Source organism: Pleurodeles waltl, chromosome 8, assembly GCF_031143425.1.
Source record: "Pleurodeles waltl isolate 20211129_DDA chromosome 8, aPleWal1.hap1.20221129, whole genome shotgun sequence".
NCBI lineage: Eukaryota > Metazoa > Chordata > Amphibia > Caudata > Salamandridae > Pleurodeles > Pleurodeles waltl.
In genome coordinates, this window is record NC_090447.1 from 1422317873 (window position 1) to 1422575050 (window position 257178).

General features: G+C 46.6%; 1 protein-coding gene across 1 annotated transcript; it reads right to left on the bottom strand.

Annotated features, from left to right (window-relative positions):
• Positions 1-78429: 78429 nt before the first annotated feature.
• VPS26C (VPS26 endosomal protein sorting factor C) lies at positions 78430-242711 on the bottom strand. The gene is made up of 8 exons (XM_069202548.1): positions 242586-242711; positions 167400-167543; positions 166418-166567; positions 146684-146764; positions 132662-132736; positions 110289-110439; positions 99985-100137; positions 78430-79172 (listed from the first exon to the last, which is right to left on the bottom strand). The coding sequence occupies exons 1-8, from the start codon at positions 242640-242642 to the stop codon at positions 79090-79092; spliced, it is 894 nt and encodes a 297-aa protein (XP_069058649.1). The 5' UTR covers positions 242643-242711; the 3' UTR covers positions 78430-79089.
• Between the last annotated feature and the right edge of the window lie 14467 nt (positions 242712-257178).

A 257178-nucleotide genomic window follows, 5' to 3' on the forward strand; every position in this document is an offset into this window, starting at 1 on the left:
ACCGTTGACGGACAAGACAAACGCAGATGCCCCCTGCATTACGCCGTGCTCCTGCCCTCTGCACATGCAATTTCTGGGATATGGCCTATATGGCAATGGTGGACATCGGCGCACATGGATGACACAGGGGCAACTATACCTCGACTTGGCACTCTGCTGAGGTGGGGTAGAGTGCCACATGGCCTACATTACGGAGGGGCCTTGCCTACCGAACTCGCCCTGGCCTAGGGACACCCACAGCCCACCTCCACCACCCAGACACCTCCACTGCACGCAAAGTCGGCAGAATGAGGTTGTACTCACCCCCTTGTGCCTGCTGTGATGCCCTCAAGCGCCCATCCAACTCCGAGTAGGCCACCGCCAGGATCCGGAACATCAGGGGGGTCATGGTACGACGGGCACCCCTCCCACGTTGGGAGGCCATCCCCAGCTGAGCCTCTGCCGTCTTCTTGCTGCAGCGGCGAATGTCCTCCCATCTCTTACGGCAGTGGGTGCCCCGTCTCTGGTGGGCCCCCAGGGTCCGGACCTCCTTGGCGATGGCACGCCAAATGTCCCTCTTCTGGTGGGCGCTGACCTACATGACATGCACAAGGAAAGAGGAACAGTCATTAACAACTGCACCGTCGTTGTGAGTGCCCCCCTCCATACTCTGGCCATGTGGCCCATACATTCCCATGCATTAATGTTCTATGGACTCTACCCCCTTCCCTCTTCCAACCAGCCCTCTCCACCCATGCCTAGCCCATCCAACGTGCTCCCTGTGTACTAACCTGTTGGTCTGGAGGACCGTAGAGTAGCGTGTACTGGGGGAGGACCCCATCTACCAGTTTCTCCAACTCCTGTGCAGTGAAGGCAGGGGCCCTTTCCCCAGACGCAGCAGCCATTGTCGCTTCCAGACCGAGGTCACACCTGCACTTGCAGTGTAGGTCCTCTCCTGTCGAAGGTCAGGTATCTAGTGATTGAACAGATAGAAAATGGCGGTGACGTCCGCGGCGGTGCGCATCATCACCGCCACCGCACCTGTTCATTGGCTCCTGGGACCCATAGGGTCCAATGTTAACCAATGCAGCATTGCGCCGCGGTCTACGACCGCCTACCGCGACGGTGTGTGACACCAGCGCTGTTACCCCACAATCCCATTGTCCCACTTTAGAGGTCAGGCAGCCGCCATTTCAGGGGCCCACATGGTTCCATTTACTTCTGCGTCACACATAGCTAGGCCTACACTCAACACACATACAGGAAGGGTTTTGTGAGTGGTGTAGTCCTGTGTGTGACTGTGGGTACATACCTGGATGAATTATGACTGGTTCTTTGCTGTTGTCCTTCGTAGGCACCGTCTGCTGGGACATATGAGAAGATGGCGGAATCCTCCGGTGTACCGACCGCTGGTGGACCTGTTGACAATGGAAGAGCGACATGTCATCGTAACCTACCGGTTTGACCGTGCCACAATCCAGGAACTGTGTACCCAGTTGTAGCCAGACCTGATGTCACCAATCCGCCATCCGACTGGAATCCCCCCCGACGTGCAGGTGCTGTCAGTGCTCCATTTCCTTGCAAGTGGGTCTTTTCAGACAACTGTGGCCATGGCATCAGGGATGTCCCAGTCTATGTTTTCCATCGTCTTGTCCAGAGTGTTGTCTGCCCTGCTGAAACACGTAAGGAGATACATCATTTTCCCTGAGATGGAGGATTTGCCTACAGTTAAAGGTGACTTCTATGCCCTTGGACATATCCCCAACGTCATAGGTGCTATTGATGGTACCCATGTAGCTCTGGTCCCCCCCCCACAGGAGTGAACAGGTGTACAGGAACAGGAAGAGTTATCATTCCATGAATGTCCAGATGGTCTGTTTAGGCAGACCAGTACATCTCGCAGGTAAATGCTATGTTCCCTGGCTCAGTGCATGACGCCTACATCCTGCGGAATAGCAGCATCCCTGATATGATGGCTCAACTCCAGAGGCACCGTGTATGGCTATTGGGGGACTCTGGTTACCCCAACCTTTTGTGGCTATTGACCCCAGTGAGGAATCCAGGACCAGGGCAGAGGAAAGGTACAATGAGGCCCATGGGCGGACTAGGAGGGTGATCAAACGCACCTTCGGCCTCCTGAAGGCCAGGTTCAGGTGCCTCCATATGACAGGTGGATCCCTATTCTACTCACCGAAGAAGGTGTGCGACATCATCATCGCCTGCTCCATGCTCCATAATTTGGCTTTGCGACGCCAGGTGCCTTTTCTGCAGGAGGATGATCCAGATGACGGTGTTGTAGCAGCTGTGGAGCCTGTGGACAGTGATGAGGATGCAGCTGATGAAGAAGACAATGACAACAGGGAGTCAGTCATACAGCAATATTTCCAATGAGTCACAGGTGAGAACATTGTCATTTTTAGCATTACATTAACTTTCACACGTCTACCTCTATCCTGTTTTTCGATTTGAGGCAACATTTGGTAACTGAGTTGTACCCTTCCATTACAGTTTCACAGGTGTGGTTACCTACATGTCAACTGCTTGCATCCTTCAAGGGCTTGTGATGTGTGACATAGGTATGTTAGCTTTAGAATGGTACACCCATTATGACACTGTCATTGATAATAAATTTTTGCTGAATCACAGACTGACTCCAGATTGTTTTGTGTTTCAAGGGTGTTTATTGAAGTGCTCAGAAATGGGAGGGGGTTGGAAAAGGGTGATGGGTGATGGTGGAGGAATGTCCATGGCAGATTCCAGTCTATTAGTCTCACAGGTGCACTGCCCATCTGGGCATAGGAAGTGGAGCTGGGGCAGTTAAAGTATGGACAGGGTAACAAAGTGGGACAGTGGGGGGACAATCAGGGTGGTCTCATTTCCTGGCGGGGGTCTTGCCATCTTGCTCTGTCCTGTTCCTGGATCTCAGGGACCGCTTGCGTGGTGGTTGTCCGTCTGCAGGGGGTGGGGTGCTGGTGTGGTGGTCCGGGGGTGGGGTGCTGGTGTGGTGGTCCTGTGGCGGGGCGTCCTGTCCACTAGCGCCGGCGGAGGTGGTGAGCATTTCATCGTCCTGGCTAGTGTCAGGGGCCCCTTGGAGTGCCACGGTGTCCCTCAAGGTCGTCTGTATGTCCTTCAGCACCCCTACGATGGTGCCCAGGGCGGAGCTGATGGTTCTGAGCTCCTCCCTGAACCCCAAATACAGTTCATCCTGCAGGCGCAGGGTCTCCTGCAACTTGTCCAGAACCGTCGCCATCGTCTCCTGGGAGTGGTGGTATGCTCCCATGATGGAGGATAGGGCCTCGTGGAGAGTGGGTTCCCTTGGCCTGTCCGCCCCCTGTCGCACAGCAGCCCTCCCAGTTCCCCTGTGTTCCTGTGCCTCCGTCCCCTGGACCGTGTGCCCACTACCACTGCCCCCAGGACCCTGTTGTTGTTGGGGTGGTGGGTTACCCTGGGTGCCCTGTAGTGGTGGACACACCGCTGATTGACCTGTCCTGGGTAGGGAGGTTTGGGCCCGCTGGGTGGGTGCTGTGCTGGTGTTACCAGAGGGTGGAAGGTCGGTGTTGGGCTGTGCCTGTGCAAGGGGAACCGACTGTCCCGAGCCCCACGATGGTCCGGGCTGGTCATCAGGATCCAGTAGGGCAGAGCTGCTCTCGTCATTGTGGGCCTCTTCTGGGGGTGGAGTGGTGTTGTCTGGACCCTCTGGTGTGGTGACGGTCCTTCGGGTTCCTGCAGGGGCATAAGAGCATGATTATTGAATGTGTGTGTGTCATGGTGTGCAATGGGTGGGTGTTTGTGTACCCCAGTGCAAGCATTCCTGTGTGTGGGTTTGTGTGATGATGGTTGGGGGGGTGTACTGGGTATGTGCAGTGGGCATGCTTTAGTGAGGGGTGTCCATGCTTAGTTGTGTCATGCAGGGCTTGGTGTTGGGATGGGTGGTTGGTGTCATGGGTTTATTAGTGAGGAATTGTAGTGATAGGGGAGGGGTGGGGGTGTCTGATAGCATGCAGGTAGGGTGGGGGATATGATAGTTACGAATTGACTTACCAGTGTCCCATCCTCCACCGACTCCTGCGAGGCCCTCAGGATGCAAGATGGTCAAGACTTGCTCCTCCCATGTTGTTAGTTGTGGGGGAGGAGGTGGGGGTCCGCCGCCAGTCCGCTGTACCGCGATGTTGTGCCTGGAGACCGTTGAACGCACCTACGCCCGTAGGTCGTTCCACCTCTTCCTGATGTCCTCCCTATTTCTTGGGTGCTGTCCCAGGGCGTTCACCCTGTCCACTATTCTGCGCCATAACTCCATCTTCCTGGCTATTGATGTGTGCTGTACCTGTGAGCCAAATAGCTGTGGCTCTACCCGGACGATTTCCTCCACCATGACCCTGAGCTCCTCCTCGGAGAAGCGGGGGTGTCTTTGGCGTGCCATGGGGTGGTGTGTGTGATGTGTGGGGTGGGGTATGTGGTGATGGTTGTGGTGAGTGTAGTGGTGTGTGGTGTTTTGTGCGTTGATGTTGTGTGGGTGATGGTGTTGTGTGCCTCTGTGTAGTGGGGTTGTCTATTCTGTGCTCTCTCTCTGTCGCCTTCGTGTCTAATTTTTGGTCGTAGGGGTTTGTGGGTGATGTGGGTGTGTGTTTTATTTTGTATTGGGTGTGTGGGAGTGTTGTTTGTATGTGTATCAGGTGTGTGTATTTGTAATTGTCCAATGTGGCGGTGTTTTGGAGATGTGTGTGTATTTTGAGCGCGGCGGTGTGTACCGCCAATGGAATACCGCGGTTGAAAGACCGCTGCGTGGATTCGTGGGTCGTAATAGCATGGGCGTGTTTCTGTTGGCGTGGAGGTGGAGGATTTGTTTCCGCCAGTTTATCACTGACCTTTGGTGTGGCGGTGTTGTGTGGGTGTCTGAATTTCGGCGGATTCCAAGATGTGGGTCATAATAGCTGTGGCAGAATGCCGCCGCCGCAGCGGTGTATTGGCGGTCTTCTGCACGGCGGTAAGCGCCTTTTACCGCCAATGTTGTAATGACCCCCTTAGTCTGGAGCAAAAATCCTGGCACTCTCTTGAAGGCCTCAGACAGCACGCTGCTGCACAAGAGGCAGGGGATGTCAGTGGGTCCCACATGATCTACTGGTAAAACGGTCCCTTTTACTCTGAGGCTAGAGACCCCAAACCTGGTGTCACCAGGTGGTTGGTCCTACTTCAGAAGTTTAGAGCATTCCTATTGATCCTTGCACATGACATTCCCCTTGCAGGACATCTTTGGTAAACCCAGACTTGGGACAGACTTGCCCCACACTTTCACTGGCCCCACATGTCTGAAGACACCAAGGAGTTTTGTCACTCCTTTGTTACCTGCCAAGCCAGAGGCAAGTCAGATGGCACTAGAAGGGTCTCCCTTATTCTACTACCTGTGGTTAGGGTACCCTTTCAGAGGGTTGGGATTGATATTGTTGGTCTCATTGGCCCTCCTGCAGCATCTCAGAACAGATTTATACTGGTAGTGGTGGACCATGCCACCAGGTACCCTGATGTAATTCCTCTTAGGAGCACTACAGCTCCTGCACTAGCCAAGCCCCTCCTGGGAATCTTCTCAAGGTTGTATCGCACAGGGGTGCAAATGTCATGTATGGATACCTCAAAGCAATGTGGAAGGAGTGTGTTTTAACAGACAAATTCAGCACTCCTTCTCATCCACAGGGAAATGGGTTGGTGCAGAGATTCAACAAAACTCTAAAACGTATGATGGTGGGACTCTCAGACAAACTGAGGAGAAAATTGGATGCCATATACCTTGCCTTCTTTTTGCTTAGAGAGATGTGCTAAAGAAAGGAGTGGGTTACAGTCCATTTGACCTTCTGTTGGACATCTAGTTAGGGGTCCTCTTACTCTTGTGAAGGAGGGTTGGGAATACACCTCCAACCCCCTTAAACAGTGTAGGAAGCTGGCCTGGTGTGTGGTGAGCATATATGGTATTATCACCTTATACCAGGTCCAGGTATCCCCTATCGGTTAAGTAGTTAAGTGTAAGCAGTGTCTAGGAAACCAGGGCTCTCTAGATGTAGCTGTGGGTGAGCAGCCAAGATGTATCTAGGAGGCATGCAAAGCTTATGCAATACCACTATAGTCACACAGCACTATTACACATGAAAGAACCACACAGTGTTACAAAAATAAAGGTACACGCTATTATACACACATTAGCAATCCGTAAACAGCATAGAAAGCAATAGGCATTGGCAAAAGTAGTAGAAAACAGTGTAGGTCCTAGGGAAGGGCCAAACCATATACTAAAAGTGGAATGTGAGATACAGTCCCCCACCCAAGGATGTGGAATCATTAGAGGGGAGCTGGGGGAGCTAGGAACCCCAATAGGCGAGTACCAGAGTGACCTCTAGCGACCAGGAGAGCAGACATAAGTACCTGGGTTTCCCCAAACCCAACAGGAAGACTTTGGTTCTTCCAGTCTTGTTTGGGTCTTGCACAATCCTTTTTCAAATGATGGATTCTGATAAAAGAGGACTTGCAAAGGAAGGGGACCAAGTCCAGATCGGGATGGAGTGTCCGGTTGTGGCAGGAGCCTCTACCCACCCTTTTATGGATGCAGGACCAGGTCAACAAGGGACGAAGAAGACCAGCTGTGCAGCACAGAAGCTGAAGAGGAGTCCCTTAAGTGATGCAGATGGTGTCCCACATTGGCTGTCTGGTTGTAGTGGGTCATTGGTGCTACAGAACCACCAACAAGCCATGGCAAATGCCACAGAGGAAGAAGACCAGTTGCAAGGCTGAAAAGACTGTCAAGGCCCAGGGGACTCAACCCAAGGAGGAGAGTCCAGGGTGACCCTCAGCAGTCAGGAGAGTCACAAGAAGAGGAGACAGCCCCCACAGGCCACCCACCAGCAGCAGGCACAGCAGTCACAGTGAGGCCCACTCAGCATACCTGAAGAGGAGTCTTACATCGCTGGAGCAGCAGAGAGGAGACTGCTTGGCAGGAAAAAGTGCTGGGGGCCGGGGCTACAAGAAGCCTGAAGATCCCTTGGAGGAGGAGCAAACAAGGCATGGTAACTGCAAGAGTTGCGGTGCAGAGGGGTACTGTCCTGCAAAGAAAGGCAAGGGCTCACCGTCTCCCAAGTTGGACAGTTGGCAGAGAGGACCAAGGGGACCACTTCAGACCACCACCTGAGAGGCAAGATCCACGCAGTTCCAGAGGAGAGCAGATCCATGCAGCTGGTCGTCGTTGCAGTTGGTGCCCGCAGATGCTGGGGAAATGTTGCAGTTGCTGGAAGAAGCCAGAGAAACAATGTTGCATAGCTGAGTTGTCATTGGAGTTGAAGATTGTTGGTTCCTGAAGAGTCCAGTTGCTGTTCCAGTGGCCAAAAGATGAAGTAATCATTGCAGAGGAGTCCTGCTAGAAACTTGTATGTCGATTCTGAGGACCTACCCAAGAGGGAGACCCTAAATAGCCCAGGCAGGGGGATTGGTCACCTAGCAGGGTGGCCGCCTATCAGGAGGGGGCTGTGACGTCTCCTACCGGTCCTGGCCACGCAGATGCTCCCAGAAGCCTCTGCCCACCTTGGATTCAAGATGGCAGAATCAAGTGGCCACCTGAAGGAGCTTTGGGCACCACGCCTAGGGTGGTGATGGACAGGGGAGTGGTCACTACCTTTTCCTTTGTCCAGTTTCATGCCAGAGCAGGGACCAGGGGTCCCTGGACTGATGCAAACCAGTTTATGCAAGGAGGGTACCAAATGTGCCCTTCAAAGCATACTGGTGGCTTGGGGAGGCTACCCCCTCCAAAGCCATATACCACCTATTTCCAAGGGAGAGGGTGTTGCCTCCCTCTCCCACAGGAAATCCTTTGTTCTGCCTTCCCCTGCTTCAGCTAGTCAAGCAACAGGAAGGCAGGAACCCATCAGGAGGGTGGCAGCAGTGCGGGCTGCTTGCAAAACTCTAAGAGACTAGTAGGAGCAATACTGGGGGATCCTCTAAGGAGCCCCCAGAGTGCATGGCATCATACAACCAATATTGGCAACAGTATTGGGGTATGATTCCGACATGTCCAAGTTCGGAGTTACCATTATGTTGCTGGACACAGGTGGTAAAGCATCCAGTACATGGGTAAAAGGGCTTCCCCACACTTATGAGGAAGCTGGAGTTCACAGGGCCACCTCATGCAGGGGTGCCCTCGCACACAGTTATCTGCAACCTGCCCTCTGGGCTAGGAAGGCCTACCATCGGGGTGGCTTACAGTGACCTGTAGTGAAAGGATGTGTGCACCTTTTCACGCAGGCTGCAATGGCAGGCCTGCAGACACATTTCGCATGGGCTCCCATGGGTGGCACAATACATGCTGCAGTCCATGGGGAACCACTGGTGCCCCAATGCCCTGGCTATCTAAGTAACATATAGTAGAGACTTACATGGGGGCATCAGTATGCCAATTGTGGGGTGTGCAAAGTCCTAAGCAACCAAATTTAGAGGGAGAGAGCACAATCACTGGGGTCCTGGTTAGCAGGATCCCAGGGAATACAGTCAAAGCATACTGATAGCAGGCAAAAAGTGAGGGTAACCATGCCACATAGAGGGTACTTTCCTACACAACCCCACCAACCTTGCCCAGTTGGGTCTTCATTGTCTAAGTGGACATTTCTGGAGAATCCATCTGCTTTAGAGTGGTTACTCCCAGGTCTACGTTCCACTGTATAGTCCTTTACCCGTAGGGATATGGACCACCTCAACAATTTGAGATGCCCACCTTTCATTTGCTTTAGCCATAAGAGGGGCTTTTGGTCTGTTTGGACAAGGAAGTGAGTGCCACACAAGTATGGCCTCAGCTTCTTCAAATCCCAGACCACAGCAATGGCCTCCCTCTCTATGGCTGACCAACGCTTTTCCCTGGGTGTCAACCTTCTGCTTATGAAAGCTACAGGTTGGTCTTGGCCCTCATCATTCAGTTGAGGCAGTACTGCCCCTATGCCTACCTCCGAAGCATCTGTCTGCACAATAAATTGCTTGGAGTAATCAGGGCTTCTTAGCAGAGCACATGGACTGTTTGAGGTCATCAAAAGCTTTTTGGCAGCTAGCTGTTCACAAAACGTTCTTGGCATCCTTTTGGATGGGAGGTCATATAAGATGGCTACAGGAGAACCATAGTTCTTAATGAACCTCCTATAGTACCCTGTCAAGCCTTTAAAGGCTCTGACCTGGGCCTGAGTGGTATGGGCAGTCCAATCCAAACTGTTCTGGAATTTTACCCTGCAGTGGTTGAATCTGGCCTCCACCTACCAGGTGGCCCAGGTAAAGCACTTTCCCTGACCTATCTGGAACTTTGAGGCCTTGCTAGAGAGGCCTGCTCTTTGCAGAGCCTCCAAAACACTCCCAAGGTGGACCAGGTGATCCTCCCAGGTGGAGCTAAAGACAGCTATATCATCTAGATAAACTGCACTGAAGCTTTCCAGGACTGGGAGAACTTTGTTCACAAACCTCTGGAATCTGGCAGGTGCATTCTTTAGTCCAAAGGGCATCATTGTAAAGTGATGGTGCCAACTAGGAGTGGAGAATGTTGTTTGTGGTTTAGCATCCTCTGACAACTTGATCTGCCAGTAGCCAGCAGTCAGGTCAAAGGTGCTTAGATACTTGGCAGAAGCCAGTATATCTATTAGCTCATCTGCCCAAGGAATGGGATGAGCATCTGATTTGGTTACAGTATTGAGGCCTCTATAGTCCCAACAGAACCGCATCTCAATTTTACAATTTTGAAAGTGTGGTTTTGGGACAAGGACTACAGCGCTAGCCCATGGGCCGTCTGAAGGCTCCATAACTCCTAGGTCTAGCATATTTTGCACATCTGCCTTGAAGCACTCTCTGGCATGATCAGGCTGCCTATAAATTGTACTTTTGACAGGTAGGCTGTCACCTGTGTCAATGGTGTGTTCACACCATGTAGTTTGACCAGGAGTCAGAGAGAACAGTTCAGTGAACTGCTCTAGGAGATTTCTGCAATCTTGTTTTTGTGCAATCTTCCTTTTGTGACTCAGAGAGGCAGTCTGCAAATACAACCCTATCTACTGAGCCATCCTCTGTATTGTGGGAAAAGAGGTCATGGAGAGGGTCACTCTCTTCTTCCTATACCTCATCAGGTGCCATGAGCAATGACATGTCAGCTCCATCATAGTAGGGTTTCAGGCGGAGTGCCTAGGTCAGCTAGGTATGTAACCTCACTCTTTCTCTCCACAATAGTGTGTGGGGTACTCCACTTGTCCTGGAGTGCCCTTGGAGCCACAGCATCCAGGACCCACATCTTCTGTCCTGGCTGATACAAAATCAGCACAGTCTTGGTCATGCCACTGCTTTTGCAATTCTTGACTGGCCTGAAGATTTGTGGAAGCCTTATTCATATATTCGGGCCATTCTAGATCTTTGGCCCAATACATAGTCCACAATGTCCTGTTTTGGAGGCTTGAGAGGTTGCTCCCAGCCTTCTTTCACAAGAGCAAGGGAGTCCCCAACAGGGTGTTCAAACAAAGGTTCAAAGGGGCCACCAGTATAAATTTATTTCAGAGGCTGTTGGAGGATCTGGGGAGCCAACAATGTCTATCCCAACCCCTCAAAGGGTACCCCAACCACTGGTAGTGGAATTAAGGGGGACTTTGGGGTGCCACCTGTCTTGTCACTGGCTTGGCAAGTGACAGAGGAGCGATAAAACTCCTTGGTGTCTTCAGACATTTGGGGCCAGTGAAAGTGAGGGACAAGCCTTTCCCAAGCCTTGCTTTGTCCCAAGTGTCTTGCAAGGGGTATGTCATGTGCAAGAGTTAACAGGAATTCCCTGAACTTCAGAGGGATAACCAGTCTCCTGGTGGCACCAGGGTCCCTTGCGTCTGAGTTAAGGAGGCTGTTATCCCAGTACACCTTATTGGCACCACTGACATCTCCTGCCTCTTATGCTGCAGCTTGCTGCCTTAAGCTCTCCAGTGTGGGACAGGTTTGCTGTTTCAAATTGAGTTCCTCCCTGGTGAGCCCCCATGCACCCAGTGTCGGTTTTGAGGTCCTCTGGTGTAGGTTCCACCCAAGGAGTAGATTCATCTCCATCAGGAGTAGAATCTTCTCTGGAGGCTGGAGCAGGGGGTAACTTTTTACCCTTTCTGCCCCTATTTTTTAGGAGCCTCCGGGGTCCATTGTTCTAGGACTTCCTGTTCCTTTTTCTTTTTGTCCTGTGCTCTGGTCAGGGTAAAGATATGCCCAGGGATGTCCAGCATTGCTGCATGGGCCTCCAACTCCACTTCAGCCCAAGCTGAAGTCTCCAAGTCCTTACCTAGCAGACACTGTACAAGTAGATCAGAGGACAAAACAAACTTTTATGCCCAGTAACCCCCCTACACCGCAGCTAAAGTTAATAACTGCCATGGGGTGGCACAAAGGTTTACTGTGAACACAAGTGACTTGGTACGTGTGACCATGTAGGTGTTGCTCAGGCGACACCAGTTTCTCAGTCACCATGATGACACTGGTGTGAGAGAGGTCCTCTTTTTGACATGGTTATCCCCCCACTTTTTGCCTGATGTTGATGTGTTCTAGACATTGTAGTGCAAAGGGCCGGTGCTAACCTGGTTCCCTCGACCAGAGCTCTTTCCCTAAATCTGTTGTGATCCATTGGCACAATTGGATACACCCTTAGCTACCACTATAAGTCCCTATTAAAGGAGCACATAGGTTCCCAAGGGCATGGGGTACTATGGGTGTGCTCCTCAGGGCAGCAGCACTGATTGTGCCACCCTCTTGGGTCATGCATCCAGATTCACCCAACACTGCCATTGCAGGCTGAGTGTCCTGGTGCAAACCTAAAATACAGCCTCAACATTGCCCACTGTCGGTGTGCCTTGTCCACCATACACTGCTTAACTATGGGTAAGTCACCCCTCTGGCAGGCATTACAGCCCTAAGGCAGGGTGCTTCATATGATATTTGAGGGCATAGCTGCATGAGCCCCCACTGTGTCCTTGCCAAACCTGGGACACAGTGAGTGAACAGAGCAGCCATTTTAATTTATGTGGTGGACACTGGTCAAACACAAGTTTACCAGCTACATGATGGCCACTCTGAACCCTGGGTTGTTTGGTATCAAATAACTCAGAATGATAAATCCAAACAATGGATTTATCCTTAAATGGACCCAGTGGTCACCTTAGAGGTGTCCCCTGCAAAATCGAACCTAACTGGCATGGTTGCTGACTGGTTCCATCCAGCATGCCACCTCCAGACAGCCAATATACAAACCTGGGGGCTCTCTGATTTGTAAAACAGTTCCCTTCCTGAGTGGAGGAGCTAACGCCCCCTCCCTCAGGAATGTGTACTCTCCTGGCAGGCAGCTTTAGAGCGCTACCACCCTTGAAACTTTAGCCCACAGGCCGGCTGCTAGCAGCAGATGGCTTTCCCCCTTTGTCAATCCCCGCTTTTGACAGGAGCAAAGGCGGAAAACCATACAAAGGGTAGGAGGAGGGGTCTCACTGAGCATGCACCACCCCTAAGGGCTTGCAAGCAAAGTGGAGCCTCCATTTAATTTTCCTCCCATTTGTATGGCAGGAAAACAGCCAATGAGGTTTAGGGTAGTGACTCTTCCCACAGTAAGTGGCCACTGTAGTGGGTGTAGCCACCCAAGGGTAAGAGTCCCATTGGACATTACCAGGTTCCCCCTAAAACGCCCACTAAATTCAGTATTTAATGGGCTCTCCCTTAAACCAAGAAATCAGATTCATCAGGAAGAAAAGAAGACAGCAGGAAAGATCCCGACAAGACAAGAACAGAGGACCTGCTGCACCAGAAGAGGCTCCAAGACCCCTACTTGCTGCACCAGAGTCCTGACCCCCCTTGCGACTTCGACAGCCCAAGGGGACCCAAAGGTCTGGTAAACCTGGATCCACTTTCCCCTCAAGAGTTTGGGAGGAAAGTAGACCACTGGGTCAAGACAAGGGTGACCAAAACTACCACTGGTGGGGAAGACCAAAGGAAAGAGGCCAAAAAGCCCCCCTAGGGGAAAGATGGGAGCCAGGATAAAAACAACAAAGAGTCTTCTCAAGGCCCCCAAAAATCTACACAGGAGGCTGGGCCCAGAGACTACTCTCAGTCCAGGGGTGGGTACAAAGGGAAATGCTCTGACCCCAGCAAGACTTGGTGCCAAGAGTGTAGAACTAAAGGGGACCAACTGGAGACTCTGACTTTACAAACAAAAAATATTGCATCTAGTCAACCTTCAGTAAATGCAATTGCCAATATCCAGATGGGGGTCAGAGGTGTGGCCTGACCATGTCATTGTCCCCAGAGAGGCAACATTAGTCACTGAGGGTGAGGTAGATTTATCCTATGCTGTCTGGCCAAATAACATGAACAAATACAGGCAGCACCTGGTGATTAATGGGGAGAAAACAGAAGCCTTTGGGGATACAGGGGCTAGTATCACTATGGTATCTTAGCACCTGATTCCCTCAACTCAGTACCTTGTAGGGAGGTCTTATTCTGTCACCAATGCTGACAGTGAGACCATGTTCCACCCCATGGCTATGGTAAACTTTGAATGGGGAGGAGTAGCAGGCCAGAAAGAAGTGGTTATGTCCTCATCCATCCCTGTAGATTGCCTGCTTGGAAATGACCTGGAGCATTCCCCTGGGCTGAGGTAGAGCTAAAGACCCATACAGCAATCCTAGGGATCCCTGAGTGGGCATGTGTCAAGACTAGGACACAGAGCAAACTTCAGGAGATCTGGATCTTGAAATAGTGAACCAGCCTCCCAAGAGAAAAGACAAGAAGACTGGGGGACCAGCTTCAGAACTGATCCCAAGACAGCACCCCACTTCTCAGGAGGAGGAGTCACCCACCTTGGAGGGAACTGAGCCTGAGAAGCTTGGGCCTTACCACCCAGAGCTCCTGGGCCCAGGGGGACCCTCTAGGGAAGATCTGTGCCAGGGACAAAGAGAGTGTCCCACTCTTGAAGGCCTGAGACAGCAAGCTGCTCAGGAGGAGCTAGGAAATGTCTGTGGTACCCACAGGGTCTACTGGGAGGAGGGGCTCCTGTTCACTGAGGCCAGCGACCTAAGCCTGGTGCAACCAGGAGGGTGGTAGCACCACAGACGTTCAGGGACTTCCTTCTCACTTTTACCCAGGACATCCCCCGATCAGGGCACCTGGGCCAGAGTAAGACATGGAATAGGTTGGTTAACCACTTCTACTGGCCAGGTATGTCACAAAAAGTGAAGGACCTCTGTCAGTCTTGTCCCTCCTGCCAAGCCATTGGCAAGACAAGTGGGCACTTAAATGTCCCCTTAATACCACTACCTGTGGTTGAGGTTCCCTTTGAAAGGGTAGGAGTTGACAGTGTTGCCCCCTTGACCCTCCAAAAGCATCACAATATAGATATATCTTAGTGGTAGTGGATCATGGCACTAGGTATCCTGAGGCTATTGCCCTTAGAACAATCACTGCTCCTGCAGGTGCAAAAGCCCTCCTGGGTATCTTTACCAGAGTTGGGTTCCCTAGGGAGGTAGTTATCAGACAGGGGATCAAACTTTATGTCTGCATACTTAAAAAACATGTGGCAGGAATGTGGTGTCACTTATAGGTTCACTACCCCATACCATCCACAAACCAATGGGCTGGTAGAAAGGTTCAACCAGACCCTAAAAGGCATGATTGGAGGACTCCCTGAAAAACTCAGAAGGGGATGGGATGTCCTACGTCCTTGCCTGCTATTTGTCTACAGAGAAGTACCACAACAAGGAGTAGGTGTTTCTCCATTTGAACTTTTGTTTGGGCACCCTGTTAGGGGACTACTAAGTCCTGTAAGGGAAGGTTGGGAGAGACCTTTCAATAAGCCCAGACAGGATATCGTGGACTATATGCTTGGCCTACGTTCTAGAATGGCAGAGTATATGGAGAAAGCCAGCAAAAATCTTCAGCCCAACCAAGAGCTTCAAAAGCTTTGGTATGACCAAAAAGGTGCTATTGTGGAGTTCCAACCAGGGCAGAAAGTTTGGGTGTTGGAGCCTGTTGCTCCAAAGGCCTTCCAGGGGAAATGATCTGGGCCCTAGCCCATCCTTGAAAGAATAGGGGAGGTCACTTATCTAGTGGACCTAGGCAGTTGCAAGACCCCCAAAAGAATCATACATGTCAGCCGCCTAAACCCTTTTATGACAGTGCTGATGTGACCATGTTCATAGTTACAGATGAGGACAGGAAGATAAAAGTGAGCCTCTCCCTGATCTCATCTCCAGCAATCCCCAAGATGGTTCTGTAGATGGAGTGGTCTTCTGAGACACCCTCTCAGGACAACAGCAGACTGATTGCAGGCAAGTCCTCAACCAGTATGCTGGGCTATTTTCCGTGACCCCTGGGAAGACAAACTGTGAACACTGGTGACAGCCTGCCTGTCAAAAACAAAATGTACAGACAGCCTGGCCATGTCATAGAAAGCATAGAAGCTGAGGTCAAGAAAATGTTGGATTTGGGTGTCATTGAACCCTCAGAGAACTCCTGGGCTAGCCCAGTATTGTTAGTCCCCCAATCTCACTTCAAGGGTGACAAGAAATAAATAAGGTTTTGTGCGGACTACAGGGGTCTCAACTCAGTAACCAAGACAGATGCACACTCAATCTCAAGAGCTGATGAGATCATTTACAGATTAGGGGCCGCAAAGTATCTGAGTACTTTTGATTTAACATCAGGGTACTGGTAGATTGGTCTGACCCCAGGAGCAAGAGGGAGGTCAGCATTTTCTACTCATAGCGGGCATTATCCATTCACTGTTATGCCCTTTGGACTAAAGAACGCACCTGCCACCTTCCAAAGGTTGGTGAACCAAGTCCTTGCTGGGCTGGAACCTTATAGTGCGGCTTACTTAGATGACATAGCTGTCTATAGTTCCACCTGGAAAGATCACCTGATCCACCTAGGAAAGGTCCTTGAGGCTCTGCAAAAGGCAGGACTCACTATCAAGGCCAGGGAAAAGTTCTGTGCTTGGGCCACCTGGTGGGTAGAGGCCAAGTAAACCTCTCCAACCCACAATTCAGACTATTCTGGCTTGGGGTGCTCCCCTAACCCAGACCCAAGTGAAGGCATTCCTTGGCTTAACTCGATATCAGAGGAGGCTTGTCAAAGATTATGGCACAATAGTTGCCCCCTCACAGAGCTTACCTCCAAGAAGATGCCCAGAAAAATCAACTGGACAGTGAGTTGTCAAGAAGCCGTTGACACTCTGAAGAAAGCAATGTGCTCTGCTCCAGTTCTACAAGCACCAGACTACTCCTTGGAAATCATAGTCCAAACTGATGCATCTGAAATGGGGATAGTATTGGTCCTTTCCCAAAGGAATGATGATGGACATCACCAGCCATTTGCTTTGATTAGCAAAAAGCTACTCCATTGGGAACAAAAATGGAATGCCACAGAGAGAGCAGCCTTTGATGTGGTGTGGGCTCTGAAGAAGCTGAGGCTATACTTGTTTGGCTCTCACTTCACTGTTCAGACTGACCACAGGCCTCTCAGATGGCTACAACAAATTAAAGGTGAGAACCCCAAACTGCTTAGGTGGTCCATTTCCCTACAGGGGATGGACATTAAAGTGGAACACAGACCTGGGACTGCCCTTGCCGATGCAGATTGCCTCTCCAGGTTCTTCCACGTAAAAGATTAAGACTCACTAGGGAAAGGGTAGTCTCATCCTCTTTCATTTGGGGGTGGGGGTAGTGTGAGAGGAGGCTAGCCCCCACTTTTTGCCTAATGTTGATGTATCCTAGAAGTTGTAGTGCCCAGGTCCCCTGCTAACCAGGTTCCCTGGACCAGAGCTCTTTCCCTAAATCTGTTGTGATGCTTGGCACAAATGGATACACTCTTAAATGTCACTGTAAGTCCCTAGTAAATGGGTACACTACTACACAGGGCCTGGGTAGGCCCATGAGGCAGCAGCACTGAATGTGCCACCCTCTAGGGCACTGCACCCAGATGCACCCAGCACTGCCATTGCAGGCTAAGTATACTGAGGCAAACCTAAAAAGGCAAACTTGACATGGCACATTCCCTGTATGCCCTGTCCACCCTACACTTTATATGTTATAGGTAAGTTACCCCTCTGGTAGGCCTTACAGCCCTAAGGCAGGGTGCATCCTACTATATGTGAGGGCATAGTTGGATGAGCAATATGCCCCCACTGTGTCCTTCCAAACCTGGGACATAGTGAGTGAACAAAGCAGCCATTTTAAGTACATGTACTTGACACTGGTCAAACACGAGTTCCCCAGTTACATGATGTAAACTCTGCATGCTGGGTTGTTTAGTATCAAACAACTCAGAATGATAAATCCAAACTGACACCGGTATTGGATTTATCCCGAAATGTACCGCGGGCGTCACCTTTGAGGTGCCCCCTGCAAAAGCTAACCTAACTGGTTCCATCCATCATGACTCCTCCAGACAGCCAATATACAAACCTGGGGGAGAGCCCTGGCTCTCTGGTTTGTAAAACAATGCCCTTCCTGGGTGGAAGAGCTAACACCCGGTCCCTCAGGAATGTGCACTCTCCTGCCAGTGAGCTTCAAAGGGCTACCCCCCTTGAAACTCGAGCCCCCAGGCCTCCTGCTAGCAGCAGATGGCTTCCTCCTTTGTCAACCCCCACCTTTGGCGGGAGCAAAGGGGGGAAACCACACAAAGGGTAGGAGGAGTGGTCTCCCTGAGGATGCACCACCCCTAAGGGCTTGCAGGCGAGGTGGACCCTCCATTTCATTTTCCTCCATGTTGGATGGCAGGAAAATAGCCAATGAGGTTTAGGGTAGTGACTTTTCCTTCGGGAAGTGGTCACTGCAGTGGGTGTAGCCACCCAAGGGTAAGTGTCTCATTGGACACTACCAGGTTCCCCCTAAAATGCCCACTAAGTTCAGTTTTTAGTGGGCTCCCCTAAACCAAGAAATCAGATTCATCAGGAAGAAAAGAAGGCAGCACCAAGGAACCCAACAGGATAAGAACAGAGGACCTGCTGCACCAGAAGAGGCTCCAAGACCCCAGCTTGCTGCAACAGAGTCCCAACAATCGCCGTTGCAGAGGAGTTGACCACTGGACCGACCTCAAAAGATCCAGAGGACCTCCAGGCTTCACAAATAGCTGAAGATCTCCCTCCTGAGTGGAGGCACCACTCAAAAAAACACAGAATTCTGCAAAGAACCAGCAAACCAGTGAGGGTCACTTCACCGACTGGAAGATATCTCCGCAACTGGAAGTCGTAACCAGACCCGACAACACATCGATGACACCCCGGAGAAGACCTATTAGTGTGCCAACTTTGATGGCACTGTGCCCTCCCGTGGCCAAGTTGTGCCAATACCCCGCGTACTGGTCAGTGCATGTTGGAAACCAACAAAAACAGCTCACCCAGAGCTGCAACTGGACCAGGAGGAAGCACCAGTTGAGGCACTTCAGGAACACCCCGAACCTCCCAACAGAGCACCCTCGTCATCCTGCAAGGCCTCCAGAAGAAGACTTACCTCCAGCTCCAAAGGATTTGTAGGAAGTGGGCTCTGTATATACTATCTCAAAGTGAGAGATAGTGTGCACAGAGTCCAAGGGTTTCCCTTAGAGGTTGATAGTGGCAAAATTAGATAATATTAATGCTCTATTTTGTGGTAGTGTGGTCGAGCAGTAGGCTTATCAGAGGGTAGTGTTAAACATTTGTTGTACACACACAGGCAATAAATGAGTAACACACACTCATAGACTTAACTCCAGGCCAATAGGTTTTATATAGAAAAATATATTTTCTTTATTTTAGGACCACAAGATGTGAGGTAAGTGCATAAAATGCAAGGTACCTCACACAGGTAAGTATAGAACTTTGATTTAAAACAGTAATGCACACAGTTTTGGTTAAAATGGCAATAAGCTATTTTAAAAGTAGACAGTGCAAAAATCAACAGTTCCTGGGGGAGGTAAGTTTGGTTAGGTTTCCCAGGTAAATAAAGCACTTACACAGTCAGTCTCCTGGGCATAGGTAGCCCATCGTTGGGGGTTCAAGGCAACCCCAAAGCCACAGCACCAGCAACACAGACCTGGTCAGCTGCAGAGGTCAAAGGAGGGCCCAAAACACATAGGCGCCCATGAAAACCAGGGGTGTTCGGTTCCAATCTGCTAGCAGGTAAGTACCTGTGTCCTCGGGGAGCAGACCAGGGGGGGTTTTGTAGAGCACTGGGGGGGTGGGGGAGAGTCACACAAGCACACAAAACACACCCTCAGCGGCACAGGGACGGCCGGGTGCAGTGTGCAAAATAGGCATCAGGTTTGCTATTGAAAGCAATGGAGGGGCCCGGGGGTCACTCTGGCAATGCAGGCAGGGCACAGGGGGGCTTCTCAGCCAGCAACCGACTGGACTAGGATGAGGGCCGTTTGCTGGTCACTTCTGCACTGGTAGGTGGTTCCTCTCGGTCCTGGGGGCTGCGGGTGCAGTGCTTGGTCCAGGCGTCGGGTTCCTTTGTTACCAGTAAGTCGCGGTCAGGGAGAACCTCTGGATCCTCTCTGCAGGTGTCGCTGTGGAGGTGCAGGGGAGTCAACTCAGGGTGTCCACGTCTTTGGAGTCGCCTGGGAGTCCTCTCTGTTGTGTTTGTTGTCCTGAACTCAAGCCGGGGGCGTCAGGTGCAGAGTGTGAAGACTCACTCTTCTGGCGGGAAGTGAGAGTCTCTTTAAGTTGTTTCAAAGTTGTTGCAGTTTCTGAACAGTGGCGCTGTTCTTGGGAGTTTCTTGGTCCTTTAGGTGCAGGGCAGTCCTCTGAGTCCTCAGAGGTCGCCGTTCCTGCTGGATGCGTCGCTGTGCAGGTTCTTTGAGTCTGAAGACAGGCCGGTAGGGATGGGGTAAAGTCAGTTGGTGTCTCCGTCGTCTCTGCAGGGCTTTCAGGTCAGCAGTCCTCCTTCTTTCTTCAGTTTGAAGGAATCTGATTTCCTGGGTTCAGGTTCACCCCTAAATACTAAATTTAGGGGTGTGTTTAAGTCTGGGGGGCAGTAGCCAATGGCTACTGTCCTTGAGGATGGCTACACCCTCTTTGTGCTTCCTCCCTGAGGGGACTGGGGCATATCCCTATTCCTATTGGGGGAATCCTCCAAACTCAAGATTGAGAATTTCTAAAGGCAGGGGTCACCTCAGCTCAGGGCACCTTAGGGGCTGTCCTGACTGGTAGGTGACTCCTCCTTGTTTTTCTCATTATCTCCTCCGGCAATAGTGGGGGCTGTGTCCTGAGGGGCGGGCACCTCCACTAGCTGGGATGTCCTGTGGTACTGTAACAACAGGCAGAAGCCTTTGAGTCTCACGACCATGTGTTACAGTTCCTGCAGAGGGAGGCTAGAAGCACCTCCACCCAGTGCAGTCTTTGTTCCTGGCCACAGAGTGACAAAAACACTCATCCCATGTGGCCAGAAACTCGTCTGGTTGTGGCAGGCTGGCAGGAACTGGTCAGCCTAACACTAGGAATTGGACTGGTATACAGGGGACATCTCTAAGATGGCCTCTGGGTGTATTTTACAATAACTTCCACACTGGCATCAGTGTGCATTTATTGTGCTGAGAAGTTTGATACCAACCTTACCAGATTTCAGTGTAGCCATTATGGAACTGTGGAGTTCGTATTTGACAGACTCACAGACCATATACTCTTTATGGCTACCCTGCACTTACAATGCCTAAGGTTTGGCTTAGACACTGTAGGGGCATAGTGCTCATACAACTATGCCCTCACCTGTGGTACAGTGCACCCTGCCTTAGGGCTATAAGGCTTGCTAGAGGGGTGACTTACCTATTCCACAGGCAGTGAGGTGTGGGCATGGCACTCTGAGGGGAGTGCCATGTTGACTTAGTCTTTTTCTCCCCACCAGCACACACAAGCTGTGAGGCAGTGTGCATGTGCTGAGTGAGGGGTCCCCAGGGTGGCATAAGCCATCCTGCAGCCCTTAGAGACCTTCCCTGGCCAAAGGGCCCTTTGTACAAGGGGTACCATTTACAAGGGATTTATCTGTGTGCCAGGGATGTGCCAGTTGTGGGAACAAAGGTACAGTTTAGGGTGCTGGGGCCTGGTCAGCAGGGTCCCAGCACACTTTTAATCATAACTGGCATCGGCAAAAGGTTAGGGGGTAACCATGACAAGGAAGGAATTTCCTTACAGGGTTCCATTACGCACAGCATCTAGGACCTCCAACTCGCCCTGCATCCGGCCTCCCTGAGTCCTGCATCGCAGAACCTGCTGTGTGCCACGGATCCCTAACCAATTGCGTCCTCGACAGCCCAAGGGGACCCAAAGGCACCATCTTTAAATCTGCACACCAGCTCCTTTTCCAGGTGGCCCTGTGCCAAGAGACTTTCCACCACTGCTCCTGGTGGAACTAGGAGCTGCCCAAGACTCACCAGCTGGCACCGGGGTACCCACCATCCTGCAAAAGAAGAAACTGTTAACTCACCTGTGTGATTTTATATGCATTTTTCTAGGTGGCCTTCCACTGATTCCTATGGTGCGTAATTACGCACAGAAAGACTAACTTTATTAAAACTTTAAAAACTCATAACTCAAAAAGTACTTAACATATATGAACTATTTTGGTCTTAAAAATTATATAAAAGTCTGAAGCATTTTTATAAATTCTGGTCTTGAGTTATTCATTGAGTGTGTGTGGTGCATTATTGAATTTGTGAGTGCAACAAATGCTTATCATATCTCCTAGATTAGCTTAACTGCTCGACCAGCTACCTTAAAAATGGGAGCATTAGGTGGTCTAATTTTTACCTCTGGAAACCAACGTGTGGTTGCCTGGGCCCCCTGCACAATGTGCCTATTTTTGCACACCACATAGAGGGCCAGCCTTCTACATAGCAATCTAAATGCAGTCACTAAGACTGTTTCCCATTCAATTCCTAGGGCAGATGAGCTGATTGATACTCTGGCTTCAGCCAAGTACTTCAGCACTTTTGGCCTGAGAGTGGGCTCAGACCAAGGTGACTGATGCTGCCAAGCCTAAAACAGCATTTTCCACTCCAGGTGGGCATTATCACCTCACAGTGATGTTGTTTGGTCTGACATAAGCACCTGGCAAATTCCAGAGGTCGGTGAATCAAGTTCTGGCAGACCTGGAAGACTTTAGTGCAGCATATCTTGAGGAAATTGCTGTCTTTAGCTCTACCTGGCAGGATCACCTGGTCCACCTCAGAAGTGAACATGAGGCCTTGAAAAAGGCAGGCCTCCCTATCAAGGCTACAAAATGCCAGATAAGGCATAGCAAAGTGGTTTACTTGGGCTTCGTGGTAGGTGGAGGCCTAGGTCAACCCCTCCAGAGCAAAATCCAAACCATTGTGGATTGGGTTGCTCCAACTGCACAGACTCAAGTCAGAGCCTTTTAGGCCTGACTGTGTACTACACGAGATTTGTAAAAAGGATATGGCTCCATTGTGACCCCGTTGAATGATCTTACTTCGAAAAAGATGCCTAAAAAGGTACAATGGACAGTTAGCTGTCAGGAGGCCTTTGTTGCCCTAAAAAAAACATGTACTCAGCTCCAATTCTTTAAAGCCCAGACTATACAAAACCATGTATTGTCCAGCTTCAGAAATAGGAATAGGAGCAGTACTATCTCAACTAAATGAAGAGGACCAGGATCAACCTGTGGCTTTTATCAGCCGAAGGTTGACCCCCGGAGAAAAGAGTTGGGTAGCTATTGAGAGGGAGGTCTTTGCTGTAGTCTGGGCCTTGAAGAAGTTAAGGCCATACCTCTTTGGCACTCACTTAATTGTTTAAACAGATCACAAGCCCCTCTTGTGGCTTAAACAGATGAAAGTTGAAACCCCCAAATTGTAGAGGTGGTCCATTTCCCTACAGGGGATGGACTTTTCAGTGGAACATAGACCTGGGAGTAACTACGCCAATGCAGATGAACTTTCCAGATATTTTCACTTAGAAAATGAAGACACACCTGGGTAAGGCTAGTCTTATCCTCTTTTGTTTGGGAGAGGGTTATGCAAGTGTGGGAATCTCACACTTTGTTACAGTACCTCCCTCACCCACCCCCCCCCCCCCCAATTTTTGCTTGGTTTCTAGATGCAACCTGGACTGTAGTGGCTCTCCATTTAATTTTCCTCCATGTTGAATGGAAGGAAAATAAGCAATAAAGTGTAGGGAAGTGACCTCTGCCCACAGGAACTGGTCACTTAGTGGGTGTAGCCACCCTATGGTAGATGACCCATTGGTCACTACCAGGTTCCCTCTAAAACGCCAGCTAAACACAGTATTTAGTGGGCATCCCTAGGCCAAGAAATCAGATTCGACGAACAAAAGAAGACCAGCACCAAGAAGAATCAAGCCACAAGAACTGAGGACCTGCTGCAACAAAGATAAGGCACCAAACCCTGCCTACTGCACTCAAGACCTGACAATCACTGCTGAGCAACTGCTGCACAACTGGACAACTCTACGGGAACCCCAGAGGACCTCCAGGCTGTGAAAATCACCATAGAACTCCCTCCAGAGTGGAGGTACCCCTCTACAACTGCAAGAAACCAGCAAGCCAGTGAGGGTCAGTTTACTGACCACCCACTAACTCCCGAACCAGATGCCGCAGCTAGACCAAACGACACACCCACAACTGCAAGGACAAACCCTACTAGTGTGCCCAGTTTGGTGGCACTGTGCCTTCCAGTGGTCAAACCGTGCCAATATCCTGGGTATTGGTCAGCTAATCTTGGACACCAAGAGAAGCAGCCCGCCCGGTGCAGAAATAGGACCAGGAGGAAGCCCTAGTCAAGGGACTTTAGGAACACCCGTGACCTACCAGAGTGCCCCGGTTGTCCTGCAAACAAACTTTGAAACCATTTACCTCCTGCTCCTGAGGGCATCCCTGCGCACAGCTCCTGGCTCACCGATTCGCTCTGCACCCAGCTGCCCAGCAAAGAACCTGCTGTGCCCTAAGGGTCGCCCACCACTTGTGACCTTAAGGAACCAGCTTTAAACTTACCTGTCAAGTGCTTTTTCAAGTGGTCCTCCTGCACCAGCTCCAGAGACCTTTCACTGCTGCTCCCACCGGAGCCGGAAGCTGCCCGAACTTCTCCAGCTGCCACAGTGTGCCCACCAACAACCTCGACCAACCTGCAAAAGAAGAACTTGGTAAGCCAAATGTACGATGTTATATGTATTTTTAAAGGTGAACCTGCATTGATTCCTATGGTGCGTAATGACGCACAAAAAGACTAGTTTTCTTAAACTTCAAAAATTCATCTCTCAAAAAGCACTTAACCAATTTAGATAATCTTGATCATAACAATTACATAAAAATCTGAAGTACTTTTATAAATTGGTCTTGAGTTATTCCTTTGAGTGTGTGAGTTGCAAGATTGATGCTGTGAGTACAACAAAAGATTTGCACTTCTCCAAGACTGGCCTAACGGCTCGACTGGGCTATATTAAAAATTAGAGCATTAGGTGATCAAGGGCCAGATGTAGGAAACTTTTTGCATGGCACAAAACAGCACATCGCGATGCCCATTCCCATTTTGCGAGTCGGTAACCTGGTTACCGACTTGCAAAATGGGAATGCGACTCACAAATAGGAAGGGGTGTTCCCCCTCCTATTTGCGATTCGCATCGCGATGCAGTCGCAACGAACGCTGTCACAAAGCAATTCGCGGTTACCACCAGTGTCACACTGGTGGTAACCCATTCGCAAAAGGGAAGGGGTCCACATGGGACCCCTTCCCCTTTGTGAATGGCCCTGAAAAATTTTTTTCAGAGCAGGCAGTGTTCCTATGGACCACTGCCTGCTCTGAAAAAAAGTAAAAAAAAGGTTGAATTTTTTTGTTTGTATTGCAACTCGTTTTACTTTAAAGAAACGGGTTGCATTACAAAAAAAAAAATGCCTTATTTAAAAGCAGTCACAGGCATGGTGGTCTGCTGTCTCCAGCATTAATATTAATGAGGTAGGCCTTTGCGACCCCCTTGCGACTCGCAGATGGTGTCAGGGATACCATCCTGCATCCAGGTTTGCGACTCGCAAATTGCGAGTCGCAAACCGGAATTTCATACATCTGGCCCCTAGTCTTTACCCCTGTATACCAACGTACAGTTGCTAGGACTTCCTGCGCACTGTGCACAGCTTTGCACACGACATAGAGGCCAGCCTCCTACAGTAGGAAAGTAGCATCTTTCTGACATAGTTACCCCCACTTTTTTCCCTGATGTCAGTGTATTTAGACTATAGTGCACTGGGATCCTGATAACTAGGACCCCAGTGCCTGTACTTTCTCCTTTACATTTAGTTGCTGGTAAACTTTACACCCCACAATTGGCATACCAGGGCACCCATGTAAGTCCCTAGTATTTGATACTTATGTACTCAGATCATTGGTATACCAGGGGTCTCCCACTGGCTGCAGCATGTATTGTGCCACCTACGGGAGCCCATGCAAAATGTGTCTGCAGGCCTTCAATTGCAGCCTGCGTGAAATGGTGCATGCACTTTTTCACCACCGATATAAGGCCTACCCTATATCCTGTTCACTGCACTTAGACACTATAAGTCACCCTCTGGTAGACCCTTCAGCCCAAGGGCAGGGTGCATGTCCTAAGTGTAAGGGTACCCTTGCCTGAGCAGGGTACCCCGACAAACCCCAGACTCCATTTCCTAGGCTTTGTAAGTGTGGGTAAGCCATCTTAAGGTATATACTGAACACAGGTCAACACGAGTGGTCCAACTACATGGATTCTCCGAACCTAGGCATGTTTGGTATCAAACATGTTGAACTCATGCAACTACATCGATTCCAGTGCTAGTTGCATGATCCCCTGTGCTCTGGGGGTTCCTTAGAGGATCCTCCAGTTCTGCATGTGCAGCCTTATGAGGTCTGGCTGCCAGCCAATGCTGCTGCTGACCCCAGACACTGTTCTGCCATTCTGCTGGTGAGCCGGACTCAAGCAGCAGAAGGCAAACAAAGGATGTCCTGCAGGGGAGAGGCTTGACCACCTCCCCCTTTGTATAAGGTGTTTATGGGCTGGGGTGGGGTAGCCTCTGAGCGCCATCAGGCCGCTTTGAAGGGCACATTTGGTGCCCTCCTTGTATAATCTGGTTTGCACCAGTTTAGGAACCACTGGTTCCCGCTCTGGCACGAAACCACACAAAGGACAGGGGACTAACCACTCCCTGTCCAGAGCCTCCCTAGGGAGGTGCACAGCGCTCTGCCAGGTGGACAGTTGATTCTGCCTAACTGAGATCCGCCAGGTTGCCCCTGGGAGCATCTATCTGGGTAGGCAAGGTAGATGACGTCCCTGACCCTCCTGCAACACACATCCTGTCTTCTCTGGGTCCTGCTGGTCTTCTAACCAACTTGGGGGGACTGTGGGCCCCTTTTCATGCCACTGGACTGGAACCCCTGTGCACCGCAACTGTTGCACTTGCCAAGGCTTGTTGGCTCTTCTTCCAAGAGATCTTCGAGCACCAAGAAGCACCAGCCTCCAGCACTCTGCAGTCCGAAGATAGCCCCCGTTCTGCAACTCCTGCAAAGTAGGACTTCTGTTTTGTTGTGCTGCTGAGGCCTCCTTGTGACTCCGAGTCCATCACCTGTGGGTCACTCGTGGGGGCTCTCTGTGTGCTGAGGGCCAGCCCTGACTCCCCATCAAGGGTAGAGTCCCCTGGAACTTGCTGGTCCCCATAAAATTGCAAATCCATGTTCAGCTACTGCTTGCATTTGCCAGTGCCTGTTGGTGCCCTCGCTGGTCACTGACCCTCCTGCAATCCGGGGACCGATGTGGGACAGCTCGCAGGTGACTCCTAGGATCTTCTGCATCTCCTGGACCCCGCAGCTGGACTACTTCCTTCACCAACCTGCATGAACTTCACCTCTAGGAGAGTGGTCATAGCCATCAGCACCACCTGGGCACCTCCGAGGGTGCTGGGCTCTGTCCCCTTTTCAGTTCTTTTACATCCAGAATCCTTCCTTGAGTTCCACTGGCCTGGTCCACGGGTCACAACAGCAGCTGGACAATCAAGGTGCCATTGACTTCAGCAAGGGTTTCCAACGTCCTTTCAACCCTATGCACCCGGGTCTCCTGGTGTAGGTACTCCTGTCTTCTGGGTATTCTTGGGTGGGGACACTTTTCAACCTTCCTCCTGTCTTTAGGTTTCCTCGGGGTCCAATAGGAAGGGACCTGAAGTACAAGTTACTTACCTTCGGCAACAAAATATCTGGTAGAGACATAGGGGGTCATTCCGACCCTGGCGGTAAATACCGCCAGGGCCGGGGACCGCGGGAGCACCGCCAACAGGCTGGCGGTGCTCCCTTGGGCATTCTGACCGCGGCGGTTAGGCCGCAGTCAGAACAGGAAAACCGGCGGTGTCCCGCCGGTTTTCCGCTGCCCTGAGGAATCCCCCATGGCGGTGCAGCTTGATGCGCCGCCATGGGGGATTCCGACCCCCTCCCCACCATCCTGTTCCTGGCGGTTCCGCCCGCCAGGAACAGGATGGCGGTGAGGGGTGTCCTGGGGCCCCTGGGGGCCCCTGCAGTGCCCATGCCAGGGCCCCACTTTGTATTTCAGTATCTGCATTGCAGACACTGAAATACGTGACGGGTGCCACTGCACCCATCGCACATCCTCCACTCCGCCGGCTCCATTCGGAGCCGGCATCCTCATGGAGGGCTGTTTCCCACTGGGCTGGCGGGCGGCCTGTTGGCGGTCGCCCGCCAGCCCAGTGGGAAACCCAGAATGACCACCGCGGTCTTTTGACCACGGTACGGTCTTCTGGCGGTTCCCTCCAGGCGGACGGCTCCTGCCGCCCGCCGGGGTCAGAATGACCCCCATAATCTCGATGCAGATTCCATACCTTAGAATTTCCCCCAGGCGTCAAACTGGATCCAGAGATTTTTCTTCGAGCAATACCCTTGCACATCAGTAGGTGGCGTTGGTCCACTCCGCGGGCGTCGGTGGCGCCGTAGTTGCCGCGATGATGTCCGGAGTAATATATAGACGCCGCCTTCACGCAGTGGTCAGTTTCTTTTAACGACTTTCCACGCCAAAGCGCAGAGCCGCTAAGAACACTGAGATGGGTGCGCCAGAGCTAAGGACCTGAAAGGGGAACCCCTGTCCCTAGAAATCAGTTTGCAAGTGGGGAGGTGGGTGGGCGGTAAGGAATCTGCAACTAGAATATGTCTCTACCAGATATTTAGTTACCGAAGGTAAGTAACTTGTACATCTGATAGAGACTTCTAGTTGCAGATTCCTTACCTTAGATTAGATACCCAAGCAATGCCATCCTCGGTGGTGGGCTGCAAACCAAGATCATACTAGGAAGTCCTGCAGGACCGAATGACAGAAGTAGCTGTCCCGACGGACCTGACTCTCCAGATAGTAGTGTTTAACAAACGTCTGTAGGGACGCCCACGTAGCTGCCTGGCAGATATCCAGGGCAGGAACTCCGCGTGCTAACGCAGTGGAAGCAGCAGTTGCTCTGGTGGAATGAGCACCCAATCCCTCAGGAGGTTGCTTTTTCGCTAAAGCGTAGCACATTTTGATGCAAAGAAGCACCCATTGAGAGATGGTACGCTTTTGCACCGCCTTCCCTTTTTTGCACTCACATACCCAACAAAGAGTTGATCGTCCACCCAGAAATCTTTAGTACGATTGAGGTAGAACACCAATGCTCTTTTTGGGTCCAGGCGGTGGAGTCTCTCCTCCTCATGGGAAGGATGTGGGGTGCGTAGAAAGTAGGCAGAGTGATGCTCTGGCCTACATGAAAAGGTGTAACCACCTTAGGAAGGAAGGAAGCCTTAGTGCACAACACTTCTTTGTCAGGGTGCACAGACAAGTATGAAGGTTTTGAGGAAAGGGCCTGAAGCTCACTCACCCTGCGAGCAGAGGTGATAGCAACAAGAAAGACAGTTTTGAAGGTGAGAAGCCGCAAGGGATAATTATGCATTGGCTCAAAGGGAGTACACATCAAATAAGTAAGGAGAAGATTGAGGCATGATAAATGGAGTGGGAGGAAATAAATCAGTGAGTCCTTTTAGGAATCCACTCACAATAGGAGGTTTTAAAAATGAGGCCGAAATGGCAGATAAATACCCCTTAAGGGTGCCCAAAGCAGAGCCCTGCTGGGCCAAAGAAAGAATGAACAGAAGAACCTCGGATAGAGGGGCAGAAAGGGGATCAACAGATTTGTTGGTACACCATGCCACAAATTTATTCCAACGACAGGCATATACAGTTTTGGTTGAGGGACGCCTGGTTGCCAAGATAACATCCCAGACTTCGGATGTAAGATCAAAAGTCGTCAACTGTCGCCGCTCAGTCTCCACGCATGAAGGCGGAGGTTGGACAGGTTCGGGTGAAGAACCATCCCCTGTTGCTGCGACAGAAGATCCACCCGAAGAGGCAGTCTGAGTGGAGGATCGATGGACATGCTCAATAGCTCTGGATACCATACACTCCATGCCCAGTCCGGAGCCACCAAGATGACTTGGGCCCAGTCGTTCCTGATCTTCTTGAGAACTCTGGGCAGAAGAGGTATAGGCGGAAAGGCGGCTGGAGTTCCACTCGAGATGAAAAGCGTCTCCAAGCGAGTGCCGCCTTGGAAACTCCAGTGCGCAAAACAGCTGACATTGCGCGTTCTCTGCAGAGCCGAACAGATCTAACCAACGCTCTCCTCACTGCTGAGAGAGACCTTGCACCACCTCCGAATGGAGATGCCATTCGAGATCGGCTGTGCATCGACAACTGAGTTTGTCTGCTCTGGCATTGAGGGAACCCGCCAGATGTTGAACGGTCAGGGTAATGCCCTGATGTTCCAGCCATGTCCAGAGGCATAGTACCTCCTGACAAAGGGTCCAGGACCCTACTCCGCCCTGTTTGCTGCAGAACCACATGGCGGTAGTATTGTCCCTGAACACCTGCACCACTTTCCCTTTGAGAGAGGGAAGGAATGCTTTCAATGCAAGCCTGATCGACCGGAGCTCCAGAAGATTGATATGGAACCCAGGCTCTGCCGGAGACCAGGGCCCTTTGATCTCCGCCTCTTCCGTGTGGCCGCCTCAACCCAGAAGTGACTCATCTTTGGGCGTGGTACATTAATACTTTATCCAATGCCATTGCAGCAGGTAGCCCCATTCCGGACTCGTGGCTGGGAGCCGAAATTATCCCTTTCCATAAAAAAAAGAGATGTGGGACTGCCTGCCAATTATCGCCCAATTAGCCTCATCTCCAAAATATTTTTTCTAAGCAAGTCCTAGATAGGCTAACGGACTGGGTCCAAGCTAACCAAGTCCTATCACCCCTCCAGGCTGGGTTTCGATAAAAAATCAGCACTATGGACCAAGTTTATAGACTCTTTTTGTTACTCTGGAAATATGTTACCCTGGCCAAACAAAGTTTGTATGTTGCTCTTGTTGACCTTAAGTCTGCGTTCGATCTTGTTCCAAGGCAGAAATTGTGGGAAGTCTTAAAGAAAATTGGCGTCCCGATGAACTTGGTGCATTTAATTCAAAGATTACACAAGAATACCTATGCTCGAGTAAGGTGGGGTAGCCAGGGGGAACTTACTGATCGTATTAATATCAGGCAGGGAGTACCCCAGGGCTGTGTCCTGGCACCTACTCTCTTCTCGTTGTTTATCAATGAAGTAGTGCAAGTTGTAACTGACTGCCAAAACGATGCCCCTTCTTTGAATAACTCAGAAGTTCCAATTCTTTTATTTGCCGATGACTCTCTCTTGATCTCTAAAACACCAATGGGTCTTCAGGTTCTCCTGGATAGGTTTAGTGTGTTTTGTGCAGATCACGGATTGGAACTTAACTCTAGTAAAACAAAACTCATGATTTTTGGTCCTGGCAGCTCTAAACGATGTAACATCTTGCATAATGGGGTTCCCCTGAGCAAGGTATGCTCCATTGATTATTTAGGGGTGAGAATCAGTAATGATATGAACTGGCAGGCCCAGGTAGGGAAGAGTTCAGCCCTCCTAGCACATAGGTCAGGGGCAATTCTACGCTTCCAAATGTCTAATATTGAGAAAGTTGTTTTTCCAGCTATTGAAATTTATTTAGCCAAGGCTCAGAGTGCCGCGTTTTATGGTGCTGAGGTCTGGGGTTGCTCTAAATCTAGCAAGCTATCTGTGGGGAAAAATAGCTTTGCAAGATCACTCGTGGCATGTCCTCGTAGCACGCCCCTGGTCCCTGTGGTTATGGACCTAGGGTTCCCTCGCCTTTCTGATGTAATAGCTTTAAGGCCTTTAATTTTTTGGGTTCGTATCTGGACTACCCCTGAATTAGTCACCTACAAGGAATCCTTGCAAGATTTACTGGACAGACCAAACGTATTTTCTATCCCTTGGTTTAAGCGCATCTCAGAATGGTCCCATAACTTGGGACTTAGTCATTTTTGGAGCCAGCCCAATAGTTTAAGGAGGGCCCACAAGGACCATCTGAAATCTGTTTACTGCTCCCATGTTAGGGAGAAACATCTGTCTTGCACCTCACATGGCAGGTTGACGTCTCTTTTTCTTGATTATAAGTGGTTTCCCCACTTCGAACCCTTCCTGGACCTAATTACCGATCAACTAAGCAAAAGTTTGTATGTTCGTTTTAGGTATGGAAGCCTCCCTTTGAAGTCCTTCTCTGGCTCATAGAGCTCCACCTTGCCATCTGATAAATGCCCTTGCTGTAATGGTTCTGTGGAAACTGTAGTGCACTTTATGTTTATTTGTCCTGCCTATGGCATGGCTCGACAGAAATGGCTTTGTCCCGCCTGTAGGAACATGGGGATAAGAACGTGTAGAGATGCCCTTAGGTTGATGTTGAGAGATTGTTCCATTCCCCTAACTTGTGCGGTCAGCAAGTTCCTTGCGTCCACTTGGTACACACGCACATCTTTTTTAAAAGAAAAAGGTTTATAGTGATTTGATATTAACTGATCCCTGATTTTACCTTATTTAACTTAAATTGTTTTATTCACTGAATTTTCTTTATAAATTATTGATGAGGAAGTTTAAAGCAGTCAACAAATGGAACTTTGACTCTTCCTCACTTATAGGACGGGTCGCATATGTAGGTTTTATTGTACCTTTTTTGCAGACTCCTCATTTTATAGTATTTTATCTTATTTTTATTATCTATCTTTTAGTCTTGCTGTTACATATTTATTAAGCAAAGATCATGATTCCACTGTTGTAAGTTATTGCTTTGATGGTTATTTAGACCGAATAAAGCTTGTGTGACTGACTCATCTGTCACTATAGAGAGATCTGGTTGATGAAGGGAGAGGGATCTGCCGTGGACCCAATGCGGATTCAAAAGCCACCACTGCAGGTCTTTCGCAGTCCCCTCCAAGATCTGGACCATGTCAAAGACATTTCCCTGATGCTGTGCCCACTGGAACTTCAGTTCCCACTGCAGAGCCCGCATATGCCATCTAGCATGAGTTACTAGCAGGATGCAGGAGGCCATGAGGCCCAGCAGCCTCAGAGTCAGTCTCACCGAAACCCAAGACCGAGGCCGAAAGATCGGAATCATAGCCTGAATGTCTTTGACTAGCCTTTCAGGAGGATAAGCCCGAACCTGCACTGCACCGAAACTGCAACAGCTCAGATGAAAGGCAGTGTCTGAGAGGGAGACAGGTGTGACTTCTGCACGTTTATAGTGAACCCCAGAGTGTGCAGGAGGTTCGCCGTATTCTGAAGGTGGGAGACGACTTTCTGGGGCAAGTCTGCCTTCAACAGCCAGTTGTCGAGGTAGGGGAAGACTGAGACCCCCTATCCTGTGCAGATGAGCTGCAACCACCGCCATCACGTGAACATGCAAGGGGCACTGGTAAGGGCGAAGGGGAGCATGGTAAACTGAAAGTGCTCGGGACCTACCACGAATCGTAGGTAACATCTGTGGGCAGGCAGGATGGGGATGTGGAAATAAGCTCCCTGCAGGTCCAACGCTACCATCCAGTCTCCTGGGTCCAAGGCAGACAGAACCTGAGCCAGGGTGAGCATTTTGAATTTCTCCTTCTTGATGAAGTAGTATAGGTCCTGAAGGTCTAGGATAGGGCGTAAGTGTAGGAAGTTGGCTCTGTATATACTATTTCAAAGTAAGAAATAGTGTGCACAGAGTCCAAGGGTTCCCCTTAGAGGTAAAATAGTGGCAAAATTAGATAATTGTAATGTTCTATTTTGTGGTAGTGTGGTCAAGCAGTAGGCTTATCAGAGGGTAGTGTTAAGCATTTGTTGTACACACACACACAGGCAATAAATGAGGAACACACACTAAAATACTTAACTCCAGGCCAATAGTTTTGATATAGAAAAATATATTTTCTTAATTTATTTTTAGAACCACAAGTTCAAGATTTGAACTAAATACATATAATGCAAGGTACTCCACACAGGTAAGTTAGGAACTTTGAATCAGAGCAATAACATACAGTTTTTGTTAAAATGGCAATAAGCTATTTTAAAAGTAGACAGTGCAAAAATCAACAGTTCCTGGGGGAGGTAAGTATTGGTTAGATTGTGAGGTAAGTAAGACACTTACAAGTCACATTTCCTGGGCATAGGCAGCCGACTGTTGGGGGTTCAAGGCAACCCCAAAGCTACCACACCAGAAGCTCAGGGCCAGTCAGGTGCAGAGGTCAAAGAGGTGCCCAAAACACATAGGCGCCTATGGAGAACAGGGGTGTTCCGGTTCCAATCTGCCAGCAGGTAAGTACCCACGTCCTCGGGGGGCAGACCATGGGGGTTTTGTAGAGCAATGGGGGGACACAAGTAGGTACACAAAACACACCCTCCTCGGCACAGAGGCGGCAGTGTGCAAAGCAGGCATCGGCTTTTGTATAGGAAACAATGGAGGGACTCGGGGGGGTCAGGCAGGGCACAGGGGGCCTTCTCGGGCCAGCCACCACCTGGGCTAGGCAGACGGTCGCCTGGGGGTCACTCCTGCACTGAAGTTCGGTTCCTTCTGGTCCTGGGGGCTGTGGGTGCAGTGCTTGGTCCAGGCGTCAGGTCCCTTGTTACAGGCAGTCGCAGCCAGGGGAAACCTCTGGATTCTCTCTGCAGGCGTCGCTGTGAGGGTTCAAGGGGGTCGTCTCTGGCTACTCATGGGGTCGCAGTCACCTGGGAGTCCTCCCTGTGGTGTTGTTTCTCTGGATCTCGAGCCGGGGGCGTCGGGTGCAGAGTGTGAAGTCTTGCACTTCCGGCGGGAAGAGTGAGGTCTTTAAAGTTGCAAGAAAGTTGTTGTTGAAGTTGAGCAGAGCTGCTGGTCACGGGAGTTTCTTGGTCCTTAGGTTCAGGGCAGTCCTCTGAGGCTTCAGAGGTCACTGGTCCCTGGCGGATGCGTCGCTGGTTGCAACTTTTTGAGTCAGGAGACAGGCCGGTAGGGCTGGGGTCAAAGCAGTTGTCGTATTCCGTCTTCTCTGCAGGGCTTATAGGTCAGCAGACGTTCTTGTTTCTTCATGTTGCAGGAATCTTATTTCCTGGGTTGCCCCTAAATACTAAATTTAGGGGTGTGTTTCGGTCTGGGAGGGTAGTAGCCAATGGCTACTGTCCTGGAGGGTGGCTACACCCTCTTTGTGCCTCCTCCCTGAGGGGAGGAGGGCAAATCCCTAATCCTATTGGGGGAATCGTCCAAAACTAAGATGGAGGATTTCTAAAGGCAGGGGTCACCTCAGCTCAGGGCACCTTAGGGGCTGTCCTGACTGGTGGGTGACTCCTCCTTGTTTTCCTAATTATCTCCTCCAGCCCTGCCGACACAAAGTGGGGGCAGTGGCCGGAGGGGCAGGCATCTCCACTAGCTGGGATGCCCTGGGGCGCTGTAACAACGGGGCTGAGTCTTTGTGACTCACCGCCAGGTGTTACAGTTCCTGCAGGGGGAAGTGTGAAGCACCTCTACCCAGTGCAGGCTTTGTTCCTGGCCACAGAGTAACAAAGGCACTCTCCCCATGTGGCCAGTAACTCGTCTGGTTGTGGCAGGCTGGCAGAAACTGGTCAGCCGCACACTAGAAGTCGGGTTTGTATTCAGGGGGCATCTCTAAGATGCCCTCTGGGTGCATGTTACAATAAATTCTACAGTGTACATTTATTGTGCTGAAAAGTTTGATACCATACTTCCCAGATTTCAGTGTAGCCACTATAGAACTGTGGAGTTTGTGTTTGACAAACTCCCAGACCATATACTCTTATGGCTACCCTGCACTTACAATGTCTTGCTTAGACACTGTAGGGGCATAGTGCTCATGCACATATGCCCTCACCTGTGGTAGAGTGCACCCTGCCTCAGGGCTGTAAGGCCTGCTAGAGGGGTGACTTACCTATGTCACAGGCAGTGTGAGGTTGGCATGGCACTCTGAGGGGAGTGCCATGTTGACTTAGTCATTTTCTCCCCACCAGCACACACAAGCTGTGAGGCAGTGTCCATTTTCTGAGTGAGGGGTCCCCAGGGTGGCATAAGACATGCTGCAGCCCTTAGAGACCTTCCCTGGCATCAGGGCCCATGGTACCATTTCCAAAAGACTTATCTGAGTGCTAGGGCTGTGCCAATTGTGGAACAAAAGGTACAGTTTAGGGAAAGAACACTGGTGCTGGGACCTGGTTAGCAGGGTCCCAGCACACTTTCAGCATCAGCAAAGGCAAAAAGCCCGGGGGTAACCATGCCAAGGAGGCATTTCCTTACACAACCCCACCAAACGAAAGAGCATGAGACTAACCTTTCCCAAGAAAGTCTTCATTTTCTAAGTGGAAGAACCTGGAAAGTCCATCAGCATTGGCATGGGCAGTCCCAGGTCTGTGTTCCACTACAAAGTCCATTCCCTGTAGGGATACGGACCACCTCAACAGTTTAGGGTTTTCTCCTTTCAGTTGCATTAGCCATCTGAGAAGTCTGTGGTCAGTCTGAACTATGAAGTGAGTACCAAAAAGGTATGGTCTCAACTTCTTCAGGGACCAGACCACAGCAAAGGCCTCCCTCTCAATGTCACTCCAACTCTGCTCCCTGGGGAGTAACCTCCTGCTAATAAAAGCAACAGGCTGGTCAGGACCATCATCATTTGTTTGGGACAGGACTGCTCCTATCCCATGATCAGAGGCATCTGTCTGCACAATGAACTGCTTAGAGTAGTCTGGAGCTTTCATAACTGGTGCTGTACACACTGCTTGCTTCAGGGTGTCAAAAGCCTTTTGTCAGTCCACGGTCCAGTTCACTTTCTTGGGCATTTTCTTGGAGGTAAGTTCTGTGAGGGGTGTCACTATTGATCCATATCCCTTCACAAACCTCCTATAGTACCCAGTCAAGCCAAGGAATGCCCTGACTTGGGTCTGGGTTTTTGAAGCTACCCAGTCCAGAATAGTCTGGATCTTGGGTTGGAGTGGCTGAACGTTTGCTTCCACCTACAAGGTGACCCAAGTAAACCACAGTACCCTGCCCTATCTGACATTTAGATGCCTTAATAGAGAGGCCTGCTTCTTGCAGGGCCTGCAAAACCTTCTTCAGGTGGACCAGGTGATCCTGCCAGTTGGAGCTAAAGACAGCAATATCATCAAGATAAGCTGCACTAAAAGACTCCAAGCCAGCAAGGACTTGATTCACCAACCTTTGGAAGGTGGCGGGGCATTCTTTAAGCCAAAGGGCATCACAGTAAACTGGTAGTGCCCATCAGGTGTAGAGAATGCTGCTTTCTCTTTTGCTTCTGGTGCCATTCTTATTTGCCAGTACCCTGCTGTTAAGTCAAAGGTACTTAAGTATTTGGCAGCACCCAATGTGTCTATTAGTTCATCTGCTCTTGGAATGGGGTGAGCATCTGTCTTGGTGACAGAGTTAAGCCCTCTGTAGTCCACACAAAACCTCATCTCTCTCTTGCCATCTTATGTGTGAGGTTTGGAGGCCAAGACCACTGGGCTAGCCTAGGGACTGTCAGAGTGCTCAGTCACTCCCAATTCCAGCATCTTGTGGACTTCCACTTTGATGCTTTCCTTAACTTGATCAGACTGTCTAAATATTTTGTTTTTGACAGGCATGCTGCCTCCTATGTCCACATCATGGCTACACAGGTGTGTCTGACCAGGGGTTAAAGACAAGAGCTCAGCAAACTGCTGGAGGACTTGCCTGCAGTCAGCCTGCTGTTGGCCAGAGATGGTGTCTGAATAGATCACTCCATCTACTGAGCCATCTTTAGGGTCAGTGGAGAGTAGATCAGGGAGAGGTTCACTCTCTGATTCCTGGTCCTCATTTATAACCATCAACCTGTTTACATCTGCCCTATCATGGAAGAGTTTGAGGCGATTGACATGGATCACCCTCTTGGGGGTCCTGCTAGTGCCTCGATCCACCAGGTAGGTGACCTGACTCTTCTAGCACTGGGTAAGGGCCACTCCATTTGTCCTGAAGTGCCCTTAGGAGCCAAAGGCTCCAGAACCCAGACTTTCTGCCCTGGCTGAAACTCAACCATAGCAGCCTTTTGGTCGTACCACATCTTCTGGAGTTGTTGGCTGGCCTCAAGGTTTTTACTTGCCTTTTCATGTACTCTGCCATCCTTGAACGTAGGCCTAGTACATAGTCCACCACATCTTGTTTAGGCTCATGGAGAGGTCTCTCCCAGCCTTCTTTTACAAGAGCTATTGGTCCCCTAACAGGATGGCCAAATAGAAATTCAAAGGGGGAAAACCCTACTCCCTTTTGAGGCACCTCTCTGTAGGCAAAAAGCAGGCATGGCAAGAGGACATCCCATCTCCTTTTGAGTTTTTGAGGGAGTCCCATTATCATGCTCTTCAATGTCTTGTTGAATCTCTCAACAAGGCCATTGGTTTGTGGATGGTATGGTGTGGTGAATTTATCAGTCACCCCACACCTGTTTCAGATAAGCTGACATGAAGTTGGTACCTTTGTCAGAAACCACCCGCTAAGGAAATCCCACTCTGGTAAAAATACCAATTAGTGCCTTGGCTACTGCTGGGGAAGTAATGGACCTAAGGGGAATTGCTTTAGGGTATCTAGTAGCATGATCCACTACTACTAGGATATATTGTTTCCCTGATGCTGTAGGAGGTTCAAATGGACCCACTGTATCTACTCCCACTCTTTCAATGGGGGCCCCCACCACTGGAAGTGGAATAAGGGATGCCTTTGGATGGCCACCTGTCTTACCACTGGCTTGACAGGGGACACAGGAGGTGCAAAACTCCTTTACCTTCTGGGACATATTGGGCCAATAGAAATGGTTGACTAACCTCTTCCATGTCTTGGTTTGTCCCACTTGCCCAGCAAGGGGAATGTCATGGGCTAAGGTCAGAATGAACTGCCTAAACTCCTGAGGCACTACCACTCTCCTAGTGGAACCAGGTTTGGGATCTCTAGCCTCAGTGTAAAGGAGTCTGTCTTCCCAATAGACCCTGGGTGTTCCACTGACATTTCCTTTTTCTTGCTCAGCTGCTTGCTGTCTTAGGCCTCCAAGAGAGGGACAAGTGCCTTGCCCCTTGCACAGCTGTTCCCTTGAGGGTCCCCCTGGGCCCAAGAGCTCAATCTGGTAAGGTCCCAGCTCCATTGACTCAGTTCCCTCAGGGGATAGAACATCTTTCTGGGAAGAGAGGTTCTGTTTCTTGTGCTGTGCTGAAGCTGGTTCCCCAGTCTTCTTTCCTTTTCTCTTGAAAGGTTGGGCAACTATTCCAGACTCCAACACTTCTTTTTCACTCTGAGCCCTGCACTGTGCCATTGTCTTGACACACACCAGTTCAGGGATACCCAGCATGGCTGAATGGGTTTTGAGTTCTACCTCAGCCCATGCTGAGGACTCCAGATCATTTCCAAGCAGACATTCTACTGGCATAGCAGAAGAGACTACCACCTGTTTCAGGTCAGTGACCCCGCCCCATTCTAAAGTTACCATTGCCATGGGATGGACTCTAGTCTGATTGTCAGCATTGGTGACTGGATATGTCTGTCCAGCCAGGTATTGTCCTGGGGAAACCAGTTTGTCTGTCACCATAGTGACACTGGCACCTGTATCCCTCAGGGCTTCTACGCTAGTCCCATTGATTAAGAGCTGCTGCCTGTTTTTTTGCATGTTAGGCGCCTTCGCAGCAAGTGTGGCTAGGTCCACCCCACCCTCTGAGCCTAATGTAACTTCAGTGTGAACCCTGATTTCCTCTGGGCACACTGTTGATCCCACCTGGAGACTGGCTATTCCAGTGCTAACTGGAGTAGTAGTTGGACTTTTCTTTGGACAGGCCTTGTCTCCAGTTTGGTGTCCATGCTGACTACAGATGCGGCACCAGGCCTTTTTGGGATCAAATGTTTTACCCTTATACCCAAATGAGAATTGTGAAGAGGCTTTGGACCCACCCTCCTGAGCAGGTTTTTGGGGCCCTGTAGAAGACTCTTTACTTTTTCCCTTGGATGTCTCAACACTCGTCCCCTGGGGAGGCTTTGTGACCCCTTTCTTTTGGTCACCCCCTGTGGAAGTTTTGGTTACCCTAGTCTTGACTCAATGGTCTGCCTTCTTTCCCAATTCTTGGGGAGAAATTGGACCTAGGTCTACCAGATGCCGATGCAGTTTACCATTGAAACAATTACTTAAAAGATGTTATTTCATAAACAAGTTATACAGCCCATCATAATCATTTACACCACTGCCATTAATCCAACCATCTAGTGTTTTGACTGAGAAGTCAACAAAATCAACCCAGGTCTGGCTTGAGGATTTTTGAGCCCCCCTGAACCTAATCCTGTACTCCTCAGTTGAGAATCCAAAGCCCTCAATCAGGGTAGCCTTCATGAGGTCATAAGATTCTGCATTTTTACCAGAGAGTGTGAGGAGTCTATCCCTACACTTTCCAGTGAACATTTTCCAAAGGAGAACACACCAGTGAGATTTGTTTACTTTTCTGGTTGCACAAGCCCTCTCAAAAGCTGTGAACCACTTGGTGATATCATCACCATCTTCATATTTTGTTACAATCCCTTTGGGGATTTTTAGCATGTCAGTATTTTCTCTGACCCTATTTATGTTGCTGCCACCATTGATGGGAGCTACACCCATCTCTTGTCTTTCCCTCTCTATGGCTAGGAGCTGTCTCTCCAAAGCCAATCTTTTGGCCATCCTGGCTAACAGGAGGTCATCTTCATTGAGGCTGCCCTCAATGCTTCCAGAGTTACTGGTCCCCCCTGTGGAAGAACCAGTATCTCTGATTATCACTTGTGGAGTCAGGGTTTGAGGGACCCTGGGCTCCCTAATTAGGACAGGAGGGGGGAATCATCCTGTTGTTCACTAATTTCTTCCTCTGTAGGGTTATCCTCAGAGGGGTGGTCCTTTGCAAACTCTACCAAAAGCTCCTGGAGCTTAACTTTGGTAGGGTTGGACCCAGTTTTTATATTGTTTAGCTTACAGGGAGTCCTTAGATCTGACATTCCTAGATGCAGGTAAGGGGTGAGGTTGAGTTCCACCACCATCTTATCTGTGCTAGACATTATTTCTCTAAAAGTTGGGATAACTTTCCAAGAATCTGAAAACTACTTCTAGAACTTAAATCTAAACTTTTACAAACTTTTAAACTCTAAAAGAAATGCTTGCAGGGACTTCCACAAGGCCCTAGCAGGACTTTTTAAAAATTTAGAAAAATAGTTCAAATTTCAAACATCAGTTTCTAATGACAATTTCTGTAATTTAGTCGTGTGATCAGGTATTGGCTGAGCAGTCCAGCAAATGCAAAGTCTTAGACCCCACCGCTGATCCACCAATGTAGGAAGTTGGCTCTGTATATACTATTTCTAAGTAAGAATAGTGTGCACGGAGTCCAAGGGTTCCCCTTAGAGGTAAGATAGTGGCAAAATTAGATAATTCAAATGCTCTATTTTGTGGTAGTGTGGTTGAGCAGTAGGCTTATTAGAGGGTAGTGTTAAGCACTTGTTGTACACACATAGGCAATAAATGAGGAACACACACTCAAAGTCTTAACTCCAGGCCAATAGTTTTAATATAGAAAAATATATTGTCTTAATTTATTTTTATAACCACAAGTTCAAGATTTAAAGTAAGTACATAAAATGCAAGGTACTCCACACAGTTAAGTTAGTAACTTTGAATTAGAGCAATAACATATACAGTTTTTGGTAAAATGGCAATAAACTATTTTAAAAGTAGACACTGCAAAAATCAACAGTTCCTGGGGGAGGTAAGTATTGGTTAGATTGTGAGGTAAGTAAGACACTTACAAGTCTCAGTTTCTGGGCATAGGCAGCCCACCGTTGGGGGTTCAAGGCAACCCCAAAGCTACCACACCAGCAGCTCAGGGCCGGTCAGGTGCAGAGGTCAAAGAGGTGCCCAAAACACATAGGTGCCTATGGAGAACAGGGGTGCTCTGGCTCCTGTCAGTAGGTAAGTACCCGCGTCCTCGGGGGGCAGACCAGGAGCGTTTTGTAGAACACTGGGGGGGACACAAGTAGGCACACAAAACACACCATCAGCGGCACAGGGGTGGCCGAGTGTAGTGTGCAAAGCAGGCGTCTGGTTTTGTATAGGAAACAATGGAGGGACCCGGGGGTCACTCTAGCGGTGTAGGCAGGGCACAGGGGGGGGCTTCTCAGGCCAGCCACCACCTGGGCTAGGCAGAGGGTTGCCTGGGGGTCACTCCTCCACTGAGGTTCGGTTCCTTCTGGTCTTGGGGGCTGTGGGTGCAGTGCTTGGTCCAGTCATCGGGTCACTTGTTACAGGCAGTCGCGGTCAGGAGGAGCCTCTGGATTCTCTCTGCAGGTGTCGCTGTGGGGGTCCAGGGGGGTCGTCTCGGGCTACTCACGGGGTCGCAGTCGTCTGGGAGTCCTCCCTGTGGTGTTTGTTCTCTGGATCTCGAGCCAGGGTCGTTGGGTGCAGAGTGTGAAGTCTCACGCTTCCGGTGGGAAGAGTGAGGTCTTTAAAGTTGCAAGAAAGTTGCAGAGTTGTTGTTGAAGTTGAGCAGAGCCGCTGCTCATGGGAGTTTCTTGGTCCTTTGGTTCACGGCAGTCCTCTGAGGCTTCAGAGGTCGCTGGTCCCTGTCGGATGCGTCGCTGGTTGCAGGTTTTTGAGTCAGAAGACAGGCCAGTAGGGCTGGGGCCAAAGCAGTTGTCGTCTTCCGTCTTCTCTGCAGGGCTTGTAGGTCAGCAGTCCTTCTTGTTTCTTCAGGTTGCAGGTTTTAGAGTCAGGAGACAGGCTGGTGGGGGTGGGGACAAAGCAGTTGTTGTCTTACCTACAGGGCTTGTAGGTCTGCAGTCTTTCTTGTTTCTTCAGGTTGCAGGAATCTGATTTCCTGGGTTCTGGGGTGCCCCTAAATACTAAATTTAGGGATGTGTTTAGGTCTGGGAGGGCAGTAGGCAATGGCTACTGTCCTGGAGGGTGGCTACACCCTCTTTGTGCCTCCTCCCTGAGGGGAGGGGGGCACATCCCTAATCCTATTGGGGGAATCCTCCAAAACTAAGATGGAGGATTTCTAAAGGCAGGGGTCACCTCAGCTCAGGGCACATTTGCGGCTGGCCTGACTGGTGGGTGACTTCTCCTTGTTTTCCTACTTATCTCCTCCAGCCTTGCTGCCATAAAGTGGGGGCAGTGGCCAGAGGGGCGGGCATCTCCACTAGCTGGGATGCCCTGTGGCTCTGTAACAAAGGGGGTGAACTTACTCCATATCCTACACGATTGCGCAGCCGTACAACCTTTTTGGAGAACAGTGGGAAACACCCTCCGAGAATCCCTACCCCTCCCACCACTCCTCACCCCATCTCTTCTATTGCTACACGACATGGGAGAACTCCATAAGATCACACGAACTCAAAGTAGACTCCTACACTCCGCGCTAGCAACGGCCAAATTATGCACCCTTAGACACTGGCGTGCACCGACCGTCCCCTCCCATGATGAATGGTTGACAGCAATGTACCAAGCAGCCACACACGAACGACTTATCTACAGTTTACAGGACAGAACGGAGGTGTTTCTCCAGACCTGGTCACCCTTCATCTTCGGACACTAGGACCAGATTACCCCTAGAGAACTCCACAAAATACCACGTAGTGGGAATATACCATTCCTGCTATCATACCCATGCAGGTACATCCACCCACACCTAACACACCATCCCCCCCTCCTGGACTCAGGTGACCCCCCCGGTAGAAATCTACTGTATAACCTCTGATAAAAACCGCTGCTCACCATCCACTATTCATTGACCTTTTTGGAATAACCTATTCCGTTATTCATATCCCAATCCTTATACATACTATTGATGTTCATACCACCGTGTCATTCCCCGATCCATTCCCCCCCCCACCACACCCCCCTGTCCCAAAACATCTTATAACACTTTATAGTCTGGCTTTATTTCTCTCTTCATATGGAAGCAGCCACTATAATGATTTGCCTTTTGAATTCACACGGCCCCCTTCCCTTGGTCACTATCGCTATCAATATCGCTATCAATATCACTACTAATATCACTACTAATATTAACATCATTATTATTACAGTGATTTTTATTGTTACTATCGTTGCCACTTCCTTATTCTTCTTCTGCCTATTAGACACCATGGACACTAGTACAATCCATATATACGCCCTCTCTCCCCTTACCCCTTCTATACCCTCCCCCCCACTCTACATTTTCTATACACTTAGATTCCTACCCAGACACCTCTCCCCCTCACCCGCCACCCTCCCTACCTCCCCCCGTTCTCATAACACACACTAAGCACTACTTTTCTTTATATCCCTCAATACACTTCTAATGGTCCCCCACTACCCTTGACCGTATCCCACCCTTATCACAAAACATTATGACTCACACTCTTGAAATGGACTAGCAGCATACTCCAGGGAGACTCAAGGAGATGGCAAATGGGACACCTGGTTAGTATTGACCACGACTGTTATTACAGTAGAATTGTATAACGAGGACATCATGGAGCAAATGGATCCTTTTTTTTTTTTTTGTCTTTTTTGTTCTCTCCCTCTTCTTTTATAAGTTGGTTTCATTGAATCGTTTACCATATCTCTGATTGTATATGCATTATTATAAGAAAAAAGCCACAACTATGGCAAATGGCATAGCAATAGACAAGAGAGATATAAAATAACAATTGTACATGTATGATGCCTAGAAAAAACAGGCATGTGTATTGATAATGACTCATAGAATGTAAAACTGTACTTGTTATCTTCCCTATGAGAAAACCTGATTGGAAACAGAAATGGCTTAGGTTAACAGACTGTTCACTATACTATGTAATATAATGCAATTAACAATAAAAAAATACAACACAAAAAAAGAAACCTTCCCTAGCACCAGGGCTCTTGGTACCAGGGGTATCAGTTCCAAGAGACTTATCTGAGTGCCAGGGCTGTGCCAATTGTGGAAGCAAAAGGTTCAGTTTAGGGAAGGAACACTGGTGCTGGGGCCTGGTTAGCAGGGTCCCAACACACTTTCAATCAAAACTTGGCATCAGCAAAGGCAAAAAGTCAGGGGGTAACAATGCCAAGGAGGCATTTCCTTACAGTAAGCCCTTGTCCTTTTTTGGATCGGAAAGTAGCGTGAATAACAACCACAACCTACTTCGGGCACAGGGACCTTTTCTATAGCTCCCTTGGCCAAGAGAGCTGCAACTTCCTGGCAGAGAAGTGCCAAATGATCCTCTGGAAGGTGACTGAAGGATGGTGGCATGGTTGGTGGAGCAGATTCGAAAGGGAGGGAGTAGCCCTTTCGAACTATCTGCAAAACCCACCTGCCTGTGGTGATGTATTCCCAGTGGGGCAGGTGATGGCGAATCCTGCCACCAACTGAACGGGAGTGAGGGGACGGACTAGGAGGGTTTGGAGGCTGCAGCGGGGGCAGAGGTGGACTGGGCAGACCTCTGGTTCCCTGTGCCACGGCCACGTGGGATCCCGCATCCCCAGCCACATATAGGCTGAACAGCGTGCGAGGCATGGTGGCTGGGTGGAGGAAGCAACAGGAAGCCCTTCCCGTGGCCACGAAAGGGGTGAAAAGCGGACTGTGGTGCGTGAGGGGCAGAGGAAAGACCAAGGGACCGAGCCATAGGCCAGGAATCCTTGAATCTCTCCAAGGCTGAGTCCGCTTTGTCTCCGAAGAGATGGGAGCCATCAAAGGGCATGTCCATGAGTGATTGTTGGACAGCCCCTGAAATACCAGAAGTGCATAACCAGGTGTGGCGTCGAAAGGCCACCGTCGTAGCATCCGATCTGCCCAGAGAGTCGGTCGTGTCCAGTCCACAATGGATTTTGAACTTTGCTGCATCTCTTCCATCGTTCACAGCTTGGGAGACGATAGCACGGGCCTCCTCCTGTATCTGCTGTAGGACTTGCACAACTGTATCCCACAAAGAGTGGGTGTAGTGGCCCAAAAGGCATGCAGTGTTCACAGACCGCAGCGCAAGACTGGAGGAAGAAAACAACTTCTTGCCAAACTGTTCCAGCCTTTTGGATTCCCTACCCAGGGGTGCGGAAGGGAATGCTCCTGAAGAAGAGGAAACCTGGATAACAAGATTGTCAGGCATGGGGTGTTGGGACAGGAATTTAGGGTCGTTCGGAGTGATAGTGCAATTCACAGGAGCCCCTGTGTTGGGTTTGGACCAGGTACCCAAAAGGACATCAGTGAGGGCTTCATTAAATGGCAAAGGGGGTTCTGAACTGGAAGCCCCAGGCTGAAGCACCTCCGACAGGAGATTAGACCTGACCGCAACAGCAGGAAGCTCAAGACCAAGGACCTGAGCTGCCCTACTGACCACTGTCGTAGCCACAGTAGGAGGAGACAGCATGCCAGCGTCAGGAGAAGTATCCAGACCACTGGAGTCACCCAATTCCTGAGCTGTGTCCAAAGATGGGTCATCCTGTTATTCATAGCGGTCCAAGGACCCCTCCAATCCCTCCCCTTATTCGTACCCATAAGAAAAAGCGTCTGAATCTGACCTGAGGCGAATAAGTCCCATAGAAGGCAAAGATGGAGTTGGCGGACACCGCTCCGACTCCAAGTCGTCGAGGATAAGAATCAGGATCCGGAGGTGACCTCTGTGGCCAGAGCCAAAGCTGCCGGCGCGGAACCCGAAGGCCCCTCATCCGAACCCCTGGGCCCAAAGGCACCGTATCGGGGTTGGTCCGTCCAACGATGAGAGGCATGGCCTCATAAAACTCTTTAAGCTGGGCGGGGGTCGCTCCGGTTCCGGGAAACTTGAGGAAGCGCAGTGCCGACCCAGATGCAGGCTCCGAGGATGGAGGCTTTGTGCACTGATGCTTCTCCTGTGTCACATCAGCCGAGCGACGGGGCGAAGTCGGAGAGCGATGGGATCTCTTCGACTTCTTCTTCTTACCTTGACCCGAGGATTTGGAAGAAGACGAGAGGTGATGGCTCCGCGACCAGTCTCGAGACCTTCCTCTCGATCGAGACTGGGTCTTAACGCAGAGTTGAGTGCCGGGCCGCCATGAGCTTTAGGGACGGCTCCCTCAAAGCCTTCCGGTGCGTGGCCCGGCACTCGGAGCACAAACTTGGGTCGTGGTTGCGCTCGAGACACCATAGACGAACCCGATGAGGATCCGTCACCGACATCATACGATGATAGTCCTCGCACGGCTTGAAACCGGTCTTTGGGGATATCCTCGACGCACCAGATTTCTCACAAAAACTCGACAAAACGGTCAAAGTCAATCAAAAACAGACCAGGGTAGCTCTTCTTTGGATCAGTGCATGGAGTGGAAAGAAAAGAACTGATGTCACTTCATGAAGGTGCCGTCTATACTACTCCCGACATCATCACGGCAACTACGACGCCAACGCCACTCGTGGAGTTGACCGACGCCACCTACCGACACGCAAGGGTATTGCTCTAAGAAAAATCTCTGGATCCAGACTGACGCCTGGGGGAAATTCTAAGGTAAGGAATCTGCAACTAAAAGTCTCTATCAGATACTCATGAATTCCAACCGCAACTTCCTCGTGTTAGTCTAAGGGACAACCAGATAGGTAACCACTCTGCACCCGGCCACTGGGGACACTTGCTGTACTTAACTTCTGGTGTTTCAGTTCTTCCCCAGCCACTCGCTAACTACCACACTTACCTTGGTTGGGTTTACTATTTCGCATTCCACTTACTTAGTATATAGTCTGGTCCCCTCCCATAGCGCCCTGTACATTTTATGCTATTCCTGCTTGTTATTTGGTGTATATATTCTGTGTAGATATCTCCAAGGGAGATTTACCAATGCTAGACTAGTAGTTAGTGCTGTAATAAAAAATCCTTTATTTTTGCAACACTTGTGTCGTTCTTTCTTGTGTGAGAGTTACTGTCTGACTACTGTGGTACTGCAAGTGCTTTACACTCCTCCTTGATAAGCTTTAGCTGCTCACCTCAGCTACCCCTAGAGCTTTTGCTATCTGGACACCTAAACACTATCAATAAGGGTTTCCTGGTCTCAGTATAGGGTGCCACACCATAAGTGTACACCATAAACTAAGCCAGCCTCCTACAGTGCCCCCCTTGGTGCCTGAACTACATTAACTGAGTGGAGACGCGGGCCCAGGTGTCCGACTATCTGGGCACTGAACAGTGAAGTTCCCTGCATTCATCAAACACAACAAGCCCACCTAAGGCCTTACTCCATCAGTGACTGCTCATGCCACCCCATCACCCACCTCCCAGAGGTGACAAAGGGGACAGGCAGGTCGGTGGGGAGCACCAAAGGGCTGTGCAAAGCCAGACATAGGTCACCACCCAACAACCCACTGCCCACAGAGACTCCAGCATGGGTAGGAAAGGGAGAGCAGGCTCCCCAACACCAGAACAACCTACTACTGACAACACAAACTTACCGGTGCCAGTATTGCTCACAGAGTCCTCAATGTCCACCCCCTTGATGCTAAGCTGGACAGGATCCTCAATGCCATTACTGATACCAGGCAGAACTTACGCAACCATGTCAATGCCGTAACTATTGAGGTGGAGCTCCTGAGGGATGATCAAAAGAAACTGTCCGCAAACAGAGAGTGAACTAACTAACATCCGCCCGGCAATATCTGATCTGGAGGGGCAGGTCAGGTCCCTCACTGCAAATGTTAGGGAGTTGAAGACTGTGGCAAAAGTTTCAGAAAGTCACAGCAGACAAAATATTCTCCGGATCGTGGGAGCAGATTCTGTCCATTTTCTCAACACATGGCTGGCACAGGTGGTGGGCTCAGATAACTTATTGTCCTATTATCTAGTGGAATGGGTGTACCGAGTGCCAACAAAGATACCCCTTGCAGGAGCACACCCAAGACCAGTTGTAGTCTGGCTCCTTTATTACAGGTACAAAGAGGCAATACTGCGGGCATCACACATGGCTGAGCCACTTGTGTATGAAAATGCTCACACTTTTGTATTCCTAGACCACACCCATGCAGTGCAGCGCCACAGAGCATGTCTTCTAGGGGTTAAGAAGCACCTACAACAGGCAGGCTTGAAATACTACCTTCTCTTCCCACCAAAACTTAAGTTAATGGTCAATGAAACCAGCTAGTTTTTCACCGAGCCTGCAGATGCCTGGGACTGGGTGGCGCATCACATGTGCGAAGCCTCAACCGCACCCAGACAAGAAGAAGCGTCAGAGGAGAAGCAATAACCTGAGCACAAAACTGCCATGTTACTAGGAGCTCCCACCCCGGTGCAAGCAAGAAAGAATCAGATGCATGCACTGTCAGCTGCATCCACATTATGGATAGACAGACATTCTATCCCCATCTTGACCCCAATCAGCCCTCAGACCCCGAATCGGACACTTCTGCTAGTGCGGGCCCGTTGGAGATCTTACTAGATATAACCCTGCAAACTGATGACTCAATGATATAATAATTTGCCTGGCCTGTAAATGTTATTCTTTTCTCACCCACACATTTTTCTGCCAGCTGCAGCATCAATAGCCCTCCAACCATCACTGTTCATGGCTTCTCTAAATATAGGGATGTTTTGTATCAAACATCTCAGATTATTAAACCCCTCACTGATGCCAGTGAGGGATTTATTATTAACTGTGCCCAGAGGGCACCTTAGAGGTGCCAACTGAAAACCTACCTGCTACTAGTGCGAGGGTCAGCGACAAAAGCCTGCACTGGGTGAGAGTGTTAGCACCTCACCCAGGCAGGATGAACATTCCAGGGTGCGGAGCTTCGAAGGCCTAGCCATCTTTGTAATGCAAACCAGGTCTTTCCAGATGGCGGAGATGACCAAACCCCGACCTATCCCCAATTTTGGCAGCAGAATTGGCGGGAAAATTAGTCAGATTAGGAGGTGTGCTCACTTCATGACAGTCCCACCCCTAAGGTAAACAAGCTGAAGTGGACACTACTTTTTAAATTCACCCATCTTGTTTGGAAGGAACTAGGCCACTAGGTTTAGAGTTATGCCCACTTCTTAGCGGAAGTGGTCATAAGAAATGTGTAGTTACCCTAAAGGTGGTCAGCCCATTGGCTACCACCTGGCACTCCCCATGATGCCCCTAAATTGAGTATTTAAGTAGCACCACTGATCCCTAGAACTCAGATCCTGACAACCTAAGAAGAAAAGGACACAGAGAAGTCACACCTGCAGAAGAAGAAAAGGAGAAGCAGCTGACTTGGTACCAGCCCTACCGGCCTGCCTGCTGACCCCAATGGACTCTGCCCAAAAAGATGACTTGTCCTGCAGTTGAGCCTCTAGAAACCCAGGAGGACTGCCTGCTTTCCACAAAGACTCAGACTCTCACGAGCAGCGGATCTGCTTTTCAGCAAAGTCTCAAGAAAGGACTCCGCAGCCTCCAGAACAGCAGAGACCCAACACTCAATATGACCTCTACACCTGACGTCCACGACCGAGGTGAAGCGAACCAACTGTGCCAGCAAGGTTCCCCAGCTGTCCAGAGTCCGAGTCCCCTCAGGTTTCACCCCTCTTGGACTCTCACAAGTTACCTGCAGCCTCTGCATCCTGTTTGTCTCAACTCCTACTGAAAACCACTGAGCAACCGAGGCCTTACTGCACCCCTGCACCCGGCCGTCCCAGTGCTGCCCGGGGTGACCTGCTGGTGTGATTCTGATCAGTGCCCAGTACTTACCTTAACTTTCTGAGATTGGCCTAGTAATTCATTGTTAACCCTGTGTTTGCTGAATATTATTTTCCTCCATAGGTTAACATTGAAGAATTCTGAGAATGCACTGTGTTAATTCTTTTAATCTGAAAAGTATTTATGCTTGAAAAATACTTACCTGATTACAAAGTTTACTTACCTGTGAATATTCATAACAAAAGCAGTTCTTACTCTTGAACAAAGTTCTTGGCTTATATATATATATAAAAAAAGAAGTGTTATTTTTCTAATCTAGTCTTAGATTTATTCTTTGAGTGTGTGTCTCATTTATTGCCTCTGTGAGTACAACAAATGCTTAGCACTACCCTCTAATAAGCCTAACTACTCTCCCACACTGCCACAAAATGGAGCATTAGTCCTACCTACATTTGCCTCCATAAACCAAATGGGGATCCACTAGACTCTCTGCATGGTGTACTTCTTTTTAGTGCATCATATAGACAGCCAGCTTCCTACACATGTACAACGAGTGGTATGAGAAACATTTCTCCCTCAAGCCGCACCACCCCATCACTCCAGCAGTTTGTTAAAGGTTGCACCCAATAGTTATAAACATGCCCTTAGACTAATGTCCCCACCCCACAGTATTCTCCCGAAATTAGACTTTTCCACCATCAGCCTGTTTCGCAGTATGCTAGCACAGGTGGTTCTCCAAAACTGGAAAACAGCCGGGATAAGTACTCTGGCAGCCATGTTTCATGACGGAGCACTTCTAATCTTTGATCAACCGAGAACAGACTGGGGCATTTCAGCCGGGCACTTCCTGGCACATGGTAGGCTACTAGCAGCCCTAAGTAAAATATGGCACATCACAGACACAGATCCTGAACATCATCATTTGATACACACACTTCACATTATAGGCAATGGTCGTCACCTGATCACCAGGTTCATCCGAGCATTGGCAACACTATCCGTGATCTCTTGCTATCATCTTACAGGAGTTGGGGACGTATTATTGGTAGGGAACCCACAAAAAAGGAATGGGAAAGACTACTAACCTGTCCCAGGAAAGTGTTGCATAATGCAAACTTTCAATACATACAGCACAACATACTGCACAGGGCCTATCTTACACCAGCGCCCCTACACATAATGTTTGATTCCTCTCCGGAATGTCCCAGATGGCAGGGCCCACTGCCAATCTGATCCATCAGTTTTGGTCCTGTCCGGCAGTAGAATGTTTCTGGACTGACATTGCTGGTGCCATTACTTAACTAATAGATCAGACTGACATAAGCACCATTGAGGGTGCCCTGCTCGGCCTCTTTAAGCACCCAAAAAGAGCAAAGGTGACCAATCATTTTATATATCTTGCCCTGCTAATAGGCCACAGAACCACAGTCATGCATTGGAAAGCCCATTCCTTCCTATTGTACAATACTGGTGTGCAGCACTATTGAAATGGGTGTACGGGGGGGCCGGAACAGTAGCACTTAAACAGGAGGAGGTCCAGGGACTGTGCAGGATACCCACTGCAGCTGGCTGGGAGATGTCTATGCAAGACCTGCAGATATAAAAGAAAGAGCCCCCGGCTTAGGCCTCACTCCCCCTGGTCCTTCCCACTAGTACGCTCTCTTTGGTGGGTATAACTTTGGGCCCTGCAGTGCACCCTAATTCCTTGGAGGGAAGGACAGTTGACTTGGGCCACTTCATAGCCAGTGCCAATGGTAAGAGCGGTGGTTATGATGTAGGGAAACGTTAACAAAATGATGTACATTGAAATTAATGGTTATAATATAATTTGTTGTACCTGTATTGACTTCCAAGTTCCTATGCTGTTTACAGTCTTAAATGAACCAATAGCTCCTGCCTTATATATATTATGTATACATGCATACAATTCAAATGTTTTAATTACATTTACTATGGAGCTAACAAATCCAAATGCAATGCTAACCATTGTATATGCTTTGAACACCTAATAAAAATTGGTTAAGAAACAGTAAAGCTGGAATTTAGATTACAGTTTAGAAAATACCACTTTTAGCAAGTTGGCATTTCTTGCCCTAAAGTTTCTAAGGCCTTCTAGGAGTTTCCAGCTGTTTGAGCCTGTTAACTTCTCCCACTTCAGGAATTTCTATTGGCCCTAGACAGTGACAAGTGGCACATGGGTATAGCTGGGAGAAGGCCACCCTGTCAGGATGGGAAGGGAGAGTTATGCTCTGCCCCACTTACATTTCAAAGAGGTGCCTCTGGCACACTAACAAAGAAGTTTGACACAAGCCTTTGTCACTGTAGACCTCTTGGAGCCCGGGTAGGGGTAGAAAGGGGATTCATTTCACTCCTTTACCCGTGAAGGACAGCCAGAAGGCCTGCCTTGTACCTTCAGAGGACTGCCCTGCTACTTGAGGCCTGCCTTGCTGCTTGATCCCAGGACTACCAGAGTGACACTGAGGATCAGTTGGTTGACCTCCTGTTCTGAGCCAGAGGGACACAACATGCTCCTGATGCCTCCTTGCCACTGCCCAGCTGACCTGCTGCAACTGGCCTTGCCTGGACCTGCAACTGGACCTGCCTGCCTCTGCTGAATGCTTCCCCGGGACCTGGACCCTTGGCTGGAATAAATTGAGCTCCTTCTGAAAAATCCTAACATTTTAAACTTCACACGCCAGTCTTGAGAAGGGAACTTTTTCAACAGGACTACCCTGGTCCCTGCATGTGGCCTGCACTACATCATGGACTTCCTGAACTTGTGACTTTGTCCAGGTCTAGCGCAACCAGATACCCACAGTGCTTTTCTGCTTCTTTTACTAAAACCTTTAAAATTCCATATATCTGGTTCTACTGATTGGATTTTTTATGTTATGGTATCATTTTATTTATAAAAATGTATTCCATTTGTCTTAATTGGGATTTTTTTCTTGTGTTGTGTTTTCACTTTATTAGTGTTTGTGTGCTTCATAAATACTTAACATGGTGCAACAGTACTTTGATCAAAGGGTTGTAATCACATATGATCACAAATTCCTTTCCCCAGATACATGTTCTAAAATATTCAAGACCCACACACATCCCAGTGCTTCATGCTCTATAGCAGCACAATTGTCTTCCTATAGAGACAAGGCTGTTGACGCAAAAGCTGCTAAGTACTCATTTCCACGACTGTCCCTCTGGGAAAGTACAGTTTCTAACCCCTTACCACTTGCATCATTTGTGACAGTACTCAAACACTGTGCATCAAATCCTTGAAGAGCTGAGCATTATAAATGGCCTTCTTGATTCCCTCAAAACTATCCTGACACACTCGAGTCCGCTCAAATTTATTTTTATCCTTTAATAATTGCCTCAAATGGCAAGGGAAATCAGTAAATCACAAATGTGGCGTAGAATTCAGCTATCCCAAGGAATTATCTAATGTCTCCTTTACATGGAGGACCAGAGGCCTCATTGCTGGCCTCAAGCAAATCAGCTTTTGGTTTTAGACCATTGCTATTGATTTAATTTCTCAAGTAAGAAACTTTCTCATGTGCAAAATTACACTTTGAAAACTCTATATCCTACCCATTATGATCCTGAATTTTCATTAGAATGTCTCACTTTTGAACCTGTTCCTCTTTGCAGTTTCACATGACCGGAATGTCATCATGGAAGAAAGACAAATCTTTCACCTTATCATGGAGGTGTTTTATGAGCCTTTAGGAAACCCCAGTGGTGGATGCCAATCCAAATGGCATTCTCTAAAATTAAAAACATTCCTCCTGAGTAATGAATGCTGTTAATCTGTTGCTCTCACACTGAAGCAGTACTAGATGGTAAGCTGCATATAAATATTTTGAAGAAAACACCATTATGCCTTTGACAACGCTGGCATCTCATTTACTTTTGGGAGCAGGAACCGATCTACCATAATGCTTCTGTTCAAGTCTCTAAGGCGCCACACATAACCTCAACTTACCATTGTCCTGCCATGCCACAACCAATGTGACAAACCAAGATGTTCTATTACATCTACCTTAACCAAGTTTTCAAGTTCTTTGGAAACTTCCTCTCAAAGTAGAATTGGCACATTCTTGTTAATGTGAACCTTTGGTGTCACATTCTCCTTTAGAACAATCTTATGTTTAAAATTATGTAATTTTCCAATTTTAGTATTAAAACATTTGAAAATGTATCAAGCATGTGTTTTCCAGTCGTCTCTGCTTCATCTACGATTATCACCTGTTCTTTCCTAGTGGGTCTAAACCATATATAAAACTTTCCTTGATCAAATTACCTCAACAAGCAAGGGTCCTTCCTAGAAACATACAACTTTCCTACTGCATGCCTATTCTTGAAACAGAAGATCAAATTCCATGAACTTACTGCATTACCTTTCAGACTAATGTTGGGTTGCAAAAATATAGAGCCAAATGTATTGATACATTTTTCCTTCCATACACTCTAATCAGGGATAGTGTAAGGTGACCCCAAGTCTGCTACCATTCAGATACTCTATCCACCAACAGTCTTTAAACGTGTGTTTTTCAGTGCAACGGCATCCATAATATTCAATATTACCTTATCTTACACGTTGATAACTTTCTAATTATGAATCAATATTACTAGAACCTCCGTTATTCATATCGCTTGCATTTTTCACTTTTCTACCTGATCTTTTCTTACACACTTTTGCAAATGGGTCAATTTTGCCACATGTACTACATCTTTTTGAGCCGGTCAGCTTTTACTGTATGCCAAGTGTGTTGTACTGCCAGGTGAGTTGTATTATCACATCTATAACATCCTCCTTCTGATCCAGTACATTATTCTGCTTCAGTTCTTTGCCATAAAAAAGGTTTATTTTTTTTTCTAACATTAACCTAAGCCAAAGTCGCTCCTTCTGCAACTATATCCTTGTTTAATGCGTTAGTACATTTTCCTGATAATTACGCCTTCCTAATAATAGCCACTATGTCATTTAATGGTGAATCCCCATTGACCCACAACTTTTCCTATATTCGCAGGATTCACAGCATGCAAGTTTCCGAATTTGCAGTTAATGGCCAGTTTTCTAAGTGTATTAACATATTCATCCACTGATTCATCCTTTTGTTATTTCCTTGTGAGAAATGAATATCTAGTAATCCCAGTGCACACTTTAGGACTAAAATATGCATCATGATCAGACAATGCATCAATACACAGTTCTGTCCCCATATCTGTTGGAAGTTGGCTCTGTATATACTGAATCAAAATAAGATATAGGGGGTCATTACAACATTGGCGGTAGAAGGCGCTTACCGCCGTGCAGAAGACCTCCAATACACCGCCGCGGCAGACCGCCACAGCTATTATGACACACATCACGGAATCTGCCGAAATTCAGACACCCACACAATACCGCCACACCAAAGGTCAGCAATAAACTGGCGGAAACACATCCTCCACCTCCACGCCAACAGAAACACGCCCATGCTATTACGACCCACGAATCCCCGCGGCGGTCTTTCAACCGCGGTATTCCATTGGCGGTACACACCGCTGCGCTCAAAATACACACACATCTACAAAACACCGCCACATTGTACTTTCGAAATACACACACCTGATACACATACAAACAACACTCCCACACACCCAACACAATATAAAACACACACCCACATCACCCACAAACCCCTATAACCAGAAATTCTGAGAGAAGGTCAGAAAGACAGCACAGCTATTGACAACCCCATCACACAGAGGCAAACAACACCATCACCCACACTACATCCACGCACAAAACACCACATACCACTACATTCACCACACTCATCAACACATACATCACCCCACACATCACACACACCACCCCATGTCACGCCAAAGACACCCCCGCTTCTCCGAAGAGGAGCTCAGGGTCATGGTGGAGGAAATCGTATGGGTAGAGCCACAGCTATTTGGCTCACAGGTACAGCACACATCAATAGCCAGGAAGATGGAGCTATGGCGCAGAATAGTCGACAGGGTGAACGCCGTGGGACAGCACCCAAGAAATAGGGAGGACATCAGGAAGAGGTGGAATGACCTACGGGGGAAGGAGCGTTCCACGGTCTCCAGGCACAACATCGCAGTGCAGCGGACTGACGGCGGACCCCCACCTCCTCCCCCACAACTAACAACATGGGAGGAGCAAGTCCTGACCATCTTGCATCCTGAGGGCCTCGGAGGAGTCGGTGGAGGATGGGACACTGGTAAGTCAAATCTTAACTAACACATCCCCCACCCTGCCTGCATGCAATCACACACCCCCACCCTCACACCCTCCCCTATCACCCCAAATCCTCACTAATCTACCCATGACACCAACCACCCATCCCAACACCAAGCCCTGCATGACAAAACTAAGCATGGGCACCCCTCACTAAAGCATGCCCACTGCACATACCCAGTACACCCCCACAACCATCATCACACAAGCCCCCACACAGGAATGCCTGCACTGGGGTACACAAACACCCACCCATTGCACACCATTACACACACACATGCAATAATCATGTTCTTATACCCCTGCAGGAACCCGAAGGACCGTCACCACACCAGAGGGTCCAGGCAACACCACTCCACCCCCAGAAGAGGCCCACAGTGACGACAGCAGCTCTTCCCCACTGGATCCTGATGACCAGCCGGGACCATCGTGGGCCTCAGGACAGTCGGTTCCCCTTGCCCAGCCACAGCCCAACACCGAGCTGCCACCCTCTGGTAACACCAGCACAGCACCCACCCAGCGGGCCCAAACCTCCCTACCCAGGACAGGTCAATCAGCGGTGTGTCCACCACTACAGGGCACCCAGGCTAACCCACCACCCCAACAACAACAGGGACCTGGGGGCAGTGGTAGTGGGCACACGGTCCAGGGGACGGAGGCACAGGAACACCGGGGAACTGGGAGGGCTGCTGTGCGACAGAGGGAGGACAGGCCAAGGGAACCAACTCTCCACGAGGCCCTCTCCTCCATCATGGGAGCATACCACCACTCCCAGGAGACGATGGCCACTGTCCTGGACAAGTTGCAGGAGACCCTGCGTCTGCAGGACGAACTGTATTTGGGGTTCAGGTAGGAGCTCAGGACCATCAGCTCCGCCCTGGGCACCATCGTAGGGGTGCTGACGGACATTCAAAAGACCCTGAGGGACACCGTGGCACTCCAAGGGGCCCCTGACATTAGCCAGGACGACGAACTGCCCACCACCTCCGCCGGCGCTAGTGGACAGGACGCCCCGCCACAGGACCACCACACCAACACCGTCATCTGGATCATCCTCCTGCAGAAAAGGCACCTGGCGTCGCAATGCTAAATTATGGAGCATGGAGCAGGTGATGATGATGTTGCACACCTTCTTCGGTGAGTAGAATAGGGATCCACCTGTCATATGGAGGCACCTGAACCTGAACTTAAGAAGGCCGAAGGTGCGTTCGATAACCCTCCTAGTCCGCCCATGAGCATCATTGTACCGTTCCTCTGCCCTGGTCCTGGGATTCCTCACTGGGGTCAATAGCCAGGAAAGGTTGGGGTAACCAGAGTCCCCTAATAGCCATACACGGTGCCTCTGGAGTTGAGCCATCATATCAGGGATGCTGCTATTCCGCAGGATGTAGGCGTCATGCACTGAGCCAGGGAACATTGCATTTACCTGCGAGATGTACTGGTCTGCCAAACAGACCATCTGGACATTCATCGAATGATAATTCTTCCTGTTCCTGTACACCTGTTCACTCCTGCGGGGGGGGGGGGGCAGAGCTACATGGGTTCCATCAATAGCACCTATGACGTTCGGGATATGTCCAAGGGCATAGAAGTCACCTTTCACTGTAGGCAAATCCTCCACCTCAGGGAAAATGATGTATCTCCTTACGTGTTTCAGCAGGGCAGACAACACTCTGGACAACATAGGCTGGGACATCCCTGATGCCATGGCCACTGTTGTCTGAAATGACCCACTTGCATGGAAATGGAGCACTGACAGCACCTGCACGTCAGGGGGGATTCCAGTCGGATGGCGGATCGGTGACATCAGGTCTGGCTCCAACTGGGTACATAGTTCCTGGATTGTGGCACGGTCAAACCTGTAGGTGACGATGATATGTCTTTCTTCCATTGTCAACAGGTCCACCAGCGGTCGGTACACCGGAGGATTCCGCCATCTTCTCATATGTCCCAGCTGACGGTGCCTAAGAAGGACAACAGCGAAGAACCACTCACTATTCCTCCAGGTATGTACCCACAGTTACACACAAGACTACACCAGACAAAAAAGCCTTCCTGTATGTGTGTTGAGTATAGGCCTAGCTATGCGTGACGCAGTAGTAAATGAAGCCATGTGGGCCCCTGAAATGGCGGCTGCCTGACCTCTAAACTGGGACAATGGGATTGTGGGGTAACTGCGCTGGCGTTGCACACCGTCGCGGTAGGCGGTCGTAGACCGCGGCGCAATGCTGCATTGGTTAACATTGGACTCTATGGGTCCCAGGAGCCAATGAACAGGTGCGCCGGCGGTGATGATGCGCACCGCCGCAGACGTCACCACCAATTTCTATCTGTTCACTCGCTAGAAACCTGACCTTCGACAGGAGAGGACCTACACTGCTAGTGCTGCTGTGACCTCGGTCTGGAAGCGACGATGGCTGCTGCGTCTGGGGAAAGGGCCCCTGCCTTCACATCAGAGGAGTTGGAGAAACTTGTGGATGGGGTCCTCCCCCAGTACACGCTACTCTACGGTCCTCCAGACCAACAGGTTAGTACAGAGGGAGCACGTTGTATGGGCTAGGCCTGGGTGGAGAGGGCTGGGTGGAAGAGGGAAGGGGGAGAGTACATAGATCAGTCATGAATGGGAATGAATGGGCCACATGGGCAGAGTAGGGAGGGGGCCACTCACATTGACGGTGCAGTTGGTAATGATTGTTCCTCTTTCCTTGTGCATGTCATGTAGGTCAGCGCCCACCAGAAGAGGGACATTTGGCGTGCCGACCCTGAGGGCCCACCAGAGACGGGGCACCCACTGCCGTAAGAGATGGGAGGACATTCGCCGCTGCAGCAAGAAGACGGCGGAGGCTCAGCTGGGGATGGCCTCCCAACGTGGGAGGGGTGCCCGTCGCACCATGACCCCCTTGATGTTCCGGATCCTGGCTGTGGCCTACCCGGAGTTGGATGGGCGCTTGAGGACATCACAGCAGACACAAGGGGGTGAGTACAACCTCATTAAGCGGACTTTGCGTGCAGTGTAGGGGTCTGGGTGGGGGAGGTGGACTGTGGGTGTCCCTAGGCCAGGGCGAGTTAGTTAGGCAAGGCCCCTCCGTAGTGTAGGCCATGTGGCACTCAACCCCACCTCAGCAGAGTGCCAAGTTGAGGTATACTTGCCCCTGGGGCATCCATGTGCGCAGATTTCCACCATTGCCATGTAGGCCATGTCCCAGAAATTGCATGTGCAGAGGTCAGGAGCACGGCGTAATGCAGTGGGCTGCTGCGTCTGTCTTGTCCGCCAACGGTAGCGGCATGCCATGCACTAAAACTCTCTTTCTTATGTCTCCCCCCCTTTTCCTGCTCTCCCTGTCCTTTTGTACATCAGCATCATCAGGCGGAGGTACAGTGGCACCGGAGCACGAGGGAGCTGCATCCCACATGGACATGGAGGGCCACACCACGGACTCTGAATGCACCAGTGGGACGGAGGGCGAGGGGAGCTTCACGTCGGCCACCTGATCACCAACCAGCGACACAGACTCGTCCGCCGAGGGGAGCTCCCCTGTGGTGGCGGCACCACCTGTGCGCCCCACCTCTACAGGTACAGCCGCCACCTCCCCTACCAGCACCGCCCTCCCAGCAGCCCCTCAGCATTCGCCCCGTGCCCGCTCACCCAGGAGGGTGGGCATCACCTTTGCCCCAGGCACCTCAGGCCCTGCCCCAGTCACCCCTGCTGCCCTCAGTGAGGAGGCCATTGACCTCCTCAGGTCACTCACTGTTGGGCAGTCTACCATTGTGAATGCCATCCAGTGTGTAGAAAGGGAGTTGCAACACAGTAATGCATTGCTGGAGGGCATTCATTCTGGTCAGGCTGTCCTTCAACGAACCCTGCAATCTCTGGGCTCAGCACTAATGGCAGCCATTGTCCCTGTGTCTAGCCTACCCCCTCCAACTTCCTCCACCCAGACCCAATCTCCTGTACCCCAGCCCATCCCAAGCACACCTACAGACCAGCATGCACACAAGTCAACACAAACAAGTAGCTCAAGCAAACATAGGCACCACACACACCACAGGCACTCACGCAAGCCTCACCCACATACAGACACAGCAACATCCACTGTCTCCACTGTGTCCCCCTCCTCCTCTTCTCCCTCCTCCCTCCCAGTCTCGTCTACACACACACCTGCATGCACCACATCTACAGGCACTAGGACTCGCACCAGGACACCCAGCACCACAAGCCGCTCACCTGCACTCACCACCTCCACTGCCATTTACACGTCCCCTGTGTCCTCTCCCAGTGTGTCTGTGACGCCCCCTCCCAAAGTACACAAACGCCGGCAATCACTCACCCAACATCCATCCACCTCACAACAGCCTCCAGTACCTGCACCCAAAACACCTAAAGTGACACCTCCTACAACCACCTCCTCTTCCTCCACTCCCAGACCCCCTCCAGCTACCCATCACAGTGTTCGTCAGAAACTGTCCCTCTGTCAAATTGACCTTTTTGCCGCCACCCCCTCCTCCCCCTCCAATTCATCAGTTCCGTTGTAGCGCCTCAGCCAAAAAAGCCTCCAGTACCAGTGGTGCGTGTTGCAGGTTTTTGGAGTGCACCGGCCACCAGGGCAGGCAGTAGGACCCGGAGCCAAGGCACTGGCAGCCCACCCCCTGTAAAGGCTCTGAAAATGGAGAGTGGACGATGGGACCGTCTTAAGACCCCTGGTGGGACAAGTGACATGGGATCGAAGGGGATTGGTGAGTCAGCTGTAACTCCAACAAAGGTGGGGAAGGTCCAGAGGAAGTCTGCCCAGCCTGTTGTGAGTGTCACGGCGGAGAAGTGCGCCATCATTTCCGGCGGTCCAGACACAACCGCCAGCACCGTCGTCACTGGTCCAGAGACCACCGCCGGAGTCACAGCCCAGGAGGGCACAGGTATCGTCACTGGTCAGGAGACCACCGCCGGAGTCACAGCCCACGAGGGCACAAGTATCGTCACTGGTCCAGAAACCACTGCCGGAGTCACAGCCCAGGAGGGCACAGGTATCGTCACTGGTCAGGAGACCACCGCCGGAGTCACAGCCCAGGAGGGCACAAGTATCGTCACTGGTCCAGAAACCACCGCCGGAGTCACAGGCCAGGAGGGGCCAGGATGCCACAGCCCCGCTGGGCAATGATGGAACGTCATGCCACACACCAATGCCCAGTGTAGAGATCGTCATGCCACACACCAATGTCCAGTGTGGAGATCGTCATGCCACACACCAATGCCCAGTGTAGAGATCGTCATGCCACACACCAATGCCCAGTGTAGAGATTGTCATGCCACACCAATGCCCAGTGTGGAGATCATCATGCCACATACCAATGTACAGTGTAGAGATCGTCATGCCACACACCAATGTCCAGTGTGGAGATCGTCATGCCACACACCAATGCCTAGTGTAGAGATCGTCATGCCACACACCAATGTCCAGTGTGGAGATCGTCATGCCACACACCAATGTCCATATCAGAGCCGCCATGTCAAAGCACCGCTGAACAGGGCAAAGACCGCCATGTCAAAGCACTGCTGAACAGGGCAAAGACCGCCATGTCAAAGCACCGCTGAACAGGGCAAAGACCGCGATGGCAAAGCACCGCTGAACTGTCCTGAACCGCCATGGCAAAGCACTGCTGAACAGGGCAAAGACCGCCATGTCAAAGCACCGCTGAACAGGGCAAAGACCGCCATGTCAAAGCACCGCTGAACAGGGCAAAGACCGCCATGGCAAAGCACTGCTGAACAGGGCAAAGACCGCCATGTCAAAGCACCGCTGAACAGGGCAAAGACCGCGATGGCAAAGCACCGCTGAACTGTCCTGAACCGCCATGGCAAAGCACTGCTGAACAGGGCAAAGACAGCCATGTCAAAGCACCGCTGAACAGGGCAAAGACCGCCATGTCAAAGCACCGCTGAACTGTCCTGAACCGCCATGTCAAAGCACCGCTGAACAGGGCAAAGACCGCCATGTCAAAGCACCGCTGAACAGGGCAAAGACCGCCATGGCAAAGCACCGCTGAACTGTCCTGAACCGCCATGGCAAAGCACCGCTGAACTTTCCTGAACCGCCATGTCAAAGCACCGCTGAACAGGGCAAAGACCGCCATGGCAAAGCACCGCTGAACTGTCCTGAACCGCCATGGCAAGGCACCGCTGAACTGTCCTGAACCTCCATGGCAAAGCACCACTGAACTGTCCTGAACCGCCATGTCAAAGCACCGCTGAACTGTCCTGAACCGCCATGGCAAAGCACCGCTGAACAGGGCAAAGACTGCCATGGCAAAGCACCGCTGAACAGGGTAAAGACCGCCATGTCAAAGCACCGCTGAACATGGCAAAGACTGCCATGTCAAAGCACCGCTGAACAGGGCAAAGACCGCCATGGCAAAGCACCGCTGAACAGGGCATGCACTGTGTGGGAATGAATGGACCACCACATCAGGCATCCTTATCCCATGTGCAGCTGGGACAGTGACAGGACAGGTACTTTCACGTGGAGACTCATCCAGTCTGGGCACCAGTCCCCCTCCAGAACCAGTGGAGACTGTTATCCACTTGAGAGACTGTGGCTTTACACTCCCCAGGATGGCACAGTGGGCAAACCACCCACTGTATAGACTTGAGAGACTGTGGCGTTGCACTCCCCAGGATGGCACAGTGGGCAAACCACCCACTGTAGAGACTTGAGAGACTGTGGCTTTGCACTCCCCAGGATGGCACAGTGGGCAACCCACCCACTGTAGAGACTTGTGAGACAGTGGCTTTGCACTCTCCAGGATACATCAATGGGCATGGAGCCCCATCGTGGATCTGGCTTTGCATTCATCTGGCTGAGGTGCCCCCCCTTCCCTTCCCCCTGAGGTGCCTGTTTTCGTTCTATCTGATGCCCCGGCAGTGTTCTCTCCGATTTTGGTCAGGTATCTATTGTGGGCCTCGCCCATGCATTTTTGGACTCTTGGTGCACGGACATTGTTGTGTACATATCTGCACTACTTCTCGGATTGTATGTGTAAATAAGAGTGATTTTGAGATATATATATCTGTATATTTTTGTATGACATGTATATTGGCACATTACAATGTTTGCCCCAATTTCGCATTGTCTTTTCATTCTTCCGGGGGGATTGTGGGTTGTTACTGTTATTTTTGTGACTGCATTGGTGTGTATGTTGAGATATGCGAGGGTGGGGGTGTTTGGTGGGTGTCCCCCTAACTTTTGCCTCACCCCTCCCCCGTGTCGTAGGTGCAGTACTCACCAGTATCTTCTGCGCCTACGTAGCTGTTGGTCATAAAGGAGCAGGAATACAAGCGCAGGGAGTATTTGGAGTTCGGGCTCCATGGTGTCCTCGTTCCTCGTGGGATGTGTTCAGGTGAGCGTTTTCCCATAGCAAAAGCTGTTTCCGCCGCGTTTTTATCCGCGGTGAATCCGCCCCGGAAAAGGTGGCGGGTTGGCGGGTTGTAATAGTGTGGGCGGTACATTGTCTCCCGCCTGTCTGTTGGCGGTAACCGCCGCGCTGTTTGTCTGTACCGCCGTGTATCGGAGTGTTAAAGTGGCTGTCTTTGTTGGCAGTTTCCGCCACGGTCATAATTCCCTTTTTTTTCCGCCGGCCTGTTTGCAGTCTTACCGCTGCTTTAACACCGTCCGCCAGGGTTGTAATGACCCCATATAGTGTGCACAGAGTCCAGGGGTACCCCAAAGGCTTAACAGAGACTAATGTAAATAATACTAATGCTCTCTTTTGTGGTAGTGTGGTCGAGCAGTTAGGCTTATCAGAGAGTAGTGCAAAGCCTTTGTTGTACACACAGTCAAGCAAAGAGGCACACACTCAATGATTAACTCCAGGCCAATGTATTTATATGGAAAAATACATGTGTTTTTTTCTAGAACCAAAAGGATCTTGTTGCAGGTAAGTTCATTTGCAAGTAAGTATCGAACATAGGTATCAAATGTACATTGTTTAAGTTTGGTAAATAAAGCAGTTTACAGGCAAGTAACACTTTTCAATTTCAAAAGTTGACACTGCAATTTTCAGAACAGTCCTGGGGGGTAAAAGTGTTAGTGCAGTTTTGAGGTAAGTACTCAACTTACAGTTCCAGTCTCCGGGGGTTAGGATGTCCACTGGTCACGGTTCAAGATGACCCCAAACGTACACCACTAGCAACATGGGCCAGCCAGGTGCAGAGGTCAAAGTTGATGTTAGATTTAGAATGGTATCCTTTGGAGACTGGGGGTACTCGTACACAGATCTGCTGGCAGGTAAGTACCTGTGACTTGGAGGACAGACCTGGGGGGGTTTATGTGAGCACCGGGAGGGTGGGCACAGGTTAGCACAAAACACACACCCTCAGCAGCACGGGGCGGACAGGTGCAGGGTGAAAAGATGCTGCAGGTTGGGTCCAGGGGGGTCTATCTCGGAAAACAACAGGGTAGAAAAGGAGGAGAGCCGCCTGCTGAACGTTGCTGGACCGGTGGTCCGACTCCCCAAGGCCGGGGAGCTGTGGGTGCAGGGGTACCTTGAGGTATCGGTTTTCTTTGTCCGGTCCTCTTGCGATCAGGGGTGTCCTCTGTATTTAGGTTGCAGGTGTCGTTGTGTTGGCCTAGAGGGTTCAACCCAGGGTGGACACAAGATTTTACCTGCCTGGGGACCTGCTGTGGACCAGTGGGCCACCTGGTCTCAGGCTGTGGGTGTCGGGTGCAGAATGGGCAGGACTCGCGGATCCGGGGCTGTTCTGGAGTCCTTGGAGTTTCTTGTGGACAGGGCCGCTGTCCTCAGGAGTTCTTGCTCCTCTGGTGGGCAGGCAATCCTCTGGGGGTTTGTAGAGGTTGCTGGTCCTGCAGAATGCATTGCCTTTTTGTAGCAGGGCTTCTGAAGCTGCAGACAGGCCAGTAGGGCTGGCGGCAAGACAGTCCGTGTTTGGAGTCTTCTCTGCTGGGGTCGGCTTAGTAGTCCTTCTTGCTTCTTTCTTCTTGAGGTCACCAGGAATCTAGTGAGCTAGGTTCAGGGGTGCCATTACATCCTAGATTTAGGGGTGTTACAGGGGTCAGAGGGCTGTAGCCAATGGCTACTGTCCCTGAGGTTGGCTACCTTAGGGGTGGTGCAAGCTGGGGTGGTCACTCCTTCCTGTTTTACCTAATTTTCCTGCGGTATTGCCGCCAAATGTGGGGCTTCGTGCAGGGATGGGGGGGTTACCTCCATTAGATGGAGCGCCCTGGGGCATTGTAACTGGAGGCCTGAACCTTTGAGGCTCACCGCCAAGTGTTACAGTTCCTGCAGGGAGGAGGTGTGAAGCACCTTCACCCAGAGCAGGCTTTATTTTTTACTCTAGAGGGCACAAAGGCCCTCACCCCATGGGGTCAGAAACTTGTCTTTTAGTGGCAGGCTTCCACAGACTGGTCAGCCATACACTAAAGGGTTGGTTAAAATACAGGGGGCATCTCTAAGATGCCCTGTGGGTGCGTTGTCCAATAAATCCAACACTGGCATCAGTGTGAATTAATTGTGCTGAGAAGTTTGATATCAAACTTCCGAGCCTTCAGTGAAGCCATCATGGAGCTGTGGAGTTCGTGAGGACAAACTCCCAGCCCATGTACTTAATATGGCCACACTGCACTTACAATATCTAAGAATGGACATTATAGGGGCATATTGCTCATCCAGCTAGGCCCTCACCTATGCATCCTGCCTTTGGACTGTAAGGCCTGCTAGAGGGGTGACACACCTATGCCACAGGCAGTGGTTGGTGGGTATGGCACCCCAAGAGGGATGCCATGTCGACTTTATCTTTTTCTCCCCATCAGCCCACACAATCTGCCATGGCAGAATGCATGTGCTTGGCGAGGGGGTCCCTTAGGGTGGCACAATACCTGCTGCAGCCCTTAGGGAACCTCCCTGGTCACAGAGTCCTTGTTACTACTGGTATCTTTTACAAGTGACTTACCTGTGTGCCCAGTGTGTGCCAATTGTGGGAACAATGGTAGATTTTTAAGGAAAGAACACTGGAGTTGGGGCCTGGTTAGCATGATCCCAGCACACTCTCAGTCAAGTCAGCATCAATATCAGGCAAAAAGTAGGAGTTTACCTATGCCACACTTCACCTTGGATGAGTTCTTACTCCAGACTTTACCACTTAATCACATAAGCAGTATGGATCCAATGTTATACATATTCAATTAGCTCATGAGCGACCAACGAGCAAATTAATGATTCTCAAAAATACTATGTATGTGCATTTGCTCTTCAACTCTCTGCTATGATGATCTCTGTGTTGACACAAGTATGCAGTAAATGTTATCCATTCACGGATGTGCTATGTTTGCTGACATATACCTACACAGCAGCGTATAGTTCTTGCTTATTTTCCTTCCTATCGTGGCTACACCAAACAAAAATGGCAGCAACATGGGTCTTGAGGTGTAACTCTATGCAGTTGAGCGTGTACTACTTGACATCAGCATCAAACATGTGATTTCCCGAGGCTGTTGCAAGGGCAGCTTTCACTCACGTACCACAAAGTCCAACAGTTTACTGCAACAAAACATAGTAGCAGATAGAGACTTCTAGCTGCAGATACCTTAACTTAGAATTATCCCAAGGCGTCAGACTGGATCCAGAAATTTTCAAGCAGTACCCTTGCACAATGCTACATGGCATTGCTTGGCTGACCGTCAACTGTGCCGGTAATAACGTATGTGGCACCTATATAGGTGGCACCTTGGCACGCTGATGCCAGTTCTTTCCTTTCCATTATAGATATCGCAGATCTGTGAAGAGCTACCCCTCAATCACTTCTTGACTGGCTTTTTTCAACTTTTTGTCAAACACTTTTTGAGAAATCCTTTTTCCTGGTGTGACAGGAGGTCCCCCAAGAATCCAGCTGGTTTCAAACCATGTAGCACCTGTCACAGACATCTGTCTTTGACAGATTCCCACTTGGTCTATGGTGCGTTGATAAAGACTATGCCTCAAAGACATCTGAGGGTTGCCACGCCATACACCTGGAGAAACCCTCGCAATGATCAAGATCCCTGTTGCATGGGAGGTCCAGGGCTGCTCGCGGGGCCATACCAGATGGTCATCATCCCGGTCCAAATCATTATCTGGTAAGTCATACAAGATAAAGGAAACTAAGTTGAAGAGGTCTTTGACTTCTCTGCATGAGGGAGCATCAGCACTCCAGGCCCCGTGTGTAGGGAAATGCCTCCCGTGGCATGGTTACCCCCTAACTTTCTGCCTTTTGTTGATGCTAGTTATGATTGAAAGTGTGATGGGATCCTGCTAACCAGGCCCCAGCACCAGTGTTATTTTCCAAAATTGGACCTTTGTTCCCACAATTGGCACAGCCCTGGCACACAGATACATCCCGTGTAACTGGTACTCCTGGTTCCAAGGGCCCTGTGGCCAGGGAAGGTCTCTAAGGGCTGCAGCATGTATTATGCCACCCTTGGGACTCCTCACTCAGCACATGCACACTGCCTCACAGCTTGTGTGTGCTGATGGGGAGAAAATGACTAAGCCAACATGGCACTCCCCTCAGATTGCCATGCCCTTAACCCACTGCCTGTGGCATAGATAAGTCACCAGTTCTGGCAAAACCCTCCTAGTCCGTCCCCGTCCAGTTGGTGGCAGGATTCGCCATCACCTGCCCCACTGGGAATACATCACCACAAGCAGGTGGGTTTTGCAGATAGTTCGAAAGGGCTACTCCCTCCCTTTCGACTGCTCCACCAACCATGCCGCCATCCTTCAGTCACCTTCCAGAGGATCATTTGGCGCTTCTCCGCCAGGTAGTTGCAGGTCTCTTGGCCAAGGGAGCTATAGAAAAGGTCCCTGTGCCCGAAGTAGGTTGTGGTTGTTATACACGCTACTTTCCGATCCGAAAAAGAATAAAGGCTTACTGTAAGGAAATGCCTCCTAGGCATGGTTACCCCCTGACTTTTTGCCTTTGCTGATGCCAAGTTTTGATTGAAAGTGTGTTGGGACCCTGCTAACCAGGTCCCAGCACCAGTGTTCTTTCCCTAAACTGTACCTTTTGCTTCTACAATTGGCACAGCCCTGGCACTCAGATAAGTTCCTTGGAATTGGTACCCCTGGTACCAAGGGCCCTGATGCCAGGGAAGGTCTCTAAGGGTTGCAGCATGTCTTATGCCACCCTGAGGACCCCTCACTCAGCACATGCACACTGCCTCACAGCTTGTGTCTGCTGGTGGAGAGAAAATTACTAAGTCGACATGGCACTCCCCTTAGAGTGCCATGCCAACCTCACACTGCCTGTGGCATAGGTAAGTCACCCCTCTAGCAGGCCTTACAGCCCTAAGGCACTATACCACAGGTGAGGGCATATGTGCATGAGCACTATGCCCGACAGTGTCTAAGCAAAACCTTAGACATTGTAAGTGCAGGGTAGCCATTAGAGTATATGGTCTGGGAGTTTGTCATACACGAACTCCACAATTCTATAATGGCTACACTGAAATCTGGGAAATTTGGTATCAAACTTCTCAGCACAATAAATGCACACTGATGCCAGTGTGGAATTTATTGTAACATGCACCCAGAGGGCATCTTAGAGATGCCCCCTGAATACCAACCCGACTTCTAGTGTGGGGCTGACCAGTTCCTGCCAGCCTGCCACAACCAGACGAGTTTCTGGCCACATGGGGTGAGTGCCTTTGTCACTCTGTGGCCAGGAACAAAGCCTGCACTGGGTGGAGGTGCTTCTCACCTTCCCCGCAAGAACTGTAACACCTGGTGGTGAGCCTCAAAGGCTCATGCCTGTTGTTACAGCGCCCCAGGGCATCCCAGCTAGTGGAGATGCCCCCTCCTCCGGCCACTGCCCCCACTTCTGGCGGCAAGGCTGGAGGCGATAATGAGAAAAATAAGGAGGAGTTACCCACCAGTCAGGACAGCCCCTAAGGTGTCCTGAGCTGAGGTGACCCCTGCCTTGAAAACTCCTCCATCTTGAAGTTGGAGGATTCCCCCAATAGGATTAGGGATGTGCCCTCTTCCCCACAGGGAGGAGGCACAAAGTGGGTGTAGCCACCCTCAAGGACAGTAGCCATTGGCTACTGCCCTCCCAGACCTAAACACCCCCCTAAATTCAGTATTTAGGGGCTCCTCAGATCCCAGGAAATCAGATTCCTGCAACCTGAAGAAACAAGAAGGGCTGCGGACCTACAAGCCTGCTGAGAAGGAGGAAGAAGACAACTGCTTTGGCCCCAGCCCTACCGGCCTGTCTCCAACTTCAAAAACCTGCTCCAGCGATGCATCAGACAGGGACCAGCGACCTCTGAAGCCTCAGAGGACTGCCCTGGACTAAAGGACCAAGAAGCTCCAGTGAACAGCGGCCCTGTTCAAAACCAGCTACTTGTTTGCAACAAAGAAGCAACTTTCAAAGACTGCATGTTTCCCGCCGGAAGTGTGAGACTTCACACTTTGCACCGACGCCCCTGGCTCGAGATCCAGAAAACAAGCACCTCAGAGAGGACTCCCCGGCGACTGCGAGCCCGTAAGTAACCGTAGACGACCCCCCTGAGCCCCCACAGTGACGCCTGCAGAGAGAATCCAGAGGCTCCCCCTGACCGCGACTGCCTGAAACAAGGGACCCAACGCCTAGAACCAACACTGCTCCCGCAGCCCCCAGGAACTGAAGGAACCGAACTTCAATGCAGGAGTGACCCCCAGACGACCCTCTGCCTTGCCCAGGTGGTGGCTGTCCCGAGAAGCCCCCCCCCATGCCTGCCTGCACCACTAAAGTGACCCCCGGGTCCCCCCCATGGTTTCCTATCTAAAACCCGACACCTGCTTTGCACACTGCACCCGGCCGCCCCTGTGCCGCTGAGGGTGTGTTTTGTGTGCCTACTTGTGTCCCCCCCCAGTGCTCTACAAAATCCCCTTGCTCTGCCCCCAAGGACGCAAGTACTTACCTGCTGACAGACTGGAACCGGAGCACCCCTGTTCTCCATAGGTGCCTATGTGTTTTGGGCACCTTTTTGACCTCTGCACCTGACCGGCCCTGAGCTGCTGGTGTGGTAACTTTGGGGTTGCCTTGAACCCCCAACGGAGGGCTGCCTATGCCCCAGGACTGAGACTTGTAAGTGTTTTACTTACCTCCTAATCTAACCTTTACTTACCTCCCCCAGGAACTATTGAGTTTTGCAGTGTCCACTTTGAAAATAGCTTATCACCATTTTTACAAAGACTGTATATGATATTGCTTTTATTAAAAGTTCCTGAAGTATCTAAGTGAAGTACCTTACATTTAAAGTGTTTAATGTAAACCATGAACCTGTGGTTCTTAAAATAAACTAAGAAAATATATTTTTCAATATAAAAACCCTATTGGCCTGGAGTAAGACTTTGAGTGTGTGTTCCTCATTTATTGCCTGTGTGTGTACAACAAATGCTTAACACTACCCTCTGATAAGCCTACTGCTTGACCTCACTACCACAAAATAGAGCATTATCTACTTTTGCCACTATCTTACCTCTAAGGGGAACCCTTGGACTCTGTGCACACTATTTCTTACTTTGAAATAGTATATACAGAGACAACTTCCTACAGTATGGACCTATCAGGAGGGGTCTCTGACTTCACCTGCTGCACTGGCTGCTAAGAGCCCTCCAGAGTGCCCCCACACCTGGCAAAGCAAAATGGCTGAATTTTGGGACACACTGGAGGAGCTCTGGGCACTACCCCTGGGGTGGTGATGGACAGGGGAGTAGCCTTTCCTTTGTCCAGTTTCCCACCAGAGCAGGGGAGAAAGGGTCCCTGAACTGGTGTAGGTTGGTGTATGCACCATCTGTGCCCTTCAAAGCATTTTCAGAGGCTGGGGGAGGCTACCCCTCCTCAGCCTGTAACACCTATTTCCAAAGGGAGAGGGTGTAACACCCTGCTCTCAGATGAAATGCTTTGTTCTGCCTTCCTGGGACTGGGCTGCCCAGACCCCAGGAGGGCAGAACCCGGTCTGTGAGGTGACAGCAGGTGTAGCTGCAGTACAAGCCTCAGAGAGCTGTTTGGCAGTACTGGGGGTCCATGGTGGAGCCCCCAGGATGCACAGAATTGGCTCCCCAATACCAGATTTGGAATGGGGGGACAATTCCATGATATAGGACATGTTACATGGCCATATTCGTGTAGTGCACGCGTGTAATGGCGTCTCCACACTCACACAGTCTGGGGAAATGGCCCTGAACTATGTAGAGACACCTTTGCTAGTGTAAGGGTGCCCTCACACTTAGTAACTTTGCGCCTAACCTTCAGCAAGTGAAGGTTAGACATATAGGTGACTTATAAGTTACTTAAGTGCAGTGAAAATGGCTGTGAAATAGTGTGTGCACTATTTCACGCAGGCTGCAGTGGTAATCCTGTGTAAAGGTTTGTCTGAGCTCCCTATGGGTGGCAAAAGAAATGATGCAGCCCATATGGATCTCCTGGAACCCCAATGCCCTGGGTACCTAGGTACCATATACTAGGGACTTATAAGGGGGGTCCAGTATGCCAATTGAAATTGGTAAATTAAGTCACTGGCCTACAGTGACAAATTTAAAAGCAGAGAGAGCATAAGCACGGAGGTTCTGGTTAGCAGAACCTCAGTGACAGAGTTAGGCACTACACAGGCATACACATTAGGCCACAAACTATGAGGACTGGGGTCCTGACCAGCAGGATCCCAGTGAGACAGGCAAAAATATACTGACATACATGTGAAAAATAGGGGTAACATGCCAAGGAAGATGGTGCTTTCCTACAATTATGACTCAGCATTTTTAACATCATGCCCAGAAAAATATGTAAACTTTTCAGAATACGTTACAGAGCTCCCTTGTGGTGGAGTCGGACAATGTTCCCATTGTGTATAGTTAAAAACAGTCTTTGGGCTACTTGCTCTGTGGTTGAAACGGTGCCCATAATAATTATAGCAAAACATATCACCATAATTTTCTCTAGAATGATAAACGTCTTAGTTTTCAAACACAGTATAATACTGCAATTCAGTCATCGTAGAATCAACTGTTTTCACATCCCAATCATCAGAAACAACCCCGGGTATTATTATATTGTTCATTGAAAGTTTAAATACATGTGGTATTTGAATGACCTCCGTAGGGACGTATATATCAAATGTTACTTTATCCCAAACAATCCCATCAGGAATTGGTATCGCAGAAATGTTCACAAAAGACAAGTCTCTGCGGACCTTGAGAAGAAAAATGTGGTTTTAGGACCTCACCCACCTGTTCAACTGCTGATTTCTTAGGAAGAAAATTACCATGTATTTATAAAAAGAAAGAGATGACAAACCCAATTGAAAGCAGGAAAGCTAGTACAGTCAAAGAAAGCCACAGATAGTTCCATGGAAGAATGAAGTAAGTTACTTTAAGCCAATTTATCAACTTACGTGGTTTTAACAGTTCAGGTGTCGAAGAGGCGAATGAGTCCGAAAAGTCATCATTGATGTCGGCAAAGTATCCAGTAGCAGTTTGTGCAAAGACTGGAGCCTTGTTTGTTGGTGGAGTTGGTGTTTCCCATGGTGGCACCGAATAAATAGCACCAGCTGTCTGTGTCGAAGTTGTGTCAAATCGATCAGTAATTTCCATATTATTTGATGTCAGTGGAACCAATGCAAGATCATTTTCCATCCTCCCCAAGCCCAGAGAGATGTCAGTGTTACTGCTTATAACTTGTAGAGGAACTTCTTGACCAGTTGTGAGAGGGATTCAGGAACTACTGGCTGTTCCTTTTGGTAGGCTGTGCAGGATCGACCATATGGTGTAGTTTGACATTGTTGATGGAGACAAAACGATTTTTTGGGCACCAGCCAACGGTGGTAGAATGACAGTTCTGGTACCGTGTATTCCCAAAACTGAGATCAGTGCACGATAAGAAGGGCCAAATTCCTTTTTCACAGCAAACATTTCACGTACTAGATCCCCCACTCTAGGAATCCAGCCGGTAGGAATTAGAGGTACATCCTTAATTCCTAGGGAGGCAGCACTGGCAGAATAGTTGTCCTCACTGTTGTAATTCCAGTAAGACAGTGACACATTCATTTATGTCAAAAGGTGTTTCTACCTCCTCCACGCCATCAAGATCTGGAACATACATTCGAGTTATGAACAGGCACTCATATGAAGTACGACCCCCCAGGGACCTTCTAGGCAGATTGTTAAGTGCTCTATGGACTCCATACAGGTGATTAAGCCAACTACGGCCTGTAATTAAGACTCTGGCTGTCAAGTATTGCTTTAAATCATGGTTTAATCACTCCACAACACTATTTCCCTCTGGATTAAATGGAGACGAGTACTGGAGTTGGACCCCCAACAAAGCCATGGCGTCCCTGAAAGCCCTTTGAGACGAAAGCAGGGTCCTGGTCTGAGTGGAAAGCCGCAACTGCATATGTACTGATAAAGACTCGCAAATCTTTAATAACAGTCTGAGGTCAGCCGAGCGTTGTGGCCACATCGAGAAATCTGGAGCAGGAGTCAACAGTGACTAGGAAATATTGGTATACACTATCTGTTGTTAGGGGACTGCAATGGTCCAAGTACACACATTGTAAAGGTTTGTTAGGAATTAGGAGGGGTGTCTGTGGTGAGCGCTTAGCAGTGGAAACTTTGATTTGTTGTCAGATGTCACAACAAAGGACATACTACTTTGCCTCCTTGTATAGACCTGGCCACCCAAAACGGGCTTGTAGCAATGATAATGTAGCCGCCACACCAGCATGGGCAGATGCTGCCCCCTCATGCGCTGCTTTAATCAACTCTGGTCCTGTATCTTTATTGGGAATTTCTCAAACCCCTTACGCCTGGTATTCTAACTTCAGCGTTTAGGCAGCCTCCCATCCGGTAGGAATGTTTAGCAGGAAATGCTTTTGGATAGGGCGTACCATCAGCTTTCACGGCAACCCATGTCTGCGTACGGTTTAGCTTCTGAGCGGGTTACTGCAGTAACAGTGGCCGTAGCAACTGCTGACTTTGCGGCTTCATCAGCCAGTGTATTCCCAGCCACGTGTATTCCAACGCTCTGGTGTCCAAGTGTATATACAACATGGACATCTGGTAGCGTTTCCTTTAGATCTGCTACTTTTCCCCACAGTAATCTTTGTTTAATGGTGCTGCCTTTGGAATCTCTGAACTCATTCTGGCGCCAATAATACAGGTATTCATTGAAGGACTGGATACAATAGTACGAATTACAAACTATCAGCGTGTGCTGTGCAGGATCCGTATGCTCCAGTGCCATCACCAGATCTTTCATCTCTGCGAGTTGTGCTGTGCAATCCCCTAGGGTTTGCGTAAATGTATGTAGGGGACAAAATGTATTATCCTCCATGTAGCCACTTACGACTGTGCAAGCAGCGGAGTATTGGTGCTTTGTGCAATTGCAGGTTGTGCAGAGCCATCGGTGTACATGACTCTATGACACTGTTCAATAGGCAGTGTGTTTGCTGGAACTGGGTAATCTAGTTCGTATTGCAAAAAATCTTGAGTTTGTAATTTTGGGTCAAAAATGTAATCTACATCAGTGGCTGTCAAAGACGTGGCCCATTGGTTCCAACATAGATGTAATGCTTTTGCGTTTGGAACGCTGGCTTTTGTGACAACCTCTAGGGCTGGAATGGGAGAAACAACAACAATGCATTTGCCCTGGGCTAGAGGTCTTTCTTTAATGACAGCCATCTGAACAACAGTGTGAATTTTCTCAGTGGGAGCAAACCGTTGTTCTGCTGCTGAGTACAAATGTGATTTGTATGCTATTGGGACCGTCTCACCCTCATTAAAGGTTACATAGGAGAAACAAATGGCACTAGCAATTACTCTGATGACCAAGTGTATTTTGTTGTCCCTTGTGTATAAGTGTTGTGCTGCAAGCATGTCTGTCTGCAGGTCTCTGAGAATGCATGTATGTTCGATTGTCCAAAATTTAGTTGAAAAGTCAGGACTTATTAAGTCATATAAGGGTTTTATGCGTGACGCATAATCTGGAATGTAAGTTCTGCCAAAATTTAGGAAACCCAAGAGAGATTGGAGTTTTTTTTAATCGTATTTGGAGGTTGTAATTGTGCGCACTTTGTGGCACTAGGCTTTTACCTTCACTCTGTAGGCAATTTTTGTTTTTTTGAAGATGAATTTGTAGCCAAATTCAGCAAATCCCACAACAATGCGGCATACCCGTCTTAAATGTTGTAGTAATTCATCATCCGTAAGATAGATATCATCTATGTAGGACAATGCTTCAGGATCAATGTTTATTGCAAAATTGCCGTCACACGAGCTGCAAACAGTCCTGGGTACAACAACTGAGTCCGGTGTTAGCTGTTGAGTGATGTACACGGGGTCTGTTGTTGGGGTTTATATTTTTTCTCCACTCTTGGAGTAATGGCCCTTCCTTTTACAGGCTCTTCAAACACTTGTTTGGAGTGTTTTAGCATTCCGGGCAGCATAGGGAAGACTTTGATACTGGCTGTGTGTGGACGACAGTGTGTTAAAAAGAAAGTTGTCTTCAATAGGCTCAGCATGCAGGCTGACATGAAATGCCGCTGCTCTTGACACCACCTGTGCGTAGGCTGTACTATCCTCTGGTGGCGACGGTCTAGATGGATAGCATTCAGGACTATTATCTGACACTGGTGCGTCATAAAGGTCCCATGCGTCAGGGTCATCTTGACTCATTCCTGTATGAGTTGGGGATTGCATCATTGGTGGAGTGGCTACCGGTGATGGTTGCGGAGAGCATTGTGGAGATGGTGGCGGGGTTACTTGTTTAGCCACCTTTGCCTGTGGCTGCTTGTTTTTTTCTTGGAAGGCAAGTTTGCGTTTCATTTTAATCGGAGGGAGAGTACTGATCTTCCCTGTTTCTTTTTGGATATGGAGCCTTCTTTGTGTATAGTCTGGCTCTATTGTTTCCAATTCCTGTCCAAATCTATGTGTCTTCATTTGTGTGGACAGTCCTTGTTCCTCAGTGTAGGAACTTGTTTTCGGTTCCGAGGCCGGATGTTTCGGTATCGAAACCTTTTCGGCTGCTCTTTTCGGTTCAGACGAAACCTTCTTTACTTTCGGCGTAGTGGTCTCTCGGTGCCGACCCATTTCGGTGCCGCTATCTCTGTGCCGAACCTGCTCGGAGCCATTATCTCGGGCCCGAGATTGCTGTGTGGCGGTATCTCGACGGAGTCGGATGACTTCACCACCAGCGTGCCCTTTTTTGGTGCCGATGATCGGTCACCTATTTTTCGCGTTAAGCCATGGCCTGTTGGCGGTGGCGTCCCCTGGGCTTTAGTTGTTTTTTTGTGAGTTTTCTGTTTCGACGTCTTACTCACGGTTTTCGGCGTTTCTTCAGTATCGATCTCATCCGAGTCCGATTCCTGGATGGAGAATGTTTCTTCCTCCTCCTCGAAACGCTCCTGTCCTGTCGGCGCCGACGCCATTTGCAGTCTCCTTGCTCTTCGGTCTCTTAGGGGGTCATTCTGACCCTGACGGGCGGCGGAGGCCACCCGCCAGAGTTCCCCCCTCCGAAATACCGCTCTGCGGTCGAAAGACCGCGGAGGGTATTCTAAGTTTTTCCCTGGGCTGGCGGGCGGTCGCCAAAAGACCGCCCGCCAGCCCAGGGAAAAACTCCCTTCCCACGAGGATGCCGGCTCGTAATCGAGCCGGCGGAGTGGGAGGGTGCGACGGGTGCTGTTGCACCCGTCGCATATTTCACTGTCTGCCAAGCAGACAGTGAAATACTTGTAGGGGCCCTCTTACGGGGGCCCCTGCAGTGCCCATGCCAGTGGCATGGGCACTGCAGGGGCCCCCAGGGGCCCCGCGACCCCCCCTACCGCCATCCGGTTCCCGGCGGGCGGACCGCCGGGAACTGGATGGCGGTAGGGGGGGTCGGCCTTGGAGGATTCAAAAGGGCGGCGGTACACTGGCGGGAGACCGCCAGTGTTGCCGGTCCGACCGCGGCTTTACCGCCGCGGTCGGAATGCCCTGCGGGGCACCGCCGGCCTGTCGGCGGTGCTCCCGCCGACCCTGGCCCCAGCGGTCTAAGACCGCCGGGGTCAGAATGACCCCCTTAGTGTCTTCCTGGACCGAAACGCTCGACATGCTTCACAAGTATCTTCCTTGTGTTCCGGCGACAAACACAAGTTACAGACCAGATGCTGATCTGTATATGGATACTTGTTATGGCATTTTGGGCAGAAGCGGAATGGGGTCCGTTCCATCAGCCTTGAAGAGACACGTGGCCGGGCCGACCGGGCCCCGACGGGGGATCGAAAAAAAAACCCAAAGGGCCACCAGAGCTCTTCAAAAGTCGGTGTCGATCTGTTATAACTAACCCGATACCGAACGCAAACAATACCAACGATTTTTCCGAGATTCTAACTAGCTTTCCGACCCGAAACACGGAGCGAAAAGGAACACGTCCGAACCCGATGGCAGGAAAAAAAACAATCTAAGATGGAGTCGACGCCCATGCGCAATGGAGCCGAAATGGGAGGAGTCCCTCGGTCTCGTGACTCGAAAAGACTTCTTCGAAGAGGAACAACTTGTAACACTCCGAGCCCAACACCAGATGGCGGGATGTGCACAGCATGTGTATCTGCAGCTACACATGCCATCGAACATATATATATATATATATATATATATATATATATATATATATATATATGTATATATTCTGTGTATATATTCTGTGTATTTTTTTTTTTTTACTAAATGTTTTAGAAACCATGAGGCTGGCGAAACACCTAAAGCTTTCTCTAGAGTAGACCTAAAAATAAAATGCAGGCAAGAAGTGTCATTGTACAGCTTGTACTGTACACATAATAGCTACACCTGCAGTTGAGTGCAAGAATTAAATGTTAACAGATCAAAGACCAAGCAATTAGCTGGAATAGACTGAAAATAAGCCATTGTATTTGAAATGTTTCTTAACTTTAAGTCTAAAACGGAGGTGGGCAGCATGAAAAACTTGAAATGGTAATCTCAATACACCATTTCATGATATTGCAACAGTGAAAGCACGTCTACATTTGTAATCATCTTCAAACAACTTAACCACCGTCTCTGTGTACAACATTATTACTAATATCACTTCAAATCGTTCCTAAACGTCAGCTTGTAGGAGATTGGTGAGCACACACCACACAGAGCAGCATATTGTACTACTGCAGTTTATTAAAAATATATCTGTAAACACAAGTGACATACATCACAACCGAGTATTCAACACAAACATGGTTATTGTATTGAAACAAACAGGGACTGACCAAGTGCCATTTAATTTTTTTTAACCTATTACAGCTGAAAGACATTGCCATAGTGATCTTCTTAAAGCAAGAACTGAAGTCTTGCACTGGCAGAGAAGCTGTAAGGCACTGGTTCATATGTTGTTACACAAAGGAAAGTACAAAAGGCATTAAAATACCCGTATTCATTTCATATGAACACAAATACAGTACAGAGCATCGGATGACAGTCAGATACATCTTGCAGGCTCTTCCAAAACATGCTCAAACCTCGGATTCAAGTTCGAATGGCTTGTGCTGAAAACAGCTGAAATGTAGTCTTTAAAGGGAAGGATAGGAACTGATGTGCACCGATGTTAGACTTTCTTATTTAATAAGAAGGAATGTTTGTAGAAAATCAAAATATATTTTATATGTGTAGCTCTCCTTTTCCTTAACCAGTAAAAATGGGTCTGCTGCAAAAGATGTGTATGCAAATTTGTGAGCTTTCGGAGCCCAGTGCTTGGCTGCTGAGGTCATGAAACTTCAAGACCATTTTCTCCTCTTTCTATATTTTGCTCTCAAAACGGTCACATCCTGCACAGCTTGAGCGGGAAATTTTCTGTTATAAGGTGGTCATCTTGTAGTCCAACCACTACATTAACTTCAAACTCTGGAAGACAAAAAAACATTGTAATCTGCATGGACAGCAGCGTCTGTCAACAGCTAAAATAGTTGTAGGTGTTCATTTCAGTATCGCGATTTGCTGTTAACTGTGTAGAAATAACTGAAAACATATAATCGTGTAATAATTAAGTTGTAATTGAAATTAGTATTTTCAAAAGCATAAAGCAATAAAATGTAGGCTTTTGCAAGAACTACACAGAAGAGAGAAATTATAGGTGCGTGCATAATGCCGGATTATGACAGAACCTCTACCTCAACATCTCCAGGACCACGGGATTGTATCTGCAAAATCTATAATCCAAAAAATAAATCCAAAAAGATTCAAAATCTCACTCTTGCACTCCTAAAAAAAAAAACAAGGTTCCACACCACAACGTACAAGCGTTTGCATTCTAAAATGAGTTTCTTTTGTATATTTTAGAAATGATAATACAATAATCACTGGGTTTTTTTCTCTTCTAAAACATGTTTGGGAGAAAGCCTATAATATATTTTTTTTTATTGCACCGTACAGTTAAACATACTGCACTTCTCACAATATTGGGATTTATTCTTTGATATTAATCCACCTTGGCACAGAACAGTAATCCATAGGCCACATCCATTGGTGGAATGCACCCTCTCTGCTCCCTAATGGCAGGCTATGTCTCTATTGGCTACTAAGATGCCCATTGCAACCAAGAATATAGGGCTTCAAGGCCCCCTATCTTCCACAACCTTAAGTATTGCCATTTTTAGGTTTAGTACAATTGGATGTCCCACAATCTGTGTCAAAGTGTTGTGTATCCAGGACTATTAGCTTTCTATAATTGGACAGGCTCATATTGGGTGAAGCAAAGTGCCTTATTCACTTTTGGATTTGAGGATACTTTGTGCCGTTTTTCATTCTATTTAGGCCGGTGCAGTTATAGTAGACTCGGTGGAAATATTTGAATTGTACAAGTCAGAGTTGTGCAGAGTTTGCAAGGACACTGGGGGCATCCTAGCTGCGTGACAATCAGCATCTTCAACAAGACCCCATCTAGTTCCCATCTCAGACATAAGCCATTCAGTCAGTGGGCCTGGAATACTATTGACTAGGTATCTGTAGATCTGGGAGATACCCTTTGTGCCCAACTGAACCACAGTCAGTTTGGGTTTGAGGAGACTTGAACCTGGGCGGTGAATCAAATGAGAACTGATCTACTGAAAGTGCATGGCATTGTTGTAGATACCGAATTAATTATTTTTTGACAAGCACAAATTCTAATACCAGTTTCTCCAACACTTTGATATGGCCACTGTCCCACACATCTCCAAGTTTGGATATGGTAATGATATCCCAGTAGTTTAGGGTTGAGAGGTTTCGGAGTCATGTGCCATGCTAGAGTGGATTTTCAAAAGTTGTGACACCCTCCCAACTCATCCATTTTAATGCTTGGCGCCAACACAACATATAAGTCCTCAAGGCGGGTTCAAATCTTGTCTAATCGGGCCATATAGCAGTCGGACATCTGCCAGTTTCTGACCCTATTCTCATGAGGATAAGACACACTTACTAAGAGGATATGTGGGACAGTCCCCTGCTTATACAAAGTTCTGAATTGAGGACTCTTCATGCCAAATGGAGCTTGGGGTGATATAAGGGAAAGTGAACATCACATGTAGCAGTCGAGGGAGGGAAATCATTTTACACAGGGCTCATTTTCATCAAGTGTGACTTGCCTCGATGTCCTGCCTCACTTGTTGGAAAAGTGGTGCACACGGAGATCCAAATGGTCTGCCTATATCTCGCTATACAAACTACTAAGCATTTAAAGTGGTCAGATGCAGTGGTCAGATGCTCATTTAAGTGTCAAACAGGCAAGAGTTGCCTCATGGTGGCACCAGACTGTCACATACATAGATTTACCCCAACTACCCTGAAGACCAGAAGCATCACCATAGATCTGCAACGTGTGCGATAACCTGGGGATTGGGTTCACCGCTTCTTTGGTGCATATGAGAATTTTGTCTGCAGATAGGGATATTCGATCTTCATAATTCCTCTTCCATCTAAATCTATTAAATTGGGCAATCCATCTAATCCATTCATCTAGTGGCTCGATTACTTGGGCGAAGAGGAGTGAGTGAACAAGGCAGTGCTGTCTAGTGCCATAGATAATATTAAAGGGAGGGAGCAGCTACCAGTTTACGCTCACCTGTGCCCACCGTGATATGTATAACACCTGTGTATTTCTACTAAACAGCAGGCCAGTTGTTTATGCGGTCAATTACTGAGAATGTGAAAGATCAGTGAAAAAAGCTGAAGGCCTTCTCAAAATTTATCAGAACTAGGCCCTGGTTTCCTCCTGTTCCTCCACTTGTGCCAACACGTTTCTGAAGACTAGTATAGAGGGTGTCTATCTTCATTATTAAGTTTTTGTATAATTTAATCTCTAATAGGATGAGCCACCAGAGCTAACAGGTGTTCTTACGCTGCATAGAACGTTTTCTAGTACGAGGCAAATTCCTTTGTAATTTTTACGGGATCTTCGACCATCTGTCGCTCCTGGTTAAAAAATAAAGGATACCATTCTCAATTCAACATCTTTACCAGTATACACGTTTTTCAGACTTATCGTCAATTCTGTATATTTTATATGGTGTTGCTGTCCAGGCTATTTCCTAGTAATTTCTTTTGTTTGGTCAATTTTGTTAATTCTAGCTGACAAGAAATATCTTGATTAAATTATTCAATTTATCTCCTTTTAAGTATCTCGATTCTGGATCCAAGTGGTAAGGCGTCTGTCTCCTTATTCCTGCTCTATCCCGTCCAACAGGACATTGGCATTCTCCATACAACCGATTTAAAGGCCTCCAAAAGTGTCATCACCAATAAAACTGAGTAACTGTAAGCAGTTTTTCTAACTTAGAAATTCCAAAAATTTCCCCTAGGGGAGCCACCATGCGTTTAAGCACCATATTGCCCTCGGTCCACGCAATACAGATTTCCACTGAGAAGTGGTGTAGGTAGGATACGTGTGTTGGTTATACTTGCTAGATCAGCTTCTAGGTGGAAGAGTAATCAGACCTGGAAAAGGAGTTTCGGTAGGCTGAATAAGTGTATTCCCTTCCTCCAGGATGGCGGACTCTCCATAGTTCCAGAGATTGTGACCAATTACCACTTTGCTAGAAAAGATGATCTAAGTAGTGTGCCCCTTCTGAGAACCTAAGACAGGGTTCATAACAGCATTTATATCACCACCAATTTTTGTCATACCAGAGCGAGCAGCAGGTAGCAAGTCCAATTTGTAGTTTGTCATCAATGAGCGTCGGTGGAGGGTACACGCAGCCCAGCATCCATTTTCTTCCTCAGAGTTGCCTCGTCACCATCACGTACCTCCTGAGGGCGTTATTGTAGATTTTGTTTATTGTCAGAATGAAGGATTTGCAAAGGTGAATGCAACTCCCCAATATGCTAGTAAATCCCAAGTGGTGCACTCAATTATATCCTTCAGAGGCCAAGAAGTTACAGTTTGTTCCTGGTAGGTCTGTTTCCTGAAGAAATAGAGCTTCAGAGAATATTTCTTTATATAATAACCCCACTGCAGCTGTGAAAACTTGCGAGGTGATCCATAGTGATTAACTGAGGTGAGCTGAGCTGGGCCTGTTGTCACCGTCGAGATGGTTTGTGCTGGCGAAGTCGTCGATTATAAGCTGTGAAGCACGGTCTAGCATCAAGAAGCATCACCTTTGGTCAGTGCTGTGAGGCCCGCTAAACTGCAGCTGCGAAGCGCGGTCCTCCATTGAGACGCACTGATGCAGAGGAGCCGGTTATGTCCCTGTAGATCAGAACAGGAAGCCAGCTAACTAGCCCTTGGAGACACTCTGGTGGTCCTGGGTTCAAATTGTGATTCAGTCCTTTATCCTCAGGCAGCAGAGCAGTCCCTTTTGTAGTAGAGCAGCTCTTCTGACTCTTTCACAGGTCCAGAAGTGATCTCAAGAGTTGGGTCTGAGGGTTCAATACTTATCCCTGGTGCCAGCTTTGACGTGGGAGAAGCTTCTGGAGTTTCCACGCTACAGAGGTGTCTGGAATTTACTGCCTCCTTTTTTCAGATCCTAGTCTGTCTGGAGGCACTATAGGCCAGTGTGAAGCCCTTTGTGTGTGAGCTGAGTCACTACAACTGAAGTGCAAGTGTGGTAGGGACAGCTTGCCGCCTTTTAAGTCAGAGATAACCCATTCTGCCAACTCTAAGACCCTCCTTTGTGATACTGTCAAGGAGGATACATAAAGGCCAACTGCCAACTACACCTAGTCATGTGAATCAAGAACAGACTGCAGGCTCCAAATGGTTAGGCCAAGAAAATGGCAACTTTCTAAAAGTGGCATTTTCGGAATTATGACTTAAAATCCAACTACCATTAAGACGGTTTTAAATTACAATTCATCAGACACCAAACATGACTTTCCAACTTGCTCCCAATCAAAGCTGATCACTTATTAAATGTAATAACGTTACCCAATGTTATCCTATGGGAGAGGTGGGCATCACAATAGTGAAAAACAATAGCTGATAGAGACTTCTAGTTGCAGAGGCCTCCTGTTAGAATTTCCCCCAGGTGTCAGACTGGATCCAGAGATTTTTCTTCGAGCAGTACCCATGCGCACTGTCAGGTGGCGTCGGTCGACTCCGCGTGCATTATTGGTGTCGTGGTTGCCATGATGACATGGTATATAGGAGCCACCCTGGCGCGCTGACATCAGTTTTTTTCTTTCCATGCCAGCCTAAGTGCAGATCCGGAGAGAGCTTTTTTTTCCCCACAAACTCTGACCGTTTTGTCGATATTTTGACTTTTTGGTGTGTCGAAGGATGTTACGGAAGCCTAGTTTTAAGTTGTGTGACTCCTGTCACCGAATGATATTGGTGACGGATCTGCACCACGTGTGCTTGTGGTGTCTGGAGCGCAACCACAACCCAAAGTCATGCTCCGAGTGCAGGTCCCTAAAACTCATGGCGGCCCGGTGCTTGACTCTGCATCGCTCCCGGTCTCGTTCGAAAGGAAGGTCATGAGAATGCTTGCGGAGTCACCACCACTCTTCGTCGTCCCACTCTAAATCCTTGGGACACTGTGGTCACAAGAAAAAGAAGTCGAAGAAGGCCAAACGTTCCTAGATTACGCCCCATCACACAGCTGATGCTATGCAGGGAGAGAATTGACACTCTAGGCCTCTGTCTGCAGAGCCTACTTGTGGGTTGAATCAGTGCCTCTCTGAGTTTCTAGGAGCCGGAGCCACCCCTGCACAGCTGAGAGAATTTTACGAGGCCATGCATCGCATCTCATCTTTGGGTAGACCGACCTCCCCCATGGTGCCTTTGGGCCCTGTGGGGTCAGGTGGGGGTACCTCAGGTTCCATACCAGTGGCTTCAGCCCCGGTCATTGAGAACCTGTCTGGATCCATTTTTGGATCCGTGACGATGCTGGTTGTGCCAATGTGACCTTCCCCGGCACCGGTAAAGAAGTCAACACTCTCGACGTCGGTTGGACCCATAATCAATGTTGACCCAATCCTTTTCTCTGACGAACTGGAGTCAGAATGGCAAAGCTCAACGCCAGATCCGTCTTCGATGGGGTCTACTCACCCAAGGCTGGATCCTGACCCTCTTTACTATGAGTATGGATATGGGGAAGGTTTGGAGAGGTCGCTGGACCCTATAGAATACCAGCTAGAAAGTCCTCATTTGGACTTTACACAGGATTTGGATGAGGCTAGTGGTCTGGCTACTTCTCAAGACGCTGGCTTGCTTTCTCCCCCTACCATGGCTACGGAGGAGGGAGCATCATATTCAATGGTGGTCAGTAGGGGGAATGAGGTCATCGGCCTCGAGCTTCCTTCTGTGGCTGTCAGGACTAACCTCCTGAATGAGGTACTTCAGCCTGGAGCTTCCACCTCAGACCCCGTTACCTTTCAATAAAGCTCTCATGAAGGTCCAGTTGGGTAAATGGTCCAGGCCCAACACCGGGGCTCCTGTGAATAGGACAATGGCCCGCCAACATCAGCTTGGGCCAACAACCCTAAATTCCTCTCCCAACACCCTGCACCTGAGAGCCTGGTCATCCAGGCTTCTTCCTCATCTGGTGCATTCCCATCCGCCCCTCCGGATCAGGAATCAAAAAGACTGGATCAGCTTGAAAAGAAGATGTTTTCTTCCTCTAGTATGGCATTGTAGTCCGTGAACGGCGCATGCCTCTTGGGCCGCTACACCCATTCCTTATGGGATACAGTCGCGTAAGTGCTGCTGCAGGTCCCAGAGGAGGTTCGAGCCATCATCTCCCAAGCCGTTGCTGATGGGGGAGGGATGGGGCAGAGTTCATAATACGTTGTGGGCTGGACAAGACCGACTCTCTGGGCAGATCGGTTGCATTGACAGTGGCCTTGGGGCACCACGCCTGGTTAAAGGCATTAGGCTTCTCGGGGGATGTCCAACAGTCTCTCATGTACATGCACTTCGATGGCACCAGTCTCTTAGCAGACAAAGCAAACTCGGCGCTCAAGCATTTCACGGAATCCTGGGCTATGTCTCGATCTCTTGGCCTCGCAGCAGCCCCTCTCCCAGCGCAGTCCACTGTTCGCCCCTTTCGTGCTCCCGCAAGGCGCTCCCTGCTGCATTCTTTCCCTGCCAGCCACTGAGCCACGGATGCTGCACAGCCTTTGTGTGGTTGCGGAATCCTACAGGCTAGTGGATCAGGAAGCCCGATTTCTGACCAGTCCACCCCGCCGCCTCTGCCGCCTCCAACCCTTTCTTGTCAGTCAGAACATCCCAGACAATTTTATGGCAGGATCCACCATCACCTGCCCTACTGGGAATCGATCACGACGGACAGGTGGGTTTTGCAAATAGTCCAAAGGGGCTATCCCCTCCCCTTCAAGACTACGCCTCCACCCATGCCACCATCATACGACTGTTAGTGGAGGATAATGTGGCACTTCTCTGCAAGGAAGTCGCAGCTCTCTTGACCAAGGGAGCCACAGAGAGGGTCTCTGTGTCAGAAGTAGGTTGTGGTTATTATTCCCGCTACTTTCTGGTGCCCAAGAACGACAAGTGCCTTCACCCTATCCTAAACCTCCAGGCCCTCAATCTCTTCCTCAGGAAGGAGAAGTTCAAAATGCTCACCCTGTCTATGGTCCTGTCTGCCTTGGACCCTGGAGACTGGATGGTAGCTTTAGGAAGCTGGCCTGGAGTGTGGTGGACACCCATGGTGTTTTCTCCTTATAACAGGTCCAGGCTATTCCTATTAGTTAGGGAAACAATGTCTAGGAAGCCAGTGCTCTCTAGTGGTAGCTATGGTGAGCAGCCAAGACAGAGGAGTTCAGTGGAACCCAACGGTGGATTCCAGAAGAAAAGGACCTGCAAAAGAAGGGGGCAGACCCTTTACACCCCACAATTGGCATACTGGTGTACCCCGTAAGTCCCTAGTATATGGTACTTAGGTATCCATGGCATTGGTACACTAGAGGTCCCCCATGGGTTGCAGCAAGTATTATGCCACCCATGGGAGCCCGTGCAAACTGTCTGCAGGCCTGCCATAGCACCCTGTGTAAAAAGGTGCATGCGCCCTTCAATGCTGGTCACTGCACCAGATCACTGTGAGTCACCCCTATGGTAGGCCCCCCCTAGCCCAGGGGGCAGGGTGCAGGTACTGGTGTGTGTGAGAGCACCCCTTCATGAGCAGAGGTGCCCCTACAAACTCCAGTTCCAATACACCGGACTTCGTAAGTGAGGGGAAGCCATTTTACCTGTGTATTGGACATGGGTCGTTCTACTACCTATGGTCTAGCTACATAATGGTAACTCAGGATCAAGGCATGTTTGGTATCAAACATGTCGGAATCATACCCCAATACTAATGCCAGTATTGGGTGGCATGATTCCATGCACTCTGGGGGGTTCCTTAGAGGACCCGCCAGTATTGCTCTTACCAGTCTTTCAGGGTTTGCAGCCAACCCGCGCTGCTGCAGCCCCCCAGACATGGTTTCTGACCAGCTTAGGCAGAACAGAGGATTTCCTGTGGGAAAGGGGGCAACAGCCTCTGCCTTGGAAATAGGTCTTACAAGGCTGGGGAGGGATAGCCTCCCCAAGCCACTGGTTTGCTTAGAAGGGCACATCTGGTACCCTCCTTGCATAAACCGGTTTGCACCAGTCCAGGCATCCCCTGTCCCTGCTCTGCCACTAAACTGAACAAAGGAAAGGGGAGTGACCACGCCTCTGTCCATGACCACACCAGGGGTGGTGCCCAGAGCTTCTCCAGGTGGCCACTTGGTTCTTCCATCTTGAAAACAAGATGTGCAGAGGCCCCTGGGAGCATCTGGTTGGTCAGGACAGGTGACTGACGTCAGTGACCCCTCCCCCCCCCCCCCCCTTCTGATAGGTGGTCACCGTGCAAAGAGATCAAACCCTCTTTTAGGGCTATTTAGGGACTCCCTTGTGGGTGGGTCCCCACAGTCGGCGTGCAAGACTCCACCAGGACTCCTCTCTGCATTGACCTCTTAAGCTCCTGGCCACCGGAACCGCAACTGGACACATCAGGAACAGACAAGACTGCAACTCCCAAGACGACCTCGCCTTGCAAAACTGTTTCCCCAGATCCTTCCAGCAAATGCAACATTTCCAAGGCTGTGCATCCTCTGGGGTCAGCAAGACTTCAGCTGCACCAAGAAGCAAGAAGGAATCTCCCTTGGAGTGAAGGAGTCACTCCCCTGCATCTGCAGGCAACCAAGGCAACGAAGTCCGGCTGCGTGGATCTGCTCTCCTCTGGAACTGCGTGGATCCTGAAACACAGGTGGTGGGTCTGAGTAGTCCCCTCGGTCCTCTCTGCCTTCTGTCCAACTTAGGAGATGGTGGTCCCTTGCCTCTCCTTGCAGGGCAGTACCCCTGTGCACCACAACTCTTGCAGCAACAAAGGCTTGTTAACTCCTGCTCCAAGGGATCTTCAGGCTCCAAGAAGCCCTGGTCCCCGGCACTTCATTCTTGCAAGGACAGTCTCTCTTCTGCTGCTCCAGTGATGTGGGACTCCTCTCCAGGTATGCTGACTGGGCATCACTGTGACTTACTGTACCTGCTGCCAGTGGGTTGCCTGTGGGGGCTGCGACTGCTTCTACTGGCCCTCCTGACTGCTGAAGGTCAGCCCGGACTCCCCTCCAAGGGTTGAGTCCCCTGGACCTTGCTGGGCCTCTTCAGCCTTGCAAATCTTTTTTCTCCAACTTGCATTTGCTAAGGCTTGTTGGTGGTCCTCCTGACATGTTTGGGTTCCTCTGGTCTGGTCCTGTTCTAGCAAAGTTCCTTTTCTAAGTCCTCTTATTAGTCTTTGCGAAGACCAGGTACTTACCTTTGTTCTCTTGGTCGCTGGGGGTCACTTAGGTACTCATCTCTTGGGGTCCAGGTTCTCCCAGCTCCCCTCTAACTACGCCATATCCTTAGGTGTGGGGACCTCACTTCACATTCCACTATTTACGTATATAGTTTGGTCCTCCCCTAGGGCCCTAGCTATTGTCTACAATTTATTGCCAATGCTTGTTGTTTCTTATGCTAATTCCTAACTATTACTGTGTATATAGAGTGTGTACTTACCTCCAGTTGGGGGACTGCCTATAAGTAACTTAGTTCAGTGTTACTACAATAAACTGCCTTTATTTTTGCAACACTGTGGTTCCTTTCAGGTGTGATAATTTGCTGTGTGACTTCTGTGGTATTGCAAGTGCTTTACACTCCTAGATAAGTCTTGACTGCTCATCCACAGCTACCTCTAGAGAGCTCTGACTTCCTAGACACTGCCTTCATTCACTAATAGGGGTCGCCTGGAACTGGTATAAGGTGCCAACGCCATAGGTGTCCATCACACACTAGGCCAGCTTCCTGCAACCAAGGCAACCACGACGCCAATGACTGATCGTGGAGGCGGCAGATGCCACCTAACTGTACACAAGGGTACTGCTCAAAGAAAAATCTCCAGATCCAGTCTGACGCCTGGGGGAAATTCTAAGGTAAGAAATCTGCAACTAGAATATGTCTCTACCAGATAAATCGTTAACGAAGGTAAGTAACTCGTTCTTTAGGAGTTTTTCCCACTACCAGGATATGTAAAACCTAAAAGTACATGTCCAATTTTCTACATAGACTGCACCTTTACTTATGGGTTGTTTATGGCCTACCTTAAGCGTGACATATGTATTACAACAGGAGGTTTTAGTCCTGGCAAAAAGTTTATTTTTCCAGGCTGAAATGGCAGTGTATACTGCACACACAGGCTGCAATGGCAGGACTAAGACATGTTTAAAAGGCTACTTAAGTGGTTGGCAAAATGAGTGCTGCAGGCCCACCAGTAGCATTTCATATTCATATCCCGGGTACATGTAGTAACAATTTACTAAGGACATTAAATTAAATGTGCCAACTTGGTGTAAACTAATTTCTCCATGTTTACGGGAGAGAGCACAAGCACTTTGGGGTTGACAACTGAGAGGGCTAACACTAACTAAACTAACCCTATCCCCTTTTCTGACTCCCCCACAACACCATACTTTCTAAGTTGAAGTATCTGTATGCAAATAATAGCAATAACCATTAAGTGGCTGAAATGCTTGGAACGTATCAGGCGTATTAGTACAAGTTAACATTGCCAGAGCAACAAATTTGAAGTTTATAATACTGCATTGCCCCACAGTCTGTTGAAGTCTATTAGTATTCTGGCTGTCTTTGGTGGTGTCACACATGTCATGTGAATTGAACTGCACCGATTTGTCCCACGGCTGATGCAAACTTCAGAACTACCCTGCTCATTCATCTATTCAAATTCGCTCATTTGCATTTGGAACATCGTCATTGTAGGAAAGTGCCCTTTTGGCATGGTCATCCCCTCCCCCACACACACTTTTTGCCTGGTATTGATGCTAACATGACTGAGTGTGTGATGGGATCTTGCTAACCAGGCCCCAGCACTGGTGTTCTTTCTCTAAACTGTACCATTGTTTCCACAATTGGCACACCCCTGGCACACAGCTAAGTCCCTTGTAAAAGGTACCAGTGGTAGCAAGGGCTCTGTGACCATGGAGGGTCCCTAAGGGCTACAGCATGTATTGTGCCACCCTAAGGGACCCCTCACCAAACACATGCACACCGCCATTGCAGGTTGTGTGTTGGTGTGGAGAAAAAGGCAAAGTCGACATGTCACCCCTTCCCGGGTACCATGCCCACAAACCACTGCCTGTGGCATAGGTAGGTCACCTCTAGCAGGCCTTACAGCCATAAGCCAGGGTGCACTATACTACAAGTGAGGGCATAGATGCATGAGCAATATGCCCCTACAGTGTCTAAGTCCGGTCTTATACATTGTAAGTGCAGTATGGCCATATTAAGTACATGGGCTGGGAGTTTGTCATTACAAACTCCACAGCTCCATGATGGCTTAACTGAAGGCTGGGAAGTTTGGTATCAAGCTTCTTAGCACAATAAACCCACACTGAGGCCAGAGTTGTATTTATTGCAAAATGCACCCATAAGGCATCCTAGAGATGCCCCTTGTATTTTACCCAACCCTTTAGTGTAAGGCTGACCAGTCTTCGCCAGCCTGCCACTAACAGACAAGTTTCTGACCCCATGGGCTGAGAGCCTTTGTGCTCTCTGGGATCAGGAACAAAGCCTGCTCTAGGTGGAGGTGCTTCACACCTCCCCCACTGCAGGAACTGCAACACTTGACGGTGAGCCTCAAAGGCTCAGGCCTTCTGTTACCATGCCCCAGGGCACTCCATCTAGTGGAGATGCCGCCCGACCTCCCATCCCCCCGCACCAAGCCCCCTTTTGTCGGCAGGTCTAGCAGGAAAAGGAGTGACCACTTCAGCTGGGCCCACCCCTAAAGTGCCCAGAGCTGAATTCCACCCCCCCCTTGCAGAATCCTCCATTTGAAGGAGGGGGACCAACAGGAATGTGCCCCCCTCCCCAAAGGGAGTGGACACAGAAAGGGTGTAGCCACCCTCTGGGGCAGTAGCCATTGGCTACTGCCCTCTGACCCTTGTAACACCCCTAAATCTAGTATTTAGGGGCACCCCTGAACCTTACTCACCAGATTCCTGTTGACCTTAAGAAGAAAGGAAGACTGCCAAGCCGACCACAGCAGTGAAGGTTCTAGATGACAACTGACTTGGCCCAAGCCCTACCGGCCTGTCTGCAGCTTCAAGACTCCTGCTCCTAAATGGTGATACATTCAGCAGTATCAGCGACATCTACAAACCCCCTCCCACCCCCAAGAGGACTACCTCCCCAGTAGAGGACCAAGAACTACCAAGGGCAGCAGCCCTGTTCACAAGAAACCTCCAAAAAGGACCCCAGAACCGCCTCGGATCAGCGAGCCCTGCCCACTCTGCACCACACGCCCACAGTCAGAGTCCAGGTGGCCCACTGGTCCAGAAAATGTCCCCCAGGCGATTACAACCTCAAATCCACCCTGGGTTTCCTCCTCCTGACCAACACAACAATGCTTGCAGCCTGAATTCAGATGTCCTACCTGACTGCGACCGGATCCGATAAAGATATCCGATGCCAAAAGAGACCCCTGCACCCGCAGCCCGCTGGCCTTGGGGAATCTGACCGATGGTCCAACAACGTCCAGCGGGCACCTCCACTACTTTTCCAGCCTTTGGTTTCCGGGAACTGACCCCCTGGACTCAGCCTGCAGCATCTTTTGTGACCCCAACACCTGGGGCCCCCCTATTGAAAAACATTGGGTGCCCAGCTCTGTGTTTGCACCTCGCCATCCCTGAGCCACTGAGGGTGTGCGTTTGGACCTAAACCCCCAGGCCTGTGTCCTGAACCCGCGGGTACTTTACCTGCAATCTGCTTTCTACCAAGCAACCCCAGTCCTTATGGGATTCCACTACAAACCCAACGCCACCTTTGACCTCTGAACCCTGCTAGCCCAGTGTTGCTGGTGGTGCACTTTTAGGGTCAGGCTAAACCTTGGCCTGTGGACTGCCTAACACCTGAAGACTGGAATCATAAGTTGTGTACTTACATGTTACCTGTGCTAACACTCCACCCCCCACGACTCTACTGACTCCTATGAAAAATTGCACTGTCAACTTTTGAAATTGAAAAGTGTTACTTACTTGTTACTTGTTTGTAAACTGCTTTATCTGCAAAAACAAAGTACATTTGATACATATGCTTGATACCCATTTACAACTGTACTTATCTGCAACAAAGACATTCTGGTTCTAGTAATAAAGGAACAAAATATATTTTTGCTATATAAAAACAATTGGCCTGGAGTTAGTCAATGAGTGTGTGCCTCATTTCTTGACTGTGTGTGTGTACAACAAATGCTTTGAACTACCCTCTGATAAGCCTAACTGCTCGGCCACACTACCACATTAGAAAGCATTAGTATTATCTACTGTAGCCACTGGTAACCCTCTGGGGAACTCCTGGACTCTGCACACTAGACCTAATTTTTGTATAGTATATACAGAGCCAGCTTCCTACATTGGTAGATCGGCGGTGGGGTCCATGACTTTCCATTTTCTGGACTACTCAGCCAATATCTGATCACATGACTACATTTCAAAATTACCTTTAGATTCAACTGATTTTTTAATTGAGAATTTTTCCAGATTGTTAAAAGTCCTGCTGGGGCCTTGGTTAAGTCCACTTTATCATTTTTTTTAATTTAAAAAAGCTATTATAGTTAGGGGTAAGTAGCTAGAAGTAGTTTATAGTTCTAAAAGAAATCCTCAACCTTAGTAACACAATGATAAGCTCAGAGGACATGGTGGTGTTACTCAACCTCACTCCTTACCTCTATCTTAGGATGAAGGAGCTAAGGTCCATCTGTGTTTAAGAACCAGGATTCAGCTCCAGGAGCTCTTGGCAGAGTATACTAAGGAACACCCTACTGAGGAGGGAGACCTCCCCTCCTCAGATGGAAAAGAAGTTAAGGATCGGGAAGATGAACTCCCCCTTCCTAACCTAACTAGGGAGGGCAGGGCACAAATGTCCCAAACTCCAAGGATAGTACTCACAGGATCTGGGTCTCCCACAGGAACCCTGAGGGCAGCCTCGGTGAAGAGGACCTCCTTTTAGAAAGGATGGCCAAAAGATTAGCTTTGGAGAGGCAGCTCCTGGCTATAAAAGGGAGAGCTCAAAAATAGGCTTAGAGCCCATTAATGTTGGCAGCAACTCAGTAACTAAGGATAGAGAGCACTCTGGCACCCCTAAACTCCGCAAAGGGATTGTCCCCAAGTATGAGGAAGATGATGACATCACCAAGTGGTTCACAGCCTTTGAGAGGACTTGTGGAACCAAAAGATTGAAAAAGTCTCACTGGGGAACTCTCCTTGGGAACTGTTGACTGGTAAGTGTAGGGATAGGCTCCTCACACTCACTGGTGCACATGCGGAATCCTAGGACCACGTGAAGGCTACCCTGATTGAGGGCATTGGATTCACCACTGAGGAGTGTAGAATTAAGTTCAGGGGGGCTCACAAAACCTCAAGCCAATCCTGGGTTGATTTTGTAGACTACTCTGTAAAAACACTAGATGGATGGATAACTGGCAGTTGAGTGCATGACTATGATGGGCTTTATAATTTGTTTATGAAAGAACATCTTTTAAGTAACTCCTTCAATGACAAGTTGAATCAATATCTGGTAGGCCTAGGTCCAATTTCTCCCCAAGAATTGGGAAATAAATCAGACCATTGGGTCAAGACTAGGGTGACCAAGACTTCCACTGGGGGTGACCAAAAGAAAGGGGTTACAAAGCCTCCCCACAGGAAGGGTGGTGAGACACATAAGGATAGAAGTAAAAAGTATTCTAAAGGCCCCCAAACACCTGAGCAGGAGGGTGGGCCCAGAGCATCTTCACAATCTTCACATGGGTAAAACGTTTGATCCCAGAAAGGCCTTGTGCTTCAACTGTAAGCAGAATGACACCAAACTGGAGACTTGGTCTGTCCCAAAAATAATCCCTCTAGTACTGCATCAGATAGCACTGGTATAGCTAGTCTCAAGGTGGGATCAACAGTATGCCCAGAGCAAATAAGGGTCCACACTAAATTTACTTTAGTTTCTCGGGTTGGATTAGATGTTGCCTCTCTTGCTGTCTGGCCCCGTAATATGAACAAATACAGACAGCATCCCTTGATTATTGGGACAAAGGTAGAAGCCCTGAGGGATACAGGTGCCAGTGTCACCATGGGGACAGAAAAACTGGTTTCCCCAGGCCAGAGACCTGGTGCAACCAGGAGAGTGGTAGTGCCTCATCAGTACAGGTAATTCATTCTCACTTTAGCACATGACATCCCCCTAGCTGGGCATCTGGGCCAGACAAACTTGGAATAGGCTTGCCAGCTATTTCTAGTGGCCCGACATGTCTCAAAAGGTGAAGTTGGTGTGCAGCTCCTGTGTCACCTGCCAAACGGAAAACATCCTTTTTTATGACTTTTTTTTTTTTACGAAAGTCATGGTTAACGAAAGCGCAACAACGCTTTTTTTAACCAGGACTTCGTTTTTTTGTGCCTTAACTACGCATGTTCTGAACAATGAACATGCGTGGTTAAGGTACAAAGAAGGGAGTTGGCGAAGGAGGACGACGCAGGTGACAAGGGGTTGACTAAGGTTAGTGGTGGGTTTAGGTTTTGGGGAGGGGGGTTTTAGGTTTTGGGGTGGGGTTGGGGGGTGGGGCATTTTTGGTTTTGGGGAGGGGGTGGGGGGTTTTAGGTTTTGGGGTGGTGTTGGGGGATGGGGCGTTTTTGGTTTTGGGGAGGGGGTGGGGCGGTTTTTGGTTTTGGGGTGGGGATGGGGGGTGGGGCATTTTTGGTTTTGGGGAGGGGGTGGGGGGTCACGAGGTTTTAGGGTGGGGCGTTTTCGGTTTTGGGGAGAGGGTGGGGGTTAGGGGTTTTTAGGTTTTGGGGTGGGGTTGGGGGGCGTTTTTGGTTTTGGGGAGGGGGAGGGGTTGGGGGCTTAGGGGGTTTTGGGGTGGGGAGTTTTTGGTTTTGGGGAGGGGGTGGGTGGTTAGGGGGTTTTAGGTTTTGGGGTGGGGGTGGGGTTGGGGGTGGGGTGAGGGATGTAGGGTGAATGGTGCCTATTAGTAATAGTTTTATCAGGAATGCCTTTACAACGAAATATTGTTGTTAAGGCATTTGTGGTAAAATCATTAGTAGTAAGGACGAGGTCGGTGTTCCGACCTCGTTGTTAAGGTTAGTATTTGTTTTTAAGTCGGTGTTCCGTTGTATAATCCTGCCAAACCAGTGGTAAGGCAGGTGGCTACCCAAAGGCCCCCCTAACTCTACTACCTGTGGTTCAAGTTCCCTTTGAAAGGGTTGGTGTGGACAAAGTGGGTCCACTTAAACTAATCACAATCTCAGGAAACCAGTATATACTGGTAGTAGTGGATCATGCCACCAGGTATCCTGAAGCTATTCTCCTTAGGTCTACTAGAGCTCCTGCAGTAGCCAAAGCCCTTATTGGTATCTTTACAAGGGTAGGGTTTCCTAAGGAGGTGGTTTCTGCCAGAGGTGCCAAATTCATGTCAGCTTACCTAAAACACTTGTGGAATGTGTATGGGGTGACTTACAAGTTCACCACACCATACCATCCACAAACCAATGGACTTATTGAAAGGTTCAAAAAGACATCAAAGGGCATGATCACGGGGGCTCCCTGCAAAATTCAAAAGGAGATGGTATGTTTTTGCCATACTTACTTTTTGCCTCCAGAGAGGTGCCTCAGAAGTGAGTAGGGTTTTCCCCCTTTGAACTTCTGTTTGGCAACCATGTTAGGGGACCACTTCCACTTGTGAAGAAGAGCTGGGAGAGACCTCTCCACAAGCCTAAGCAAGATATTGTGGACTATGTGCTTGGCCTCCGCTGTAGGATTGCAGAGTACATTGAAAAAGCATCCAAAAACCATGAGGCCAGCCAACAGCTCCAGAAGCAGTGGTATAACCAAACGGCTGCACTTGTTGAGTTTGCACCAGGGCAGAAGGTATGGGTTCTGGAGCCTGTGGTTCCCAGGACACTTCAGGACAAGTGAGTGGCCCTTTCCCTATCCTAGAGAAGACAAGTGAGGTCATCTACTTGGTAGATCTGAGCACTAGCAGGACACCCAAAAGGATGATCTATGTAAACCTTCAAGCTTTTCTGTGACAGGGCTGATGTGACCATGTTGATGATTACTGATGAGGAACAGGAAGTATAGTTTGGACCTTTCCCTAACCTCCTCTCTCACAACCCTAAAGAAGGGTCAACTGAAGGAGTTGCTACTCTGACACCCTCACTGCCCAACAGCAGGCTGACTGCAGGCAAGTCTTGTAGTAGTATGCAAAGCTTTTCTCCTAGACCTATTGACAGACACACCGGAGTAACCATGATGTGGACATTGAAGACAGCTTGCCTGACAAATCCAAGATCTATCAGCAGTCTGACCAAGTTAAAGAGAGCATCAAAGTTGAGGTCAACAAGATGCTGGATTTAGGGGTTATTGAACCCTCTGACAGTCCCTGGGTTAGCCCAGTGGTCTTAGTTCCCAAACCTCATCCCCAGGGTGAAAAGAAAGAAATTAGGTTCTCTGTGGACTACAGAGGTCTCATTTCTGTCATCAAGACAGATGTTCACCCTATTCCCAGGGCTGATGAGCTGATAAACAAATTAGGTGCAGTGAAGTTTCTCAGTACCTTTGACTTGACTGCAGGGTACTGGCAAATTCGCATGGAAACAGGAGGAAAAGAAAAAACTGTATTCTCTACACCTGATGGCATTATCAGTTCACTGTTATGCCCTTTGGTTGAAAGAATGCCCGCCACCTTCCAAAGATTGGTGAATCAAGTCCTTGGTGGCTTGGAGTCCTTCAGTGCAGCATATCTAGATGATATTGGTGTCTTTAGCTCCTCCTGGCGGGATCACCATGTGCACCTGGGGAAGGTTTTGCAGGCGCTGCAGGCCTTACTATCAAGGCATCCAAATTCCAGATAGGGCAGGGCACTGTTGTATACTTGGGCCACCTTGTAGGCGGAGGCCAAGTGCAACCTTTACAGTCCAAGATCCAGACAATTATGGACTGGGAAGTTCCCAAAACCCAGACTCAAGTCAGTGCATTCCTTGGCTTGACTGCTTATTACAGGAGGTTGTGTAGGGGTATGGATCCATTGTGACCCCCTCTCACAGTACTGACCTCTAAGAAGATGCCCAAGACACAGCCTTGGGACCCAACCTGCAGCATCTTTTGTGACCATCCTTCCCTCTGTGGTCCCCCTATTGAAAAGCATTGTGTGCCCAGCTCTGTGTTTGCACCCTGCACCCGACCACCCCTGAGCCGCTGAGGGTGTGTGTTTGGACCTGTGGCTCCCCCCAGTGTGACCTAAATCCCCCAGGCCTGTGTCCTGAACCCGCGGGTACTTACCTGCAATTTGCTTTCTACTGAGCACCCCTAGTCCTCATAGGATTTCACTGCAAACCCAACGCCAACTTTGACCTCTGCACCCAGCCAGCCGAGTGTTGCTGGTGGTGCACTTTTGGGGTCAGCCTAAACCTTGACCTAAACCTTGTCCTGTGGACATCCTAACCCCTGAATACTAGAATCATAAGTCATGTACTTGCTTGTTACCCATGCTGAGCCCCCCACCCCAAGGACTCTATTGACTCCTATGAAAAATTGCACTGTGTCACCTTTTGAAATTGAAAACTGTTACTTAGTTGTATACTGCTTTACCCTCAAAAACTAAACAAGGTACATTTGATACATATGCTTGATACCTATTTACAACTATACTTATCTGCAACAAAGACATTCTGGTTCTAGTAATAAAGTAAAGTTGGCCTGGAGTTAGTCATTGAGTGTGTGCCTCATTTCTTGACTGTGTTTGTTCAACAAATGCTTTGCACTACCCTCTGATAAGCCTAACTGCTCAACCACACTACCACAAAAGTGAGCATTCGTACTATCTACTTTAGCTTCTGTTAAATCTCTGAGGAACCCCTGGACTCTGTGCACACTGCCTCATTTTGTTATAGTATATACAGAGCCTGCTTCCTACAGTCATCTTCTCCTTTGCTGCCGTATAACAGGGCATTCACCAACAAATCAAAGAATCCAAGAAAAAGATTGTAGCGGAACACACAGGCAACAGCCCCAACGGCACCAAAGAAATATTTGTGGTCAAAAACTTCACCTCACCAGTTTCCACTATGAACAGCATCAAACTCTTGCATAAACTATGCAAGAACTACCTTTTTTAATAAATTTTTCCTTTGAGTACACCAGTATTCCATAATCCCATATGACTATCACCCACTCCCCAAAGACATGTATGCTGCAGTTGATCTTTAAGATTTTGAAAACACCTGACAGGATTTCTCCAAATTAGAGAGCAAAACACAGGCTCCTTCTAACCACTAGCATCACTTTCCAAATCAGCTTCACTGTCGTCAAAGTGATAAACACACTAGCAAGATCAAGTGCTCTGGTAGTCTATACTATATCACTGTCGGACTTTAAAACAGAAAATAATTAATGATAACGACTAGATGACAGCCCTTCTCCGACTAGGAACAAAGTACCTGATAAATCATCCCTAAACAGACACAGCATGCTCCCCATCTCCTTTACTCACGGAAGATACCAAGTCACAGTTTCTACCAAGCAACATCGTATTCTTGTGAAGCAACTCCCAGATGTTGGTCAGCCACTACAGAGACCACTCACTTGTCTATCCCTTTGTTTTTCTCTGCACTCCTCCAGTAAATTATGTCTTGACTTTCTGTACCTTCCATCTCTGTGACACACTTCTTTATTTCCCTTCTCATAGCTCTCTTCTGTTCATCAATATACAGCTTTGTAGCTAGGTTTGAAGTAGGGTACCTCTGCATACGTATTTGTCACCAACTGATGCTGCACTTATGCTAGACTTGTGTTTGAAAGCTTATACAACTGCCATTCTTTACTTCTTCTCTCCAACTATAGGCTCAAACTGGAGGTGAATGCCTACACGCTGTCCAAGTGCATACCAACACGTAAACAGTACCTGTGGATTTAAAACAGAGGAATAGCTTGGGTACTGCTTCTGTTACACTAGAGCAATGTGCCAATAGTAAAATATTTAATACATTTCACAAATTACCCTCAAATTACCCAGCCATCATGGATATCGTTGAAAAGAGGCAAAATAATGTGCCTGTCCACTTGAAGAAAAAAAGACAGGTTGACTCACGGATGTTATGTCTATTAGCTTTTGATCAGTAACATGCTACCTAAAATTGTATCTAATGTTGCACAGACACTTTTGCTTATGTAAAATTAAATGATTAGGGAGCATCTTCAAAGGAAACACACAAACAACCTTTAATGATGTAGAAGTCAAGAACATACTACAGTCACAATGAAAAGCTATTCCAGCCAATACACAGCTGTTTGGCTAAAATTGTTTAGCTTTGTGCCAGGTGCGGGTGCATAAATGTTCTCCCCTTATAATGAGGAGATGTTTGCTGCTTCCTTTCTTCCTGGTTATAGCCTAGGTGGGTGCCAAGTATTACCTTGCATATCTACCCAATAGTGTGGCCGCTGCTGAAGTATAATAGGCATTGCCAACACGTAACACTTCTGTGCATTAAAGCAGAATATTGAACCAGCACCGGGAGCCCATGATGCATTTGGTCCAGACCAATCTCAATCTCATCTATACTCGAAAGCTACACTGAGGACTGTCTATTTTGTGAAAATAATGTAAAAAATTGCACTTTAACAAGTCTAAAAGATAACTGACAATAAAATGACAAAGAAAAGTATGATTACCAATTTTGAAGTTGGTAGTTTCAAGAGTAGGACAGGTGAACAGTCTGGGAAACACCATGTAAATAGGAATTGGTAGACCTCTGCAAATATCTCCTTCGGCAATTTGAATGTTCTGGATCTCTGTAGCATCTCTTGCATAACCCTCAGCACATCCTTTTCATGAAATAAAAACAAATGTACAAAAGAATCCAAAATGTCATACTACAACACATACATAAAGTGGTTTAAAAAGCATACTTAATCGTTTGACATGCAATGTGAAATTGCTGTATGAGAAATTTGAGAATCTATCCTGTCTCCAGCAGTAACATACAACCTTGGTCAAAGAAGAAAAAAACATTTACCCAATTAGCATTTGAGTTTCTGACCTCTTTTTGTACAGCACCTCAGGTCTTGGATTTGTCCATGGTGGATACTTATAAATGAGTAATTGATTGACTACTTAAATCCTTTCTTGCTCCTTAGAGAGTTTTTTTTGTTACAGCTGGGTTAATACCAGAATGAAAGGCTCCATATTTTTCATTTTTATAGAGCTTTTATAGGCAAGGTCGATTTTTTTATTTTGCAGAAGTTGCAAATATTTGCATTGGTATTTAAGAGCAAGAAAGACTGTTTATCTTTTTCACCAGTGCATCCATGACGCAGAAAGCATCAGCACAAGCATGACACAGTAATCTTGTATACAAATCAAAGTTGTCACTCTGTTGTTAACGTGGCTTTCACAAAAAGTACTCCACATGGGACACCAAGTAGAAAATATATATTGTCACTCTCTGGGTGTTATCTTTGAAGTGCTGAACAGGGATATTAAGTGGTACGAAGAGCCAGAAATGAGGGAGTACTTTTATGAGTATTGTTTCCAGGAGAGGAAGCTCCTTTCTGGAAACAACTCATTCAAAGTAAAACAAATTTGTATGAATTTTTAAAGCTCATCTATCCAAACCGGTTTATAATTATTTAGTGTAGTCTTTACATTCGTATTCATGTGATTTTTTAACTGCAAATATATGAAATCAATTTTGTGTTTCAATGAACCACCAATCATTTTAGTAGTAGCCCCTCCAAGAGTTAAAAGAAATAACCACTTTGTAATGAAAAGTGCAGATCCTTAATCAAAAATGGTCAATTCATACTTTCCTTTTCATGTAGATTGTATTCTTGTTTCTTCTGCACTGTATTTAGGTCTATATAGGGACCGTCCACTGAGATTTAAAATAGTGTGTCCTTCTATATAAAACACCAATTTATGCTATTTGCTGTAATTTACTTATAGCATGTCTTCAGAAAATACAGTATTTGATATTTATACAATTAAAGAAACCATGATATATCAATTGATTCATTTAAGCTTTTCCCTTCTAAAGTTTCTAATTTTTTCATCCTAGAAATTTCTCTCTGTAACAGACTTTTTTGTGTGCGTATTCACCTCATTCATTCCCTGTTTGCCACTCCAAGTCTCAGAATCATATTTGCTATCAACTGTGCCCATTTCTAAAAATGGATGCACTATGGGAGATTTGATTTAATCTGTGATCTATGTTCATTCTAGTAGAGATTAACAATCGTTCCCATTATGCTCAATTAGTAAATGCTTCAATGACAGTTTATCCTGTGGGTCCATTATTCTGTTTCACAGGTCAGAAAGGTTTTCAAATTAATCGTTTTGCAGTTATTTGTTGATACACTACATGTCTTTTTAATGCATTGGTGTGCCTCAGTTTTTTTTCATTTGCAAATTTGTGTACATCAGTTTTGGCCTGAATTCCCTTTAATTAATAGGTTTCTAGATTCTTCTTTTTTTGGTATGCTATCAGAGGTGGACGATATAATACAGATTTTAACTCAATGATTCCTTGAATTCTTGAATATAGTTTACTACATTTCTTGATACTATTGTCTAATTGACTACTGGGTCCAGTCCATATCTGAAAAATCTAATCAATGCGAACCTATTATGATCTATGTTAAATTACCACACATTACAACGTAAATGATTTATCTCTTCAATATTCCTTCATAAAAAGACAACCTATTGATGAAGCCCTTAGCAACTCCAGTTATAGACAGAATTCATCATTCTCTGTGAAAGGGTTGTAAACTAATACAATCTTCAGTAACTGTAGTAGTAACATCCTATCTGATAGAGACTTCTAGTTGCAGATTCCTTACCTTAGAATTTCCCCCAGGCGTCAGACTGGATCAGGAGATTTTTCTTTGAGCAATACCCTAGCGTGTCGGTAGGTGGCATTGGTCGACTGCGCAGGTGCCGTAGGTGTTGTGGTCGCCGTGATGATGTTGGGAGTAGTACATAGGCGCCGCCCTCGCGCAGTGACGTCAGTTCTTTTCTTTCCGCGCCAAACGCTGATCCGGAGAGAGCTACCCTCGGCTATTTTTTGGCCGAATTCAACTGTTTTGTCGAACTTTTTTGGTGCGTCGAGGATGTCCCCGAAGACCGGGTTTAAGCCTTGTGAGAACTGCCATCGGATGATGTCGGTGACAGATCCTCATCGTGTTTGCCTGTGGTGCCTCGAGCGCGACCACGACCCGAAGTCGTGTCCCTAAAGCTGATGGCAGCCCGGCAATCGACTCCGCGTAGGTCCCAAACTCGTTCGAGAGGAAGGCCTCGAGATCGGTTGCGGAGCCATCACCACTCGTCTTCTTCTAAGTCTTCAGATCAAGGTAAGAAGAAGTCGTTGAAGAAGTCCCATCACTCTCCGACTTCACCCTGTCGCTCGGTCGACGCGACGTGGGACGAGAGTCCACGCAGTAGACCTCCGTCCTCAGAGCCTATGTCTGGGTCGACTCTGCGCTTCCCCGAGTTTGCCGGAGCGACTCCCGCCCAACTTAAAGAGTTTTACAAGGCCATGTGCCTCATCTTTGGCCGTGCCGACCCCGATACGGCGCCTTCGGGCCCAAGGGTTTGGCTGAGGGGGCCTTTGGGTTCCGCGCCGGCAGCTTCGGCCCCGGCCACCGAGGTCGCCTCCGGATTCGTGCATGGATCCGCACGGACGCCGGTCGCACAACCAAGACCTTCCCCGGCGCCGGGTCTATTATCGACGCTCCCGGCGTCGGTAGTGCCCACTATCGACGTTGACCCAATTCTCATACCCGACGACCCGGAGTTCAGCTTTGGCGGCCCTATTCGCCCGAGGTCGGATTCAGACCCATTTCCCTATGGGTACGAATACGGGGAGGAATTGGAGGGGTCCCTGGACCCTTATGAATACCAGGAAGACCCTACTATGGACTGGGCAGAGGACTTGGGCGTAGCCAGTGATCTGGATACTTCTCCTGACGCTGGCATGCTGTCTCCTCCTACCGTGGCTACGGCGGAGAGAGCTACCTATAGTATGGTGGTTAGTAGGGCAGCTGAGGTCCTTGGCCTTGACCTACCTACTGCTGAAGTCAAGTCTAATCTCCTGACGCAGGTGCTTCAACCTGGGGCTTCTACGTCAGAACCCCTTCTCCCATTTAATGAGGCCCTCACTGATGTCCTTTTGGGTACATGGTCCAAACCCAACTCATTGTAGATTATGAAGATTGAAATTAGAGGTCCTGATGAAATCTGCACATCTTGCAGAGTGTGATGAAACATTTCGACTAGAATAAACAAACCAGCTCAGTAAATACCTCTTTGTGTCATGTTATGTTTTTAACCGTATCACAGGGCCCCTCTCATTAAAGAATAGGGTTAGGGTTCTCTAGAGATATTTCTTAAAGTTTTCTGTCTTAAGAGCCCCCTAACAATATAGAGAATAGCAAAGTGCTCCTTCCCATTGCGAGGTTGAGCCCACCTGGTGATGAGGGCTTAACCAGGTAAGGACTTGTTGTTGAAGCATGCCACAGGATTAGCGTGAGGGTTCTATAAGAATGTATGTAGTGTGCCTGGTGAGCACTAAGGAGACACCGTCCACTTTTGGTTTAGGTCTATCAATTCAGGGAAACTGAGGGCCTTTCCGACACAAATGTTCCCCTCCCATTTCATTGGTTTTGGTTTATTTTTCACTCACCACCATTCAATGAAATGCCAAGTTAACCTCTTCCTGCCAGCCACTCACAATTATATATGTTTACTCCCCAAGCAGCACTCAGATAGACACCCCACTTTGGCAGTTCAGCCCATCCCAGCTGGGTTACCCCTGCTCTGAAGCACCTTAGGATATTCTAATACTAAGACTCAAATACAACTCAGCTGGAGCTGTCCAATGCTACCCTACAGAACCCCACACTATTCCAGCATGATGCCTTCAACATAACTCTTCCAGTGCTCCTCAATCTTAAAATGCAACACTAGTTGCATGTTGCACTCACCACCGCTAGTAACCTGTCAGTCCCCCAATTAATTACTTAATCTTCCTATGCTTCACATTTATTATGTGTTTACCAAGCACCACCTAGACATGGACCGTACACCAATATTAAATGACATGGCCTTGATAAAGAGTAAGATACAAGAGGCTCGTAACTCCTCTTGCAATTCTTCTCCAACAGTTCATAGGCAGAGACAGTGGTTCCCAGACTCTCAAATAAGGATCCCTGTTTCTACCCCCACCACTACACTTCTAAGACTAGGGCACCAGTCCCTGGAACCTAATTCTAAAATTGATGGCCAGGGTGGGAGAACAGCAGAGGCATGGAAGTAGATCCTTTGAGCACAAACCTGGCAGCTCACTGTGCCTCGGCGAGGGACATGTTATTCTCTGAGGTCTAGGGATGTCAACAAGGGTTCTCATTCTCCAAAGGATCTGGATAATATATTGGACTGCTATTACTTATGTATGTGACCGTTCCATAGCATATCTGAAGTATCAACTTTTGCCTGATCCTACCACATATTCCTGTGGTAGATGTATGAGAATGCCTGGCATTCTTGTATTTCCCTGACTGGATGCAAAGAGTTACCCTGTCTCCAGGGCCTGGAAAATTTGTTGGATATCCCAATGAGCAAAAAATTGTGTCCTAGGGAATTCCTTAGAGTTCACATGGCCTTGTAGTAGCAGGTTGCAAGCCTTGAGTGTTTCTTGTTGCCCCGCAGGGCAAACAGGTGGCATTTCAGCTGCTTCCATTCAGCCACTTCCTAACTGGAAGTAAGAAAAGGCATTGTAATGGTGAGTGAAATACTAGGCAAAGGCGGCGCTGTATACAAAGTTTAAATCAGGGTTTCAACGTGCCATTTAACAGCTATAACTCTCCTCCTGAAAACATGTACATTTGTGAGTAAATAACTGGGTATGTGCATTTAAAGAAGACTGATCACAAGTGTAATATCTTCTTTAACACCTTTCAATGGGAAAGTAAACAGAAGGGTTAGCACCTTTCTATCTCTGTGGCAACTAAAATTAGGTCTATCCAAGATGTTAATAATGCCTACATTTTTGCATGTTTTTGCATTTTCCTTTTTTTTTTCAAATGCTATTCCCTATTCTAAAAGTTCAAATGACAGGTTGACCATCACAGAATATTCTATGAGATTGTGTTGCAGCGTTAGCGGTGGGCGGTAATAAGGTTCCAGGTCTTTATGTGTACTATGCAGCAGAGCAATTGCAACACATTTTCTTATGGTTGAGGATGCTTGCAGCCACATGCTTTGACGGAATGTAGATAACATGGAATCAAAAAACTACAAATTAAGCTTTCCTTCCTTTCTGCTTTCGCCTTCAGAGATGCAACTCCAGTTGAATGTAGCAAGAGGACTGGGAAATATTTATAGTGTTGACTTTGTGTCCCCTTTTCTCGCAGCCCAACTATAAAATTATCCAACTTATTGTAGGGTGCAATATAATAATGATGCCTCGTTTGGAGGAGATGGGCTGCTAATGAGATAGTCATGCTGGATGACGTGTTCTTAAATGGTGGGCAGTACATGTACCTGAAAACAAGCATGACAATCAATGGTACGAGATACCTCAGGAGCCTTCAACAGACATGTATAACATTTTATACTCACTCAGCCTTGGTTCATATTTATGCTTTTCATAAGATATGCATTTATCGTCACCTGTACAGATGTTGTAGCCCTAGCGCTCCTACTAACTAAACCCTGTAGGAAAGTGCCCCCTTTGGCATGGTTAACCCCAATTTTTGCTTGGTACATGTGATTTCGACTGAAAGTGCACTGGGATCCTTCTAACCACGTCCCCAGAGCCAGATCTTTCCCAAATTTGTACAGTTGTTTCCCCAATTGGCACAACTTTTAGCACTCTCTTTAAGTCCCTAGTAAATGTTACCCCTGGTACCCAGGTCCGGGGTACTAAAGAAGGTCCCTAGGAGCTGCAGTATGAATTGTGCCATCCTAAGAGACCCCTCACCAAACACACACAGTGCTGCCATTGTAGGCTGCGTGTCTTGGTGCAGACAAAAGTGAAAACACGACCTGTCACACATCCCTGTGTGCCAGGTCCCCACTGCATATGATATTTGTAAGTCACCCCTATAGAGGGCCTTCCAACCCCTAAGGCTGGGTACATTATATAAAATGTGAGGACATATCTGCATGAGCAGATATGCCCCTGCTAGGTCTTTGTCGATTCTTAGACACAGTAAGTGGACAGGGAAACCTTTGGAAACACATGTGCTGAACACTGATCAATTCGAATTCCCCAGCTACAGGGTGGCTTAACTTAAACTAGGGATGTTTGGTATCAAACATCTTGTATTAATAAATACTCACTGATTCTAGTGACGTATTTATACATGCAACCAGAGGGCCCCTTAACCTACCGACTGCCTGTAGGTTGTGCATTCCAGGGCAGGGAGCTTCAAAGGCCCAGCCACCTTTGTTCTTCAACCCGGGTCTCTCTAGATGGCAGAGATGACCACCCACCTGTCCGGACTCCACTTCTTGGTAGAAAGGGAAAATTAGTATGATTAGGAGGTGTGACCACATCATGCCAGTCCCACCCCTAAGGTGGGCTAGCTGATGTGGACACCACTTTCCAGATCCCTCTGTCTTTTTTAGGATGGAATTCGCATTCTAGGATCAGGATTGAGGGCGTAGACACCCTAAAGGGAGGCCACCCATTGGCTGCTACCAGTCACCCCCTTTAACGCCTCTAAATTGAGTATTTAGGTGGCACCCCTGAACCGAAGAACTTGGATTTAACAGACCAAGAGAAGAAGGACAAAGAAGAGTCACTACCTGGTGAGAACAGCAGAAGAGCAGAGAACTTTTGGCGCAAAACCCTGCATGCTCGCACCTCTCTTGACAATCGCAACAGAGTGACTCGTCTTTCAAGCTGGAGAGCTACCAAATCCTTGGGTAGCCTGTCAGCACCTCGAAAATCGCCGCCAGTCTCCCTTTGAGCAAAGGAGCTACTTCCCTGCACACCACAGGCACCAACAAGCACAGACCGGTCACCGCCTTGCAGCTCCTCGGCCCGACCGATGTCGCAGATGACCAGGAGAAGGTACTCGTGCTCTGAAGGACCAGATCTGTCTCCCCACCAAGTGTGAAGACACCACGACCAACAGCACCAACTCCCCGGATGCCAGACGCCCTGCTTGAAGAAGCAACAGTGAGAGTCCAGCCCCGATCCCCCAATGCACCAGGACTGAGTAGTCGTCAAGAGACGGCAGCGCCACTGAGACCCACTTCGTGAGTGGCCCACCATCCTAATTTTGACCCTGCCAGCTGTTGGGCCCCTAACAGCGAGGAGCATCTTCGCACAAGGAGCATCTTCGCGCAACCTGCCCAGCCGCCCTAACCACTCTGCACTGAGCCGCCCAGCCCAGGGTCCGAAGAACCAGCTGTGCCCCATTGCTCCAAGACCCTTTGCAACCCAAGCCCAATTTGAGAGCTCTCGGACTTGTCCCCAAGTCCCTCTGTACAGCCTATTTCCAGATGCCCCCCTCACCGTAGCACCCTGCTCCCAGTGAAATCTGAGAAGTTCCAGATGAATTGGTGGTAGTACTTGGGACCTTGGCCCACTACAACTCCAAATCCTGAAGGTGAACCCCTGAAACAGACTGTATCGATCTTTATGCATCTCTGACTTTTCCTTCCATAGGACTGCTTTGTGCGTAAAGTTCTTGGTTATAAAAAAGAAGTGTTATTTTTCTAATTTGGTCTTGGATTATTCTTTGAGTGTGTGTCTTGCCTTTGTGAGTACAACAAATGCTTAGCACTGCCCTCTGATAAACCTAACTGCTCGCCCACACTACCACAAAAGAGAGCCTCTGTAAACCAACTGAGGATCCACTGGACTCAGCACGCGTGTACTTCTTTTGAGTACACCATATAGAGACCTAGCTTCCTATACTGTCTCACTGAAATGAATGTGATCAACTCATCAAAGCAACAGTAGGTGGACCTAAGACTTCACTCACTATAATAAGGAGGTATCTTTCCACAGTCTAGACCACTGAGTGTGCATTACCAAAGACAATATGTGAATCAAAAAGGTGCTGATAATGCCTTGATCGTTGACCCAAACACAGCTTTAGCTGTCTAGCCAGGATCATGTTTCTCAAGTCAAATCATAATAAAAATACATTCATATAGGAAACTTGAAGCCAACTCGGTTTATCAAATGGGCTGTTTAAATGTCACTGAAATTATGCACACTCATCACAGCGCAGTGTGGGACACTGGATCAGACTGCTTCTGAGAGTGGATACCTTCACTTTGAGGGGGTGAATTTAACTGGTGCACGTGTATACATCCACTTACTTTCATAATAACCATGAAAGGTATTGCCATCTGCAATACTGATTCATCATACACCAGTTTTGGAATAGTTACTTATTCTATAGAAAGCAAGAACTATTCATTACAGAAACAAAAGTATAATGCATATTTTATTTTGAAACCATACCCCCCTCAGCTTTGTGAAGGACATTTGAAACAACTACCTCTTACTCGAAAGGGTCATCTAGTAACAATCTGAGGTACTGCAACTTTGTGAAGAATTCAAGCAGTTGGATCAGACTTGAGGGGAACATCTGCTAACAACCTGAGGTACTGCAGCTTTGTGAAAGACATGTTCAGCAGTTGATTCTGACTCAAGAGGGACATCTAGTAAAATCTTGTAGGATTACAGCTTTGTTAAAGACCTCAAGCTATGGCTTCTGACTTGGGAGTGTCATCTAATAATGATTTGAGGTACTGAAGTGATGCAAAAGGCTTGACCTCTGGAGTCCACCAACGCTTGTTCAATGTTTTGCCTTTATTCTACAGCTAACTGGAACTAGTCTTTACAACGTTATATAAATGTCAACAGGTAAGACTGGTTTCGAAGACACACATTGTGCTCCCGTATTGTGCTCTATATCTTGGGATACAGTGGATTCTGCATCTGAGGTAACTGTCTCTATCTCTCTCAATATGGGATAATTTAACTCTTTATCTACCATACGGAATTTATTTTTCTCCGCATTGCTCCATGTTGAAAAAGATAAACACCAACTTACTTAAGGCCTGATTTAGAGTTTGGCAGTCAGCGTACACATTAGCTAACGTAAAGGAATACCCTCTCTGCCAAACACTAAGTCGGCCCACCTCATTTAGATTTTGGAAGACTAAGGGGGTTATTACAACTTTGGAGGAGGTGTTAATCCGTCCCAAAAGTGACGGTAAATTGACGGATATACCATCAGCCGCATTACGAGTTCCATAGGATATAATGGACTCGTAATACGGCTGGTGGTATATCCGTCACTTTACCGTCACTTTTGGGACGGATTAACACCTCCTCCAAAGTTGTAATAACCCCCTAAGTATTTTATCGACAGAACCCCCGTTGGCTTCACCGATGGACTACCTCCTCCCTCAGTCTAAAGGAGAAGGTGCCATGTGAGGAATGACTTTACACCGCCCATTCTACTGAAACTGGACAGTGTAAAGTATTTTTGCCTGTCCATCACCACAGGAAAAATCTGGCGGTAAGGGACAGGAAAATAAATAATATGACCCCCACATCTTGTGAGAAAACTCCTAGGATGTGGTGGGCCATTATGTTATTTTTGTTTTAAAAAACAAACTTGTCTTTGGGAGTTTGCTTTTGAAAAACAAAAGTTTTGAAAAGTTTGACAGCTGGCCATCATAACTGACTGTACCGTCAAACTTTCCCTCCACTGACAGGGGCCGCTATGACGGTGGTTCCTGTCACTGTAGAGAGTTGTCTGCAGGACTGGTCGTGAAGCAGGTGGAGGTTCCTCCAGATGGCGGAAGTATTCTCCTCCACCATCTTAACGGTGTACACTCTGTCCACCATACTCTTAATCGGGTTCTTAATGACAATTAAATAATTGTGTCTTCCTATTTCCACTGCAAGTGAACACACACACCGGAATAATTAAAGACTTACCACAAGTCTCTACGCGTACTAATTGCAGCTCAATAGTTTTGATTGCAACCTCTGAATTTTCAACAACCAGCTCCCCGGTCAACGGTTGTGTGATGACGCAATTGGTAGAGTTCAGGTGACCCCGGATGAGAAACTTGGGGAGTGATGCTCTCTGGAGAAAGAGGATGCACCAGTAGTCAAAACAAAGATATTCAACCCAACAAAAGAACCATTCAATAAAAGAAACTTTCATAACTATGTTGTCTGTCTGTGTTAGGTCTACAAGCAAGTAATTTCAAATATTAGACAAGGCTAGCACCTTCCACTACAGTTATACAGTTTTTTCCAACTGACAGCCTGTTTTTTGGATTGTGACCTTTACAGAGCAGTCTAGGGCTACTTTTGTGTTTACAATGTAACACAAAGCATGGCATGGCTCTGCGTAAGAAAAAGTCAGTCAAGGCCCAGTATCAGAAAGTATGCAAGGGACCAAACCAAACAATGCAAGCATATCATAAAACTACTCACATAGCTGACTCAAAACACCTTTGTACAAATGATTTAGAGATGTATAAAATGCAAATACATCAAACAATGGTTGCTTAGCACCATCTGGTATAATATGAGTGTAGCGGCCCATAGTGATAAGTTACACCTGATTTGAAGCAAAGGAAGGGGTACATTTATGGAACAGGAGGTGTTTCCAAAATTGCTAAAGACTTTTTGGAATGTCAGAGGATTAATGCTTTGGCAGAAAAATGTTTGCCACCCATTCTCAATATCAAAGACCTGCATATCTTGAGCCAAATGTTCTCAGAGTAGTGAAAATGAAGGAAGGTACCTATCTTAGAGAAATGACAGCAAGGGTAGGGCAGGTAAGATCAGGGCTAAAAACAAATGTTATTTGAGGGTCACTGAAAGCATCTTCCCTTACCCAGTGATCATTCTAGCTATCCAGTAATTACTTTGAGAGCCCCAAATATAATTTCAGAAGCCTAAAGATGTGTAGGCTTGTGGTAATGCCATTATAAACTCTCTAAAATGCATATAAAAGCAGCAACATTTCAGAATTCATGAATATATTTGGCTGCTTTCTGCAGAGCAATGTCTGTGTCACTGAACAGCCACATAAGTACAACTGAAACGAGAGAATATTATGCAACACACAGACATAATTATTCACATGTGGATGTGCCACGGTGTGGGACAGTGGTGCTGGGTTTACATAGGCCATTTTCTCATGTCTTTCCTAATTAACCAAGCACTCAACCCACCAGACAAGTTTTCAATAAAGATAAGTAAAATATGAATACTATTATAACAGTAATTCCACCTATGTTAAAGATGTTTATTAGTCCATGTATTTGTTCAGATTGGCACCAATGTGTCCACGATCAGTTGATATGTAATCCAATAGATTATATTCCGTAATTCACTGAATCAGTTCCTCAGTAGATATCACATTGATTTTCCATCAAAAGAATATCCTGACAACTCTCAAAGCCAGCCAACACGTGTTTCGTCAGGGGCATCACCCTTATGACTTCATCAGTGCTGTAACAATGTATAATACACATATCAATGCAGTGCAATTTAAATCCCAGTGTTGTTACTAAAGTGAGAAGCCATGAGGTGTTGTGTGGGTAGTAAATAGTAACAAGAGCAAGAAATAAAGGCAAATGTACTGATAATAAGTAACAACCAATTCATATACATAAGTGACCAAGTACCCAAATTTACTATAAACAAAAAACGTATATGTGAATAACACTCGTCCCCCAAAACAATATCCCCAATATTACCCAGCTGTGAAAATCCTTTATATGTACATGCCACTGTGATCTAAATCCAACTAGTGTGATATCACTAACCTTCCATAACAAATCTCTCTAATTGTCATTACTAGATTGATTTCATAGCGCTGGTTCAAGAACTCTAGTGATGATGTTCATTTCCTCTGTTCAAATGTCAGAACCAAAAATAGATTAAGTAAATGTGAGTTCTTGCCGCTATAATCTCAGTATTACGTATCTCTGACAACTGGCTCCATTGTCCCTGAATACTGTAAGACTTCAAACATAATAAATAAACAACTTCACTTCTTGAAGGTTTGTACAATTACTATATCCAAAACTATATAAAAATTAAATCTAGAACTAATGTAGTTATCACTGTTCAGTAATTAAATATATATAATCCATACCGTATACATGAAAGAAAAAATATAACCCCATATGTTATATCTAGTAACCAATCCTGTTCTAGTCTTTCACTCCTTTACTGCTCTTTACTTTATAAGTGTGCATTTGTAGATAGGCTGGGCTTCCTCAGCCCTTATTCATTCTTTTTTTTTTTTTTTTTTTTTTACACAGCGTATACTTCTAGTGTTGCTAGGCTCAGTAGAGCTAAGGTCTTTTAATGTTCAACAACCTCTAGAGAGTGCTTCACTCTTGAGATCATCAAGCAAAAATATTTGCTCGATGACTACTTTGAATGTTTACACAGTCTTATTTTCCAGAGTATTAATGTGAATCTCTTCCATTGTATTTAGCAAGTTTCTCAGAGGAAAATGAGGTGGGCAAGAACCTAGGCAAGAAGAGTGGCAGTCAGGGGTCCGCAAAAGAGGCATCTGCCTCTATTTTATCACCATTCAGTTTGAGGAGCTGACCTGCGATCAGAGATGAGAGCAGGACTAAAGCTACTAAACAACAATTTTTGTAAGCACTAAATGTAGAAGGCTGACTCAGTTCATGGTATACACCTATGGTGTGGCATCCTATTCTGAGTCCAGACAACACTTAGTGATAGTGTTTAGGTGTCCAGATAGCAAAAGCTCCCTAGGGGTAGCTGTGGTGAGCAGCTAAAGCTTAACCAGGAGGAGTGTACAGCACTCGCAATACCACAATAGTCTGTCAGTAACTGTTCACAAGAAAGAACCAAACAAGGCGTTGCAAAAATAAATATCCTTTATTGCAACACTAAGACTATACTAACATTGGTATATCTCCACTTGGAGATATCTCCACGCAAAATATACACTTATCAACAAGCAGGAAAAGCATAGAAATACATAGGAAACGGAGAAGGTGGCAAACCATATACTAAGAAAGTGATATAAGAATGGAGGTGCCCAACCAAGGTAAGTGTGTTAGAATCCCAGGGACTGGGGAGTAGGGAATTACCAGAGGTAAGTATCAGAAATCCCACAGGCACCTGGGTGCAGAGTTGTTATTGAGCCGAGTGTCCCATATCCTAACACCTGACCACTGGGATTGGATTTTTATGGATTCAGGACCCTTCCCAGTAGACCCAGAGGAAACCAGTTGGCACAAAGAAGGTTGGACAGTACCCCCACCTGCGGATAGCCAGAAGACCAGAGTGCCTATACCAGGGAGCCCAGGTGCATAGTGGTGAAGAGATGTCAGAAACCTTCGTTGGAGTCAATGGAAGCCTTGATTGTCCAGCTGCTGTCGCAACCAGTGGACCAGGTCGGTGGATCCCAAGGGTGAATTCCAGACATGAAGGACCTGAAAAAGAAAGGGACAATGTCTTGACCACTCAGAGATGTCCAGGCGGAGCAGGCAGGCAATGTCCACCCTCTTGGAGGTGAAGTTCCTGCAGGACGATGAAGGAAGAAGTCCAGGGGATGCAGGAGATCCTTGGAGTTGCCCACAAGCTGTCTCAGGTTGGTTGCTGGATTGCAGGAGGGTCAGTGGCCAGCAGGACCACCAACAATCCTTGGCAAACACATATAGTTGTTGCAAGGAAGATTATAAGTTTTTGGGGACCAGCAAAATCCTAGTGACTCTACCTTTTTAGGGGAGTCAGGGTAGGCCTTCAGCAGGGAGGAAAGCTAGCCTGTGTTGGAGGAGCCCCCACGAGAGACCAACTGGCAGCAGGCACAGGGAGTCGCAGGGAGGCCTCTACAGCACAACAAAACAGGAGTGCCACATTGCAGGAGCTGCAAAATGAAAGCTGATCTTGGAGTTGCAGAGTGCTGGAGGCTGGGGCTTCTTGGAGCTCAAAGATCTCTTGGAGGAACATCCAACATACCTTGGCAAGAGCAACTGTTGTGTTGCACAGGGGTTCTGTTCCAGTAGCTGCAGCACAAGTCCACAACCTTCCAAGTTGGTCAGAAGACAAGTTGGACCAGAAGAGGGCCACAGAATGACCACCTGTAAGCAGAGTCTTTTCGCTGTCCGTGGGACAGCAGGATCCACCAGCCGTTCGTGTGGTGCCTGCAGATGCAGGGGAGTGACTCCTTCACTCCAACGGAGATTCCTTTTTGCTTCTTGGATGCAGGCAGAGTCCTTGTGACCCTGGAGTTTTCACAGCCATAGATGTTACAGAAATCTTGCAGGAGCTGGAGAAACAATGTTGCAGTGGGAATCCTCCCAACTGGATACAGTCTTGTTTCAGTTCCAAAGCAGATTAGCAGCGGTTCCAGATGCCAGGAGCAGAAGATGTCTTGCAGAGAGTTCCTTGTAGAGTCTTGCTCTACGAATCTGAGGACCCTACCCTCTGGAGCCCTTAAGTAACCCCAATGGGGTGGTCACTCTCTGTAGTGACCCACCTTTCAGAGGGGGTCAGGGACATCATCTACCTAACCAGGCAGATGCTTCCAGGGGCCTCTGCCCATCTTGTTTCCAAGTTGGCAGAATCAACTGGACACCGGCAGAGCTCTGTGTACCTCCCTAGGGAAGGAGCTGGACAGGGGGGATTGTGGGATGGGCGGTGTCACTTCCCTGTCGTTTGTGTGTTTTCGTGCCAGAGCAGGATAAGGGGTTCCTGAACTGGTGCAAACCGGATTATGCAAGGAGGGCACCAAATGTGCCCTTCAAAACAGTTTGGTGGTGCTCAGAGGCCATTCCACCCCAGCCGAGAGACACCTATTTCAAAGGGAAAGGCGGGCACTGTCTCTCTCTTGCAGGAAATCTTTTGTTCTGCCTTTCCCTGCTTGAGTTAGGCTCATCAGCAGGAGGGCAGAACAGTGTCTGGGCAGCAGCATAGTTCAGTGAAGCAATTATGTAGTTGGACAACTCGTGTTGACCAGTGTCTACTACACACCTAATGATGGCTTCCCCACACTTACAAAGCCCAGGGAATCAAGTCTGGGGTTTGTAAGGGCACCCTCACACTTAAAGACATGCACCCTGCCCTTGGGCTACCAGAGAGGTGACTTACACTTTGCAAGTGCAGTAACCGCGACATAAAGCAAGCCATATATCTGAAGTGAAAGGTGCAAGCACCATTTCACGCAGGCTGGAAAGTCAGGCCTGCAGATGCAGTTTGCATGGACTCCCATGGGTGGCTTATTAATACATGCTGCAGACCATGGGAGACCCATAGTGTACCAGTGCCCTGACGTAACTACCATATACTTGGGGCTTACATGGGTGCACCACTATGCCAAATGTAGGGTACAGGAGTTTACCAGCAAACAAATTTAGAGGAGAGAGCAAAGACATTGGGGTCCTGATTAGCAGGATTCCAGTGTACTACAGTCTAAACACAATGACACTAGGCAAATAGTGGCGGTAACTATGTCAGAAAGATGTTATTTTCCTACACTAAACATAGCATGTGCAAAGATGTGTACTATAAAAGAGGAAATACATACTGTTAAAAACCAAATCCAATAATTACAAGGACAGCAGTTTTTTTCCCCCATCAACTACAGTAAACCTCCAAATAGACCAAAGAACTTTTGTGGGAAAGCGCATGAGTTTAAGGCTAAATTTGAAGGACCTAATTTAGTGATAAATTAGCGCAGGAGGGGACATATGCGTGGCAAATGAAGGGAAAATGTGTGATCGTGGATTAAATAACTTTTAGACAGTGCTTTAAACTGGCAGGTACTGTCCCGTGCCAAGTACCTGCACTACTTTAATTTGAAAGGGAGAGTCTCTGGCTGACACTTCTCAGGTGCAAATAGGTACTCTATAGAAACAGTGACTACCTGCACTGCTATATGTCCATTTATTTAAAGCATTGCGTTGAGTCAAAATGAAAAGAAGGTATGGGACAAAAATGAAGTCTCTTTTCTGGAACTTCAAATAATTTCAAATTCGTTGACCTCGAAGAGCATTTCTCCACATTACTGATGCCTTCTGAGGTTGTGGTATCCCTTCTGGACATTTGCTGTACAGTGTTATGTACAGGTGGAACATGTTCTACTTAGAAATATTTGTTAACAGCCTAGATACTTACCTTCATGCTATTTCCCGGGCTCTTAAAAACTGGGTGAAACCAATCTCTTACCTGACAATGAGAGGAGTCCTCACATTGTACACTACTTACATTTGTTTAAGAAAACATCAGAGATAAGCTGGCCTCATAATTCCATATTATCGTGGCATTATATTTACAATTAGAAGATTCTGAGAAGGGTGGTCTTGGTTAATTTATAATGGTATCAAGTGCACTAGCACACCTAATGATGATAATAGTAAAATGGAAACCTGTGACTGAAGATGAGGTCAACTGGAGATGCAAGTCATCAGGTCAACCTACTTAACTAGTTGAGAAGCAGAACTTCACCATACTTGCAATATACTCTACCAATGGGTGACAATAGTACGTTTTGTACAGCGGTCTGAAATTGCACACAATACTGCGTTGGTTGTGTGACAGCAGCAGCAAGGTGAACCCCACTGAATTCAGATAAAGCAAGTGGGCATTTTGAGGACTTTCACATGAAGGGTATTAGCATGGCAACAGGGCTGCAAAAAAACAAAAAAAAACAAAAAAAAAAAACATATTTGACTTCTCGACCTGGCTGCATCACTTTATTTTTTTTTTAATCCCTTGGGTCCCAATCGTATCAGTTACGTTCTGGGCAGCACCACTCGGGTGCCCAGGACGTAACCGTTCCGTCCAGATAGGGGCCCTCTGGGGAAGCGCTAGCGCTCCCCCCGGGGGCCTCACAATCTCCTCCCCTGGGCACGGATGGAAGGGGAATCGCTTCCCCTTCCACCCCACCTCCCCTCCCCTGTGGCGTCTGATGATGTCAGCACGCGATGATCTTATCAGAGGCCTAACTCCTCAGATCGGAGGAGAAATGCAAAAGCATTTCTCCTGAGATCACGTGGCGGGGTGAGAGAGGCATGAAAGGAGAGGAAAGGTCTTTCAGCAGCAGAAATGACACTAGAAACCAGGGAATTGTTTTTTTAAATATATTTGTACATAAGGGGAGGGGACCCTTGGGCAAGGGCCTCTCCCCCGGGGGGGCAAAATATTTGTAGGCCTTTTCTGCCCCCCCAGGGCAGAAACCCCTAGACACCAGGGATTATTTTTTTTGTTTGTGTTTATTTTTTTATATGTGGGGAGCGACCCCTTAGACAAGGGTCGCTTCCCTGGGGGCAAAATTAACTCTAGGCCATTTCTGACCTTCCGGAATCTGCAGGAATCCACAAAATTCCTACCACCCAGCATTGTCTCATCTATACCGATGAAAATTCTGCCCCACTTGTTAGCCTAAACATTTTTTTTTTCAAACTGCCCTTTTGGACCCCCCTCAATTTCAACATGTTTTTGGCTCTTCCCTGTCACAAGCACTTGGCCCACCTACACAAGTGAGGTATCATTTTTACCGGGAGACTGAGTGGAACGCTGGGTAGTAGGAAATATGGTCCAGTGTGGTGATCCCACACAAAAATGTGCGGAAAATGTGATTATTTTGTTTTAGCTAAATTTGAGGTTTGCTGAGGATTCTGGGTAAGAAAACACTGGGGGATCCACGCAAGTCACATCTCCCTGGACTCCCTCTGGTGTCTAGTTTTCAGAAATGTCTGGGTTTGGTAGGTTTCCCTGTATGGCTGCTGAGCCTAGAACCAGACCCCCCGCCAAAACAGATAGTTTTGTATTTGATCATTTTGATGTGTCCAAATAGTGTTTTGGGGCACTAGGAATACCCACACAAGTCAGGTACCATTTTTAATCGGGAGACTTGGGGGAGCGCTGGATGGAAGAAAATTTGTGGCTCCTCTCAGATTCCAGAACTTTCTGTCACCGAAATGTGAGACAAGTGTATTTTTGGCCAAATTTGGAGGTTTGCAAAGGATTCTAGGTAACAGAACCTGATGAGAGCCCCACAAGTCATCCTATCTTGGATTTCCCTAGGTGTCTAGTTTAAAAAAAGTTTCAGGTTTGGTAGGTTTCCCTAGATGCCAGCTGAGCTAGAGATCAAAATATACAGCTAGGCACTTTCCAAAAAACACGTCCGTTTTCAATGTAAAATTGTGGTGTGTCCATGTTGCGTTTCCTGTTGGGGGCGTTAGGCCTACTCACGCATGTGAGGTACCATTTTTTTTTTTTTAATCGGGAGACTTGGGCGAACACAGAATAGCAGAACAAGTGTTATTGTCCCTTGTCTTTCTCTACATTTTTTCTTTCCGAATATAAGACAGTGTGTAAAAAAGACATCTATTTGAGAAATGCCCTGTAATTCACATGCCAGTATGGAAACCCCAGAATTCAGAGATATGCAAATAACCACTGCTTCACAACACCTTATCTGTGCCCATTTTGGAAATACAAAGGTTTTCTTGATACCCATTTTTCACTCTTTATATTTCACCAAATGAATTGCTGTATACCCGTTATAGAATGAAAACCCATTGCAAGGTGCAGCTCATTTATTGGCTCTGGGTACCTAGGGTTCTTGATAAACCTACGAGCCCTATATATCCCTGCAACCAGTAGAGTCCAGCAGACGTAACTATATATTGCTTTCACAAATCTGACATTGCAGGAAAAAGTTGCAGAGTACAACGTGGATAAAAATGGCTGTTTTTTTCAGCTAAATTACAATCTTTTTTCATTTCAGCTGTTATTTTCTGTAGAAAAACCTTGTAGGATCTACACAAATTACCCCTTGCTAAATTCAGAATTTTGTCTACTTTTTAGAAATGTTTAGCTCTACGGGATACAGCATTGGTTTCATAACCATTTCTGTCACTAACTGGAAGGAGGCTAAAAGCACACAAAAAATAGCACAAATGGGGTATGTCCCCGTAAAATGCCAAAATTGTGTTGAAAAATGTGTTTTGTTTTTTTTATTCAAGTCTGCCTGTTTCTGAAAGCTGGGAAGATGGGGAATTTAGCACTGTAAAACCTTTGTTGATGCCATTTTCAGGGGAAAAATCACAAGCCTTCTTCCGCAGCCCTTCCCCCCCGCCCCCCCCCCCTTTTTTTTAACGAAATTTTCGCTGTATTTGGGCTAATTTTTTTGGTCTCCTTCACTCTAGGTACCTCTAGAATCCCTAGGATGTTGGAAAAAAGGACGCACATTTGGCATGAGTAGCTTATGTGGGCAAAAAGTTATGAGGGCCTAAGCGCAAACTGCCCCAGATATACAAAACAAAAGTCCTGGCACCTGAGGTGGAGAAGGCCTGGCAGTGAAGTCGTCTGTTATTAGGGTAGGACTGGTCTGTAGGGTAGCCAGTCAATGTCTAAAAGCCTAGCCACGCATGTCAATGTCGGGGTCGGTTTTTGTGCAAGTTTGTGGGTCTGATTATGCCTGGTATGCTGGACATGTTTTTAGTGTTGATTTATCTGACATTTAAACAAATGTTGCTTGAAGAAAGCTCGAATCCATGCGCCCTCCCATACCTTTCCTAACGCGTAACACGGCGTCTTTATAAGTCCTAAACGGACCCAATCTGCAAACATGAGCCTGTTTTTTTTTAGCGAGCTAATTAGTTACCGGGGGGCACTTATTTTGGTGCCCAGTCCAACCCTGGCTATTATTATTACTGAGAAACGTACGTACGCAGGCCTTCCACCACCCTTCATCTATCAGTGTCAAAAGCCGACATCCAGTCACCGCGCCACGCTGCACTTGCTGGCAAGATAAGCGACTGTGCAGAGATCAGCTCTAAAATTGATTTACTTCTGACTGGCTTCCCAGCAAACGCAGTAATTAAATCTATTTTCCAGGCAGTGCCGTCCGCCCATGGAAAAGACCTCTCTCGAGAGAACACAAGGAATGAGGCAGCAACAAATCTTCCAGAAACCGCATGCGCGCGTGTCGAGTGTAAGTACCTCCCGGCGTAACCTCCGGTTTGTGGCGGCATAAATCAGCTTCACGAGCGCCTGTGACGGCCTCGCTGCTGCAGCTACGGAGGGGGAATCCTTTAAGTGGCGTCGGAAATGCATGCCAATATCCATCCCCTGCGTCTTCCCTCAGAAAATCTCCCTTCTCCTCTTTGGGAACCAAATGTACCACCTTGGGTCGCAAGTGCAAAGGATACGTCTGCAGGGCCCTAGAGACAATTTGGAGAGCACCATAAAATTAAAACGGTTTAAAACTCGTGCTAAAAATACAGAAACACACTCGGGTCTTCTTTGTGCTTGCTGATTTCTTTTCATGAATGGTCGAGTAGGCGCGCAGTTTCTGAAATGACAACAAAAGGTGTGTGCATTATAGTTTGGCAAAATGCTGTCCCAAGGGTGGGCAAGCGCCCACAAGTGTTATTGGACTCATTCCTCCGTTGTTTCTGCGGCTGCTGCGTTAGTGACCTGTCAAGCACATACCTGCTGGTTGTGGGATTTCGTCAATACCAAACTTGCCGCTGCCCTGCCCGGTGGCGTAATTAAACTTGAGGGGGTCCCCTCGTAAAGTACATAGACCCCGGCTCTGTACTGTGCTGAGAGCGCACCCTAGAGCTCGCCCTCCCCAACCCCCACCACAGGAGTTCACGTTATGCCACTGGCCCAGTGCAACAGAGAAGGTCTCAACACAATGCCCCCAGACCTCTTGCATGGACACTTGGAGGCTGTACTTATTGCCTGTTGTTGGTCATGGAAGAGGGTGATTGCACCTCCTGAGTCTGTCTACAAGCATGTTGTAGGAAAGTGCCCCTTTTGGCACTGGTACCCCCCACTTTTTCCCTGCTATCAGTGTGCTTAGATTGTTCTCACTGGGATCCTGCTAACCAGGACCCCAGCGGCTGTGCTCTCCCTCCAAATGTGGTTACTTAGGACTTTTGTACATTCCAAAATTGCATTACTGGTGCCCCCTTATAAGTTCCTAGTATATGGTACTTAGGTACCAAGGGCATTGGGGCACCAGGGGTTCCCCATGGCCTGGAGCAAGTATTGTGCCACTCATAGGAGCAAATGCAAAGCATGTCCGCAGGCCTGCCATTGCAGCCAGCATGAAAAGGTGCTTGCACCAATTCACTACAGGCCACTGCACTAGGTCACTTTAAGTCACTCCTATGGTAGGCCCTCCTAGCTCAGAGGGCAGAGTACAGGTGCCCCCGCAAACTCCAGTTCCATTACAAATGGACTTCGTATGTCCAGGGAAGCCATTTTACCTGTGTACTGGGAATAGGTACCTGTGTCCAGCTACATAATGGTAACTCCGAACCTGGGCATGTTTGTTATCAAACATGTTAGAATCATACCCAATACTATTGCCGGTATTAGCTGCATGATTCCATGCACTCTGGGGGCTCCCTCGAGGACCACCCAGTATTGCTCCTACCAGTCTTCTAAGGTTTTCCAGGCAGCCTGTGCTGCTGCCATCCTTTAGACAGGTTTCTACCCTCCTGCTGATAGAAGAGCTCAAACAGGGGAAGGTAGTTCAAAGGATTCCCTGTGGGAAAGGGAGGCAACACCCGCTCCCTTGGAAAAAGGTGTTACAAGGCTTGGGAGGGGTAGCCCACCGGTTTGCTTTTAAGGGCACATTTGGTGCCCTCCTTGCATAAACTGGTTTGCACCAGCCCAGGGACCCCCGGTCCCTGCTCCTGAGCAAAACTGGAAAAAAGAAAATGGGAGTGACCACTCCCCTGTCCATCACCACCCCAGGGGTGGTGCCCAGAGCTCCTACATGTGGTCACTCGATTCTGCCATCTTGAAACCAAGCTGTGCAGAAACCCCTGCGAGCATCTGAGTGGCCAGGTCAGGCAGGTGATGCCAGAGACCCCTCCTGATAGGTGGTCACCTTGCAAGGTGACCAAACCCCCTTTAGGGCTATTTAGGAAATCCCTTACGGGTGGTTCCCCACATTCGATGAGCAAGACACCACCAGGTCTCCTCTGCATCGTTTACTTCCACTTCTGGCCACTGGAACCGCAACATGGACTCGTCAGGAACCAACAAGACTCCAACTCCTGCAACTACCTCACCTTGCAACTTTGTTTCTCCGGCTCCTTCCAGCAACAGCAACATTTCCTTGGCTGTGAATCCTTTGGGGTCAGTGAGACTTCAGCCTGCACCAAGAAGCAAAAAGGACTCTCCCTTGGAGTGAAGGAGTCACTCGCCTGCATCTGCAAGCACTTACAGCAACAATATCTGACTGCGTGGATCCTACATCGTCCTACACGTCTACATGGGAGACAATGAGGTCTTGCCTGTCCTTGCAAGACAGTACCCCTTTGCACCGCGACTCTTGCAGCTACCAAGTCTGTTGTCTCTTGCTCCAAGGGATCTCAGGCTCAGAGTAGCCCTGGCCTCCAGCACTTCATCCTGCCAACCACAGTCTCCTCTCTGCTGCTCCAGCGATGTGCGTCTCCTCTTCAGATGTGCTGACTGGGCTTCACTGGAACCTACTCTGCCTGCTGCCAGTGCGTTGCCCCTGGGGACTGCGAGTGCTTCTATTGGTTCTCCTGACTGCTGAGGGCCAGCCCGGACTCCCCTCCAAGGGCTGAGTCCCCTGGACCTCGCTGGTCTTTTTCAGCGTTGCCACTCTTCTTTTGCTCCCTTTGCATTCACCAAGGCTTGTTGGTGGTTCTCCTACACCATTGACCATCTGCAACCTGACGACCGACGTGGGACACCATCGGCACCGCTCCAAGGACTCCTCTCCAACTCCTGGGCTCCACAGCTGGTCTTCTTCCCCCGTTGACCTGGATCTTCAGCCACAGAAGGGTGGGTAGTAGATCCCTACCCCTACTAAACACTCCATCGTGGACTGGACTCTGTCCTCTTCTTTTGCAGGTCCTCTTTTTCCAGAATCCACCATTGGTTTCTTCTAATCTGGTCCTGTTCTTGCACAATCCTTTCTCTAAGTCATCTTGTTAGTCCTTAGGAAGACCAGGTACTTACCTCTGCTATCCTGGTCGCTGGGGGTCACTTAGGTACTCACCTAGCGGCCCTAGTTATTCCAGCTTCCCTCTAACGACTCCATATCCTTGGATGTGTGACTTCAATTTGCATTCCACTATTTTAGCATGTGGTCTGGTCCTCCCCTAGGGTATTAACTATTTTTCACTAATTCTTGTCAGTGCCTGTTGTTTCTTGTGCCAATTCCTAATTATTATCATTGTGTGTATATATGGAAAATTTCTCGGAGTGTTACAAGTTGTTTTTCTTCAAAGAAGTCTTTTCGAGTCACGGGACCGAGTGACTCCTCCCTTTTGGCTCCATTGCGCATGGGCGTCGACTCCATCTTAGATTGTTTTCCCCGCAGAGGGTGAGGTAGGAGTTGTTAAAGTGAGGATACTAGAGGTGCCCATGCAATGGAGTAAATGTGTATGTACATATAGTATTAAAGTCAAAATTATTTACATATATACACTGTCAATGCAACTAAAACGGCTACAGGCTCCCGGGGAGGTGGGAGGGCGCATGTGAATCTGCAGTGCAACATGCTACGAACAGATGTACAATGGGTAAGTGACATTTTCCATTCAATGGCATGTGTAGCTGCAGATACACATGCTGTGCATAGACTACAAAGCAGCAATCTCCCCAAAAGCAGTGGTTATCCTGTAGGAGTTGAAGTTGTCTGAAATAATGTTCTTAGTACAGCCTGTCCTACTGTGGCTTGCTGTGTTGGTAACACATCTACACAGTAATGCTTAGTAAATGTATGAGGCGTAGACCAAGTGGCTGCCTTACAAATTTCTGTCATTGGTATATTACCAAGAAAAGCCATTGTGGCGCCTTTCTTTCTAGTGGAGTGTGCCCTTGGAGTAATGGGTAATTCTCTTTTCGCTTTTAGGTAACAGGTTTGTATGCATTTGACAATCCATCTGGCAATGCCCTGTTTGGATATGGGGTTACCTGCATGTGGTTTTTGGAAAGCTACGAACAATTGTTTTGTTTTCCGAAATTGTTTTGTTCTGTCAATGTAATACATTAGCGCTCTTTTTATGTCTAACGTGTGTAATGCCCTTTCTGCTACTGAGTCTGGCGGTGGGAAGAAGACTGGGAGTTAGATTACTTTTGGTAAGAATTGTGGATTTATACGGAGAACCACCTTATGTTTATGTATTTGTATAAAGGGTTCTTGAATAGTAAACGCCTGTATTTCACTGACTCTTCTAAGTGAAGTGATGGCTGTTAGAAAGGCTACTTTCCAAGTTAAAAATTGGATTTGACAAGAATGCATGGGTTCAAATGGTGGGCCCATGAGTCGTGTTAACACAATATTAAGATTCCACAAAGGCACTGGTGGTGTCCTTGGGGGTATGATTCTGTTTAGTCCTTCCATAAAGGCTTCAATAACTGGGATTCTAAAAAGCAATTTTATATGTTTAATTTGCAGATAAGCAGAAATTGAAGTGAGATGTATTTTAATGGAAGAGAAGGCTAGATTGGACTTTTGTAAGTGTAGTAAGTAACTTACAATGTTTTGTGTGGAGGCATCTAGTGGCGAAATCTGATTAGCCTGGCAATAACAAACAAATCTTTTTCCATTTGTTAGCGTAACAATGTCTGGTTGTGGGTTTTCTTACTTGTTTAATGGCCTCCATACATTCTTTAGAAAGGTTTAGATATCCAAATTCTAAGACTTCAGGAGCCAGATTGCTAGGTTGAGCGATGCTGGATTCGGGTGTCTGATCTGTTGTTTGTGTTGTGTTAACAGATGTGGTCTGTTTGGTAGTTTGATGTGGGGTACCACAGATAGGTCCAACAGTGTGGTGTACCACGGTTGGCGAGCCCACGTTGGTGCTATAAGTATTAGTTTGAGTTTGACCAAATAAGGAATGAGCAGGAGAGGGGGGAAAAGCGTAAGCAAATATCCCTGACCAGCTGATCCATAGAGCATTGCCCTTGGACTGAGGGTGTGGGTACCTGGACGCAAAGTTTTGGCATTTTGCATTTTCTTTTGTTGCAAATAGGTCTATGTTTGGTGTTCCCCAGCGGTAGAAGTGATCTTGTAGTATCTGGGGATGTATTTCCCATTCGTGAGTCTTCTGTTGAGCTCAACTGAGATTGTCGGGCAACTGATTTTGAATGCCTGGTATGTATTGTGCTATCAAGCAAATGTTGTTGTGAATTGCCCAATGCCAATTTTTTTGTGCTAAGAGACACAGCTGTGACGAGTGTGTCCCCCCCTGTTTGTTTAGATAATACATTGTTGTGATATTGTTGGTCTTGACAAGAATGTGTTTGCGGGCTAGAAGTGGTTGAAACGCTTTTAATGCTAGAAATACCGCTAGCAGTTCCAAGTGATTTATGTGAAGTAGTTTTTGTTGATTGTCCCATTGACCTTGTATGCTGTGATTGTTAAGGTGCGCTCCCCACCCAATCATGGAAGCGTCTGTTGTGATAATGACGTGAGGTACTGGGTCTTGAAAGGGCCACCCTTTGTTTACATTTACAGGGTTCCACCATTGAAGCGAAGAGTGTGTTTGGTGATCTATCAACACTAGATCTTGGAGTTGACCTGTGCCTGCGTCCATTGTTTTGCTTGGCACTGCTGCAAGGGCCGCATGTGTAGTCTTGCGTTTAGGACAATAGCTATGCATGAGGACATCATGCCTAGTAGTTTCATCACAAACCTTACCGTGTATTGTTGGTTTGGTTGCATGCTTGATTTTACATTTTGGAACAACTGAACTCTTTGTGGACTTGGAGTGGCAATTGCTTTTTGTGTGTTGAGTGTTGCTCCCAAGTACTGTTGTATTTGGGATGGTTGTAGATGTGATTTTTGGTAATTTATAGAGAACCCTAGTTTGTGTAGAGTATCTATGACATATTGCATTTGAAATTGACATTGTTGCGGAGTGTTGGCTTTTATTAGCCAATCGTCTAAATATGGGAATACGTGCATGTGCTGTCTCCTTATATGAGCTGCTACTACAGCTAGGCATTTTGTAAATACTCTGGGGGCTCTTGTTATTCCGAACGGTAGCACTTTGGATTGATAATGTTTGCCTTGTATTACAAACCTGAGGTATTTCCTGTGAGACGGATGGATGGGTATGTGAAAATACGCATCCTTGAGATCCAGTGTTGTCATGTATTCCCCTTTTTTTTTGTAGTAAGGGTACTACGTCCTGAAGTGTTACCATGTGGAAATGATCTGATTTGATGAGGAGATTCAGTGTTCTGAGATCTAAGATAGGCCTTAATGTTTTGTCCTTTTTTGGAATAAGGAAATACAGGGAGTAAACGCCTGTTCCTTTCTGTTGATAGGGTACTAGCTCTATGGCTTGTTTTTGTAGCAGTGCTTGGACCTCTATATGTAATAGGTCTAAGTGTTGTGGAGACAATCTGTGCGGTTTTGGTAGAACATCTGGAGGGAATGTTGTGAATTCTATGCAATAACCATGTTGGATAATTGATAGGACCCACGTGTCTGTGGTAATGTGTGTCCAATTGTGGTAGTATTTGGGTAGCCTCCCCCCCACTGGTGACAAGTGTTGGGGTAGTGTGACATTGAAGTCACTGTTTGCTAGAGCTTGGTTTGGCGGGCTGGAATTTCCCTCTTCCTCTTGGGAATTGTCCTCTAAAGGAACCACGGAACCCCCCTCTTTGATATTGTGACTGGTAGGTGGGTTTTGTTTGGGAGGTGGATGGTTCAGATGTCTGTTGTTGAACCCACCCCCTAAACTGTGGTTTCCTAAATGTGCCTCTGTACTGTGAGGAGTAGAGCGCGCCCATGGCTTTACCCGTATCTGTGTCTTTTTTCATCTTCTCGATCGCGGTATCCACCTCCGGCCCAAACAACTGATGTTGGTTAAACTGCATATTTAGTACCGCCTGTTGTATTTCTGGTTTAAATCCAGAACTTCGCAGCCATGCGTGCCTTCGAATCGTTACAGCTGTGTTGACAGTACATGCTGCTGTATCTGCAGAGTCTAGGGCAGAACGTATTTGATTGTTCGATATGGCCTGTCCCTCTTCAACTACTTGTTGGGCACGTTTTTGGTGTTCCTTGGGCAAATTCTGGATGATGTCTTGCATTTCGTCCCAGTGTGCCCTGTCGTAGCGTGCAAGTAGGGCTTGCGAGTTTGCAATTCGCCATTGATTGGCTGTTTGTGATGCCACTCTTTTCCCCGCTGCGTCAAACTTTCGACTCTCTTTATCAGGGGGTGGGGCATCCCCTGATGATTGTGAATTTGCCCTCTTTCTTGCAGCCCCCACAATGACAAGTCCGGAGGGAGTTGCTGAGTTATAAACACTGGGTCGGACGGGGGCGGTTTACACATTTGTTTTCGACCCTTGGTGTGATGGCCCTCCCTTTAACAGGCTCTTGGAAGACCTGTTGTGGGTGCTTGAGCATGCCCGGTAGCATTGGCAGGCTTTGGTAGGATGCGTGAGTGGGTGCAAGCGTTTTGAACAGGAAGTCATCCTCCACTGGCTCCGAGTGCATTGTTACGTTGTGGAACGTAGCTGCCCTGGCTAGTACTTGTGTGTATATGCTGTACTGTCCTCTGGTGGTGAAGGCTTGGTCGGATAGCACTCTGGGCTGTTGTCCGATATAGGTGGGTCGTATAGATCCCAGGGATCCGCATCATCTTGAGTCATCCCAGTATGAGTTGGTGACTGCGCCATCGGTGTACCCACTGGTGACAAGTGTGGTGATTGCAGTGGGGATGGTTGTGGTGAGAAATGTGGTGGTGGTGACTTGTCTCTAACCACTTTGGCTTTGGGCTGCATCTCAGTCTCTTGAAAAGCTAGTTTTCTTTTTGATTTGAGTGGAGGGATTGTTTGTATCTTCCCTGTGTCATCCTAGATTTCCAACCTTTGTTGTGTCTGGTCATGTTCTTCTAGATCCAGATCGTGCTCAAATCTGTGCTTTTCTTTGAGCTGCATAGAAAGTCCTTGCTCTTCAGTGTAGGAAGAGCGTTTCGGCTCCGAAGCCGTTTTTTTCGGTACCAAAATTCCCAACAAAATTGTCTTTTTCAGTTCCGATGAGCTTTTTCGAGGCTTGCCCGACTTGATAACTCGATGCCGACTTTTTTCGGTGCCTGATTCTCAACCGGAGTCGGAACTCTTCGGCAAATCTTTGGCCTTTTTTGGTGCCAATGTTATTTGGTCACCTTCCTTTCTGTGGGTTAAGTCATGGCCTGCTGGCGGTGGCGTCCGCGCGGCCTTAAGTTTTTGGGTGTGACCCTGGGTGTGGGACGGGGCAGGTGTACTCACTGTGTGCCGCATCGTCGAGGGTCGATCACCTTCGGATTCATCTGAGTCCGTTTCTTGGATGGAGATTCTTTCTTCCTCCTCGACGTCGAGATGTTGTTTCGGCTTCGACGCCATTTGTAGTCGTCTTGCGCGTCGATCCCTTAAGGTCTTCTTGGATCGAAACGCTCAGCAAGCTTCACAAGTATCCTCTCTGTGTTCGGGCGACAAACACAGGTTACAGACTCAGTGCTGGTCTGTATAAGGATACTTGGCGTGACACTTAGGACAGAAACGGAAGGGGGTCCGGTCCATTAGTCTTGGACGACAGGTGTGGTCGGGCTGACCATGCCTTGATGAAGAGTGGAAGCCTCGAAGGGCCGCCAAAGCGGTCTTGATGTCGGTGCCGATACGCTAAAACGAAACCAGAACCGAATGAGAACAATACCAACGATTTTTCGATTCTATTCTAACTTTCCCGATTCGAAATACGGAGCGAAGAGGAACACGTCTGAACCCAATGGCGGAAAGAAAACAATCTAAGATGGAATCGACGCCCATGCGCAATGGAGCCGAAATGGAGGAGTCACTCGGTCCAGTGACTCGAAAAGACTTCTTAGAAGAAAAACAACTTGTAACACTCCGAGCCCAACACTAGATGGAAGGAACAGTGCACAGCATGTGTATCTGCAGCTACACATACCATCGAACATATATATACACACACACACACACACACAATAATAATAATTAGGAATATATATTGTGTGTACTTACCTCCAGTTGGGGAATTGCCTCCAAGTAATCTACTGTTGTGTTACTATAATAAAGTACCTTTATTTTTATAACACTGTGTGGTTCTTTCATGTGTGATAAGTTGCTGTGTGACTATTGCGGTATTGCATAAGCTTTGCAGGTCTCCTAGATAAGTCTTGGCTGCTCATTCACAGCTACCTCTAGAGAGCCCTGGCTTTCTAGACACTGCCTACATTTACTAATTGGGATTGCCTGGACCTGGTATAAGGTGCCAACACCACAGGTGTCCTCCACACACCAGGTCAGCTTCCTACATGCACCTCCTAGGTCTGTCTACAAGCATGCTGTAGGAACGTGCCCCTTTTGGCATGTTTACCCAAGACCCCCACCACCCCCACACTTGTTGCCCGACAGTGATGCTGACTTGACTGAGTCTGTGCTTGGATCCTGCTAACTAGGCCCCAGCACCAGCGTTCTTTCCCTAAAACTGTACCATTGTTTTCACAATTGGCACACCCCTGGCACACAGATAAGACCCTTGTAAAATGTACCAGTGGTACCAAGAGCCCTGTAACCAGGGAGGGTCCCCTAAAAGCTGCCGCATGTATTGTGCCACCCAGGCCGCCCGCACTGCTGCCATCCTACAGACAGGTTGCTGCCCTCCTGGTGCTTAACCAGCTCAAGCCCAGGAAGGCAGAACAAAGGATTTCCTTTGGGAGTGTGAGGCAACACCCTCTCCCTTTGGAAATAGGTTTTACATAGCTTGGGAGGGGTAGTCTTCCCAAGCCACCGGTATGCTTTGAAGGGTACATTTGGTACTCTCCCTGCATAAACCAGTTTGCACCAGTCCAGGGACCCTCCCAATCCTTGTTCTGGTGCGAAACTGGACAATGAAAAGGGGAGTGGCCACTCCCCTGTCTATCACCACCCGAGGGCTAGTGCCAAGAGCTCCTCCTGGTGACCATTTGATTCTACCACCTTCAATCCAAGATGGGCAGAGGCCCCTGGGAGCATCTCAGTGGCCAGGTCAGAAAAGTGACGTCACAGCCCCCTCCTGATAGGTGGTCACCCTGCTAGGTGACCAATCCCCCTTTGTGGGCTATTTAGGGTCTCCCTCTTGGGCAGGTCCTCAGATTCAACGTGTAAGATTCCAGCAGGACTCTTCTGCATCATTTAATTTATCTTCTGGCCACCGGGACTACAACTGGACACTCCAAGTACCAACAATCTGCAACTCCAGCGACAAGTCCACTTTGCAACATTGTTTTACCGGCTCCTTCCAGCAACTGCAACATTTCCCCGGCTGTGCATCCTCTGAGGGTGACGAGTCGTCAGCCTGCACAAGAAGGAATCTCCCGCCGGCAACAACTGCAACGACAACTGGCAGCACGGGTCTTTTCTCCTGCAAAACTTCATGGATCCTGCAACATAGGCCGCGGCCTGGAGTGGTCCCCTTGGTCCTCTCTGCCCGCTGTCCAACTTGGGAGATGATGAGGACTTACCTCTCCTTGCAGAACAGTACCCCTAAGCACTGCGACTCCTGCAGCTACCAAGGCTTGTTGTCTGCTGCTCCAAGGGATCTTCAGTCTCCGAGTGGCACCGGCCTCCAGCACTTTATCCTGCAAATCACAGTCTCCTGCCTGCTACTCCAGCGATTTGGGAATCCTTACCAGGTATGCTGAGTGGGCCTCACTATGACACCTGTGCCTGCGAGTTGCCTGTGGGTGCTGCACCCCGACTTCTGGCTCTCCACACTGCTGAGGACCGCCTGGGACTCTCATCCTTGGGTTGAGTCCCCCTGGACCTTCCCGGTCCCCGGCAGCTCTGCAACTGTTTATGTGTGACTCTTGCGTTTACAAAGGCTTTTTGGTGGTTTTTCCACACCACTGACTGACTGCAACTCTTCTTCTGACATGGGACATCGACTGCATCACTTCTGGAACTCTTATCCTGCTCCTGTGCTGCATAGCAGACTCCTGGTCTTCACCGTCTACCTGGTCCTGCATCTGCAGAAGGGTGGGTAGTGGCTCCTGCCCCAACCGGACACTCCAGCTGGAACTGGACTTGGTACCCTTCCTTTACAGGTCCTCTTTTGTCAGGATCTAAATTCTGTTTCTTTCAATCTAGCGTGCGTTTTGCACAGTCCTTTTCCATAGCTTATCTGTGGGTTTGGGGAAAATCCAGGTACTCACCTCTCCTCTCCTGGTCGCTGGGTGGACACCCTGGTTACCTTTTGGGGTTCCTAGTTCCTCCATCTCCCCTCTACAGATTTCACTTCCTCAGGTGGAGGACCGCCTTACGCATTCCATTTACTTAGTATATGGTTTGGTCTCCCCTAGGGTCTCCATTATTTTCTGTTATTTCACTATTTTCTATTGCTTTCTATGCCGATTCCTGACTACTAATGTGTATATAATAGTGTGTTTACTCACCAGCAGTAGAGTATTACATATACAGTATTTAAGTATTTGTGTTACCATAATAAACCTTTATTTTTGTAACACTGTGTGGTTATTTCATGTGTGTAAGTGCTGTGTGACTACAGTGGCACTGCATAAGCTTTGCATGTCTCCTAGATAAGTCTTGGCTGCTGCTTATCCACAGCTACCTCTAGAGAGCCCTGGCTTCCTAGACACTGATCACCACAAACCAGGCCAGCTTCCCTGCAACAGTCAGCTTGTCTGCACACTGAATCTATGTTGAGCTGCTCAGTATCTTCCACTAGTTTCTGTACACATTAGCCATGTATGGTTCATATTAGTGGATTACTATGCCCAAGAGGACCTCTGCAGTACAGGAGACCAACCATAAGCAAATGCGCAAGATGTAAAATGTAAATACCAGTCATGTTTTTTAAAACACTCTCTAGAAAGGATGTCTTGTGAGGCTCTTGTGCTACTTTGTTTATGTGTTACTAAATTAAGTAGAATAGCACACCTCATTTAGTATTAAATACTAACAATTCACCCAATCCTTTATTAAACACTGCAAATTTTACTCGGTTTGCGTAAACCTGGTGGTCCACGGACCTCTAAAGTAGGCAGGCAGACCAAGAGTTTAGCAGAGAGGGCACTCTGTAACCGCTGCAAAGGAGTACCATCTCTGCAAACTAAATCAGCCCTCCAGTTTCAATTCCCACATGCACTTCTAAAATAATGGGAAAGTCAAGCTATGCTCAAGCTTTTTTCTTAAAAGCTGCAACTGTGTTTTTGTACCATGTAATGAAATAAAATGAATTAACTAATAAAAAGGATTTTCAACACTTCAAACCAATACGTCTTAATTAAACAATTAAAGTCTTATGTTAGGACAGGAATAATACAAGAGAGACGTACCTCTTTAACATTCTGTAGGGTTTCGGGTGTGATTTTAAAGTCTACCGGGCTTGGAGTTAACTTCCCCTTTTGAGGCTGAAAAAGTTAGAGAAATGCACTTCAACTGAACATTTAACACAAAAAATAAAATCCTGTCTTAAGGAAACAGCTTCTTAAAACATATCTCGGATAAACAGCAGCATAATCTTTGCTAACGGGACACAAGTTAACTTAAGAAAATTATATTTTAAATTCCACTTCACAAGAATGTATGTACATTAGGTTTAGCACATTCTACAAAATTGCTTCTATGTACAACCTCACTATACTATTATAAAACAAGTTTTCTAAAATCAAAATAGTAACAATCTTAACCTATTTTAGCGTTAGATCAAATTAAAATTGGTGAAGCATGTTCTCAAACAAGTTGAACTCAAAAATGTAATGTCATATTACGTTTCGGGTTCTCATACAAAATGCAGTGTAACGTAAATCTTAAAGATCGTTTTTTAAGGGCAGCGTATAGGTAGTGCGAGGAAAAGTATGCATGTATAACACTCAGTGAGTGCTGTGAGGGAGCAGTGGTGGAACAAATATTGGAAAAGGAGCAGATGTTGGAGAAGCAGAAGAAAGGCTTGGGCGACAAATCTGTAGTACTCCTTTTTCTCATTATTCTTGTTCTTTGTCCTCGAGTGCTCAGCCACATTGCTTGGGTTTGGGTCACCTTCGAAACATTGAGATCTGAATTTTCAACCACCTATGGAATGCCACCCATGGAAAGTTACTCAACGAATACTCCACATCTGGTCTTCTTAACTTAAAGATCTTCCCATTCAACCTTTTCATGTACTGTTTTGTTCCTCTAGACAGGTGTCTTCTTAGTTTCGTCTTTAAAAAAAATTCAAATCTCTATGTACTCAAGGGATTTGGGTTATGTGAGAAGACATTTTGTTCATGCATGATCCATAGTTTTCAGAAGTAAGCTTACTGCTTGAATTTGAGATATATATTCTAGTTCATTTAACAGTTCCTACAGCAAGTTTAGATTATTATTTTTCTTTCATTAACTTCTATCGTATTGGGTGTCTTTAAACAGAAAAGCAATTGTTGACTGTATGTTTGCATGTGGAAAAGAAAAGAAACTCTGAAAAGTATCTTTACCCCCACAAAGGACAAACGCCAGGTGATACAGATCCACACTGGGGTGATTGTAAATGCACTAGCTTTGTAGAGCTCATGCACTCGTCCTCAGATGCAGAGTAACCGAATTAGTAATAATATGGTTTATATCACAAACAGGGGATATGAAAGACTTGGGATTTGGAACAGGAAGCAGTCCTTTTTAAAGTTTAGCGACATTGGCAATGTAATGAGGATGGTCTGAGTACTAAAATGTTGATCTGCTCACCCAGAAAGTAGACAAATCTCTCTTTAGGAAGAAACTGCCTAAAGTACTAAAATATTTTTGAGGGCTGGAGTTTGTTGTTGAATTAAATAATTCTTACTGCATGTAAATTTCTAATATTATATAATATTGCTACAGCGCTCCACACTCAGGGGTTTGAGATGTTCATCTTGCAAGAAATTGAAAAGTGAGGCATTCATCTTGCAAGCAAGTGAAGGGAATGAGTGCCAACTTGGGGGCTAGGGGGGAGCGGAGGTCTGGGGACAAAAGGGAGGGTTACATTTTTTTCTTTGGCAGGAACGAATGTTGTCGCCCCCTTCTCTTCAGTGGCTTAAATTCTGGGGACGGGAACTAAAAAAAAAATATATATATTTAAAAAGTTGAGCAATAAATTTTGTGAGTGTTCAAGCTCTATAAGATCCCTTAACCGGCGAGGTCAGATATGCGCTAACCAAGCCACGGTATATGGTTATGGGCTAGACAGGGAAGTTTAAAGACAATCCTTGATTAAGAGAAAGGTGATGAGTATCCCTACCACTGGAGCTACTTCTATAAAGTACCTGTAGCATTAATACTGTTACTTACAACAGTTAAACTGACAATGCGGCTGGTACCACGACTATTACTAGTGCCTTCGTTGATAAAGGGCACAGTGAAATGACTACATGCAATACTACTGCATGCACTATTACTAGTGCTGCAACCACTGCCCCTACAAATAAAATGACATTGCATTATTAGTGGTCCTACTCCTCCATTTGGTACTAGAACCACTCATGCTAGGTGTGATTTTGTAATTACTGACTCTGTTATTACTACTATTGGTGCCACCAGTACTGGTCCCACTACTATATGTAGTGTTCCTAGTACCACCAGTAAATCTGTAATACCTTTAAATACCTGGATATCCTTTGTCTTGGGACGGAAAAAAAAAGAAACTTACATTATGGGGGGCCCTCTGTGAGATCCACCCTTGTACCCCAGTGACAACACTGCTGGTAAGTCGAGAAAGCTAGATTTGTTATGGGTATTATACTACTAAAGGTAGCACACAGCCAGGGGTGGTCCTCGTCTGGATACGGCTTGGCTCATTATCCTCTTGCAAATGAGGTCTGCCTGGGCAGGTGAGTGCTCTGCACTGTACATGTACCACATGCTGTTGCATCATGGGTGGTACCCACATAAGAGCCCTGTACTGGGACTCTTGTAGGATGTTTCTATTAGGACCTTTCAAACCTCTGGTGTTGCAGAGATTAAGACAGAGCAGAGACTGAATTAAAAAAAATGTGCAGGTGAGATGTAGTCACATACATTCCCTTCACAGGCCGACGGTTCTTCAAGATTCCTCCCACTTATACTGCTATACCTTTAAAATTATTAACGTTTCATAAAATAATTTCAATAACTGATTCTACTCATATTTTCATCGAAGCAGAATCAGTGTCCTATACAACAAATCAATATTAACGTTCATAACAAAGATCCTTGGAAATAAAGTGATCCATTACCTGTTTTCTGTCATGGGGTCACTAGATGGTTTTACTGCATCAAGAACATGAGCCACTCCTGGTGCCCTAGAAGTTGAATCTGGAACCTGCCAGCAAGGTCCTCGCTCCCTCTCCAGCCATAATGATGCAGAGGAAGCACAATCCTATATTGTACCTGAGATAAGCCCCCCATCTGGGAGCTGTCCCTCCCCCACACTATATAATAAATTGCAGTGACAAATACCCCAGACTAGGAATAAGGTGACTGAAATAAAAATATCGACTGATCTACAATTAATACGTTTTTAGGCCTCGTCACCAACATGCACAGTACATAAGACAACTGAACACATTTTCGTCGTCTCATGTATTCAGAGACGTTCTATTGATGATAGATGGGGTCTAATCTTTTTTCTGAACATCAATCACCACATACAATATCACAGATGGAAGTGTCATAAACTACTGAAAAAAGCACTGGCTAAGTCAACAGATTATGTTAGACTTTTCTATAATTCATGCATTCATATACACAATAGCCATGCACACAATTGCATAGATCATACATTTGTAACAAACTTCAGGCAGAGCCCTATAACCACAGATGTCAATGCACAGATACACGCAGACCAACACACCACAAATACATGTTCACGCACACCTGCAGCTAAACAGGCACCACATACAAAGGCCTAGAGGCTCCGTGTACAAAGGCCTAGAGGCTCCGTGTACAAAGGCCTAGAGGCTCCGTGTACAAAGGCCTAGAGGCTCCGTGTACAAAGGCCTAGAGGCTCCGTGTACAAAGGCCTAGAGGCTCCGTGTACAAAGGCCTAGAGGCACCGTGTACAAAGGCCTAGAGGCACCATGTACAAAGGCCTAGAGGCACCATGTACAAAGGCCTAGAGGCACCATGTACAAAGGCCTAGAGGCACCATGTACAAAGGCCTAGAGGCACCATGTACAAAGACGTAGAGGCAGAAATGACTTTTAGTGCCCCCAGCCACTAATGGGCATCCACAGCCCCACGTAGTAAAGTTCATCAATGGTCTCAGGCATCAATAAACACCAAAGGCCATAGGCTGTATTGAACTGTTTAGAGGCGAGCCTTGTAGAGCCATGCAAGCGTAGCACTTTGAGGTAAGTCACTCCATCCCAGGAGAGTGGCACCACAATTGGCAGCCTCTCTCCCACGACCAACGCTCCAGTGGGACCAGGCTGAGTTGCCTGGACTGGGGGAGTGTCATTAGGACTGTATCATGATCCAGTTCTGTGCAAGTGCTAAGATGAAGGAGGCCATAAAGCTATTTTCAACTGAATCACACTATGTTCAATGCACTCACTGACTCAGCACAACAGAGCTCAGGAACACAAAGTGAGGGTTACTGCTCTGTGTTTCTGAGCTATCCTGTCCACAACTCATGCACTCGTAGACTTAAACTAGTTTATATTCTGTGCAGTGACATTTCACTGAAAACAGGTGCATGGGTCCCAACAGAAGGGAATGAGGGATTGGCTCGAGGTGTGCCCTGACTGAGTGTGGCTACAGAGTTGGAGCTGCAACAGGACTCACTCATGCTTCCTGTCCATACCCCTGAGGAGGTCTTGTGTTGAGTCTGCCCTCAATACTACATGCAAGGCCTGAAAAGAAAAAATAAAGTGCACCTCAATATGTTGACTGGTATGGCTGCTCCTCCAGTAAAATGGTTGCTAAGAGGTAAACCTCCATGCCCTCACTGACAGCTAAAAGCAACCAAATGCTGATGAATGTAGGCGGATCAGTAAGTGACTGGCTCAACAACCAGTGACTGAGGAGAGTCGATCTCTTGCCTACCCCAGTACATAGAAATAATTGCACCATGAACTGCACAAGTGCTTTTAAGTCAACCCTAAAACAACTGCAAGCTAAGCAGGCGCTACAGGGTTACAGCTTCTGGCAAGGAATTTACAGAGGACAATCATCCAGTGATGGCCCTGTAGTAAAGGTAATGTCTTCTAGTGCCAATTCAATACTCTTTAGTGCTTCAGTAAACCTCTTCCTATGATTTAATTAAATCATAGATAGCAGCAGGGCCTGGACAGATGTGCAGGATGTAGACATCTTGGAGAACTTTCTTTGTGTCGGTACTAATCCTGGCATTGAGCTTGTTGCGTGCCCTCAAGAATGTCCAACTTGGTCGAATCACTTTCTATATGGTATTATGAATGCAAGGGAACCTTTTCTTTCACATTAGACACAGCAACGTGGTAAATAGTAATTGGTACATGTTTATTAAATGTTGCTGGTGGGGCTCCCACGCAAGCTACAAGAAACCTGACGAGCAGAGAGATGAGGCCTGAGTCAGGACCCTGACACCCAACACCTTCAAGAGTTCAGAGGTAATAGGCTGTGCTCTGAGATGTATCAACTTGGCCTTAGGCAACATAACCTCAGTGTAAAATGGTGTTTCCTCGAATTCCAGTGCATTTCTTTCTAGAACTGACAGGCTTTGACAAGGAGTCAGGTCGCCAGCCGGCAAATACAGGATGGAAGAGACTAGAAACTAGTATAATATAGGTTAGCAGTAGGGCATAGGTTTAACCAAACCCAGCTACATTTGTACTTATGTTATGAGATTCATCAATAGGATATTTTTTCCAGCAGTCACAGATATCTGATGTGGCTTGCATTTGACACCAATGGTGGCCTGTCCACATCTGCAGCTCCATAGTTTATAAAATGAAAATGTCACTTACCCAGTGTACATCTGTTCGTGGCATTAGTCGCTGCAGATTCACATGTGTGGCACAGTCCGCTGCCTGGTGTTGGGCTCGGAGTATTACAAGTTGTTTTTCTTCGAAGAAGTCTTTTTGGTCACGGGACCGAAGGACTCCTCCCTCCTCGGCTCCATTGCGCATGGGCGTCGACTCCATCTTAGATTGTTTTCCCCGCAGAGGGTGAGGATGGAGTTGTTTGGTATAAATAGTGCCCATGCAATGGAGTGAATATGTATGTACGTTAAGAGTTTCTAATAATTATTTACAAATGTTCAGATGTTTAAGATTTATGATCTACTTCTAAACGGCTACAGGCTTCCCGGGGAGGTGGGAGGGTACATGTGAATCTGCAGCGACTAATGCCACGAACAGATGTACACTGGGTAAGTGACATTTTCAGTTCGATGGCATATGTTGCTGCAGATACACATGTGTGGCATAGATTATAAAGCAGTTACCTCCCCTAAAAGCGGTGGTTTAGCCTGTAGGAGTTTAAGTAGTTTGGAATAATGTTCTTAGTACAGCTTGGCCCATTGTAGCTTGTTGTGCATTTAGTACGTCTACACAGTAGTGTTTAGTAAACGTGTGAGGCGTAGACCAGGTTGCAGCCTTACATATTTCGCTCATAGGAATGTTTCCTAGAAAGGCCATTGTAGCACCTTTCTTTCTGGTTGAGTGTGCCTTTGGTGTAATAGGCAATTCTCTTTTGGCTTTAAGATAGCATGTTTGAATGCATCTGACTATCCATCTAGCAATGCCTTGTTTAGAGATTGGATTTCCTATGTGTGGTTTTTGAAAAGCTATGAACAGTTGTTTTGTTTTTCTGATTAGCTTTGTTCTGTCAATGTAATACATTAGTGCTCTTTTGATGTCTAATGTATGTAGTGCCCTTTCAGCCACAGAATTTGGTTGTGGGAAGAACACTGGCAATTCTACTGTTTGATTTAAATGGAATGGTGAGATTACTTTTGGCAGAAATTTTGGATTTGTTCTTAGAACTATTTTATTCTTGTGTATTTGAATAAATGGTTCTTGTATGGTAAATGCCTGTATTTCACTTACTCTTCTGAGGGATGTGATTGCAATGAGAAATGCGACCTTCCAGGTTAGATATTGCATTTCACAGGAATGCATGGGTTCGAAAGGTGGACCCATGAGTCTTGTTAAGACGATGTTAAGATTCCATGAAGGAACTGGTGGTGTTCTTGGTGGTATAATTCTTTTTAGCCCTTCCATGAATGCTTTAATAACTGGTATTCTAAATAGAGACGATGAATGAGTAGTTTGTAGGTAAGCAGATATTGCTGCGAGGTGTATTTTTTATAGATGAAAAAGCGAGATTTGCTTTTTGCAAATGTAGTAAGTATCCTACTATGTCTTTAGTAGAGGCATGTAATGGTTGTATTTGATTGGAATGGCAGTAGTAAACAAATCTTTTCCACTTAGATGCATAGCAGTGTCTAGTGGAAGGTTTTCTAGCTTGTTTTATGACCTCCATGCATTCTTGTGTGAGGTCTAAGTGTCCGAATTCTAGGATTTCAGGAGCCAAATTGCCAGATTCAATGATGCTGGGTTTGGATGCCTGATCTGTTGTTTGTGTTGTGTTAACAGATCTGGCCTGTTGGGTAGTTTGACATGCGGTACTAGTGAAAGGTCTAGTAGAGTTGTATACCAAGGTTGTCTTGCCCATGTGGGTGCTATCAGTATGAGTTTGAGTTGGTTTTGACTCAACTTGTTTACTAGATATGGAAGGAGAGGGAGAGGGGGAAAAGCGTACGCAAATATCCCTGACCAACTCATCCATAGAGCATTGCCTTGTGATTCGCGGTGTGGGTACCTGGATGCGAAGTTTTGGCATTTTGAGTTTTCTTTTGTTGCGAACAAATCTATCTGGGGTGTTCCCCAAATTTGAAAGTACTTGTTCAGAACTTGGGGGTGAATTTCCCATTCGTGGACTTGTTGGTGGTCTCGCGAAAGGTTGTCTGCTAGTTGGTTTTGTATTCCTGAATAAATTGTGCTATTAGGCGAATGTTGTTGTGAATCGCCCACTGCCAAATTCTTTGTGTTAGGAGGCACAATTGTGTTGAGTGTGTTCCTCCTTGTTTGTTTAAATAATACATTGTTGTCATGTTGTCTGTTTTGACAAGAATGTATTTGTGTGTTATTATGGGTTGGAAGGCTTTTAACGCTAGAAATACTGCTAACAGTTCTAGGTAATTGATATGAAATTTTGTTTCGTGTATATCCCATTGTCCTTGAATGCTGTGGTGATTGAGGTGTGCTCCCCACCCTGTCATGGAAGCGTCTGTTGTTATAACGTATTGAGGCACTGGGTCCTGAAATGTCCGCCCTTTGTTTAAATTTTTGCTGTTCCACCATAGAAGCGAGAGGTATGTTTGGCGGTTTACCAACACCAGATTTTGAAGTTGACCCTGTGCCTGTGACCATTGTGATGCTAGACACTGTTGTAAGGGTCGCATGTGTAGTCTTGTGTTTGGGACAATGGCTATGCATGATGACATCATGCCTAGAAGTTTTAGCACATGTTTTGCTTGTATCTTTTGGTTTGGAAACATAGCACTTATTACCTTGTGGAATGCCTGCACTCTTTGTGGACTTGGAGTGGCAATTCCTTTTGATGTGTTGATGGTTGCTCCTAGATATTGTTGTGTTTGACACGGTTCTAGGTGTGATTTTGTATAGTTGATGGAAAACCCCAGTTTGTGAAGGGTTTGTATGACAAATGTGGTGTCGTTTGCGCATTTTTTTACTGTGTTGGTCTTGATTAGCCAATCGTCTAGGTAAGGGAACACATGTATCTGTTGTCTCCTGATGTGTGCTGCTACTACTGCTAGACATTTTGTGAACACTCTTGGTGCAGTTGTTATTCCGAATGGCAACACCTTGAATTGGTAATGTATTCCTTTGAATACGAACCGTAGGTACTTTCTGTGAGAAGGGTGTATTGGTATATGAAAGTACGCATCCTTTAGGTCTAATGTGGTCATGTAATCTTGCTGTTTGAGCAGTGGAATGATGTCTTGTAGTGTGACCATGTGAAAATGGTCCGATATGATGTAGGTATTTAGTGTCCTGAGATCTAATATTGGTCTTAATGTTTTGTCTTTTTTTGGAATTAGAAAGTACAGGGAGTAAACTCCTGTGTTTTTTTGTTGTACTGGTACTAACTCTATTGCATCCTTTTGCAGTAGTGCTTGAACTTCTAGTCCTAAAAGTTCTAAATGTTGTGGTGACATTTTGCGTGTTTTGGGGGGGATGTTTGGTGGGAAGTTGTGGAATTCTATGCAATAGCCATGTTGGATTATTGCTAATACCCAATTGTCTGTTGTAATCTGTTGCCAAGATTGGTAGAATTGGCTTAGTCTTCCCCCCACTGGTGTTGAGTGAAGGGGTTGCGTGACTTGAAAGTCACTGTTTAGGTGGAGGTGTTTTTGGAGTCTGGAATCTTCCCCTACTCCTTGGGAATTGACCCCCCCGATATCCCCTGAAACCTCCCCTTTGGAAGGAACCCTGATATGGTGTGGTTCTTGTTTGTTGGCTGGTGGTGTCTGTGGGTTGGCCACGAAACCCCCCTCTAAATGGAGTTTTTCTGAAAGAGCCTCTGCTCTGCGGGGAGTAGTGCGCGCCCATGGCCTTGGCCGTGTCTGTGTCCTTTTTAAGTTTTTCAATGGCTGTATCGACTTCAGAGCCAAAAAGTTGTTTCTCGTTGAAGGGCATATTAAGGACAGCCTGCTGGATTTCAGGTTTGAAGCCTGAAGTGCGTAGCCAAGCGTGTCTCCTTATGGTGACAGCAGTGTTGACTGTTCTTGCTGCAGTATCGGCTGCGTCTAGTGAAGAGCGGATTTGATTGTTTGAGATCGTTTGTCCCTCTTCCACTATTTGCTGCGCCCTTTTTTGGTATTCCTGGGGAAGATGGTCTACGAGAAGTTGCATCTCGTCCCAGTGTGCTCGGTCATATCTGGCCAGCAGCGCTTGTGAATTTGCGATGCGCCACTGGTTGGCTGCCTGTGATGCTACTCTTTTCCCTGCCGCATCAAATTTTCGGCTTTCTTTGTCCGGAGGTGGGGCGTCGCCAGATGTATGTGAATTTGCTCTCTTGCGAGCTGCCCCTACTACCACGGAGTCAGGTGGTAACTGCGAAGTAATAAATGCTGGGTCTGTGGGTGGTGGTTTGTATTTCTTATCCACCCTTGGGGTGATGGCTCTTGATTTTACGGGCTCTTCAAAAATTTGTTTTGCGTGCCGTAACATCCCTGGTAGCATTGGGAGACATTGATATTGGCTGTGTGTAGCCGAGAGGGTGTTAAATAAAAAATCATCCTCTATAGGATCGGAATGCAGTTGGACATTGTGGAATTCTGCTGCCCTAGCCACCAGTTGCGAGTATGAGGTACTGTCCTCTGGCGGTGACGGCTTTGTGGGGTATGACTCGGGATCATTGTCCGGCACTGGGGTGTCATACAGGTCCCAAGCGTCTTGATCCTGATCGTCATGACTTATGGTAGTTTGCGCTGGTGAGTGCATTTGTGGCGGCGATGCCTGTGGTGGAGAGGGCGGAGGCGTGACTTTTTTAACCACTTTGGCTTGTGGTTGTGCGTCATCCTTTGGAAGTTCGATCCTTCTTTTCCTCATGATTGGGGGAAGGGTTGATATCTTCCCTGTGTCGTGCTGGATGTACAGTCTCTTTTGTGTGTAGTCCGATTCTACACTTTGGAGCTCTTGTCCAAATCTGTGCATTTGGCCACTTATTCCTTGTTCCTCTGAGTAGGATGAAGGTGTGGTATTTTTCGGCGCCGAGAGAGAATCTTTTTTCGGTTTCGGCACCGACAGAATTTTTGTTCCTTTCGGCATGGATTCTCGGTGCCGATGTTTTTCGGTGCCGGTATCTTGTTTTTGTCTCTCGGAGCCGCTTTCTCGGCTCCGAGGTTGCTCCATGGCGGTCCCTCGACCGGAGTCGGGTGTCTTCGCTATGGGCGTGCCCTTTTTCGGCGCCTTCGACGGGTCGCCTGTTTTATGGGTCGAGCCATGGCCTGTTGGCAGTGGCGTCCCCTGGGCTTTCGGTTTGTCGATGGATTTACTTTTCGACGTCTTACTCACGGTTTGTTGCTGTTGTTCGACGTCGGAGTCTCCGGATTCTGATTCCGGAACCGAGAATGTTTCCTCTTCCTCGTCGAAACGTTGTTTTGTCGACGTGGACGCCATTTGTTGACGCCTGGCTCTTCGGTCCCGGAGTGTTTTTCTGGACCGGAAGGCTCGACAGGCTTCACAGGTATCCTCCTTGTGCTCGGGGGACAAGCACAAGTTACAGACCAAGTGCTGATCTGTATAAGGATACTTACTGTGACATTTTGGGCAGAAACGAAACGGGGTCCGTTCCATCGGCTTCGATGTCGCACGCGGTCGGGCCGACCAGGCCCCGGTGGGGGATCGAAACTACCCCAAAGTCTTCCGATGATCGGTGTCGATGTACCTAACTATCCCGATACCGAACGGAACAATACCGACGCTTTCTTCCGAGATTCTGACTAACTTTCCGAACCGAAACACGGAGCGAAAAGGAATACGTCCGAACCCGACAGCGGAAAAAAACAATCTAAGATGGAGTCGACGCCCATGCGCAATGGAGCCGAGGAGGGAGGAGTCCTTCGGTCCCGTGACCAAAAAGACTTCTTCGAAGAAAAACAACTTGTAATACTCCGAGCCCAACACCAGGCAGCGGACTGTGCCACACATGTGTATCTGCAGCAACATATGCCATCGAACATATATTTCTCCTAGAGTCAATTTTTCAGGCTTGATGGCAGAAGTAAACTTCACACTTGAAAGGTTTGGCTGGAAAGAATCCATTAACTCATGCAGAAGGACCTGCAGAGACCAGTATCTTCTCTCAAGCTATGCTTATTTCTGGACAAAAAGATGAGGTGAGACTTAGTTGAGTGGAAATAGGTTGAGCTGTCAACAACTCCTAACACCTCAACAGCCCAGGAGAGGCTTTTCCCAAGAAGGTTTGATCCCTCCCAACCCACCCCCCTCCCCAGCCCTTTGGTTTCACAACTGTCCTCTAGACATTTTTGGTACATTTACTGGATAGGTTTTAATCCATATACAAATCCCAAGTATTTTATAGTGTATTTCCCCACCATGCGATCCAAGCAATCTTCCAACTCAATTTCTTACAGGATTATCTACATATGAATGAAACTTAAAAATAAGCTCCACATGCAATCCTTTAGTTGCAACTTTGTACTCACTGCAATGAAGTCTGCACTGTAAGCGAAGGAGGCAGAGTCTTGCAACACTATCGCTCATGAGAGTTCAGCAGCAGTGTGTTAACTCAGAGGTCGCAAAGGTGAAAACCTACGTTTTTTTTTAATTGTGGTTTGTGATGACAGGCACAGCTACTGGTAAAGTTTGTAGAATGCTTGAATCAGAACAGTCACAATGCAACTCGTTATGATATAGTGATAGGTATATGGGTGATAGGTTTGAAGCTACGATGTTTTGTCAATGGCCAACGATCTGCATGCATAAAATGCACATCCTTCTAACCTACTCCAAAAATATTGTATGGAAAGTCCTTTAGATCAAACTGAAGTTCTTCTAGCCATGGTGACCCATCTATGAAATTATCAAACATTTTCCGAAGCTTTTACAAAGGTGACTGTAAGAAAGTACCCTCTTTTTGGCATAGTTACCCCCACTTTTTGCCTGCTGTCAGTGTGTTTTTGACTGTGTTCACTGGGATCCTGCTAACCAAGACCCCCATGACTGTGCACTCTCCCTCTAAATTTGGTTGTCCCTGACTTAGTACACCCCACAATTGGCATACTGGTGCCCCCATGTGAGTCCCTAGTATATCGTACTTGGGTACCAAGGGCATTGGGGCACCAGGGGTTCCCCATGGGCTGCATGTATTGTGCCACCCATAGGAGTTCATGCAAAATGTGTCTGCAGGCCTGCCATTGCAGCCTGCATGAAAAGGTGCATGTACCCTTTCACCACAGGTAACTGCACCAGGTCACCCCTATGGCAAGCCCTCCTTGCCCAGAGGTCAGGGTGCAGGCACCTGTGTATGAGGGCACCCTACAAACTCCTGCTTCAAATCCCTGGACTTCATAAATGCGGAGAACACATTTTACCTGTGTGCTGGACACTGGTCAATACTTGTGTCCAGCTACATAATGGTACCTCTGAATCTGTGCATGTTTGGTATCAAACATGTCAGAATCATACCCCTATAATGTTGCCAGTATTGGTTGTATGATTCCATGCACTCTGGGGGCTCCTTAGAGGACCCCCAGCACTGGTCCTATCTATCTTCTGGGTGTTTCCTCACAGCCTGCATTGCTGCCATCCTACAGAAAGAGTTCTGCCCTTCTGCTGCTTGACAAGCTCAAGCCCAGGAAGGCATAACAAAGGATATCCTTTGGGAGTGGGAGGCAACACCCTCTCCCACTGTAAATAGGGTGTTACAGGGCTTAGGAGGGGTAGCCTCCCCAAGCCCCCCTGTATGCTTTGAAGGGCACATTTGCCCTACATGCATAAATCGGCTTGCACCAGTCGAGGGACCCCCGGTCCCTGCTCTAGTGCGAAACTGGATAATGGAAAGAGGAGTGACCACCTCCCTGTCCATCACCACCCCAGGGGTGGTGCCCAGAGCTCCTCCAGGTGGCCACTTGATTCTACCATCTTGAAACCAAGGTGGGCAGAGGCCCCTGGGAGCATCTGAGTGGCCAGGTCAGACAGGTGGTGTCACAGCCCCGTCCTTAGGTGCTCACCACACACCAGGCCAGCTTCCTACAGTGACTTTCAGCAAAAGGTATTGAGGGAAGCACACAGTAATATTTAGGAATGTTTTTATTGAAGGTCATTAAATGTTACTTTCTGATGAAGGTAAATGGTTTCATGAAACCTGCAGAAACCAGCATTGTATCACATGAAATCGTGTCAAGATTGAAAACAATTTAAAAGTGAAAACTACTTTTGTGAATGAAACTGAAGTTTCTTCCCAATATACACGTGTGCGTCAATTTCTTTGGAGAAACCTCCTAGATTCTAGTGACAGATGTTAATAGGCCTGTATTGTGATATGGTTCGTTGGAACAGCACCTCAATATATGAAACGCTTTTTGAGACAAAGGTGCACAGGTGTCAATGTAGAATTAAATAATTAATCTCTTGAAGTCCTGTATACCATGGAGGTAGGCGGAATCACAGAGGAAAAGAGTGATTAGGATGAAAGGCTACAAACAAGTTTAGATTTTCACTCCGATTTGGAAGACACTTCGAGACAAAATGGATTTCAATCATGTTTTAGCCAGGACTTCAAAATGAAGGTTGAGTGTGCAGCAACACAGCAAAAGAGCACTTGCTTACCAAGGAGTGAATGATGAATTCGCAGGTCTTGGACAGGTCCTTTGCAAGTAAAGATCGTCGCATGTCACATCGGAGAGTATACTGTAAAAAAGAAACGAAGCTGTTAACTTCTTAGTCCATTAAGAGATATATAAACAGATGTCAACAACTGGAGGGAAGAGAGTATACTAGAATGCTCTTGAGACTTTCTCGAATTATTCAGAGTCAGGAAAACACGTTAGATGTAGCATCTCTCAGGACAGTGCATTTATAATTGCTTTAACCGAAATGAGGAGCACTAGACCAATTATATTTACTCCTTTTCCTCTATTTCATGTTAATTGTAATTTCCCAAAGATTTTACTCTGCTGTATTTTCATGAACAGAAAAGCAGCCTTTCAAAAGTGTGACACCCAATGAGGTGTTCAAAATATCATCCCCAATTTTGATTTTGCCTTCAAACGATTAAGCCTTTAATTCTTTCGCTACCAGTTTCCCATTGTGACCTTTATTTTCGCAAATGAAGGAGCCATTCTGTTTACTACCAAGCCAATACATTTCAAGGCCTAACTTTCAGAAGAAGCCATGATTGAAAAGTTGATTAATATTGTCAAGAAATCTGACTGAAAACCACCACACCTGTTTTACAATACTAGGGAGCGTTAGTGAGACAGTCTTTCCTGAGCTTCACCATCATGCACATATTACCCTACATAGTAAGTGAATTTAGGTTAGAATTTGAGCTCTTTTAGCAACTTTCTCACATTAGAGCTTATTTGTATAGATTAAATAGAGTAACAGACTTTTTTCTGCTGTTTTCACTTCCTGAGGTTTAAGACACCTCAAGCAAACTTGGTTAAAGACAAAAATTATGCCCACACTGACGCCGTTCTGCTCCGGAAGTGATGGGTGGGGGGGGATGTAAAGGCACTGATTCCACGTGCTAACGTCGGCTGCTTTTGAAACCCTTCACTCCTTCAAACGTGGAGCACCAAAAGCAATTTGGCATATCAGTGAACAGATTCCTGGACCTGGGATGTTACTAAGAGGTGGAGTCCAATCACAGAACGGGGGGGGTTTGGGGAATCTGCAGCTAGATAGTCTTTTTCAGAAAGAGCACTAGCAAGGGAAAGTAACTTGTTATTCTTACAGAGACTTCTAGCTTCAGAATTCTCACCTTTGAATAGATACCTAAGCAGTACCTATTTGGAAGTGGGTCTGTAAACAGACAAATTAGAAAGTCCTGCAGGACCGAGCAGGCAAAATGCCCCTTTTGGCAAATCTGACTGTCTAGACAAAGGGCCTGATTATGACCCTGGCGGACGGCGGAGGCCGTCCGCCAAGGTACCGCCGCTGAATGACCGCACCGCGGTCAAAAGACCGCGGCGGCCATTTAGACATTTCCTCTGGGCCGGCGGGCGCTCTCCAAAAGAGCGCCCACCGGCCCAGAGGAAATGCCCCTGCAACGAGGACGCCGGCTCAGAATTGAGCCGGCGGAGTTGCAGGGGTGCGACGGGTGCAGTTGCACCCGCCGCGTATTTCAGTGTCTGCTTAGCAGACACTGAAATACTTTGCGGGGCCCTCTTACGGGGGCCCCTGCCGTGCCCATGCCATTGGCATGGGCACGGCAGGGGCCCCCAGGGGCCCTGCGGCACCCCCTACCGCCATCCTGTTCCTGGCGGGCGAACCGCCAGGAACAGGATGGCGGTAGGGGGTGTCAGAATCCCCCATGGCGGCGCAGCAAGCTGCGCCGCCATGGGGGATTCTAAGGGCAGCGGTAAACCGGCGGGAGACCGCCGGTTTGCCTCTTCTGACCGCGGCCGAACCGCCGCGGTCAGAATGCCCTGCGGGGCACCGCCGGCCTGTCGGCGGTGCTCCCGCCGACCCTGGCCCCGGCGGTCTTAGACCGCCGGGGTCAGAATGACCCCCAAAGTGTTTTGTGAACATACGGAGGAACGCCCACGAAGCTGCTTGGCAGATGTCTAGAACAGGAACTCCGCATGCTAATGCAGTGGTAGCAGCTTGGCCCGGGGAATGAGAAAGCAGTCTTTCTGGAAGCTGCGTTTTTAGCCAGTGCATAACATATCTTAATGAAGCGCACGATACGCACCTAGATGGTAAGTTTCCGCATAGCCATGCCTTTTTTTCCTTCTACTAACCATTCAAACAGTTGATCATCCACTGGTGGTGTATGGTACTATGGATGTAGAAACTGGGCGCTCTTTTGGGGTCCAAGCAATGGAGCTTCTTCTCCTCCTTAGAGGGGTGATGCGGAGCACAGAACGCTGGCAGGGTGGTAATTTGACCGAAGTGGAACAACCTCTTATCTTTCGGTAGAAAGGAGGCTCTAGTTCACCAAACTAGTTTATCTGGGAGGAAGGTGGTGTATGGTGAATGAACACAGAGCGTGCAGAGGTTATGGCAAGCAGAAACACCATCTTAATGGTTAAGACGCTGCAGAGGTCAGCTGTGGAGCGGCGTAAATGGAGGACACATTAAGTAAGAATAATCCTGCGGTCCCATTGGTGCACGACCAAAGGAGAAGGGGGGAGCAGTTGAGCCCTTGCAGAAATTGCTTTACAACTGGTGAATTAAACAAGGATGGCTGATCAGGTAACCATCAGAAGGCCAAGTGGGCTGAGAGATAACCTTTAACTGTGCCCAGAGCAAGACCTTGCAAGGATAGAGCCAAACCAAATACAAAAAACATCAAACCGTTTGGCCTGGAGGGGGTCAACCTGGTGAGTGCAGCGCTAAACCACAGATTTGTCCCAACAGTGAGCATATACAGTTTTTTGTTAAAGGATCCCTGGCTGTCAAGATGGCATCAATCACCTCAAGCGGAAGGTCAGAGGTGTTCAGCTGTTCCTGCTCAATCTCCACACAGAAGGTTGGAAGTTGTGAAGCGGAAGAAGGGATTGGGGGACCCTGTCCTGTTTGGCTGTGACACCAGATCCTCCCAGAGGGGATGCCTGGCTGTAAAGAGAAATTCAATCACCTCAAGGGGAAGGTGAAAGGTGGGAGGGGCCCTGGCCAGTCACGCAAGATGGTAGGTGGGTTCTGAGACTGCTCCGACCGGACACCGTGATCCTGATGAGCCCATCACCATACCCACCTGTGCAGCTCGGAGATGCCGCAGCCAGACACGACAGGGATGCCTGTGAGCTGAAATCATATCTCGGGCATCCAGGAACAGCAGAGGAGGCCCAGCCAGGGCCTTAAGACCATTATCCCCATGTGGACAGCTGCGGGCAGAAGGGAGCCCAGGGGCCCAGACGAAGGGAGGACATCGCCTGCTGCGGGCTCACTGGTGTAATGGCCAATCTCCCCCTGCCGCCATGGCCACTGAGATCGAGAGGCCGGGCAGAGAGATGAGAGACTCGGAGACCGAAGCCACGATACAGGATATCCACAAGGCCAAGTGAGAAAGGCTGGTTAATGGGGGAGGGAGTGCCGCACACAGAAGAGCATGCTGCCAGATGCACATGCACGTACACGCGCACACACAGAAAAAAATAAGGGGTCTGCAGAAATATCCCATAACAATGGACTGGGAAACATTACTTATGGACTTACAAACACTACTTATGGACTTACGCTGTCATCCGGAGGTACTCAACATCCCTCAAGATGACCTCTGAGACCCACTTAGCTCCCCTTCCCCCCACCTCCCACACTTCACGTTATGGCCGTAACACACATCCCTCAATTAGCAAGACATCTCAGACGGAGTTAGCATAACGCCCTCAACCTGAATCTAAGATACAGACCAACCCAGGTAAAACGTATCTACGGTCAAAGGATATAATTAATTAGTGTACCACATGACTCTTTTATTTGTTGTTACATGATAAATACATGTAAATGTATTAACTGTCTGCTCCTGTAATATCGCTGGTGTTTCATAGGTTATATGTAATATGATATGTAAACGCAACTGTAGACAATGTCACCAGTTTGCCTTTTTTGTACTGAGCTGTACTTTTGTCTTCCTAATAAAAATGGTTAAAAAAAGGGGGAAGGTTAAAGGTGTTCAGCTGTTCCTGCTCAATCTCCACACATGAAGGTGGAAGTTGTGGAGGAGGAAGGGGTGGAGGGGGGGGGGGGGGGGGGGAGAATTGGGTGACCCTGTCCTGTTGCTGTGTCAGCAGACCCTCCCAGAGGGACAGCCTGATCGGAGGACACATGATCAAGCTTAGGAGTTCTAGATACCAAGCACTCCATGCCCAATCCGGAGCCACTAGGCTGACTTGTGACCGGTCTGTCCTGATCTTCTCGAGTACTCAGGGCAGGCCTGCTATCGAGGGGAAGGCATACAAGAGTCTTGCGTTTCAATTATGGCGGAAAGTGTCTCTGAGTGAGAGACGTTTTGGAAACTCCAAGGTGTAGTAGTGCTGACATCATGTGTTCTATACAGTGGAGAACAGATCGAGCCAAGGTTCTCCCCATTCCAGGAAGAGACCTTGTGTCAGCACTGGGTGTAATTTCCACTTGTGATCCACTAGGTGCTGATGACTAAACTCTGCCCTGGAACTCAGAGATCCTGCCATGTCCTTCACCACCATGAAGATTCTGTAGTGATCCTGCCATTTCCAGGGGTGCAAGGCTTCCAGGCACATGGTCCATGACTCTACCCCACTCAGCAATGGTGCTGTCCATGAGCACTTCTGCACCAGCTTCTCTTATGGACAGCAGAAAAGCTTTCAGTGCCAAGGAGATGGCCCTCAGATTCAGATGACTGATATGGGTCCGAGATGTCACCAGAGACAAGAGGCCTCTGATCTCCACCTCTACCAGATGGCTGCCCTATCCCAGACGTGATGCATTGGTTACCAGTGTCAGCTCAGGATGGGGTGGGAGAGAGATCTGCCGCTGAACCATTTGTGGTTCAGGCACCACCACTATGGATCCTTTGCAATCTCCTCTAAAATCGGAACATGGTCAATGAGGTCTCAATAGTGGGCCCAATGGGACTTCAGATCACACTGCAGAGCCAGCATATGCTACCTAGTATGTTCGACTACCAAGATGTATAAGGCCATCAGTCCCCGCAGCCTTGGAGTCGACCTTACTGAAATCTAGGACTGAGACAGAGATTGGGACCTGAATTTTCTGGACTCTTTCCCAGGGGAAAGGCATGAAATTGAACTGTGTCCAGAAAGTCTCTGATGCAGGGGAGCATCTCAGGAGTCAGGTCTGACCTCAGCACATTGATACTGAACCCAAAGGATGACAAGAGGTTTGCCGTAGTCTGGAAGTGGTTGATGACTGCCTTAAGTGAGTCCACCTTCAAAAGCCAGTCATTGAAGGTAGGGGAAGACTGGCACCCCTGACCTCTGAAGGTGTGCTGCCACCACTGCCATCACTTTTGTGAATACCCGAGGGTCAATGGTGAGTCCAAAAGGGAGCACAATGAACTGAAAAGACTCCTCCCCCACCTCGAACAGCAGGTGTGCTGATAGGCCGGCAAATGGGAATTTGGAAATAGCCATCCTGCAGATCCAATGTCACTATCCAGTTTCCAGGGTCGAGAGCAGACAAGACCTGGAACAGGGTGAGCATTCTGAACTTCTTCCAGACAGGCATTGAAAGGGCGTAGATCTAGAATAGGACAAAGACCTGTTTCCTACTTGGGCACCAGCAAATATTAGGAATAGCAAACACGCCCTACTTCTGGCATCGCCACAATCCAGACATCCTCTTCAGCCAAAATGGCTTGCACTTCCTGCTACAAAATGGAGAGATGGTCTTACCTCAGTTTCTGGGGTGATGGTGGGAGATGGGGCAGGGAAGAAAGGAAGAATAGGGCATAACCTTTTCTGACAAACTGCAGTACCCACTGGTCCAATGTGGTATCCTGCCAACCCAGACAGAATCAGTGGATTCTGCCTCCCACCAGGTGGATCGGACTTTGGAAGGGTACACTGAAGAGGATTGGTAGGTGGGGCTGAGGAGTGGGGAGGCCTGGACTGAGGAGCATGGGGACCTTGGTAGGAGGGGCAGTAGGCACCACAGTCTCTCCCATGAAACTGGTAGGTTCCCTGCTGGGGAGGAACAGGCTGCCAAAACCATGAAAGGAATGTTGAAATTGTTGCTTTAGAGGCTCATAAGGAAAGCCCAGAGACTGAGCAGTAGTCCTACTCTCCTTTAAATGTTTAAGGGCAGAATCAATGGGTGAGTCCCACTGAATGGCATGTCCATCAGGGAGGACTGGACATTGCCAGAGAACCCAGTTGATCGTAGCCATTCAGGGCAGTAAATGGCAACACAGCTCTGACACAGTCAGTGGTATCCAAGCCACAACAAATTGAGAACTTTGCTGCATCACAACCATCCTGAATGGCCTCTGACCTAACAGGGCAAAGGGCTTCTGGAACACCTGGGAGGACTTGTCAAAGAGTCCCAAAAGGCATGAGTACAGTGGCCCAGCAAACAGGAGGCATTAATTGACCACAGGGTCAAACTGGCCAATAAGGAGATGCATTTTCAGAATGTTTCCACTCGCTTCAGGGGGGGAGTGGTAGAAAAATTGTTGGGGTTGGGCAAGCCAGTGGAGGCCTGCACCACAAGGCTCTAAGGAGAAGAGAGCTGTGACAAAAAGGCTGGGTTGCCTGGAGCAGTGCAATGGCATCTGGCATTTTGACAGCTAACAGGAGGGCTGGTACAAGACTTAGCCCAGGCCCCTAGTCCGGTGTCAATCAAAGGCTCATTAAAAGGTAGCAAAGACTCAGAAGCAGTCTGGCCAGGCTGCAGGATTTCCATCAGGATGTCTGTTTTCACCTCCATGGTGGGAATGTGGAGTTCAAGGACTTTAGCCACACTACACATCACCATGGAGTAGGATGCAGATTCTTCCATGGCTGGGCCAGGAGGGGAGAAAAGGGCTGATTCGGGGGAAGTGTCCAGTACATATTCTTCTTGCAAGTCCTCATACCAGCTGTCATCAGCGTAGGGCTGAGCAAACTTAGCACCCTGGCCATAATTGTTATCAGAGTCCATTCCAGAAAGAGAATGTAATGAGTGTTGCCTGCCTTGTGATAAGGCAAGTGCAGAAAACTTGGTTGGATTTGGCTGTGACTTTGATCAAATTTTGACTGGTGTCTGATTACAATTGGGGGCACCTCTTCAGGCGGTGAAGTCGGCATCTGTGTGGAAGTACACCGGCCCAGAGTGGGTCTGGACCCAGAGGTGACATCGATACTGGAGGGTAAAAGCGGCTCAGAGGGTCGAGCTGGCACAGAAAGTGAACCCACTGACAGTAATCCAGGTGTTAGGCCTCTCGCCTCCTTGATGCCTGAAGGGGCACTATAAGTAGTCAATTGAGAACCAAAGAGCTAGAGCACAGCTGAGCGAAACTCTTCGATCTGGTGTGGCATTGCTGAAGGCCCCAGAAACTCAGGTATTACAGAACCACCACTCGAATTGGGTATGGAATCAGCAGACTTTCAGAACATGATCTTTGCCCATGCCCACACACTTCATCAGGGGACTGGGAATGGCATGAAGGAGCGGAACACCACTTCTCATGTTTCTTGCGCTTACCTCAGGATTTGGCGTGCGTCAAAAACCAGCTTCAAGGGCTGCTCAGTTGACTCCAGGAATGACACCAGACACTAGCTTTGGACTTAGGTCTCAGTGCTGAGTCTTCTTGTGCTTGATGATGTAGAGTTTCTCCTCGTGTTCCCTAATCGCCTATACGTTTATTGACACACAGTCTCTATAGGACTTGGCGTAGTGGCTCGACCCCAGATACTACAGGCAAACCTGGTGGGGATCTGTTACAGACATCTGCTTGCAACATTCCTGACAGGACTTCACACTTGTCATGTTAGGCAGTGACATTCCTTGTACACTATTGAAAACTTGATGAGACAAATAGCAACAAATGGTCTCAGAGACAAGAGAAGCTTGGGATCCTGGTCTAGAGGCATGCAAAGAAAAACTGATGGCAACACACGGAAGTGGCACCTTTAAAGGCCCAACATGTCACTGCCAAGCGGAACAACGTCAGTGTGGAGCCACATGCTGTTACCTTCCAGCACTCAGAGGTACTACGAAAAAAATCTCCTGATGCAGTCTAATGCACATGAAGTATTTAAAAGGTGGGGAAATCTGCAGCTAGATGTCTCAATCAGAATATCTGTGAGTAGATGGAAAGTACTAACAGCTTATCAAAAAATTGGGAAGCACACCAGTCTGTACAGAAGCTACTCATCATACCTGTCTGAAGTTGTCATGCCTGCCCCCCAGAGAGACTTCCCCTTTGCACCTCCATTCACTTTTTTTTTAGTTTATTTTTGTAGAGTACTAGTTTGCCTATATGTGGTTGAAGGCGCTGGGTGTGAGATGAAGTAAAACTGTATATGTAGATTATCTCTGTAATTATCAAGATAAGCAAAACAGAAAGGTTTTCAGAGCTTTCCAACACTTCAGGTGACCACTGATGGTTCTAAACACATATGGCAGAGCATTTAAGCATGTACCACTTGAACAGAAAAAGAAGTACACCTATTTCTTATGTTCTTATGCTTTGGAACTACAATCTCCAAATATGACTACAGTATGGAGCCCTCAAAGGAAGTAAAAGGCTTTATGTAGTATATAGATGTTTTTAATGTTACTGTCTTTCTCAGAGGAAACCAATAAAGTTGAGTTAGTACTGTCAAGATGAGGTCCCACTGTACACATTCAACAAGGCATGAGTAGTAGTATTTTGAATAGTATGGACAGTGGTAAAGGCTCAACTTAAACTGTCCACTCTGGGGGAAACAAACATAACTGCATGAACACTTTCTTAATTAATCTATTTTTACGATGTCAGGAATTTAGTAAGTTAAAGTGAGACATTGACCCATCACAAAAAAGAGATCCTTTATTTAGCACATCGGATGCTTAGTGGCAGTAGAACATCAACAAATCTGCAAATGACATTACAACGTACCAGGTCCTTGAGGGGGTGAGCTAATATTAAGCCACTTTCAACTACAAAGTGTTGGTTAAAACTAAAATAAGGATCCAAAATGTAATAAATATAAAGCTTGAAACACAGGGTAGATAAAGAAAGGAACATGTGTAACAAAGTTTTGTATGCAACCCAAGAAACTAAGTCAAAGTTGTAAATGGGAATCGGTTTGCAGCTTGTGGTGCTGTAGGTTCACATGGTTCATACACTCAAGACATCAAGTGTTGGGTTTGGAACATTACAACTTGGTTTTCTTCTCAGAAGCTCATTCAGTTTCTAGGTGACGAAGGATACCTTCCTCTGAAAATCACAATGCACCAGGACACAAATTCCAGATTCGGATGTGTTTTTCCTCTATGGGTTAGTGTAAGAGAGCAAATGCAAAGTGGTATAATGCCTATGAATTGGAATACGATAGTAAAATATGAAGTATTACACAAACTTGAATCAAGGAAGGCAAGTAGTGCTCGTTTGAATCTACAGCACTACAACCTGCAAACCTATTGTTACAGGTAAGAATCTTTTTCCGTTTGCAGCTTGTGTAGCTGCAGATCACCTGCTTTGCACAGACTGTTTGTTCCACTTATGCTTCTTGGCAAACTTGAATGTCCGCACAGTATTCTTTAGTGAATGTGCGGTTAGTAAACTTAGTAACTGCTTTGTAAATGTCTGTTGAAGGGAAACTGCATGGTGATTCCTTTTTTATGAGCAAAGTGTACTCAGAGCACACATGGCAATGTACGTTTGACCTCAACTTATTAGAATTAGAAGCATTTTACAATCAAGTTGGCTATCCTGGTCTTTGACATTGGGCTGCTAAGATATGGCTGCATGAAAGCCACAAACAGTTGTTTTTTTAAAGGACATCATAAAGCCTGCATAATACATTAAAGCTCTTCTAACATGTAAAGTGTGTAAAACTCCTTCACTACCAACTACGGTTGTGAGAACGATAAATGCAAATCAATAGACTGAATAGGAGAGATGACCTTTAGCAAGAAGGGTGGGCCCTGTGGACAACCCATTCCCAATGTATTTGAATAAATGACTCTTCCACTGTCAATGCTATAATTTTCTAAATCTGAAAAAAGGAAGGGATGGCAATAAGGAAATTCACTTGCCAAGAGATAAACTGTCGTGAACACAAATGGACAGGCTCAAAGGGAAGCCCCCTAAATTAAGAAAGGACAAAGTAAAGGTTCCTCGAAAAAATTATGCAGTGACTTAGGGACCTTAATGACATATTTTGAAAATAGTCTTGCAACACCCATTTCAGAGGTAAGCTGCAAGTGCAGTTAAATGAATGCGGATAGAAGAGCAGGCTAGCCCTTACATTTGTAGGTGTAAAAGTAACAACATTTTGTACTGTAGCTTTTAAAGCTTTTATACTGAATGAACTACGGTATTTTACAAAATGCTTCCAAGCAGTAGAACAGGCTCGTATGTTAGGCTTCCTAGTTTCTCTTAGGATTAACATGCACTCATCTGGAAGCTGCAAATAGAGGTATTCTAGGATTTCGGGTGCCAGACTGCAAAACTTAGTGGCTTGGGATCCAAATGCAATATCTGCCTCTTGTATTGGGTGAGCAAGTCTGCATGTGGCTGCCACTTCTTTTGAGTGTAAATGGCTACATAAAGTAGAGAGAACCATTCCATGCCTGCCTCACCCACGTTGCAGGGGTGAGAATGAGTGTTATAGGTGTTTGCCTCATCTTCCCGATCACAGGAGTTAAAGAGTAGTGGGAGGAAAGCGTAGAAAAATGACACAGGTTACCTGATCCCATAGAGCACTGCCCAGGGACTACAGTTAAGGGTACAAAGACTCAAAGTATTGGCATTTTCGGTTTTTGTGAATTGGGAACAGATCAGCTGTTGGCATGGGCTAAGGGCCGAAGTATTGATTGAACATCGTTGGATTGATGTTTCATTCGTGTGTTTGCTGATGGCTCCTCCCTGAAGTCTGCAAAATCATTGTCCACCCCGAGAGATGTTCCATCAGCAACAGTAATTAATGGCGTATGGCCCAGTGCCAAATCACCTATGTGACCGGAGACAATTGCACTGTGTGCCCCCGCCCCTTTTCCTTTACATAATACATCATTTTCATATTGTCTATGCAAGTAAAAACCACTTTGCGGTGAATGGAAGGCAGAAAAACGTAAACTAGTTCTATCTGGGTTGACATAGAATCTTATCATCCGAAGGATTTACGGGTGGACAGGCTTTCTGAGGCTTGGAGTGCCATACCCAGTCTCACTGCCCCTGGGCTAACAGTGAGATTTACTGAGCTAAGTGTCCTTCTACCTGCAGGGTTAGTGGATAAAATTACCGGCTATGGGTACCGCCCAGCCCCTATCCCGCTTCGCCATGCTGGGACATCTAGGAAATACTTAAGGAGATATGTTCTCATGGTCTACGAAATACTTAATCAAAGAGGTACGTTCTCATCTATCGTTTCCTCCAGCACTTGAGTTTTTCCATTTTGTTGCTTTAGGGCCCTGAACTAAAATACGTGCCCCTCTTTCCTTCACTAGCACCAGTAGAGAAGATTTATCCCATGAAGGGCCCCACAGGCATGTCAGGTTGTTGGGATTTGAGTATCACTTACACACCCCATGCACCGCATGGGGGGGGGGCTAATAAAGATCTACTCTATCTACTCTAATAGGCATATTGGCAGCCATTTATTGCACTAGCACTTCAGCACTTTAGCCTTCCCATTACACTGCTTTAGGGCACTTGGTTAAATTCTAAATCTAGAGGCGTTATTTATGTTATAGTTCAAGGCACTACAAATCTAGTACCTTGCATGCCCTAATTAATACACATTCCTGCAACACATCCTGAACACTTTAGCTAGCCCATCTTGCTGCTTAAGGGCCCTTAGATAAATCTTAGTTAAATTTTAAATCAAGAGGCGTTATTGGTGTTATAGTTCAAGGCACTAACTGCTCACTGGAATAGCCAGTTGACTATTGATGTCATTATGCTAAGGTACATAGTACATTTTCCTTTGCTAAATCAGTGGAGGCATTAAGCAGCAGTAAGTGCACCCACAATTTGATCTAACCTGTACAAGAGAACATTCAACCTGCCATAACTGTGATAGGGCCTCGAAGGTTTATTTTTTTGTTTTAACTAAGGTGGTATTATGGACAAGCATAGGGGGTTTGATACTTCAGCTTGTTTTAAATTATGAGATGTAGATTAGTGAATGGACTTTATTATGGTGGTTCACCTATTTTCGTGATTTGATCTTAGTAGGGTGTGTTATGTATACTACGTAATGGCTTATGGTTTTAATTGACTAATTGTAAGAAAATGCAACTGTTGGCATGGTTAACCCCCATTTTTTGCCTAGTGTTGATGCGAGCTTTGATTGGAAGTGTGCTGGGACCCTGCTAACCAGGCCCCAGCACCAGTGTTCTTTCCCTAAAACTGTACTTTTATTATACAATTGGCACAGCCCTGGCACACACTTAAGTCTCTTGTAAAAGGTGCCTCTGGTACCAAGGCCAGGGAAGGAACCTAAAGGACTGCAGCATGTATTATGCCACCCTAGAGGACCCCTCACTTAGTACATGCACACTGCCTTGCCGCTTGTGTGCGCTAGTGAGGGGAAAAGACAAAGTCGTCATGGCACTCCCCTCAGAGTGCCATGCCCACAAACCACTGCCTGTGGCATAGTTAAGTCACCCCTCTAGCAGGCCTTACTGTCCTAAGGCAGGGTGCACTATACCACAGGGGAGGGCATAGCTGCATGAGCCCCTACTGTGTCTAAGTCAATCCTTAGACATTTTAAGTGCAGGGTAGCCATAATGAGTATATGGTCCGGGAGTTTGTCATTACGAACTCCACAGCACCATAATGGCTACACTGAATACTGGGAAGTTTGCTATCAAACTTCTCAGCACAATAAACCCACACTGATGACAGTGTGGGATTTATTGAAAAATGCATGTGGGTGCTTCACACCTCCCCCTACAGAAAATGTAACACCTGGCGGTGAGCCTCAAAGGCTCAAGCCTCGGCTTACATTGCCCCAGGACACTCCAGCTAGTGGAGATCCCCCGCCCCCAGACAAAGCCCCACTTTTGGCGGCAAGTCAGCAGGAAAATTAGGGAAAACATGGAAGACTGACCACCCCAGCCAGGACCACCCCTAAGGTGTCCAGATCTGAAGTGACCCCCTCCCTGCAGAATCCTCCATCTTGGTTTGGAGGACAGGGCCCAATAGGAATAGGAATATGCTCCTCTATCCAAAGGGGGTGGGCACAAGGAGGGTGTAGCCACCCTCAGGGACAGTAGCCATTGGCTAATGCCCTCTGACCCCTAACACGCCCCTAAATCTAGGATTTAAGGGCCTCCCCGAAACCAGCTCACCAGATTCCTGGCAACCTAAAATAAGAAGGACTGCTAAGCTAAAAACCCCATCAGAGAAGAAGGAAGACGACAACTGCTTTGGCCCCAGCCCTACCGGCCCGTCTCCTGCTTCAGAGAACCTGCAAAAAGACCAGTGACGCGTCCAGCAGGCCCAGTGACCTCTGCCACATCCAGAGGACTGCCCTGCACCTAAACGGACTAAGAACTCCCGAAGACAGTGGCTCTGTCTATCGTTTTATGGGGACGCTGTCAGGCGGGTAGGTAAAAGAACCTACGAACGACACAACGAATATTGTCAGTTCCAGTTCCTGACAGTTGATTCCAAGGAGCCCTTTCCTGTTACCGGGGATGGGCGACCTTTTTTGACATAGCATAGACATACAAAAAGTAAGTGACTGTCTTTGTATTCCTTCCCCTAGTTGGGCTTATACATAAAAATATTTTTGGAGAAGTAAAAATTCTTGTTGGTCCTGATGAAGTGTCGCTGGATCCGGCTGGACCATTAGACGCGAAACATGTAGATCTGACTAGAGGTACCAAAAAGGGTTCTATCCTCTTGCATCATTGTTGGGAGTATGTGAGCATTACAACTCACTTTTAGACTCTCACTTCGTTTTTAATCTTGGTCTCCATCTTACTAATTCTGATTAAAATTTATGATCAATAGACTTTGATGGATAACCAATTTTAATATTTCCACAGTCTCCTTTATTGCTCGGATACTACAAATTTGGTATTCCTCCTGCAAGATTTGATTCCACCGCTACTATTAGAGCAATACGGTTAAGAGCCCCCTTCGGGGAGCCCGTTAGGCATTGCAGCACCGGCCTAACGAGGAGCTGTCCCAATTATGAAGCCAGTCATCCAATGCGATGCATGAGGGCTCTTGCTCCTGTTGAATTAGGTCCCCCGTTGCCCTAATTATTGGAACAGTGTACCTTTATTTTTCTAGTTATTTTTCTAAAAGAAAACTACAGCTAAGGACTCCCACCTCACTCCAGATGCATGAGCCCTGACCCCGTGCACCCGACACCCACGGCCCGTGTCCAGGTGGTCCACCCAGCAATAAAGGGTCCCCAGGCAATTGTGAGCAAGACCTCACCCTGGGTTGACCCCCTCCAAACCTCCAGGACGACGCCTGAAGAGGGAATCCAGAGGACCCCTTGGCCGTGAGCTCCGGGTCAAGATATCCAACGCCTAAAGGACACACTGCACCTTCAGCCTCCAGGAGAACCTGACACATGGTGCAGCATCGACCAACAGGTGGCCCTCTTCTCTGCCCAGCCGGTAGGTGGCTCGAGAAGCCCCCCTGGACCTAGTCTGTAGCCTCAGAGTGACCCCCAGGGTCCTCTCAGAGTTGCATTGAAAACCGGACCCCGTTTGCACCCTGCACCCGGCCGCCCTAGTGCCACTGAGGGTGTGTGTTTGGTGCCTACTTGGGGCCCCTGCAGTGCTCTCTTGAACTCACCTGGTCTGCCCTCCAAGTCGCAGGTACTTACCCGCTTGCTGACTGGATTCGAAATACCCCCCTCTCTCCATAGATGCCCACGTTAATTTGAATCCTCTTTGACCTTTGCGCCCAACCAGCCCTGTGATGCTGGTGGTGGGTGTTTGGGGTTAACTTGAACCCCCAACGACAGACTACCTAAAGCCCAGAGATAGGAACTGTAAGTCAAATACTTACCTGTAAAATTGTACAATATTTTCTTCCCCCAGGAACTGTTGAAAATTGCACTGTGTCCACTTTTAAAATAGCTTTTTGCCATTTTAAAGAAAACTGTGTACACTTGATTTCATTCAAAGTCCTGATTATACCTATGCGAAGTACCTTTCATTTTATGTACTTACCTGAATCTTGTGGTTCTAGAAATAAATTAACCAAACATATTTTTCTATATAAAATCCTATTGGTCTGGAGTGAAGTCACTGAGTGTGTTTCTTCTATCGCGTCACACTACCACACATAGAGCATTAGTATTATCTATTTTTGCCTCCGTCAACCCTCTGGGGAACCCCTGGACTCTGTGAACACTGTATCTCACTTTGTTATAGTATATACAGAGCCAGCTTCCTACAATATCTCTTTGATATTGCCAGATTGGACTGCTGATTTTCCTGAAAGTGACTGCTTGTGAGGCTGATACTGTGCTTGACGAAATGTGGGAGACCTGCCAGGATTATGGTCTCTAAAACCCAGTTGTTTACTTATGGTGCTGCAGCACGCCCATAGCTTTCGCTGTGTACGGATCTTTATCTTCTATATCGTCTCATCTGTCTGTGGACCAAAGAGATGCTCACAGTCAAAAGGGCCAATAACTTTTGGCCAGGCACCATAAGCCAAGCATGGTGGCAGAGCAGGAAGCTGGTATCAGTTTGGCTAGATGCTGTATCTGCTGCATCCAAGGCACAACCAATATTGCCAATGAAGATTACTTTCTCTTCTTGGACATTCTTGGTTGCTTTCTTACAGTAGGTATCTAAGAGGTATTTAACAGGCTCCTTACTTTTGTCTCACTGATCTTTAGTATAACTGGGTAGTAAAGCCATGGGACTAGCAATATGCCATTGTGTGGCAGTTCCTAGGGAATGCAGCAGAACACACCCACAAATGAAGAGGGTCTTGTGGAGCAGGTTTACATTTCTTCTGTTCCTGGCGAGTAATTACCCAGGGCCACGACAGGATCCTTGAACTTTTCAGTGGAATATAAGCTTTCTCGTTTACATGAGAAGAAATGTAGTACAGCACTCAGTTTTGGACACAGTTTTTAATAGAAAATCGTCCTTCCTCCTCTTCCACATGGTGTGCCACTGCTCATGATAGCAAATGATGTGTGTGGTATCATCTGGCTGCAAAGCCTTAACAGGAATAGGTTTTATGGGCATGCCGTACTGAGAGTCCAACCAAGAGCCATGCCAAACAGCTTCCCAAACATCACTCCGATATTGGCTCCCGATAAGATGGCTATTGTTGAGAAGAATGCTCTAGGTCAAATATGAATGGAAGTCATTTAGAGACACTTGCACTTGGGGTGGAGGTTCAACTGGGTTGGGTTAGCTATGTTGTTTCTGGGAATAAGGCAAGTCGTTAGTTCCTCAAAAATGCTCTCCTCTTTCTGGAGTTTACTCTTTTTGTGTGAAACGTGAGCTTAAGAGGGAGGCTGTGCAATTATGTGACCGCTATCCGGTTGTTGTAGATAGTAAGAGTAAGCTGCCTGCTGTCTGACTATTCTCCCGATTCATGTGAAAAAACTGGTGTGCTGGCTGATAGAGCACTCAACTACAGTGTTGATTTCAGCGCTGAAGTTAAGCTTTGACCTCAACTGACTTACAGCATCGAAAAGCCTTTTGGTTTTTTTGAGAGTGGTTCCTCGTCCAAAGCATGCCACTCTCAGTGTTATTCCTTGGTTTGAAGTGGAGGCTCTATGAGGCTCCTCCGTAAGCAGTGGAGTTTTGTGTCCAGAGTCAATTGGTGGGGGGGGGGGGTCGGGCTTTGTTGCCAGTGTTGAAAACCAGAGTGATGATACCTAATTTAAGTCCTCTCCTGCATGGCTTCTGGGCTACCAGATGGGCTTCCTCTGCTGTTGTCCGAGTGGATTCCTTCAATGTATTTGACGAAGGGTAACTGTAGGGTCTTGGAGATAAATTGTAGAGTAATGCACTCACATCCAAATGAGTCATTGACAAACATCGAAAAGGCTTTATCGGCCACACCTGCACTTTCGTTGTGGTAGTCCGAGGTTAGAGTCCAGATGGTGGTCCAACAATAGGAACTGATTATTGCAGGAAGGGCAAATTAAAAGCTGCATTCTCCGCATTCTGCCTCAAATGAGTCATTCTTAAACAACGTGGCCCCAGGACCTCCTGAAGTAGTTGGCTGTTATGAAATAAATGTGACATTTTCAGCAACAAAGCCTTGGTCCTCTGTCACTGAAAAGTAGAGTTTAATGCACAGTGGAATGGAGTAGTTGAAAACATGCCCAACCGGATGGTGATAAAAACAACATAAGGTGCAGTCTGTGTTATGGTGTTCAGGGGGAAGTATCATGAGTCAACTAGAAACCATAACAGCCTCTTCAAAGAAAAACAAGTTGTATCATTCAGAGTCCAACACCAGATAACAGGAGAGTGCAAAGCATGCAAACTACAGCTACACATGTTGTATACATACAGGTCCTGGTGTGGAAAATGATAATGGGAACGTCATCCAGCCAGTTCACAAAGGGATTCTGTAGTACTTTAGACCCATTTTAATCTTAGATTTCAATTATGCAGCTGCAAGGCATCCAACAAATATAATCAAAGTGAAAGCTATTAAAGTGATAAGAGATAAACAGTATACCAAGAAAAACAAAATAAGGCAACATGGAAGGCATCCTTAAATGCATGGAATGTAAGTATACTCTGGAGTTTAAATGAAGGAACAAGGGGTCTCAATGGGGATGGAGAACTTGCAGTACAGTAAGGAATACAATTAGACACCACTGCAGTATGTTTTGTTCAAGTGAAATATAAATACCAGCCAAAACCCTGGAGCCTATTTACAAAGGTAAATTTACACATGAGTAAATCTATACATGCACATGTATTCTGACACAGAGTAAATTCACACATTTTGGCTATTCACCATTTCTAAGTGGCAATTTACTACAAAATGTACTCATAAAATAAAAAGTTTGAGAACATCCTCAACAATAAATGTTGACTATATAATTCAATAATCTAAATATGTTAATTTATTATACATATTCATTTTAAAAAAAAAGTAAAAACAGCAATTTTTTAAATTAATTTTAGTAAATTTAGTTAAAAGTTATGCCTACTGTAAATTATATTTGACATTTTAATAGAAGTTTGAAAATGTAATATTTTTAATGAGTTAACTATTATTAACTAAATATGTAACTAATAACCTATATACATAAAAAAACACACACACAATTAAAAAAGCTAAATTATTTAATCATTTTAACGTTATCTGAAGGAGTATGTTGCAGTACCTGTGAATGATCTTGTGTGATTCTAAACATATTTCAAGGTTGAGCTGGAGTACATTCACTACTGTTGTGGGTCATTTTGGGATATATCTATAGATTTGTGGGTTCTGAATAGCAATGGGCTTATTGTTTTGTGGGTGGGTTTTTGTATTAGCACGCCCCACCCTACAATGTTCTGTTAGCTAATTACTCCACATATTCCATCATTGATGACACTTCCAAGGCATTATTGATATTATCACTGCAACATTTGCAATAAAATTATTGATAAGAAAACTGTGCATGGCGAGGGTGGGAGTTATAGTTACCTTAGGGCACGAGTTATAGTTACTGGAGTTAAACATAACTATAACTGCTGAATTTCTATGGTTTTGAGCGGGTAAATTCAGAACCTAACTAGAAGGTCACTGTAAACTTTGTTTTTCTTCAGTGAAAAAAAAATATATATAAATATATATATATATATATAAGCATTGTGAGTAGATCCTATGCCCTATATCCGATAAAAACATCCCAATCTTGCATATGGGTGACTTCCTCTATATTAGAGGCACTAATGAAAATCTGAGTCCAATTTTAGCTTCTTTGTTGGTGAAAATACAAACTAACCCCCCATCTAACTGGGCTAGGGGAACAGACCTCAGTAACAATTGACACATGCATTTAATCTGGTGCAACTTGAACACAGTGGGTTTGCTCACTGATTTACATGAATAATGCCTTATTACTTTGTGTAAGAACAGTGTGGGACTGTCCATTCTTTGGTACAGGACCATGCTGCAACGCCCATTTGAGCTGTTTTTTGTAGTGCTGGCATGCCAAACGTCTCTCTGACAGACATTTCTGATACTACTTCTTTCACTGTTTTGACAGTCCTCAACTCAGTAAAGACATTTTGAACTTCCTCAGAGTCCTCTGTGTTTATCAGCTTTTATTCCTTTAAAGCCCACAACCGCATAAAGGGCTCGCTCTCCCCACTGCTGTCACAAAATTATTTATAACCATAACAAAATCACTCTGTAGAAAAACAAAAAAGAAAGTACACAACACAATTTGAAGTCTTGTCCAATATCCCTGCTTCTAGCCCTGAAGGCAATGGCTGCCTTCTCGGGCACCATCAGTCAGACACACACCCATCAACATGTAGCCATATGATTCTCTTATATTCAATGAAACATCTATTTCCATGCCACGAAACAGAAGTGTTTTTTTTTAAATTCACTTTACAGCCCCATATTGTACTAGCATTGGCACCAGATGCACAAAAGCAGTGGCATTTGCCGACAATGTGAGGGGTAACTGGCATCTGCCAAAAGATTTTCATTATGAAGGAGATACTTTATATTAGATTTTTGCCAAATTGATGTAAAGCACTTTTTTCACATAAGATGTAATAGCAGCGGGAATAACGGCTTACCTGAATATTGACAAAGACACCGTGGTATGTCTCATACAAAACTTTGTTGCCCTTCACATGAAGAGGGAACTCAAATGGGATTTCAGTCTTGCCACTGGGAAGCTTTCCTTGTTTTACCATCTCTATGGTATTAGTAATAACCTGAATCGGCTGAAATGGAACACATGCACAGATTACACTCAAATACATTACTGGTTTATAATTCTACACAAAAAACAGAATTTCAAATCTACAAATCGATTAAGTACATCATCCCACCTGTCACAATGCCTGTGAAATGTGACTGAAACCAAAACTCCACTTCTTTTTTCTAGGGTTTTTACACTACTTTGTTCATAAATATTTGCAGTGACCATTCTATTCTCTGTGGTCATTACCAATGTGCATAGATTTAACAACATCTGATTATAATTTAAGAAAATAAGCTGTTTCCCACAGCTCTAACACAGGCATGCTTACAGCTTTGATTAGGGTGTATTAGCACAATACTCAGGAACTGGATTGTGATGTCTCTGATGAGAAGAAAATATATTTGAGACAGAGACTAATTTGAACAGTTTTGTCCTTTTACATTCTATTGCATGTGTTTTTTCCACTGATATAAATGCAAGGTTCAGCGAATTCAAAGATTTGATATAACATGGTATGTAGATCTATTCACAATTGCATAAAACATATAAACCATAATGAAAAGATGTCGTTCCTCTGACATTTTAACTGCTGTTTATGAATTATTAAATACGTCATATGTTTTTAGCCATAGTTCAAAATCAAAGAGAAAAATTATTTCTTTAGCCATCTTTAGTGAAGAAGGAATTGATATAAATGTTATCAAATCTAGTCTGTAGTTTGATAAAAGCATTGTATTGTGGCTACTAAGCAAAAGTTTAAGCTCTGGGAACAACATCAAACCAACAAAGTAAGATTTAGAGTCTTGTGTCTAGACATGCAGTCACTGGTGTCTACATGATCCTGTCCTTACCTTCACAGAATTATAGAAGGCTTCAAACACACCAACACTCTTAGCACTGAGCTGAAGGTTTACAGATCCCTCCATCGTTAAGGAGATTCCCTGGTGTTGTACACTATCTTTGCTGATGATAACCACAACTCCTGAAAGAACTTCCTGAAATTTAAATTTGAGAAAATGTAATTGGACAATAAATTTTTAGAGGCAGAATTACATAAATGCTCTTTAGTTTGTATTTTCACTATGTATTCAATAAAAATCTACATTACACTACATTAATATTTGTTGGAAGTTGGCTCTGTATGTACTATTTCAAAGTAAGAAATAGCATGCACAGAGTCCAAGGGTTCCCCTTAGAGGTAAGATAGTGGCAAAAAGATAATTCTAATGCTCTATTTTGTGGTAATGTGGTCGAGCAGTAGGCTTATCAGAGGGTAGTGTTAAGCATTTGTTGTACACACACAAGCAATAAATGAGGAACACACACTCAAAGACAATTCCAGGCCAATATATTTTTATATAGAAACATATCTTTTCTTAGTTTATTTTAAGAACCACAGGTTCAAGATTTACAATCAATACTTCAAATGAAAGGTACTTCACTTAGGTATCATAGGAACTTTGAATCAGCAAAATAGCGTGTACAGTTTTGGCAAAAATGGCAATAAGCTATTTTAAAACTAGACACTGCAAATTTCAACAGCTCCTTGGGGAGGCAAGTATTTGTTAGTTTTGCAGGTAAGTAAGCCACCTACAGGGTTCAAAGTTGGGTCCAAGGTAGCCCACCGTTGAGGGTTCAGGGCAACCCCAAAGTTACCACACCAGCAGCTCAGGGCCGGTCAGTTGCAGAGGTCAAAGTGGTGCCCAAAACGCATAGACTTCAATGTAGAAGGGGGTGCCCTGGTTCCAGCCTGCCAGCAGGTAAGTACCCGTGACTTCGGAGGGCAGACCAGGGGGGTTTTGTAGGGCACCGGGGGGGACACAAGTCAGCACAAAAAGTACACCCTCAGCAGCACAGGGGCAGCCGGGTGCAGTGTGCAAACAGGCGTCGGGTTTGCAATAGGTTTCAATGGGAGACCCAGGGGTCTCTTCAGCGAAGCAGGCAGGCAAGGGGGGGGGGGGGGGGGGTTCTTGGGGTAGCCACCACCTGGGCAAGGGAGAGGGCCACCTGGGGGTCGCTTCTGCACTGGAGGTGGGATCCTTCAGGTCCTGGGGGCTGCGGGTGCAGTGTCTTTACCAGGCGTTGGGTTCTTGGAAGCTGGCAGTTGCGGTCAGGGGGAGCCTCTGGATTCCCTCTGCAGGAGTCGCTGGGGGGGACTCAGTGGGGTCAACTCTGGCTACTCACAGGGTCGCAGTCGCCGGGGAGTCCTCCCTGTAGTGTCGTTTCTCCGCAGGTCGAGCCGGGGGCGTCGGGTGCAGAGTGGAAAGTCTCACGCTTCCGGCGGGAAACGTGGAGTCCTTTTAAAGTTGTTTCTTTGTTGCAAGTTTTGGTTTCTTTGGAACAGGGCCGCTGTCCTCTGGAGTTCTTGGTCCTTTTAGATGCAGGGTAGTCCTCTGAGACTTCAGAGGTCGCTAGACCCTGGGGACGCGTCGCTGGAGCAGTTCTTTTGAAGTGGGGAGACAGGCCGATAGGGCTGGGGCCAAAGCAGTTGGTGTCTCCGTCTTCTCTGCAGGGGCTTCAGGTCAGCAGTCCTTATTCATCTTAGGTTGCAGGAATCTATCTTGCTAGGTTCTGGGAGCCCCTAAATACTCGATTTAGGGGTGTGTTTAGGTCTGGGGGGGGGGGGGGGGGGTTAGTAGCCAGTGGCTACTAGCCCTGAGGGTGGCTACACCCTCTTTGTGCCTCCTCCCTGAGGGGAGGGGGGCACATCCCTAATCCTATTGGGGGAATCCTCCATCTGCAAGATGGAGGATTTCTAAAAGTCAGAGTCACCTCAGCTCAGGACACCTTGGGGTTGTCCTGACTGGCCAGTGACTCCTCCTTGTTTTTCTCATTATCTCCTCCAGCCTTGCCGCCAAAAGTGGGGCCGTGGCCAGAGGGGGCGGGCATCTCCACTAGCTGGAATGCCCTGTGGTGCTGTAACAAAGGGGGTGAGCCTTTGAGGCTCACCGCCAGGTGTTACAGTTCCTGCAGGGGGAGGTGAGAAGCACCTCCACCCAGTACAGGCTTTGTTACTAGCCACAGAGTGACAAAGCACTCTCCCCATGTGGCCAGCAACATGTCTGGTGTGTGGCAGGCTGGTAAAACTAGTCAGCCCACACTGGAAGTCGGGTATGTTTCCAGGGGGCATCTCTAAGATGCCCTCTGGGGTGTATTTCACAATAAAATGTAAACTGGCCTCAGTGTGCATTTATTGTGCTGAGAAGTTTGATACCAAACTTCCCAGTTTTCAGTGTAGCCATTATGGTGCTGTAGAGTTTCTGTATGACAGACTCCCAGACCATATACTCTTATGGCTACCATGCACTTACAATGTCTAAGGTTTTGCTTAGACACTGTAGGGGCATAGTGCTCATGCACCTATGGTATAGTGCACCCTGCCTTAGGGCTGTAAGGCCTGCTAGAGGGGTGACTTATCTATGCCATGGGCAGTGTGAGGTTGGCATGGCACCCTGAGGGGAGTGCCATGTCGACTTAGTCATTTTCTCCCCACCAGCACACACAAGCTGGCAAGCAGTGTGTCTGTGCTGAGTGAGGGGTCCCCAGGGTGGCATACGACATGCTGCAGCCCTTAGAGACCTTCCCTAGCATCAGGACCCTTGGTACCAGTTACAAGGGACTTACCTGGATGCCAGGGTGTGCCAATTGAAAACAAAGGTACAGTTTTAGGGAAAGAACACTGGTGCTGGGGCCTGGTTAGCAGGCCTCAGCACACTTTCAAATCATAACTTGGCATCAGCAAAGGCAAAAAGTCAGGGGGTAACCATGTCAAGGAGGCATTTCCTTACAATATTCATTCTAGTCAGTGGGCCCAACACAATGTTCTCAACTGGTCTCCAATTGGTATCCATGTTTACCCACACAATTTTCATGTTAAACCTAAGCCCCATGTTTCCAACTCAGGTATCTCCCCCTTGTTTTTTGCCTCCGCATCCAATCATGATTTAGTTGCATTTTTTGAGCAGTAGGATCCTTCAGTGTCATTGTATGTTAAAATGTCAAACTGCTTAGATGATATACACATAATATGTCCTTTATTGCCGCATAATTCCAGTGGTCCTTGTTACAACCCTGGAGGGTTCTCAATATTTGCACTTTTATCTGCCATGTCCATGCTTTTATAATTTTCTTCCGTTATGCCAATTTTGAGATTAATCAAATATTGAGTTAACTGCCACATGTTCCGCTCTTTTCGAAATACCTGTTTTTGCAGTGCCCACAGAACATCCTAGGCGCTCTCATTGGGTTCTGGAGCAGGAGTATTTCAATGACATGCTCTCAAACATACAGTTATACATTGGGAAATCAAGTTAATTATGCTCATTAATAAATTAGAAATGTGACCATAGGACACTATGCCAATAGCACATAACACAGTCCAAGAGTTATGTAACCAATATATTTTAATCATCAGAACACGGTTTCATCTAAAAGGCAGTTAAGTACAGTCCTCTTTACTCACAGCATTAACAGCACCCCTGATCCCTCCCACCGTTGCACTTTTAAGATCTTTTAATTAATGATAAACTTAGTGGTTGTTTGTACACTTTGTTTCCAGGTACTATCAGACCCCACAAGTTTGTCACTTCTAAGAAAAATGAACAAACAGATCTTGTGGTGCATGGAGCTTTCCAATTCAAAATAATTCCAGGGAACATTTATGAAAATTTACACAGATTTTGTTGGTTATCATGGAGGTGTATTTCTAAGTAAAATTAAGTGGGAATCAGCACAGCTGCAGGTCCATAGCTTTGTATCTAAGGAAGTTTAAATAACAGTGCAATGTGAAGTGACCGTGGTGTAGAAAGGAATGGAAAAGCAAGATAAAAATGGAGGTTGCTGTGGATTAACTTTCTGCTGTTAAGTTACAAACCGTAGAAACAGAAATTACACTGGAAAACATCAAATGAATGGAAGAGGCCAAGATGCTACATTACTTGTCATTCAATGCCCCCAAAACATGTGGGTTGAACTTCCCCTTTAACTCACACGAGGAGTAATTTTTCAGGTTTTTATGTTGCTACATTCTCTTAAAGTTCTATAAATAATGTAGACTGAGGAGAAATGAATGACTCAACAAGCAAGTGCAATTGATGTTGGGTGTCCGGCTTATAATTAAGGTAACAGTTTGTCCCAGAGCAACACTTTTCTTCAAAGAAAAGCACAGACATACTGCAGACAAAGTAATTTTTTTTAAAACAAGACAAATGCTGAGTGCCACCAGCAAGTGGCACAAGTCCAGTGCTTAATTTTTAAAAGCATATGCGCGTAGATACGAGGTTTTGCTCAGAAGCCCGGGGACGGCTGAAACGAAGGTAGGGGTGCCAAATACCAAGGCTGCGTTATCTTGATTTCACCTCATGCCTATCATCTACCACCAGACATGGTCTGCCTCTTTCTCGCTCTTATAGGTTCTTTTCTACTACTGCTTTATCTCTTTGTCATTGTTTTTCTGTCTTTCTCTTCTTTATTTGTCCCCTCTTTTGTGTTTTTCTCTCTCTTCATTTGGATCAAAGTCTGTTGAAAAAAATTAAGTACTGAAGGGGAACACCAGCAAAATTTGGTGAGAGCAACTTTGGCTTTTCAACCTCCCATGCTGCTGCGTACGTGGACACTGCCAACCTTGAGGCTTTTCCGGCCATATCGGTCATTGACAAATCTCTTTTTCATAATAGTCGCTCTTGTAATTCTTGTATGCTGAATGTTTGTGTGCTGTGGGCAGGTGTAATCTACCAGTGAGGCACCAGTGGAACATTTGACTTTCTCATCCAGAGATTCTCTATGGACACATTGGATGTGCAAACATGATAGCATAACCACCTCTCTGTTTTTTGTACATTTTGGAACGACTTATCACTGATCACTTGGACTAAGTACATAGTGTGAGTAAGTAATCATTATGTTGCCATACTAGTGGTTGCAGGGGAGAAGATGCAGCTTGTAGCTGAATCTTAATTAGCACCCCCATCTCTTCTAGGCACTTCTTGGTGTTTTTATTCTGACACACCTTCTATGGAATACAATGCACTGCAACTGTGTTCAGTAAACCACAATGCCTCTAAAAGCAGAAAAGGTTCAACCTTTGTGACTCAGCGCTAATGTGTTCAAGAGAAACAGGAAGCTGATTACACAAAATGCTGGCCTTCTAGAACACCAGAAGTAAAAAAAGAACAAAACAATAGCCAATCATGTTATTTCTAAAAGACTGGCTAGGTATGTGATTCTTACAGTTACTTTGGGGTCAAGGAAAATTCACCTGGTAGTTTAATGACTTCAGTCCATGCACACCACAGTGATACTTCTGGAAATGTAATAGACCTGGAGAAACATTACTTGTCTGTTGGTGAACGTGGTTGCGGAAGATCCGTTCATGGATGCTGATTTTCAGTTTGTCTTTCCGTCCATCATGTCAGTACACTGTTCCATGCCACAGAATTCAAGGGCCAAAATAGATGGTCTGGAGTGATTTTACATTACCAGGCCTCCTCTGGCATTGCTCATGTACCACATTTGGGTTCTAATAATAACCTGGAAAGGGGTGCTTCGCCTGATCTGGTCAACCGATCTGCTCTGGAGGTAGTCCCAGGCTGTCAGCAATCAACTGTGGCTGAGACAGCATTTAGCAACTTTGCCCTATAAGAATCGGGCTTAAGATGAACCAATGACAGAAGAACTGATGTGGGCTCACGTTATTGTGCAAGGCCTCTTCTAATGCTATGATTTGTATTTGGTTCTATTTCCATGGTGATCAAGTGGAAATATTGGGGGGAGGTTAATGTTTAATGGGGCAGAAGGAGCTGCTGACGGTTGTATGAAGTTTCTGTCCTGAACCTTTGCAATAAAGTACCTGCATTCTACTATTTGTAGACGGTTTCACTACAAATTGGTGACAAGGGCCAAGGTACCTACATCAACCTAAAGAAGAATTTTGGAAGACTTTGTCCAAATTATACCATTTATTCAGTGAACCGTTGAACGCACTGGTCTATGGAGGAAGTCGTTCAGCGAAGACTGAAACCAACAGTGGGGAGCGGTGCAGCATGCGTGTTTTACATTTGCAATGCGGTTCAATTTTGGAGGAGTTTGTAGCTGGCTTTATCACCATAGCAGAAGGAGTGAAGTGTGTGATAGTGGAAGCGTCCACTTTGATTGTATCCTGGCAACCAAGCATCACTGTGCGCAAGGCATCCTGTGGTGCGTTACTGAGGTTTGTCTGCAGTGCCCTAGCAACCAAACAACCCAAGCATCAAGAGCGCATGCTTGCTGGCGTTTGACTGCAGTGTCTCAGCAACCAGCCAAACACCGCAAAGCGAGCGCACATTTACTGCAGTAGATTTGAAGTATCCTAGCAGCCGCTAGGTAACGCAAGATCACTTTTTGTGACCCTACGCAGTGCCATCTTTAGTAATAATTCTGAAATAATAAGCAGCATTTCCTGCAACATTGGCAAATTCATTGTAGATAATTCTATCAACATATACACACCGCTGCACAGTAACTTTGCTACAACCTACCAAACAAGTACTTGGGACAAAATTAATTGGTGGTGAAGAGTGGACAGTGTAGGCTCACTGAACTAGTTCACTAATAAGTATGAGCAACCATAGTTTTTCCACCAGTTCTCCACAGTCCTTCTGGACAGCAGGATCAGAACCCCCATTGAAATGGACTGAATGGGGAGGAATATTTTACTAACTAGATTGAAGAGATCGATGAAACTGAAAAAATGTCAGCTGCACAAAAAAATAATTTTCTTACATTCTCTGTGTCCTATGGGATTAAAAATGTACTCTCGCCTGAAAAATTCTGGTGGTGGGTGATATGAATGTTTTTATTGCTGCTATCAATGATTTAGGCACACATTTTCAACCAAAGGTTTACACTGGTATATCAAGGTACATTGTTTATGAGTATGTGGCTGAATTGCAGAAGTTAGCAAGTGACTGCAAATTTGGCATAATACAGAATGATTTATTAAGAGATCACGTTGTGATGCACACCAGTAACCCATCAACCCATCAACCCAAGAAAGATTATGGGTTTTATGGCAATTCTCCAGTAGACACTATAATAGCTATAGTCAGGAAAGTAGACGTTTCTGAAAAAAATAAAAATAAAAAATAAATAAAAAACAGTAGCCTTAAAGCAAAATGACAAATAGTCTTTGCCAGTCAACTGAATTTTAAAAAGTTATAGCGCAAAAATCAATGCATCTTTTGACAAAGATAAACCAAAAGTACAGAAGAAAGGTAGATGTTATAGATGTGATAGGAAAGAACATCTTGCATACAGCAAACACTGTCCTGCAATTAATCAAGTATGTAGTAATTGTGGAATCAAAAGGCCATTACGCAAAAGTATGCAAGAAAAAGAAACATGTTAAATATGTGTATGATGAAAGATGTTGTGGGACAACATAACTCAGATGAGGACTCTGACGAGGATAACTCACATATTGCCATGAATTTTAAAGAAGAACTAATCTTGACTATACATGATGAAGCATGCAAAGGGAAGCCAGAATGCAAAATGACAATTGGTGGCGTGGAGTTAACTATTTTTGCTGATTCAGGTTCCACACACACAATTGTAAATGAATATATCTAGAGATATAAGTTTGTGCAAAGAGTAGAATAATTTTTAAGTCCATCAGATATTAACCCAGAGGGTTATGGTGGAAAGAATTTTAACATTTTAGGTTTCAGATGGTTAGCATTCAAATTTAAACACAGGGTGTCACACAGCAAATTGTATGTAGCTAGGAAAGGCCCACCAGTTTTAGGCTGAAGAAATCAAACATATTTGCATATAATATTGGACGAGAATAGTAAGTAGCAAGTCTTAATTGTGGATCATATTACTACTATTGGAGAAAAATTGCAAACAATATTTCCAGCTGTATTCAGACAGACGTTGGGTAACCTGGTAGGATTCGAACAAAAGATTTGTTTGCAAAATTATGCATGACCTAAAATACATAAGGTTAAAAAGGTGCCAATAGCCATAAGAGAAGTTTAAAAAGAATTGGAAAAATTGGTGAATTCTGGAGTGATAGAACCGGTTGAAGCATCAGACTGGATTTCTCCAATGGTTGTTGCTTGAAGCAGTAATGGAAAAACCAGATTGTGTGTCTACCTTAGCCATCTAAACAGCAATATAATTATTGGCAAATCTCTACTGCCCAAAATAAACAAAAGGGAGATGTTACAAATTGACTCAAAATGTTTTTTGACCACTGTCTTATCTGCATATTATCAGATTTCGTTGACACCAGAGTTCTGAAAATGTACTGCTTTTATCACTTCAGATATGTTGTTTCGATTTCAACGCATGCCGTTCCTTTGGTATCGGTGGCTGCCATTTTTCAAAGATTAATATTTAATCTTTGCAGCAAAGAACAGGGAATATTGTTTTTTCAACATAATATATTGTTGTTTGGCAGAAATAAAAGTGAACATGACTCCAGACTAGATAAGGTATTCTCTATATTGGAGTCCAACAGTTAACTGTCAAATTTACCAAGTGTAAATTTTGCAGAGAAAAGTGTTGCATATTTAGTACATGTGATTGATGAGTTTGGCTTTAAACCCAAACCATCTTTGACACAAGCAATCAAGAATGCACAGACAACAAACAAAGATGATATCGGATCATTTTTTACGTCTGGCTGTAGATCGTTCAATATTCATTCCAAACGTTTTTGAAAAATGTTTTCATATCAGACAACTTTTGAAAACAGGAACAACATTTTAATTGTCACAGTGTGATGTTGACTTTGCAGTCATAAAAGAAAGCATTTCAGATAAATAAAAGACTCTTGGGTTTTGACCCTAATATGGATTGTATGGTCACTACTGATGCAAGTAATTAGGGTTTGGGTGCCAGGTTATCTCAGACGAACGCCAAAGGATAGGAAGCTATAGTGGCATTTCCCTCAAGATACATGGCACCTACTGATGAAAAATACCCAACCATAGAGAGAAAGAAGCATTGGCCTGTCCTTAGGCCTATGAGTATTTCAGGGCATTCGTTAGGGATGGGCCAGAGGCTAGTCGCTGTTACCATAAATCACTTGTGAAAATTCTAACAACAGATGGTACCACTAATGCTTCAGCTAGGATGGCTAGAATTTCGATTCGCATGCAAGTTCCATATACAAAATTGTGTACATGCCTGGGAAAGAAAATGTGGTAGCTGATTTTTTTTTTATCCAGAAAGCCAACACAGTTTGAAGAGTGTGTAGATAAGATATGGAATGGATTTCATGAAGCCCTTATCCACAATGACGGTATGCCTGAAAAAGAGGAATGGGAACAAGAGTGCAAACGCGATAAAACATTACAGGTGACAAGTGGCCAAACAAAAAAGATTAATAAGATGATATCAGACCATTTTGGGATATTCGAGTTGAACTATCTCCAGAGAGAGTGTTGATATGCAAAGGAGAAAGGATTATTCCACTACATAGCTTACACTCTGATATTCTGTCTTTGTGTCACGAAGACCTCTTTGGTAGAAATCGCCGTCAATTTGTAGTTAAGAAAATATTCTGGTGGCCTGATTTAGTTTCATACATTGAATGCACAGTCAGAGATTGCATATAATGTTTTAAGACAGACACATCCTTTCAGATGCCTAAGCCTCCAATGATTGATTATAAAATCCCTGGGAATCCATTGCAATTGACATTATAAGACCTGTAGGTGTTTCACAAAAGTATGTTATTGTGTTATTTATCTGTTTTCTAAGTGGCCTACAGTCAAAATTGTACAAAATGTGGACACGAGTACAGATTTAGTTTTTCTAGATCAAATGTTTTGTTCAGAAGGTTATTTAAGGTTTTACTATTTTAAGTGATGATGGAGTACAGTTCAAGCCTCTTGCCTTTACACAGTACTGTGAAAGAATTGGAGTGAAAAACCACTACATCTCTTTATAACCTAGCGGCAATGGAATGGTTGAGAGATTTAACTGTGTTATAAAGAATGTAATTCAAGCAGCTTGAGCAAATGGTAAAGACTGGGAAGTAGAGGGCTTGAAGGCTGTATGGGCCTACAGATTCACTCAGAATGATGCAACTGGTCTATCACCATTTCTGATAATGAGAGACAGAAATCCTAGAACTAAGTACAATAAAGGATGGTTATTTAGTGCTCAATTTGAGCAATGGTCTATAAAGGACGTCAGAGACAATATAACTAAAGGTCATGCTAAAAGCAAAAATTATTACAAATTTAAGCACAGCACTAAACCAGCAAGTGTTCACGTTGGTGATTGGGTTTGTATAAAGAAACCACGATTTATAACTAAAGGTGAAAGTAAATTTTAAGAACAAGAAGAAGTGGTGGATGTATTACACAATGCTATACGTTCAAGCAATGGCAAAGTATGGAATGTGAAGCAAGTTGCTTTGTGTAATACTGGAGAGGGGAATAAAGATAACAAATGTTTTTGTTTGGATGGATGACGATACACAAGATGATTTAAATGTTGAATTACAAAGTGCAATGGATACTGAAAATGTATCAGTGGAAAGTAATGTACCTATGCATAATGAGGTTGCTAGACTAGTGTGAATGAGAGTATTCAAAGTAGGATAAGGAAAGCACTCAAGGGTTTGGAAGATTATATTCATGAAGGTAGTAATTAACTAAATATTTTTTTCATTCTGTTTGTTGTTCTTTCTCTCTTCTTTTTTTGCTACAGTTTTCTTTATTTGTGCACACATGATTTTTTCCTTTTTCAAGAAGGGGGATGTGTGTGGGTTAAAGGCTTAAGGAATGTATTCAAATACGAAGTGTTACACAAGTATCATAGTTACCTAGGGTATCCATGTACGTTACAAATTAATCTATCAAAGTTATGTATTATGCTGTTCAATGTTATGTTATATCCTTTTTTACATTTCAAAGGTGGAGGGATGTGTCTTGGGCTTGCGTTATTTCTCGAGGCCTCTTCTAAATGTATGCTTTGTATTTGGTTCTATTTCCATAGTGACCAAGTGGGAATGTTAGGGGAGCTTAATGTTTGATGAGACAGACAGAGCTGCTGACTGTTGTATGCCATCTCTGTCTGGTACCTTGCCAATAAAGTACCTGTATTCTACTCTGTGTCGAGAGTTTCACTACAAGAACGTACACAAGATTGCCATGCCTGACTGCATAACAGCCTAAATTCTATGATTTGCTTCGGCAAGGTCCCCTGTTATCAGGAAAATTGGAACCTCCTGAACAAACTATGTCTTTTTAATTTGCATATTTTGCCAATATTGTATTGTGCTTGTGTCTTGATAATCACAATAAAACAGTTAAGATTTATTAGATGAACCTCAGAATGACGTGAGGGATGGCTGCCATGAATTAAAGGTTCACATACGGAGTACATTTCTATCTAACTAAAGCATCATTATAAGCAGACATTTGCCTGAGTTGGAGTAACCTTGGGGTGGGGGGGGGGGGTGATTTGTAAGAAATAATGGGAAGTTCATAAGTAACACTGGGCCCGTTTGAAGAGATATTACTAAAATGTTCCAAACAAAGTCTGGTTTGTTCAACTCGCTGGTACATGGGAGAATATCACTTACGGGTAATGCTGTTGTCAAATCCTACCCCATTTACAGCCAACAGTGGTGCTTCTATGCATATTGAATCACCCCTCCTATTAAAACAAAGTGAAGTGAGATGAAGTTGATGCACCCAGATAGGTAGTAAATAAGGGGAGGACAAAAAAGGCGAGAAGAGGGTTCACAGGATATCTAAAACAACAATTTTTGGTGCAGTTTAGGTTAGACTCTTTTGTCTGACATTGCTCACATAGCTGACTGGGCAGAATCCTGAGACCTCCCCTTTATCTGTTCGAGCATTAATGGGAGACCTAGACATACTCCCTAAAGTTTCTATGAATCTTAACACATTATGAGCCCACTACCATTCACCAAACATCACCCACTCTATATATAATATCTAATAATTGGTCATGGCTGAAGGTAGGGAGACAGTAATTAAATAACTGACACTTGAGGAACAGCACCCCAAAACCTTCATCCTGTAAAGATAAGGAATAATGTGGTTTAAAGATTGTGAAATTATGATGTGGCTTGTACACTTCCCTCCCCTGTTGCTTGACCAGTATTTTACCATGAATGATGTGGTCCACATGTACCGTAAAGCCAGGAGAGGTCTGCAGCTGTGCCTAATAAAACAAAACCTTGGTTATGTATGTAATTTAAAGGGTTGGGTTCACATATCCATCTACCATAACCCTCATCATTGCAGGGATTCTTGATGCTAGTTAGAATATTAAGCATGGAGGATTTCTGATGGTTTCCCACCTTGAGAATCATTTTGCTTCAACTTGTTTTCAATTATGTTTGAATTTCCAACACTAGTCTGTCAGTGCTGGAAATACACTATTACTAATGGGCATTCTATTCTGCATATTGTATGCTAGTGAGCAATCTTTAGATAGCATTATTCCACATCTTTACAGGATGAAGGTTTTATGGTGCTGTTCCTCACGTGGCAGCCATTTCCTTACTGATGAAAGATTAGAGAATGCAGCCAAGAAATTATTCTTTCTGTTCAGCGATCTCTCAAGTGTCACAAAAAAAGCAACTGGTTTATACTTAAGGATAAACTGGTACATTCAGGCAAAGTCACAGATGATATAACGAGCTCAGCATGAAGTAGATGCATAAGTGGTACAGGATTTTTTTTTTTATATAGTATTATTTTAAAGTTCAGGTTTTAAACAGGAGTTATTTTAACTGCATTTAAATATATTTTTGTGATGAACTATGTTTAAGTGATTGTTGGCGATACTTTTATTCTGTGAAAGGCAACTATGTTTATACTAAAGCCGAAAGCACTTTACATTGAATTCTAAATTAGAAGAGATAAATATAGCAGGGATTAATGGTTCACATGGTCCGGGACAAGTTACTTACCTTTGATAACATCTTACCTGGTAGAGACTATATCTAGCCACAGATTCCTTACCATAGATTTTTCACAGGTGTCAGACTGGATCCCCAAGATTTTTTTGTGAGCAGTACTCCTGCGCACCAGTAGGTGGCATCATTGAGGTCCACATGCATCAGCGGCATCTGCGCCGCAAACAAGGTCTGCAGCACTTATGTATGCACCACCCAGGCATGCTAATGTCAGTTTCTTTTCACAGCTTTCCACACCAGAAGTAAAGAGCCATGAAGAACACTGACCGATGGTGTGGAAAGCTAGGGCCCTGAAAGGGAAACGGCTCTGTCCCTAGAAATTGTTTGCAGAGTGGGGAGGATGGGTGTGTCAGAAAGGTACCTGAAGCAAAATATAGTCTCCACCAGATAAGCTGTTACCGAAAGTAAGTAACCTGTCCATCTGATACTGACTTCTAGCCGCAGATTCCTTACCTTAAGGTAGATACCCAAACAATACCATCCCTGAGGTGGGTCTGTGGTCAAATTACAAACAAGGATGTGCTGCAGGGGTGAACAGGTGGAGTGCCCATCCCTACAGGCCTGACTTTCTAGGCAGTAGCGCTTTGTGAATGTTTCAAAAGAGGCCCACATTGCCACCTGGCAGGCATCAAGGACTGGAACTTTGCATGCTAACGCAGTGGTTGCAGCTTTGGTTCTGGTAGAGTGAGCATGCAAGCCCTCAGGGGGTTGATTTTTGGCCAGTTCGTAGCTGATCTTAATGCAGGGTATGACCCAATAGTAGATGATCTGCTTCTCCATGGCCTGTCCTTTCTTCGCGCCAAAATACAAAGAGTTGGTCATCCACCCGGAACTCCTTTGTTTGATCAAGGTAGAATGACAATGCTCTTTTTTGGGTCCAGATGGTGCAGTCGCTCCTCTTCGTTAGGGGGATGCAGAGGAGTATAAAAAGTAGGCAGGGTGATGGTTTGGTCTACATGAAATGGAGTGACCACTTTAGGAAGAAAGGAAGCTTTTGTGTGAAGCACCACTTAGTCAGAGTAGATGGTGAGGTAAGGAGGCTCAGATGACAAGGCCTAAAGCTCATTCACTCTTTGGGCAGATGTAATCACTACGAGGAATGCCGTCTTGATTGTAAGGAGGGGACAAGGATTGAGAGGTTTGAAAGAGCACACATCAAAAATGTTAGCACAAGGTTAATGTCCCACTGAAGCATGATAAATGGGGAAGGAGGAAGGGGGAAGAGCTGTACAAGACCCTTTAGAAACTTATTTACAATGGCGGACTTGTAGACGGGCGGCTGGTCAGGGAACCACAGAAGAGAAGAGATAGTAGAATGAAAGCCCTTGAGAGTGCCCATGACAGAGCCTTGCAGGGCAAGAGAAAGTATGGAAAGGAGCCCCTGAGAAGGGCGATCAACTTGTTTTTCTCCACACATGCCACAATTCCCCCCCCCCCCAATCTGCAGGCGTATACTGTCTTTGGTGAGGGTCGCCTGGCTGGAGGAAGGTCGAAAACTCAACTGCAGCCGCTAAATCTCCATGCAAGGCGGCGGAGGCTAGACAGGTTCGGGTGGAGGACCCCCCCCCTGCTGCTGCAACAGAAGATCCTCCCAAAGGGGCAGCCTGATCTAAGGATAGATGGCCATGCTCAGTAGCTTGGAAAACCGGACTCTCTGTGCCCAGTCTGGAACCACAAGGATGACTTGAGTCCAGTTGTTCTTGATCTTCTTGACAGCCCGGGCAGAAGCTGTATGGATGAAAAGGTGTACAGGATGTCCGAGCCCTACTCAAAATGAAAAACAACAGCCACTTTGAAAACTCCATTGCACAAAACTGCTGATATTGCGTGTTCTCAGCAGCAGATCCAACTAAGGCTCTTCCCTTTGCTGAAAGAGACCCTGCACCACCTCCGGATGGAGACACTATTTGTGATCTGCTATATTATAAGGAACAGAGGCCTCTTATCCACACAGTAAGAATTATAATTCAACCATAGAAATACAATGAAGTGCAATTTCAAAGTAAAAATATTTATTATTAGGGGATCATCAAAATAAATAAGGAAACAAGGCCAAAAGGTAAGAAAATGACTTTCAGCACATCCAGTGAGGTGAAGACAAAAATAACACAAGTTGCCTATTGTTCAACAGTTATATATACAAAATGTTATCAATCCCACATAGTAAATCATGAATGAATGTCGATCAAGGCAATTTACAAATATCTGTAGTCAAGCTCAGGCATAAGCCAGTGACACAATACAATACATTCATTTGTGTCAAATCCAAATAGTACCCATACTCATACAGAGAACCAATTCCAGATCTGTTAAAATGAGTTAAAGTACAACTGTTAGAATTTCAATATCTAGAGCAAATTGCATGGGATCATCATTAACACTACAGAAAAAAATTCAGAAAAACGAGCTGTCAGTGTAGCATGCAAAACACCTATGCTATCCTTTCCTTGACGGAGGGTAGAAGGGCTTTCAATGCCAGTTGGATTGCACAGAGCCCCAACAGGTTCATATGGAGTCTGGATTCCGCCAGAGACCATAGTCTTCTGATCTCCACCTCTCCCAGATGGCCACCACATCCCAGGAGTGATGCATCAGTCACTTCTGTGAGATCTGGTTGGGGGAAGGGAGAGAGGTCTGCAGCTGACCCAATGGCAGTTTGTTAGCCACCACTGCAGGTCTTTTGCAATTCACTCCGAGATCTGGACAATGGTGGAGAGATTTCCCTGATGCTACACCCACTGGAACTTCAGGTCCCACTGCAGGACCTGCATATGCCATTACGCATGTGTTACCGGCAAGATGCCAGAGGCCATGGGTCCCAACAACCTCAGAATCTGTGTTACTGAAATCCAGGATAGAGGCTGAAACATTGGTATCATGCAGTTCAGCTGGAAGGTGTTACATAGACTGAATCTGGTCACAAACGATCAACATAGAAACAACAGGTAATAGTTAGCTTGCACTTCCTAAGAAACTTCGCCTAAGTCAAGGAAGGTATGGCTCAGTTCCTCCGAATCAAAGTGAACTGTTGTGAGTAGAGCCTCTCGGTTATGTTTTTCCACAAATTTTGCATACAACGTATGATTTTTTCCACGATTTATGAAGATCTAGTTTGGTCCTGATGAAGCGCCAAGTGATCCGGTTGGACACTGGTAGGGGTGAAACATGTTGACTTTGAGTGGAGTAAGTAATTGCTTTCTGGCCACTCGTTCCTTAGAGTGAAGGATCATCAGCTCCACAATTCCATTTGTGTTTTTAATCTTGACCAGCACTTCCGTATATTAATAAATTTGGTTTCAAGGAAGTGTCAGAGCCAATTTTAATACTTTCCTTTCTCTCTAGCTATTTTTTGCTCTTTGTCTCTCTTCAAAATTCTGGCAAAGAGGCTCCCACAAGGGTCCTGTCAGACATTGCAGTGCCAGTCTGACGTGGAGCAAGCCCGATGAGGATACATGAAGGGCTTTGCTTCTGAACTGAATCGCATCTGAGACATCTGCCAGTTTTTTTTCGTATTGTTTTGCCTCTTTTTTGGAACAGTGTACTTTGTTGATTTGTTGATTATATATGATGAATAGGGAGTATGTACACTGGACCAGTTACTCTCCCAGCCCCTCTTTCTTGTTAGATATTGGTATCATAGCCTGAATATCCTGGACTTGTCATTCGAGAGAATATGTCCAAAACTGCAAGGTGTCCAGAACAGCTGTGATGAAAGGGAGCTTCCGAAAGGGAGTCCGATGTGACTTTGGCAGGTTTCTAGTGAAACTGAGTGAATGCAGGAGGTCCGCTGTAGTCTGGAGTTCCACGACGATAGCTTGGAGCGAGCCCGCTTTCACCAGCTAGTCGTTGAGATCGGGGAAGACTGACACCCCTGATCTCCATGAAAGAGCTGCAACCATTTTGCCATTGCCTAGGTGAACACCCAAGGTGCTGGTAAGGCCATACAGAGCACAGCAAACTGAAAATGCTTGTGGCCTACCATGAACCACAAATAATGCATGCGAGCAGGCAGGATGGGGATGTGGAAATATGCGTTCTGCAAGTTGAATGCTGTAATCCAGTCTCCTGGATCCATGGCAGACAGGACCTGAGTTAAGAAGAGCCTTCTGAACTTCTTCTTGAGGAAGTAGTTGAGGGGCTGTTAGTCTAGGAGAGGATGAAGGCTGGAGTCCTTTTTCTGCATCAGAAAGTAGTGGAGCAACTTTGACAATTCTGGCATCTGCACCTTCTCGATGGCTCCCTTGGCCAAGAGAGCTGTGACTTTCTGTAAGAGAAAGGAGAGAGAGAACCCTCCGTCAGCCTTTCATAAGATGGTGGCATGAGGGGAGGGGTGATCATGAAGGGGAGGGACTAATCCCTTTGGACAATCTGTAATACCCACCTGTCCAAAGTTATGGACAGCCAGCAGGGCAGGTGATGGCGAATCCTGCCGCCAACTGGATGCCCATGATGGTGCGAAGACAGATTAGGAGGCTTTGAAGGCTGTGGCTGCCGGGGAGGTGGTGGACTGACACGACTGCTGGCTGCCTGACCCAAGAAAGACGTTCGGTACTGCGCTCTCTGCCATGCAGAAGCTGTGAAGCATGCACGGCATGTGGGTGGGAAGGTATTGGCGTGGCTCGAAGCCCCTTTCATAGCCACGAAAGGAACAAAAGATGGATCGTGGGTGACATGAGGCAATAGAAAGCCCAAGGACCTGGCCATAGCCAGACTGTACTTAAAGCACTCCAGCACAAAATCTGCATAGTCTCCAAACAGATGGGAGTCATCAAACGGCATGTCCATTGGGGATGATTGGACATTACAAGGAAAGCCAGTCGTCCTCAACCACGCATGGAGTCTCAAGGCCCCAAGTCGATGAAACCGCTCTGCTCAGTGAGTCGGTCATGCCAAATCCAAAATGTATGATGAACTTTGCTGTATCTTTCCCATCAGCAACAGCGTAAGAGAGCATAGTCTGGCCTTCTGCAGGACCACTGGCAGCACCTGCACAACCATGTCCCACAGAGCATGGGAATAGCAGCTCAAAAGGCACACGGTATTCATGGACTGAAATGCCAAGCTGGTGGGGGGAAAAAAAAAAAAAACATTTTCTTCCCTAAAGTGTCCAGCCACTTGGATTCCCTGTCTGGGGTGAAGTAGGGATGGCAACAGGATTTACCTGGGATGTAGAGGCTTGGAAAACCAAGCTCTCTGGCATAGGGTGTTGGGTGAGGAAGTTTGGGTCTCTCGGTGTGAGGTGGTGGGCAATCGTCCTACTCACCAGGGCCTCTGTACTGGCTTTGGACCAGGTCCACAGAAGCATGTCCGTGAGGGCTTAGTAAGATGGGAGTAGCTGTTCTGAGGGGGAAACTCCCACTTGCAGCACTTAAGCCAAGACGTTAGTCTTGACTGCCACCAAAGGCAACAGAAGATCAAGCACCTCAACTGCAAATGATGATCCCTCCACCCTAGCCACAAGTAGGGAGATAAAGCATACAAGTATCTGGAGAACCATCCAGTACACTGGCTTCACCCGGTTCCTCAGAGCAGTCCATACTGGGATCTCCATAGGATTGGTATTCTTCAGGGCCCAGTGACCCCTCCTGTTCTCCCTTAATCCTAGCCCACAGGAATAGCGCTCAGGCTCCGACCTGGAAGGCATGGTTCCAGATGGAGCTGGAAAAGGTGTTGATCGAAACCCCTCCGGCTCAGTATCAGAGTCTGGGTTCAAAATGGGAGCAGCGCCGCCAGTAGACGCAGGCATCGAGACCAATGCCAGTGAAGGTTGAGATGGAACAACCGGCAGCAGTCCAGATCCAGGAAAGGATCCTTGGAACCAAATGGAGCCAGAGACGACTCCTCAGGGAACGAAGGTGCGCCAGAGGAGCTGCCCCATCCAAAAATAAGTGGCATGACCTTAAAAGAACGTTTAAATTGGGCGGGTGTCACTCTGGCTCCCAGAAATTAAGACAGACACGTAGTTGGCATAAGCGCATGCTCTACCACAGAGCTAGGCCTCAAATGCTGACGCTCCAATGTCTAGTAGGCCGACATCTTCTTCATCTTATGTTGGGACTTACCTGAGTGACCCAAAGACTTGGAGAGCGACGAGGATCTACGAGTCCACGACAGCTCCTGGGACCTTCCTCTCAACTGGGACCTTGAACATAGCAGCGTTGCACGCTGAGCCCCAGGAATTCGAGTGATTGCTCCCTCAAGGCCTCCGGGGTCATGGTGCGGCAGTCAGAACACGACTCCTGGTCTTGGTCATGCTCGAGCACCACAGGCATACAAGATGCGCATCCATCATGACAGGTGCCGCAGAGTTTGAATATGGCCTTCTTGGAGAACATCCATGCAACACAGGAGGAAAAACCTCATAAATAGTTGACAAAACGTCAAAAAAGTTCAGTCAAAAAGTGACTCATGGGGTAGCTCTTTCTGGTGCATAAAGAAAATAACTGATTTCAGTGTGCCTAGATGGTGCCTATATAGGTGCCGCGGATGTCATTTCTGGCATAGACCACGCTGACCACGCATGTGGACCCAAATGACGCCACGTACCAGCGTGCAGGGGTTACTGCTCATGAAAAATCTTTCGGATCTGATCTGACACCTGGAAAATTCTTAGGTAAGGAATCTGCGGCTAGAAGTCCAACATATGAGATGGCTTTTAGAGGGTTTAAAAAAAAAAAAAAGTTTATTGCAATCTACCGCCACAGTGATTGTAGATGCCCTCATTCCACGCTTCAGAACTCCTTTTGGCATTCTTTTAAGCTTCCCTTAACTGGCCTAGAGGATGTCTAGGGGACATCTAGCCAAGCTCCAGACTCAGGAGGGAATTAAAGGCAATATGCATATAATGTGAGTAGGTGGGAGGCATGTCTCCTCATTCTAACTTTGTCTAAGGTTAACTGTAATTCGCTCATACACTAGGGAAAGGCTGCCTCAGAGAGTGTCCAAACAACAATAGGAAAAGCATCAGTAACCACATACTAACAGACAAAACAAGAAATTGCAAAGAAAATAGATATGTCTCATAACTAAAATGTACCTAGATGCTTCCATTCACGCAGTTACTTGTCCATGCATTCAATCAAACACCATCTATGCAGTCACTCACCCATGCTTGAAATTATTCATCTATTAATCCACCCATTTAATCATTCTTTCTCTTTCCGTTTTCGGCCACACTTATTGATTTTGCTGCTAGTTTTTAGGAAGTCAGAGTGTGTATGATTGCTAGCATGTGAGATGTGTGACATAGCCGTTGGTACGGTGGGACTGCTACTCTGGGGAGGGGTATTTGAGAGTTCTAGCTGTGACATGAGAATGCTTGTAGGTGAGGTGTTTAACTAGCATCAGACTGCTACTCTGTGAGGGGTGTGAATGCTGTCGGTAGTGTGTAGTCTGTGATGATCTGAGAGTGCTTCAGGTAGTGTTAGACTGATATTCTGATGAATATGAGTATTCTGTCAGTGATGCAAGGCTGGGAGTCTGCTCACTGGTTATCAAGGTGTTTAGCTTTTCCACCAGAACATTAACAGATGCCCCTGTACATTTCCTACGAAGACACTAGTTGATGGAGCACACAATGCAGGCACTGGGGGAAACTAAAAGTAGCAGGTCTGGTTTTATAGCAGCTAACAATAACTATGCATTTCCATTACAGTCCCTTTGGAAGCGATTTTAGAGGGTGGATGCTTAGACAACCAAGGGATAATGGCTCCAAAGTGTAGATGTGAAGTCTTTTACCTCTGTGGTCCTGGCTCCTCCTGACTGTTTGGCCCAAACTGAACACCTGCTACACCCACGGGCATTGTAAGCAGGCAAGAGCACCCCCAAAAAATCATGCTGGAGTTCAGAAGGTAAATCAGCAATAACGATCCCTTTAAAACGTGCTTTTATCTGGTCACATTTGCTGTGCATTCAAAGAGAGGTCGAATGTCAGGCTATGTCTTTTGACAAATTGTTGCTTATTCTGTTTTCATGTATATTGGTTTTTACTTTTCTCTCGTTAACAACAAAGTGAGTTTCTTGTAAAGAGATATGTGACAATCTTGGTGGGTACAGGGAGTGTGATAGGAAAGGCCTTACCATGCCATTTTAATCTAACACACAACAACATTTAAAAACCAGTAAGTGAACTGTACAAGTACTTCAAAATACACCAGCATTAAGGAAATCACAAACGAAACACTTATTTTTTTATTTTTGAAGCATGATGTAAACAAAGATTTTTATAGAATCAAAATAAATCAAGACACTTGGTGAGCACAAATGATAAATATTTGCTGAAACCAGTTTTCTGCACATTTGCGTTTGTGCGCTATATAGTTTTATCAGTAATCCTGTATGTCCGTGCAAATCTAGTATCCATTTCAATGGAAAATATGCCGTCTGTAAATGACAGCGTGCACCACACCATGCTTTAGTAATATATTTGTGACTGCGTGCGCCAAAATGCACACTGTAACCTTACCAGTAGTCCCCTGAATCAGCATGGCTCGTTTGCTACACTTTTTCTTTATGTGACACTTGATGGTTCACAATCCCTATGACTTCAGTGATGGAACATTTATGGCAGCACCATCACTCTAAATATTGCTCCAACCTCACCGACTCCACCTGTTCATTACTTGACCTTGAGGACAGCGAGGCAGAACAGTCAATGTCTTAATCAAGTACGAATAATGAAACTACTGCAGAAGCAGGCAAATACCTGTAAAGATGATTATTAAAATGGCAGGAGAAAGAGCCCCTCTTTGGACTATTTTTTAAAGCATGCTTTTTTGATTACATGAGCTCTGATAGTTAATGCCATCTCTAACGAGACCTAAAAAAAGGCAGCAAAAAACAAAAACAGAAAAGCAAGCAAGGAAGATCCCAGCTGCAAAAAACTCAAAGCTGCTGAATCGTGAGCTTTTACACTGCAGCTTTGTTGCAATGCTGCATGCATGTGAACTGCGGGGTGCATTCTGCGATAAACTCAAAGCTTCTGTGCATTTCAGACCTCACTGGTCCCCTGCTGCTCCTGTCCTGCCACCCGTACTGGCCTCTGGTGATGCCATTTTGTCAATTCCAAGCTCAATCCGGATGAGCGACACAATCTTCGGCAAACATGTCTGACTCTTCGTCTGCCATCTCACAGGCCAGATCCAGAGGTCAGCACAGCAAGCAGCACTGGAACACTTGCCTTGATCATGTTCCACTCTATGCAGAACAGTATGTGGTGTGTTGCATAACGTAAAGCAGACACTTACACCTACCCAATGATCAAACCATCCTTTTGAAGGAAGGATGTTTCTGGCTGCACTCACACAGGTCGCATGTTTTCTTCACTTGAAAGGGATGCCTTGGGTGAGACTACTAGGATGGCTAGATTTCTTCAATTAAGGGGTTTGAGTGGCAGCAGACAGAATTCTGCACCACAGCACATGCTTGAAAATGCAAGAGGCAGGCCCAGAAATTCTTCAGCACCTAGCCCTTGGGACATTTTATGCTTCAGCACTCTAAGCTGGGGTACGTTTATCACTTTAGTTTTGTCATTCTAATAGTTTTTTTTATGCGAATACGTTAGTTTGAGGCACAGAACTGTAACCAAGCATTCCAAAACTATATAGTTACTAATTTTGCACATTATACACCCTGATCAGCTGCTCAGCAGCAGCCTTCCCAAAAAAAAGAGAACTTAAATCTGGCACAACATTAAACAATGACATTTGTATTATATTGCCTCCCACAAACCACATTTGCACGTGCACCCAATACATTTCCAACTGGAGTTCATAGCAAATACACAAGTGCAGGGGACCTTGTTTCCATCTGAGAAAAACTGAACCTTACCAAAAATAATAATGTAATCTGCTACCACACTGCCTCACTCCTACACTGTGATAGAATAGCAATTTGTCGAAAACATTTTAGAAAATAAAATCCATAATTCCTGGCTCAACTAATAATTTAACTACTTGAAACACAGCTACCCTTAGTAGCGTTTTGGAGTGGATAGAAAGCTGGGGCGTCAAAGGACGTCAACAGATAGCTACTCACTGCCCAGCTAGCCGGGGCAAAATAACCTTTCTCATTTGAGGGCCCTAAACTGCAACTATAGTCCTTCTTTTATGATTTAGTATATTCTTAGGTTGGGATTGCATTCAGTTTACTAGGAAGCAAGAGTACTACATGGGATATCATCGTTTCTTACCGCAAAGGTCAATGGGTACTTCTACATGATTGCAATAATAGCTCATGCTCCTTTCCCAAGTATCGATATTGTTGGGTAACTTTGGATAAACCAGAAGCTGTGAGACAAGACATTTTGGAAATCCCATATAAAGGGAGTTTGTGTGGGCCAGGTGTGAGATGCTATAACCACTGATGTGCTCTTAAGAGCATTAACTGTTACGAGTCTTGTAAGAGAACATAGGTAGTGGTGAAGTGAGATTGAAACTAGGCTGAATCAGGCCAATTTTTACTTCACGGAACAGTGCTTTAATGCTTACACTTGAATGAGGCATGTACTGTTCACATAACTAGCGAATGTATGTCAAGAAATAAAAAATAAAAATAAAAAATCAATGATATGTTAAAGCAAGCACTGGCAAAGCCAATAGGTATCACTACTAGAATGCATCAACACACAGTCCATTACCAACATTATGCTAGTGCAAGCATTACACCAATGGCTGCAGTACCTCAGGCGGCATTAGAGATCCCTCCTCCCCCTCCACCCACCACTTCCCACCTCTGGACAAAGCCTCACTTTTAGTGGCATGTCCGGTGGGGAAAATTAGGGAAAACAAAAAGGAGTGACCAACTCAGCTGGGACCACCCCTAAGGAGTCCAGAGCTGAGGTGACCCCCCCCCCCTCCTTGCAAAATCCTCCATCTTAGTTTGGAGGACAAGGACCAATAGGGTTAGGTCTGTGTCCACCTCCCCAAAGGGCATGGATACAGGAAGGGTGTAGCCACCTTCAGGGACAGTAGCCATTGGCTACTATCCTCCGACCCCTGTAACGCCCCTGAATACAGGATTTAAGTGCTCCCCTCAACCTAGCTCGTCAGATTCCTGGCAACCTCACCAGAAGAAGAAGAAGAAGGACTGCTAAGCTGACCCCCAGCAGAGAAGACTGAAGATGCAAACAGACTTGCCCCCAGCCCTACCGGCCTGTCTCCAGCTTCTAAAGCCCAGCTAAAAGAAGGCGACGCATCATGCAGGACCAGCAACCTCCTATAATCCTCCAGAGGAGTGCCTACATCCCAGAGCACCAAGAACTCCAGTGGATAGCAGCTCTGTCCAAGAAGAAACTCCATCCAAGGACTCCAGAGCCTCCCAGGATCCGTGAGTCCTGTCCACTCTGCACCTGATGCCCACTGCCTGTCTCCAGGTGGCCCAACCGACTAGAGCTGGTCCGCAGGCGATTCTGAGCAAGTGCCCACCCTAGGTTGACCCCTCCTGCCTAACACAACTACGCCTGCATCCTGAATCCAGAGGACCCCCCTGACCGCGACAGAACCGGACGAAGATTCCCGACGCCAAATGTTACCCCTGCACCCACAGCCCCCTGGCCTTGGAGAATCTGACCTTCGGTGCAGCAACGTCCAGCAGGTGGTCCCCCCTCCTTGTCCAGCCTTTGGTTTCCTGGAACTGACCCCCTTGGACTTCACCTGCAGAATCTTTGTGGCCCCGGGGTTCCCCTGTAGTAAAGCATTGGGAGCTCAATGCTGTGTTTGCACCCTACACCTGGCCACCCCGCGCAGATGAGGGTGTGGTTTAGTGCCGACCTTTGTGTCCCCAACTCCCCAGACCTGCCCTCCGAAGACACTGGTACTTTTCTGCAAGCAGGCCGGATTCCCAATGCCCGGGGTCTCCATAGGAGCCCATGTTAACCCAACCTTACCTTTGACCTCTGCACCTGGCAGGCCCCGTGTTGCTGGTGGTGGGTGTTTGGGGTTAACTTGAGCTACAACCTGTGGACATCCTAACCCCCGGAGACTGGAACTGTACGTTTTGTACTTACATCAAAACAGTACTAACTTTTCTCCCACCCCACCTCCCAGAAATGGTTCCGAAAATTGCAGTGTCAACTTTTAAAACAGACTGTTGCTACTTATTCAAAAACCGTATAACTTGCCAAATTGAAACAAAGTGGTACTGATACATATGTTGGATACTTACTTGCAAATGTACTTACCTGCAACGGGAACCCTGTGGTTCTAGAAATAAAGTAACAAAACATATTTTTGCTATATAAAAACTATTGGCCTGGATTTAGTCGTTTGAGTGTTCTTCACTATATTGCCTGTGTGTCTGCAACAAATGTTTTGCACTACCCTCTGATGAGCCTAACTGCTCGATCACACTACCATGAAAGAGAGCATTAGTATTATCTACTTTGGCCTCTGTTAAGCCTCTGGGGAACCCCTGGACTCTGTGAACACTATATCTCATTTTGATATAGTATATACAGAGCCAACTTCCTACAATCCTTGTACATAAAACATGAGCTGCGATTATTAAGCAGATAAGACATCATTGTAAAAACCATTATTAGAATGGTGGAAACTACAAACAATTCAACCATGTTAATTGTTCCTCCTGTCACTAGTAGCTATAAACTAAACAGGGAATAGCGGGTGTACCCCCCCCCCCCCCCCACCCACCTGCCAGACCAGTTGGAATGATCTAAATCCCATACCTTGGCATTATGGTTAAGGAAGCCAGCCTCAGACCTTTCACAAGTGCACCCAACTAAGTTGAAGGCCTGCACATTTCTATTTGCACGGCTATCTTCCTTCTCGGGGTGAAGGTTGGGGTCAGCAGGACTGCATCTCGGTTACAGCTCAAAGAGACTACATTAAAAAAGAAAAGCTAAATGGAAACCATACGCAAGCCCCACAACAGTCCCTTGAGTCAAGCAAAAGTGCTTGCTGTAATTAGGCCATTACCGAAGGTCGCTGGAGTCCGCTCAAGTGTGAGAGTTTGTCTGGTAATGTGCAGTTGCTAGCCTTGGAGGGGTGTGTGAAAGTTCTATCACTAGTGTGGGACTGCCACTTTGAGTGGTGTGAATGAGGTTTTTAGTGTGGTTGCTGAACTGTGAGAGTTCTATCAAACTATGTGGCTGCTGAGAGGGAGGTGGAAACCAAAAGGCTGAATGTAGTACTCTGGGCCATGCAAGCAGACTCCTCTGTCCAGCAGCACGCTTTCCTGCACTTATAGTATGTTATCAATGGCTGCCAACAAGCTTTACATCATTTCTACCCATTGGCATAAAAATCTGCAGGCCTTGCTTCTACGGTCTTTCCAGAAAAGACACGTTTGTTTCTCCTTTAGCTCCTAAATATTTTCTTAAATATTTTGCTGTAATGTTGAAATGAAATGTTGTGTACTTGCGCCGCATAACTAAGGGATTATTTTAACAATTATTATCTACCAAGTTTTGTCCCACATTTTTTCCACAGAATGTTAACGGTCGTAGTGAGAAAAGCGTACCTCCACACCTTACTTTTCAGGTATTTTATAATATATATATATATATATATATATATATATATATATATATATATATATATATATATATATATATCCCATTGCATTTGTCATGCCATTTACAGCTAAGACATCTGTTGTAACAAATAAAGCTTTTCAATAGTTCTTAAAGATGAACATCATCATACATGACAAAGTTGCATAACGAGAGCGTACACAATCGGGAACATAATCTAACATAGTGGAAGTCTAAGAGCTAGTTCTGCACAAGGAGGTCAATCATCGGCACACTTGGCTGTCATATAAGCTGTACGTAGCATAACACATCATGCAGAAGTCATACCCAATCCTCTGAGTCAGAAGACCCCATTGTGGAGAAGGAGAAGTCCTTAAGTCAGCCCCTCCTCTGCGGTCCCCTCGTCAGTGCGAGAGAGGTGCATGTGATGCTCCTCTTCCACCACCCATTCAAGCAGATCTCTGATCCAGGAGGATGTCTGCAGTGCTGTGGATCCCAACCACCCTATGGCCACTCGCCATTTAGCTAGAAGGAGGTCAAACTGAGACAGTTGGAATCTTCCGCCACTTGGGCACTGCCACCATACCCAGCCAGCAGGCCCCAGGGGATCACAATGCTGGCGATCACTTTGATCTTGGGCACTACCTCCCTCCAGAACCCCTGAATCGCAGCACAAGCCCATGCAAGATGTAGAACGATGGCACTCATCGCCCCACACTACACACATCTCGCCACCCTAGTGGGAACAATCCTATTTAGTTGACATAGGTGCAGTGCAGGTAGATAAAATGCAGTAATTTAAACCTATTACTGCAGGACACCATCCTTACCAATTCACATGCACATGTCCAATCCACATCCGTGATGGGTTCTCCCAGCTCCTGCTCCCAAGCCCTCCTAGACTTATAGGGAGGTTGCTGCATGTCCGCTCAAGCTCGTTATAGAAGAGTGTGAGATCAGGTGCAGTCTTTCCACTCAAGAAGCAGGCCACCTAATACCTGGGAGGCCTGTGGTGCTGCCGGGAATTGCTCCACAGCTCCCTTGCTGTGCTTTCCAGTTTAGCGTAGTGCAGAAACTGACCCGACTCTGTCAAAAGCCTCTTGCGCATCCTCGAAGGTAAGAAAATCCTTGCCTGCATATAGGGCACCCACCACTTGACAGCCCCCCAAACTCCACTGATTCATAGACATATCTGCATCAACTGCCCGAAAGGGTGCAAGATCCCAGAGCCCTAGTTCCCTGACTAAGAGAGCCCTGCAAAGTACCTTTTTGACCACCATTTCCCATAGTGCAGCAATGTGCCTCACTAAGTACGGGACATGGCGTCAAGCGAGCTACCCCCCCCCCACGCATTACCGTTTCTTACCCCAATTATCGGGCTACGCAAGCCACCTCGTGACATGATGCATATGTCACAAAAAATAAAATTGCATGTCCAAGAGAGCCAGACCTCCATCTTCCATGTCCCAAGAACCGACAGAGCCACCCTGCTACACCATCCAGCTCAGACCAACAAGATGAACAGACTATCCAATTTGTGGAAGAACTGTGGCCTGAGCGGGAACAGTGAATTCTGAACTAAGCGGAAAAAACAGCGTGGGAGGAAAAAATGTTGGCTAGTGCCACCCTGCCCATCACCAACAGGGATAGTCTATTCCAAAACCCATTTGATACATCGAGGCCCCATATGACCCTGTCCAGGTTTAGGTGCCGGTGAACAGGGCCTGAGTGTATCCTGTATGCCCAGGTATCCGAATCCCTCAGTCTCTGAGCGAATCCCCAGGTTTAGAAATTGTTCAAGTGGTGTCCCCACTAACCTCCCAAGAGGGAATAACAGTGTCTTATCAACATTAACCTTGAGTCAGACCTCACCAAAGTTGACTAACAGCCTCATCAGAACAGGTACCGTCCTGCCGGGGAGTGCATGTAAATTAACCCATCATTCGCATATAGAGAGATTACATGATTGGAGCCACCCACCTGCATGCCCCAGGGTTCTGGCTCTTTGTCTAGTAGTAACACAAGAGGTTGAATAGTGTTTGTGAAAAGGAGCGACTAGAGAGGGCATCCCTGTCGAGTGTCCCTTCCCACTGACCAAGCCTCCAAGAGCTTGCCCCCGACCTTCATGCACACCACAATGTCACTATGGGGTGGCCTCACCAAGTGAGGATAAACAGGTTTAAACCCCATTCCCTGCCCACTTCCATCAGGTAGTCCCATTCCACAATATCAAAGGCCTTCTCTAGGTCTATTGAGGCAAGGGCTAATTAACAGTCATCCTCCATATTTTCATGCAGCACATGTGTGAGACGATGTAGGTTGAATGCTGCACTGCGAGCCAGCATAAACCTGCACTCGTCTTCGTGCACCATTCCCTGAATGACCCCACCCAGCCGCATCGCCAACACTTGACACAGTATTTTAACATCTGAGTTAAGCATAGTGAGTGGCCTGTACAAGGAGGGGTCTGCAGGGTCTCCCCCAGGTTTTAACAATCCCCACACACATGGTGAGCAGGAGGACCCTCTTCATTTGCACCTGAAGGAGGATCTCTAACAGTTTGTACTGGAGTACAGTGGAATAAGCCTGAAAGAAATCCACAGGGAACCCATCCCCACCAGGGGCCTTAGACCTATTAGGGTCACTGGGACCCTCTCCCAACTCTTCGAGGGTGACCCCCCCACCCATCTAATTCTTGCACACAGGCGGGCACCAGGTGTGGTAACCCTACCCCACCAAGAAACCCCTCTCAACTGACCCTGCAGGACCGCCCACACCAGCACAATACACTATTTTGAAATGCTTCCTCAGGGTATGCAGAATGTCCTGCTGACTTGTCACCAGAGTGCCACCTGGGGTGCAAAGAGGCAAAATAGGAGGGGGCCTCCAACTCACGCATGAGGATCCAAGCCAGGAACTGGCCAGATTTGTCTCCCTCCTTGTGCAATAGTTGTCGGGACGTCTCAAGTGTACATTTGTCCAAAGTATCCCAGAGTCCCTGGACGGCATGAATCACCTCGCCACATGCACCTCTGCAGAGCCCATTTCCGACCTATGATAATCCACCAAGCACTGCTCCTGTACTTTAATGTCCAGCCTCCAGGTGTCTCTGGACACCGCAAGCTTGTCCCTACACATGCCTCTCTCATAACCCTCTTGAAGACCTCCCACTCATTAGCTCTGGCGGTTGTGGTCCCCACACAGTAGCCAGATAATCAGTAATCCCTACATACCGCATCTGTCAGGAACTCGGGAGGCATCACCCAACTCAATGCCTGGCCGAGATTATCGCCCCACCGTAACTGAAGCAGCACTGGCGCGTGGTCAGAGAGGAACTGCCCCAGGTGCGTAACCATGCTCTATCATGCAGGGTCCACCCAAGCCACAAACAGGCAGTTGTAAGTGTTGTTGGTCAAGGAATGGCAAATGTACTCCAGGCCGCCCAGGTGTAGTAAGCGCCACCCATCCAAGAAACGCAGGTTGCTCATGAACGAGGCGAGCAAGCTGGTCATCAGGGGCTTAGTCCCCAGTCTCGGCTAGTGGCAATCCCAATTGCCATCTAGGGCACAATTTAAGTCTCCCGCTAAAATCACATACTGCCCTCTAGCAGGTCTGGTTTCTTCTTGTAAAAGTAACTGTCATCCATGCTTGGTGCGCAAGTGTTCAGGATCGTGATGTCCTTACCGTCCATAGTACCCTGAAGCAGAAGGTATCGGCCCTCAATGTCGGCCTCACTGTAGGTATGAAGAAAGGGGATCCCAGTTGCAATTCACATAGCCACCACGCATTTGAGGAGTTAATCGCCGAGAACAGCTGTCCCCTCTACTTCTTTCCCCGTTTTTGAGGTTCACTACCCACAAAATGAGTTTCCTGATGGTAGGCTATTCGCACCTTGTTAACCCTAACAAACAAATGTACTCTATTCCTTCTGGAGTAGCCCTTCAAACCCCCTGACATTCCACGTAATAAAATTTGTACAATCAGCACGGGCACCGTAGTCCCACCCCCTGTGCCTGGCCACATCTCCGCCCACAGAGTCAGCCATCCCAGAAATCCCACCCAGAAAGGCCTAGAGACTAGGCACCTCATTTGAAATGCAACCTTAAAGGCATACTCCACAACTGATGGAGTGTAGATCAAGCCAACAAGCATATATCATACTGCCCATCCATCCATATCCTTGCTGTCAGGACCCACAGCCTAAACGCTCTACCAACAACCATGGCCTACCACTACTCGTGGAGAAGGCACCCGGACACCCCGAATATAGTATAATGGAGTCACAAGTAGCACATCACTAATTAAACCAGCATGTAACTAACATAGTAGTCCAAAACAGTCCGAAATAGAGCCCTGGCAGGATGCTTCCACCCTCCACCCCCGAGAGAAAAAAGAGAAAACTGAAGACAACATAATACAATGCAGAACCTCCACTCAGGTAGCTGAGTCACCCAGCACCAAGGTAGACGCCTGGATAGGCAGGTCCTCCCACAGTCCCAATGCACTCTCAGTTGAAGCCAGCGCCATGGTACCAACACCCTGGATAACAATCCTCGATGTACTCTCACTGCCGGAAACTGAAGTCTCACCAGACTCACCTCGTGTGACCTCTATTTCAGACGGTGTGCCCCCTTGTTGTTGCGGGATCCAGTTCACCAGGGACCTGCCCTCTCTCGAGGAGCCCTATCCCACATCTCCAACCACCTCCAGACATCCTCTGGTTTATTGAAAAAGTGGTATTTGCCAGTGTGGCAGAATATACTAACATGTAGAGGAGGCCCATGAATCTCAGCTTAGCTTTAACCTTCAAGATACTATTCAGAGTCTCCTGAATTTTGTTAATGTAGTCCAGGTAGGCAGAGATCCTGAGGCTCTCGAAGTGGGCATTATCTGTTTTCCGAGCTGCATATATGGTACAGTCTCTGTCTTAATGGTTCAGGATACATGCTATGATGGCCCATGGCAATGCCCCCAGCTGGGGGGGCCCAAGCAGCCAAGGTGCCCTCTCGATGACAAGGAAGGGGGACAGCCCACCCTGCCTCAGTGTGCCATGGATCCATTGTTCGACAAAGCTCTTGGTGGCTCACCCTTCTCTGCACCCTCTGGGAACACCAGGAGGCAGACACTGTTGCAGCGTGACCTCTGAGCTGCGTCCTCCAGAGCCCTGGTTTTGGAAATACCTGTAGCCACTTGCCTCCCGAGCATAGCCATCACCAACTGAAGTTCATCAATGCACCCTTTAGCGACCCGAACCTTATCAGACACCTTTTGGAGATCCGCACCGAAGCGGTTCACCTCCAGCACCACCGTTTCAATCTTTCCCTCTAGCTCAACACAGGAACCCTGGATAGCAGCAAGGGTCTCTGTCCGTGACTGCTCCTCGGTGGACAATTTCGGCACCTGGTCGCCCTGGGCACCACCCTGCTTTGGTTGCCGCTGCTGGGGGAAGGATGCTGGTGTGGTGTACTGTTCCATGGTATTCCCCTGTGGGGGGCCAGATTATTTCTCCCCTTGTAGGAGGCTGGGAGAATCCTACAGTCGCACTTCTGAACCACAGGGCCAGTTGAGGTTGTCTCCGCCTGACATGCAGTACCTCCCACTCCTCCTGCACAAAGTCTGTCCCTCCACTAGGCCCAATAGGAGCTCCACCCTCACCCACCGCCCTCACCCCCAAACCAAGGGTCGACGTCCAATCTGGGCTCGACCACAGCCCAGTGATGACCCCTGAATCCCCAACCACCCACAAATGGGCTTGGGCAGGAGACCAGGAAATAGGTGAAGTGTGCAGCGGTCAGAGGGCCTCCCCCCAGCAGTGCGCGTGCCTGTGAGAAAAGGTGGCCGAAGGGCAGATGTCTGTTAAAAGTCCCCCAGCAGCAGAGCAGTGTCCCCAAAAAAATGCCACACCTCCAATCGTTCGACTAGGGACAATGATGAAAGCAGGGGGGCTGCCAGGCCCAAGTCACGTGACTCGGCTCCCTCAAAGTGTTGCCAAAGAAATTACCCCATGGCCAGTGCTCATTTTATGTGGATGATATCCTCCTCTATACTGCCCAGCCAGACTCTACAATCGTCAGGCTCCTGATGTGGAACGGCAAGGCAACCCACAAACCATTGGTGAAACTAATTAGAGCTGTATATGATGGGGTAATAGACCTGCCAGATGACCAGCAGTACTATTCGGCGGCACAGCTGGTGGTCACGAATGACTAGGTCTATGCAACACTTACAGAGGCTGCTTCACGGGTGGACAGGAGCACAATGGGCAGTAGGGGATATCGAGCAGCTCTGTACAGAAATATCAGCGGAGTCATCTCCCACAGCACATATGTCACCAGGGTATGGGCACAGGCCTCAAAGTTCCAAGGCTGGAAGATGAAACTGATTAGGGCTGCTCCTCCATGGGACAGAGACGCCCTAAGGGAGGTTGGTAGACTTGAGAGCCTTCATCTGTGGGAAACAATGGACAGATCCACATTGGGCGATGTCTGGGATGAGTAGGGGCTGAAGCCTCTGAAGAAGCTCAAGCCGGAGTATAGTCCAGCGGAAACTGAAGTATTCTACTACCTGAAAGTGCGACATTCCCCTTGCCATATGGATCACTAGTGGATGAGATGAGAGTGAAGACTCCTTGCTATGTAGGACAGGGTGTTGGGGGACCCACTGACAAAGAAAGCAGGCTCCCTAATATACATGAAAAAAATGGCTAACTCAACACAGAGGTTGCCACGCTGTCAGGACAGAATGGGATAGAGACATAAATCCCCTCGAGGAGTGGAGAGGAAGAGCACCAGGCCCCAAGAGTGACCGCATTAGGGCCAGGTTTTGTCTGGTACAGCTATGTCTGCTGCATAGGGCGTACTATACCAGGGTGGACTCCTTTGGGTGCAGCAGGCGAGGTGGGGAAGCAGGGGATTTTCTGCACACGGTATGGTCTTGTGAGAGCATACAGTCCTACTGGGTGGTACTAGGACAGGGCCTCTATAGTGAAACCAGAATTAAAGTGGACAATAAGGTAAAGACACTGCTACTTAATGTATGGGGGGGGAGGAGGGTACGCTGAGATATGCCAAACTGCCGCTAATGGTAGGACTGGCTGTAGCTAAAAAGAGCATTGCCAGAGGCTGGGGGGGGGGGGGGCACAAGAAGCTCCAGACTTTCAAGCCTTGGAAGAGGACAGACTGGTTCATGATTGCAGAAAAAGCAGGTCAATGCAGGGCAGAGGTGCCCCAGAAAATGAGAAAAGGTATATAAGGGGGGGTCTATATGTCTCAATGTCTATGTTTAACCAGGTCAGGAAGGAAGAGGATGACTGGGTAAGCTGGGTTGGAAGGGGCGGGACGAATGGGTCAAAGTAAGATGATCCAATTTTCATGGATGTGACATTTTCTATGCATACTAAAATGGGTAAAACAGTGGCTGTAGACGTCTGTTTGTTTTCATGTTGAAAACCCAATAAAAATCTTTCAAAAAAAAACAAAAAAAAAGAGGTGAGCTCGCCTGAGATGGTCTGGCGTCTGTGCCTACAGAGACAAGAAAGTAGGTGTGAGATGTAGGAAAGCTTCTATTTGATTCAAACTTTGTGACTGGATTATTAATTTTATTTTCTGCTCTCGCCCATGCCTTTGTTACTCCATTTAGTCAGTCCATGCTAGCCATGACATTCCCTCTATTTTTAATAGTGTTTGGTTCTTTCCTGTGTTTTCTGTATACATGCTTTCATCACTCTTTGCCTTTTAAATTATATAGTACAGCAATTTGATTCTCAATTCTTCTTTGTTCAGTATTTTTCCTCTTAAAGGGAAAGGATGTATTGTAATGTGTTAGTCTTGTAGTACACTTGTAGAGTGCCATGTGCCATTTAGTTTGTTGCTTTGCTCCAGGGGTTCTATTTCAGTTGGTGCCGGACTGCCTGGAGGGGATGCACTGATGGAGGCTTAGAGTTCAATAAATGTTCCTATGAAAATCTTCTCTACCATCTGGATTATTTTATCACAGCAGTCCCTCCTCAGTTGTTGTGTGATTGCTGCTGGGCCACTGGCTCCTTTGAAAGGTTAGCAGTAGGCAAAGAAGGGGATACTTTGCCTTGTAATCATCTGCTATATGCCTTGGACTGCTCCAGGTTGTAATGGACAGGCTATCCAGCCATTGCTTAAAAGATGTCTTGCTTGAATCGCCATATTATGTATATATATATATATATATATATGAGGAGTTATTTGTACATTTGTAATTTTACATGGCAGCCATTGCAAATAATCATAAAACACTGTTTTTTCTATTTTCTATTCTGCAGCACTTGCAGCTAATATTCAGTTTGGTTAATATTTTAGTTTTTTTATTTTATTATGGGGGGGAGACATAGACAGTATGTCACATACGCACATTTATGAGGTGTATCAACAGATTGGTTAAATTGGTTTTGTTTTGCGGTAACTACAACTCCCAGCATGCAGCATTATAAGTTTATAGTGCACCAGTTAATAATTGAATTTATTTGGAAATTATGGGAGAATTTTAGTTGTGTAGACCGCAGTTAGAAAATACTTCTCTCTGCTTGTTAAGTTTTATAAGTGCATTTAGAAATATGTTGAGTCTTAATGAATTGTTATCTGTAGATATAAATGTGGAAACAGAAACCCCCTACCGGAAATACCTGTGATCAAGGTCTCTCAGACCGAAACGCGTAGGGCAGGTGATTGTTGAGCTGTAAACGAAGTTAACTGAGCCTGAATAAATGAATTTTGTGAAACAAGAGATCCCGGAGTGCGGTCGTTCGTGAAGTATTTCATGAATGTTGTTGATATATATATATAGTGTGTGTTTGTGTGTATATATATGTGTGTGTGTATGTGTTGTGGGGCGTGTAATGTGAGATGCAATGATGACAGCAACTAGATGCTAGACAGCTGAAACTGTAGTGCGATGTTAAAACATGGATACGGGGGCATGGCCGGGCCACGAAACAAGATGGCCACTTAGAGCGAGAGCTCCGTGCCGAGGCGGTCCCGGAGGGGCGACGGGGGCGAGAAGACAGCCGGACAACACACCGGGTTCGGTGCCCCTCCACCCCTACAACAGCGGCGACACGGAATCATGTCTGGGGACCCCGTAGGAGCGGGACGCAAGGCAGGAAACTCGCGACTCGCCCCAGGCCGATAAGGCCTGGCAAAAGGGGCGGAGTCGCGTCTTCGGAAGACCGGGGACGGCGTGCCCGCAGCGGCAAGGAGCAAGCTGAACAGGCCGCAGGGACTGCGGGAGCCGTGACGACCCGCATCCATCTCCCTACAACGCCAACTAACACCTGCGGACCTTTGACTCCCCACAGGGAGACGGGGAGACGCAGCAAAGGGGTGCGGCCCCTTCGACAGCCGGGAGAGAAACCCGGCCAGAGAGGTAGGATCGAATCTCTTCAAAATAAGAACGGCATCGCCGGAGGCAGAGGCACGACTTCTCCCCTCTTTTCCATCACAGAGGGACAACAAAAACCCTCCTGCTGGGATAATAAACTTTCGCCCCCCCCTCCAGACAGCTAATACTGAGGAGGGCAGAGGGGCACGACGGGAGGCACGTGGAGGCGAAGAGACGAGAGGGGTGAGCGACTGGAGGGGCATCGGAGATGAGGAGAGCCAGAGGGAGCCAAGAGAACAGAGATACAGGAGAAGGGAGAGGACTGGCACCAGTGTAAGAAATCAAAGCCTCCATCGCTTATACTTATACTTAGCGCGGGCTACTGACGGGGACAGCCGAAGAGCCACACATACCCCTGTTCAGAAAGACCTGGAGGAAAGTAAATCAGCCCCTTCCCCCTCCCCCCCTCAGCTATTTAACGTCAACCACTGAAGAATCAACCTTGGCAGACACAAGTCACAGCTCTCCAACAATAAGGGCCAATGTAGGCTCAACAACGACCCCATGGCAACTCCTTGAATATAACCTTCTCTGCCCCATAGACATAGACATTGACATTGACAGGCCTCTGCCATTTACAAAAAACGCTAGGAGGATACACTAAAGAGAATGAGGGCAAAAAAGATATACGGAGAACAATAAATAAGTGAACGCAGAGACAGGAGGAGGGAAGGAAAGAGGGGGAAGTCAAGTCTATCACCAGCAACCAAAGACCCAGAAAAACGAGAAGAGACAATATAAATTCGAGACCAGGCTGGCATCTATATCCTTATCGGAATCCACGGAGGGAGACTCGGGCCCCACGTGGCCAGACTCTGCAGACAATTGAGGCGATGCCCGGCAACAAACCGAACCATAAACCTGTCAGCAAGCCTGCACGACAACTATTATTCTCAGAAGCGCTACAACACAAACGCCTAACCCCCACACAGATAAACCCTCAAACATCGCCACCTTTAAACGAGTCCACCACGATGTCTGATAAAGATCAATCCACAACTATGGACAGGATACTACAAGAGATCACCACCGTCAGCCGCCGCATAGAGGGGATGGACGCCTCTATAACTTCATTGACACTAGAAACCAAATCCATGCGATCTGACATTGCAGGCTTTCAATCTAGAGTGACAGGGCTAGAGCAACGCATGGGATCACTAGAGACGCAGATCAACACGTCTCAGGAGCGAGAACAAGACTTCATCTACCTCAGGAGCAAACTAACAGACATGGAGGACAGGAGCCGGAGAGACAATATCCGCGTACTTGGGATCCCGGAAAACGAAGAAGGCTCGGATATGCAGTCTTTTCTGACCTCCACTCTTCCAAAAATGATTTCATTGGACTTTGACCCGCTGCTAGAATTCCAACGGGCACACAGGATAGGCCCAAAACGCTCTGACAACTCCTCAAGGCCCCGCCCAATCATCGCATGCTTGCTGCGGCATAATCAAACCCGACAAATACTCCAAGTAGCACGCAATCACGGCCCTTTCCGAATAGACCAGCACGAGATCCGAATAACCGCCGATTACTCCAAGGAAACCAACGAACGTAAAAAGGCTTTCCTAGCCCTACGACCCCGGCTTCGCAAACTAGAGATGAAATACGGTCTCTTTGACCCTGCAAGAATGTGGGTTACCAAAAATGGAGTATCCAAGGACTTTTATAACCCCGACGAATTGAGACTCTTTCCAATCCCAGCCTATGGACTCTCTCAACACAGACAGTGAGCATGACATTGTAGGAGGCAGTGATAGGGCCGAAACCCCCCACTCGGGAATGGAAAAGGTGAAGACGGCTCTACACGACACCGGAGCCAGTCATAGAGGTAGAGACATGGAGAGACTAACCAGATCATATGATGACAGGGGTCAGATTTTACACGCAGTAGTAACCCACACCCAACTATCGGAGAGAGACAAATCCCGCTCCCCTTTAAAGCCTACAACTGGATCTTCTTGCGAAGGTAACGCAACAAGACGACTTGTGGGACTATCGCTACAGAGTCGAAAATAACAACTATAGACTCCGCGGAAGGATGAGTACCTTTCCAGATCATATGTGTATTACTATTGTAATTGTCTAAGACTGCTAGTATGAATGTTAAAACCAGATACATGAAAAAATCTATGTTCTTTATGACTAGAGCCGAGGCCCTATAATGGAAAACTACCAGTAAATCGTTATTTGCCCTCAGTACACAACAGATGATGATTACTAGAACAGGGATCAGACCCCACCAACTCCCTGTATGTTGAATAAGGGCCAGGTCCCGACCCTATAACCCTATAGCAAGGTAACAAGGTAACAGGGGCATTAAACAGATAACAAAAAATAAACACTAACTAACTATCATGGAACTTACCTTATATTCCACACACTACAAAATATCTCATGGTAGTAAACAACAAAGTATGTGAAATCTTCCTAATACACACCACACTCGACCAGCGCTGACATTAGAACCGTTTAGTCCCCATTATCACCCCAAGGGATGGGACTAGACCACGTAAAGATAAATTAATTCCAATACAGGGACACACAATACGATATAACCTGAGACATATCAAAGCTCCCATTACTTGACTTTACTTTATTCTACAATAAGAAAATTGGGGAAAAAATAAAAAATAGAACACAAGGACATAATACAACATAATACCGCATAACAAAGCGAAATAATATGACATTCTACACTGCCACTCCACACTATAACATCACAATGTAAATTATAAACTATTAGCTATTCCTTTCCCCGGATGTTCGTACCTACCCCCATCCTAATCATTATTACTATTTTAAACTATCATCTACAACAGAACGACTATGATGGTGGCACATACCAAGTAAGACCTTAGTAGGTCAGTATTATGATGTAATAATACACGGCAAGGAGTTAGTAATAGGATGAGATACGCATTATCCTCGCGTAACCCGGGGCTCAGCTACACTCATTACCTATCCTACGATTAATAGAGAGACGCTTGGCATAATGGCTCCTAACATGATAATGTGATAAGATACCAGGATATGTTATGTTGATCAACCTAATATGTCATTGAAACGTTGTAAGGCGAGACGAGACGAGGCAGTGTTATAGTTGAAAAGAAATGCTCAGGAAGTATTATATTATATTGGTATCTTTATGTACCCATGCATACGCGAGAACTGTAATACTCTGTTTGAGCTCTTTCCCCCCTCCTTCGCCCTGCCCCCCCCCCCCCCCTCGCCAGCCGGTCTCGGTCTTTCTGTCTGCCCAGTCCCTACTTTAATTTACGACCCTATCTTATGAACTCCTAAACACCCTACGATACCATACAACATTAAGTACTAGGCACAACATCCTAAACACCATACCCCATCAACACCCGACACCCCCCCCCTCCTCTCCAGCGCCGCCCAGGTACTATAGTTATTAACCGACCATTACTTCTGCCAATATACACTTTAGTTATATAACAAATACACTAGCCACTAACCACCGATGAACAGACCCACTTCTCGATACATAAACATAAGCACTGCTGTGTACCCCCCCCCCACCCCTCCTTATCACCGACATATCGATAACTGGCTGTCTGTTGTTTCCCCCCTCACCCCCCCCCCAATCGAGATCGCCCGACGGCACGAGAGCTCCGAGAGATATCGGTCCCGCCGTTTACAGACCTAACGAACGAAGGAGGTTGGACTCCTAACTTCCCTCATCCCTATCCTTCTCCACTTCTTCCCCCCAATTGCACGCCCTCTTGCTATACTCTCAATCTCAACTTCAGCACACGCATCCATCCCTTCCCCCTCCTTCTCCTTCTCCCTCTTTTCTTCTCCCTCTCATTTCTCCTTGTCTTCTTTTCCCCTCATATTTCCCCTCCATCTGGAACTTGTCCTACTTATATTGCCTCTCTTCCTTCACCCTCTCCTCTCTCTTCTCTTTCTTCTCCAGAGGACTCCCTTGGCCTCCACCAGCTGCTAACCCCCGTATAAAATAAAACACCGTATCATATCGAAACACAACTCCCACTCTAACAACTAAGTCAATATCTCCCACCCTCCCTCCCCCCCCACCAACACCAACCCCGGAACGAGGGTGCTTACTCACAATTATCCAAGATGTCGAAGTCCCACCCTCAAGCGACGCAACCATTACGCATACTCTCTTGGAATGTACACGGCATGACGAGCTATGTTAAGTGGAAAAAGATACTGTCCTATCTTCAATCCAAAAAAACAGATATAGCTCTGATTCAAGAGACTCACCTTGACACCCTGGAATCCAGTAAACTTAAACGGGATTGGGTAGGGAGGGTTGCCTTCAGCTGCCGTCCAACGAGTCAGGAATCTGGAAGTAACGGACCCCGCAAATGTGGAGTGGCGATACTAGTGCGTAAATCCCTCCCGGTCACTATCATTAAAACCTGGAATGATACAGAAGGAAGGTATATATTTGCTAAACTAAAACTAGGGGACACTGTTTTATGCGTGGGATCCATTTACGCACCAACCGGCCCAAAACGCCCAATCCTTCTACAGCTAAATCGCCTCCTGACAGAAATCGGATCTACTCGATACATAATCGGGGGAGACTGGAATCTCGTCCAAGACGCCATAATGGATAGGACAGGCCCTGTTGATATATGTAACAATCACGACAGAGCGCTTCTGACAGACCTGACCACCGACAGTGGACTGGTGGACTGCTGGAGAATACAACACCTGAAAGATAAGGAATATACTTTCCTATCCACCGTCCATGGCACCCAATCGCGTCTGGATTATTTCTTAGTATCACACACTGTAATCCCTCATATACAAGACACCTTCATCCTAGACAGCGGGCTCTCAGATCACTCCCCAATACTAATCCAGATCCAGGTGGGACTCTCCTTCTCTGGTCGTAAACCATGGCGACTGGCTGTACACAGATACCGCTCTCCCCAAGGGAAGGAACAATTAAAAGCTCATGTAGCTACATACATGGCCGAGAATACAGGCACTGTATCCTCAAAAAGGATCCTATGGGCGGCAGCAAAAGCAACCCTAAGAGGGAATATGATGCGAGATGCAGCATTGGCCAACAAAGACAGAATAGCCCGCCAAACCACCTTAGAGACCACGATACAGGACCTCACTAAACAATATACCGCCCAACCATCCCCTAGGCTGCGACACGCCTTAGAACAGGCCCGCATGGCACACAATGAACTCTATACATCTCAGGCGGAATACGCACTGCAAAAATTGCGAGGCCGCCATTACTAACAAGGGGAAAAAGCAGGTCGCCTCCTAGCGGCGCAGCTCCGACAAAGAGAGGCAGCCTCTGCCATTGCGGCCATAACATCTTCTTCAGGAGCAGTGCTAACTCGCCCACAAGACATTGTAAACGAGTTTGCCAAGTACTACCGACATTTGTACACTCCTGAAACAATGACAGATCAAACACAAATGGAGACATTCCTTACCGCGGCCAATCTACCCCGTCTGTCTGAGGCAGGCAGGGCCCTCTTGGACGGTAACATAAGCAAAGAAGAGATAACCCAAGTTATAACAAGCCTCCCCTACCATAAATCTCCAGGAGAGGACGGATTCCCTGCGGAATTCTATAAATGGGCTGGGGAGGAGGCAATAACCGCAGTACATGAAGCACTGACGGAAGCATGTCAAGAAGGCTCCCTGGGCGCTCTATCCAATAAAGCCACGATTGTCATCTTGCCTAAGCCAGGGAGAGACCCCCTTCTCTGCGGCAGTTACCGTCCTATCTCCCTTTTGAATGGGGATGTTAAACTCCTAGCCAGTGTTCTAGCAGCGCGGCTAGGCAAGGTGATACCATCATTGATTCACAATACCCAAGTAGGATTTGTACCAGGCCGTACCTCCAGAAATCATATGCGAACTCTTTGCCATACACTGTTAGAATCCATACAATTACCTGACGAAGCCCTAGCCCTGTCCCTAGACGCGGAGAAAGCATTCGACCGCATTGAGTGGTCCTACCTATTCACAACCATGAAGCATTTTGGCCTGGGGGAACAATTTATCTCTAAAGTACGTTTATTATATGACCACCCCACAGCACAGGTTAACTGTGGGGGCATCATGTCAGACCCATTCCCTATTGGAAGGGGCACACGCCAGGGATGCCCCTTGTCGCCACTTCTATTTCTATTGGCCATGGAACCCCTAGCTGCCACCATACGAAATTCTCACCAAATAAAAGGGATCCGTATCACCGGGGGCATATCCAAAATCTATCTCTACGCAGACAACATTCTGTTAACAATGTCCGATCTAGAAACCTCGCTCCCAGCACTACTTTCCACTATAGAAGACTTTGCATCCCTATCCGGATATCGGGTTAACTGGGATAAAAGTGAGGCACTACCATTATCCCGCATAACGACGAGGGCAGCGATACATGGCCTCCAATTCAAATGGACCCCGACCCGCCTTAAATATTTAGGAACGTTCATTAACCGAGGTCTAGAACATATGGTCAGGGACAACATAGACCCCCTTATATCTAAAATGAAACAAGACTTTGCCAAATGGTCCCTACTAGGCCTGTCCATGTGGGGCAGGACACAGGCGGTCAGAATGGTCACCTTACCACACTTCACATACGTGCTAGGCATGCTCCCCCTACAGATACCTCTTTCCTCACTCCGATTAATAGACGCATCCATAAGGGCCTTCGTCTGGGGCTCCTCACGCCCAAGACTGAAACCTGCAACAATACTGGCACGACGGCCCTACGGAGGATTAGGACTACCCTCGGTAGAACAATACTCTCTGGCCCTACAACTCTCACAGCTAATATATACACTTCCGGATATAGCCGATCCACCGCAATGGGTGATCACAGAGAAACTCCTATATGGACAGTATACGGAGATGGGAGGAACATACGCCGACCATGTTCCCTTAGCTAACCCCATCCTCAAGGCTACAAACACAGCGTGTTGCAGAGCCCATCGACTACTAGGAGTACACCCCTCCCTGCACACTCAGGCTCCCATAGCAGGGAATAAAAGCATTAAAATAGGAGGGAATATTCTCAGATGGCCCCAATGGTCCGAGGCAGGTATCCACAATATATCTCACATAATAGATGGATAGCTTCCGCACATTCGCCTCCCTCCAGGAAGAATTCGGTATCCAAAGTAACCAGGAGTGGCGATATCTACAGCTCAAACACTGTATGCGGAGAACATTAGGAACCCCCCCGTGGATGCTCAAAACCTCACCCATCGTCACCTATCTTCAGAAATGGGGCCGACAAAAAGGCGTCTTGGCTGGCCTCTATGCCGAATTAACTAACCACCTTTACTCTCAGCCTTTACTTGAACGACTACGCTTAAAGTGGCAGGATATACTAGAGATAACCTACACGGACGAAGAACGGCCAGACATACTAGAAGCCCTCGACAGGGGCGTACGTGAAGCACGCCTGAAATGTTGCCTATTTAAAATCCTTCAGGGGTGGTACTGGACCCCCGTTAAACTCTTCAGGGCAGGGTTGATACCGCACGCGAACTGTTGGAGATGCACAGAGCCATATTGTGACCAACTTCATATTTTATGCCACTGCCCAACAGTACAGTCACTATGGGACGCGGTACGCCTCGCCTTATCGGACTTCATACAGATACCAAAACCGACCCCACCAGCATTTATCATTCTACATGACATTCGCCCGTATCCCTCCCTATCGCGGGCACATAAACGATTAATCCACACGGCGCTTGCCACGGCCAAAATATGCATACTCCAACACTGGAGATCTAGCATTGCCCCCACACCCATAGAATGGATGACGGCCATGTATCAAACGGCTACCCATGAACGAGTGATTTATAACCTACAGGACGAAGCAGAACAATTTGCGGAGGTCTGGCGCCCATTCTTGAAGAGACCATGAAGCGGCTGGTGGATGACCAACAGATGACCAATGTTCAATGATCAATGGTTAGGGAATATCAATTACCAATCACCCTCTGAGAATCCTAGACCCCGGAAACACATTTAATCTCCTACTGTCCCCTCTCTCTCTCCCTAGCTACGCTCTCCTCTCCCCTTTCTCTCTTTTTTCTCTCTCTCTATCAATCCACAGGCCTATAATTTTGACATACAGGGAGTGCAGAATTATTAGGCAAGTTGTATTTTTGAGGATTAATTTTATTATTGAACAACAACCATGTTCTCAATGAACCCAAAAAACTCATTAATATCAAAGCTGAATATTTTTGGAAGTAGTTTTTAGTTTGTTTTTAGTTTTAGCTATGTTAGGGGGATATCCGTGTGTGCAGGTGACTATTACTGTGCATAATTATTAGGCAACTTAACAAAAAAATATATATACCCATTTCAATTATTTATTATTACCAGTGAAACCAATATAACATCTCAACATTCACAAATATACATTTCTGACATTCAAAAACAAAACAAAAACAAATCAGTGACCAATATAGCCACCTTTCTTTGCAAGGACACTCAAAAGCCTGCCATCCATGGGTTCTGTCAGTGTTTTGATCTGTTCACCATCAACATTGCGTGCAGCAGCAACCACAGCCTCCCAGACACTGTTCAGAGAGGTGTACTGTTTTCCCTCCTTGTAAATCTCACATTTGATGATGGACCACAGGTTCTCAATGGGGTTCAGATCAGGTGAACAAGGAGGCCATGTCATTAGATTTCCTTCTTTTATACCCTTTCTTGCCAGCCACGCTGTGGAGTACTTGGACGCGTGTGATGGAGCATTGTCCTGCATGAAAATCATGTTTTTCTTGAAGGATGCAGACTTCTTCCTGTACCACTGCTTGAAGAAGGTGTCTTCCAGGAACTGGCAGTAGGACTGGGAGTTGAGCTTGACTCCATCCTCAACCCGAAAAGGCCCCACAAGCTCATCTTTGATGATACCAGCCCAAACCAGTACTCCACCTCCACCTTGCTGGCGTCTGAGTCGGACTGGAGCTCTCTGCCCTTTACCAATCCAGCCACGGGCCCATCCATCTGGCCCATCAAGACTCACTCTCATTTCATCAGTCCATAAAACCTTAGAAAAATCAGTCTTGAGATATTTCTTGGCCCAGTCTTGACGTTTCAGTTTGTGTGTCTTGTTCAGTGGTGGTCGTCTTTCAGCCTTTCTTACCTTGGCCATGTCTCTGAGTATTGCACACCTTGTGCTTTTGGGCACTCCAGTGATGTTGCAGCTCTGAAATATGGCCAAACTGGTGGTAAGTGGCATCGTGGCAGCTGCACGCTTGACTTTTCTCAGTTCATGGGCAGTTATTTTGCGCCTTGGTTTTTCCACACGCTTCTTGCGACCCTGTTGACTATTTTGAATGAAACGCTTGATTGTTCGATGATCACGCTTCAGAAGCTTTGCAATTTTAAGAGTGCTGCATCCCTCTGCAAGATATCTCACTATTTTTGACTTTTCTGAGTCTGTCAAGTCCTTCTTTTGACCCATTTTGCCAAAGGAAAGGAAGTTGCCTAATAATTATGCACACCTGATATAGGGTGTTGATGTCATTAGACCACACCCCTTCTCATTACAGAGATGCACATCACCTAATATGCTTAATTGGTAGTAGGCTTTCGAGCCTATACAGCTTGGAGTAAGACAACATGCATAAAGAGGATGATGTGGTCAAAATACTAATTTGCCTAATAATTCTGCACTCCCTGTATGCCCGAGACCCTGAACTACCCAACATAGTAATACAAGTCGCTTCCTAACACAAACAAGGACTGAGAAATCAACTCATAAGACGTAGACACTCTCTAACCGATCTCACCATATCTAACATACATACTATCTACCCCTAGATAATAACTTGCTACAGACGGAGAAGTACAGAACGATTTACTCTTAGGCCTGAACAAGCTAGTCTCAGGATACAAAGACCCCCTGCCTACCTCGAGCCTCTTCATCTTACATCCCCCCGCGATTACCCTTCCTCTTTCTTCCCCTTCTTTCCCCCTCCCCATTTCATATGACTATTACGTCTCTCCCCTATACCAAGATCAACCCACCCCACACAACCCTATCCTCGCTCCCCCTCCCCTTACCACCACCCCCCCCCTCCCCCACCTGTTTTCCATTTTTCTTCAAAATAAGGGTACAAGACTCAACTATGCAACTGGGAATTTTTACTTACCTGACAGTACATGCATATATGCTCACAATGGAAATAATTGTGGTAAAAGAACAAAAACAATGTTTTGAAAGCTAAACAGTTTGTTTATATGCTGTATGTACCGCCTTATATATTCTTAATAAAACTTTTGAAACTAAAAAAAAAAAAAAAAAAAAAAAAAAAACACATGGATACAAACTGCATTGGAGGGACTCCAAAAGCACCAAATATGTATTTGTTTACACAAACGACAAACCTGTTAGACAAAAAGGCATGCATACTATTTGACAGGCGAACAAGATAATCGTACACTGGAAAAAACAAAACAAAAAAAAAACCTTCATATTTTATAAAGTGCAAAAAAAAAAAAACAGCATCACATTAAGGATTGCACAGGCTCTTCAATGAAATTAAAGGATCTATATAGTACAGCAGCAGTACACAACATCAGAAATGAGTGAAAAAAATATATTCCTTTGGTTTATCAGAAGTGGGTTGAGAATGGACCTTTTTCCACTTTTGTGAAATAAAAAGAGGATGAATTTAGAACAAAAAATGTTTATTTGGAAATCATAAAAACACAAATGAATTTTATTGACCTAGAAAGTGTGAGATCAATAAAGATTCACATATAGACAATATAAATGTATTTGCCTTCTACAATAAACATTTTGTTCATAGAGAAAGATTATTGAAATGTTAAGTGGAAATGGTGGATATTGCAAAATATGACACTCTCTCAAGGAGAATCAGTTAGCAGATGTAAATGGTGATAGTGAAAACATGTCTAGTCGATTACTACAAGTGGCAGATAAAAAGGCTAGGTAGTTGTGCTTGATGTAGAAAATGAATTTAGTGTGTTAATGTAGTCTCCACTATGCCCCATCTAATGATCCATCCCTAATTCTAACACTAACACATTCCCAGTGCATTGCATAGCCATGCCAGATTTCTATCTAGGATGACCTGCTCCTGGTCATGTCAGTGCACTGATTTTCTTTGACCTCTCAGTTGCTTTGGTCAATCATACCATTCTAATGCGGACCGTATAGGGGTGGGTGGTATTGGTGGCACAGCACTACAGTGGCATCAGTCTTTCATCCGCAATCTACCTCAGGCAGTAATGCTTGCTCTCTTTTTCTAACAAAAAGAACTGTATCTCAAAGGGTACTGCAAGGCTCTTCCCGGTCACCTCTTTTAATTAACATCTGTATGAGACTACTGGCAAATATAGTTGCAGCAGCAAGAATTTGAGCTTTATGTACCCAGACGATACCCATATTCTGCTCACTTACATAAAAAAATCTGATACACCTACCCATGCAAATTTCAACACACTACGCCACTCATTTGGAATTGGATAGGGAGCACTATGTTGAAGCAATAATCAACCAATGACAGACGTTCTTTCCCTCAATGTCTTTAACTTACGGCTGGATGTTTATTGCCCCTCAGAGATGGAACCTCCTCAAAACCAGCCACATCTTTAAAAGCTTAGGGATCAAGAGTGGGTCCCAGCTTACTATCACAGACCATGCATCATTAACAGTCTAGTTCTTTGGATTCAGGATCAGAAAAAATAATTTTAATTGTCTAGTGATAACCTTCAAGGACCTTTATTTTCACCGGTAAGATTAAAATCAAATTGGGTGCAGTGGATCATAGAGGTGTTTGGCATGATCTATGGGCGTCATTCATTTTAATATTTTATACATGTGATATAAAACAAGAATGATTTGGTGATTATGACGTGTATATATATATATATATATATATATATATATACACACACACACATATATATATATATATATACATACATACACACACACACACACACATATATACACACACATATATATATATATATATATACACACACACACACACACACACACATATATATACACACACACACACACACACACACATACATATATATATATATACACACACATACATTTATTTTAAATATAGGCGCAGCCTTGGATACTGAAACCCCAAATACAACTCTTTGGTTATTAACCTGCATACATATATACATTTAGAATAGGGGTTGACAGACCTGATGAAAGCCAGGCGTTCTCTGCTCCTGCAAAAACTGGATGAAACATGTCGACTTCAGGGTGTTGGAGCCTTTGTAGTTTCATTACGCCATTTTTAATCTTTCGAGGGATCCAGAAAATAAAATCCCTTGTAGGATACTGCAAGGCCATTTTAGTTAACATTTTCTGATCTCAGACTCAAAGAACAGTTTTATATAAGAGCTCCCAGATCAATGCTGAGCCTGGACAGGTGATATACTGGTCTGTTCAGGGGGAGGACCTTATGAGGAAGCATGTCAAGAAATGTGGGTGAGGGTCCTGCTCCAAAACGTTTTGGTGATTTGTCCGGTCTTAATAAACACATAAGAGTGGTCTATCATATTCTTTGTATGAACAGTTGAGGCAGGAGGATAGGAGGATATACTATTGAAAATCTCCTCTCTCTACTTTTCCTGTGATTATATGTGTTCTGTCTCTCACCTAATTATGGATAAGGAGGGGGGGGGATCCATAAAGTGGCCACCCCTGCCAGAAGTCCACCAAAAAACACAAACATCATACTCAGAGCGGGACCAGTCAGTGGCATGAAGAAAAGTTAAATGATAGATATAGCAAAATCCTGGACGAGTGGACAATCCGGACCCCTCCATTCCCTCTGTTAAGTAGTTTAACCATGTTCAGGGGCAACCATGCTCACAGAGGCATATGGAGGGTGAGGTAGTGGGAGCTCATGGATCTTGTTGCTAACATATCTGGGGTGGTGGGTGGCGTGGCGTTGGGTTATGAAACATGGAGTGGAACACAACAGAATACCAGATAGAGGACAACATTACACTGACACCCAAGTAGAGACACACAAGTTAAATGGCTGAGGAAACAATACAGGATAACAATAGCTGTACGGTCATGTCCCGGAACACGAATGGCCTAGGCAATAAGGTCAAGTGGGGACTGGTAGTGACATATATAATAAGAGACACAACCCGGACGTAGTTTTGCTTCAGGATACCCACCTGATGGGTTCCCATTGCAGCTTCCCATGTGCACATGCTGGCTTCACCACAGGCTCCCAGGAAGTAGCCATTCTGATCAGGAATACTCCCTTATTTAGAGTACAGAAGACCTGGAGGGACCCCAGCAGCACATATGTGGCCGTCAAGGGGATGTGGTTTAGGAAAGACTTGACTCCAGCAAGAAAGTATGCCCCACTGCGCCTACAACAGACTCTAGACAAAATAGTTGAGAACCTACTGGTAACGGGCTCCTCCCTCCACTTGATAGATGATGACTTCAATGATGCGGTCAACCCCCAGACAGACCGCTCTTGCCCTACACAGACACACACAAGACAGACTCCATTAGCTGGGTTTGTGGAGTCGCTAGGCTTGACAGATCTCTGGCATCGACATCACCCAGAGTCTCGATAGTATTCTTACTTCTCAGTGCACATAGGGTGTTCTCCTGTCTTGACTACATTTTTGCCCCAGCTGGGGAGGTGGGAGATATAGAAGAGGCAGAATACCTGGCAAGGGGCTTATCTGACCACTCGCCCCTCTGGCTCGCAAACGGAAGCAGACCTCGCTACAGGGGGCTGTGCTGGAGACTAAATGCCTAGGAACTTAATGAAGAAAGAGTCTTCCACAAACTTAGGGTAGAGACTGAGCTGTACTTCAGCAAAAACAAAGACTCAGTCACTGTCACATCCGCCAGTACTCTCTGGGAAGCCTGCAAGGCAGTGTTCAGGGACAGGGTGAAGAACATAATAGCTTACAAGAATAAAAGAGAAAAACAAGACCTAGAATCCCTGGAACAGCAACTGCTGGACCAGGAATGGCATTCAGGGATAGATACAGACCCACACATCCTGCATAAGATAACGCTCCTGCGTAAGGAGTACCACTCATTAGCGCACAATGAAGCCAAGTTCCAAGCACTAGTAACACAACACTGCCTGTACGAAACAGGAGATAAGGCAGGAAGATTATTGGTATGGGTAGAGAAGCAAGAGCTAGAAGCAAGCTGGGAGCACAGCATACAGGGTGCCAACAATGAGAGGTGTGATCCGACCAAGGGATCAGCAACAGGTTTGCAAGATTCTACAGGGAGCTCTATCAAGCATGCCCGCTAGCAGATGCATCCCAAATAGAGGGATACTTAGCGGGAGTGCAGGTCACACCCTGGACGGCTGAGGATTGCAAGTCCCTCGAGGGGGAAATAGATCTGTCAGATGTTGAAGCAGCAATAGGCAAACTGAAACCGGGAAAGACACCAGGTCCAATAGAACGCCTCAAGAAGAATGCCAACGTCCTGAGCCCATACCTACTTATCATGTTTAAAGAAGCCAGAGATCAGGGCATTCGCCAGATGCCCGCAGGGCCACGATAGTGGTGATTATAAAGGCCAGAAATCCCCTCACAGAAGGCAGATACTATCTCTCTCCTCATCATAGAGGCAAAGATTCTAGCGACGATGCTCGCCACAAGACTGATAGCAGTCATACCACCTTGATCAATCAGAATCAATCAGGGTTTAGGTCCAAGAGGTCAACAAGATTTCACATAGGCAGGCTAAACAACTGCCTGGATGAGGTGCAGACATGAGAAGAACCCCATTTACTACTGTCCCTGGACGCCGAGAAGGAGTTCAATGTGGTTCACTGGCCTTTAATGGAGCAAGCTCTGGAGAAATTCAGGTATGAATAGTGCTATTATACACAAATCCAGTGGCTATGGTCTGACTAAGAGGAGTAACATCTACAGACTTTCCCATTGAGTGGGGTACAAGACAGGGATTCCCCTTCTCCCCACTGATGTTTGTCCTCATGTTGGAACCCTTAGCCTGCATAATTCGCTCCCACCCAGACATTTTGGGCTTCCGCATAAGAGAGGGGGAGGAGGGAGATGAAAGGATTTTGTTATACGCTGACAATATCCAACTATACGTCATCTGTCCAAATGAGACATTGCCTGGGGTATTTAGAATATTTGAGAGATACGGAGCCCACTCCAGCTACACGATAAATTGGATCAAATCAAGGCTATACCCAGTGGGGCAGCGACCTGGAGCAGCTGGACCTTCCAGGCAACCTGTGCACAGATACGGAGGAGTTGTAATACTTTGGATATACGCGACAATGGACAGGGAATGCAGCCTTGATCGGAACATCCAGAATGTTCTGGCAGTGTTTCATACAGACGCAGAGACGTGGAGGAACCTGCTACTAAAACTCTGATTGGTAGGGATACTATGTACAGGATGGTGTCTTATCTAGGTGACTGGTTGACACCTGTTCAGTATAAGTCAATAAGGACGCTCAATGAAGGACCACACGCCAATTATAAATACAATTTAGCTTTACTAGAATTTCAGGTAAATGTATACATTTAGCACATTAACAATAGTAGAATAAGAATAGCAATGAAAAGCATCTATTTATATATAAGTACACTACAAAGAGCATATATGCATATTTATAAGCAAAGAGTTCATTGACAGATAAAAGCTTTGATTAACTGTATACCAAAATGCATCACACTACGATGTTCAGGAAGCACAATATAAATGAGTTGAATACTTCAGATAAGCTTTGATTTACTGCACACCAAAATGCATGTTTCAATTACTGCAGCAGGCTCACACTACGATGTTCAGGAAGCAAAATATAAACGAGCTGAATACTTCAGATAAGCTTTGATTTACTGCACACCAAAATGCATGTTTCAGTTACTGACAGGCTCACACTACGATGTTTAGAAAGCAAAATATAAACGAGCTGAATACTTCAGATTATAAACACCGTGCAAGCATAAATAATCAATCATAATAACAGACCAGAGAAACAAAGGCCTTTCACTCCTGTGTGGAACTTAACTTAGTCCACGAAATGCTGGGAAGCCCTCTACCGCCTGCTTGGACCTCTCTCCCCCTCAAGCATCATGGTCAGCAAAACAGGGAGGCAGCGCTGGGCCATGGCAGCTTTCACAACTTCATCTGCGAGCTTCAAATCCCTCACCCGCACTTCAGTGCTTAAATAACTCGAAGCTTGGATTCTATCCCTTTCTGGCATTTTCTAGCTATGTTATCAGCACTTGGCTGCTCTGCCCTTCCCCAGCCTTTGTTTTCATTCCATCTTCTCCCTGTACTCTCGTTCTCAAGGTTGAGACGGAGTATTCTACACAAACAAGCTTGAAAATATTATCATGAACTTTTCCACGTTATTAGGGGGTTTCAGCAGGCATCACGCTCATCTACACGGCTCAAGCTAATTAACCCTTCGCGTCACAATGTCTTCCGCACCTTTTCCTATACTGATCACTCCATCCCTTAGATGAGCGCGATGCATGCAAAACAGATCATTTCCTTTGACATTCCGCTAGCTAGGTTGCTACTAATACTTGTCAGCGTTATTCTAAGCGCCTGCATTTTAGTATAAAGCTGTTTTGTGCATACATATAGGGGGTCATTCTGACCCTGGCGGTCCATGACCGCCATGGCGGAGGGCGGCGGAAGCACCGCCAACAGGCTGGCGGTGCTTCCTGGGCGATTCTGACCACGGCGGTAAAGCCGTTGTCTGAAAAGGGGAGCCGGCGGTTTCCTGCCGGTTTCCCGCTGGCCCAGGGAATCCGCCATGGCGGCGCTGCTTGCAGCACCGCCATGGGGATTCCGACCCCCTTCCCGCCAGCCTGTTTATGGCGGGAACGGGTGCCGTGGGGCCCCTGGGGGCCCCTGCACTGCCCATGCCACTGGCATGGGCAGTGCAGGGGGCCCCTAACAGGGCCCCACAAAGATTTTCACTGTCTGCTTTGCAGACAGTGAAAATCGCGACGGGTGCCACTGCACCCGTCGCACCCCTGCAACTCCGCCGGCTCCATTCGGAGCCGGCTTCATTGTTGAAGGGGCTTTCCCGCTGGGCCGGCCGGCAGTCTTCTGGCGGTCGGCCGCCGGCCCAGTGGGAAAGCCGGAATGGCCGCCGCGGTCTTTCGGCGGGAATCGCTTGGCGGGCGGCGACCGCCGCGGTCAGAATGACCGCCATAGTCTACATAGTATAGTCATTAGCGTAAAACAAACAATCAGTAACCAAATTAGCTGTTGTAACACTATATTTAGAGTCTTCATAGCTCCTACTGCCCAGCCTAGGAAGATGTCATACCACTGATGCTCAGTTATTTGCTGGATGCATGAAGCAGTGTGCATAATCTGTTTAGCGTTTATGCTCATCAGTATGGCTGTATCCTTGGTGTATTTAGCTGCCATGTCAAATTTAGCAAAGGTAACTTGTGTGTAGTGCCGGATTGCCTCTAATCTGGGTAGCTTAACAACAAGCAAGATGTTCCACTCTAACTGCGCATGCATTTGCGTCTGTAATGTGGTTATGGTGAACTTAGTCGGTCGGTACAAGATGTGAGTGCCTATGTCAATAATGCTGGTAATATTGCACATACACATTACTTGCTCTCCGGTGGTTTGTATAAATTTGTTAATAAGTAAGGGATGATTAGTGACATAACATATGCTTCTCTGTCCCTATCTGATATAAGTCTGTGCCATTTAATAGGATACGTTAACCATTCACATTCTTCCGGTATTGTGTGAAGACATGGATCTAGCACCCGTCCAGTGTGGGTACATACCCACCCCTTAGACCAATCTGCACATCTAGTGGGATCTACAGTGTGATTTGTTTAATCAATCCATTTTTCGTCAGTGTGAGGTATCCACCATACTTTTACTTATCGCTACGGGGAGCAATATAAAGGGGCACCATATGTCAGGAGGAAGCTCACTTCTTGCTATTTCAAAAAGAGCATAACACATTTCTTCCTCACAGTGAAAGTGTATGGGCTTTACTCATATTTCTTCAGGCAAATGTAAATGTGGTCTCCAATATTCACCCTGAAGCTGTCCCCATTCTGCTTTAAAGTCTGCATACTGTTGAATAACAATGCTTTGCCATAGTATGCACTGGATGCCCTTAGTCACCGTTTGTGTGTTTTAAAAGCTTTTTTCCAAATTGTTCATAAGTGAAATTATGCCATTGCCAATCGCGATACAACCCACGCAGGACTTTCCATACTTCTTGTGAGTGTGTGGGCCCCCATTGAGAAATTACTTTTATGGCCTCTCCTGTACTATATCCTGTAGAAGATAGCTTATTCCTAATGGCTTCAACATCAAAAGAATTCAGGGCCCCTACCCAGATTCTGGTGGCCCCAGCTATCAAGGACCCTAGATCTCTTCTAATGCGTAATTTTGGCAAGGGCCTTAACTGTGGTGTCCATGGTGCACATAATGGATCATACTTTGAGACATTGCCCTTGGCAATATTTATCTGTAATACAACACGGTTAATTATGCTTGCATGCAGAGCTTGCTTACATCCTGTTCTATATCGAATTATGGAAACGTTGCCTAAGTTGCTGACCATACGTCTTTCGGTTACATAAAACAGGAAGGCTGGTGGTTTGGAGTATTGAACTCCTGTGGTTCCATTGTTCATTGTAACAACCGCCATATGTCCTGGTAAAGTAATCCGTTTGTAATCATTAGGTTTACACGGGTATGCCTGTGCTGGTGTAAGAGGTACAATGGTATCACAATATTTACATATGTTTAGCGTAGAATTCAAAGCCTGTACTCTTGCTGGTGTCCCCTGCAACTCGTTCAGTCCGCTGGCATGTCGGATTTGGTGTCCAGTCACCTTCCAGATCACAGCTTTGGCAGCCATCCACTTGCCTCCAGGTATCTTCACGTTGCAAAGTTAAACATTTCCCTGGTCATCAGTTACGTTAGCGGCTTGAGGTGCACAAGTGACATGAAGGTCCGTAACAACATTCTCTGCTATCATCAACACAGATGTCATTGTTTATGACCGTGGGGTAAGTCTCACTGCAGGTACAAATACAGGCACATTAGAGTTCTTTAAAAGTACAATATATGTACTCCCCACCCCTTGACTCAATATCTCTCCTGCCTCTGGCTTTTTCCCTGGATGGTTCACCCATACTTTTCTTCCTGCGCTTCCAAATCTTCCCTCACCTCTCTGGGTGTTATAGGGGGGCAGATCTTTCTTCAATGTGGGGGGTGTACGCCTGTTCACAAATCAATTGTGCAAGTCTGTCATGTGCTGAAAACTTTTTTAGCTGTTCTTTCACTAATCTGTTATATCTCTTAATCAAGCCTGCAGCTTGTGGATAATAACTAAGGTGCAAAATCTACCAAATTCCCTGTTCCTGCGCCCAGCCCGGCACTGTTTTCCCCGAAAAGTGTGTGCCCCTATCTGTTTGGATCTCATCAGGTGATATAATGTTTTATCAGGTACTTTAGCCCTCGCAAAGTGGACTTTTGTTCTGCAGACTTACAGGGCATACCCAACATAAGGCCAGAGTAGGTGTCCACCATGGTCAATACGTAGCTTTTTCTTCCTGCTTTTGGTAGCGGCCCAATATAGTCCAATTGCCACACCGTAGTAGCTGCAGTTCCTCTTCTGATATGGCCGCTAGGCTTCTTTTGCAAGGGCATTTGTCCAATCTGGTTGCCTGTGGGGCACTCCTTTACTGCTTTTTGCACTTGTTCTTTAGTGACTGGAATTTGTCGTTGCTGTGCCCATGCATAAGTGCCATTCTCTCCTAGATGTCCGGATGTTGCATGTGCCCTGTTTGCTAAAGCAGCTTCAGCTTCCTCATTGATGACCACCGTTCGTGTTTTGGCCATTTGATCTGCGGTGTTGTTGAATAGAGATGCAAGTGAGGTATCCGATGGGCAATGGGCATCCACATGTCCCACATAGATTTGACATTTTTGCCCTTTCTCCCACATCTCTTCCCATAGATGCTCGCCTCCCGAAATGGGGGTGCCTTTGATTTTCCATCCATCCTTGCACCAAGTCAGGGCCCAGCTTACTAGTCCTTGGTAAGAGGCCCAACTGTCAGTGTACACAAATGTTTTCTCTCCGATGGGGGCTTGTTCGATCACTGCTGCCCCCTGCAGTTCTGAAAGCTGGCTTGATTCATTATCCCCTCCTCGCAGCAACATCGTTTCTGTGGCAAGCTGGAATGCGACTGTTTGCCATTGTCTTTTTCCTTGATAGTACCGGGCGGTACCGTCTGTGAACCAGGCACTTTGCTGTTCTTCTTTAGTGAGTCGTTCAAAAGGTGGGGCTGTCTTAAATGGTGAGGGTTCCATTTCAGAGGGCTCTGGCGCAGGGGCCATTGCCTGCAAGTCCACTGCCCCTAGCGTATCTTCGACACTCCTGCTGGCCCCGGTTTTGCCCTCTGCTGCAGATACCATTTCCACTTCACGATGGTAAACTCCTGCACTCTGCCTACTTTAGTGCCAACCCCTCCTTCTCTTGTCCAACCTAGTAAGGGGACCCTCTTTTTTCTCTGCCTTTGCCATAGGCTCCACATCACTACATCATCCTGTACTATCATTTCCAGCTCAAACGGATCTCCTTCTGTGATGGGACCTAACGTAAAAGGATTCTGTAATGCATCTTTTGCTCCAGTGTCCCACAATCTCACCAACCATTTAAACAAAGGCTCTGCAGGCATCTGCCTAAACATACGGTTTATCTCCAACAACTCACTCTGCGTATAATCTCTTACCAAACGAGAATTCTGTATTTGCCCACCATTCACTCCCTTTTCACCTTCAATTTCACATACACGTCCTTCTCCACTTTCAACTCCACCTAGTTTTGTTACACGTACTTCCACCTCATCCTCCCAATTCCAGTCATCATTGTCTGAGACTGTTCCATCCCAAGTATATGGATCCCAATTTTCTTTGCGTACCAGTGCCCTCACTTGCACAGTTGAGGGCATTTTAGGCTTCTGCCTACTCTTCTGTTTTGCTACTCGTACTGCTAATGCAGTGCACCTTGCCTCCATTTGATCATCCCGAGTCACTGCACTTTCTATGGTCTCTTTCATAAGTAACTGCCTTTCCCGCAAGGCTGCAACCTCATCCTGCAGTTTTGTCTTCCTGTGTACCATATGGAGCGCAGAAAGGAAAAGCCATCACACTTGCCCTGCTGCTTTCAGCTCCAGCTTCGCCCCTCTTAGCTTCACACTCTCAACCGCATCTTCCACTAAGAGAGGAGTCACTTTCTCATCTAATGCTTCCCATAACACCGGCGCTGCCCACCGGTTCAGGAGTCCTGCCACACCAGAGAACGGGTCAGTTGCTAACCACCCGGGAATGGATCTGGCTTTTGCCCCATGCTGCCTTCCGCTCTCTGCCTCACTTTTCTTACATCCCCAAAGAGGCATTATTGACTTATACCCCACTTCTGGTACCAAAATGTCTTATCCAGGTGACTGGTTGACACCTGTTCGGTATAAGTCAATAAGGACGCTCAATGAAGGACCACACGCCAATTATAAATACAATTTAGCTGTACTAGAATTTCAGGTAAATGTATGCATTTAGCACATTAACAATAGTAGAATAAGAATAGCAATGAAAAGCATCTATTTATATATAAGTACACTACGAAGAGCATCTATGCATATAAGCAAAGAGTTCATTGACAGATATAAGCTTTGATTACCTGTATACCAAAATGCATCACACTACGATGTCCAGGAAGCACAATATAAATGAGTTGAATACTTCAGATAAGCTTTGATTTACTGCACACCAAAATGCATGTTTCAATTACTGCAGCAGGCTCACACTACGATGTTCAGAGAGCAAAATATAAACAAGCTGAATACTTCAGATTATAAACACTGTGCAAGCATAAATAATCAATCATAATAATAGAGCAGAGAAACAAAGGCCTTTCATCCCTGTGTGGAACTTAACTTAGTCCACGAAATGCTGGGAAGCCCTCTACCGCCTGCTTGGACCTCTCTCCCCCTCAAGCATCATGGTCAGCAAAACAGGGAGGCAGCGCTGGGCCATGGCAGCTTTCGCAACTCCATCTGCGAGCTTCAAATCCCTCACCCACACTTCAGTGCTTAAATAACTCGAAGCTTGGATTCTATCTCTTTCTGGCATTTTCTAGCTATGTTATCAGCACTTGGCTGCTCTGCCCTTCCCCAGCCTTTGTTTTCATTCCATCTTCTCCCTGTACTCTCTTTCTCAAGGTTGAGACTGAGTCTTCTACACAAACAAGCTTGAAAATAATATCCTGAACTTTTCCAAGTTATTTGGGGGTTTCAGCAGGCATCACGCTCATCTACACGGCTCAAGCTAATTAACCCTTCGCGTCACAATGTCTTCTGCACCTTTCCCTATACTGATCAGATGGCTACCCTACCGAAACTGCTATATGTCCTTCAGAACACATACATCTGGGTCCCAGAAGAAACCTTCACCAGAGTTGAGTGAGAAGTCCGCAGGTAGCTGTGGAACGGGAAGCACCCAAGTGTGGCCTTACAGATGCTCCAGCGTAATCCCTACAATGGGGGGATAGCCTCCCAGATATACTACTGGGAAGCACATCTCATCGTCATTAACGATTAGGGGATGAGCCAGGAGGAGACTACCCCACATACATGCTGAAGAGAAGCCAGTTCCAACGCAAATCACACCTACATTACCTGTATTGGGGAGGGGGAGGGGTGAAGAGACTGCCAACACCCACACAGTTGACCACAGAGGCTTGGGTAGGAGTAGGGAAGCATATGGGATGGTATGCAAAACTCACAGGATAAAGCCCCCTGTGGGTGGGTTTCCACCAGAAGGAAATTAGGCAACTCCAAGGTTTGAGGCATGGGACACGATCTGCATTACAAGACTGGGTGATCTGATTGAGGATGGAGATCTCAAACCACTTAACTCCCTGCAACAGGAATATCAACCGGCTCCCTCACAACATTATAAATACATACACCTCGCACATGCCTGGGAGGAGGAGAAGCTCAATCTAACAGGGCTCCCCGACTATGCCCCTCTAGAAGGGAGACTGCTCCAAGGGGAATTGAAAGGGAAAGCAATCTCCTGGACATACAAGACAATTAACAACACATGCTGGACACGTTAAATAAATTGATGGGAGGGGAGGTTGGGGGAGATGGACGACATGGAGTGATGGGCACCCTGATGCACCCACATGAGATGGCAATCAAAACCAGACTGTGATTAACACAATTTAAAATTCTTCATAGGATATACTACGACAGGGTGCACCTAAATCATTCTGGGAGGGGAACATCACTCAGCTGTCTATGGTGTTGGGCAGACAGAGGAACGTTTCTGCACATACTCTGGGGTTGCCTACTCATTCCAACCTACCCATAAATCATCCTGGGTGAACTGGGAGCAAAACCGGGGGAAGAGATTGCAGCAGACCCCAAGTATGTCATGCTGGGCATACATACCAACACAGACATACCATGACCCAAGCTCCTTTTCAGTAATTTGAGCCTAGCGGTGACCAAGAGAGATATAGCTAAGCATTGAAGTGCCCCAGAGACACCAACAATCAGGGAATGGAGGACAGAAATCGACCTATACATGGTGGTGGGAAAAAAAAGAAAAAAAAACATGTAAAGCTAGAGGTTGCCCGAAGAAGTTTTTTTAAGATTTTGGGTCCCTGGAGGGCATACTAGGATATTCAAGAAGAGGAAAAGGAGGGGGGGGGGGTTTAACCTCTGACGTGGACACAAGCTGCCAGCCGGGGATGGCTCCAACGTATAACTCCCCCAGAGGCTGATTGCTTAATCCTGCATGATAAAGTATAGTACTGTACCACTGTGAATATAAAGTGCACGCAAATCCACTCCACTGTCATAGTTGTTTCACAGGCCCAGATGGACACTTTGTTATGTTTCATGAAAATGCAAATAAAAATATATATTTTTTAAATGATGATAAAGGATCCCAGAGTTCTTCAGTATGGCACCAAGTGGTTAAATGTATAGGTTAAAGAAAGTATGGGCCACAGCAGCGCCCTTTGAGACCCTGTGAGTTCACGCAGCTGAATGAGAGACAGGAGAATATCTTTCTGCAACCTTTTTGTCACATAGGATGTAATCCACTTGTGCACTTAATCAATGCACAAAAAATCTTTAAGAGTTTCAATGAGAGTACAAATGAAAACAGACATAGCAAGAAAGTCATGGAGACAGGCGTTCTCGGAGTCAATGATGTGGAGTGGTCCTCCACGACCTAGAATAGTGCAATTTCTGTGCTGTAAACTGGGCTCAAGCCAGCTGGTCGTCATCTAGCAAATCATTTTTGCCAATGTGCTGTGTACATTGTACTGCATTACAGCTCTCATTAACCTTTGCAAGAAAACAAACGCAGATAGAAGTCAAACGTTTTTGAGAACACTTGTGTCGATATTTGTTTTTTTTTAGAAGTGGAGTGACGTGGACAATCTTAAGGCAAACAGGGAACTTTCCTTGAGTTAGAGATAAGTTTACCGGATTAGTCCAATGGGATAACAGGTGCCCTGCCAAGTAGTCTTTGGTGATATTTCCAGGAATTGGATCGATAAAATACTTCAAGGATTTTATTTTATTGATGATTTTAGATAAATCATCGCCAAGACAAAGTTAACATGATGTCATGTAACCATGGATTGGTAGCTAGATTTAAAAAAACAACTATGAGTGTGGAATGTCTGGCAACTATAGCGCAATGGATTTGACTTTATTATTGAAGAGCTGAATAAATTCCTGTAATTCAGCCAATGGGACTCTAAATATATTGGAAGGAGGGAAACTGTTAATAGCTCTCACTAATTCAAATAGATGTTTGGGGCAGTTTTTGGATGTGCTGGTTAGAGATTTAAAATGGATAGCCTTTGCATAGAAGATGTCCCTTTTGGAGAGTGAACTGCTACCCTGGGGCTGCCAAAGTTAGGAGCGGAAGAAACTGTCACCATCTCTACTCCAGCAGTCAAAAGGGCTTCCTTTCCTGCTATAAATATTTGGTGAACCAAGAGGCAGAAGGTTTAGGTATTGTCTTTTTTTCTCTTGAGCAGGTTAGGTCATGGAGTGGTTTCTATAAACAATTATAAATGTTAGAGGTTCAGGCATTGATTTCAGAATCAGAGCTGACAGGAGAGGGAGAATCTATTCAGTGTTTGAAATAGGAAGATTGATTTTTGTGTTGAAAAACTTTCAAGGGGCGGGGTGTTAAAGGTGCACATGAACGTTGTACGCCTTAGCCAGTAAGCCATGGTAAACACTGACTGGGAATGAATATAAGGGTCTGTCGGAGACAGATATATCACTGTGGCTAGTAGTGTGATGATAGCTGCTGTTGATCAGTTCTCTTGTTCACGACTACTGTTATTACATCTACTATGGTCCCCGGTTCTTGTCTCATTATACAGTTCTGAATCAGGATTACTGGGCTCGACAAGACTAGGCTCTAGGATTGGATAACATAACCCACCATAACATAACATTAAAGCACATTTTCACTCCTTCAGGCATCTTAGCACTAACATGTCTTTTGGGACCTGGAGTTGCCCATCTGAACAAATAAGTGTCAAATGGAAAGGTAGGAGGAGAACCAGTGAAGGACACTGTCAATGAATATCATTTGAGACTCCAGGGTGTGGATGAGAATTAAAACGGTTGACTGCATCAAAGACAATTGAGAGGTCCAGCAATACAAGATGGCAGGGGTAATCTTCATCTGTGGTCAGGACGGCATTGTCTTTGAGGTTTAAGGTAGAGGCAGCCGTGATGCAGTGTGATATAACGCCAGACTGGTAGTCATGCAGAAAACGGTCAGCAGTGATGTGATCTTGGTGTTGAGCTTAGACTGATTTTTCAATGATCTTGCCTTGACTTTGCAACTTGGAAACATTCTCTCAGACTCTCATTCCCAAAAAGGCCTAGCAAACAGTGTGAGCTTGGGCTGAGCACCATCCTACAATCTAATCTTGTGAGAAAAACCTTTTAATTTTCATAGCCTAATATCAAAAATCTTTGGGACCCTTTCCACTCATCTTTCTTCTTACACATTGTTGTCCATGTTGATGAACAAGAAATGGTCAGGATAATGAGGGTCAAAATGACTGAGGTTATTCTGCTCACCCCATCATAGGAGGCAAGACCCATCTTAAGCCACATACACTAAGCCTTCAATCTTGCTCCCCTCGAATTCAATTCCAAATCAAACTCTCTAACCACTCTATAGACTTTACGCAACATGCGAACATCTTTACCTTGGATAGTCCTAATTCATACCCAGACTATCTGGACAATTATTCCTTGAGTAGGACAATCCTGAATCTACCATCACCCTTACTTCAACAGCATTCACCCCAAATTTTCAGTAGGGGGTAATATTGTGAATTCCACTGAACAGAAATATGTAATCTTAAACTCCACCTCTTTACTATTTCAGCAACAACCACAGTCACCAATTTCTTTGCACCAAACCCTACACCATTAAAGCAGCGACTGACAGATCACACAACGTTAACATGTAGTGTTCCAAGTCAACCTACGTGGCACATTCCATGGTCTCAAGCACATCCCAAGAGGTCTTCAAATTGATTGGTTAGGAGCAACATCGGTTGGAGGGAATACGTTCTTTATTCAGGTTAGGCACTAGTTCAAAAAGCTCTTATCTGGAATTCCTCATCCCTCCAACTGTAAGCAGCTGCCAGGCTAGCCCCACCACACATGAAACAACCTTCCATTACATCACAATATTCTCTCAGCCACACTCACTCTTCAGAGTACCAGCTAACTTATATATGGTAAGGCATCACACAAGATACAATGGCCCAGTACAATCATGAGAATCGGTGTGAAAACAGGAGCCAGCTCTTCAGCAAATAGAAGCAAAGAGATTCAAGATGGGAGTGTGATGATAGCTGCTGTTGATCAGTTCTCTTGTTCACGACTACTGTTATTACATCTACTATGGTCCCCGGTTCTTGTCTCATTATACAGTTCTGAATCAGGATTACTGGGCTCGACAAGACTAGGCTCTAGGATTGGATAACATAACCCACCATAACATAACATTAAAGCACATTTTCACTCCTTCAGGCATCTTAGCACTAACATTTCTTGTTACTCAACTCAATGGTACTATCAACCATGGAAGGATGAAAGGCTAGGAGGTGGGTTGAGAAATCTGTGCGGTAGTGGGAAAATAAGTAGAATCATGAACAGTAGGAACGAAACTCAGAGGAACTGGGAAAGCTAGAACAGGATTATCACTGGTTAGGGTGAAACTAGAGGAACGGAGAGCAAGTGTGCCTGATATGTAGACAAAAAAAACTTAGAGAGGTCAAGTGATCCTGAGAATTGATTGTATTGAGACGGTGTCTATCTGCCAATAAAAGATGACAAGAGTCAGGGGAAAGGGAAATGTCAGTTTAAGTAGTAAGAGATGAGGGTATAAGTGTAGATATAGATAACAGTTTAGCGGCCCGAGAAGAGATGGGAAACAGAGATCAAATAAAGAGACTGGCATCTGCAGATTAAATTACAATCCTCCCATTATTATTATAGATAAATGTAGTGAGTGATCCACTGAAGGATGTCGAAGAAGATGTTTTTAGTATTTGACCTTGTGGAATATTCAAGGCATAGGAAACATAAAATCCACTGACAAAAGTTGCTGACCACAGGAGACATGTGATAAGTAAAGATAAGGTCATTTTTTGATTTTACATTGTGACCACGTAGTTTTAGGTCAGCAGTAATAGTTTCAGGGAACTCTGCCCTCATAGTGTGTCTGAAAGTTTTTTTGTTTTTTTTTTTAAGGATGATTTCAAAAGATTAGGTGGTATTTTGAAGGAAATGGGACCCCCTCCGCTCACCTGTAGGAAGCTGACTCTGTATATACTATAGCAAAATGAGATATATGTGCGCACAGATTCCAGGATTCCAGAGGTTTGACAGAGGCAATAATAGATAATACTAATGCTCTATTTGTGGTAGTGTGGTCGAGCAGTTAGGCTTATCAGAGAGTAGTGTTAAGCATTTGTTGTACACACATAAGCAATAGAAGAAACACACACTCAATGACTTAACTCCAGACCAATAGGGTTTTATAGAGAAAAATAACTTTTGTTAATTTATTTCTGGATCCACAAGATTCAGTTTGCAGGTAAGTACATAAAATGAAAGGTACTTTGCATAGTACTTAGAACTTTGAATGGAATCAACAATGCATACGGTTTTCTTTAAAATGTCAAAAAGCTATTTTAAAAGTAGACAGTGCAATTTTCAACAGTTCCGGGGGAAGAAAAGATTGAACAGTGTAACAGGTAAGTACACTACTTACAGATCCTATCTCTAAGTTTTAGGTGGTCCATCGTTGGGGGTTCAAGTTAACCCCAAACACTCACGACCAGCAACACGGGGCCAGTCGGCTGCAGAGGTTAAAAAGGAACCAAATTAACATTGGCTCCTAGGCAGACAATCGGGGTACTTGGATCTTGGTCAGCCAGCAGGTAAGTACCCGCGATTCGGGAGGAAGACCAGGGGGGGATTGAAAGAGCACTGAAAGGGCTCCATGTAGGTAGCAAACACACACACCCTCAGCGGCACAGGGGCGGCCGGGTGCAGGGTGCAAACAGGACATTGGGTTTTCAATTTAGATCAATGGGAGACCCAGAGGGTCACTCAGAGGCTGCAGGCGAGGTCCTGGGGGTGTGTTGGGCACACCATTAGACGGATAGGGCAGAGAGCCACCTGCTGGTTGATAATGCACCAGGGGTCAGGATCTCCAAGGCCTGGGGGCTAAAGGTGCAGTGTGTCCTGTAGGTGTCGGATATCTTTGTCTTGAGCTCGTGGTTGGGGGGGGGGGGTCCTCTGGATTCTCTCTGCAGGTGTTGTCGTGGGGGCTTGGAAGGGTCAATCCAGGGTGGCCTTTTGTTCCCAATCTGCTGGGGACCCTTTCTTCCTGGGTGGACCACCTGGACACTGGCCGTTGGGTGCACAGAGGTCAGGACTCACACATCTGGAGAGAGGTGGGAGTCCTTAGTAGAAAGATTCTTTAGGACAGAGTTGCTGTCCTCAGGAGTTCTTGGCCCTTTTGAGGTACACGGCAGTCCTCTGGAGTTGGCAGAGGTCGCTAGGCCCGCTGGTTGCATCACTGTTCTTTTTGCAGGTTCTCTGAAGCAGGAGACAGGCCTTTAGGGCTGGGGCCAAAGCAGTGGTCTTCCTTCATCTCTGTGGTGGTTTCATCTCAGCAGTTTTTCTTCTTCTTTGTAGGTAGCCAGGAATCTGGTGAGCTTGGTTCAGGGAGGCCCTTAAATTCTAGATTTAGGGGGGTCTTAGGGTCAGGGGGCAGTAGCCAATGGCTACTGTACCTGAGGGTAGCTACACCCCCCTTGTGCCCACTTCTTTTGGGGAGGGGGGCACATTCCTATCCCTATTGGTCCCTGTCCTCCAAACCAAGATGGAGGATTCTGCAGGGTGGGGGGTCACCTCAGCTCTGGACACCTTAGGGGTGGTCCTAGCTGGGGTGGTCACTCCTCCCTGTTTTCCCTAATTTTCCTGTGTGACTTTTCACCAAAAGAGGGGCTGTGTCCGGGGAAGGGCAGGCATCTCCACTAGCTGGAGTGCCCTGGGGGCACTCTAATCCAAGGCTTGAGCCTTTGAGGCTCACCACCAGGTGTTACAGTTCCTGCAGTGGGAGGTGTGAAGCACCTCCACCCATGCCAGTCTTTGTTCTGACCACAGAGTGCACAAAGGCACTCACTCCATGTGGTCAGAAACTCATCTGAAAGTGGCAGGCTGGCACAGACCGGTCAGTCTTACATTAGCAGGGGGCATTTGCAGTAAATCCCACACTGGCATCAGTGTGGGTTTATTGTGCTGAGAGGTTTGATACCAAACTTCCCAGTATTCAGTGAAGCCATTATGGTGCTGTGGAGTTTGTAATGACAGACTCCCAGACCATATAATCAAGATGGCTACACTGCACTTACAATGTCTAAGAATGGGCTTAGACACTGTAGGGGCATATTGCTCCTGCAACTATGCCTTCACCTGTATATAGAGCACCCTGCCTTAGGGCTGTAAGGACTGCTAGAGGGGTGACTTACCCATGCCACAGGCAGTGGTTTGTGGGCATGGCACTCTGGGGGGGGGGGAGGGGTGCCATGTCAACAGTGTTTTTCTCTCCACCAGCACACACAAGCTGCAAGGCAGTGTGCATCTGCTGAGTGAGGGGTCCCCAGGGTGGCATAATACGTGCTGCAGTCCTTAGAAACCCTCCTTGGCCCCAGGACCCTTGGTACCATGGGTATCTTTTTACAAGGGACTTAACTGTGTGCTAGGGCTGTGCCAATTGTGTGAACAAAGGTACAGTTTTAAGTAAAGAGCACTGGTGCTGGGGCCTGGTTGGCAGAGTCCCAGCACACTTTCAATCAAAGTTGGCATCAACACTAGGCAAAAAGTGAAGGGGTAACCATGCCAACAGTGGCACTTTCTTACACACCCTTACCAAATTAAGTGACATGACTATTGAACGGGTGAGAACCTAGTCAGCCAGACAGAAAGAACCAAGATTAGGCTGCTATTATAGGGAAGAGGAGAGTGAATTTCACTTCAGAGTTTGGAGTAGGCAGTCAATGCTGAATTCGGCATGTGGGAGGGAATCACAGAATCCAGTATTACAGAAAGGATATGGTATTTAAGGTTGGTGCTAAACCAGCAACGTCAAAACAAAATGAGATAGTAGATGCAAAATTGGTAATTCCAGAGCCTAAAGCCACAGTTTAGGATCGCCTGCAGGGAGGGACAAATACTACATAAAGATAGACTGGATGCATTTGGAATGCTGGCGTTTATTTCACTTTTTGTTCACAAACATCCACAAAGCACCTTTATACTTGCAACTTTCAAATTATTATATATATATATATATATATATATATATACACACACATATATATATATATATATATATATATATATATATATATATATATATATATACACACACACACCGGGCTCGAAAAATCCACTCGACTACTCGCATTAGCGAGTCTTATTTGATCAGGTCGAGCTATTGTTAATGCTTGTCCCTTCAGGCGAGTTGACACTGAACAAATGTTCTGTTCGGTTGAAAGTGGAGGGGCAATAAAATATGACTTTAAATCTTGTTTTTATGTCACATTTGCTCTGTGTTCACAGACAGAAGTCAAAAGTCAGTTTTTCTTACAATTAATTTTACTTCTGACTGCAGAGTTGCAGGACTTTGTAAGGTGAGCTGTGTGACCTGCTGTTTAGAGTGTAAAACAAAAGGATATAGGGTGTCAGGTTTTTCCTAACACACAACATTTAAATGACTAAGTCAACTGTGCAAACATTTCAAAATATATTTCAGTAGTTGTGAAAGCCCTTTTTTACATTTCTGTGTGATGAAACAAATGTTAATAGGATGAAAACAAATCAGAATACTTTACGTGCTGATATGCAAAGGATATGTTTTCTGAAGCCCACTTTTCATAGATTATTAATACACTATATAGTTTTATCAGTAAAGCTGCAAGTTAGTGGACAGGTTTTTAGACGTTTCTTGGAAAGTTACTGTGTGTAGATGACAATATGTTACCACATCATGGTTCAGTAACATATTTACTAAAAGCGGGTGTTTAGACAAACTGAAAAACACTCCTGTCCTGAGGGCAATGTTGTTAGTAAACTAAAAGAAGTCTTAGTTTATGTGGGCTAGACGTCATGGGAATATGGGCTAGATTCTTATGATGCATGCAGCAAACTTTAGTCTACTTAATCAAAACAAAAGAGTTTTTTTGTACTGCAGAAATTCTGAGCTCACATATTTGAAGGTGCAATCATATGTGAGAATTAGGAAAAAGGCAACTCTAAACTATTTGCCTAGAAGCACACAATTTGAGACCCGTTTACGGGTCAAGTACATTACAGTTAGGTCGAGTAGATTATTTAAGGTACTCAACCTGCAGGTCTAGGAACATTTTTATGAGTTTGAGTCTCTCTCTCTATATATATACACACATATACATACACACTGAAAAAAACAAAGGTTACATATTTGTACAAAACCATAGAAATTCAGCAGTTATAGTTAGCATTATTTCAAGTTACTATAACTCACGCCCTCGCCATGCACAGTTTTCTTATCAAAAATTTTATTGCAAATGTTGCAGTGATAATATCAAACATGCCATAGTAGATGTCATAAATTATATAATATGTGATGTAATTAGCTGTGCATGGTGAAGGCTTGAGTTATAGTTATCCTAGAGCGCATGTTATAGTTACTTGAAATTACTATAACTGCTGAATTTCTATGGTTTTGTACGAGTAAATTCAGAACCTAACTTTAACATCCCTGTAACCTTTGTTTCAATTAATTTCTATGTTTTTTTATTGTACACCAATTTTAATTAATATATGTTAATCCAACCACCACTGGGCATGGCATTTTGCTGTGCATGGCAGGGGTTAGCCATAGGGTCTCTGCAGCCAAGCTCTTATAACCACCCAACTCTTGAGCCGCTCATGGCTTTTGGCCATACGCAGCGGAGGTTGGCCACAGGGCCTGTCTCTGTCAGTGGATCTGTGAGTGTCTGAGTGGGTGTGTGAGTCTATGAGTGGATCTGAGTGGGTCCATGAGTGTCTGCGTGGGTGTGTGAGTGGGCGCATGAGTCTCCAAGTGCATGTATGAGTAAATGAATTTACTGTATGAATGAGTCTGTGAATGTTTTTTTGTTACTTTTTTTTTGCATATCTTTGAATGTTGTGTGTGCTAAAAAAAAAACATTTTAAACCCATAATTTGACCCTCAAACACTGCTATATCACATCCCTGGGGTCCGGGTAAAGCCACCCTGACCCCCTTATGTCACTTTTAATTTTATTTTTCAACCCCAGGGACTGTGTCCTGTTACTCAAAATGGCAGCCGCAACTTTCTGGTCAGATTGCGGGTAGCCAATCACAGCATTTCGGCTGTTGTGTGCATTCACTAATTCACCACGATAATCACGATATATACATTTATTTCTCCTTTAAGATCTCAAAAACTACTGAACCTAGTTACACAAAAGCACAATCTGCATACCGAAAGCTAGCGTTCTGCCAAATTTGGTGTTAATTCTGTCTAGCATTTTGGTCTGTAATCGTGTCCAAAGGTCCTATGGGAATTGACATGGGAAACACAACTTTCCCCACCCCCCCTTTTTTTCCCCCAGCCCCCGCTTGACAGATCACCCTGAAACTTTCTGTGCGCAACAAGAATTACCAACACTTTTTTGTTGGAAAAGTTTGGGAAGATTCGTCAAACGGTGCCAAAGATACAGGTAAGTCAAAAAATGCTTTTTCTATGGAAACATGGTCCTAACTATAACTACCTACTGGCAAGGTTTTTTGTATATATATATATATATATATATATATATATATATATACACACACACACACACACACACATACACACACACACATAGATATCTCAATCAAGCGGTGGAAGATGTAGCAGGTTATTGGAGTGTTACTGCACTGTGATGTGGTGTTCTTAAAGAGATGTGTCTTGGGGCAGTCCTTATGGATATAGGCATGTTGTTCCAGATTCTGTGTGCACAGATGCAAAAGGCAAGCTGCCTTGTTAATTCTTTTTCCATTTCTTAGTGACTGGTCTGATGGTGGCATGGCTTTAAGTGTGCTGAGAGCCACCAAAGATGGTCAACTTGCCCATGTGATAAGAAGGGTGCTAGGCATCATGGCGTTGTAAATTATGTCAGTGAAATTGAAGGTGGTGCAGGCTTTCAAGAGGAGACAATGGAGTTCCAGCAGGATGGTGGTTATATGATAATATTGTTTCCTGTCTTGGACGATATGTGACGCAGTGTGTTGGATGCACGTAAAGAGAGCCAGTGGGAAGTCTTGAAGCAGGATGTTACCATCATCCAGATCCAATAGTATAAGGGGCCTAAACAGCAGTATAAACTGTTTAACTTTTCTTAGAAGAAAGATTTGGTACTGGGCTGCCTATTTTTGGGACTGCATTCCTTGGGAACAAGATTGTGGCCTATTTCAGTGATTCTTAACCTGTGGGCTGGCGACTCCTGGGGGTCTGCAAAGCATACTCTGATGGTCCACAACTGTTTAAAAAATTCAATAATATTAACTGATTAATAAGGTTAAGAATTAAGACGCAAAATTAAAAACAAAAACAAAAAAAAAATTACAACAAAAAAAATTACAAAAAAAAAAAATTCAATAATTTTACAACATTCTGTAAATGTGAAGGAATTTGAAATTAGAGGCTAATAATTAAGTTATTATCCTTAGATTGATTTGTGGGAGCAGTGCAAGTGTATCAAACAGAATACAGTGTGGATGATTATTGTCCTCAATTGAATTTAGAAAAGCTGTAACCTTCCCATTAACATAAAACATGTTTTTATATAAGTATGAATAAAATGAAATATTTTATTTGTGTATGTGTTTGATGAATGTGTGTTTCTGTATTTTTTATATTGTTTTGCAATTCTAAACATCAAAAATGCCAAGTCCCCAGTAATGATTAAGTGGGGGGTCCACAGAACTCAAAAGTTTAAGAACCACTGTCCTAGGTGGTTCTAGATGAATTCAAGTGACCTGTCATTTAGGGAAATTTGGGCTTTGAAGCCATTGAGGCTCGTGTCACTGATGAGAGTGTGAACTATTCTTGCTGTTTGCTCTTGGCAAAAAAAAAAAGGAATTCTGCCTTGGTGGGGTTAAGCTTTAGGTCGATGTTGGATATCCAGGTGTGGGCAAGGTGCAGGCACTGTTTGAGGTAGTAAATATTTGGAGGAGAGGAGGCTGTCGGGCAGAGTTGTGTATCACCAGCATATTGGTGATTCTTAATGCTGTATTTTTTTAGTAGAGCTCAAGGAACCCCCATGTAAAGGTTGAAGACAATAGGAGACAATATGGAACCCTGGGGGGCTGTGCAAGTGATAGGAATCTTTTGGGACCTGGAGTTGCCCATCTGAACAAAGTGTCAAATGGAAAGGTAGGAGGAGAACCAGTGAAGGACACTGTCAATGAATATCATTTGAGACTCCAGGGTGTGGATGAGAATTAAAACGGTTGACTGCATCAAAGACAATTGAGAGGTCCAGCAATACAAGATGGCAGGGGTAATCTTCATCTGTGGTCAGGACGGCATTGTCTTTGAGGTTTAAGGTAGAGGCAGCCGTGATGCAGTGTGATATAACGCCAGACTGGTAGTCATGCAGAAAACGGTCAGCAGTGATGTGATCTTGGTGTTGAGCTTAGACTGATTTTTCAATGATCTTGCCTTGACTTTGCAACTTGGAAACATTCTCTCAGACTCTCATTCCCAAAAAGGCCTAGCAAACAGTGTGAGCCTTGGGCTGAGCACCATCCTACAATCTAATCTTGTGAGAAAAACCTTTTAATTTTCATAGCCTAATATCAAAAATCCTTGGGACCCTTTCCGCTCATCTTTCTTCTTACACATTGTTGTCCATGTTGATGAACAAGAAATGGTCAGGATAATGAGGGTCCAAATGACTGAGGTTATTCTGCTCACCCCATCATAGGAGATAAGACCCATCTTAAGCCACATACACTAAGCCTTCAATCTTGCTCCCCTCGAATTCAATTCCAAATCAAACTCTCTAACCACTCTATAGACTTTACGCAACATGCGAACATCTTTACCTTGGATAGTCTTAATTCATACCCAGACTATCTGGACAATTATTCCTTGAGTAGGACAATCCTGAATCTACCATCACCCTTACTTCAACAGTATTCACCCCAAATTTTCAGTAGGGGGTAATATTGTGAATTCCACTGAACAGAAATATGTAATCTTAAACTCCACCTCTTTACTATTTCAGCAACAACCACAGTCACCAATTTCTTTGCACCAAACCCTACACCATTAAAGCAGCGACTGACAGATCACACAACGTTAGCATGTAGTGTTCCAAGTCAACCTACGTGGCACATTCCATGGTCTCAAGCACATCCCAAGAGGTCTTCAAATTGATTGGTTAGGAGCAACATCGGTTGGAGGGAATACGTTCTTTATTCAGGGTAGGCACTACTTCAAATTGATGGGTTAGGAGCAACATCGGTTGGAGGGAATACGTTCTTTATTCAGGGTAGGCACTAGCTCAAAAAGCTCTTATCTGGAATTCCTCATCCCTCCAACTGTAAGCAGCTGCCAGGCTAGCCCCACCACACATGAAACAACCTTCCATTACATCACAATATTCTCTCAGCCACACTCACTCTTCAGAGTACCAGCTAACTTATATATGGTAAGGCATCACACAAGATACAATGGCCCAGTACAATCATGAGAATCGGTGTGAAAACAGGAGCCAGCTCTTCAGCAAATAGAAGCAAGGAGATTCAAGATGGTAAACAGAGAGGCTATGACACCTAGCCTGCCCTGTGTAGTGATATACAAGCAAGTCTGCGAAGATACTAGCCTACAATAAAATAGACTAGTTAATTTCTGCATAAGTGTGAATGTTTCAGAAAGACTATATGCCATAAAGAAGATAAAGGGGGTCATTCTGACCCTGGTGGTAGACTACCGCCAGGCCAACGACCGCGGATGCACCGCCAACAGGCTGGCGGTGCATTCATGGGCATTCTGACCGCGGAGGTACCGCTGCGGTCAGAAACGGAAAACCGGCGGTGTCCCGTCGGTTTCCCGCTGCCCTGGGGAATCCTCCATGGCGGCGCTGCAGGGAGCGCCGCCATGGGGATTCCGACCCCCTTACCGCCAGCCTGGCTCTGGCGGTTTTGACAGCCAGAACCTGGCTGGCGGTAACGGGTGTCGGGGGCCCCTGCAGTGCCCATGCCACTGGCATGGGCACTGCAGGGGCCCCCTAACAGGGCCCCACCAAGATTTTCAGTGTCTGCCAAGCAGACACTGAAAATCACGACGGGTGCAACTGCACCCGTCGCACCCCTTCCACTCCGCCGGCTCCATTCGGAGCTGGCATCCTCATGGAAGGGGGTTTCCCGCTGGGCTGGCGGGCGGCCTTCTGGCGGTCGCCCGCCAGCCCAGCGGGAAACTCAGAATTACCGCGGCGGTCTTCTGACCGCGCAGCGGTATTCTGACGCCGGAACTTTGGCGGGCGGCTTCCGCCGCCCGCCAAAGTCAGAATGACCCCCAAAGTGCCTTCAATCATGTGAGCATTAGGTCACAATACTCGGGATCGTGGTGAAAGTGGTATACTTTCAGAACAGTAACAAACCGCTCCCACCGGATGTGTGCCAGCAAGAGCACAATGCAAAAATATTAGAATGCATGAGCATATTCGCAGTCTGCACAGAAGTGGCACAAACTATAATGTGATCTATTTGCCTATTCAGTATAAGGAACTTCATATTTTAATGGTGTGGCAATCATTTCTGACATATATAGGAAATATAATTATGGGTGTCGTTAGTCCAGTTGCGTTTATGTATATTGTATCTTCTTCTGAGTTTGACTTTTCTAGCTCAGATACAGCCTAAGTACACTAGATACCAAATCTTTTAGGGGCAACTACTGAGGGATGCGCCTTTACAGAAGAGATAAACGAGACCGCGTACAAATTACCACGGTTTAACAAGCTTACGTACTTGAGTGGTGAAAGAATAATAAGATATTATTGTGTTAAACGTATACGGACTTGGAAAAAAGTATCAAAAATATTAACTACAGACTGACCAACACAGATCAAACACAAAGCCAGATTCGGTCAGAATGAATCCTGGGAGATGGAAAACTAGATTTTTTTTTCCTACAGGCCACGTATGCGCAGTATCTAACGTTTTGCGAAGAAAACGAGAGAAAAAGTTAGATGTTCATCAACATAGGGTGAAAACGGCAGTGAAATATTTTACAGAAAAGACCCTAATAAGGCAAAGTACAATACATTCAAATACATACTCTATGACACGCCACTATGTCTTCTGTCCTTACTTTGATGACATTAATCTTACTCCAACAATAGTTATCAGAAATGTCATATCTATAAATAAATAAATTAGTGCATTACCCTGGCCAATCCTACTTCGCCAACAAACATTCCCTGAAATTTCAATTCACGCTGGCGCAAAGTTAAACGGGGATGCCAATTTAAAGGTTTGATGTGCGCTAAAAACAAGCACTCAGCTCAAAAAAACGGTGCGCCGATTTCGCTCACACTGAATTAGCACTTTTTTCACACCTGCTTTCAGTGGGCTGTGAAAACAAGTGGAAAACGCCAAAAAGGTCGTGGCAGCGTTCGCAAAAGCAGTTTGGTCTCATTAATCCTATTTTTTGTTTTTAGCGCTAATCTTTTTTGCAGTTCCATTTAGGACCAACCGCTAAAAAGGAACTTTTTTTACCAAAATACATCACAACAAAAGTAGTGCTCATAATTCGAACATGTTCACAACTGTATAAAAGGGGGACACACAGGACGTGAACTGTGTGAAATAAAGGCAAATTGTACCACGTTTGGAGACACAACATGAGATATGAACGTTGCAATTTGGCGTTAATACACTAGGTCGAAAAATGGTTCATAAATTAAATTTTATCCTATTCCTTTGAGCCACGGTAACCAAACAGTATTTTCAGATAAATGCTTTAAACATCTGCATAACATGCATTCTCCATTTGTGACATCAGCAAACAATTTTAGCTTTATCAATGGCCCTCCGAGCTGACACCACAAACATAATAAATACAGGACGTTTTATGCTTTTAACAAAATTAAAAATTGTTGCTTAAGGCAGAAAGAAAAACAAACTGAAAGGTGGCTCATCATAATCAACCACTTTGCAGATCTTCGTCTATATTTACACACGTAAGGAAGACATATAGTCTAAATCAACGTTGTCTGCCCGTGTAAGATATCCTGGACTGGAAATTCGCTTGCACTGAGCTTTGATAACATATAAGATTTAAACTTAACAAACGGACACTCCTGGGTCTCAAAGTATCAGCTGTTATCGAGAGCTGTGACTGTAAAAAGAGCAAGGATGACAGCGCCACTGGAAAGCTTTCAGCAGGTGAGGGGAACATTAGAAGAATTTTCATTCTGGTCTTTCCCCACTCCCGGATGCCCAGCTTACCCCCTCATGGTACACTTTATTCGCCCGCTTGATCTTGATGTCCAGCACTGTCCCCATAGCACTCCGAGAGGTGTGGAGACCACGCTGCTTTGAATGTAAAACTGTCAATACCAGCAGACTCCAAAATCACGTGATCAGCGCGAGATCACGTGAAAAATCACGTGCAAGTAAATTCCTCGCCCCTTCCCCCCCACCCCCAAAAGAAACATTAGGTAAAATGGCAGCCATATTGGAATGTATATGTTTAACATGAACACATGGGTGGCAAAAAAACAAATGTTACATATATAATTCTAAAGGGTACCTTACACTTCAGTGCCCAAACAGCAAAAGGAAATACTTTAGAATCAACAAGATCATATATAATATTCTCAGAAAGCGATAAAGGTTAATGTTCTAGAAAGTGTAGAGACTGAAATTCGCTAAGAATTTACGTTTAATTCTCTTGAAAACATGGCAAATTCTGAACTTGGAGACAGTGGCGTTGTTATAAACGGGGTTGCTGCATTCGTTATAACCGCGACCTACCGACGCACGTCTTACGATATCGATAAACTGCGACACACTGTTAGCATTTTTAGTTTATGTTGAATAGAAGTCCTGTTTATTGACGCAGTCGACTTTTTAACTTGTAACAGTGTCCTTGTATCTCACATAATTTCCTACGAAAACACACTGGTTAGTCTCAGCGAAGTTGCGCACTTGCGGAATAACATTTTAAAACCACTAGACTGCGTGTACAAATCAGCAGCGTGATAACCCAATGGCCATGCTAGACACAGTAAATCCAGCCCTGTCCTGCAGCAAGTGGTCAGGGAACACCTAGCATAGCCGCTGTTCGGGCTTAATTGGTTATTTGTTTTTAATTTGTTATTCAGATTTTAACTGGTGTGCGCGCACCCATGTGATATGTGAAGGCCTGCTTACACAAGCGGTCATGTGACAAGCGGTACTCGTGGGAATTGGAGTCCTGCATGTCTGTTTTTAGACACGCTCATGATTATTCTACAATAAATGCCTCAATGGAGATTCTAGTAATTTTATGTCAAGACTGGAGGCTCCTATTATGCTTTCTTATCTTGCTTTATTTTAATTTCAGCAGTCAAGAATAACTCCCAAGGGCACAGCACAAGCTAGCCAATGGGAAAAAAACAATGAACATCACAACCAATCATATATAAGACCAGTGTCTAAGGTCTTGCTTGACTGTGAACAGCCCTCTTTTCTTGCTGCTCACAGTCAATAAGTACCTTTTCTTTCAGTTCCATATTACATTGTATGTTTATATTGTATTTTACAAATATATTACTTATATATGGTTTTTAATTACTTTTTGGGTGGTATCGTACTAGACCTTATGTCATGCTCGGTTTCTAAAGTTTACCTACATTACTGCACCAAGTTTGCTGTGGCTGATAACGCGTCCCAACTTTGATAATTTACTTACAAGGGGACTTGTTTTAGGCCAATTAACCTTTTGACTCTGATTGGAGACTCCTCAGGACGAGATATCTATTTAACATCTCAATTGATAGATCAATAATCAAATCGATATTCACAATAACTAATCAATAAAACTAATCAATACAATTTAATAAGAATGAAACACACCATGACCTTTCAGCCATGTATAACCACACCAATCTAGTAAGATTTTTGGATATTTATTCCCTATTAGTTATAATATACTAGCATATTCATTAGTCTCAATATCAGTAAACACATCAACAAAACTATAATATGGCAACTCGAATAAGACTTTATCAAAGCAATGATCATGAACATTAGGACAAAGCACAACGTCAACATGAATCAACTTTAGCAGGGTATCATTAGTACATTATTCAACAAAGCAAAGATTCAGTCATTTGTCTATTTGCACCCGATTTTAGTGAACTCCTTAACTAACCTCTAATTAGCATCAGCATGTTGGGCTTCATGCAAAACAATTTAGCAACATGAATTTAGAAAACATCTAACTATGGTCTCTATCAAAAGAGCAGTTGGTACCTAGAAAGAAAAGGCAAACAGACAATTACAATTTATCATCAGATAGTTACCCATCCAAATGGGGCGGCATACAGTGTCAGTCTTCGTCCTCAGGACATCAGTCGATTTACCATCAGCCAGGATAAGCAGGTAAGTCTCAGCAGGGTGTAGCAAAAGGCTCTTCCCTCATAAGGAGGAGAAGTGCATCTCAGGAAAAGGGCAAGGCGAGGATGGTTAAGAGTAAAAGACAAAGGGGGTCATTCTGACTCCCGCCGGCCGCGGTATCCGCAGGGCCGGCGGGAGCTGCCAGAATACCGCTGCGCAGTCACAAGACCGCTGCGGGTATTCTGGGTTTCCCGCTGGGCTGGCGGGCGACCGCCAGAAGGCCGCCCGCCAGCCCAGCGGGAAACACCCTTCCACAAGGATGCCGGCTCCGACGGAGTGCAAGGGGTGCAAGGGGTGCGACGGGTGCAGTTGCACCCGTTGCGATTTTCAGTGTCTGCGTGGCAGACACTGAAAACCATGGTGGGGCCCTGTTACGGGGCCCCCTGCAGTGCCCATGCCATTGGCATGGGCACTGCAGGGGCCCCCAGGGGCCCCACGACACCCCATACCGCCATCCTGTTCCTGGCGGCCAAAACCGCCAGGAACAGGATGGCGGTCGGAATCCCCATGGCGGCGCAGCTTGCGGTACACCGCCGGTTTTCCGTTTCTGACCGCGGCTGTACCGCCGCGGTCAGAATGCCCTTGGGAGCACCGCCAGACTGTTGGCGGTGCTCCCGCGGTCCCCGGCGGTCCATGACCGCCAGGGTCGGAATGACCGCCAAAATCTTTCAGAAAAGCAAAGGATGGCACAGTAATGGGTCGGTGGATTGTCCAGTAATGGCTGATTTCTCCTTGTGTCACGTCGTTATATTATAGTTGTTGAACAAGTTCCTAATTCCCCATTGGGCAATATTTGGTGCATTGTTATCTCTGTCCAATAATCCGTCGTACACCTTACTAGAATTTTCACCTAAGACAGTTCTCATGCAGTTTATTGGCTCCTGTGATTGACGTCTTCAACGGGTAGAATGTCAGGTAAGAAAAGTTACACTTGTCGCTCCAGTCATTAGTTCCATTGTCTTCTACCAGCTTAGGCGACCTTGCACCTGTTGCGAATTACACTGTTGCATTCGGCAAGAATGTCTCCTTGAGAAAGTCGGGTCCCATGAGAAAGAATTTCCTACAGCTACACACATCTCTCTAGCTTTTGGAAAAGTACAGCGTCGTGTTCTTCAGGGAATCAGCACATTGCACGTTAGAAAAACACAGTTAATATGAGACCGGGCAGCTAGGCCCAGACCCTTGCTAACTAAGGCCTAGTGAGTAATTTAGCAAGACCTTAATACATAACTCTTAATGCTAATACAAAATCATACATGAATACATTATATTAATTCATTATTAATCAATTTCATTAGTCATCGTATACATTGGTGGCCACACCCCGTGGGCAAATTTCAAACGCGTGCATTAGTACTGCATATATGCGGTTTCATTAGACTTTACATTGCAAACTTTTCATTGTTAATATTGATTATAAAAGTCACACTCCAACAATCCCTCCTCTGATGACTCTTGTCATCACACAACCCTTTCCTTCACAATGTATTCATCTTCTGAATTCCTTCATCTCAATTTCTTCCCCCATTTTTGTCGCATCACATTTTTCCCTGAACAATTTCTCCCTTTTCTTTTCTTCCCTCCTCTGATTATTTTTCGCCCTTTTCACCTTAATTCTTTTACTAATTTTGCATGACAACCATAATCCAAATAAGCAAGCCAGAATAATCAATATTCCCTGTATTATTTTTGCTAATATCCCATGCCAAATGTTACTAAACCAGCTTCCCACTTTATCAAGTCCCTTTCAAACCTTTTCCCAAACACCTGGTTCTTTCAGTTCCTTCAAATCTGCACTATCTCTTGTTAGGTTAGTAAGCATACTTCTAATTTCATTACTATAGTCAGGTATGTACGCACAACAATGTCGCTCATTAGGCATCTTACAGACTCCGCCATTTTTCGCTAAAAGAATGTCTAAAGCAAGCCTGTTTTGAAGAGTCATAGCCCTCTCCGCAGCAAGTTCGGTATCCATCAGGAGTATAGATCCTGTAAAATTTGACAGCATGTTATCCACAATAGTAGACACTTTTTGAATCTTTATGGAGTTCAAAATAACTCCCACTGAAGGAATTATTGCTCCAAATATGTCTCCTACTACACCAGCAGCAGTCTCTCTCCTTTGTCTAGTACGATGTAATTCAGACAATTTCGGAAACCTTTTCAAATCCTCTAACTGATATATCTTTGGGAAAACTATCCCCAAATAACATATCCCATACCATCCCTTTGGAAGACGGTAATAAGCATTAAGTCCACAGATTTAATGGATCCCAGGGATCGCTGGATCCTGTCCATTTAACATGAACGTCCACTTACTCTGAAACAAGAACACATGCTTGCATTCACTTGTTCCCACAAACATATTATCATAATATGACTTAGGTCATGTTATGCAAAGCTTTCCTACATGTAGTGCATCTAAAGCTAATTTCCGTTGTTCCCTAACTGCACTATAACTTTCACTACTAATAAAAGATCGCTGCTGCAAGCCTTTCTCCAATTTCCCTTTCAAAGCCCTTCTTCGGTCTTCCGTGTGATCTAGAAAGCTTTTCTCTACAGGTGTAAGCAAACAAGTCAGGTTATTGCGGTGTGCATAAGATGTACTAATTGCTAATGTCGCCTCAAAGAATCCTTTAACTAACTTTATGCTATAGTATTTCGCTACACTATTCAGATCCTCTATGATAGGCACATAAGAAAACACAAGATCATGATTAGAGTAGAAGTACTGGATCTCTCCTTGATTATAGAATTGGGTTAGTAGCAAACTACAGCTTATCCCATAGGTTAGAGGCAAACTATGATAGGTAACTCCCTCTTGTACTGAAACAGGAATTTGTGTACACACATAACAATCTTTTGCATCCATAGTGTCGACATACTCACTTAGCAAGCAATAGAAAACATTAGTAGATAGTTCCCCTCTTATGTTAGTTCCCTCATGCAAATATTGTGTATCCTGCTCGAACCTCTCCTAAGGTGTTAGTGTAGTGGTCTCAGGAATTGTTGCATTGTTAGTTGCACTCTTATCCCCCAAAATTCCCAAAATCAGAACTAATATGAATATCACACATACAACACCCAAAGCAACACCCAAACATTTACAATGCCTACTTCCCGCTATTATCATCTCTAGTGCTAGGCATGATCTGTAAAGAATCAGAAAGCAAAGTGCTATAAGTGCAAACAACAACCAACTGAGGATGGTTAAAGCCTCTTTTTTTTTTCTCTTCTTCAGCAAGTTAAGCAAGCAAAAGTCATCCTGCAGCAATTATTTACAGCTTCCACATTCACTCCCAGGATCCTTCTCAATTCCGGTTAGCAGCTTGTCAAAATCAGTTTTCAAACGTTAATTCAGGTTAACAGTGTCACATCCGGTAAGTTTATCAGTCTCTTTTCTCAGTTTCCTTTAACTAAATTTTCACATTAACACAGTCTCTTTTCTCTGGCCAAACTCCGGTATCATAGTATTGACCTGGGACTTCTCGATCAAAACAGAATGCCAAAAACTCTTGCTACCACTCAGCTGACATTGCATATGCCCATTCAGGACCTGCGTACCTTCTGTTTGCTACTCTCTTTCTTTTCAACTTGCGGTCACCTTGCAACTCTCCTTCACTCAGATCTTCCGTCCTTGTTGTATCAACTTCTTCCTCTATTGTATCATCGACAACCACCTTTCCTTTTGTCACTTGCGGTTCTGGCCACTTATCCCCTTTCAGCATCTCTCTGGTCTTTGATCTTCCCTGTGGCAGTCCGTTGCCCTCCTCTGACTCTATGGTGTTTTCTCTTGATGGACCTGCAATTTGCTCAGGAGGAGTCTGAACACTCTGACTCTCTTCCGCCTCAACTCCTTCGCCTTCTGGGTCTGTTAGGGGCTCTACTTCAATACCGCACCTGTCTGCTTCTGGGAGAACCTCTCTCTGGGTCGGTTCTCCTGGTGCCTCAGTTGAGATAGGCTCACTGTCACCCCTCTGGGTATTGTCTCTTACTGAAGTGACCAAGCCGTCCTCAACGGGCTCTCCTTCTGTCTCAATTCCCCTTTGATTACTCTCCGGCCCTGAGACTTCCTTTTCTGTAGCTGTTATTTTTGACAATTCAATTTACTCATCGGTTGGACACGTCACCTTTTTCGTGTGACTGGCATGGATCCAGTTTGGAATTCCTGCACACTTCACAGCAGTAGTAGTTGTCAGTATTACTTGATATGGCCCCTTCCAACGTGGCTCCAAACACAACTTCCTCACGTGTTTCTTGATGACAATCCAGTCACCAGCTTTCAGATTGTGACCTGGATCATTTATCGGTGGCAATGTGGTAGCTTCCACCTGGTGAGAGAAAGAGCGGACCACGTCAGCCAGACCCTTGCAGTAGTCCAACACCATATCATCTGTGATATTCAAAAGAGCATTTGCTGGCACGGCGGGCAGTCTCATAGCTCGGCCCATGAGAATTTCATGAGGAGACAGTCCTGTTTTCTTGTTGGGTGTATTTCTCATTGGCATTAGCACTAAGGGCAACGCATCAGGTCACTTCAAATTTGTAGCTGTGCACATTTTTGCCATTCTCGACTTCAGGGTACCATTCATCTGTTCCACTAATCCTGATGCTTCAGGGCGGTCACTACAATGCAACTTCTGTTCAATGCTGCACACAAAAGCTTAACCACCTCATTGTTGAAGTGACTTCCCCTATCTGATTCTAAAAAGATCGGAAACCCGAAACGTGGAATCAATTACCTAAGCAGCAGCTTCGCTACTGTGAGACTGTCATTTCTGCGTGTACGGTAAGCTTCAATCCAGTGACTAAAGATACACACAATCACCAACACGTATCTCAGACCTCCACACACAGGCATCTCAATAAAATCCAATTGCATTCTGCTAAATGGACCTCCTGCTCTCCCAATGTGGCTCAAATTCACCACTGTCCCTTTTCCCGCATTCATCTGCTGACAGATGATGCACCAATGACATATTACCTCTGCAGCTTGCCTGAATTTCGGGTTAAACCAATCAATCTTGAACAACCTGATCATGGCATCTCTCCCAATATGTGCTTGCCCATGGTAAAACCTTGCAAACTGTGACAGAAGACTGTTCGGCAAAACCATTTTTCCCTCATCTGAAACCCACAAATCGTCTGGTCTCTGTACACATTGCATCTTTAGCCAAGTGCGTTTCTCATCTCTGCTGGCCCGCCCCTGCAACAATTTCAATTCCTCCAATGTATCAACCACCCTCAGGGCGTACCCTGTACATGTCTCATTTTCTGTTTCAGGTAACAATTCCCACTGATTCTTGAACAATATACAGTTCAATGCGCAAAACCTTGCGACTTGATCCGCATCCCATTTCCCATTGAAACAAAGTCTTGTGATTTCACATGAGCGCTGCATTTTACCACGGCAATTTCATGAGGTAACTGAATCGCATGCAACAACTCCTTAATTATTTCACAATTTTTCACAGGAGAGCCAGAAGAGGTTAGGAAACCCCTCTGTGACCACAACGGTCCAAAATCATGAACAATTCCAAATCCGTATTTGCTATCAGTATAGATAGTCACTGTGAGGAAATGCCTCCTTGGCATGGTTACCCCCTGACTTTTTGCCTTTGCTGATGCCAAGTTATGATTTGAAAGTGTGCTGAGGCCTGCTAACCAGGCCCCAGCACCATTGTTCTTTCCCTAAAACTGTACCTGTTCCACAATTGGAACACCCTGGCATCCAGGTAAGTCCCTTGTAACTGGTACCCCTGGTACCAAGGGCCCTGATGCCAGGGAAGGTCTCTAAGGGCTGCAGCATGTCTTATGCCACCCTGGGGACCCCTCACTCAGCACAGACACACTGCTTGCCAGCTTGTGTGTGCTGGTGGGGAGAAAATGACTAAGTCGACATGGCACTCCCCTCAGGGTGCCATGCCAACCTCACACTGCCTATGGCATAGATAAGTCACCCCTCTAGCAGGCCTTACAGCCCTAAGGCAGGGTGCACTATACCATAGGTGAGGGCATAGGTGCATGAGCACTATGCTCCTACAGTGTCTAAGCAAAACCTTAGACATTGTAATTGCAGGGTAGCCATAAGAGTATATGGTCTGTGAGTCTGTCATACACAAACTCCACAGCACCATAATGGCTACACTGAAAACTGGGAAGTTTGGTATCAAACTTCTCAGCACAATAAATGCACACTGATGCCAGTGTACATTTTGTTGTGAAATACACCCCAGAGGGCATCTTAGCGATGCCCCCTGAAAACATACCCGACTTCCAGTGTGGGCTGACTAGTTTTACCAGCCTGCGACACACCAGACATGTTGCTGGCCACATGGGGAGAGTGCCTTTGTCACTCTGTGGCTAGTAACAAAGCCTGTACTGGGTGGAGGTGCTTCTCACCTCCCCCTGCAGGAACTGTACCACCTGGCAGTGAGCCTCAAAGGCTCACCCCCTTTGTTACAGCGCCCCAGGACACTCCAGCTAGTGGAGATGCCCGCCCCCTCTGGCCACGGCCCCACTTTTGGTGGCAAGGCCGGAGGAGATAATGAGAAAAACAAGGAGGAGTCAATGAGCTGAGGTGACTCTGACTTTTAGAAATCCTCCATCTTGCAGATGGAGGATTCCCCCAATAGGATTAGGGATGTGCCCCCCTCCCCTCAGGGAGGAGGCACAAAGAGGGTGTAGCCACCCTCAGGGCTAGTAGCCATTGGCTACTAACCCCCCAGACCTAAACACACCCTTAAATTGAGTATTTAGGGGCTGCCAGAACCTAGCAAGATAGATTCCTGCAACCTGAAGACGAAGAAGGACTGCTGACCTGAAAGCCCTGCAGAGAAGACGGAGACACCAACTGCTTTGGCCCCAGCTCTACCGGCCTGTCTCCCCACTTCAAGAAAAACTGCAACAGCGACGCGTTCCACAGGGTCCAGCGACCTCTGAAGCCTCAGAGGACTACCCTGCATCTAAAAGGACCAAGAACTCCTGAGGACAGCGGCTCTGCTCCAAAGAAGAAACAACTTTGCAACAAAGAAACAACTTTAAAAGGACTCCACGTTTCCTGCCGGAAGCGTGAGACTTTGCACTCTGCACCCGACGCCCGCGGCTCGACCTGCGGAGAAACAACACTACAGGGAGGACTCCCCGGCGACTGCGACCCTGTGAGTATCCAGAGTTGACCCCCCTGAGCCCCCCCAGCAACACCTGCAGAGGGAATCCAGAGGGTCCCCCTGACCGCGACTGCCTGCTTCTAAGAACCCGACACCTGGTAAAGACCCTGCACCCGCAGCCCCCAGGACCTGAAGGATCCGACCTCCAGTGCAGAAGCGACCCACAGGTGGCCCTCTCCCTTGCCCAGGTGGTGGCTACCCCGAAGAGCCCCCCCTTGCCTGTCTGCTTCGCTGAAGAGACCCCTGGGTCTCCCATTGAACTCCATTGCAAACCCGACGCCTGTTTGCACTCTGCACCCGGCCGCCCCGTGCCGCTGAGGGTGTACTTTTTGTGCTGACTTGTGTCCCCCCCGGTGCCCTACAAAACCCCCCTGGTCTGCCCTCCGAAGACGCGGGTACCTACCTGCTGGCAGACTGGAACCAGGGCACCCCCTTCTCCATTGAATCCTATGTGTTTTGGGCACCACTTTGACCTCTGCACCTGACCGGCCCTGAGCTACTGGTGTGGTAACTTTGGGGTTGCCCTGAACCCCCAACGGTGGGCTACCTTTGACCCAACTTTGAACCCTGTAGGTGGTTTACTTACCTGCAAAACTAACAAACACTTACCTCCCCAGGAACTGTTGAAAATTGCACTGTGTCTAGTTTTAAAATAGTTTATTGCCATTTTTGTGAAAACTGTACATGTTATTTTGCTGATTCAAAGTTCCTAAGTTACCTAAGTGAAATACCTTTCATTTGAAGTATTACTTGTAAATCTTGAACCTGTGGTTCTTAAAATAAACTAAGAAAATATATTTTTCTATACAAAAACCTATTGGCCTGGAATTGTCTTTGAGTGTGTGTTCCTCATTTATTGCCTGTGCGTGTACAACAAATGCTTAACACTACCCTCTGATAAGCCTCCTGCTCGACCACACTACCACAAAATAGAGCATTAGAATTATCTCTTTTTGACACTATCTTACCTCTAAGGGGAACCCTTGGACTCTGTGCGTGCTATTTCTTACTTTGAAATAGTATATACAGAGCCAACTTCCTACATTGGTGGATCAGCGGTGGGGTACAAGACTTTGCATTTGCTGGACTACTCAGCCAATACCTGATCACACAACTAAATTCCAAAAATTGTCATTAGAAACAGATTTTTGAAATTTGAGCTATTTTTCTAAATTTTTAAAAGTCCTGCTAGGGCCTTGTGTTAGTTCCTGTTAGCATTTCTTTTAGAGTTTAAACGTTTTGTAAAAGTTTGAATTAAGTTCTAGTGATAGTTTTAGATTCTTAAAAAGTATTCCAACTTTTAGAAACATAGGGCCTCATTCTGACCCTGGCGGTCCAAGACCGCCAGGGCCACGGACGACTGAAGCACCGCCAACAGGCTGGCGGTGCTTCATTGCCCATTCCGACCGCGGCTGTAAAGCCGCGGTCGGAAAACCGGGTCCGGCGGTTTCCTGCCGGATTTCCCCCGGCTGGGCGAATCCTCCATGGCGGCGCTGCAAGCAGCGCCGCCATGGGGATTCTGACACCCTTCCCGCCAGCCTGTTTCTGGCGGTTTTTACCGCCAGGAACAGGCTGGCGGGAACGGGTGTCCTGGGGCCCCCTAACAGGGCCCCTGCACTGCCCATGCCACTGGCATGGGCAGTGCAGGGGCCCCCTAACAGGGCCCCAGCCTTCTTTTCACTGTCTGAAAAGCGCGACGGGTGCAACTGCACCCGTCGCACACCTGCAACACCGCCGGCTCCATTCGGAGCCGGCTTCTGTGTTGCAGGCCCCTTTCCCGCTGGGCCGGCGGGGGCTACCTTAGGTAGCGCCCGCCGGCCCAGCGGGAAAGATAGAATGGCCGCAGCGGTCTTTTGAATGGCGGTTCCCTCCAGGCGGGCGGCGACCGCCGCCCGCCGGGGTCAGAATGACCCCCATAATGTCTGCTGCAGAAGAGATAGTGATGGAACTCAACCTCACCCCTTACCTGCATCTTAGGATGTCAGAGTTAAGGTCTCTCTGCAAAATCAAAGAGATAAAGACTGGTTCAAACCCTACCAAAGTACAGCTCCAGGAGCTCTTGGCAGAGTTTGCTAAAAATAACCCCTCTGATGATACCTTCCCAGAGGGGGAAGCTAGTGATGTAGAGGATTTCCCATCTCCAGTCCTAGACAGGGAGCCCACGGTTTCTCAAACCCTGTCTCCACAAGTGATGGTCAGAGATGTTGCTTCTCTCACAGGAGAGTCCAACAGCTCTGCAGGCATTGAGGGCAGCCTCAATGAAGATGACCTCCTGTTAGCCAGGATGGCCAAAAGGTTGGCTTTGGAAAGACAGATCCTAGCCATAGAAAGGGAAAGACAAGAGATGGGCCTAGGTCCCATCAATGGTGGCAGCAACATAAATAGGGTCAGAGATTCTCCTGACATGTTGAAAATCCCTAAAGGGATTGTAACTAAATATGAAGATGGTGATGATATCACCAAATGGTTCACAGCTTTTGAGAGGGCTTGTGCAACCAGAAAAGTAAACAGATCTCACTGGGGTGCTCTCCTTTGGGAAATGTTCACTGGAAAGTGTAGTGATAGACTCCTCACATTCTCTGGAAAAGATGCAGAATCCTATGACCTCATGGAGGCTACCCTGATTGAGGGCTTTGGATTCTCAACTGAGGAGTACAGGATTAGGTTCAGGGGGGCTCAAAAATCCTTGAGCCAGACCTGGGTTGATTTTGTTGACTACTCAGTTAAAACACTGGATGGTTGGATTCATGGCAGTGGTGTAAATGATTATGATGGGCTGTACAATTTATTTGTGAAAGAACACCTGTTAAGTAATTGTTTCAATGATAAACTGCATCAGCATCTGGTAGACCTAGGACCAATTTCTCCCCAAGAATTGGGAAAGAAGGCGGACCATTGGGTCAAGACTAGGGGGTGGCCAAAAGAAAGGGGTCACAAAGACTCCCCAGGGGAAGAGTGTTGAGACATCCAAGGGAAAAAGTAAAGAGTCTTCTACAGGGCCCCAAAAACCTGCTCAGGAGGGAGGGTCCAAAGCCTCTTCACAATCCAATTTTGGGTACAAGGGTAAAAACATTGATCCCAAAAAGGCCTGGTGTCGTAGCTGTAATCAGCAGGGACACCAAACTGGAGACAAGGCCTGTCCCAAGAAAGGTTCCACTTCAAACTCTACTCCAGCTAACACTGGAATAGCCAGTCTCCAGGTGGGACCAACAGTGTGCCCAGAGCAAATCAGGGTTCACACTGAAGCTACATTAGTCTCTGAGGGTGGGGTGGACTTAGCCACACTGGCTGCCTGGCCCCCTAATATGCAAAAATACAGGCAGCAACTCTTAATTAATGGGACAAGTGTAGAAGGCCTGAGGGATACAGGTGCCAGTGTCACCATGGTGACAGAGAAACTGGTTTCCCCTGGTCAATACCTGGCTGGACAAACTTATCCAGTCGCCAACACTGACAATCAGACTAAAGTACATCCCATGGCTATGGTAAATTTAGAGTGGGGAGGGGTCAATGGCCTGAAACAGGTGGTAGTCTCCTCAAATATCCCTGTAGACTGTTTGCTTGGAAATGGCCTGGAGTCCTCAGCATGGGCTGAGGTAGAACTCAAAACCCATGCAGCCATGCTGGGTATCCCTGAACTGGTGTGTGTCAAGACAAGGGCACAGTGCAAGGCTTAGGGTGAAACAGTGGTGTTGGAGCCTGGAAAAAGGGCCCAACCCTCCAAGAGAAAAGGAAAGAAGACTGGGGAACCAGCTTCCACACAAGAGAAAGAGAACCTCTCTTCCCAGGAAGAAGTTCTGCCCTCTGAGGGAACTGAGCCCATGGAGTTGGAACCTTATCAGGTTGAACTCTTAGGCCCAGGGGGGCCCACAAGGGAACAGTTGTGTAAGGGGCAAGAAACCTGTCCCTCTCTTGAAGGCCTTAGGCAGCAAGCTGCTGAAGAGACCAAAGGAAAGATCATTAGAACACATAGAGTCTATTGGGAAGATGGACTCCTCTACACTGAGGCAAGAGATCCCAAACCTGGTGCCACTAGGAGAGTGGTAGTGCCTCAGGAGTTTAGGGAGTTCATTCTAACCTTAGCCCATGATATTCCACTTGCTGGGCATTTGGGACAAACCAAGACTTGGGAAAGGTTAGTTAACCATTTCTATTGGCCCAACATGTCCCAGAAATTAAAGGAGTTTTGTGTCTCCTGTGCCACCTATCAAGCCAGTGGTAAGACAGGTGGACATCCAAAGGCCCCCCTCATTCCACTTCCAGTGGTGGGGGTCCCCTATGAAAGAGTGGGTGTGGACATAGTGGGTCCACTTGAATCTCCCACAGCCTCAGGGAACCAGTATATCCTAGTGGTAGTGGATCATGCCACTAGGTACCCTGAAGCAATTCCCCTTAGGTCCACTACTGCCCCTGCAGTAGCTGAAATACTCATTGGTATCTTTACCAGAGTGGGATTTCCTAAGGAGGTGGTGTCTGACAGGGGTACCAACTTCATGTCAGCGTACCTGAAGCATATGTGGAATGAGTGTGGGGTGACTTACAAATTCACCACACCATACCACCCACAAACCAATGGTCTTGTAGAAAGGTTTAACAAGACATTGAAAGGTATGATCATGGGGCTCCCTGAAAAGCTCAAAAGGAGATGGGATGTCCTCTTGCCATGTCTGCTTTTCGCCTACAGAGAGGTGCCTCAGAAGGGAGTAGGGTTTCCCCCTTTGAACTTCTGTTTGGCCATCCTTTAAGGGGACTACTAGCTCTTGTAAAATAAGGCTGGGAGAGACCTCCTCATGAGCCTAAGCAAGATATAGTGGAATATGTACTAGGCCTATGTTCCAGGATGGCAGAGTACATGGAAAAGGCAAGCAAAAACCTTGAGGCCAGCCAACAACTACAGAAGATGTGGTATGACCAAAAGGCTGCTATGGTTGAGTTTCAGCCAGGGCAGAAAGTCTGGGTTCTGGAGCCTGTGACTCCCAGGGCACTTCAGGACAGATGGAGTGGTCCTTACCCAGTGCTAGAGAGAAAGAGTCAGGTCACTTACCTGGTAGACCTAGGCACTAGCAGGACCCCCAAAAGGGTAATCCATGTGAACCGCCTCAAACTCTTTCATGACAGGGCAGATGTGAATCTGTTGATGGTAACAGATGAGGACCAGGAAGCTGAGAGTGAACCTCTCCCTGATCTCCTCTCCACAGACCCTAAAGATGGCTCAGTTGATGTAGTGATCTATTCAGACACCCTCTCTGGCCAACAGCAATCTGACTGTA

Coding starts and splice junctions, on each gene's coding strand:
- VPS26C (XM_069202548.1), bottom strand. CDS start 242,642: ATGGGGACAGTGCTGGACATCAAGATCAAGCGGGCGAATAAAGTGTAC. Junction 166,568..167,399: donor CCTTCTATAATTCTGTGAAG/GTAAGGACAGGA, acceptor GTTCCATTTCAG/CCGATTCAGGTTATTACTAA. Junction 110,440..132,661: donor CCCTACAGAATGTTAAAGAG/GTACGTCTCTCT, acceptor CTCTTTCTCCAG/AGAGCATCACTCCCCAAGTT.